Below are 288358 nucleotides of genomic sequence, written 5' to 3' on the forward strand. Positions count from 1 at the left end.
TCGGCCAGCCTTCCGTACCCAATGGCAGACCACCGTGCCGACCCAGCCGGAGCTTGGCAAGTTCAGAAGTAATCCAGCCTATCTTCATGCGGCGAACTGGTTGTCCGACCAGCGATACAAGATCGACCAGTTGCTCCTGAAGGGGGTGCTATATATTTTCGGATTATCTCCCGTTCGGGCGAATCTCCCCTTCCGCATGAGTAAGGACTCTTTACTCTCTTAGTCTTTTTTGTCTAACTGATTTTAATTTCTTTCACTGCAGCTGATGTCATGTGGCGATCCAAGGCTACCGCTCACTTGAAATTGAAGTCTGTAGAAATTGAAGCGGCCACCAAAAAGGAGCTCGCCGAGCGGGGTTTAATCCCTAGCCGCCCGGCAGATGCAGGAGAGGGAGGGGCACTGTCCGCTCCTGAAACAGAAGCTGCCTCATCCGCTTCAGTGGAGGTTGAGGCGTTCCCAGGTTGGAGATCCGCCTTTGGAGGTTCGGCGGAAACGTCGAAGAGACCCCCGCCTTCACTCAGCCCAAGAGGGGGAACCACAGGCGCCGATCGGCGTAACTTCGCCCGACCGCACGCCGTCACGGATCGGGACCCCTATGGCTTCGCCTGCCGCACAGTCTTCTGGCTCTCCTCCTAGACCTCGCCGCCGCTTACGTCGGTTGGGCGAAACTTCCACCATAGGGGAGTCCTCGCATCAGGCGGCCGCGACTGAAGAAGCGCCGTCCGGCCACCCTACTATCAAGACTACTCTCCGATTCCCATCGGAGGAATATTTGCTGTCTGCCGATCGGCCATCGAGCCCCGTTCACGAAATAACCCTGACTGGTCCGCTCGCCAAGCTCTTCGAGGACGCCCAGATTCAGGTGGCCCTTATGACACCCAAGCAGCTCGGCGATAACAATATGCAGCAGGCCACTCAGGTAAACCCATCTTCATTCCCGTGTCATGCTATTGTTTGATTCCTGACATTATTATTTCCCTTACAGCGCTGGGCTGAACAAATTGCCACTAGCCATCGGCTAGCCGAGTTGGAGGGCCTTCTGGAAAAACTCCAAGTGTCGGAAGGTCCCTCGGCCGAGCGGGAGAAACAAGCTCTTGAGGCCGAACAAAAGAAGGCTGCCGACCTGGCTGTTGAGGTAGCTCGGCTAGAGGACTTGGTGAAGAAGCGTGACAAAGAGGTGAAGCGCGCCGGTAGCCGGAAGAGGCAGGCGATCGCTGACCTGGACAGAATGAAAGTAGATGTCCACGCGCTAAATCAGCGATCTAAGGATCTGGAGGCCCAGCTGAACGCCGAACGGGAGGTCCGTTCGGCTGAATGCACAAAGGCTGAAGCAAACTTGAAGGCCCTCCAAGATTCCTTAACTGCTTCCCGGGCGTTGCTCCAAAGATACAAGGAGGGAGAGCCGAGTCGCCTAGCCGCAGCGCGCCAAGAATACATCCGCTCAGAGCGATTTGGCGAAAAGTTTGGTGGCAATGTCTCCTCAACCTTCCTCGAGGCGGTCAAGGTCACCACGGCGTACTTCAAGAAGGGGGGGCATCTTCCTGCTGACCTGAGCATTCCCCCTCCCGAACTGGCGGCCATGATCGACGACATCCCGGACATCTTTTTTAATTTTGAGGATCCGGAGTGATGTGGGTTATTCAAGCACTTTTTGTACTTCCTCCGCTCGGCGGATGTGAAATTTTTGTACGTGCCGTTCGGCATAATTTTTCTTCAAATGAAACGATGTCCTTTTTCCTGTCTTCTTACTCATTGTCCATAATATTCTTCTGCTTGCTTAACATTAATGCTTGTAAAATTTTCGCCAGTCGTGCTCTTAAGCTTTCTCCCTCACGCGTCCGATCGGCTTGGCTCATTGCATAAAGTGCGAGTGAGCAGACCTACTCGCTCTGCACGTATCCTGCTTGCGTGGAGTCAACAGACGCCGAGTGTCGAAGGACCAACCCCCCTTCGGGCCTGAATGCTTTAATATTTATAGTTTCCGCAGTTTCTTACTCCAATATCCGTTCTTCCGCTTGGTATATTTATAGTCGATCGCGGCTCTCGATTTTTAACGACGGTGCTCGGCGGCTCGGATTATTTATAGGCGCGGCCCTCGATTTTTAACGACGGTGCTCGCCGGCTCGGATTATTTATAGTCGGCTCGGCTCTCGATTTTAACGACGGTGCTCGTCGGTCCGCCCGGATTATTTATAGACGCCGCTCGTCTCGATTTTTAACGACGGTGCTCGTCGGTCCGCTCGGATTATTTATAGACGCCGCTCGTCTCTCGATTTTAACGACGGTGCTCGTCGCTATTATAGCCGGTCGGCGCGGCTCTCGATCTTTAACGACGGTGCTCGTCGGTCTGATATTAGCCGGTCGGCGCGGCTCTCGATTTTAACGACGGTGCTCGCCGGCGCGGATTTATAGCCATCGGCTCGTCTCTCGATTTTAACGACGGTGCTCGTCGGCTTCCGCTCGGATTATTTATAGACGCCTGCTCGTCTCTCGATTTTTAACGTCTCGCGGCTGTTTATAGCCGGTCGGCGCGGCTCTCGATCTTTAACGACGGTGCTCGCCGGTCCGGATATTTATAGCCGGTCGGCGCTGCTCGATTTTAACGACGGTGCTCGTCGGCCTTCCGCGGATTTATAGACGCCGGCTCGCCTCGATTTTAACGACGGTGCTCGCCGGCTCGGATTATTTATAGACGCCGGCTCCTCGATTTTTAACGTCGGTGCTCGACGGCGCGGTTATTTATAGCCGGTCCGGCTCTCGATCTTTAACGACGGTGCTCGTCGGTCTTGCTCGGAGTCGGCGCGGCCTCGATTTTTAACGACGGTGCTCGTCGGCCTTCCGCTCGGATTTATAGGCGCGGCTCTCGATTTTAACGACGGTGCTCGTCGGCTTTCGCTCGGATTATTTATAGACGCCGGCTCGTCTCGATTTTTAACGTCGGTGCTCGACGGCGCGGTTATTTATAGCCGGTCGGCTCTCGATCTTTAACGACGGTGCTCGTCGGTCCGGATATTTATAGCCGGTCGGCGCTCGATTTTTAACGACGGTGCTCGCCGGCCCGGACTAGCCGATAGGCGCGGCTCTCGATTTTAACGACGGTGCTCGCGGCTTCGCCGGATTATTTATGACGCCTGCCTGCCTCGATTTTAACGTCGGTGCTCGACGGCGCGGTTATTCGGTTGGCGCGGCTCTCGATCTTTAACGACGGTGCTCGTCGGTCCGGATATTTATAGCCGATCGGCCTCGATTTTAACGACGGTGCTCGCCGGCCCGGACGATTTATAGGCGCGGCTCTCGATTTTAACGACGGTGCTCGTCGGCTTTCCGCTCGGATTACGCTGGCTCGTCTCCGATTTTTAACGTCGGTGCTCGACGGGGCGGTTATTTATAGCCGGTCGGCGGCTCTCGATCTTTAACGACGGTGCTCGTCGGTCCGGATATTTATAGCCGGTCGCTCTCGATTTTTAATGACGGTGCTCGCCGGCCTTCGCCGGATTTATAGACGCCTTGCCTCGATTTTTAACGCCGGTGTCGACGGCGGTTATTTATAGCCGTCGGCGGCTCTCGATCTTTAACGACGGTGCTCGTCGGTCGATAGGATAGGGTCGGCGCGGCTCTCGATTTTAACGACGGTGCTCGCCGGTCCCGTCGGATAGTTGGTCCGACTCTCGATTTTTAACGACGGTGCTCGTCGGTCTTCCGCTTACCGGTCAAGCGACCTTGGCCTTCATAACTTATCTCGCGCTTGGGCGGTTGCCCGTCCGAACAACACGGGTCATTTGCTTGCGAATATAATCGGCTGGGCGCTCGGCTCGGATAACCCATATGCCCCTTTCACCCAGCTCGGAGAACGTACTCCTAGCCGAATGGCTCAGGGTCTGCTGCGTCGAGCATTTTGGCTCGGATAATTTACCTCCGTCCGGAAGGTACCGGGTTTTCGATCCTTGAGCGCTGGGCTCGACCCATTTACCTCCAGCCGAGCGGCTCAGGCCTTTGCTCCAGGCAATAACGAACGCTGCTTGTTATACGCAGCCCGGCCGAACGACCTGGGGTCTTCGGGCCTCGATGATAATGCCTTATATTCGCTCTTTCGACTCTTCATCTCTGCATTTCAAGTATTTAGTCGAAAAATAAAATACACGGTGATTTACAGTGATACACCTTTCACCCCGCCCGATAAGGCTGGAGGTGGTTCGCGCTCCAAGGCCTATCTAGCTGCCGTCCGTCCTCGTCTTCCAAATAATACGCGCCCGAGCGGAGCTTTTCGATGATTTTGAAAGGGCCTGCCCATGGAGCTTCAAGCTTGCCGACATCTCCGACCGGCTTGACTTTCTTCCAGACAAGATCGCCGACTTGGAACGATCTGGGAATTACGCGCCGGTTGTAGTTTTGCTTCATCCGCTGACGGTATGCCATCAGCCGAACGGATGCCTTAGCTCGCTCCTCGTCTACCAGATCCAACTCCATGTTTCTCCGATCGGCGTTGCCTTCATCGTACAATTGGACCCGGGTAGACTCGACGCCGACTTCCACCGGAATGACTGCCTCGCCGCCATACACCAAATAGAACGGTGTGGCGCCCGTCCCTTCCTTCAGCGTCGTTCGGATGGCCCACAAGACGCTCGACACTTCATCCGGCCAACTCCCTCCCAAATGGTCGAGCCGAGCGCGCAGAATACGAAGAATTTCCCGGTTGGCGACTTCGGCTTGACCGTTGCTCTGAGGATAGGCCACGGACGTGAAATGTTGCTCAATGCCGTAGCTTTTGCACCAATCCTCTAACATCTTCCCTGTGAACTGCCGCCCGTTGTCGGACACTAGTCGGCGAGGGATGCCGAACCGACAAATGATGTGTTGCCAGATGAATTTTTTAACCATTTGTTCAGTGATCTTTGCCAGCGGCTCGGCCTCCACCCACTTGGAGAAATAGTCCACCGCCACTAGTAAAAATTTCCTCTGCCCGGTCGCCATCGGAAATGGACCCACAATATCCATTCCCCATTGATCGAACGGGCATGAAATGGTTGATGCCTTCATCTCCTCTGCCGGTCGGTGGGAGAAGTTGTGATACTTCTGGCATGAAAGGCATGTAGATACTGTCCGAGCGGCATCTGTTTGTAAAGTTGGCCAAAAGTATCCGGCCAAGAGGATCTTCTTGGCCAATGAGCGTCCGCCCGGATGACCCCCGCATGATCCTTGATGTACTTCCTGGAGGATGTAAGCTGAGTCCTCCGAGCTTACACATTTCAGCAAAGGGCGCGAGAAAGCTTTCTTGTAAAGCTGATCTCCGATGAGTGTAAACCGACCGGCTCTTCTTCTGAGGAGCCGGGCTGCATATTCATCGGATGGTGTGGTGCCCGAACGGAGGAATTCTATAATAGGTGTCCTCCAATCACTTGGAAATGCGAGGCCTTGCATCCGGTCGACATGTGCCACCAGCAGCGTTTTTTCAATTGGTTGCTGAATGGCGACCGGCGTTATTGAGCTCGCGAGTTTGGCTAACTCATCGGCCGCCTGGTTCTCCGTTCGTGGGATCTTCTGAATAAGCACCTCTCGGAAAGTAGCTTTGAGTTTTTCAAAGGCTTCAGCGTAGAGTTTGAGCCGAATACAGTTGATTTCAAAGGTGCCGGAGAGTTGCTGAGCGGCCAACTGTGAATCAGAATAGAGTGTCACCCGACTTGCTCCCACATGCCGTGCTGCCTGCAGTCCGGCTAGGAGGGCCTCATACTCTGCTTCATTGTTAGTAGCTTTGTAATCTAGCCGGACGGATAGGTGCATCTTTTCTTCCTGAGGTGAGAGTAATAATATTCCGATCCCACTTCCGAGCCGAGTGGAGGATCCATCCACATATATTCTCCACATAGCTTCCGGCTCTGGCCTTTGCACTTCGGTCACAAAATCAGCCAAGGATTGGGCTTTAATCGCCGAGCGGGGCTGATATTGGATGTCAAATTCACTTAATTCCGTCGTCCACTTGATAAGCCGTTCGGACGCTTCTGGATTCAACAGCACTCTTCCAAGTGGACTGTTCGTCCGGACAATAATGGTATGAGCCAAGAAATACGGTCGAAGGCGTCGAGCGGCTAGAACCAAAGCAAAGGCCAACTTCTCGAGCCCAATGTAACGAGATTCAGCATCTTTTAAAATGTGGCTTAGAAAATACACCGGCTGTTCTTCGACGTTCGCCCTCACAAGTGCTGAGCCTACGGCATGCTCAGTTGACGACAGATACATATAAAGTGACTCACGCCCGACCGGCTTGGCTAACACTGGCAGAGAATTAAGATATGTTTTCAACTCTTCAAATGCTCGGTCACATTCTTCATCCCACTGGAACTTAGTGGCCTTGCGCAGGATCTTGAAGAATGGCAGGCTCCGGTCGGCGGTTCTGGAGATGAATCTAGATAGAGCAGTTATTCGACCGGTCAACCTTTGCACTTCTCTTGTATTTCTTGGGGGCGGCATGTCTTGCAGTGCTTTAACCTTGCTGGGATTTGCCTCGATTCCCCGCTCGGTCACTATGTACCCCAAGAAACGCCCTCCTTTGGCTCCGAACAGGCACTTTTGGGGATTTAGCTTGACTCCATATTTGCGCAGCGTTCGGAAGGTTTCTTCCATATCCTTGAAAAGATCGACCGCTCGGACGGATTTGATAAGAATGTCGTCCACATAAACTTCCAGATTCCGCCCGATCTGCTCCTTGAACACCTTGTTCATCAAGCGTTGATAGGTGGCCCCGGCATTCTTCAATCCAAACGGCATCACATTGTAGCAATATGTGCCGTCAGCCGTTACGAAGCTTACTTTTTCTTGATCTTCCCAAGCGGCACTTGATGATATCCTTGGTAGCGTCAAGCATGCAAATTAGTGTGGAGTCCACCAACTGATCTATCCGGGCAGAGGATAAAAATCCTTGGGGCACGCCTTGTTTAAATCTCGAAAGTCGATGCACCTCCACTTGCCGCCCGCTTGGAGACCAAGACTACGTTAGCCAACTAACCGTGACCTCGTATGTGGCCGCCTTGAAGTTTTTCCACCTCCGCCGGAATAATGGCATTCCGCTCGGCAGTCCCTTTTTCTCTGCTTCATCGCCGAGCGTCCGGTCGGACATGCAATTCATGCTGCGTTGGGGAAATTCCGGGTAATTCATGTGTCGACCAGACGAAGACATCATGATTTCGTTGGAGGCATTGAATCGACTTCTCCTTCAGTTCTTTCTCCGGATCGGAGGCGATAAAAGTCGTGGCTTCCGATCGGGTCGGATGGATCTGGACTTCCTCCTTTCATCATAAATTAAAGCAGGAGGTTTCTCGGTTATGGATTCGAGGCGCCTTCCGAGCGGAACAAGCTTCTGCTCGGATCATTTCTATATAGCACCGCCGAGCTGCTAGCTGATCTCCCCGCACTTCTCCTACTTTGTCCTCCACGGGGAACTTTATCTTCTGGTGGAAGGTTGAGACAACCGCTCGGAATTCGCCGAGCGACGGTCGTCCCAAAATGACGTTGTAGGATGAGGGAGAGTCGACCACCACGAAGTTTATTGTCCTGGTCCTCCTGAGCGGCTCTTCTCCCAGCGAGGTAGCCAGCCGGATTTGTCCGACCGGCTGAACTTCGTTGCCCGTAAACTCGTAGAGCGGGGTCGTCATGGGCAGCAGCTCGGCTCGATCAATTTGCAGTTGATCGAACGCCTTCTTGAATATGATGTTGACCGAGCTCCCTGTGTCAACAAATACGCGGTGAATGGTGTAATTTGCTATTACCGCTTTAATGAGCAGTGCGTCGTCATGGGGCACTTCTACGCCTTCTAAGTCCCCGGGTCCGAAAGTGATTTCCGGTCCACTTGCCCGCTCTTGGCTACAGCCGACCGCGTGGATCTGCAGCTGCCGAACGCCCGCCTTTCTGGCTCGGTTGGAGTCTCCTCCGGTCGGCCCTCCAGCAATAACGCTGATCTCGCCCCGGGCCCGGCGATTCTCCCGTCTTGGGGATCGGTGCCGATCGGGCGTCTGGTGATGTCGCCTCTCGGTGCGGGTCCGGTCAGCTTCATAGGTCCTTTGTCTTCTGTCGATGGGAGGAGACCGTCGTTCGGCTCTCCTGGGCATGGGATTAGTCACGAAGGGAAGACTTCGACAATCCCTCGTGTTGTGCGTATCCGACTGGTGGAAGGAGCAGAACAGAGGGGTCCACTTCTTCTTCGGTTTGGGCCGAGCAGCAGCCACTTCTTGTACGTGCGAGCGGATCGCTTCGGCCCTCGGTCCTCTAGGTGGTTGAGCGATGCGGCTTCCGCTCGGCATGAGCAGTAGCTCGGTTGGAGTTTCCTTTTTCCGGGCGGCTTGCGCTTCTTCCACATTTATATATTCGTTGGCCCGATGCAACATGTGGGCGGCTTTCGGATGAGCGATCGGAAGAAGTCACCATCTACAAGCCCTTGAGTGAAGGCGTTCATCATCGTCTCGGATGAGACCGCTGGGATGTCCATAGCCACCTGATTGAAGCGCTGGATGTAGGCTCGGAGTGTTTCCTTCGATCCTTGCTTCAGGGAGAAGAGGCTGACGCTCGTCTTCTGATAGCGTCAACTGTTGGCAAAATGGTGTAAGAAAGCAGCTCAGAAGTCATTGAAGTTGCGTATAGATCCGTCCGGTAGTCATCTAAACCAATGTTGCGCCGATCCGGAGAAAGTGATGAGGAAGACTCGGCATTTCACCCAATCTGTGTACTGATGGAATGTAGCCGCATTGTCAAATTTATCTAAATAGTCGTCTGGGTCAATCGCTCCATTGTATTCTCCGATCGCCAACAGAGTATACTACCTTGGCAGAGGGTCCTACAAGATCTCCTCAGCGAATTGGCGATTGATCCGTTCGGGCGAAGCATGGCTTCTAGGTGCCTTGCCCTTTCGTACGTCCTGAACGGGCGCCTCATCTGAAGATGATCCCCTTTCCTGGTTCGCCTGAGTTAGCTCGGATTGAATTTGGAACAGGGCGTGGGGATCGACGCGTGTGGCGCTTTCCCAGGCGTGCCAGTCGACCCCCTATTCTGGCCCCATATGGAAGCCTGCTCCGATCTCTTCAAATCCCTCTCGTCTTCCGACTGTCGACGTCGCAAGCTGTGGTGCTTGTCGATCGGCTAACGCCTGTTGTTGCTGATGCGTGAGCGTTCCCACGACGCGCCAAATTGATCCTGTCTGAACTAGGAGTCAACCGACGCTGGGACGTGGCGCCCCGCTGATCCTTGAGTGCTCCGGCGAACCCGCAACGTAACCGAGCCGAAGGGTGTCCTGGCGGCCTCCGACGCCAAGTCAGCGAGGAAATAGCAAAGAAGTGGCTTGAGAGATCCAGCCGTACTCCTGTGAAGAAATGGAGGCCTTATATAGAACTATCGAAAGAGCCCAGGCACGTCAATCGAAGCAGTCATCTGCTTTAGACCATACCCAAGTATGGGCCTGTCAGAAGAGCATATATGAGACCATACTGCTACTGTATCCACCTCTCCCTGATGTGACGGCGGGATCTTCCATCGTGCAATCTCGTGTACGGCCTTATCATCAGACGTGCCTTCTCTGACATCACATATCTCGAGACAAGCGCATAGGCCGTTCGACTACCTTTATACCCTCGCCCTTATCTTGGCCGAGCGGACCACCCGCTCGGCCCTTAGGTCCCAGCCGAGCGGACTCCTGCTCGGCCCTTAGATCCTCCTGCCTTGGCGTCAGAAACCCAAGCCCATGGATGGGTTATCTATAGCTCCGCTCGGACCATTATCCGTTGGGCCAGCCCTCCATTCTTACCGCCGGATCACTAGGAATACTCAATCTAATTGAGTTTGTATTCACCCATGCGTTGATAGGCGGGACCAAGATTGTCCCTCCGTACCCTACCAAGATAATATGTATTGCTCTGCTTTGGCAGATTCAACAATACATGTGATCGAGGTAGTGATAGGTATCACGACACGGTTAGGCATTAGAGTTGAGTTGATTGAGATCTAATCTAATCGAAAAGGATGCATCTTGTGCACGACTTAGATCTAATCTAATCGCAAGGGTGCATCATGTGTACGACTTAGATCTAATCTAATCGTAAGGCACTAATTAATTAACTACCTATTAAATATGCATCACGTACACAAGCAATTAATTAATCTATTTGTGATTTAGTCATGGCCCTACTACGATCTTCTCAAGCCAATGAGAAGATCGACTGGTCAACCTAGGGTCAGCAGCTTCTCCAAGCTCCTCCCTTTGACCACCTTGTGTTGCTCGTGCCCGCCTCGGAACTCCGTCTCGTATGGACCCTCCACCGCTCCAATTTGTACATTACAATTTGAAACTCGAGTTACATTCGAGTCTAAATCTAATTTACAACAAGAATATAAGAGAAGGCATGACGCGCATGTCGCGAATATAATACAACACTCGCAAACACATAACGGCACGCAGGCCGTATTATGAATTACAACACAATCCAATCACATTGGGTTTTTGGGCCATGACTATCACAAAATTAATATATAATTCAAAATTATATATTTGTCATAATTTTCTATAATTTTAAAATTAATTGTTTACAATTTTTACGAGTAAAATTTCCCGGCGGGCCCGTTTAGCGGTTTCGGACGCAATCGCGGAACGGATCCCCTTGCGGGGCCAGGGGCAGCGCCCCTACTCGCGATCTAACCATCGCGAAGGTTCCTTTGCGATCCAACAGTGCCTAAACCCTCTGTCCCAAAACGATTTGGGGTGAGACATTGCCGTTTCGGAAAAATCTTCCCGGCGGGTTCGTTTTTAGCGATTTCGGTGCAATCACGGAGCAAATCCCCTTGCAGGGTTAGGGGCAGTACCCCTACCCGCGATCTAACCATCGCGAGTTGCTCCTAAGCAATCAAATGGCACCCAAGCCCGCTGTCTCAAAAAATTTTGGGGCGAAACGAAGCCGTTTTGGAAAAATCTTTCCGGTAGCCGAAGCCTACAAGCATCTAAACACTTGTGCTTCGATTACTCGAGAAAAATACTCATAAAAACCAAAAAATCATAATTTTACAGAAAATTACAGAAACTTTAGTTTTCATAAAACCAAAAATTAAACTCGTACAAGCCTTGCACGTGGCTCTGATACCACTGTTGGGTCTTTCGGGCCGCGAAACCCCGAATCACCCAAAGCCATAGATCCGTGCAAGGAAAATCGAACGAAAATTATGAGTACGAGGTTTTAAAACTTTAGATCTACTCCTAGATCTATGTGTTAAGAAGTATACCTTGAAGCGTGCCCTTTCGAGTTCCCGCTCGTCCAAGGAATTGCCGGATCTCTAGACTGTCAAGCGTCGGTCCTCTAGAAGTATCCACACGGACACGTAGGTGGAGAAAACCTCACACAAAGGTGTGCTAGCACCTTGGTAAGATTCGTCCAAGCAAGGAGGAGAGGGAGAGGGAGAGCTTGAGGAAGAAGAAAGGAGTAATAATCACCCTTGAATAAAATCAAATTTCATTCACCACTTTTGTGTGGTCGGCCACTCCATGGAGTGTAACCCCCATTCCACATTAATCACAATTAATGTGAAGCCATTAAGAGGTGTTTTGTAACTCCTATAATGTGGTACATCATGAAGATGTGGACCATTACCATTGGTCCACATCTTGCCACTTCACAATGATGTGGCAAATGAGTAACCTCCACTCATTTAATGTGGCTAACTCACATTAAGTGCAATGGAGGCTTGTAACCTCCATGAGGTGGCAAAGCAAGATGATGTGGAGCAACACTATTGGTCCACACCTTTCCACCTCACTCATGATGTGGCAAAGAGTCAAGTCAAACTTGACTCTTCCTCTTCCTCTCTAGTCAAATCAAACTTGACTCAATCTCTCTCATGGTTGATCTAATCTAACCATTTGATTCAAGCCAACTTAATATAATGAATCTAATTCATTAAATTAAATTGATCAAATGAGTCATAATCTAAATTAGACTCATTAAATACATGAATCAACTTGAGTCTAACTCAAGTAGCCCAATTTGGATTACTCTTAATCCAATTTGATTCATCAAATGAATCTAATCCTCTTGGTTCATCGTATGAACCAAATCTCCATCTAATTATCCTTAGTGTGTGACCCTATAGGTTCTTGTAACGTTGGCAATGCCCTAAACCCATTTAGGAGCATAAGTAATGAGCGGTATCTAGCAACACATCATTACTACCCAAGTTACAAGAATATTGAGATCCAACATCACCTTGTAACTACTAATTGTGACTCCTCACAATATGTGACATTTTCCTTCTATCCTAAACATCTAGATTGATCAATGTGAGGCATAGACCGTGTCATCCTCTAATCAATCTAAATCTTGAACTCCAAGTAGACTCACTCGATCAAATGAGTTCAACATCTAATGTTGACTCATTTGGGCATGGCCATGCACTTAGTGGTCTCACTCTATCAAGAATACCGATGTCGCTCCCGTCATATGGGAGGGATAGATCTCATCTACATCACTCACATCCCTCTACATAATTCGTTATATACCCAGTAATCGCCTTTATAGTCCACCCAGTTACGGGTGACGTTTGACGAAACCAAAGTACATAACTCCTTATGTAGGGATCCATGGTGACTTCAGGTCTAAGGACTAATAGTCATACTAATAGTCACATGAGAAAGTATATGACACTCATATAACGATCCATGATACTTTCTCATGGCGGGTCATTCAGTATACATTCTCCAATGTATACCCATGTGTCAGCTTGATATCTCTATATCCATGACTTGTGAGATCAAGTCATCGAGCTGACCTACATGCTAGTCTTATTGCATTAACATTGTCCCTGAATGTTAATACTCGACTAGGAATGATTTAGAGTAGTGTTCCCTATATCATCTCACTATCGATTCAACTAATCGATTGATATAGGTATGAACCTTCTACTCAATGACGCTATTATACTTAGTTTATTTGACACTAATATAAATAAGTATAATAACCAAACAAATGTCTTTATTAATATACAAGAATATGATACAATGAGTCCATACAATCATCAAATGATTGGCTCTAGGGCTCTAACTAACATATATAATGCCTTTAAATGATTAATTTGTGTAAATGCTTCTATCGAGGTGTCATAAACACTCAACTAACGTCAAATAAAGACAATATATATTTTTTCCTTATATTAATTAAATAGATCATTTAAAATCACGTCTAAACAATATTATTAGGATTAAAGGGAATTACAATTTAAAATGAAATGAGTTACAAAGTATATACTACACATTGTAACAACTAACTATCAGAGTAACTACTACAACATGTAGCAGCTAACTATCCAAGTAGTTGCTACACGTTATAGCAGACGACTTACCAAGTAGCTGCTACATATTGTAGCAGCAAACTGTCTAATTAGTTGCTACAATGACAATCATTCACATTGAAAGAAAAGATTGTTTGTCCAATATTGTTTATTAGGGTTCATGATACAACGACACAATATGCAATCCCTAGTTGCTACTTATAGTAGATATTTAGACAGTTTAACTGCTACACGTTGAAAACTAATATTTTAATATATCATCAAGATTATCACAAGATCTGGTGTATTTGTTTGACATAATTAAATGGAGAGGTGGAGAACTTCTTGTGTTATTTTATTGCAGGTGTGGATGTGTGAATATTGACATTTAATTGAGCCTTATGGATGCCACCATGACATTCCAAGAATATGCTAGTCGACTAGCTGATTGCGCTTCTTGTCTTTTCCATTTCCCTTACGTAGTGGTGGGAGAAGTTTGGGCGATAAGATTAACAAAAGAGCCATCTAGAAATTCATAGAGGCACACCGTTTGGAAGATGAAACAATAACACATGGAATGGTGTTTGCAATAAAAATATTTTTTTTTAAACCCCAAACTGCCTGTGTATAGCCATATGAAAGCTTACAATACATAGTGGAAGACAAAATAAAGAGGCTCGTAAAAGAGTAATGAAACTGAAGCAAGAATGAGAAGCCTCTCTCTACCATCAATTTATAGGAAAACAATGTCGCTATAAAATCATAGAATAGAAGGAGTATCACACACCCATAGTTACCCTTCTGATAAAATCGGATTTTGCTTGTGTTCACGGGACATGGTTTATAATAGGTATAAGTGGTCATTCTTTGGAAGTGATAGATCAATGAACTAGAGTAGGTAGATCGCCATTAATTAATTGATGATTAGATATAAAATAATTGGTCACGGGTAGCTGCTATAATGTGTAACAGCTAGTGTAGGGTAGTTGTTATAATGTGTAGCAGCTACAGTTGGATAGCTACTACAAGTTGTAGCAGCTAGTCAAATGGGTAGCTGCTACACGATGTAGTAGTTATAACTTGAATCACAATACATTAAAATGTATTAAACATGCAAACAATAATATTGGATATAAAAAATGAAAAAAGACAAATATAAATGTCTATTAACTAATTTGTAGCAGCTAAGTAGCTAACTGTCCAAATAACTGTTACGCATTGTGGCAGCTAGGGCTTGTACATTGTAGCATAAATCCTAATAATATATATTAGGATTAGAGGGAATTACAACTTAAATTGAAAAGACTTAACATCGAATGATTTGTGGCAAATGATATTTGACAAGTTTCTTGCAAATTATATAACCAAAAAATGGTAAGAAAAGGTTGTTTGGACTGTCTAAGTAGCTGCTATAACATTATAATAGCTAATAGTTGAAGTAGTTGCTACAATGTATAGTAGTTAATTGTCAAAGTAGCTACTACAATGTATAGTAGCTAATTGTCGAAGTAGCTGCTACAATGTATAGCAACTAGTTTTCAATTAGCTACTACAATATTGTAGTAGCTAATTGTCGAAGTAGCTATTATAATGTGTAGTAGCTAGCTGTTCGAAGTAGCTGCTATAACATTATAGCAGCTAATCGTCTAAGTAGCTACCACAATATTGTAGCAACTAACCATCCAAATAGCTACTGCAATGTTGTAGCAGCTAACCGTCCAAGTAGCTGATTCAATATTGTAATAGCTAACTACCGAAGTAACTGCTACAATAGTAGCAACTACTTCGACAATTAGTTGCTATAATGTGTAGCAGTTTACCATTAAATGAAATGTGGAAAATCGAAGCTCCCCAAATTGACAAGTTTGTTGCAAATTATATAACAAAAAAATTAAATTTTATATATATAAAAAATTATTAACATTGTAAAATAGTACATTGTAGGCTTCAAAACTCTTATTGCGTATTGTTTACTCTCGAAGGACTGGTATATTAATTGTTAGGGATCTTGTATGATCGGCTAGAAGGGGGGTTGAATAATCGGTGCCCCCAAATCGATAGCTTCCTATACTTGTTAGTTTGCGCAACGGAATAATACAAAAAAAATAAGCTAAAGACTAAGAAAGAATACGCAAACCAATACATGTCGATGTAATGTGGTTCAAAGATTAGGACTCCTACTCCACAGCTATCCATAAGGTGGATGATCCCTCAATCCATTGGTGGATTAGTTCCTTATAAACTCCGACTATCTCAAGCCTCCTTGTGGGTGGAGAAACCTCACCACAACTCCAACCAAGACCTCTTGGAACACAAAGAACTCTTGAGCACTTGTTGACTATTAATTAGGGTTAACCACCACTAATTTTGTCAACCTTAACCAAGCTGCAAAGCCTTGGTTATATAGGCCATGGGTTGGAAAACCTCGCCTACCAGTCGACTGGTGAAAGTGCTAGTTGACTGCCCTCTGTGGAGATTCGATCATTATAACCCAATAGCTCGATACCAGTCGACTGGTGAAAGTACTAGTCGACTTCTCCACACTGGCCGAGAGAACAGAAGCATTTTGTTCACTTCCAGTCGATTGCTCAATCGACTGATAAAACCACCAGTCGATTGGTACCCGAGTACAATCTCTCAACATTCAGACCCTCACTCTTATGACTCACTTGACTCTTCGTTGTAGCCTTGATCTCTTGCCTTCAAGCCTACTTCCTTTGGCTCTCGTCCCTCAGATACATTCAAGCCCGCGGCTTGTCCCCAATGTCATCCTTCGCGTATGTCTCAAAGCCACTTCCTTCAGCCCTTGTTCTTATTACCTTGTCCACAGTCCCTCAGATGCTCCATCCTTCACCGGACCCAAAGCCATCAAGCTGAGTCATATATGTATCCTGCAAACCTGCACACTCACATGCACATATCAAATACAAGGGTGAATCTAACTTAAACCCTTTGCCCAAACACCAAAACACATGGTCGCACGGACCATTGAGATTGCTCCAACATTAACTTGTGTAGATACTTCTATCTAGTTGTCATAAACACCCGACTGATGTCCAATAAAGACAGCATATGTTTTTCCCTAGATTAATTAAATAGATCATTTAGAATCACGTATAAACAATATATTAGAAATAGAGGGAATTACGACTTAAAATGAAATGATTTACTAAGTAGTTGTTACACGTTGTAGCAGCTACTTAGACATTTAGCTGCTACACGTTGTAGCAGCTAACGGTTCAAATAACTACTACAATGTGTAACAGCTAAATGTCAAAGTAGCTGCATAATTTTTGTAGTAGCTAAATGTCCAAGTGGCTGCTGCATGTTATAGCAAGTGTTGTAGCAAGCGTCGACCTTGTACGTTGTAGCATAAATTCTTATAATATATATTAGAATTAAAGGGAATTACAACTTAAAATGAAATGATTTATCATTGGTTATGAAATGTGGGAATTGATGTTTGGCAAGTTCCCTGCAAATTATATAAGCAAAAACTGGTAAGAAAGTAGCTAGGGCTTAAACGTTGTAGGATATGTTAGAGCTAAAAAATATTGTATAAAGTTGAAAAATAGATAGTGAAGTGGAAAGACTTATGATCGAGAATGGAGAGGGATGCTAAGCAAAGCAGTGTCGGCTATGTTTTCTGTGGTAGTTGGGGAGTTTCCAGTCAGCACAAGAACAAGCATGCGATTGTAAGTTGTGCTTAGCTTTCAGCACCTTCGCTTTGCTTCCTAGCAGGAGTGAATTGCAACAGAAGACAACAGTGAAAGGAGTGAGAGCAAGGGAAATTTAAATTTGAGAAAAAGGCTCGCCAACGTTTTAAAAAGTAGGCGGAAGGGGAGAGAGAATAAAAGGAATATTTTATTACAAAAAATCGAGTTGGTAATGGCACGTATGTGCATAGCTCAAAGTCACACATAAAGTGTGTGTATATATATATATATATATATATATATATATATATATATATATATATATATATATATATCCCCATCTTGTTTCACATTCATCTATTTCAATAACTAAGTAGTCAGAATAAGTGGGAGGGTTAACATGGGAATAGTTTTTACTAACTATTTAATTTGTTGTACAAGTGCTATATCTTGTTGATTAAAATATTTTTGTCCGGTTAAGGAGGTCTTATTGTATAAGGGGCCGCTAATTTTTCCTAATTCTTTTAAATAAGGTCTTGCATAATTTAGAAGTCCTAAAAAAGCTCTTAGAGTTTTAGTATCTTCCATTTTATCTGGAAAAGTAAGGATTTTAACAGAGATATGATGTTGAAGGGCTATTCGTCCCTGGCCTATTTCGGCTCCTAGGAAATCAATATGAGTAGTTGCTATTGTCATTTTCTTTCAAGAAATAATTAGATCATGTTTCTTAAATAAGTTAAAAATAATATGCAGATGAGCATAATGTTCTTGTTTAATTTTAGAGAAAACTAGAATATCATCTATATATACACAAGTGAAGAAAGAAACATCTCGAAAAATGTCATCCATTTTTCTTTGGAATATTTGAGGGGCTACCTTAAGGCCAAAAGGTATAACAAGCCACTCAAAATGTCCCTCAGAGCAGGAAAAGGTTGTCCATTCAATGGACTCATGATGCATTTTGACTTGTCAAAATCCTGATTTCATGTCAAATTTAGAGGGTCATTTTGAGTTTTAGATTTTATTTAAGAGTTGGTCTTTGTCAGGGATTTTATAACTATCTTCTTGATAATTATCATTAAGTCTTTTGTAATTAAATACCATTCTAGATTGACCACGTTTTTATTTTGATCCTTTATTAACTATGAAAGCTAGACTTCGGTGCCTATATGTGGATCTTTGAATGACTCCTAAAGTTAAGAGTTGATTAATGTGCATTTTACATTCTTCAGTTTCCCAATTTGTATATTTTAAGTCTTGATCCTTAATTGTAAGGTATGGATTAATTATTGATAGTTTGCAGTAGACTTTGTCTCGGCCCCAATATTTAGTAGGATTGTCTTCAATAATTTCTAGTTTTCCTAATCTAAAAATGAGAGAGTCTAAATCAGGTTTATGGGTGTTTATTATTTGAAGTAACTATTATGGGAGTATGAGATCAGGTGGGATCCAGGTGTCATTAGTTATAGTGCTTGACCAGCCAAGTGAGGCTAGTTTTTCGGATCTTATTGGTCAGAAAAAACTATGGCACAGGTTTGGCTATTATTAGGTTGTGGTTGCTTATTGGACTGTTTACATGCATTTTAGGAGAACATTGACAAGATGAAGTGTTGTCAGAAGGTATGATTTCTATGTGGGGTTTGGTGGTTAAGGGATGGACAATAGAGGGATAGTCTGATACTATTAGAGATATTATGGGTGAGGAAAAGAAAAGATCATAATCCTTGGTTAGAAGAAAATCTCTATATGGTGCTACAAGAAAATTTAAGCCTAGGATTAAGTGAATATTAGGATGTAATAATGGTTTAATCCATAGTTTAAAGAGTGGGAGTGGTGTGTTGTATTTACTACAGTTGTCATAAAACCTCATATGGGTGTTAGTGAAAAATTGTGTGCAAGCTAATTATTGGCCATCAAATTGTGTGCTTAGTAATGGTTGTGTTGCAGTTTTTATAAAAGTTTTTGACAAGACTGAAAGAAGTGTATTTTCATCTATTGTGTAGTTGGTGACGCCACTATCTAGAAAGGCATGTAGTGTAAACTCATGATCATGGATATTTACCAGGTATTTGACTCTAATGTCTAGAGTTTTTCCTGTATTACAGATACTAGAGGCTTTTATAAAGACCAGATCTCTATCTATCATATCTACTGGTGTAAGTTGTAAGTCTTTGCCTTTATCAAGAGTTGCCTGAGAAGAAAGTGGAGGAAGGTTTTCTTTCATTTGTTTATCTAGGGTCTCTAGTTCTGTTTCCAATTTATTAATATGAGTTTCTAATACAGAGACTCTTGTTTCTAATAAAAAATTTTGAGTACCTCCCTTAGAGAGCTGGCTTATGAGTATTGTAATAAAGAACAGTTATTGAAGACAAAGATTATAGGCTTGTTTCTTACATAACTTATAGGTACCTCTTTTATCTAAAGATGGATAATAACTACAAAAGAAACAAGGAATGTTATCAGTTCCTGTTTTGAGTATCCACTCATGTGGACAGTTAAGTTCTTCTGTAGTCTTAGTACTGAGTTGTTTAAACATTAAATTTGTATCTGGAAATTCATCCCATAATTCTTCTATATTGTCTAGCGTATCATAGGGTATGTAATTTTGGCTTTCAGGATGTAGGTTATACTACTGGTATGAAGGCTGCAAGAAGGAGTTTACAAGACTATAGTCAGAAGAAGGGATAACTTCTTCCACATTATCTACAGAAACAATAGAGTAGATGGAGGATGTGTCAGAAACATCTGATTGCACTTCTATTAAATCAAGATTTGTGCAGGTAACTAGTTTTGCTTCTCTGATATATAAATTCTTTTGATTTGGGCAGGCAGAAGATAAATGTCCTGGTTCATTACAGGCGGAACATGTGATGGTATTAGCATACGTCTTCTTTGGTTTGAACTTTCACACATGTTTTTCTTTATTGAGATAGGGTTTCTTCTCTCTACTTTTTCTAACATAGTAGGTCTTTTGGAGTTTTATTGCCTTGGGCCTTGATATCGATCTTCTGGGTATTCTTGATGAATGATTTAGTCTTGGTCTAGGTTGGGTGAGACCATATTGTTGAGGGGTATATATCTGGCTATAAAATCCATATTATTGATTTTTTTAGTTACTTTTGTATGTGGATATAGGTACATTTTTCTTTAAGTATGGAAATAATGTGTTGGATTCTTACTACTCCAATGTTGTCGTATTGTCGTGCTACATTCATATCTATCTAGGCCTTATATATTTCTTTCCCTGAGTCTCCTGGAAGCTTGCTAAAGAGTCTTTCCCCTAATTCTGGGTTACAATAGTTTCCTGAGACTGCTGTTAATGCTAAGAAGTCATTACAAAAAGGTTGAATCCAGTTTCAACTAAAGAGTTGTAATTGTTCTAAGTCCCTCATAACTTCTCATTGTCTTATATCTAAGCCAGTATTAGCATCTCTGATAGTAAATAACCTATGAATTGTATAACAAAAATTAAGTATGTTATTTCCTTGTGAGGTCATCCTGGCTATCTCAGGATATGTAGTTATATAAGCTTCCCATGCTGCCCTAGCGACATCGCCTAGGTAATTTTACCCCACTCTTATAATGGCTTCTCCTGTTTCTATGTCTAGTTCATGTCTGCCTTGATAATCTCTTTTCACAAAGACTATCTACTATTCTAAATAGGTATCATAAACTTGTGGATCATCGCATTCTCTAATATTTAATAAGACTAAATTTTTGCCAAAATAAGTAATTTCATGTGGTCTCCTCTTTCCTACTATTCTCAACAAAAGATTATTATTAGTATATGGGGTAATATTTGTTCTTGGAGGATGTCATTCTCCATAATCCATAGTTCTTATAGAGTTTTTCAGGATATCTTACTTGTAATGGTTGTGGTCTGAAATTACTAGTGCTACTAGATTCGGCTGGATTCATTAAGTTTACTGTTGAAAAGTAATCTTGATTTTTAGCAATTCTATAATGGTCCTCATCAAAATATAACATCCAGTCAGACTCTAATTTATGGTGTAAAAGGTCAAAAGTTTCTAATTCTTTTAAATCTTCTTTAGTGAAATAAGTAGTTATTTTAAATGGAATGTAAACATATTCATTTAAGTCATCATAAAATAAATAGTTATTCTCAGCATTGTTATTTGTATGAGTCTCCAGTATGCTATATTCTATGTTCATTAAGTTCATATTAGTTTGATTTTCTTCATGATCTTCTTCTTGTGATGTTGAGGGTTGATAATTATGAAATCTTACTATGGAGCTACCGTGTCTATCTTTATAAATAATGGATTCTATTGGTTGTAAAGTTTGTGGTTTAGCGCTTAGCTCCGAATTAAGAGTCCAATCTAATCCGGCGAGTAAAGTAGATGAAAAGTCCTTAGGTTTGAGGAAATAAATGCCTTTTGTAGTAAGAGTTTCAATAACATTAGTAATTTGAACTTTAAAACTATTGTTAATATTTGTCATTATTTTTCCTAGAAAGATTATGTCTATTTAGATATTATGTCTTTAAAAGTCTCCATACCCTCTGGCTTGTACTAAAATTTTAATATGTTCTATAAAGTCTGGGATTGTCATATTGAAGTTTAGACAGAAATACGTAATTCCTAAATTGCTATTCATATCTACTACCTTATCATTGTCAAAAAATTTTGAGTCGTAAAGGACTAAAAATACTTTGGCTCCTATGATTTTTCTAATAAGTGCTCTTAAGCCAAACACTATTAGTCCTAAATGTATGTAGTGATGTTTTCTTTGCAAAAGTGTTTGTGTCGATTCTTCAGTCATGAGTGTAAATCTTTTTTCACCTCCTTCTGGTAGATGAAGTGGTTGTGTCCCATGATGTCTATAGAGCGATGTAGAGAAGGATAATAGTCCTTGATTATATATTCTCCTTGGATTTAAGGTATTTAATTATTCGTCAGACAAGGTATCTAAATTATGTTCAATGTCTATAAGTTCTTCTAATTGATATGTAGCAATATTTGTCAATGATCTCCTGGGAATCACAGATAAGTTTCTATTTGGTTGTTTTAAAGTTTGTGATAGTCCAGAAAAACTTTCAGTTTGCGTCATTGTTCCTAGATCCATTTGGAATGAGGTCTTGGGTCTTGTATGTAAGAAACTTATAAGTAGTAGGTTGTTGTAGAGTAATTATTTTTCCTAAAGATAATTTACTAAGGTCTTTATTTGTCATGCCCCAGGTAGTCTCTGCCAGAAGAAATTTCGACAGCATCTCCCCTGTATGGGTGATAATATGAAACTTTAATACAAGCCCTCCGGGCCACCCAAATCTCGGCCAACACGGCCGGAACAATAACAATAAAAATACCTAAATAAACCACGCAGTTTATATCAAAACAGCCTCTGACTATCACAACCACGCAGTTTATATTAACTAAAACCTACTTCACTACTACGACGGAAAACGCATAACGTAACAGAGAAATCAACGCAATGGAAAAATAAGTGTAGTAGACTAAAACTCGATGAAAATCCTCGAGTACAATCACAAGTACATAGATCAACAAGTAGATCATCACAAAAACAAGGAACCAAGTCCGTAAGCAGAAAATCGTCGCGGCACGAAGTGGGGACTAGCGACTGGAATCTCCTGACAACCTCAACCTGAAATAGATATATTCAACGGGGTGAGTCTAACAACTCAGCGGGTATCGGGCTAACATGCATAATAATAAATAACTAATAGTAATAAATATGTGTACAGTCTCCTGGAGTAATGGAAAAATGCAAAACTGTAAGAAAAGGAGAAGTTGTACTCACCAGGACCTCCTATCAAAATAATAAGGTCGTCAGACCAAAGGTAACATGTCCCTGTATGCATGTCAAACATATGCATCTATCCAATATGCAGCAAATAAAATGCATCAAACACAAACAATAAATGCAATCATGCATATGATGCCAATGACATGTCCTGGTCACCCATGACGCCAGTCAGCGAACTCACACATAATGGCGAGACTGAGTAGGTAGGGCTATGACAACTGTGCACTCTGCCATCACTGCTCCTAATGAGTGACCGAGTGGACAGGATGCTATTAGAGTACACCTATCCACCTACCCCAAATCATAAGTGGGGAAGCTCAATGCTCTCATCTCCCTGAGACAATCTAGAGGAGGGATCCCTGCCGGCTACCACGCTGCGTCAACACTACTCATGAGCAGACTAGCAGAGCCAAACAGAGCAACCTACTGTAACACCCCTGCCTGAATAAAAACCACTAACCCATGAGTGGTTGTGTGGGCAGATCCATGTAATTTGTGATGTGCTCAACAATAATGGAGTGAGCAATCGCTCAGCATGCAATCATGTTGTTGGTTAGTCCTAGGAAAACGTACCGGTTCCACTGTACAAAAATTTTATACAAGTGTCGAACCTTTCCTTAAATAACCTATTGTGTTCTTTAGAAATTAAATTAGGAATCGCAGACGGAACTTAACATCATTGATTCCAAATTTAACTTATCTGTTCTTAATGGTTTAGATTTGAATCGCAAATGAAACTTAACACTATTGATTCAAATCCATCTATGTTATTAATTCTATTAAATATTAATTTCTAAAATTGGCTTCCAGGACTGCATGGCGAGGCACATGGCCTTCTTGGATATAGGAGCAACCACCACCGCCTAGACAAAACCTTTTAAGGAAAGTTAATATTTAATTTCCTTAAATAACTCTAAGTTAACCAAAAAGAACAATCGAATTACAAATTCGAAAACAAAGAAAACACAAACTTGAAAAATAAATTCGAAAAACTAGATCTAATGCCTCTTGTGTTTGGAATTCTTACAAAAAGAAATAACTAGCATGATGCAGAAAATAATTGCTAATTATATCTTCTCTTTGTAAACTAATGACCTAGAGATCTTATGCCGTATTTCTCGCCTCGCCTTGGACGTCGTGTGGGCGACGATCCTCCAAGATGAACGCCACCCAAAAGCTTCCTTCCTCTTCCTCTAAAATCCGGCCACCACCACCACCGAGGAGAAGAGAGCAAAAGGAAAAAGAGAAGGGGAAAGGGAGGGTTGACCACCAAGAGAGACTCCACCAAGAGAATAAGAGTTGTGTCTCATGAAGCCTCCTCACTCCTTTTATATTAGTTACCCAAGGCAAATAAGGGAAATTTTTTTACAAAAATTAAAATCTTCTTCTAGCTTTTCCTTTTCCCTTTTAATTTTCCTTTTCTTTCCTCTTGATTAAATCAATCACCAAAAATAAATTTGATGATTTTATAATTTTAAACATGGCTGGCCACTTTGCTTGGGCACCAAGCAAGGGTGGCCAGCCCCCCATAAGAGGAAAAGGAATTTTAATTTTTTTTATAAAATTTTACAAGAAGAAAAACTCTTATAAAATTTTATAAGCTCTCTTTCCTAAAGTAGGAGTTAAAAAAGGAAAGTTCTAAAAATTAAAACCATGTTTTAAAATTTAAAACTTCTCTTATAAAATTTCTTTTTTTAACATGATGATAGAAAATTTAAATTTTAAAACTTATCTTCCTTTTTTTCTTAAACCATGAGGATGGTTAAAAAAGGAAAGTTTTAAAACTTTTAAAACTCTCTATTAAAACATGTGGCCTTAAGATTTTAAAATTAAAATCTCTCTTTTAAAACTTATAGTTTTCTACAAAGAGAATATTTTAAAAATTCAAAAATAACCCTCCTTGTTTGAATACTGTGGTCGGCCCCTACATGCTTGGACACCAAGCAATAGGGTCGGCCCCTATAGATGAGGATGTGGCCGACCCTTGCTTGGTCACCAAGCATTGGACCGGCCCCCCTCTTGGATACCAAGATGGGCTTATATTTGGATGGACTTGAGGCTATAATGAGGCTTCGATAGGGACCTAGAGGAGAAATTGGTTTTGGCCTTCCGATGAGCTTGAGTATCCCATGCTCGCCCCGAACACACAACTCAAGTTCATCGATAATAACTCATTCCACTAGAGAGCTATTATCGCACAACCGCACCAATCCCAAATACATTATGGGCTCCTTCTTATCATGAGTATGTTAGTCTCCCTGTGTTTAAGATAACAAATGCCCACTAATTAAGTAAGTTACTGATAACTCACTTAATTAATATCTAGCTCCAAGAGTAGTACCACTCAACTTCATTGTCATGTCGGACTAAGTCCACCTGCAGGGTTTAACATGGCAATCCTTATGAGCTCCTCTTGGGGGCATTTTCAACCTAGATAACTAGGACACAGATTCCTTCTACAATCAACAACACACATTATAAGTAATATCATTTCCCAACTTATCGGCATATTTATTTATCAAGCTAAACCTCACCCTTTGATAAGTCAAAGAAATAAATATTAAATATATGTGCTTGTTATTATATTAGGATTAAGAGCACACACTTCCATAATAACTAAGGTTTAGTTCTTTTATTAAGTCAGTACAAAAAGAACTTACCTAAATAGTCCTACTCAATACACATAGAGTGTACCAGTGTAATTTATTAATCAAGATAAACTAATACTTAATTACACTACGACTATTCCGATGGTTTGTTCCTTTCCATCTTAGTCGTGAGCAACTGTTTATAATTTATAAAGAACCGTCAACATGATCTTCTGTGTGTGACACCACACACCATGTTGTCTACTATATAAATTAATTGAACAATTACATTTAACAAATAAATGTAGATATTAACCAATGTGATTCTTTTATTTTAAAAATAAATGTTTACAAAAGCTAGGCTTTTAGTATACACTCCAACACATGCGAGATGGTGCATGACACTAAGCATGAAAATTCTGACCGTATCTACCTTTATATAATATGTACCAAAAATAAATGGATCAAATAAACAGATCTAGGTACACGGGTCAGATATGGTAAATGTCTAGTCTGGTGTATCATAAGGCATGGTATGTCACTACCTCTATGACATAAATAATCATGGCAATAAACAAGAGGGTATAAAACATAAATGCAGAACAGATAAAAGCATGTAACAGGTATCATGTAGTGACATACCAAAGCAAATATAAACATAATTATTACTAGAGGCTATAACCTACTACGCATATCAACATGACATTATCAAAAGAGATAACCAAAGGTACCTGCCTCAAATGTAGATCGAGCCAAACAATCGATATGTCAAAGTGCTCGTCCCGAATCAAAGTCCTGTAATAAATCGTATGGAGATTTAGTTAACTACATATAAATTTATTAGCTAAATCAAACCTCAACTAAATATAATCCATCGTTCAACTAGGGTTAGTTCCATTAACCCTAATCATTCCATCATAAACCCAACTATCCATTAATCAATTAACATCGTTATGACAAAACGATGAATTGATCTCCAACAAACCATAAATTTCTAAAAGGTTAACTAATTATTCACTATCGGAGCGTGATCATTATCGATATGGTGGTCGAACTTGCGTGATATCCCTATCCAGCATGAATAGATGCCTGAAACTTAGCAATCCATCATTGCATCTCCTAGATTAGAGACTAGGATTAGCACTTACCTCATATTGTGGCCAGAACAAAACCACAGCTTGGGCAGTAAGGAAACTTAGCCGAAACCATAGCTTGGTTGCTTAGAAGAACCACCCAATCAATAACGTTCAAGTTGGATGACCAACAATTATTCTTCAACATGTTGATGCTTGGTCAACAACGTGATCATCAATGTTGAATCAGCTTCTTGAGTTGGCTTCATGTTCCAATCAGCAACGCTGTTCACGGTCAGAAATCCAACGTGAATTACTTCACGTTGGTGTTCACAGGCGGTGTGGAGTACTTCTTGGGCGACGGCGGCAAGAAGAGGAGAGGGAGAACCGGGGCAGAGTCGAGAGGAAGGGGAAAACACTGAAGTGCCCGGATTCCCCTCATCCTCTGGCTTTTGTTTGCGGAGAAGAGAAAACGACGCAAAGTTGCGCTGTAGTGGGGAAACCGAAGAGATCGGGGAAGGAAGAAAAGGGGTGATGGTGGCTCACGTCGCAAGAGGGGAGGAGACGACATTAGGGAGGAAGACGATCAGCGCTCCATGCCACGTGAGGGAGAGGAAGAGAGGAGACGACGCGAGCGAGGAGGAAGAATCAAGATTTTGAGGGATGCTTCGGCGGCGCGCGAGGGAGGGAAGGAGACGAAGGGAACTAGGGCTCGGGTGAGAACGGAGGAAAAGAAAATGAAAAGAAAAATAAAACTTTTCCTCGTTCAATGGGGTAGCCTAAACAGGTTTCCCTTAGTCCTAATATTTATCTCCGTAACCAACATCATACGGCCTCCGAAAAATTCCTAGAAAATTTTTTAAAATTTCTAAAAATTCCCTTATGGTTATTCTCCCTTTTTCGGTATTTTATATTCTCCCCCACTAATAAAAATTTGGTCCCCAAATTTCGATATTTACCATCAGCAAGTACTAGCAATAAATAGATAGTATAAATGCTGAACGGAAAATTAACCCACATATCTCAAGTGAAAAGATGGGGGTACCGAGCTCTGATTATATCCTCGAGCTCCCAGGTAGCCTTCTCATCAGAATGATTCTACCATCCAACTTTAACCAGTCGGGTAGTCTTGTTTTGCAGTTGGCGCTCTTTGCGGTCCAGAATCCATACCAGAACCTCCTTGTAGGTAACGTCAGACGGAATAGGAACTGGTATATCTGACAGAACATGTGCTAGGTCAGCTACGTATCTCTTTAGTATAAACACATGGAACACATCGTGAACGCCTGCCAGAGCCGGTGGTAGCACCAAATGATAAGCTACCGCTCCAATCCTCTTCAACATCGTGAACACATGGTCGCCAGTAGAGAACTCCAGGGGTCTACGTCTCCAATCAGCATAACTCTTCTTGCAGTCCTGCGCCTCGGACATCCTCCGTCTAATAGTGCAGACCAACTCTGCCTCCTGCTGAGCTCTCTGAGGTTCGAACAGCTGGGCCTCCCCAACCTCCTCCCAGAGGGTGGGTGCCCGACAATACCTACCATACAACGCTTCAAACGGTACCATCTGGATAGTCGAATGATAATTGTTGTTGTAGACGAACTCTACCAATAGCAAGTGGTCCTCCCAGCTACCTCCAAAATCCATAATACAAGACCTCATCAAATCCTCTAGAGTCTGAATGGTCCGCTCTGATTGCCCATCTGTCTGCGGATGGAAAGCTATGCTGAATCGGAGTTGTGTGCCCAAGGCCTGCTACAAACTCTGCCAGAATCGGGGCGTGAACCGTGGGTCTCTATCCGATATAATACTCAATGGAACACCATGCAATCTGAGGATCTTCTGACAAAACAACTCTGCCAATCGATCTAGAGAATCAGTCTTTCGAATCGCTAAGAAGTGTGCGGATTTAGTTAATCGGTCTACGACTACCCAAATCGCGTCGTGGCCTCATCGTGTCCTAGGCAATCCCACCACAAAATCCATAGTGATGTGCTCCCATTTCCACTCTAGTATCGGAATCCTCTGAAGTAATCCAGGAGGTCTCTGGTGCTCAGCCTTCACCTGTTGACAGACAAGACATCTAGCTACAAATTTCATGATGTCTTTCTTCATGTCGTTCCACCAATAGGAATGCCTCAAGTCTCGATACATGCGGGTCGCGCCTGGGTGGATAGCAAATCGAGAGCGATGAACCTCCTGAAGTAACTCCTCCCTGACCGGGTGAGACGGAGGTACGTATAATCAGCCTCAGAAATATATAATACTCCCCTCATCTCGGGTGAACTCGGTCTGCTGCTCGGAAGCTATCTGGATGCCAATGAACTATAAGCGCTGATCATTGGCCTGAGCCTCTCGGATCCTCGTCCTGATCGATGATTGAGCAACCATGCTAACCAAAATACCCTTCTCTGTCCATCCCTGCTCCTCAAGGCCCAACTCGGAGAAACCCTTAATCAAGTCCGTGACCACTACTCGGTGGCAAGCTAAAGTCCCTCTCGACTCCCAGCTAAGCGCATCGGCAACCACATTAGCTTTCCCTAGGTGGTAGCTAATAGTACAGTCGTAATCCTTCAGGAACTCCATCCATCTCGTCTGTCGGAGATTAAGTTCCTTCTGATTGAAAAGATATTTGAGACTCTTATGATCAGTGAGAATCTCAAATGTAATACCATAAAGGTGATGCCGCCAATTCTTCAAAGCAAATATAATGGTGACTAGCTCCAAATCATGTACTGGGTAGTTCTTCTCATGCTCCTTCAACTGACAATAAGTATAAGAGACTACCCTGCCGTGCTGCATTAGGACAGCGCCCAAACCCTGAAGAGAAGTGTCGGTGTAGAGTACAAATCTATCCTCTCCAGAAGGTAAAACCAAAACTGGTGCCGATACTAATCTTCGCTTCAGCTCCTGAAAACTGGTCTCGCAAGCCTCAGGCCACGCGAACTTCATGCCTTTCCTGGTCAGGCGTGTCAACGGCATAGCGATACGTGAGAAACCCTCGACGAAACGTTTGTAATATCTGGCCAATCGCAAGAAACTCTGGATCTCCTGAACTGATTTCGACTACTCCCAACTGGTGACAGCTCGATCTTCTGAGGGTCTACTAAAATACCTCGGTTGGAAACTACGTGACCCAGAAAACCAACTGAGGGTAGCCAAAAAGTACACTTGCTGAACTTCGCGTATAGACGATGTCGTCGAAGAATCTCCAAGACTATGCGAAGATGCTGTGCATGTTCCTCCTCGGAACGAGAGTAGATTAAAATGATGTCGATGAAGACAACAACGAACTGATTTAGATACTCTAGAAAGATGCGGTTCTTCAAATCCATAAACACCGTTGGAGCGTTGGTAAGCCCAAATGACATTACCAAAAATTCATAATGTCCGTATTTGGTACAGAATGTTGTCTTCTGAATATTAGATTCTTTGACTCTCAGCTGATGATATCCGGACCGTAGATCAATCTTAGAATATACTGATGTACCTCTGAGCTGATCAAATAAATCCTCGATCCATGGTAAGAGGTACTTATTCTTGACGGTTACTGCATTCAGCTGTCTGTAATTGATGCACAACCTCAGAATATCATCCTTTTTCTTGACAAATAATATCAGAGAATCCCACAAAGAAATACTAGGGCGAATAAATCCCCTGTCCAATAACTCTTGGAGTTGGACCTTTAGCTCATCCAACTCTTTCGGCGTCATATGGTAAGGAGCTTTCGATACTGGCGCGGTCCCCAGAATCAGCTCAATAGCAAACTCCACTTGCCTTCGTGGAGGTAAGCCTGGTAGCTCATCTGGAAATACATCCGGATACTCTCGAACCATTGGAACATCTGAGAGTTGCGAACTACTACTGTCGTCAATATTAATCAAAGACAAAAGAAATCCCTGACAGCCATGTGACAATGGCTTTTGAGCCTAAATCGCAGAAATGATCGATATACTGTCGTCTCTGATGCTTGTGAAATCCCACGAGGGTTGGTTCGGAGGTCGGAATGTGACCACCCTCGTCTGGCAATCAACCATGGCATGATATGCAGACATCCAATCAAGGATAATGTCGAACTCGACCATTTCCAGTACTAATAAATCAACCATGAATATCATATTGTCAAAGTCTAACGGGCAACCTCTGACCTCCTGAGTGACGCCCAATGTATCATCGGACGGTAGGGAGACAACCAATCGCTACAGTCTAAGAGTAGGTAGTCTACCTAGGTCCCTCATGAAAGCACGGGAAATAATGGAATGTGAGCTACCAATATCTATCATCATATCAGCGGATAGTGCATAGAGTAAAACCATACCATGAAAAACGGATCCGTCGGTCTACTGCACATCCTTTCTGGTAACCACATGAATTCGTCCAGTCTCTGGCCTACCATGTTTAGTGAATTAAATATCGATGTCGAAACTTAACTTGGTAAGGGTCTGCTACAATGCATTTCATTTGCTCCTAACCAAGATAGGTTTTCAATCCACTATCAGAATGAGACATTTCAAGTGTCCGAGGTGTTAGTATTGGTCCCTAGCACAACTTTAAATGGAGGAAGCCACTGAATTTTAATGGTTGTACTAATCACCAACCCTAGACGTAGGAGGAGGAGGACTAGGCAAAGGAAGAGGAATCACATAACTCATGTAAGTGTATTGTAGAGGAGGTAAGAAAGGGTAGGGAAAGAAAAGGAATGAATATGGAATCAAATACAAGAAGAAAAGGATATTTTAGGAAGTCGAACCGATTATCCTTGTGGAATAGTACAGGTACAAGCCCGTACCAAATAGACCCAAATGAATGCATGGTCTATTATTCTAGATCTATACTATACTGTGGGAGTGGGTACGATGGGTACGGTCGAGGGATTCCATCGTCCTCTTACGTGGTCATCCTGCGCCACATCTCGGCACGGGAATGCTTGTAGATCTCGTCATATCTGTTAAATTATTACCCAAATATTACTACAAGTACCAAAAGTAATCATCATACCTATTAGCCGTCTAGAGATGTTCCGTCACTCTCCTACCCCCATTTATGAACTCGGAACTTCGAAACGAGAAAAATTGATGGAAATCCGTATAAATCTGAAAATAAATACCCAGATTAATGTGTAAAAACTTGGGCTCTGATACCAAAGAATTGGTATCAAATTTACTCGAAAATCCAGAACACGAAAAATAAGTATTGTAAACCTGCTCTAATACCAAATGAATTGGTATCAGATTAACTTAAAAATCCAGAACACGAAAAATAACAGGCATCGTAAGCCTGCTCTGATACCAAATGAATTGGTATCGGATTAACTCAAAAAAATCCAAAACGAAAAGCAAGTATCATATACCTTGCTTTGATAACAAAAATATTGTCACTCCCTAAGTAGTCTCTATCAGAAGAAATTTCGGCAACATCTTCCCTATACGGGTGACAATATGAAACTTTACTACAAGCCTTCCGGGCCACCCAAACCTCGACCAACACGACCGGAATAATAACAATAAAAATACTTAAACAAACCATGCTGTTTATATCAAAACAGCCTCTGACTATCACAACCACACAGTTTATATTAACTAAAACCTACTTACTACGACGGAAAACGCATAACGCAACAGAGAAATCAACGCAACAGAAAAATAAGTGTAGTAGACTAAAACTCAATGAAAATCCTCGAGTGCAATCACAAGTACATAAATCAACAAGTAGATCATCACAAAAATAAAGAACCAAGTCCGTAAGTAGAAAATCGTCGCGACATGAAGTGAGGACTAGCGACTGGAATCTCTTGACGACCTCAACCTTAAATAGATATAATCAACGGGGTGAGTCCAACAACTCAGCGGGTATTGGGCTGACATGCATAATAAGAAATAACTAATAATAATAAATATGTGTACAGTCTCCTGGAGTAATGGAAAAATGTAAAACTGTAAGAAAAGGAGAAGTTGTACTCACCAGGACCTCCTATCAGAATAATAAGGTCGTCAGACCAAAGGTAACATGTCCCTGTATGCATGTCAAACATATGCATCCATCCAATATGCAGTAAATAAAATGCAGCAAACACAAGCAATAAATGTAATCATGCATATGATGCCAATGACATGTCCTGGTCACCCTTGACACCAGTCAGTCAACTCACACATGATGGTGAGACCGAGTGGGTAGGGCTATAACAACTGTGCACTCTACCATCACTGCCCCTGATGAGTGACCGAATGGACAGGATGCTGTCAGAGTAACCTATCCTCCTACCCTCCTACCCAAAATCATAAGTGGGGGAGCTCAATATTCTCATCTCCCTTAGACAATATAGAGGAGGGATCCCTGTCGACTACCATGCTGCGTCACCACTACCCATGAGCGGACCAGCATAGCATAACAGAGCAACCTGCTGTAACACACCCTGCCTAAATAAAAATCACTAACCCATAAGTGGTTTTGAGGGCAGATCTATGTAACTGGTGATGTGCTGAACAATAATGGAGCTGACAATCGCTTAGCATGCAATCATGCGAAATGGTGCATGACACTAAGCATGAAAATTATGACCGTATCTACCTCCATAAAACATGTACCAAAAATAAATAGATCAAATAAACAGATCTAGGTACATGGGTCAGATATGGTAAATATCTAGTCTGTTGTATCATAAGGCATGGTATGTCACTACTTCTATGAGCATAAATAATCATGGCAATAAACAAGAGGGTATAAAACATAAATGCAGAACAGATAAAAGCATATAACAGGTATCATGTAGTGACATACCAAAGCAAATATAAACATAATTATTACTAGAGGCTATAGCCTACTACGCATATCAACATGACATTATAATAAGAGATAAGTCAAGGTACCCTCCTCAAATGTAGATCGAGCCAAACAATCGCTATGTCAAAGTGCTCGTCCCGAATCAAAGTCCTGTAATAAATCGTATAGAGATTTAGTTAACTACATATAAATTTATTAGCTAAATCAAACCTCAACTAAATATAATCCATCGTTCAACTAGGGTTAGTTCCATTAACCCTAATCATTCCATCATAAACCCAACTATCCATTAATCAATTAACATCGTTACGACAAAACGATGAATTGATCTCCAACAAACCATAAATTTCTAAAAGGTTAACTAATTATTCACTATCGGAGCATGATCATTATCGATATGGTGGTCGAACTTGCGCGATATCCCTGTCCAGCATGAATAGATGCCTGAAACTTAGCAATCCATCATTGCATCTCCTAGATTAGAGACTAGGGTTAGCACTTACCTCAGATTGCGGCCAGAACAGAACCACAGCTTGGGAAGTAAGGACACTTAGCCGAAACCATAGCTTGGTTGCTTAGAAGAACCACCCAATCAATAACGTTCAAGTTAGAGGACCAACAATTGTTCTTCAATGTGTTGATGTTTGGTCAACAACGTGATCATCAATGTTGAATCAGCTTCTTGAGTTGGCTTCATGTTCCAATCAGCAACGCTGTTCACGGTTTGAAATCCAACGTGAATTACTTCACGTTGGTGTTCACAGGCGGTGTGGAGTGCTTCTTGGGCGACGACGGCAAGAAGAGGAGAGGGAGAACCGGGGCAAAGTCGAGAGGAAGGGGAAAACACTGAAGTGCCCGGATTCCCCTCGTCGTCTGGCTTTTGTTCGCGGAGAAGAGAAAATGACGCGAAGTTGCACTGTCAGTGGGGAAACCGAAGAGATCGGGGAAGGAAGAAAAGGGGTGATGGTGGCTCGCGTCAAAAGAGGGGAGGAGACGACGTCAGGGAGGAAGACGATCGGCGCTCCATGCCGCGTGTGGGAGAGGAAGAGAGGAGATGATGTGAGTGAGGAGGAAGAATCGGGATTTTGAGGGAAGCTTCAGCGCCACGTGAGAGGGTGGTGAGGAGATGAAGGGAACTAGGGCTCGGGTGAGAATGGAGGAAAAGAAAAAGAAAAGGAAATGAAAAAGAAAAAGAAAACTTTTCCTCGTTCAATGGGATAGCCTAAACAGGTTTCCCCTAGTCCCAATATTTATTCCCATAACCAACACCATAAGGCCTCCGAAAAATTCTCAGAAAATTTCTAAATTTCTAAAAATTCTCTTATGGTTATTCACCCTTTTTCGGTATTTTACATTATTTATGATTTCTAGGGCTTCTTTTAGATCGCTTGTGTGGGTGTTTTTATAGATATGATTTTCAATGGTAAGAAGTTGAGTTTCTAATACCGTGAGCCTAAAATGTAAGGAAGAAAGTAGTGCTAATATTGTGTTATTTTGTTATATTAGTATTTGGTCTCCTTGATTTACTAGTGCAGCGTTACTGTAACCGGTGTCTTTACTTTTAGCAAATTGTTGAGAGAAATCTATAGTTTTTTCGTAATAAATGTTTTTAAATTGTATTTTATTCATAAATTCTAAGGTCCTGAAGAGTTTTAAGGCTTTGATACCAAATTTTTATGCTTCTTCTAGAAGTTAACAGTAAATAATAAACAATAAATTTTTATGCTTCTTCTAGAAGTTAACCCTAAATAGTAAATAGTAAATAGTAAATAGTAAATAGTAATAGTAAACAGTAAAGTAATAATAGAAAGGAAAGTATAATAGTAGTGAATTGCAGTAGTAAAATAAATAATAACAACAGTAATGTAATGATGCTGATACCAAATTTTTACTTTTTTTTTAATTACTCTGCTTTTTGTTCTTGTTTGTTTTCCAGGGAACCTCACCTGTTTAGGATCTCAACATTTAACCATTGTCCCGACTTATGTGTAAGATTTTGGATTAAAGATACCCTTCTTACTTAACACGTATATGTCTTATATGATTTTGATTATTCGTGATATAGTTACTATTCATCTGTTGATTACTAAGATAAGGACTGAGAAAAAGAACTAAGAAAAGAGAGACAGAATATCTAAATTACTAAACTCAGTTTATCATAAAAAAAATATATAGATTTTATTTAGTGGAGAATTTTATAAGAAATTATAACTAAAATACTGAGATAGTTACATATTTGTACATAAAATAGCTTACAAAGAAAACTTTTATATATATATATATATATATATATATATATATATATATATATATATATACAGATTTGATATGTTGGATGATGCTTTTTGCGTGACCGTGAGCGATGCGCAGACGTGGCGTTGCCAACTCGGTTTCCCTACAAATAAAATATTCCTTTTATTCTCTCTCCCCTTCGGGCCTCTGTTCAAAACTTCAGGGGCGGAAATTATCCAAATTAAAATCTCCTTCCCCATTCTCTCTCTTCCCATTCACAACCTCCATCTCCGTCGTCCATCGTTTGACCGACCTCGCGGGTAAAAACTGGGAAAGTTTAATATTAAAATTTCCCTCACCGCTCTCTCTCTACCTCGCTCGCTCCCTCCTTCAACGTCCTCTGTCGTCCCTCGCGCTCCCGGTGGGAAAGTTTCTCCGGCATCTTCAATCGCACAGCTGTTGTGTTAATCCACACCGTTATTGCCTACAAAAATTGGTAAAGGCACTAGCTGAAATAATTGTATAAAGATGCACTGCCCCTTTGCTTCGCTTCTAAATGTTGCATCAACTACTTCGCAGGAAACCATCCTTGTAGCATCTGACTTGGATTGATCATCGTAGAAGGTTCGAAGGATTTATGCAACAACCGCCTGCAGCCACTTGGACTTTCCTTTGCTGCTACATGGTGTAGCAGCTATATGGAGAGGTAGCTGCTACAACGTGTAGCAGTTAACTCTCCGTGTAGCTGTGACACCTTGTAGCAGCTAACTTGGTAAGTCGTGTTTTTAGCAACCCTATTTTCTAGCAGCAATTAACCCAGTAGTCATAGTTTTCATATTGTGTATATCAACTTGATTAAAAATTATTTTTCCAGTCTTACAGTGTCATGCTTTGCTTTACTGCTACACCTTGCGAATGACTATTTCGACTCATAACTACTACACCTTGTAGCAGTTAACTTAGTAAGTCATTTATCTACTAGGCCTATTTTCTTACATTGCTTTACCCAGCAGCCATATTTTTGTAGCTTTATATCAACATGCTAAAAAAATGATTTAAAATTATTTTCCCAGTCTTACAGTGCCTTGCTTTGATTTGCTGCTACACTTTCCGAATGGCTAATTCAAATCATAACTGCTACACCTTGTTGTTGGTTACTACTCAGAATTCCGTTCTGCTTCCCCAGTATAAAAATTTGTACAAACATAGAACTTTCCTAACAACCTATGTGTTTCTCATGAGTTAAACTTGAATTGGAAACAGAACTTAACATTTTTACTTCAAGTTCAACTCATGTGTTCTTCAGTAGTTAAAACTTGGATTGCAAACGATACTTAATATTATTAATCCAAGTTCATCCCATGTTACAAAAGTTGATTAAATATCCATTTCAAGGATTGGCTTCCAGGTTAAATATGGCGAGGCACTCGACCTTCTTGGGTATGAGATCATCCACCACTTCATAGGCAAAGTCTTTCAAAGAAATTGGATATTTAAACTTCTTACAGTAACCCTAGGTTTAACTACAGAGACTTCAATAGAAGCACAAGATCAAAACACTAAATCGAAACACACAAAAAAATCGCTTGCCTCTTGTGTTGGTATTTCAGGATCCATACAAAAAAAACTAGTTTCACTGCGGAATTAAAAACTAGTTATACCTTTCTTTATAAACAAAGACCTCTTGATCTTCTATTGTATTCCTCTCCTCTTCTTAGATGTCGTATGAGCGACGATCTATGAAGATGAAATCCACCCAAACCTTCTTCTTTGCCTATAAATTTCGGCCACCCAAAGAATGCCAAAATAGGAAACTTCCTTCTCTTCTCCTTCTCCAAGCAACCGCCGGCCCTTATGTTCTTCTCCTCCAAGCAAGGTTTCGGCCACCAAGCAAGATGAGTAGAAGAATAGCTAAAAATAGTGGTTGACCCTAGGAGAACAAGCAAGGAAAGAATAGAGAGAGGGGTGCAAGCCACCAAAGAAAAGAGAGGAGCTTTTAAGAGATTTTTCTACATCTTGTAAGACACCCTCTACCTCTCTTTTATAATCCTTGGTCATGGCAAAAAAGAAAATTTTTAATAATAATTAAAATCTCTCTCTTTTAAATTTTCTATTGTGATGGCTACAAAAGGAAAGTTTTAAAATTAATCTCTCTCTTTTAAACAATGTAGAAGACTACAAAAAAGGAAAGATTAAAATTAAAGCTTCTCTTTTAAATCATGGTTACAAAAAAGGAAAGTCTTATCAAAATTAAAATCTCTCTTTTAAACATTATAGATAACTACAAAAAAGGAAAGATTTTAACAAAATTAAAAACTCTCTTTTAATCCTTTGTAGATAGTTATAAAAGGAAAGATTTTAAAATTTAAAACTCTCTTTTAAAATCATGTGGATGGCTCCAAAAAAAGAAAGATTTTTCCAAAATTTAATTTTAAATAAAATCTCCTTTTCTATCATGTTATGGCCGGCCCCTTGCTTGGGCACCAAGCAAGGCTTGGCCGGCCACTACTTGTGCTCCAAGCTAATGCTTGGTCGGCTCCCTTGCACCAAGCAAGGATCTGTCCGACCCATTACTTGGGTAAGAAGTAGACTTTGTGGATACAAGGCTCTATAGAGGCTACAACACCGGCCGAGAGGAGGAATTGGTTTTGGTCTCCCGATGAGCTTGAGCTTCCTGTATTCGACCCAAACACCCAACTTAAGTTCATCAATAATAACTCATACCACTAAAGAGTTATTATTGAACTACCGCACCGATTCCATATTACATTATGGGCTCCTTCTTATCATGAGTGCATTAATCTCCCTGTGTTTAAGATATCGAATGTCCATTAATTAAACGAGTTACTGACAACTCACTTAATTAATATCTAGCTCCAAAAGTAGTACCACTCAACTTCATTGTCATGTCAGACTAAGTCCACCTACAGGGTTTACATGACAATCCTTATGAGCTCCTCAAGGGGACATCATCAACCTAGAAAATTAGGATACAATTTCTTTCTATAACCAACAACACACCATATAAATAATATTATTTCCCAACTTATCGGGCCTATTGATTTAACGAATAAATCTCACCCATTGATAAATTAAAGAAATAAATACTAAGTATATGTGCTTGTTATTATATCGGGATTAAGAGTACGCACATCCATAATAACAGAGGTTATGTTCTTTTATGCAGTCATTATAAAAGGAATAACCTCAAATGGTCATACTCAATACACACATAGTGTACTAGTGTAATTTTATAGTCAAGATAAATTAATACTAAATTACACTACAACAATTCCAATGATTTGTCTCAATCCATCTTAGTTGTGATCTACTATTTATAATTTATAAGGAACTAATAACATGATCTTCTATGTGACACCACACACCATGTTATCTACAATATAAACTAAATGGACAATTGCATTTAACTAAATGCAGGCATTCAACCAATGTGATTCTTATTACAAAATAAATGTTCATTCAAAAAACTAGGCTTTTAGTATACATCCTAACACTTATAGCAACTACCTCAACTCATAACTGCTACACCTTGTAGTAGCTAACTCCCTATGTAGCTGCCACAACTTGGGGCACCTAACTCGTTCATTCGTTTTTGTAGTATTCATATTTTTCTAGTTGTATATCAACTTGCTAAAAAATGATTTAAAATTATTTCCGTTGCTGCAGTGCCTTTGCTTTGCTTTGTTGCTACACTTTGTAGTAGCTACTTTGACTCATAACTGCAACATCATATAGCAGCTAACTCCCTATGTAGCTGTCATAACTTGTGGGAACTAACTCGGTAGGATATATGGTACAACGACGTAACAACTCTTTCATTGTTGACGCTTCACCAAGATGTGACTCTATATTTTCAACCAATAATTGATCATAGCAATCACAGTTTTTTAGATAGATTAAATAAATGAGGTTTCTTACATTTCGTTGTAGAAACAAATGTAGCACGGTGAAGCAGCTAGTCGTCTAAAGCTGGTACGCATTGTAGCAGCTAAAGGTCCAAATAACCTTTTTTTTTTTTTTACCAATTTTCCTTTTTGCAAATAAATATATATAGTGTCCAATTACATTTTTACCCTCACCGGGTAAAGTTTTAACCCCTATACTCACTGTGTGACAAATATTTCGAAGGAATTTAATTGATAGTTGATCGGTGCCCCACGGAGTCTTCCTCAATCAACCTCACTGCGACGATTTGTTTCTCATCCAAAGCTACACCTTCATCGTAAGTATTGTGGTAAGGTTTCTCATCCAAGGCTTTGCCTCCATTGATAGGTTGAATCTTTAGGGTTTTGAACCATCATTAGCTGCTACAATTGGGTTTAATGTTTTTAGTTCGTTAATGATTGAGGGTTTTACTTTGAGCGTATCAAGGGTTTAAAAAACATGTTTATATTTTCTATCATAGCTATTGTAGTTGAACTACTACAATGTAGGTAAACCCTATTGATTGATGCGTTGTGGTTAAACCCTACACTCCTGATTGGCTTGTCATTATTGTAGCAGCTACTTTACCCTAACTGCTACAACGTGATCAGTACCTATGTTGTATAATCTACTAATCACGTTGTACTACCTAAGAGAAAGAATAGACATTGTAATGTATCTAAATATGGTATAAAAATAACAGTTTCATGCATTTTTTAGTATACAAAAACTAAATGGTGAGCCAAAGAATTGCTGCTTCCCATGCATATCACAAGAAAGTGCACTAGAAAAGTAACTACCCTCACTTCAAAGGGTTTATATCATCACTCCACATAAACGCCCGGCAGATGGAGAAGATCTGTAACGCCCCAGCCCGAGCGGGCCCCACCCGAACCGAACCGGGCATGCCACCAGAATTTCCCATCGATTTGACGACTAGCTCCACAGACCACTGAAGGTCCTTTTAGTATGCTTTGTCCTTACTCGCACGCACCCTGAAAAACTTCCCAGGAGGTCACCCATCCTCAGATTTCTCCAAGTCAAGCACGGTTAACTTTGGAGTTCTTAAGTTTGGGCTTCCGAAAAGGAAGGTGCACCTTAGTGATATGGATAGTACCATCTAACCTTTTAAGCCATACTTAACCAGAATCTCAGAACCGAGGTATTACAATCACCCCCACTTAAAGACACAACGTCTTGTTGTGTAACCACGAATCACACCACAGACAAATCTCAGAATCTCCCTCGTTAGGTGGTGCCCTGGGTGCTCCTGCCACAGGCGCACTCACGGTCGCAAGGTCGCTCTAATACCATCTGTAACGCCCCGGCCTGGGCGGGCCCCACCCGAACCGAACTAGGCATGCCACCAGAATTGCTCATTGGTTTGACGACTAGCTCCACAAACCACCGAAGGTTCTTTCAGTGTACTTTGTCCTCACTGGCACGCACCCTGGAAAACTTCCCAAGAGGTCACCCATCCTCAGATTTCTCCAAGCTAAGCATGCTTAACTTTGGAGTTCTTAAGTTTGGACTTTCAAAAAGGAAGGTGCACCTTGGTGATATGGATAGTACCATCTAACCTTTTAAGTCATACTTAACCAGAATCTCAGAACCGGTGTATTACAATGATACTAGGTGCATGTGATTGTGATTTGTTGCACTTGTTTGAGATATGATTATTGCATATGGTTGCCATGTTGTATATATGTCATTTATATCTTACATGTATATGCAGTAGTATTTATATTGCACAGGTGTCATGAGTATGTCTGTTGCAGATCCGGTGAGTTCACTGATCATTGTACCATGTGTCGATTCTAGATTGGGTATGTGTCTATCATTATGATAGTTGTGGTTTATACAGTTTGTATGTCAGGTTATTATGTCAGATATGTTTAGATGCATTGATTATGATAGTATGATCATGTTCTTTATTTCCTACTGAAACTGTATACTTTGGATCTCCATGTTTATTTATAGTCCATACACTATCTTGTCTATTACCCGCTGAGTTACCTATACTCACCACTGCATTTATACCGTTATGTTTTCAGGTAGCAGGTAGATAGTTGGTGTGTCGCTTGGAGTATCCTGTCTGCCGGGTCCCACGTCACATCCGATGATGGACTTTGGGCTTTGTTTTCTTACTGTATCTGTTTTATGTATTTATGAGCTTGGCATTGTATTATGTCGATGTCGTTTTGGAGTTTCGCTGTGTTGTTATCTTGTATTTGTTGTTGTGGTTGTTGTATAAAGCCTAGCCGGCTAGTAGAGTGTTAGTTTTGGATTGTATGGGCTTTCTTTATCATTTTTTACTGTGTTGGTTTTCGGTACAGCCGAGTGGGCTGTGAAATATATATATAACTGTGTGGTTATGTTTTATTTTATTCCAGCCAAGTGGGCTGACATATAAACTGCATGGTTGTGTATATATTCCAATCGAGTGTGACTGATGTATATTTTGTATGTATGTATGCTTTAGATCGATGATGAGTTATTCAGAATTACCAAATTTGTTTTGGGGATATGCTTTAGAAACAGCAGTATACATTCTGAATATTGTACCTTCTAAAACAGTTCCTTCTACTCCCATGGAATTATGGAATGGGCGTAAGCCTAGTCTGAATCATATCTGGATATGGGGTAGTCCAGCACATGTGCTGAAGGGAGATACTGACAAGTTGGAATCACGTACAGAAGTTTGTCTGTTTGTGAGATATCCTAAGGGAACGAAAGGTGGTTATTTTTATAATCCTAAAAATCAGAAGATCATTGTTAGCACTAATGCTCGATTTTTAGAAGATGATTATGTAATGAACCATAAGCCCATGAGTAAAATTGTTCTAGAAGAGATGAGAGAGGATACGTATACTTCAGTACCAATAGTACAAGATGAAGTACCACAAGAGACTGCAACACATGTCACACATGATACACAACCACAGACAGTGCCTCGTCGTAGTGGGAGAGTTGTGAGGCAACTTGAGAGATTCATGTTTTTGGGAGAGTCTTCAAACTTGATCCTGGGTAAACATGAACCTGATCCCCGGACATATGACGATGCACTCCAAGATATAGATGCAGTATCTTGGCAAAAGACAATGAATTCTGAAATAGAGTCTATGTATTATAATAAGGTCTGGGAGCTTGTAGAACCACCAGATGGTGTAAAAGCCGTTGGATGCAAGTGGATCTACAAAAGGAAAAGAGGGACAGACGGGAAGGTAGAAACCTTCAAGGCAAGACTTGTTGCAAAAGGGTATACTCAGAAAGAGGGAATCGATTATGATGAGACTTTTTTACCAGTAGCTATGCTAAAGTTTATCCGGATACTCTTATCCATTGTCGCTCATATGAATTATGAGATTTGGCAAATGGATATCAAGATAGCTTTCCTTAATGAAAGTCTTGAAAAAAACATCCATATGAAGTAACCAGAGGGATTCATTGAAAAAGGCAAAGAGCATCTAGTATGTAAGCTGAATCGATCCATTTATGGACTGAAGCAAGCTTCAAGATCTTGGAACATTCGGTTTAATGAAGTAATCCAGTCATATGGATTTATTCAGTGTCCGGATGATTCTTGTATATATAAGAAGTGTAACGGAAACGTGGTGGTATTTCTTATACTATATGTGGATGACATTTTGTTAATTGGCAACAATGTCAAAGTGTTATCGGATGTAAGAGTATAGTTGTCCAAACAATTTGATATGAAGGACTTAGGAGAATGTGCACACATTCTTGGGATCAAAAGTCATAAGGGATCGCAAGAAAAAGATGTTGTGCCTATCTCAAGCTTCATATATAGATACAATCCTTGCTCGTTTTAGCATACAAAACTCCAAGAAAAGTTTCTTATCTTTTAGGCATGGAGTAGCTTTATCTAAAGATATGTCTCCGAAGACATCAAAAGAGATAGAGGACATGAAGACAGTTCCTTATGCTTCGGCTGTGGGAAGCCTAATGTATGCAATGCTGTGTACGAGACCTGATATCTGTTTTGTTGTGGGCATGGTTAGCAGATATCAGAGTAACCCTGGACAAGGACATTGGACTGCTGTAAAGCATATATTGAAGTACCAGAGAAGGACTAGAGATTATATGCTAGTTTACCAAGCAAATGATTTACTCCCTGTGGGTTACACAGATTCAGATTTCCAATCAAATAGGGACAACAGTAAGTCTACATCAGGCTATGTGTTTACTTTAGGAGGAGGAGCCATTGCATGGAGGAGTGTTAAGCAGAAATGCATTTCAGACTCAACCATGGAAGCTGAGTATGTGGTAGCCTCTGAGGCAGCCAAAGAAGCTGTATGGCTCATGAACTTCCTAATGGACTTAGATGTGATTCCTGGTTTGCCCAAAATTATCATAATTTATTGTGATAATAGCGGTGCAGTTGCAAACTCGAAGGAACCACGATCCCATAAGGCGAGTAAACATATAGAGCGCAAGTACCACCTGATACGAAACATTGTCAAGCGAGGAGAAGTTGTCGTCGCCAAGATTGCATCAGCAGATAACCTGGCAGATCCTTTCACTAAGACCCTTCCGGTGAAAGCTTTTGATCGGCATGTGGAGGAGATGGGAATCAGATGTATGACAGTAGATATGGCAGCTTAGTCTTTTAGTATAAGTGGGAGATTGTTAGAGTGTATACTAAAAGCCTAGTTTTTGTAAACATTTATTTTTGAAATAAAAGAATCATATTGGTCAAATGTCTACATTTTATTTGTTAAGTGTAGTTGTTCAATTAATTTATATTGTAGATAACATGGTGTGTGGTGTCACTCACAGAAGATCATGTTATCAGTTCTTTATAAATAATAAATAGTTGCTCACGACTAAGATGGAAACGAACAAACTATTGGAATAGTCGTAGTGTAATTAGGTATTAGTTTATCTTGACTAATAAATTACACTAGTATACTCTAAGTATATTGAGTAGGATCATTTTAGGTTAGTTCTTTTTATACTGACTTAATAAAAGAACTAGACCTTAGTTATTATGGAAGTATGTGCTCTTAATCCTAATATAATAACAAGCACATATATGTAGTATTTATTTCTTTAACTTATCAAAGGGTGAGATTTAATTCGATAAATCAATAGACCCAATAAGTTGGGAAATGATATTACTTATAGTGTGTGTTGTTGATTATAGAAGGAATCTGTGTCCTAGTTATCTAGGTTGAGAATGCCCCCAAGAGGAGCTCATAAGAATTGTCATGTTAAACCCTGCAGGTGGACTTAGTCCAACATGACAATGAAGTTGAGTGGTACTACTCTTGGAGCTAGATATTAATTAAGTAAAGTTGTCAGTGACTTACTTAATTAATGGACATTCGTTATCTTAAACACAGGGAGACTAACACACTCATATATGAAGGAGCCCATAATGTAATTTCGGATTGGTGCGGTAGTGCAACAATAACTCTCTAGTGGAATGAGTTATTGTTGATGAACTTGAGTTGTGTGTTCGGGCCGAACACGGGATACTCAAGCTAAGGTCAAAACCAATTTCTCCTCTAGGTCTCTGTCGTAGCCTCATTAAAGCCTCAAGTCCATTCGAATATAAGCCCATCTTGGTATCCAAGACGGGGGTCGGTCCAATGCATAGTGACCAAGCAAGGGCCGACCACATCCTCCTCTATGGGGGTCGGCCCTTTTGCTTGGTGACCAAGCAAGTAGGGGCCGGCCATGATTAATTCAAATAGGAGGGGTGTTTTGAATTTTTAAAATCTTCTCTTTGTAGAAAACTACAAGTTTTAAAAGAGAGTTTTTAAAATATAAAACTTTCCTTATTTGAATTAGGTCACATGGTTTAATAGAGAGTTTTAAAAGTTTTAAAACTTTTCTTTTTTAACCATCCTCATGGTTTTAGAAAAAAGGAAGAGAAGTTTTAAAATTAAATTTTCTATTTTTGTAACCATGTTAAAAAAGAAAATTTTTAGAAGAGAAGTTTTAAATTTTAAAACATGGTTTAAATTTTTAAAACTTTCCTTTTTTTAACATCGACTTTAGGAAAGAGAGCTTGTAAAATTTTATAAGAGGATTTCTTCTTGTAAAATTTTATAAAAATTATTTTTCTCTCCTTGATGATGTGGCCAGCCACCCTTGCTTGGTGCCCAAGCAAGGGGTCGACCAATCAAAGATTAAATCAAATCATGATTGGTGATTGATTCAATCAAGAGGAAAGAAAAGGAAAAATAAAAAGGGAAGAAAAAACAAGAGGAAAATTTTAATTTTTGTAAAAAGGTCTTTCCTTATTTGCCTTGGGCAAGTATTATAAAAGAAGGGTAGGAGAGGCCACATGACATAACAATTCTTATTCTCTTGTTGGTGATCTCTTTGGTGGTTGGCCCTCTCTCCCTCTCTTTTTCCTTTGCTCTCTTTTGCTCCTTGGTGGTGGTGGCCGAATACTAGAAGGAGGAGAAGCTCCTTTGGGTGGTGTTCATCTTGGAGGATCATCGCCCACACGACGTCCAAGACGAGGCGAGGAATACGGCAGAAGATTTCGAGGTTATTAGCATACAAAGAGAAGGTATAATTAGCAATTGTTTTCCGCATCATGCTAGTTATTTTTCTTTGTAAGAATTCCAAACATAAGAGGCATTAGATTCTAGTTTTTCGGATTTGTTTCGAAGTTGTGTTTTCTTTGTTTTGTTTTTTGAATTTGTGATTCGATTGTTCCTTTTGGTTAAACCTAGAGTTATATAAGGAAATTAAATATTAGCTTTCCTTAAAAGGCTTTGCCTAGGCGGTGGTGGATGCTCCCATACCCAAGAAGGTCATGTGCCTCGCCATGTAGTATTGGAAGCCAATTTTAGAAATTAATATTTAATGAAATTTATAACATAGGTGGATTTGGATCAATAGTGTTAAGTTCCGCTTGCGATCCAAATCTAAACTATTAAGAACGGATAAGTTAAATTTAGAATCAATGATGTTAAGTTCCGTCTGCGATTCCTAATTTAACTTCTAAAGAACACAATAGGTTATTTAGGAAAGGTTCGACACTTGTATAAAATTTTTGTACAGTGGAACTGATATGATCTTCCTAGGACTAACCAACACTTGACTCATCTACTGATGTAGCGGTCACAACTTCATCATCTAAATGCTTGCATACGCTTGTCAAACACAAATATAAAATCATGAAGGTACAATTTAGGCTGGTTTATTGTTTTGTCTTTTACTCCTATATCACATATAATTAGTCTCGCGCTGAAAAATATTCTCTATGTATTTGTTCAGCAAGCGAAGTCATATTTTATGAAAACCAAAGATGATGTGGTGGCAGAGGCATTGTTGAAACTGAGTCAACTCAAGTGAGTTGAAAGTTTGTTGAGTTATATAGTTACCGTAATGCAATTATATGATGGATTATATGTGTATACTTATATTAGTAACACAAGGATAAATTACTTTGGAAATGTATTCTTATTAAATTGTAAAACAAACATTTTATTTTATTGAATAAAATCAACCATGGTAGATATATAAGTTGGTATGGCACATATAATTCCGTAACTGCTCTAATTGTAGCAGCAATAGACACTATTGTTGTAAAACATAATTTATGGGCATGTTTTATTTTTTTTGTTTATGTAGTGCTACGACAAAGGCAATATAGTCCAACGGAACAATTTCATTGGATATGTCATCTTTCCTATGTGTTTTTGATTGGACTATAGGCACAGATGGCAATTGCATTAACGCATATTTTGCAATCATTGCAGAGGAAGCCAAAATCTCTGCCATACCATATTGGCCATCTATATTTTGTGCTGCTGGATTTGTTGTGAGTATAATGCAAACTTCTACTACATATTTTTTTATTCTCCATATATTCCTTTAACAATACTTGTTTGCTGGCACAGGAAATGTTTGAAATGTTGTCTTATGAGGCATTTGGGCTATCAGCAAGCACTGACACTGACAAGCCACTCAGGTATATATTCTGTCCATTAAATAATGCAGATGATCACTAGCACCTTCTTATAATAGACCTCCAAGAAGCTCAATATATACATTATAACTCCCTTGGAGCCTCAGAACTATACACATCTAAGTTTCAAAATTCTGTAAGTAACTGTCATGTTGAGTAAATCACAATGTTTTGGATGTATGTATGTATTGGTTACAAATTTCATACTTGTGTAGGTGGAATTTTTTAAAAATATGGACTCATCCTACTGTGAAATGTGGTATCCAGGGCTACATTCTTTAATGTCAAGAGACTTTGAGGTATCTACAATCCCGGGTCCAATACAAGTAAAATCGCAAGTACATATGTTTATTCATAATTTTTATACATCTCCATACTTTCGCTAGCAAACTCTATCTTTCAGGTTAGATTGTACATTTTTTTTGATGTGATACACCGAGAGTTTAATGTACCGAAAGCCAATAGATTTTGGACAAGCTAGAATGAGAGAATTTAGTTTTCATGTTGGTCATAAAATTTTTAATAGAAAACACTGGATTAATGACAAGGTGGGGGTGTAAACATATTGATAAACTGATTGTAAATGTTTTCTGATTCCCATAAAATTAGCCTCGGTTGTGTAACTGTTTTATAATATGCTAGTGTCAATGCCTTACGAAGCTAATATAGGGTATAACATCCAAAGATTAAGTATTTACTTACAGATTGTGGCAGTTATTCGGCAGTAGCTACTACAACGTGTTGTAATCCATCAGCATTAGCTGCTATAAGGGATAAATAAAAGCTGGATTATTCTAATATAAATCACCAGTAAATGTACTGTGAAGCTGCCTAGTCCACCTTGTAGCAACTAACATGAGCTGTCGCTTGGTAACTCCTATTTATAACAGCTAAAGGAATTCTAGCACATATCAATCATACCAATATTATTGTTATTTATATTAAATGTGGCAAAATACAATTGTATATTTTTATTATCGGCAGTAACTATTACAACGTGTAGCAGCTAATCTACAGATGAGCTGCTACACATTGAAGTAGCTACAACATAAAGTCGCTACCACAGAGGAAATGCTACACGTTGTAGCAGATAATTGCTATTACTAGTCGTAGAGTGTAGCATGCTACACGGTCACTAGCAATTTGTAGGAGATCACTTTAATACTGTATCTTGATAAATTATAATTATATTTCACCACCCCATCCGGTTGCCTTTAATGTGTTATGTGGAAATGATGGTTCAGTTACTACAATGGTGCAACAGTTACTACATGTATTGTGAAGCTAGCAAGTCCACCTTGTAGCAGTACATCTAGAGTTGGTAAAAATAATAAAAATAATATTGTTATGTATATTAACTTAGTAATAAAAAATTTTATATGATTTTATTCAACAGTAGCTACTACAGCGTTGTAGCAGGTATTGCACTAGTTGTTGCACGTTGCAGCAGCTACATCATAAAATATAACACTAGAGTAAATGCAATTATTGCAAAATATAGATGGCCAATAAGGTTTGCCGGAAGATTTGGCTTCCTCTGCAATTATTGCAAAACATGTATTTATGCAATCACCATCTCTAAAGACAGTCCAATAAAAAATATATAGGAAAGATGACAAATCCAATTATATCATTCCGTTGGACCATATTAGCTTTTTCGTAGCCCTACAAAATCAAAAATAAAATATGTCCAATAATTTGGTTCACATCAACACTCCCTATTGCTGCTCCAATTAAAGCAGTTACATAAATTATATATGTTATAGCAACTTTTATATCAAACATGGTTGATTTGATTCAACAAAATGAAATGTTTGCTTCACTATTAAATAAGTAGATAATGCCAAATTCATTTAACCTTGTATTCCTGATAAAATTATACATTCCTAATCTATCATATATTTGCATTTCATTAAGTGTATAACTCAAGAAACTTCCAACTCACTTTAGTTGGCTTAGTTTCAACAATGCCTCTGCCACCACATCATCTTTATTTTTCTTAAAATATGACTTTGCTTGCTGAAAAAATACATAGAGACAACTTTTCGGTGTGAGTAATATATGAATTAGGACTAAAAGACAACACATTTAACCAACCAAAATCGTACCTTAAGTATTTTGGATTTTTGTTTGGCAAGCGTATTCAATAGTTTATTTGATGAAGATGTGGCAGCTACAACAGTAGATGGTTTATGACCTTCTTGTACTTTAACAGGAGGCACAACAAATGCCTCTCCTTTGCCCTTGGCCATCTCTGACTCATGCTCATCTTGAAAAGTTACTCTTTTACTCCTTTTGGCCAAGGGCACTCCCTTAATCTCTTTGGCAGTTGGGGGTGCCCTTCTTTTTGTAGCACAAGTCTTTGTCCTGGTTAATGGCTGATTGGCAGGTAATTGGTCAATAACCTTCGCAAGCATATGACTTTGAAGATCTTTAATTTTTTTATCTTGCTCTGTAATAATTTGCTCTTTTACCTCTATAATTCTGTCCTTCTCATCTATTATTTTATCCTTGGAAGCTAATGAAGTTTCTGCATCACGGGCACATTTTTTATTCTCCTCAGTTAACTCAATAATTATGGTCTCCATCTAGGTAATGATCTGGTCCTTGCCCTCAACCACAGACTCCAATCGAGAATTTCCGGCCTCTCCCTGGCTTAATATTTTGTACAAGCCTCTTTCTCCTTAACAAATTCTACAGTAAATGGCTCAGGGACTTGTCCAGCCTTTTCCAGAGCTTCGGATGCATGTGCAGGAACATGGTGGGGGATTTCCTGAGCATCCGCTGCCTCTTCAGGAAATTGCTCAGGAATTTGTTCATAATTACCCTCCCAAGCTAATTGTAAAAACCTCTCTATAATTTGTTGATCAATATGCTTTACAAGATCTTCTAGGGAATCGTTTGAGAGCGGGTGGGTCTCTAGGTCCGATGGACTTAAATCAACAATTATTTTTGTAGGAGGTAATTCAGCGATCCTAGACTTTATTATCTCAACGCGGGAGTCTGACCACTTCCATCTGCATATTCTTGGAAGGACATGTTGTATGTAAGGATCCATTATTTTAACATGTTCACACATCCAGACCTGCAATATAATAAAATTTGTTTAAATATGATACTCTCTGCATAAATCTTATGAGACTATCATTATATTTAGGGACTTACAACAAGGAGATGTGCGAACCCTCTGAGCATGGGAGCTTGATTTCCCATAAGGCCCTCTGGTTTTGGCCTCTGTGAAAGCATCGGACCAATGCCCCCCGGCTGTGGGCTGATATTGTCATATACAGTATTACACCAATTATACCTACCTAAATTGGCAAAATCATCTACGTAATCTATTAGGGATTGTACTGGCAATCTAGATATACTGCTAATAGTAGTAAATAAAACAGTAACAAATAGTGGGGTGGTGGCTGCATGCTGTTGCAAATTAACTTCAGCGCCTTGGTCTGGGAGTCCAAGAATCAATAAAACATCTTTCCTAGTGAAGCTAATCTCCTTATTTATGAAGCATCTGGCTTGAACGCCCCAATTGTCAAACATATTTTGGATTAGGCTTCGAATATTTACAATTTCAGGCATGGCTACTGCCCAAGCAAATGAGCTTCCATTGATCATCTCCATTTACCGGTCAGTTATGTGAAGTGATGATATAAACCCCTTAAAGTGAGGGTAGTTACTTTTCTAGTGCACTTTCTTGTGATATACACGAGAAGCAGCAATTTTTTGGCTCGCCATTTAGTTCTGTATACCAAAAAATACATAAGATCTTAATGATACTCAGTTGCGTTTACTGCAGTGCAATTGATTTTCACTCATACTATGATACCTGACACTCTTATTTTTAAACCATAATCTAATACATTACAATGTCTATAATTTCTCCTATTAGTTCATTGTGACTTATTGTTGCTAAACATGAATACTCTACACGTTGTAGTAGTTAGTGTCAAGTGTTGGATCGTGAGGAATCGATAGAGGGGGGGGTGAGTTAGACCGTTAGTCTTAACCACACCAACATCAAGTAGCTGCTACAATAGTGAGAAGTCAATCGACACTGTAGGGTTTAACCACGTTCTATTATTTTGTAGTAGTTCAACGACAAGAGTTGCGACAACAAAGATAAACAATTTTTTTAACCTCTTGATTCCCTCAAAGTAAACCCTCATTGAATAGTGACCTAAAAACATTAAACCCCATTGTAGCAGCTAGGAGACAGATCAAAACCCTAAAAATTCAAACTATCAATGTAGGCAAAGTTTTGAATGATAAACCCTAAGACAATACTCACGATGGAGGCAAAGCTTTGGATGAGAAACAAGTTATCGCGGTGAGGTTGACTGATGAACACTCCGTGGGGCACCGATGTACTATCAAAGAAATTCCTTCGAAATATTTATCACATGGTGAGTTTAGGGGCTAAAACTTTGGCCTATGAGGGTAAAAATGTAATTGCACAGTATATATAGTAGCACAATAATTGAAAAAAGGTATTTGGGTAGAAAAGGTTATTTGGACAGTCACACTGCTACAACGTGTAGCAGCTTCTGAAGACTAACTTTTTTAACGTGCTGCAGTTGCTTCTACCACGTGTAGAACCTCATTTAATTGATCTTAATAAAAACCAGATATTGCTATGAACTATTATTGGTTGAAAATATAGAATAACATCTTGCTGGAGCGTAAACGAAGAAAGAGCTATTAGATCGTTGTAGTAGCTAACCTCCCGAGTTAGTTGCCACAGGTTGTTGCAGTTACATGTAGAGGTAGCTGCTACAAGGTGTAGCAGTCATTAGTCGAAGTAGCTTCTTCAATGTGTAGCAGCAAAGCAAACCGAAGGTGCTCAGGCAGCGGAAATAATTTTAAATATTTTTTTTGCAAGTTGATAATCTTTGTACAAAAATATGGCTACTTAAAAAAGGACTTACGGATTTAGCTGCCACAGCTTGTTGCAGCTACATGTAGAGGTAGCTGCTACAAGTTGTAGTAGTTATTAAACGAAGTAGCTCCTCAACGTGTAGCAACAAAGCAAACCGAACGCGCTAGAGCAGCGGAAATTATTTTAAATCATTTTATTTACAAGTTGATAATCTTTGATAAAAATATGGCTACTAAAAAGAGGACTTACGGATTTAGCTGCCACAGGTTTTGGCAGCTACATGTAGAGGTAGCTGCTATAAGGTGTAGTAGTTATTAGTCGAAGTAGCTGCTACAACGCGTCACAGAAAACCAAAGCAAAGGCGCTGCAACAGCTAAAATAATTTATAATCATTTGTTTAGCAAGTTTAAATAGGGAGACGACAATTAAATATTTTTAGGATTAATCTTTTTACAAAAATACGGCTACTAAAAAAAGGGCTTACCGATTTAGCTGCAACAAGTTGTGGCAGCTACATGTAGAGGTAACTGCTACAATGTATAGCAGTTATTAGTCGAATTAGCTGCTACAATACGTGGCAGCAAACCAAAGCAAAGACGTTGCAGCATCGCAAATAACTTTTTACCATTTTTTAAGCAAGATAATATACAACTACAAACAGGTGTAGCAAGTTATTAGTCGAGGTAGCTGCTTCAACGTGTACCAATAAAGCAAACCAAGGGCGCTGCAGCAGAATAAATAATTTTAAAACAAATATATATACAGCTACAATCAATCTGTAGCAGCAAAGCAAAGCATGACACTGTAAGACTGGAAAAATAATTTTTAATCAAGTTGATATACACAATATGAAAACTATGGCTACTGGATTAATCTCTGCTAGAAAATAGGGTTGCTAGAAACACGACTTACCAAGTTAGCTGCTACAAGGTGTCGCAGCTACACGGAGAGTTAACTGCTACATGTTGTAGCAGCTACCTCTCCATGTAGTTGCTACACCATGTAGCAGCAAAGGAAAGTCCAAGTGGCTGCAGGCGGTTGTTGCATAAATCTTTCAGACCTTCTACGACGACCAATCCAAGTCAGATGCTACAAGGACGGTTTCCTGCGAAGTAGTTGATGCAACGTTTAAAAGCGAAGCAAAGACGCAGTGCATCTTTATACAATTATTTCAGCTAGCGCCTTTACCAATTTTTGTAGGCAATAACGGTGTGGATTAACACAGTGGTTGTGCGATTGAAGACGCCGGAGAAACTTTCCCACCGGGAGCGCGAGGGACGGTAGAGGACGTTGAAGGAGGGAGCGAGCGAGGGAGAGAGAGAGCGGCGAGGGAAATTTTAATATTAAACTTTCTCGATTTTTACCCGGGAAGTCGACCGGACGACGGAGACAGAGGTTGCCAATGAGAGAGAGAGCGGGGAGGGAGATTTTAATTTGGGTAATTTCCACCGCTGAAGTTTTGAACAGAGACCCAAAGGGAAGAGAGAATAAAAGGAATATTTTATTTGTAGGAAAACCAAGCTGGCAACATTACTCTGCGTGTCGCTCACGGTCACGCCCAATATATATATATATATATTTTTAACAGAAATAAAGTAGATTAACAGTAAATAATAACAGAAGTAGATGAACAGTAAACAAAAATAACTTGACAGTAAACAGTAATTGTAAAACAGTAATAGTTAATAGTAAATAGTAAACAGTAAATAGTAAATATTAAACAGTAAATAGTAAAAGAAAAATACAGTAATAGTGAAGTGCAGAAATAAAGTAGATAGTCACAATACCGTGATGGTATGGTTAAATATACTGACTTTTTAAATTTTTACTCTTTTTTTTTTTTTTTTTTTTTAAACTAAACTGCTTTCTTTTCTTGTTTGTTTTCCAGGGAGCCTCACCTGTTCAGGACCTCACCTTTCAATCAGTGCCCCGACTTATGCGTAAGTTTTTGGGTTGCTACCCTTCTTACTTAGCCCGCACAGGTCTTATATGATTTTGGTTATTCCTGATACAGTTACTGTTCACCTATCGGTTACTAAGACAAGGACTGAGGAAAAGAACCAAGACGAGAGAGACAGAAACTTAGATTATCAGTATAAAACAAGCAACAAGCATAGATCTTATTTAATAGAGAATTTTTACAGAGAGTTACATAAAATTTTTACATAAAGATAGCTTACATAGAAGACAACATATATTACATAAAAGTACCGAATTTTTACATAACTTAACAGAGAGAACTTACAAACACACTTGCGCAAACTTGAAGAACAGCGGAAGAGTATGGACAGTAGTGAGTGCAGTGGGGGAAGTGGATGCCTCAGCAAGAGAGTTTTGGGGTCTTTTTATAGGAGGAGGAGAGAGCTTTTCTTGGAGGAGAAGGAAAGCAGAGAAAGAGAGGGGCCTGGAAAGAGAAAGCTTGGCGAAGGACAAGTGGAAAGCTCTAAGAAATAGAAAGGGGGCCTGGCAAAAGAAGGGTTTAGTTGAGAGGACAGATGGCTTCTTTTTAGGTGGGTGGACATAATGGCTAGGTGGCAGAAAAAACGTCATGAATGACGTTTTTGGTAGATGTTCTTGTAGTGTTGTGTTTATGGGAGAGGACGTCATGGATGACGTTATTAAGTCTCCATTAAGTTGTCGAGATTATTGTCACTGGTAAGATCCAGAGAGGGAGTTTGTGAACTTCCGGCTAAGTCTGACTGCATACTTCTGTTGAGTGCTGCTCTATATGCTCTAGCAGAGAGAACAGAGCTGGCTAGTCTCTTCTGACAGTATCTTTCAGTTTTTCTTTTATAATGTTGAAGCAATGTCGTATGCTGTGTTTTGAAGGAGAAAGGGAGGAATCTAGTCCCCATATCTTTTGGCCAATAGATCTTCTCAGTATAAGTTTCTCCTATTAGGAAGTAATTATCTGGATCTGTCAAGCGATCCCAAGCCCAATTAGTTCCTTGTACTGATGCTCTCCAATGCTTTAATTGATCTTCAATAGTAGGAAGAGCTTCCCAATGGAGATCGGGGTCAGATGGGTAATCTTCAAGTTCTGTTTGGATACCCCCGACTTCATTGATATCTAGCTTAACCAGATGTTTGGCTGGTTCAATATTAAGGTTAAGCCATTCCGGTGGAGAGCTGTCAAAAGTACATACAACAAACGTTTCCTCTTCTTCGAGGGCCAGAGAAATAATAGTACCAAGCTTTTTAGGAAAATCTTTAACAGAATCTGGATCATGTATCCAGACTTTGTATAGTAGTCCATAGTCCATCAGAAGAAAAGGAGTAATAAGCCTTCCTTTGTATGAAATTGCTTTATACCTTTCATAGTCTAAGTTGGCTTTTCGGAAGGAATATAGCAACTGGCATGGACATCCGTATTTAGCAGAGTCTTCACAGGTTGGCCCAATTTTCTGACATTTAAGTTTTGGGCCAAATTCTGCTTCATAGGTAATAGTTAGCCCAGGAGGGGGATTTTTGTGGAAGGCCTTTAATGCTTCACATAATTCAAAAAATGTCTGTAGTGTAGATTGTTCTGCTAGGTTCCGAACGTAGGAATTGATATCCTCAGGTATAGTGTTGGGCAGGCCCAATATATGGGCTGCAGATGTTCTTTGAGCAAAAGTTGTAGCAGCTTGTTCTTTTAACTGGGCCAGTGTTAGATAATTGGCCCGTTGTGGTTTCTTTTCTTCTAATGTTGTGGAAGAGGAAGGAGACCCATGAGTTCCTTCAGTAATTTGTGCATATGTAGGAGTTTCTTCTGATTGTGAGCTAGTTGGCACCATAGTTGTTGTTTTTAATAAAGTGCTAATAAAGAAATTAGCACCAAGTTGAGTCCTGGCAGCATTAAAGGCTTCTTCAAGTGAATAATACCCTTTGAAGAAAGGATGTTCTAAGCCTTGTATGGCCATATTTGTTTCCTCCCAAGTAGCATATACCCCAGCTTGTGGCCCAGAAAAGACTACATAGCAAGAGAATTTCTTGCCTGCTGGCTTTTGTATGGTTGTTAGAAAGTAGTTTGTTAAAGCATTTATGACTGCTATCTTGTGTCCGGAGCTACCAGGATGGTAGGAATGTGCCAAATGTTATCTATCAAACAGTGTTGAATGTGATCTAGTTTGTCTCGAATAAAGAGCGAACAGATCTTCTTCTTGTGTAAACTGTTGTAGTTCTTGTGTTCCAAATCTTAATGTTTTAGTAGCAAACGATGTGCGAACTTTCCTTGGCCGATCCATTACCTAAACAAAAATTGTTAGTGGAGTAAACGAGATAAAGTATCAGCTAAAGAATTGTTAATTCCTTTTATATGTTCCCAGTGAATACGTAAACCTTTATTAATAATATTATCTGTGAATTTTAGCCATCTCTTAGTACTTAATCCTTTTCTTAATCCTTTAGTTTGTTGGCTATACTTGACTATAGCTTCGCAGTCGGTTCGAATGGTAATTTCTTGCTTATTACAAATGAATAATCTGAAGGCTTCTAGACAATAAATAACTGCTAATATTTCAAAATCTAACGAGGTAAGATGTCCTTTTTCTTGAAATTTTCCAGAGGCATATCTGCATAAGGTTTCTGTAGTTTTAGGGTCATACTTGGATGTTTTTCTAAATAAAATTCCTCCCCATCCTGTTTCACATCCATCTGTTTCGATGACTAAGTAGTCAGCATCAAGTGGGAGTGTTAACATGGGAATTGTTTTTACTAATTCTTTAATCTGTTTTACAAGTGCTATATCTTGTTGATTAAAGTGTTTTTGTCCTGTTAAGGAGGTTTTGTTGTATAAGGGGCCGCTGATTTTTCCTATATTTTTTAAATAAGGTCTAGCATAATTTAGGAGTCCTAAAAAGGCTCTTAGAGTTTTAGTGTCTTCCATCTTATCTGGAAAAGCAAGGATTTTAGCAGAGATATGAGGTTGAAGGGCTATTTGTCCCTGTCCTATTTCTGCTCCTAAGAAATCAATATGAGTAGTAGCTATTGTCATTTTCTTTCGAGAAATAATCAGACCATGTTTTTCAAATAAATTAAATATAATATGAAGATGAGCATAATGTTCTTGTTTAGTCTTAGAGAAAACTAAAATATCATCTATATACACACAAGTGAAGAGAGAAAAATCTCGAAAAATGTCATCCATTTTCCTTTGGAATATTTGAGGAGCGACCTTAAGGCCAAAAGGCATAACAAGCCACTCAAAATGTCCTTCGGGACAGGAAAATGCTGTCCATTCAATGGACTCAGGATGCATTTTAACTTGCCAAAATCCTGATTTCATGTCAAATTTTGAGTACCATTTTGAGTTTTGGATTTTATTTAAGAGTTGGTCTTTGTCGGGAATTTTATAACCGTCTTCTTGACAATTATCATTTAGTCTCTTGTAATTAAATACCATTCTAGATTGGCCACGTTTTTGTTCTGATCCTTTATTAACTATAAAAGCTGGACTTCGGTGCCTAGATGTAGACCTTTGAATGGCTCCTAAAGTTAAGAGTTGGTTAATATGCATTTTGCATTCTTCAGTTTCCCAATTTGTATATTTTAAGTCTTGGGTCTTAATTGTAAGGTCTGGATTAATGATTGATAGCTTGCAGTATACTTTATCTCTGTCCCAATATTTAGTAGGATTTTCTCCAATTATTTCTAATTTTTCTAATCTAGAAATGAGAGAGTCTAAATCAGGTTTATGTGTGTTTATTAATTGAAGTAACTGTTGTGGGAGTATAAGATCATATGGGATACAGGTGTCATCAGTTATAGGGCTTGACCAGCCAAGTGGGGCTAGTTTTCCGAGTCTTGGTAGTCAGAAAAAGCTAGGGCACAGGTCTGGTTATCCGGTTGTGTCTTCTTACTAGGTTGTTTACAGGCATTTTTAGGAGAACATTGACAAGATGTGTTTTCTGAAGGTAGAAGTTCTATGTGGGATTTTGTATTTAAGGGATGGACAATAGAGGGATAGTCTGATACTATTGGAGATATTATGGGTGAGGAAAAGAAAAGAGCATAATCCTTAGTTAGAAGACAAGCTCTATCTGATGCTACCAGAAAATTTAAACCTAGGATTAAATGAATATTAGGATGTAAGAGTGGCTTAATCCATAGCTTAGGAAGTGAGAGTGGTGTGCCGTATTTACCACAGTTGTCATAAAATCTTAGATGGGTGTTAGTAACAAATTGCGTGCAAGCTAACTGTTGGCCATCAAATTGTGTACTTAGTAATGGTTGTGATGCTGTTTTTATAAAAGTTTTTGGTAAGACAGAAAGAAGTGTATTTTCATCTATGGTGGAGTTGGTAGCTCCACTATCTAAAAAGGCATGTAGGGTGAATTCATGGCCATGGATATTTACTAGACATTTGACTCTAATGTCTAAAGTTTTTCCTGTATTACATATACTAGAGGCTTTTATAAAGACTAGATCTCGATCTATTACATCTGTTGGTATAAGTTGTAAACCTTTTCCTTTATCAAGGGTAACCTGAGAAGAAGAATGTGGAGGAAGATTTTCTTTTATTTGTTTATCTAGGATCTCAATTTCTGTTTCTAATTTATTAATACGTGTTTCTAATACAGAAACTCTTGTTTCTAATAAAAAATTTCTAGTTCCTCCTTTAGAGAGCTGGCTTATAGGTATCGTAATAGAGAATAGTTGTTGAAGACAAAGATTACAGGCTTGTTTTTTACATATTTTGCAGGTTCCTCTTTTGTCTAAAGAAGGATAATAACTACAAAAGAAACAAGGAATGTTATCAGTTCCTGTTTTGAGTATCCACTCATGTATGCAGTTAAGTTCTTCTGTAGTCTTATTGTTAAGTTGTTTAAACATTAGATTTGTATCTGGAAATAGAGAGTCTTCCCATAATTCATCTAGATTGTCTAATGTATCATAGGGTATGTAATTTTCAGGATATAGGTTATACTGCTGATGCGAGGGTTGCAAGAAAGAGTTTACAAGACTGTAATCAGAAGAAGGAACAACTTCTTCTATGTCATCTACAGAAACAATAGAGTAGATAGAGGATGTATCAGAAACATCTGATTGTACTTCTATTAAATCTAGATTTGTACAGGTAACTAGTTTTGCTTCTCGGGTATATAAATTCTTTTTATTTGGGCAGGCAGAGGATAAATGACCTGGTTCATTACAGGCAAAACATGTGATAGTATTGGCATATGTCTTCTTTGGTTTGAACTTCCGTACATGTTTTTCTTTATTTAGGTAAGGTTTCTTTTCTCTACTTTTTCTAAGATAATAAGTCTTTTTAGGTTTTATTGCCTTTGACCTTGTTACCAATTTTCTGGGTGTTCTTGATGAATGATTTAGTCTTGAGGCCATATTGTTGAGGGGTATATATCTGACTACAAAATCCATATTGTTGATTTTTTAATTGCTTTTGTATATGGATATAGGTACATTTTTCTTTAAGTATGGAAATAATGTGTTGAATTCTTACTCCAATATTATCGTATTGTGGTGCTACATTCATGTCTGTCCAGGCTTTATGTATTTCCTTTCCTAAATCTCCTGGAAGTTTGCTAAAAAGTCTTTCCCCTAGTTCCGGGTTACAATAGTTACCCGAGACTGCTGTTAATGCTAGAAAGTCATTACAAAAAGGTTTAATCCAGTTCCAACTAAAGAGTTGTAATTGTTCTAAGTCTCTCATAGCTTCTCTTTGTCTTATATCTAATCCAGTATTAGCATCTCTGGCAGTAAACAACCTATGAATTGTATAGCAAAAATTGAGTATGTTATTTCCTTGTGATGCCATCCTGGCTACTTCCTCGGGATATGTAGTTTTATAGGCTTCCCATGCTGCTCTGGCAACATCACCTAGGTAATTTTCTCCTACTCTTATCATGGCTTCTCCTGTTTCTATGTCTAGTTCATGTCTAGCTTGATAATCTCTTTTAACAGAGACTATCCATTGTTCTAGATAAGTATCATAAAGTTGCGGATCATCGCATTCTCCAATATTTAACAAGACCGAATTCTTGCCAAAGTAAGTAATTTCAGGTGGTCTTCTTTTTCCTATTGTTCGTAATAAAGGATTATTATTAGTATATGGGGTAATCTTTGTTCTTGGGGGATGTCCTTCCCCATAATCCATAGTTCTCATAGAACTTTCAGGGTATCTTACTTGTAGCGGTTGTGGTCTGAAGTTACTAGTGCTACTAGATTCGGCTGGATTCATTAGATTTACTGTTGAGAAGTAATCTTGTTTTTTAGCAATTATGTTATGCTCTTCGTCGAAATATAACATCCAGTCAGGCTCTAATTTATGGTGTAAAAGGTCAAAAGTTTCTAATTCTTTTAAATCTTCTTTAGTGAAATAATTGGCTATTTCAAATGGAATGTAAACATATTCATTTAGATCGTCATAAAATAAATAATTACTTTCCGTATTATTGTTTATAGGAGTGTCAAGTATGCTATATTCAATGTTCATTAAATTCATGTTAGTTTGAGTTTCTTCATTATCTTCTTCCTGTGATGTTGAAGGTTTATAATTATGAAATCTTACTATAGAGCTTCCATGTCTATCTTTATAAATAATGGATTCTGTTGGTTGTAAGGTTTGTGGTTTATTGTTTAATTCTAAATTAAGAGTCCAGTCCAATCCTGCAAGTAATGTTGATGAGAAGTCCTTAGGTTTGTGGAAATAAATGCCTTTTGTCGTAAGGGTTTCAATAACACTAGTAATTTGAACTTTAAAACTATTGTTAATATTTGTCATAGTTTTCCCTAGAAAGATTATGTCTATTTGAATATTATGTCTTTGAAAGTCTCCATACCCTCGGGCTTGTACTGAAATTTTAATATGTTCTATAAAGTCTGGGATTGTCATATTGAAGTTTGGACAGAAATAGGTAATTCCTAAATTGCTATTCATATCTACTTCAATGAGTCCAATAATTGCCTTATCATTGTCAGAAAATCTTGAGTCATAAAGGACTAAAAATACTTTAGCTCCTATACTTTTTCTAGTAAGTCCTCTTAGTCCAAATACTATTAATCCTAGATGTATGTAGTGATGTTTTCTTTGTAAAAGTGTTCTTGCTGATTCTTCTGTCATGAGTGTAAATCTTTCTTCACCTCCATCTGGTAGATGAAGTGGTTGTGTTCTGTGATGTCTATAAAGTGATGTCGAGAAGGACAATAGTCCTTGATTATATATTCTTTTGGGGTTTAAGGTATTTAATTGTTCGTTAGAAAAAGTGTCTAAATTTGGTTCTATGTCTATAAGTTCTTCTAATTGATAAGTGGCAATATTTGTTGAGGACCTTCTGGGTATTATGGATAAGTTTTTATTTGGTTGTCTTAAAGTTTGTGATAAACCAGAAAAACTTTCAGTTTGTTTCTTTGTTTGTAGATCCATTTGAAATGATATCTTGAGTCTTATAAGTAAGAAATTTATAAGTAGTAGGTTGTTGTCGGATAACTGTTTTTCCTAAAGACAATTTACTAAGGTCTTTGTTAATACTTTCAAGAGTTTCTTTTAGATTACTTGTGTGAGTATCTTTATAGATATGATTTTCTAGAGTAAGTAGTTGAGTTTCTAATACCGTAAGCCTATAATGTAAAGAAGTAAGTAGTGCTAGTATGGTGTTATTTTGTTGTACTAGTATATATATATATATATATATACACACACACGCAACGAAACAGAGTTGGCTAATTCCGTCCGTAGCTTCACCAAATCGATCCGGCTAACCTAGCAATTTACGATGTTTGACGCTTTTTGTTGTAAACGGGAAATCGAACGACACCCCCGCAGAATAAAATCGTGCCCACGCTCAGATCCAGCTGTTTTCTTCTCTCTGTTTCTCTTCTCGAATCCGAGAGATTCCCTCGCCCAGATCTTGACCTCTGCCCTCGTATCCTACCGGAGGTTTAGATCCTCCTGCTTCGCAGTGTGCCGGAGACGCTGGTCGAGCCTTGGGAGACCCCGCGGCCGTCACAACCATGAATCCCTTCTCCTCGGGTACGCGATTGAGGTAAGCTCAAAGTTTCACTTTCCTTGTCCGGCAGTCAATTCTTGCATCGGCACTACTCTCCTTGCTCCTGCTTTTCTTCTCAGATCTTTGCACTTACAATGGGACTTTTTTACGCTCGTTTTCCATTTTTGCCCGCAGTCTGAAGATTTTTCGTCGCAGCGAAATGGTGATAACTGGTTTTCCGATCCTCGCTTGAATTTTGATCAGTTGATATTTTTTTTTAAATTGCGGATAAGTTTTTGGCTGATAATTGATAGTAATTGAATTTGAAGTAAACTGTGGTGATTTTGTGCTGAGAGGAGCGAATCATGGAACGACTATATTGAAATGAGTGCACAAGTATGAATTCTAAGAACTTACCCTTTTTATTATGAATTCAAGAACATCATTTGCTCTTCCAATTCTGTTCGTATCCTAATCTTGCTTATTTGCTGTGCGTGGAAATAAGAAAGTGAAATATTTTATGGTTTACAACGCAAAACTTGTATACAAGTTCAAGTTTAAGATTATTAGTGTGGTTTAATTGGCATGCCTATGTATGAATTTGATCAATATAATTCAAAGGAACTTCTTATTACGCAATAGAAATGGACGACAATGTACCATAAACATAATAATGGGGCACTTGATGCTCATATTTCTCTAATATATATCAAAATACTAATCAGTGGAGTTGATGGTTTGAAATCTTGTATAGTATTGGATGAAATGATCATATGTATTATCTCGATAAATTATTGAAATTCGATTCTACTCGATGCAAATAATATCTCCTCCTTGCTTCATCTCCTTTCTCTTTCAACCTTCTATCCATCACTAATGCCATGTATTGGAATGTCGACACGATATAGGAACAATATCATTTCGGACAAAGACCGAAACTCTAGCACAACTTGAGATTTTGAACCTTAGTAGACTCGCTATAAATTTACTATTAGTACTAGGGAAAACCTCCTCGTTGTATGTTATTCACATATTGTAGTCAATATGCTTTATATAATTAGAGGTTAAACAAAATAACTAGTTGAGTTGTAGAGGAAAAAATTAGAAATTAAAGGTTTTAAATCAGGTAGAATTAGAACAAAAATATCAAATATTTAGCAATCACTTGCGGGAATAATTGAGATCAATAGACATGAAACTCTTATAAGTAAGAGTTTAAAATTTCTTTGACATATTATCCAACATAATGGAGATATTGATGTTAATATAAAAAAAGTGAGTGGTGGAAATGGAGGACCTATGAAGTCATTATAGGATCTAAAGGAGGTTAGAAGGAGGAGGGGCTGAATAACCTCTTTTAAAGCTTCTACAATAATTAGTTTGCAGAGACAATAAACAAAAACAAACAAAATAAACTGAAAGAATACAAATTGAAAGGTAAATAACAATGCAAGTAAAAAACCAATTCAAATATAATGATTTATGTAGTTTGACAGCCCAAGACTTTTGATCCACGGCCTATAACCTTTCAGTGGGTCATGGAGATACCTATTACAATAGCTTTCATTTACAAGAGAAAATACTTAGAATAAAGGATTACAGTGAGAGCAAGAGGATAGAGTGGAGATAAGGGAATTGGCAGAGTATCAACACTTTGAATAAATTAATTTTTAGCCTTCAAGTCCCTATATAGACTTCAACTAAATCTTCACTCAACCTTCAAAATATATGTTTTGTTATGGTTCAATTGACTCTTTTGTGCTTCTAGTTGACTAATTTTTGTCACTTTAGTTGATTGATTGTCATTGTTGTTGTAGTAGCTAATCATTCCGTTGCAAACATGCCAATTGCTTCATTAGTCGACTAAAGATCCTATTAGTTGACTCTGTAACAAATTAAATATTCTATTACTATTAGTCGACTAAACATAGTATCAATCAACAACAATAACAACCAAGCCTTATATCCCACTAGGTGGGGTCGGCAAACATAGTATCAGTCGATTCATTAATTTAGCATGAGGTGCTTGTTGTAATCCATGTAGGGTCTTTTTTAAGCTTGTATACATAATTTGAAAATTTTAGGTGTTCAAATGAGAGTACTCATATATATTTATTCTTTAATAAAACCATTTAAAAGACTGTATTTTTATGAAACAAATGCTAAAAACATTCGTATAAAATTCTAATTGGGCTACTCCCTCTATTTGGTTAAATCCTCATGCTACTAATCTTACTTTATTTTTAATCATATTGCTTTTTTGATCTAGTATCTATAATTGAGCTACATTGAGGTCTTGAAATTAATTCTAATATTTGATTTCTTTCAAATTGAGCTAAGTCTTTTTGATCCAATCCAGATCATTTAATGCTTTATTTACATTATTTGGTTCAATTTATGATATTAAAGCAAAAATATTGTCTAAAGTTTTTAAAGTAAGATCTTTTAACTCCTTGAGTTAAGTCTTCCCAAAAGGATTAATATTAGTTTTATATGTTTGTGATTGTTCTTGTTGTTCATGTACCATGTACCATGTACCATGTACCATGTACCATGTACCATGTACCATGTTTTCTTTAGTTTCAACATTTTCTATTATTTCTTCTTCATTCTTTTTGTTTACTAACTCATTGACGTCTTCATCAATGTGAGATGATTTAGAGTATGCTCCATTGGTTTTATCAAATTAATACTACATAGCAATTTCTAGAGATCTTTTATTCTCTTTTTATTATAGACCCTACAAAACTCTACTAGATCAAGAGTATTCGACCCAAATCCCTTTATCCTTTTTATGTGAAAATTTTCCTGCATAGTCTTTGGTGTTTAATGTGTACCTTACACCTAAAAACTTTAAAATGCTTAATAGATTTCTTAGTAAAATATAGTCTTATAAGGGGTTTATAAGAGTATTTGACCAAATTGATTTATGGCTTTGGTCTAAAATTGATTGAGTAGAGTATTCATTGAATACAATCCTAGTGACTTCTTGTAATGTTCGTGTTATTCTCTCCATAATACTAGTTATTTATGGTGTCTAGGGGATGAGAATTCATTAGCATAGCTATTTACTTTACAAAAATTAAAATTAAGGCACTCAAATTCTCACCACCATGATTACTTCAGTCTTACAAAGCATACCCATGTAAACCTACTAAACTCATCAACAATGACAGGTCAATATTTACTTTTATTGAAAGATAAAACTCCATAGCTATTAAGTAAATCAAGATTTAATTATTCTAAAGGCTTAGATGTATTTACAATGTTTTTGGCTTTGAGTAGGTCTTTTTTTCCCCCCTTTTGGCATGCGCCATAAACTTCATCCTTCTTGAATGACATTTCAGGTACTCCTTTCATCAAGCTCCCTTTAGCTTTGTTGCTGATCAATTTCATATTTGTGTGTGCCAATCTCCTATGCCATTTCCATGCTTCTTCTTTTTACATGAGACATTAATCAAGGAATTAGAAATATAAGATCAACGACATATACATTTTCATTTCTTTTGCCTACTAAGAGAATTGTATCAAGATTAACATGTTTAATTAAACATTTTATTGAATAAAATTCTATTATATATCCAATGCCACAAAATTGGCTAATACTAAGCAAATTGCATTTCATTCTTTTAACAAAAAGAACATTATGCATTATAGATGGCAAGCTAGCATTCAACTCAATATTACTAATACTAATGACCTTCAATTTACTATTATTTCCAAAGGACACAATTCCTTTGTATTTATAGCTTAAAGTAAAGAAGTTACTTAAATCATCGATTATATGCCTTAAACAACCACTATCAATGATCCACTTATTTGAATGTCCATGTACTTGAGTAAAACTTGAAACTTTGGTACCCAAAATGTATTGGGTACAACCAGATTAACAAGACATGCTTGGGGACCCAAGCTTTGATCTTAATAATGATGTACGTTTGGTAATTGAAGAAACATAAGAATGTTTTTTTTTTCTTTTATATATAACACTTTGATCTCGGAAACAATCTCTTGTAAATAAGGGTAAGGCTGCATACAATAGACCCTTCCCTGGACTCCGCATTGGCGGGGGAGCTTCGTGTACCGAGCTATCATTTTTTTTTTATATAATACTTTGATCTTCTAACATAATATCAAGATTCTTTAATCATAGAGTGAATTTTTCAAGATAATTTCTTAAGTCCTCAATTTGCAATTTCAAGTATGCATTTTCTTCAATAATTTTATCAATTTTTGAAGAATCATGCTCTTGAATTTTTCATGTTGAGTTTGAATTAATTCGTTCCTTAATTGCCCTAAGCTCCTTTTAAGACTTTTTTTTTTTATCCTTAGAGAATTTGTCAAGTGATAATATCATTCAAATGATCTAAATTGGAAAAGTTTACCTCACTAGAGCTTGAGGAATCTTCATTACAGGATGAATCTTCATTACCAAAAGTATCAAGTCCCATGAATACTACATTTTTGGTATTATGATTTGTTTTTTCTTCTTCAATTGAAGAGGATGATGAGGACTTACCGTAGTTACATTTAATGTCTTTTTCTTCTTCATTTCTTCTTGCTTGCTCAATTCAGGGCATTCAAACTTATAGTGCCCCTTCCTATTACATGCAAAGCAAGTTATGGAAGATTTGAGTCTAGATTTACCTTTGTTTTTTTGGTTGTTCTTTGTGGCTTCTTGAAGAATCTTTTAATGTCTTTTCGCTTAATTTTTACTCTTTCTTATAAATTTCTTTACAAACTGAGTCATCTCCAATTTGGAGACATCACTTTTAGATTTGGTTTCACTTGTAGACTTGGAATAGGATGATTCCATCTCTTCCTTCTTCTTAGATTTCTTTTTACTTCTTCTCAATCACCATTGCTAGTCCCTTATCCTTTAGAAACATAGCTTGTTATGCAATTCAAATTCACAAAAATAGCCCATCTAGCTTAACAATATAGAGGTCCCTTGAAACTTTATAAGCATCCGCCATATATATCTAAAAAGGGGTTCTAGAAAAAGATTTAAGTACATACCTTATTAAATCACTCTCTTCTATTTTCTCACTTATCACATGGAGGCTTATGACCCTTCGGCGTTCACTAATTTGCTCCTAGGAAACTTTCTGAATGTGGAAAAAATTCTTACCACAGCTTTCTTTTACAAGAGAAATACATAGAACAAAAGATTAATGAGAACACGAGAATGAAGTGGAGACAAGAGAACTCAACAGAGTATCAACATTTTTAATGAATTAATTTGTAGCCTTCAGACCCCTATATGTAACCTTCAACCAAAGACTTCACTCAGCCTTCAAAATCTTTATTTTATGCTTCTAGTGGATTAGATCATTTATTGTGCAACTAATTTACCAGTCACTTCAGTTTATTGTTTGCTACCATCGGCTGATTGATCTTTACTGAATTTTCTAGATTCCCATTGTTGTAACAACTAACCGTTGCAATTGTCCAACTGCATCATTAGTTGACTCAAGATCCCATCAATGGAATATGTAACAAATTAATCATTCTATTACCCTCATAAACTATTTCTTTTGTTGACTAAGATACCATCGGTCAGCTCATTAGTTGATTGGTATTCAAACATAAACCAACAAGAGCCTTCTGTTTTCTTTTTATTTATCTTGAGTCGACTCGCTAGTCGACTCAAGTATCAGGTAACAAAAAGATACATTATAGTTAATTATTAGCCAAATCTAACCCTCGATTAGCCGAAAATTACATATGGTCTTGCACTCATCTTTGTATAAATGAAATTCATCAAGAGTCTAAACGACATCTTTCTCCGGGGATCCATGTTATGCCCCGAGGGTATACTCGCCCGCCAAATCCGATGATACCCCTTAGTGACAATATAAGTAATAATTGGTAACAAACCAATTAAAACCAGCACAAATACCAATACAATATAAAAGAACCACCAAGTTACTACAATATATATGATAATGTATGTATGCATGAACATGTGAACATACTGATCTATACAAGATAACAATTATACCATTATAACAAAACCTCATTAATTCGACGAGTGAAAAAAACCAATAAACAGCGGCAGCGAAACAAAAAAATAAAACAACTCGAACAGAAATTTAAACTCAAGTGGGAGCGGAAGGTAGGACCTCTGAGCGACACAACACATCCTTTGTTTGCTAACCTAGAGGTCAAAGAAAAACAAAGGGTAGTGAGTATAAAATACTTAGTGGGTATATGAAGATAGTGCATGATACCATTATAAGGAGATCAAAGGGATGCAGTCTAAGACAATCATACTTACTACAAAAAGTAAGGACAACAGTATAGTCATATGCTAACAAAACATAACAATAATATAACCCTTTTCTTACTTACTCAGCCGTGTATAATACAATGAGCATGATAGGTAATGATTAATATGGATACCCCACATTATAGGCATGTACAAATGCAAATAACAAAAATAAATCATCATATATGGGAGCAATCGTTCTACCATAATAAGTAAAAATGACCAAGACATATAGCTATCTAGGTATGGACTGTTGGAGAAACGCTCTACCATGAATGGTCTCGTGGGCAGTTCGAAATGTTAGGTCCCTGTTTGCAGGAGAAACACTCTACCATGAATGGTCTCGTGGACAGATAGGTAGTAGCTATCTAGCTATGAGCTATGAGAGAAATGCTCTACCATGAATGATCTCGTGGGCAACTTAAGGTGTAACAATCACTATTTGCGAGAGCAATGACTCAGACATAGACAGGATGTATACAATAAAATAATGAACAAGTAGTATGCAAATGTGATTATTTAGTCTTGTGAGCAATCAGGGTATACAACTAGTTATTATTCGCAGGAGAAATGCTCTACCACGAATGATCCTAAGGGAGGATAGGATGAGGTAGCTATCTAGCTCCTCAACTATTGACTGCAAGAAAAACACTTTACCATGGATGGTCCCGTGGGTAGACAAGGTATATACATATACAAAGCCAAAATAACAAGATAAGCAATAACAATCCATCCTAGGATAATGCTCTACAAGCTACCCTACGGTCTAACCTCCCTAACATATAGGTATGAGCCTAAATAGCAAACAAGGGTTTAGTAGGATACTCGATATCCTGCATTACGGTATGGTCTTACTAATGTATAGACATGAGCCTAAATAACAAATGAGGGTCTAGTAGGATATTTTATATCCTACACTATGGTATGACTATATAAAGACATAAGTATAAATAACAATAAATAGCATGGATAGTAACGAGACTGTATGGATATCAAATAGATTAAACTAAGTACAAGTAACTAAGTATCAACTCAAGAAATAACTAGAGTGGAGTCAGGATAAGCAAGTAAATGCTATTTAATCAACATATAAGCAAATATAATCATGCACTAAGATCAAAAATCTAAAAAGGGTAAGCATGAACTATCCGCCGCAACTGTGGAAGTCTTAATCGTCAACTCAAGAAATAACTAGAGTGGAGTTAGGATAAGCAAGTAAATGCTATTTAATCAACATATAAGCAAATATAATCATGCACTAAGATCAAAAATCTAAAAAGGGTAAGCATGATCTATCCGCCGCAACTGTGGAAGTCTTAATCGTCTTCAGGTCAAAGATTTTGCCTCAAGCTTGAATCCTACAAGTACAAGATACGAAGCAAAACTAAGTACTAGAATAATCCTAATAATCATGAATAGTCTATGTAAATGATTCGTTTATTTCTCTCTTTTTTTTCACCGTCACTTTCTTTATCCACCTATTAATCAATCTAATAACTTAATCAAATTATTAATTGATTAATTTACCAATCTATATTAATTCATCAATTTGTTAATTATAATCTGATTAATTAAGTAAACTTTAATTAATCTTACTTACAAATTAATTCTCAAAAGTTTATCGCTTAATCAACCTTAATTTAACTCCTGGGTGAATCAAGTTATCTTCTGATTATTTCCTTTAAATCGGTTAACCTATTAAACATGTTCAACTAATCAATTAATCAACATTAAATCTTCACTTAATTCAATTAAATAAGCCGTCTAATAATTAACTAATATAATCATATATCAATTACTCTTAAACTAATAATCCTGATTATCACAGTTACCTCTCCCAATCCTCTTTCTCTTTTTCTTCTTCGACGGCGATTCCCAATGATTGATGGTGACATTGAGTCAGGGCAGCCACGATGGTTGGCGACGGCGGAGATTCTCAATGGCAACCCATTTCTCCTTCTATAGCTAGTAGTGGTTGCGGCTGCGGTGTGTGGACGTGAGGAAAACAACGGTTCTCGGCAACTTTGGTGGTAGCGTCGTACAACCAGGAGAAGGACGGAGCGACATTCGGCGAGCAACGACTGCGGCAAAGTCGTAGTCGTGGTGGGGTGTGGCAAAGGTGCGCGTGGCAACGGCGGTTGGTGAGCGTCGTTGCATAGACAGACGACCGATGCCTACGATGGGGAACGGAAGAGTGGTGGCCGTGGAGACAACGCGTTGGCGGCTGTGGAGATTCGGCTGGCCGCGGGGTTGGACGCGCGCAATGAGTGCATCATCGTGAGCGTAGGGAAGAAACGACGGAAGGACTTAGGTTTTGATTAAAGAAACTTAGGTTTTCTATTCAATTAACTCTTATTTAAATGGATATTCTAAAGAGTTTTTTTTTTTTTCAAAACCCAACCAATTTATCCCCGTAAAAATATCTTTAAAGAATTTATTTAAAATCCAGAAAACTCCCAATAAATTCCTAAAATTCACATATATTCTTTTATTTTTATTTTCTTTATTTATTATTAATTATCTTATCCTCATTTTCATCTATAAATTTCATTAGATCAAATTTTAATCATTTTAATCTTTAGATATATTTTTGGTATATTACATTCTTTCCCACTAATAAAAATTTGATCTCCAAATTTACTAGTTAAATTGTAATACTAAGGTATCCTCATCTAAGGGTAACAACTAATTTAGTCCCACTACTATACTAATCCATTCTAATATCATAACCAGTTTCTAACCGTGAGGGATTAAAGTTCCCTTATAAAATGATATGATGATCTACTTCTAAGTAGATAATTATTACTTTTTGGGTTATGAGTTCACCCATTTCCTGTTTCTCTAATATTGCTATCTATTGTTGTCGGCGAACCCACTAGACGTAGATGATTTTTCCAACTGCTTCTAGAGTCCATCACATATCCTCTAAGCAAGTCTTCTAGTGTCTGAATGGTGCACTCCATCTATTTGTATGTATGTTTGAAAGTGAAATACTGCACTAAATAGAAGTTGTGTACATTTGACTAGTTAGAAACTCTGCCAAGCGATCCAAAAAGTCAATCTAATGGGTCAGTGGGAAATAAGCGGACTTGTTTAATTGATTAGCGATCTACCGTAACGAGTCCTACCCTTTTCGTGTTATGGGTAACCCATCCACAAAGTCCATAGTGAGGTGTTTCCATTTACAATATCCTCTTTGGGGTTTAATGGGCTCCATGCTTCCGATGCACCACTTTATTGTTCTGTGAAACTAGCCTGGTTTAGTGCCCTCCAACATTAAGAAACGAGCAAACTTGGCCTTCGCTCAGTCCTATTGAGTTATTGTCAACTAGGAATGGCCGGGTCAACAACCATACAATAGTCTGCACCACAGAACTCAACTATATCATTCAAACCATTTATCGCCCCTGCTTGAATGACAAGTTGACGCAACTCAGCTCGGTACACAAGTGTCAAGCTATATGTTGACATGCCAAGTGTCAAGCTACATGTTGACATGCCAAGTGTCAAGCTACATGTTGACACGCTATGTGTCAAGATACAAGGTCCATAATGTTCTTCATACCGTTCCACCAGTTGGAGCGATTTAGGTCTCACTACATCCGAATACCTCTCGGATGAGTTATAAATCGTGATCAATGCACTTATCGTTAATAGGTCTCCGTTATTTTAATGTGCCCTGAGAGCACATTGTCTACCTCGAAATTGGAGAGTCTCATCTTCCTCTCTGAAAATTTGTCTACAGTCCTGAATCCCGTTAACTATTTCAAAATTTGAGGTGCTGATCACCAACTTGTACTTCCTTGATTCATGCAACAAAAAGGTGACTAAGCATCCATAAACAACCGCAATTACTTTTACTTCCCAAATGGTAACAACTTCTTCCTTTTGAGAATCCATTAAAATGCCTTCGTTAGAAACCACGTGTCCGAAAATTCCCGTGGAGGATAATCAAAATGCGTATTTGCTAAACTTCGTATATCAACACTCCCTCCATAATGTTTTGAATATGCTCCTCATTTGATCTTGAATATATCAAAATGTCATCTATGAACGATGACAAGTCGATCCAAATACTTTATGGACACCGGATTCATCAAATCCATGAAAATGGTTGGAGCATTGGTAAGCCCAAACGACATTACCAAAAACTCATAAGGTTATGATGAACATCATCTTCTATATGTTTGCAACTTTTTACTCTAAGTTGATGCCAGTCAAATCTTAATGCAATCCTAGAGTATACACGTGTCTTTGAGTTGATCAAACAAATCCTCTATATGGTCTCTGTATTAAGTTGTCTGGACTTGTTAGACATTATTAGCGATTCATCATTCTTCTCAACAAAGAAGACGGGAGCTCCCCAAAGAGAGACACACGAAAGAATCTTGCAATTTCCATTCTTCTAGTTCCTTTGGCACCATGCGACACGAGATCGTAGATATTGGAGCCAACCTCGGAAGTATCTCAATCACGAACTCCACTTGCCTTGCAGGCGGTAAGCCAAGGAATTCGTCTAGAAACATTTGAGTATTCTCGAACTATACAAACATTCGAGCGGAGTGGTATATTATCCTCGTTAAATCTTATCAATGATAGCATATACCTCCGACTTCATGAGATAACAATTGTATGGCTTATAGTGCTGAAATCAAATATTCTTTTATTGTTAGTCTCGATGAATTTCAAAGATGGTTGATCCGAGAGTTGCATGGTTACTACTCTTGGTCGACAGTTGACTGTAGCATGATAAGTGACCAACCAGTCTATGCCAAAAAGATGTCAAATTCCATCATTTCAAGTACTTGTATATCTAGAGTGAGGGTATGACTACCAAGGTTCAAGGGATAACCCTTAACTTCTTGGCTAGATACCACTAACTATTATGAGGGTATCACTACAACTCTAGTAATTTTGCCCACAATTGTTCTCTTACAAGTGTTGATAAAGAGTCGAACATTTTGATCTGAATATAGACTTTAAGGCATTGGGTGAATGAACATGTGATGAAGGTCTTGAGCTACTAGGCGGAGGCAATGTTAGGCGAGTCAACTAATCATCGTCTTGTAATCCATTATACTAAAGTTACTCTATTCAAGCTTTGAACAACCTTCTAAAATAACTATCAATGGATGTGCGACGAAGTATACAAAAGCAGGGAAACATTATCTCTTAACAACCTTCTAAAATAACTATTAATTGATGTGCTGTGTTGGTGCAGCGGGGTCGGCAAGAGGGGGTTGAATTGCCTGCACAATTAAAATACCCTCCTCGTTTCTTTCAACTAAAAAAATGCAATAATAATAAAGAAATAAACTAACAGAAATAAAGAGGAGACAGAGAATTTAACTTGGTTACAACCAGGGGGTTGTTAATCCAAGGCGATGAAAAAACTCAGAAAGATCTCCTTCTCTAAAGGCGGAGAAGCCTTTTACAAGCTATTGCTAGGAATTGAATACTGAGTTGATTAATTAATTTCCTAGCTCCAGGGGCCTTTATATAGCTCCTGGAAATCTTATCCCGAGTGTTGAAGGCGCCTCCAAGAGGGTTGAGGGCGCCTCCAAGTAGTTTGACTGGATAAGCTCTATCCGGTTGCAAACGGTCACGAAGATTGGGTTTGAGGTGCCTCCAATGCCCTTGAAGGCGCCTCGAACTGGTCTGAGGCGCCTTCAAGGTGATGGAGGCGCCTCGAACTAGTCTGAGGCGCCTTCAAGGTGATGGAGGCGCCTTCAATGTTGAGGGCGCCTTTAATGTTGAGGGCGCCCTCAATGATGTTGAGGGCGCCTTCAACCTGCATGGTATAAATACTGCCTTCAACCTGCATGGTATAAATAGCTTCTAGCTTCTCTTTTTCCTCTTCTTCCGAAGCTCCGATCGCTTGGGTGATTTTGGCCAACTGAAATAGGGCTCACCCGAACCCAATTTCCGGCCTTTTCCTTGAGCAGGCTTCCGACCCGGTTTCTCGTCCCTCGAAAGCCACGCACGTTCTTCTCGTCTACCGGTGTACTCTTCCGTAGCTCTTTCGTCCTTCGGATGCACCGAACCCGTCAGCTCCCTTAATGTGCCGTCCTTCTCGTTAGCTGCATCTTCCGTTCGACTTTCTGCGCTCCTAAGTTCCTGCACACTTAAACACAGAGATCAAATAACAAGCAGGACCTAACCTAACTTGGTTGATCACATCAAAACACCCACGGGGTCCAACAATCTCCCCCTTTTTGATGTGCATCAACCCAAGTTCAAGTTAGGGAAACAAAATAGATAAACAGTAATTTATAGAAATTACTAAACTAACAGTTCAAGCATAAGGATTGCAATAGAATTTGCAACACAAGTTAAAAATAAATTTTAAGTAAAAAACATTAAAAATTCCCCCTAAACTTGTACCTATCTTTCTCCCCCTTTGATTACAGCAAAAAGAATGGGGTAATAAATATCAAGTAAAAAAAAATTCAAGTAAAAAAAATGATTTTTAAAATCCAAGTGCAGCATTTTCAAAATGATTTCTAAGAAAAAAAATCTTTTTTAAAAATTTTCTAAGTAAAACTTAGTTAAGACAATTTTTTGAGAAAAAGATAAATACACATTTCTAACTTCAGAAGAAATTTTAACTTAAAAAAATGTTATTTGAGAATTTTTTTTTAAGTAACAAATATTTTTCTTAAGAGAAAAAAATATTTTTGAAGAATTTTAAAAAAGATGTTTGAAAAACTTTTTAAAGCATTATTTAATTCTAATTTTAATGTTTTTATCAGAAAGTTAATTAAACATTTTATTTCGATATTTTGACTTTCAGGTCGTGGCGAGGTACTAGGCCTTCTTGGTTATTGGAGCAACAACCACTTCCTTAGACAAAGTCTCATAAAGAAATTTTAACGTTTAATTTTGTTTCGCTGAAAGCACTAAGTCTAAAGTTTTAATTTAGATTAAATGCTCTAATTTTTACACTATGATATTTAAATTTCTATTTTAGTTTATCATAATTACTCAAATCTAGAGTAGGGAAATTTGAACATGCAGAAAATTGTAGTATCTTTTCTATTGTTAGTTTGTCAAAATCATTTAATTGACAGACTGTTTTTAACTCACTATTAGTTAATAATTTTTCTAATTGGCAGGAATATTCTTATTTGCAAAAATCTTTTGACACTATATTTTCTAATTCGAAAAAAAAATCTTTCGATGATGTTTCTAATTTGCAACATTCTTTTGACAAAATATTTTGTAATTCACAAAAATCTTACAGCACCGTTTTGATTGACTTAACCAATTGATCAAGAGGTGGAGACCATACCTGACTTACCTTGTCGGTCGTTGATTCACCCCCTGTTGAGTTGTCTTCTTTCAAAGACTCTTCCCCTTCATTTTTGCTTATCTGGGATGAGCTTTCTGTGTATGAAATTCGGCTGTTGGGGTTGACCCGACAATTTCCTCGATCTCAGACTCTTCTGACAGTTCAGTATCCATCGAGGAGTCGGCTTCTCTTGGTTCTTCGTGGAGCTTTAAAATCTTTTCCCAAAGTTCTTTTGCACTTTGGTAGTCGCCAACTCTATCAAGCTCTTCATTTGGTAGTACGCTTAAGAGGTGAAATTCAGTCCGAGCGTTTGCCATAAACTCGTCACGTTGCTTATTGGTCCAGAGGTATTGTTCAATGTCTTCTCTATTCGTTGTCTTTAGTGCTTTGTAACCAAATTTCATTATTAAAAAAATAGTAGAGTCTGTGTTAAGATATACCTCCATTCGTTGCTTCCAGAAAGCAAACTCCCCCTCGAATGCTGGTGGATAGATGTTAGCTTCGGCCATCGTCTTGATCTTTGTGCTTCAGTCGGCAGTTAATCCTTCTGAGGCATTCTGACTTTGATACCACTTGTTGGTGCAGTGCGGCCGACAAGAGGGGGGTGAATTGCCTGCACAATAAAAATACCCTCCTCGTTTCTTTCAACTCAAAAAATGCAATAATAATAAAGAAATAAACTAACAGAAATAAAGAGGAGACAGAGAATTTAACTTGGTTACAACATAGGGGGTTGTTAATCCAAGACGGTTGGAAAGCGCACTAGAAAAGTCTCATTTTCCGAAGGCGGAGAAGCCTTTTACACACTAAAAGCTCTTACAAGTTGCTAGGAAGTTGTTACTGAGTTAGATTAATTAATTTCTTAGCTCCAGGGGCTTTTATATAGCTCCTGAAAATCTTATCCCGAGTGTTGAAGGCGCCTCTAAGAGGGTTGAGGGTGCCTCCAAGCAGTTTGACCGGATAAAGCTCTATCCGGTTGCAAACGGTCACGAAGATTGGGTCTGAGGAGCCTCCAATGCCCTTGAAGGCGCCTCGGACTGGTCTGAGGCGCTTTCAAGGTGATGGAGGCGCCTTCAATGTTGAGGGCGCCCTCAATGATGTTGAGGGTGCCTTCAACCTGCATGGTATAAATACTGCTTTCAACCTGCATGGTATAAATAGCTTTTAACTTATCTTTTTCCTCTTCTTCCGAAGCTCAGATCGCTTGGGTGATTTCGGCCAACTGAAATAGGGCTCACCCGAATCCAATTTCCGGCCTTTTCCTTGAGCAGACTTCCGACCTGGTTTCTCGTCCCTCGAATGCTGCGCACGTTCTTTTCGTCCACCGGTGTACTCTTCCGTAGTTCTTTCATCCTTCGGACGCACCGAGCTCGTCAGCTCTCTTCTTGTGCCGTTCTTCTCGCTAACTGTGTCTTCCGCTCGACTTTCTGCGCTCCTAAGTTCCTGCACACTTAGACACAGGGATCAAATAACAAGCAGGACCTAACCTAACTTGGTTGATTACATCAAAGCACCCACGGGGTCCAACATGTTGCTCCTCGAAGATTGCCTTTTGCCATTTCTACCACGTAACGGTTGGATTTTGTAAGTGTTAACTAGTTAGCTCCACCATTTTCCAACATTTTATTCATTAATGTTTTTATTTTATCCAACAACTCAATTCTATTTATTTGAGTGTGTGAACAACCTACATTTTACTTAATATGAACATAAACTTGTACAAATGAAAATATTGAGGTGAGTGACCAGCAATCTCTCGAGAAAGATGTATCGTATAGGTGAGTGAATGACCTGCAATCCAAGGTTTAAAATCTCGACCTGTGCCGAGGTTTCGGTCTTAGACTGGAACGCTACGGTTTCGGTATCGTGCCGTGCCGATATAGTTTCGATACTTTATATATATATATATATATATATATATATATATATATTTATATATTAGATAAATATATTTATTATATATTTATCTTATATATATAAAAACCTTTGTTGTTGTTGTTGTTTTAATGTTATGTAACTTGACGATATACGTTTGTAGAAATTTCTAAAATAAAGATTAGACATTCATATTAATAAAAATGTATTTTATATGCTTAGGAGTCAAGAATCTAAAAATAGAGTAGATAGGTATAATAATATTTATTATTTCAAATTTTAAATTTCAAATTGATTCTGAGATAAAAAAATTATTATCTATAATAATTATATAAATTAACAAAAAATCATAATATATATAATAATTATATAATTATAGTTTATAAATATTCTAAATAATATACATATTATATATATAGCTTATATTAAATTTAAAATCAAATTTATTTAAAAGATTTATATATATTTTAATTTTTTTAGAATTATTTATAAAATTTTAAAATTATTATAAAATTTCAAAATTATTTTAAATATTTTTATAAAATTATAATCTATTTTAAATTTATAAAAAAATTTAAAGTTTGTTTTTAAAATTACTTTAAATTTTCTATTTTTAACTTCAATTTTTTTTATAATTTTAATAAAAATAATAAAAATATAAAATTATATATTATAATTATATCAATTAATTAACCGTTTCTTTAATTAATTATTATTTTATATAATATATAATTATAATTTATTTAATAATTAATTAGAAATCATGTATAAAATATAATAGTTTTATTTAAAAGTTTTAATAAATCCTAATTTTTTTCTCAACCTCACGATTCCGTCTCCCATCGTGATTTTTTTCACTCGCCGCCTCACCTCAGTTGTTGCCCCATTGCAGCCACCTCGCCGTCTCGCCGCCTCGACCTCGCCGTCTCGCCGCCTCGCCATCGCCTCGCCGCCTCGCCAAGTTATTCTTTCACCGATGATTCAAGGTAGGTCTTCATCCCCCAAATTGATTTCTTTTTTCTTCCTTCTTCTTTCTTCTTCTTCCTTTTGTTGCGCGTGACGCACACAATGACGCACGCAAAATTGTTGTGCATACGGTGCCGGTGCCAGCCCCACGTTAGAACGGTAAAAATCGCCCGTTTTGGGTGGCACGGCTCGAGATTTCATTCACTGCCGCAATCCACTCATAACGGAAATGCAGTATGCATATATACATACATAGATAGGATGAACGACCCACAATCCATCCAAAGGTGATGTATCGTACATACAAGGAGTGAACGACCTGCAATCCTTCCAATACGAACTACATCATGTGAGTGCACATATACAAACACATATATAGGGTGAACGATTCGTAATCCATCCGGAAGTGTCTCACATAAAAATCGGATGAACAACCGCAATCCATCATACGAGGCGCCTCACATACAAATTCCACCTGTGAGGAAACATCATCTCAAATGGCCGAAGCCCATGAACTCGCGGAAAAACTCAAGAGTCATCTTTGTGTACGAAACCAACTGCTCTATACATAATCACACAACTCTTAAAGGATGGAGCCAAAATTCTAAACTATAATTAATTATGCAACTTATAAAGGTGGAGTTGAAGCTCTATGCCTCCATATTTCATTTCATCATTCTCTTAATTTGGCATAGGATTTTGTAAGTATTAAGCAGCTAGTTCCACCTTTTCCCTCTCATTGGGTCATATATTTGAATGTACCTTATAGGTTATTTAACCAGGTACGAGCGTTCCATGGTCAAAATCCTAGTAGAATAGGATGCATCAATCATTTATTGATTAGTATAATATTGGCATACGTGTCCTGTCCATTACCCAAGGGTAGTGGTGAGGGCGGGTATTGTTGTTGGTATTTTCTGAGACTGTGCTCCTTGATCTCCAATAGGTAGTTGACAGTTTTGACCCGTGCTTTCTGACTTGACATTAGTCGGTGCTTTAGAAGAATCTAGGTTCTCAACGTCAGAGGTTGGGTCCCGCAGTGTCTACTGATCAACCTCGACCACGATCACGAGTATGAACTATTTCACTAAGTATCAATTCTTATGACAACCACAATTACACTAGTACCTAACAATAATAGAAAGGTATAGAAACAACTAAAGACATACCACTTTCTTATCGTTTAGAGATGTCCTTCGGCTTGCCTGGCGTCCCAAAATCAGAAAACCGCAAATCAAAACGAGATGGTAATCCCCAAACACAAACCCTATAATCGACATCAAACCATATACTAATAAATTGTCATGCTCCGAGGGTATATTTGTTCGCCAAATCGGATGGTATCCTTTAGTGATAATACAAGAAATAATTGGTACCAAACCAATTAAAACCAACACAAATAGCAATACAATATAAAAGAACCACTAAGTTACTACAATGCATATGATAATATATGTATGCATGAACATGTGAACATACTAATCTATACAAGATAACAGTTATACAATCATAACAAAATCTTATCGATTCGATGAGGGAAAGAAAAAAATAAACAGTGGCAGTGGAACAAAAAAAATAAAACAACTCAAACAGAAATCCGAACTCAAGTGGGACTGACAGTAGGGGCTCTGAGGTAAAATATAAAAATAAAAATAAAGGGTAGTGAGTACAAAATACTCGGTGGGTATAAGAAGAGAGTACATGATACCCACTATAAGGAGATCAAAGGGATGCAATCTTAGACAATAATACTTATTACAAAAGTAAGAATAATAGTATAATCATCTGCTAACAAAACATAACAATAATATCATAGGCATGTATAATGATAGGTAATGATCAACTTGCTTAGCGTGTATAATACAATGAGCAATGATAGGTAATGATCAATGTGGATACCGTATATCATAAGCATGTACAAATGCAAATAATAGAAATAAATCATCATACATGGGAGAATTGCTCTACCATAAAAAGTACAAATGACCAAGACATAATTATTTAGCTTTGGATTGCAGGAGAAACGCTCTACCACGAATGGTCTTGTGGGCAATCCCTGTCTGCGGGAGAAACACTCTACCATTAATGGTCTCGTGGGCAGACAAGTAGTAGCTATCTAGCTACGGGTTGCGGGAGAAATGCTCTACCATGAATGATCTTGTTGATAGCCCAGGGTGTAACAATCACTATCTGCGAGATAAATGACTTAGACATAAATAGGATGTATATAATAAAACAATGAACAAGTAGTATACAAATGTGATAACAAACATATAACAAGTATGGACTCTTTGGTCTCATGAGCAGTCAGGGTATACAACTAGTTACTATCCGCAGGAGAAATGCTCTATCACGGATGGTCCTGTGATATGATAGGATGAAGTAGCTATCCAGCTCCTCAACTATGACTGCAGGAGAAATACTCTACCTTGGATGGTCCTGTAGGTAGACAGGGTATATACGTATGCAAAGCCATAATAACAAGATAAGCAATAACAATCCATCCAAGGATAATGCTCTACAAGCTATCCTATGATCTGACCTCCCTAACATATAAGCATGAGCCTAAATAGTAAACAAGAGCCTAGTAGTATACTCAATATCCTATATTACGGTATGGTCTTACTAACGTATAGACATGAGCCTAAATAACAAACAAGGGTTTACTTTGATACTCGATATCCTATACTATGGTATGACTACATAAAGGCACAAGTATAAATAGCAATAAATAGCATGGATAACAACGAAACGGTATGGATATCAAATAGATCAAACTAAGTACAAGCAACTAAATATCAACTCAAGAAATAACTAGAGTGGACTTAGGATAAGCAAGTAATACTACTTGATTAATATAGAAGCAGATATAATCATGCACTAAGATCAAAGATTTAAAAAGAACAAGCAAGAACTATCCACCTCAACTGTGAAAGTCTTAACCGTCTTTTGGTCAAAGATTTTGCCACGAGCTTGAATTCTACAAGTACAGGATACGAAGCAAAACTAAGTACTAGAACAATCCTAATAATCATGAATAGTCTACGTAAACTATTCATTTATTTTTCTCTTTTTTTTTTAACCGTCAAACTTTCTTAATCCACCTATTAATCAATCTAATCACTTAATCAAATTATTAATTGATTAATTTACCAATCTATATTAATTCATCAATTTGTATAATCTGATCAATTAAGTAAACTTTAATTAATCTCACTTACAAATTAATTCTCAAAAGTTTATCGCTTAATCAACCTTAATTTAACTCTCGGGTAAATTAAGTTAATCTTCTGATTATTCCCTTCAAATCGGTTAACCTATTAAACATGTTCAATAGAGATGGCGATTTCACCCGAACCTGATGGAGGATCCGACATCCGACCCGAATGGAGGAGGGTATGGAGGGACTATCAATACCCGATACCCGACTCGAATACCCGATTAAATAATATATATACATATATTAAAGAAATTTTTTTTTTTCCAAAATCAACTTACTATTTTTGTTGATATTAGGAGGAGACTATATAGATGTTTAATATATTTTTTTAATTATATATATATTTTTAATAGGTTGCTAATTTTAATATATTTTTGTTGAATGATAATAGTTGGATAGAAAGAAGAAAAATTATAACTATAGAAGATATCCGATCATTTAATGGGTATGAGTATACCCATCGGAGATCCTATACCCGATGGATATGGGGACGGAGGATATAGAATCCGACCCGACCCTAATGTTCAACTAATCAATTAATCAACATTAAATCTTCACTTAATTCGATTAAATAAGCAATCTAATAATTAACTAATATAATCATATATTAATTACTTTGAAACTAATAATCCCGATTATCATGGTTACCTCTCCCGACCCTCTTTCTCTTTCTCTTCTTCGGCGACGATTCCCGACGATGATGGTGGCACTGAGTCAGGGTAGCCACGATGGTCGATGGCGGCGGGGATTCTTAGTAGCAGCCCATTTCTCCTTCTACAGCCGTCAGTGGTTGTGGCTGTGGTGTGTGGATGAGGAAAACAACGGTTCTCGACAACTTGGTGGTAGCGTTGTACAGCCAAGAGAAGGACGGAACAACCTTCGGCGAGCAACGGTGGCGGCAAAGTCGTAGCCGCAGTGGGGTGTGGCAAAGGTGCGCGTGGCAATGACAGTTGGTGAGCGTTGTTGCATGGACAGGCGATCGATGCCTGCGATGGGGAAGGGAAGGGAAGAGTGGTGGCCATGGAGACAACGTGTCAATGGCTGTGGAGATTCGACTGACCACGGGGTTGGATGTGGGCAATGAGTGCAGCGTTGCGAGCGTAGGGAAGAAACGACAGAAGGACTTAGGTTTTGTTAAAAAAACTTAGGTTTTATATTCAATCAATTCCCACTTAAATAGATATTCTAAGCAGTTTTTTTTTTCAAAACTCAACCAATTTATCCCCATAAAAATATCTTTAATGAATTTATTTAAAATCTATAAAAATCCCAATAAATTTCTAAAATTCACATATGTTCTTTTATATTTATTTTCTTTATTTATTATTAATTATCTTATCCTTATTTTCATCAATAAATTTCATTAGATCAAATTTTATTTAATCTTTATATATATTTGTGGTATATTACAATCCATGTTGCTGAGCAGGCTTTCTTTTGGGGTTTCCTTATCTACCAAGCATCCGGTCTAGCTTCACTTAGTGTAACTTGTACTTGATCTGCTTGGAACTTTCAATATTGCACATGCAACATTTTCATCCATGTGCCCTCCACACACTTGGCATCAACACACTAAAACCCTAAAAGCTCAACACACGATCTAACTTAAGCCTTTGTCCACCTCTTAGGCTTAAAGTCTTATATTGTAGTACAATTCTGTCATATTGTGTGGATCAAAGTGTTGGGTTATTGGAAAATATATAGACAAAAAAATCCGATAGAGATTCACCAAATTTTATGGATCAAAGTGTACAAGTTAATATAGTAGTGATGGGAATACTACGACGGATGTATGGGTAGATAAAATAAAGAAATACTGACATTTGGAAGCAACTAACTGTTGCTTCAACAAATTATATAATGAGACAAAATAGATTGGGCTTATATGGACATGTCCAAAGATGGCTATGTATTTATAATCAAATTATTTGAATAATTTAAGTTCAGTCTGTTAGTAGAGATAAAAAACTCTAGTTAACATAAAAAAATGTGATTTGATTTTAATATAATTAGTGATTTAGCCTTTAATAGAGCACAATGGTGGAATAAGATCCATAAAACAAATCATGATTCCTCACTATTTAGGGCACGGGCTAAGTCATAACTGGACATGTAACTACCCCCTATCCTTAACCGGACCCAGGCTCGTAACCGGGTCAATATGCCGCTTACCCATTGATCTGGTTAGCTGATCCTGAACTGTAACCACAGCCGGGCCGGTTACAATTCAAAGGCCCAATTAACTGTAATCGCCGATTTGAACCAACGGTTCAACATTATATATATATATATATATATATATATATATATATATATATATGAAAATTTGTTAAAGAGAATGATGTTACCAAGACTTGAATCCAGTTCTCTTGAAGGAGAGCCTAGTATCCTAACCTTGTAGGCTATAACAAATTGACATTTTTTCATGTTAGTTAATTATTTAATAACTAATCAATAGTTTTCTTTTGCTATATCACTATTTTTAATAGTTGAAAGAAGAGTAAAAAATAAAAAAATAATTAACAGTTTGAAAAGTGATTTGATTTTAATATAATTAGTGATTTATCCTTTAATAGAGCACAATGGTGGAATAAGATAGATAAAACAAATCATGATTTTTCACTATTTAGGGTAGACCTACCCATGGGCCGGGCCCGTACCCCGATAATCTGGCCTGGTTATGGGCTCGTAACATAACCCGGGCCCTTAACATGACCCAGGCCTGTATCGGGCATGTAACCGGCCCGTAACTGAGCCCAGGCTCGTAATCGGGCTCGGGTTCGTAACCGGGTCCGAGTTCGTAATCGGGCTCGGGTTCATAACCAAGTCTGTAACTGGGCCGGGGCTTTTTACCTAGGTCAACGGGCTGGTTACTCATTGATCCGATTAGTTGGTCCTGAACCGTAACCACAATAGGGCTGCTTACAATTCAAAGGCCAAATTAACCGAAACTATATATATATAGAGATATAGATGAAAATTTGTATGTTACTAAGACTTGAATCCAGGTCTCTTGAGGGAGAGCCTAGTATCCTAACCGTTTAAGGTATAACAAATTGATATTTTTTATATGTTAGTTAATTATTTAATAACTAATCAATAGTTTTCTTTTGCTATATCACTATTTTTAATGGTTGAAAGAAGAGTAAAGGAATAAGAAAAATAATTAACCCTTTATTTTATACTAGTATGATTTAAAATCTAGAGGGAATGAGTACAAATAATTTTGACCGTTAGACCGATAGTTCTGATCGTAGGAGAAGAGGAGAGTTTTTGTTTTTTTAAACAATTCTTACTAATGGCGATACTTCTAAGGTTCAGGATACTTTTTTAAAATCATAGGCGTAGGCAACTTAAGTAAGTGCAAGCCCTTCTTTATTTTTTTTTATAAATTTATAATTTTTAAATATTTTAAAAAATAATAATAATCTTGAACCGTGATGAACCGTTCCGAATTGTGAACCGTAACCATCTTAGATGGTTAAGGATAAGGGTTGATATCTCAGGAGCCATCGAACCATCAGTTTTGAATCGTGGTGGGGTCTAATTTAGGGCTGGTGGATTTTATCCTACCATTGAATTCAATAATTAAGGTCAGTATTTATGAGATTGTTAACATGGATTTATGCTACCTGTTAGAGCCCAATGGAATCCATCTTTCTTAGTTTAGGATCAGGATCAACATTTGCAGTATTTTGGCAAGTATGTTTCCCTATATATGACATTAAATAGATGAACATATTTTTTAGTCCTAATTTTCATATGTTTAATAATACTCTGTTCTCAATTATTGTGCTTCAAATAGTAGATATGAAAGTTCATAGTATGAGATTTCATCTTCGTTGCATAATTATTTTGTGTTCTTTAGCATTTTGTGCTCTACTTTATTTCAGGGACATGATTAGAGCCATTCGGGCCTGCAAAACTGCTGCAGAAGAAAGGGCTGTTGTAAGAAAAGAATGTGCAGCTATCCGTTCTGCAATCAGTGAAAGTGATCAAGGTTACAGGCACAGAAACATTGCAAAACTCATGTTCATTCACATGCTTGGTTATCCAACACATTTTGGTCAAATGGAATGTCTGAAGCTGATAGCTTCTGCTGGATTTCCTGAGAAACGAATTGGTTACCTAGGCCTTATGCTTCTTCTTGATGAAAGACAAGAAGTTCTTATGCTGGTCACGAATTCCTTGAAACAGTATGCATTAACTTAATCAGTCTTAAGATTCTATGAAATGATGTTAACTACACTCTAATTGAAACTTTGATTCTTGCTCTTATTTTGTGTTTCTTCTGCAGAGATCTTAATCACTCAAATCAATATATTGTGGGTCTTGCACTCTGTGCTTTAGGAAATATATGTTCCACGGAAATGGCAAGGGATCTAGCACCTGAAGTAGAAAGATTATTGCTAAGTAGAGATCCAAACATTAAGAAAAAGGTACCTTTTGTCTTGTGGGAAGTTTCTTTCATTTTCTTAATGTGTCTATGTGACTTAAAAATTATGTTTTATGATCTACACGGTTCCTGGAAATAGACATTGGAACTCCTAAATCATTATTTTCTAATGTCAATGAGAATCTTCACTTGATTAAAATTTGCTGTTCAGTTTGTAATGTTTGGCTAGCTAGTCATATTCCAGTGCAGTTAGCAACACCTTCTAAGGAGTATGGAAAATGTATATTAACTGGTGATGTTTTTAAATTTAAACCTTTGCTAGATAATAAAGGACAAAAGAATGGCAGTTATGACTTATAAGAAGCTCACTTGGTTATATCTAAACACATCATTACTGCTCCATTCTGATTTTAAATTTTCAATAGCCACAATCAGGATGATTGTGAAGTGTTGTCATGCATATCAACTTAGGTTGCATGGTATCACAAAAAGAATATTTACCCTAGCAGACAAAAACGCTTTTAGTGAAGAGGAATGACTTCCAATGAGGACGATACATTTTTCTTCTGGTTAACTCGACTAGTGATGCAAAGGCAAAGATGTTATTGCTGATTTTTTTCTGAGTTATTGTTGGTCCTAAACATCATTCTCAATATTGGATGATGTGATCGAGTGAGGTGGACAACAACAAATGTTTGAAATGTCAAAATTGTGCTTATCGTTGAGAGAAGCAACAAGTGCAAGCAACTATGATGATTGAGGTGTTGGCCATGTTGATGAGCGAGTTAGTGGGCTATAATGAGTGAGACAATGAGCATTTCCAAATGATGATGATGATTGAGGGCGACAAGCATGGGCATTGGCTTATAAACATTGAATGGAGGGTGAGCTACAAATGTTGGGTAAAAAGGGCAAACGACAAGGAGGCACGGATGGTGAGAGTACAAGCATGAGTAAGGTAGTCAATTTTTGTTTGGCTTAGACCCTCTCCTTCCTCCTTTCTTTACCAAGGTAAACAAATTTCATGAATTCAATCTCCATCTAATATCTCCCTTCTCCTTCTCCTTTTCACTTCTCTCCTCCCCTTCACGCTAATAAACCATAAAGAGAATTTGTCTTGAAGTAAAACGAGGGCTTAAAATTAATGCCTAAAAAATTTTTCAATTATAGGAAAATCATATCACATTCTACAACCTCTAATATAATTACTAGATATTTTTATTTTCTATAAAATCCACCACAATAATTGCTTAGGAAACTCTATCTTCCTTTTCAATTATAATTTTCTTTATATTTTTCATTGGTTGTCATGACATATGTAGTTGAGCTTGGAGATATAAATCTAAAATTATTTTAGAAAATATTTATCCTCTTTTATTCTCCTATGAATAAATCTTTTCCAAAGCATCATGGTATTATTCATGTACTTGAGAACAAAATTTTTTATCACTTTTATTTTGTAAAGTATTATTTTTCATCTCGTCATTGAGTAGCCATGGTTTCAAATTTTGTACCATGTCAGGCAACATGGTTGAAACATATTGTTCTGATAAAATATCAAAATTTAATATTCTCTGACGTCGTGTCAAACCAATGAGTATCTTGTTATGCTGACACTTGACATCCTTTTACATACTAATATATGGCAAGTTGAATTAAAATTTTATAGCATGTTTGTACAACATAATATCAAAATAGTACCATTTTAGATAAGACAGTTTTGAACTTAGGCATATAATTGCCATCTCTTATTTTTCTTCTTTATTTCCTTCTTCCACTTCCAAGTAAGTTAGAATGTTGACATGATACCAAAATCTTATTATTGTAGTCAAACACTAAAACTCCCACATAACTTGAGATTTTGAACATTGTGACTAGCTTCCGATTTTCATAATTTTGTTGAATAACATAATCAATGAATTTTTTCCATAATCTCTAAAACTCTTTGAAACTCGAAAGGGGACCTCATTTAAATCACAAAACTCATTGAAGCTCTGAAAAGAACATCATTAGACTCTCATAATTTTTGTGATCTTCATTTTCTTTAAAATTTTGAATTCTATTTAATCTAATTTTACACACCAATCTAGATTCTTGATTTTACAATAATTTTTATCCTCACGGGGTGCCCACTTGGCTAGAGGGTGATATCTTTGCTACAATTGGGCAAGGGGTTAATTTCCAACGGGCGCATGTCCTCGGGGGAAAAAAAACTCCTCCCACCCTCTAGTCACTTGGCGGTTGACTATAAGTTGACCCCGTGATTTCTCCCTTCACACAAACTGGGGACGGGATGTGAGGGTCGCATGGGGGGAGCGTAATCACCTTTTGGTACAATTAATCTTGCAATATTTTCATTCTTCAATATATTAGTTACCATATTATCTGTATAAATTAGTTAATATACATATCTAGTTTGCATATAAAGATGTTTCACTTTTTAATAAATATTATCAATTCATTTTATCTCAAATAACATGGTATCACAACGAAATTAGGGTTCCATCTCCGTTTCTTCTACCTCTTATTTACTTTTATCTCCGTGGTGTTTTACCGGCTCATCATCGCCCACGCGCACACGCCTTCATTGGCCGGCCACAACCTCCTCGCCGATACTCTTTCCTTCCCTCCTTTGTCCGCGCATGAAGTTGGTTGTTGCTCATCACTGCATCAGTTGCTGCTGCGCCCTCCTTCCCCGACGCACAACGCACGGGGCTGCCCCTGTGCTAACCCATCGCCGCACCGGGTGTTGGCTCTCCTTCCATGATGTCATCGTCTTATAGTTCGGCTATCGAGCGGACACCGCGTCATCCCTATCCTCGGTGACCTCCATTGCTGCTTTCCCGATACGCATCATCAGAAGCATGGCCGACGTTGCCCAATCTCGGCCGCTAGCGATCCTTGCCGCTAGCCTGAACTTGTCGCCTTGCTTTCCTTAATGTGAGTAGCACCTAAGCATGCGTAGGTTTGTCTGCACTTGCTTGTTTGGATCTTCCTTCAAATTCGTCTCTTATTTGACTTCCTTTGGGATAAAGTCTTATTGCTGAAAATAAACCTTTTATTGTGATGGATGTGGTGCTTGTGAAGTCTAAAATCATAGATTATAAGTTAAATGGTTCGAACTATTTGAATTGGAGTAAGATTGTTCGTCTTTATCTACGAAGTATTGACAAAGATAGTCATTTGATTAATGACCCCTCTCAAGATGATTCAAAGCAGACATGACTTAGAGAGGATGCTCGCTTGTTCCTTCAGATTCAGAATTGTATTGATAGTGAGGTAATTAGTTTGATCAATCATTGTGAATTTGTTAAATAACTAATAGATTACTTGAAATTTCTGTACTATGGAAAAGGAAATCTCTCCCGCATGTATGAGGTTTGCAAAGTATCTTACTGTGTGGAAAAAACAAGATCAACCTTTGATCAATTATTTTATGATATTCAAGAAGACATACGAGGAGCTTAATATGCTATGCTGCTGCCCTTTGGCTCTGATGTGAAGGTTCAACAATGCCAACGAGAGCAGATGACTATCATGAGCTTCCTAGCCAATCTTTTGACTTTGAGTCTACTAAGTCAAGTTCTCTCTTGTTCTGAGGTCTCCTCTTTACCAGATGCATCTAGTGGTGTACTCCGTACAAAAATCATTGCATCTGTTCCGCTTAGTCGTGCTTTAGTGAGTTGCAATACTAATTATGTGCCTGGAAGATCAATTAGTTATAGTGGAAACAAACGAGGTGACTCATATAACTTTAAAACTCGAACACTAAATTCGAGTGGTATTATGTGCAACTATTGTCGTAAGCCAGGTCATATGAAGTTTGAGAAAGCTTCAGTATAACAATCAGCAAAAACACTTGGCTCAATTTGCATCTACTAATGATGCCTTTGATAAGTTGGTCCTTATCTCTACATATGAATTTGCCAAGTTCTCAAAATATCAGGAATTACTCGAGTCTTCATCTCCCTTTATCATTGCTATTGCTGATTCAGGTAAACAAAATGCATGTTTTCTTTCCTCATTCTCCAAATAGGTCATTGATTCTGGTGCCACGGGTTATATGACATGTAATTATAGTCTCTTTTTTACTTTTTTAGTCTGAAACTAACACTCATACCGTTATTTTAGCTGATGGGTCTCCATCTTGTGTTCATGAGGTCTGACACTATCAATCCTACCCTTTTGCTTCCTCTATCCTCTGTCTTCTATCGTACATTTACCTAATTTATCCTTAATTTGCTCCAACTAACTTGTAATCTTAATTGTCGCATCTTATTTTTTCCCCTAATAATTGCTTATTTTAAGATCTTTTGACGAAGAAGATAATTGGTAAAGGACATGTGTCTAGAGGCCTCTACATTCTTAACACACCGTTCCCAAATTCTTTTGCTGGTACGAGTGTCACTTCTCCTTTGAGGTTTATTGTAGGTTGGGACATCCATCTCTCCCTTTGCTCAAAAACTTTGTCCACAATATGGTAAGATGTCTTCATTAGATTGTGAGTCATGTCAGTTTGCAAAACATTTCCCTCTTAGTTCGAGTCCTAAAGTAAATAAATGTGCTACTATTCCTTTTGAATTAGTTTATTTTGATATTTGGGGTCGTTATCCTATTTTGTTTATACTTAGTTTTAGGTATTTTGTTACTTTTGTGGATGATTATTCTCGTATAACTTAGATATATTTAATGAAAAATTGTTCTGAGTTATTTTCTCTGTTTTGTGCCTTTTGTGCTTAGATTCAAACTTAGTTCAATACGTTCATTCGTACTTTGCGAAGTGATAATGCCAAGAAATAGACGTCCAGTTTATTCCAATCTTATACGAGTCAGGATGACATGCTTCAAACATCTTGTGTTGATACTCCATTCCTAAATGATATAGTTGAACATAAAAATAGATATCTTCTTGAAACTACACAAGCCCTTTTATTTCAAATGAATGTCTCAGACCTTTTTGAGCAGATGCAGTTTTTACAACATGCTTTCTCATTAATTGCATGCGGTCTTCATGGTGAGATCCCTTGCAAAATCCTTGTTCCCAATAAGTCGTTTCCAGTTAATTTTAGGATATTTGGTAGCACTTGTTTTGTTTAGATCGTCTACGTGTCATGAAAGACTTGGAGTGCTAAAGTATTTGTTGGGTGTTGAAGTTATGTGGAGTAAAAAAGGTATATTTCTATTTAAGAGAAAATATGTCCTCGACCTATAATTGAGATAGGGAAATTGTGGGCACAACTTTGTAGTGTTTTGTAAAGTTGAGATAATAAGTATATCCCTTTATTGAAAAGTGAAAAATATTTATATACAAACATGAGATCTAATTTTAGAAAACTATAATTAGGCTAATTTATAAATTAGCCTAATTAATATTTATCTATTAACTAATTTGTACCAATAATATGATAACTAATATATACAGTGATGGTAACTAATATATATATATATATATATATATAGATAATATTCTCCCTCAAGTTGGAGCATATATATTAATCATATCCAACTTGTTACAAAGATAATCAATCCGAACTCCATTTAAATCTTTTATGAATATGTCCCCAAGTTCTCCAATTTCACATATCCGGAAGAAATCAAGTTTTGTTGAATTTTTTTACGAACAAAATGACAATCAATTTCAACGTGCTTGGTTCGCTCATGAAACACATGATTCAATGCAATATGAAGAGCAGCTTAGTTATCACACCACAGTTTAGCTGGCACTGAAATTTTAAATCCTACTTCAGTCAAAAGTTGATATATCCATATTATTTAGCACACAAACTGTGTCATGGCTTATATTCTGCATGGATCATGACCAAGGTTTAAAATCTTGACCCGTGCCGAGGTTTCGGTCTCAGATTGGAACAATATGGTTTTAGTATTATATCGTGCCGTATCGATACTGTTTCGGTATTTTTTCATTTATATATAGTAATTATTAGATAAATATGTTTTTTATTGTGTATAATTTAAAAATAAGTTGTATATTGATTTTATATAAATTCTCCATTATTAAATAACTTAATATTATCAGAAAAAATAATTAATATAATTTTTTTAAAAAAATTGATCTATCAATAACTTGAATTAAAATTGATACATTATAATATGTCACCTTATTAATACCAAAAGGAGTGACGTGAATCAGATGGGAGCATGGTTCTTGTAACATACTGCTTAGCCCAGATTAAATAATCATCCCATGACATGCAATATTGATATTGACTTATCCACATGTCCATCGTGTCTCGATTCATCACTAGATGTTGGATTTGAACTAGCACCACTGAAATCGGAATAGGTACAGGTATAGGCACAATATAATGATAAGGATAAGCATACGCCCCCGAGCTCTGGTATGATGGATCACCATTGATGCATCAGAGTTATAATAAGAAGGTTGCGAATATGATGAACTTTGAGCAGAATCAATCTCAGCTAAACTCTTCTGCATATCTTGATAATTATGAGCTCTCTTTTGTTTGTCACCCTTATATCGACATTGATATTAAATAACACTACTTCTAGCTCCATGATCATAATCTTGAGTTGCATGTGTGTAATCTATCTCACATGTCCTTCGGTGCTAGAGTAGGGGGAACATAATTTTTACCACTAGATGCATCACCACTGTCATCACTTCCATGAGTGCTTGCACCGCTATCAATATCACTATCCTCATTTCGAACTTCTCGTCGAACTACAGTGTCAGAAGTCACTGTCATCATGTTCTCGCTCATCAATTGCATCGAGTGGATTTTGTCTAATTTTCGATTGATCTCTTCTCGTAAAAGCAGGAGGTTTGCCTTTTTCTTTCTTTTTAGTGAAAATTATAGGAGCTTTGCCTTTGCCTTTATCTATGGACCTTGGTTGGGTTTGGGGTTGGGATATTTGAGAACGTCTAGATCGAGATCTAGAAAATCGAAATTCTTGATCCAAAGCTTTATCATCTTCTTCCTCACATATATCTCCTCTAGCTTGTATTTTTTTTCAATATATTGAGTAAGAAACAGAGATGGCCGTGGTGGGTCTCCTGCTTCATCAATTAATGGTTTCTCAGCCTCATCATTGAATCACTCTCAGTTTGGACAAATCCAATATCAAATGGGTCTACATCACTAAACTCTTGTTCTTCATTCTCTTCTATTATTGCTCTTAGTTGAAGACGCATATTATAATGAATGTAAACCATCTTCTCCAAGTTACGATAAGAAAAACGATTTCGTACTTTTGTATGAATGAGGGAAAAAGTTGACTAATTTCTTTCACAACCACTTGAAGACGTTGTTTGTGAGAGAATTCATACTGTAATCTTTTTCAAATTTGGAGCTGATCCTCCATATTATAACCACCACTGAGCTGTAAATTAAACAACAACAACAACAACCAAGCCTTTTTCCAGCTGTATGAATCCTTTTACGCCATGGACTCTTTTTTCTACTATATCATCATCTATATTTAAATAAAATTTTATCTTGTTTTATTGTTACTAACCAATTTTTTTTTGGTCTTCCTCTTTCTCGTTTGATATGCATGTTTTTCATAATTTCATATCGTCTAACTAGAACATTTATTGGTCGTCTAAGTACATGTCCATACCATCTTAAATGTGTCTCTCGGAGTTTTTCCTCAATAGATGCTATAAGATAAATAAGAATAAAATTAAAATAGTATTTATATTTGTTGACAATAATTATTAATAATTTTTACTATATTTACCTGCATCCATTTGATATTTGTATGACACTGTAATAGGGTCGCTAAAAGAACCATATGCCTCTCGAAATAATCGACTTTCATTAATAGTCTTACCAATTGATTATCTATTTGTATGTAATCTTGATATTACATGTTCGAGGGTCACTAATAAATCATCATATGTGCTAAGATTATAACGATATTGATATGTCAGATTGAGATAATAACTTACAATAATTAAACATATATAATTATTAATAACAATATTAAAAATTTTTATCATTAAAAAATACATACCGGCCAAATGAATATATTTTCCCATTTGATCGTCCTATCTTATAGAGATTATGTCAATGTAATGTTGATACTTGGTTGGTGACTGACGCCTCTTAATTTCTTCTTTTGCTTCAAGAATTAGGCGGTAAACGTTGTCCATTTGTGGCTTCTTGTCCATATCGACTTTACGTAGAACAACGTACAATGGTTCTACTGCTATAAGAATATCTACGATATATTCCAAAAATTTGACAGATATAATAATTTTTTGTACCTCCTTACCTTCGGTCGTGTTAGAATATTGAGAGACTTCCCAATCTTCAGAAGAGAACGTGACCTTCAATCCGAATTTTTTCTGATTCAACGATTTTAACAGGAGAAAGTAAGTGGCAAACCTAGTTGCTCCTGGTCGTAGAATCTCCCCATCAACAAATTTCCTCATTAATCCATGAACCTAATGATGATTATAGATGAATTTTGTTAAACATTGACCTTTTTTCACTACATTCTTCACTATATCGAGCTTACCGATATTTACCATCATCAAATCGATACAGTGTGTTGCGTATAATGTCTAAAATAATGTTTAATACTTTTGCTCCAATAACTCTTCAACCCTCTTAAAGTTGACACCATTATCTGTAATCATCTGTATTATATGTTCTGTACCTATTTCTTGAGTTATACTATCCATTAAATGATATATGTAGGGTGCATCATGATAGTTTGTTGTTGCATCAATAGATTTATGAAATATTGCCTTTCTATTGTAGTATAGTAGAAGTTGATAATGCTCATCTGTGTAGGTCCTGTCCAGCCATCACATATCAACGTAACCCCATATATGCTCCATTGCTTCTTGCATGATAGGATCCAAGTCTTTATTCGCTCTACTTGTTCATCTAAATATGGACCGGCAATTTCATATGCAGTTGGAGGTTGAATACTAGGATAAGATTTTTGGATGTTGGACACCATGCTACGGTAGTACGTGTTGTTGCATTAGGGGGAATATGATTGAAATGAAAAAAATTAGCAATACTTTTATCGATTGATTTCTTTTTCTCTTTTGAATATGCATCATCAATCCTAGTCTGCTTGTTAACTTGGTCTCGGAATGTCAGTGGATCAATATCATTAATATCAACTGCACGTCTTCGTCCTACGGAAGGAAAAAAAATGATTAACACCACCTTGTATTGAAGGAATACGAACACTTGCATTCCTTCCTAATGTTGCTGCAGTAGTTGAGCCACTTCTACTGGCACCAGCCAAGACACTTTTATGTCGCATATTTTGCTCATAGTCATATTAAGTTGGAGAGGTACTGAGAGCTGCTAAAAGGTCTTCATTATTTGGAACTTTATCACAACCTTCAAATTCATCATAGATTGGTTCTGTAGAGCTTCGGGTATCAACAAGTTCACGTTATCGTTGTTGTTTATACTTTAATGCTTTTTTGCTATCAAGTTCCTCTTTCATTGCACGACGAACTTCTTGAGATACTTTTGGATTATTAAAAACATCCGGATATCCACCAGCAAGATGTTATTTTAGGCATGTGACTCCACTACAACGTCTAATCATATCACAATGCAAACATTGCCAATGAAATCGTTTTCTAATCGACGTTCGTGTCTCCAAGCTGGATCATGAAATTGTTGTTTTGGTACTATTACGTATGCATTATAAAAAATTAAGAATAATACAGTAATACACATTTCAAATAATGATCATCATTTTATAATGTCAAAAAAGTATTTACCATTAGAATTTTATATATAATAATTGTATAAATTAAATATTTATTCATTTAATTAATTTTTAATTTAAATAATATATATTTTAAATGGTAAAAAAAATTAGAATAATTTAAAAAATATAAATATAATTTATTCAAAAATTAGTTTTTTTTTAAATTTTAAATGGAATTTAAAATAATATACAATAATAAAATATGAAAACATTAATCCAAATTATTATAATTATTTAATATTTTTTAATATAAATAAACTAATTACTATATTGGGGAAGAAAAAAATTGTAGTTTTTAGGGCTTCCGCACGGCGCGAGCGCTAGACGGCATTGGGAGGCTTTCGTCGGGGCCGGAACGCGTCGGGAAAGATAAAGCTTCCGGCAGGCCCAGAAGGCGTTGGGAGGCTTTCAACGCCGAGGAAGGTGCCTCGCGACGCTTCCAGCGACACGGGAGGCACCCCGCCCCGTGACGCAGGAGCTTCCAGTGGTGCCGAAGGCAATGCGGGAGGCCTCCGACGGCGTCGGAAGCCTCCTGTGACGCCTTTGGCACCGCTTACGACCTGTTCATGTGCCCGTGTACGAGGCATTGTCGGAGGCCCGTGTCTGGCATTGTTTGTGAATAAGGAAAATAATACTTGTCCAGAGCTACACACCGCCGCCTCGCTGCTATTCGCCGTTGTTCGCCTCGCGTCGCCGTCACTTGCCGCTGCTCGCCATGCCCTCGCTCGCCGTCGCTCGCCTCGCCGTCGCTCGCCTCGCCGTCACTCGCCGTTGATCGGTGCCTGCCTCCCCTAAACTCCTTTATACAAACGATCATGACGATAGTAGGAATCAAATGGCGCGATCGATTGATTGCGATGGAAGGAATCGATTCAATTTCTTCTGTCGACAGAAGGAATTGAATCGATTCCTTTTGTCGACAGAAGGAATTGAATCCGATTCTTTCTGTCGCGCGTGCCATCATTGACGTGCATGCATGATGGAGAAATCGTCGCGCAATTTATGCTAATTTCGGTCTGCCAATGGAATGGTAAATACCGTGTGTGCCGGCAATATTTTGCTTCTTACTCGTCCATGAGATTAAATTTCCTCCAACAAAGATACAATAACCTAAAGTAGATCTTCTATCCATTTTAGAACCTGTCCAATCTGCATTTGAAAAACATTCAATACGACTATGCCCATGATTTTTATATACGACACCCCGTCCGGGTGCTCCCTTCGAATAACACAAAATCTGCTTTAACGTTGCATGATGAACGATTGGAGATGACATAAACTGACTAACAACACTGACCGAATATGCAATATCTGGACGAGTTACGGTAAGGTAATTTAACTTCCCAACCAACCTCTGATATCTCTCAGGGTGTTCAAATAGTTTCCCTTCTCCTGTGAGACATATGTTTTGAGACATTGGAGTACTACAAGGCTTTGCCCCCAATTTTCCTATTTCAGTAAATAAGTCGCGGACATATTTTCTCTGAGATAGAAATACATTTTGTAAAGAGGAGGCCTCAGAACTAGAGAGAACTTATGACTTAGCAGTCTCAAAGTCAGGAGATAGGCCAGCAAGGAAGCTCATAATAGCCATGTGCTCTTGTTGATGTTATTGAACATTCACATCAGGGCTAAAGGGCAAAAGCAAATTACGCTCCTTATATGTCTTCTTGAACACAATAAAATAACTGATGAGAGGTTGATCTTGTTTTGTTTTTTCACACGATAAAATGCTTTACACACCTCATACATGCGAGAGATTCCTTTCCCATAATACAGAAATTCCAAGTAATTCATATTCTTTAACAAATTCACAATGATTAATCAAACCTATTACCTCACCATCAATACAATTCCGAATTTTAAGGAACAAGCTAGTATCTTTTCTAAGCTATGTTTGCTTTGAATTATCTTGAGGAGGGTCATCAGTCAAATGACCATTTTTGTCAATACTTCGTAGATAAAGACCAACTGTCTTACTCCAATCCAAATAGTTCAAACCATTTAGCTTATAGTCCGTGATTTTAGACATCACTAGTACCATATCTGTCACAAAAGAAGTCTTATTTTCAATCATGAGGCTTTATCCCAAAGAAAGTCAAATAAAAGATGAAGGAAGGAAGACTTCTCTGATTTCTGCCGATATGATTTCTGCTGAAGGAAGACGCAGCTGCTGCTGCTTGGAGAGGGAACATCAACATAAAACTTCGCTGTTTTCTTTCTGCTGCGTTAGGGCCGGAGGCGGCGGTGTGAGGCAGCAACAAAGGAAGACTTCCGAGAGCAAGCGAGACGAAAGACTTTAGAGAGCAAGCGAGTGGAAGAAGCAGCTAATAGAGGTTGCTGTTCGGCGAAACAGTTGCTGTCTGGTGAAACATGTTGCTGCCCGGTGAAATATGTTGCTGTCCGACAACTTTTCCTATTGCCCATCTGCTGGAAGATCAGTAGGAGAGGGCTGTGATGGCTGGAAACAGGTTGCTGTCCGGCGAAATAGGTTGCTGTCCGACAACTTTTCCTGCTGCCCAGATAAGAGGGCTGTGATGGCCGGAAATAGGTGGCTGACCGGAGGGATGTCCTTCGGGGTCCTGGCCAACAAGGAGGCGCTGTCTCGGGCTTGATGGCAGAAGCGGCGATGCCCTTTTTGTTGATGTTGGCGGTAGAGGAAGAAGGATGCGTGATGCGTTGGCGCGAGAGTCTTTGTCGTATGCGGATTTGGGAAAAAAGTAGCAATTTCTCCGACAAACCCTAATTTCAATTCTAATGCTTTGATACCATGCAAAGTTGAGATAAAAAGTATATCCCTTTATTGAAAAGTGAGACATGTTTATATACAAACACGGGATTTAATTTTAAGAAATTATAATTAGGTTAATTTATAAATTAGCCTAATTAACATTTATTTATTAACTAATTTGTACCAATAATATGGTAACTAATATATACAGTTATGGTAACTAATATATATAAATATGGTAACTAATAAGTATATATATACACAAGTTGAATTATCTCATTGTGACTTATCTAGATATTGCATATTCGGTTAGTGTTGTCAGTCGATTTTTGTCTTCTTTAACCGTTCATGATTGGATAGCATTAGAGCAAATTTTGTGTTACTTAAAGGGAGCACCAGATAGGGTATCGTATATGCAAATCATGAGCATACTCATATTGAATGTTTTTCAGATATAGATTGGATAGGTTTTAGTCTAATGGAAGAGTAAGAAGCAAAACATTATTTCACCATCTAGTGTAGAATCAGAATATAGGGCTATGACACAGTTTGTATGTGAGATAATATGGATATATCAACTTTTGATTGAAGTAGGACTTAAAATTTCAGTACTAGCAAAACTATGGTGTGATAACCAAGTTGCTCTCTTTTTTTTCGTGAGAAAATTCAACAAAACTTGATTTCTATAAGATATGTGAAGATCGGAGAACAACTAGGGGATATCTTCACAAATACTTTAAATAGGGTTTGGGTTGATTATTTTCGTAACAAGTTGGATATGATTAATATCTATGCTCTAATTTGAGGGGGAACATTATCTGTATGTATTAGTTACCATATTATCTGTATATAATAGTTAATATATCTGTCAATTAGTTGATTGTTAATTAACCTAATTATAATTTTCTAAGATAGATTTCTAGTTTGTATATAAATATGCTTCACTCTTCAATAAAGAGTATTAATTCTTTTTATCTCAAATAACACTCATCAATAAACACCAATTTGGTTTTCATTTTTATGCATCTAATGTTGGCCAAATCTCTACATGTTTTTTCCTACCTTTAACAATTCAATATATTTTATTCTGTTTTCTTATTTGCTAGATTGTTATATCATATATTTTAAACTTTGTATAGTTATTACTATGGTTGACTAAATATAGCTACTTCATACCTATTTGAGTTTAAATTTATTTAATTTTTCTAATCTCTAAAACATGTCTTCTTTAAACTAATAAAATTTTGGACTTTCTTGCACTACCGCAAACTCTCTATATGTTACACTTAGACCTTTGAATCTCAAAGAATTGATGAGGTTATATGTCTATATTTTTTATCATCGAAATACGCATAATATGAATATTATCACATTTTTGTTCTTTTCATCAATATATTTTTGAAAAGTTTTGCACTGTTGCCATTAAAATTACACCAACTAAAGTTTGAAAAACCCTTTTGTGCTAGTCAAACACAACCAAAACTTCTAGTTCCATCCATTGACTGATATGTAAAACCTACTTAAGGTTGCGATACAAAGAGATGGTTTCTGTCATTCCATCTTTTACAATCTATAGCAACTTTTGTAGACCGAGAATGATTTTTGTAAGCAATGGTGACTTTCACGAGTTACCACGAGCATAAGGGCTATAGTTTCCGTGACAAGGCAAGTTGTTTTTTTTTCTTCTTCTCCCATTTCTTCTGTTAGATCTTCCTTGTTTCTGTTTCCATCCCCTCAATTCCTTCCTCCTTGATGCCTTCAACACTGTGTTTACACACCCAACATTAGACTAGCACTATATAGTTTTAGCCAAAGATTGAAATTCTAGCTCCGAATGCTTAGAATAAGAATAACTTTTGAAGCCATAAAATAACTTTTTCTTGCATTTTATGAAATTGATATCTAACACTATTCAATTGATTAGTTAAGCTTTTTCTAGTCATTATATCGTAGTTTTTAAAGATGATTCAAGTGGCCTTTCTAATAATAAGAAAATTCTATAAAAGTGAAAAAAAATTCATGTTTCTTTGTATTAACCATCATAAGAACATAGGACATAGAAACTCAATATAATAACTTAGTATAATAATTGTAGCTATACTCTTAACTCTGTTACACTATATTTTTTTAATAACAAAGAAACTATTTTATTAAATTCTTATGAAAGTTACAAAGTCCTAAACACTTATCAAGAACCTGACCTCATTGAGTCAATCTCTTAATTACTTGTTTATAAATGTATAAATATTAAATTATTTGTATTAATAGTAGTCTCTATATATAATACAATAACATATAAATAATGGTATTTTAGTGAATCACGCACATAATTTTCATAAATATCAAATTAATCAAATCATTGACTTCTTTCCAAAAATACTCCAATGTCTCACCACGATAATGTCAAGTGCTTATCTGATCTGCCTGAATCACTAAAGCACATTTGCAATCTCGAATTATAGGCTGCGTTTAATAGCGTTTTATAACTATTGTTTGACATATGACTCAAATTTTTCAGAAACTCACGACATAGTAAATAGGATAAAGCAAACTTGAAGAGCATGATTACACTCATACATTGGTTCTGGTGTGGATTAAATTTGATAATCCTAATTCCATCATTGAGTTTTGGCTAAAACTCACTAATGATTGTACAGAGTCTAAATTCAAAAAATTTGAACATGATCAGAATTATGAGAGTTATAGTCATAGGAATACATAAATTTTATTGTTGAGTGAATATGATAAACCTAAGTACACCAATGAGTTATGATAAAATTATACAAGACTGAATTTGTTTCAAAAACTCATAACAGTCTATATAGGTTGTAGAACTAAGGTTGGAGGGTATGATTTCACTCATGAGATTCTAGGAATATGTTGATATTTGTTTGAATTTAATCTGATCAACAAAAGTTTATCAAAATTAGAAGAATCCCAAAAATAGGTACTCTTGTTAAGTAAATATGAAAAATCTATAAGCCTATTTGTGACTTTATTATCAAATTAGACATGTTGAAATTTTTTGAGAAACTCATAACAAAGTAAATAAAGTGTTAAACAAAGGTTGGATAGTTATACTCATGTGAGTCCTAGGAATATAGTCCTGGTTTGGATTGAATTTGATAAGTCTAATTCCATTAGTAAGATTTATCCAAACTCATGATGATCATACAGTGTCCATAATCTAATATTTTCAACAAGCGAGTTCCCAGGAATATATTGATGTTGTTGTTGAGGGAATATGATAGGCATAAGTTCAACAGAGGGTGTGTCAAGTTTACTCAAGGAAACTTACAATATCCTTTGTAAGCTGTAAAATCAAGGTTGGAAAGTATATTGTTATACTCAGAAGATTCATAGGAATGCATATTGTTAAACTATTGTTGTATATTTATATTTAAAAAAAAATACCGAAACTGTATTGACACAACACAATATGCGTTGTCATAAATTGAAGCTTCTACGCGACTCGAAATTTTAAACCTGGCCTAGATCATCCTTTGCTTATCGAAGTACCTCAATGGTGAAGGGCTTCCATGTCACTTATGGGTGACATCTAGCCTTACGAGAAATATGTCAAAGGTTCATGTTGATAGGTTTAAACATTTTTAAAGTTGAGCATTAAGGCGTAATGCATCACTCATCCTTTTTCATTTAGAGTTTGGGTTGTTATGGCTTTAAGCCTCAGAAACTATGGTTTATATCCGTCACAATTTGTTTGTGGCCCTAAGTTCCTTAGTGAGAGTTGTCTTGTGCCCTAGGTATTCTCTACCTACCCACCTGTGTCGTTTTGGGTACAATTACCTTAGTGAGAGTTGTCTTTCACTTCATTTTTATTACACTACACTTTTTGTGTTGAAACATTCCATGTTGATTTTTTTTATGAGAATAAGAAACTAAATCACTAAATTGTTGCAACTAGACATCCCTTGAAAATTTCTTTGATAAACATTTTTGGTTTAAATTGCTATATCAATCTTCTTGATATTTTCCTTTACTTCAAAAAGATCATGCAATTATGGTAACTTTAAACTTAATGTGCTTTCTAGGCTGCCTTGTGCTCTATCAGGATCATAAGAAAAGTACCAGACTTGGCAGAAAACTTTTTGAGCTTGGCAGCTACTTTGTTGAAGGAAAAGCATCATGGAGTCCTAATATCTGGAGTGCAGCTCTGTACAGATCTTTGTAAAGTCAGTGAAGACGCAAGCAATTATTTGAGGAAGGTATAGAATGAATGCATTTGTATATGATCTTTCTTGAAAGCGCTTATATTGCAATTTACAATACAATTCTAGCTAGTTGTTGAACCATTAGAATTATTAAATTTATTAGAGAATAGGAGGGTTCCAATTAGATATATTAGAGATTAAGAGGGTTATACTTGATAATGTCGTCAAGTTCTAGAATGAGTTAGTTATTTAATATAGTGGTTAGGTTTTTTGCAACACTGATTAGAGAACATGCTCATAGCATTGTAATTGACGGACAAATATCAGCTGAGGCTTATTGACAAGGGCATTATTTCAACCAATGGGACTCAACAAGCTACCCTGTTGACATGGCACAAATTCTCTACTACTAGTTTAACTGCATGGATTGACACTTGATGGTTTTTGATGGTACTTTATACTTATGATACTCAGATTCAGGGAAGAGTATTTAATATTGCTGCAGATCCTCATTTTTTTACAAGTGATCAGTAGGTGAGTTGGACTCAACTCTGAGTGTGGGTATTGGATGTTTGACTCAGCTTTGGACGACACTGATCTCCTGGTGACAAATCCTACTCCCCTTTTCACAAAGATTTGCAGTTAGCCATAAAAATCTGCAGTAGAGGTTGAGGTTCAAAATCTCGAAATATGCTAATCTCGAATCATGCTAAAGTTTTGGTATTTGACTGCAATGATATTATTTTGGTACTGTGTTGGTGTTTCGACTTATGGTGTGGGTGGTGAATGGTAAATTAGTGGGTGAAGAAAATGAAGAAGAAAAAAAGAGAGCAGGCTCTATGCCATCTAGAACGATGTAGTTTTGATACTATATTGTATGAACAGAAGGTAAACAAAAAATAATATTATTTCAATTTATCTTGTAGCATATTGTTGCATGCCAATAGGTATTGAATATCATGATGTTCATCAACATGATGACATAGTGACACATAATAGATCACTGCCGAGTGGTATCAAGATTATGGAATTTATTATAATGATATGTTTCAATTGTGCTGTCTAATACGGTATGAAATTTCAAACTATGGTAGAGGTGACGCACCCAGATCTGCACTCCAGGTTCTACAAATCCCCCCGTGTCGGATTTCTCCTATTCTGTTCTTGTATCCAAGCAGCACAGGGCTCTTTGTTGTGCAGATTAGCCAAAACTTCTTGTTTTCAAATGCTATGACGTATTTGTCTGCATTGGTGAGCCTCATGTTCCATCTATAATTTAGGACTTTGGTGATTTCCATGTTTCCAACTTTTCTTCTCCAATCTATTGTCACAACATTACTCTTCCTTTCATGTACAATAGTTTTCTCATCATTTCCCACACTATGATTTAGTTGAAGTAATTTTCATGCCAATCTTCTTAGTGGCAATCTTGATGTTTACTTAAGTGGTAAGTTACTAAAAAACTACCATCGTAGTCCCTTCACATCTCTTTCCATGATGGTACATATGTTTGTATGACACATACTACTAGGTAAAAAATTTGCACTCTACATTCGAGAACTCCTAATTATATCTATAGTGTTAGGACTTTCGTCCCCCTCAACGTTTAGGCAACTATGGATTTTGATGAGTTGCATTAGAGTTCAAGTTAATTTTGTAGTTTGATCTAACTTCATGTGTTATGTTGCACATGATCTACTATGTATGTAGGTTGACTAGGCGTGGCCAAGGTGAGTGATGATTCGAGGTCCGTGAGATGCATTTGAGAGACTGCAACATAGAACATCGGAGCATGGAAGCGGAGGAGGTGAACTACGCAAGCAAAGATAGAGAATAACATGAGGAGTCAATTCGAGTTCCTGAGAGATATAATTTGATGGTAGCAGACCTCAAGACTCAGAGAAAACTTGCAAATAGATATGAGCGGAGTAGTGACTTGTATAAAAAAAAATGAGGGTACATGATAGCTTAGGCAGACTCGATCTTAGATATGGTCAATTGATTTGTGTTGGGATCCAATTGATTCGTGATTGAGAAAACCATGCCTTAAGTATTTTAGGGCTTTTGTGGTTTTGATTAGTTGATGGATGGTTGTTGATCAATCGATTGATGGCTAGGAGAGTAAATACCCTAAGTGTTTTTGGGGTTTATGGTTTGCCCACTTGATTGATAATTGACAGTGTTGATAAACGATAGTAGGCGATGACCTAGGTGGTTGAATTTTTTTTACTATTTTTTATACATAATATTATAAAGAATTATTATTCTTTATAATATTTCTTTTAATAAAATATATTAATTAAAAATTAAAATTTTAATCTAAATTTTTAAACTTAAAAAATATAATTTTTTAAAAATATATACATAAATTATGAACAAAAAATTATTTAATTAAATCCTAACTTACAACTTACCCGCGTATCCTGTTTCTGCGGGCGACGAGTCTAATGCATTGTTGGGACCCACACGCATCACTGGGACCACGTGAAGCGTCCAAATGCATTACCGATCTCGAGCGACGTGTCTGGGCTTGTCACCAGGCTTGCGTGATGTGTTCCAGCCTGTCGTTGGGTTTGGGCGACGCATCCAGGCTCGTCACTAGGCTCAGACGACGCTTACGAGCTCGCACGACGTCTCCAGACTAGTCACTAGGCCAGGCGACACCTCGCAGTGGCGAAATAGCTGTATCAGCAGCGGTGGTTCCAGGCACGGCGGTGACGGAAGGAGATGAGTTACCGCCTAAAGCCTGCCTTTGGCAAAGGCAGTGCAGTTGATGCCCGCCTCCTGGCTAGGTGGTGCTTAGGGGCTGTTTCGATCACCATTTAGAACACTGATAATTGGGGATTAGTCGACTGGTGGTCTAATTCCTCAAGTTGAGTATGGTTGGGATATTTTGATGTAGATCAGTTGACTGATAGACATGTTCCAATTGATTGATAATTCAGATATCTGCCAAACAAATAGTCGACTGAAGTGATGTTTATTTTGAGTGAATAGAATGTTTTCTGTCGGTCAAAGATGGAAGATCAATCGATGATCGTCACATCAGCAAATGACTAGATGCAAAGAGAAGGTTTTATAAAAAGGCTCAAGGCGTTGCAAGAAAGATTAACAATTAAGTGAAAAATAGTGCCATTACTTTGCCATACTAAGAGCTTTATCGTATTACTTTTTTATTATATGTAAATTATTGATTTGTAAGAAGTATCTCCACCTTCGATATTGCCAAAGAGGAAATATAGACTCTTGGGAGTAATCCATCTCATCAATTATAAGTCGTGGAGTAGCAGCCTAAGGGGCCGTCGAACCACATAAAATCATTTATGTATTTGGTTTATCTTTCTGTTGTGTTCAATTTTATTTCTATTGCATATATTTTTGTAGAACACTAAAATCGTAGGTTAAAGTGGTATTCATCCTCCTCTACCACACTGATGCACGATCCAACATATGCCTTTTTGTATGCCCTTACATAACCTATGACTCTCATTAGTGAAGGGGATTGGTTCTAATGCTTATTTATTATTATATTTTATCTTCTATATGCGTTTCAATTTATAATTCAAGAAGAAACTAAATCATTAAATTACCTGATGACCTTTGCTAAGTAACTCGAGGTTTAAAATTTAGAGTCGTGCCAAAGTTTTGATTTATGATTGGAACGATTCAATTTGAGTATTTATCGTGCCATGTTAATATGATTTTGATATTTTTTGAAATATAAATATATTAATTAAAAAATATTTTTATTAATATTTGATTATTATAGACATGGAAGGATTAAGTAGTTTTAAACTGTATTTTATTTATATTTATTTTAGTAAATTTAAACTTAGACTAAATTTATATATATGATAATTTAATTAATTGTAGTATATTAAGATTAAAAATTATATTATATTATATTTATTTTATTTTTCCTAAGAATCTATTTCCTCAATTTTTTTTACCTAATTAACCACCTTTTAAGAGTTTTTTTTTTTCTTATTTATCTAGCAGATAATGGAGGAAAAACATTAATTATCCTTAGAGAGGTTTGTTCTTTTTTTTACTCTCATGGACAGATGAAGAAAGGAAAAATTATTGATGTAGAGGAAGGTTTTTACTTTTTGTTTACCCTTATGGACTGATGAAGGAAGAAAAAAATAATGATGTAGAAGAAAAAGTTAACGAGGTAGGAGGATTGATGAAGGGAAAAAAATTAATGATGTAGATAGAAAAAAACAATGTATGAGGGGAAAATTAAGAGATGAAAAGGAATAGGATAACAAAAAATTACTATTTTTTTTAAATTTTAAAATAAAAAAGTAAAAATTATTTTTTTTAAAAAAAATCAACAAACCTCGTGGTGCTCCATGAGGTTGTAGAGCTGTTGCTAGGTCTGTAGCTTCCTCTGACTTCGCGAGGTCATTGCAAGATTGTGGAGGATCTTGGCTTCTTCCACAATCTCATGGAAGGCGACGACTGCCTCTTTGACTTCTTGAGGCTTTTGGTTGTGAGGTCGCGAGGGTTGCGACTGCTTTTGCATTCTTGTGGAGGCTATCGTAAGGTCGTAGAGTGTCATGACTATCTCTGTGCTATTGTGATGACATCACGAATCCGTGCCATGTCCATCGGCGTGAGAAATGGTAAATTCCACCCATGCCGACCGGCACGGCTCGAAATTGTATATCATGAAGTGACTTTTTTTTCTTTTCATTTAGAATTTACGGATTAGAAGGGTAATTGATACAACAAAAGTCTTGAAGCTTCTTTCGGTTGAGATTATGGCTATACATTTTTCTTCTCTAGTGGATAAGTCTTCTTCTTCGTAACTAAATAGTCATTAGGAGGATTCTAGCCTACAAAATTAAATGAAAATCATATTGACTCTATAAAGTCTTTCAGTGTGAATCTTATTCACTAGGTAAGCACCTACAATCCTTATTCCCTAATTGAGTCATAAATATATGCTCTTTGGTTCACTGATAGGGTATTGCCTATCTTTGTTGATATGGATTTTGTAGGACATCAAATAAGATGTTAGGTCTTTTTGATGGTGAGAAGGGTCATTTTTTTTTGTACGTTTTTTAGATTAGTTAGTGTTTCTTCCTATAATGGTATATATATCTGACATCAAAATCCATAAGAGTATGCACTTATAACGCCCGCCCTTCCAGGTAACACTAAGGCCACCCTAGAGGGACGGACGTCACTAAAACATAGACATCAATTATACTAATGCATATGGATTCATGGCAGCGGAAGACATATATAATTAATTTTTTTTTTTTTTTCATATCATAACATATACCATATGCATCTAGTTCTCTTAACATGGCATGTGAAGTCAAACGTACCAACATAACATGAGTAGGATATCATACTAGCTGAACATTATCATAAGCATAGGTCCAACATTGTTCACATGCATAACTTAGATAATTCAAAAACTTAAATAGATCTATCCACCAGCACTTCCACACACATCCTCATTGCCTTTCCTGCTCTGCTCCCCTTAAACAATCCATTCCTTGCCTTTATCTGCAGTACAAGGAAAACGTGTAGCTATAAGCCAAAGGCTTAGTGAGATCCTTGCCTACCCATAAATCCGAAAAACACATAATATAACATAACATGTAGAAACCATAGCATAGCATAACATAGCATGGAGAATCATAACATAGAACATATCTTATCATGTAAAAACCATAACATCTCATAACATAACATGAGGGTAAACAGAACATAATATATCATATCACATAAGGAGCATAACATATCAGAGTATAGCATGTGAGTGTATATCATGATTCATATCACATTCTGTAAGCACATATCATGAAGCCTATCATATCATGTAAACATGTATCATAACTCATACCTGTTCATAAAGGTGCATAAACATAATTTCATAATATGTGCATGTAGATGCAATATGTATATTTTTAAAACATGTATCATGAAATGCACATATGCATCATGCTTCTTTCAAAACATATAGTATACATACTTGAATATCATATCATCATCATGAGAAGGGCCCTGGCTTGTACCACATGTAAACATAAATGCGCGCAATCCCTAGGACAGGGTAGCTAGCCCCGAACCTACTAGGGATCTAGGTCCGTTCATAGTCCGTCGACCTAGGGGCGTACTGAGGAGCCCATCCCTTAACGAGGTCCGTTCATAGTCCGTCGACCCCGGGGCGCTTATGGAGCCCACCCTTGGTACAAGCCATACAAAGTAAAATATCATGCATATCATATCTCATCATATCATACATGTCATAATTCTTGTCATATCATGAAGAGAGCTCTTGATCCCCAACTTAAGGGAAGCATCTCTTTACCATAGCATGAAGAGTGCTCTTGATCCCAACTTAAGGGAAGCAACTCTTTTTCATAACATGAAGAGTGCTCTTGGTCCCAACTTAAAGGAAGCAACTCTTTTTCATAACATGAAGAATGCTCTTGGTCCCAACTTAAGGGAAGCAACTCTTTAGGCTTTTCTTCTTACATAAGCCATTCACACATGCATTATATAACATGTTCTTATCATAACATAAAGTATAACATGTTATTTTCTTATCATCAAACTTGGCATATCATCTCATGAACTTAGCATAACATATCATGAACATGGCATATCATATCATGAGTCTAGCATATCATATCATGACCATAGCCTATCATGTCATAAGTCTATCATATCATATCATAAACATGGCACATCTTATCATAAGACATAGAAATGCAACATATCGTAAAGCATATTTTCATCACATCATAAAACATGAAACCTTAATCTACTTATATATCAAAGGCTACATATCATGAAAATACATAAGCATGTTTGGTTAGGTTTAAACTCTTTCCTAACCCAATTAATCCATCTTGACCGAATCATATCAGTAGGTTTCAACCTCATTTTATTCCATATGAAGCATAGAACTTATCCACATAACATGTAAACTTGATCTAAGCACATACAAGGCATTATACTTCATGAATAAGCATGTTTGAGTTCAAAACTCTAACCTTAACCCATTTATCTCAATTTGGCCGAAACATATCAGTAGGGTTCTTATATCATTTGGTTCCATATGAAGCATAGAACTTATCCACATAACATGTAAACTTGATCTAAGCACATACAAGACATTATACTTCATGAATAAGCATGTTTGAGTTCAAAACTCTAACCCTAACCCATTTATTTCAATTTGGCCGAAACATATCAGTAGGGTTCTTATATCATTTGGTTCCATATGAAGCATAGAACTTATCCACATAACATGTAAACTTGATCTAAGCACATACAAGGCATTATACTTCATGAATAAGCATGTTTGAGTTCAAAACTCTAACCCTAACCCATTTATTTCAATTTGGTCGAAACATATCAGTAGGGTTTCATATCATTTTATTCCATAAGAAGCATAAGACTTAAACATGTAACATGCACATTTAGTCTAAGTACCTATAGAGCATTGTACAAGTACCTACAAGGCACTATACTTCATGAATAAGCCTATTTGAGTTCAAAACTCTAACCCTAACCCATTTATTTTCATTTGGCCGAAACATATCAGTAGGGTTTCATGTCTTTTTATTCCATAAGAAGCATAAGACTTAAACATGTAACATGCACATTTAATCTAAGTACCTATAGAGCATTGTACAAGTACCTACAAGGCACTATACTTCATGAATAAGCCTATTTGAGTTCAAAACTTTAACCCTAACCCATTTATTTTCATTTGACCGAAACATATCATTAGGGTTTCATATCATTTTATTCCATAAGGAGCATAAAACTTAAACATATAACAAGCCCATTTAATCTAAGTGCATACAAGGTATTGTACTTCATGATCTAAGCATATTTGAGTTCAAAACTTTAACCCTAACCCATTTATTTCAATTTGGCCAAACATATCAGTAGGGTTTCATACCATTTTATTCCATAAGAAGCATAAAAACCTTAGTTATAAACATGTAAAAATTCATACATCACAAAGAGGTACAACTAGTATGGTTTCTATCTAAAATTCTTGACCTAAGGCCTTATAATCAATTTTGGCCGAACCATATAGATAGGTATCTCTTTTTTTTTTTCACAACATGAAGAATGAAGACTTAACTAACAACATGTGAAATTCATATATCATAGAGTAGAAAAATTAAGCATGTGACCAAAGAAAACTTGTTCTAGGTCCTCTCTTCCATCCTGGCCGAAACATGCAATAAGGCTCTAAATTTCTCTTTTTCTTTTTCTATAACATGAAGCATCTCTTATCACTTGTTAACCCTAAGTGACTACCTATTCTTTATCTTGACCACATTCTTGCAAGAAAATTTTTAGAGTTTCGAAAAACATTTTAAACCGAAGCTACTTGTACTGCAGTGAGGGGATACTCACTTTCTTGCGCTTGTTTTCCTTAGAGATTTAACCTTTGTTGTGGATCCTTCCTAGAGAGGGGAAGCTTCCTTGCTCCTTGGTCTCGGCAAGAAGAGGAAATGGTGAAGAAGAGGTCACGGCGGAGGAGGAGGGAGTAGGAAGGTGAATGAGGAAAAATGCCAACTCATTTTAATTTCCTCCTTTTATTCATCATGAGAGGAGGAAGGAAAAATATATTTTTCTTCCTCCTTTCCTTTACTCTCTTCATAATTAAGAGAAAAGTCTAGATACATCCCTTCTTGGTGAGTAAGAAAAGAATATTCTAGAGCATCTCTTCATTAGAGAGGAAGAAGACAACTCTCACTTCTCCTTCTAAGAGAAGAGCCTTTTCTTCTTACATTTAATTATGGTTTCCCTCTCTTTTCTAACAATAATTTCTCTTGGTCTAGTGGTTATCTTATTCAGGCATCTAATGAGAGATCTAGAGTTCAAGTCCTAGACCTTATATATTTTTATTTTTATTTTATTTGTTTAAGTGTTCGGCTAGGAGCAAAATTTAACTAAAACATATATATTTTTTCTTTATTCATGATAAAATATTCTAGAATTTTGCTAAGGACCCTATGGGTGTTACAGCACTAGTCGAGTCTTTAGCATGCTAGCCTCCTTTAACATATCCTTTACATATGTTATGAGATATATCTTCACTTGAGAAAATACTTGGTAATCTTTTAATTGGGTAATTTCAATGGAGTCATAGGCATTAATGCTTAACCTCCTTGATCATATTTTCTTTATTCTATAATGCCTTTAACATATAATATAAAAAGAATATGCCTTCTAGATTGTGATATGAGTAGAATAGGGAGTCATTTGTAGCACTTCTAGGCATGCACTATTAAAGAAGAGCTAAGTTGAACTTAACCAAATTTTAGGAAATTGATTCAATTTAGGTATTGCAACATCTTCAACCTATTGGTGAAAGGAATCTATCACTGAGTAAGAAATCAAGATTGTTCCATATCAACCTTATTAGAAACCAAGGTTTAAAATCTGGACTCGTGCCAAAGTTTCGGTCCTAAACCGGAATGATATGGTTTAGATATCGTATCACTCTGTGCTGATATCATAGAACAAAATTTCGTTTCGTGCCGGGCGGAACGGGCGAAACTTACCGTTTCGCCCGCGCACCGAAACCGGCACCGGACGAGCGACGGTTTCGTCGCATCGTGCGTGGTGCGTCACGCGCCAGGAGGAGTCGGGAACAGCATCGCCAGAAGCTTCCGGCGTCGCCGGAAGCTTCGCGGAGCCTGAAGCGTGTGGCAGGCGCAGGAGGCGTCGCGACGCGACTTCTCTGGCGATGCCGAAAACTTCACTGACGGTTCTGGCGCCGCCGGAATCTTCGCCGGACTCCTCCGGCGCCCCCGGAGGTGTCGCCGGACACCTCCGGCGCCGTCGGAGGTGTCGCGGGCGAGTCGCGGGTGCGGGCGCTGGGTCGCGGGAGCAGGCGCGGGTCGCGGGCACAGCACTGTGCAAAATTATAATTTAAATAAATTAAACAATTCCTATTTAATTGAGATATTTCAAAGAGGCTTTCATGAACCCTAATTAAATTATCCCAACAAAATATAAAAATTCAAAAAATTCGAAAAAAAAATTATATATAAAATATAAAATATAAAAAAATATTTTTAAATTTTTTTAAAAAATAATCAATTTTATTAAATAATATTCTAAAATTATTTTTACTATTTTAAAATTTTTAAAAATTCTTTAAAATTCTAAAAAAAATAATTTTTATAAAAATTCTATTAAATCAAATTTATATTCTTATATATATATTTTAATTATTTTATATTTTTTACTGATTTAATGTTTAAGTAAAATTATCGAAACCGTATCGGCACGGCACGATACGATACCGAAACCGTATCGTTCCGGTCTCAGACCGAAACCTCGGCACGGGTCGAAATTTTAAACCTTGGCTGATATAGTTTCGGTATTTTTTAAATATAAAATATATTAACTAAAAAAATATAATCTAAATATTTAAAAATAAAAAATAAAAAAATAAAATTAATGGGATAATTTTATTAGGGTTTAATTAAACCTATTTAAATTATCCAATTATATCTAGGAGTTGATTGAAATTATTAATATAAATTATTTAATTAAACCCTAAGTTAAACCTAAGTTACTGCCTTCACCCGTGACCTGTTTGGCGCCACCATCAATTACAGGGCTCGCGTGAGGCTCCGAGGCGGCTGCGGGGCTTGCACGAAGCCTCCGCAGCGGCCACGGGGCCTTGCGGCGTGTAGACACCTCACCGGAGGTGTTGGTCCGGTTGGCGGGCGGAACGAAATATTTCGCTCTTATCGAATGGTACAACATGAGATTTTAAACATGGTTAGAAACATCCTTATGAAGGACATATTCTTGATTTCAAGGTGATGAAGATTCTATTGGAAGACAACAACGAAAAAGAGAAAAAGGCTAACTGATGGGAGAAAAATATTAATATAATTACCACTATAACTTTGAGTGTAATCCTTTGCTAGTAAACAAGTTTTGTGGTCGACAACAATGTCATCTAGTGAACATTTAAATGAGACAGCCTAGATATGACCCACAGTGAAAGTGAAACATTTCTAACGCCTCTAATCTACGAGTTAGACCATTAACTATTGTCATATTCACAGGATGTGAGTGGTTAAGAGTAGGGAAAGAGGATATGTTAAGAGGCTCTTGAGTCTATGATCCATGAACACAACTTAGATGAGACAAACACATGGTAGAGATATCTTTATAGACAAATGAGGTGACTGACTGAATGAAGCACTCGTAATTAGACAAGTCTTGAGTACTCATCCGTTGGAACTGTGGAACTAGATCAAGTTGATGAGGGTGTATCTAAGTTACAATTGGATATGGATGATTAGTAGGTGACTTGGCATGCCTAAATACTCTACCAAAATGAACCCCCCTTGATATCGCCATTAGGGTTTAGGGTTTACTGAAGTTGTGGCCCAGAGATGTGGACCGGACTTTGTAAAGACCAGAAAGATGTCAGGCTGTGAAGTATCATAGGCAACAACCTAAATGTGGATTGACTGCAGAGAAAGTGTAGGCCAAGCCATCATCCTGATCAACTCAGAAATGATGGGCTGAATTTTGGGCTAGGACTGGAGTGATGAATGGTTATGTATTCTGCACCTCATGATGATGATGGAAGCGTGTGGGAAAACTGCTCCCTAAGAGATGCAATCAGTGACTCTTAGACCATGTGCAGTTGATGTTGGGTTGTAGTTGCTTCTTGCAGTGGCTAAGGAAAGGCATGCATATGCATGGATTATGCACACCTAGGCAATGCTGAGACTAGTGATAACATGCTTTCTGTCACTGTTGAGACATTGGTTGTCACAACCTGAAGTCTTCCAACCCTACATAAGAGATAGCCTCCTTGCTTGGACAACATCATCACTGCATCAAAATCACAAGTAATATCTCTAAGGGTTCACCAGGCTATAACAAACATGAAGCCTGGATAATTTATTTAATAATATAGAAAGATTGTTAACACAATGCTCAACTCAAAATAATGACTACTATACTCATGACACAACTGACTAAACTAGATTCATGTTGAAAATGAAAGGAATACACCAAAGTACTAAAATACCAAATGCATAAAGTAACAATTCATGCAATAAATATAAAAAAAACTGAATGGAATCTAGTAGAAAGTCTCCAATACTATTAGCGAGCATCTTTGAGCTAGACCATCCCATATACTCTCCAACCTCAAAAATCTTTTCAAGTTTGCAAATTTGGAGGTCAAAGAAAATGAGGGAGTGATCACACAACACAAAGTGGAGAAAAAAAAAGAAGTGCATGAAAATAAAATAAAAAAAGGAATAATATAATTGATAACTTCTGTTTTATGTTCATGAGAGTCATTTAATTATTACTCCCCTCTTGTTTTTCTTCTTAGTTAGTTTTATCAATTTTCCTTGCTTTCTCATTTTCAACATTACCCAAATTGTCGTCTTTATTTGAGAATCAACATAATTTATTAAGTGGGTGAACGAACTGCAATCCATCCATCAAAAATACGTTGCATATCTAAATGGGAACAACCCGCAATTTCACCTGATACGAGAACACATTATATATAAATGTAAGATAAGGGTGATATTGGGAGAAACCAATAGATACTAGAAGAAACCAACAGACACCATGTGAGCAAGAAACGAGAAAATTATAGTTTGGTGAGAATGTGTTGAATTTCTACTTCTACTTAGTTTCTTCTTTTAGCTCTTTAGTTCGAGTTGAGTATCAATGTGGCAAAAGGCGATTCGCTCGCTCCCAGTACTCCCGCTAATCCGTTCCTAAGCCAATATGGAGAAGGTAAATCACGGGTGACTACTAGCTATTAGTGCAATGGCCAAGGCATGGGGGAGGTTATGCTCCCCATGCCTCAACCACCGCACTGTCCTGAGGGGACTCGAGTTTGAGTATCAAGCGATAGCTAGAGTTTGACATGAGAGTTTGATTAAATGATAATTTATTTGATCAAGTTTAGAAAATAATTCATTGATTATTTTTAATTAATTTCACTAGAATATCATTAAAGATATAAGATGATTGCAATAGGTGTGCATTGATGAAATCAAACTAAATCTTTTAGAAAACTCTACAAGTTCAATGAATGTATAAAACATTTGCAAATTTGAATTTAATTTTATTAAACAAATCTTGTATACAAAATTTTCAAATTTAATTGAATTTGATTCGAGTTTCATATTTTTTTTAAAAAAAAATTTAAACATAAAACAAAATAAATTTAATTACAAAATTTAAAATCTAAGTTAAATCTAAAATATAATATTTTACTTTTGAAAATAAAAAAATCCTTAGATATCTCTATTTTATGTTGAATGTTGATTGTAATAACTATGCTTACATGAAAGAAACAAAAACAAATTAAAATCAAACCAGAGAATTTTAAATTATTTCATTTCATTGAAAAATTTTATTTTGGTTTTATTAAACAAATATAAGAAATAAAGTGATATTTATGAAATGCATATAAATAAATTTCAAACACAATTACATAAATCCATAAAAATATATGCTCATTTAAATAAAATTAGATCAACAAAAATGCTTCAAATTTTCTATAATGTTTCAGAATGCAAGACCATAGCATGCCTCATTTATGGAACACCAGGGATGAGATTATTTTCATATTGCTCATTGCAATGTTCTACTTACAAAAGTTGAATAGATTATAAATTGTTATAAAACAAAAAAAGTATATAACATACAAGTGAAATAAATTTAAAAATTAAAGCTTAATTTGTTGTAATTATTTTTAATTGTAAAGTCTAAGATGATCAAATTAATCAACAAATATAAAGAGAAGAACAACCGTATATTATCAATTTAATTAATTAAGAAAAAGGGCAACCCAGACTATGAAAGTCCCACCAATGCAGATTCCCGAGGAAGGGTTGGACCATATTAGTGGTCTATTGTATGCAATCTTATCCTATATTGCACGTGACTTTCTACAACTCGAACCCCATGAACACAAGGTTCATGACAATAACTTTACCGTTGTGTCAATGCTCCCTTCTAGCAATCTAATTAATTATCGAGTAAAAAATTAATTATAATAAAAAGTCAATTAAAAGTTTTAACTTAAGTAAAATAATAGTTCAATTAAATAAGTATTAAAATCATATTGACACACTATGGTATTGAAAATGTATCATTGTGATAAAAGATCGAAACTACTCCGTGGCTTGACGTTTTAAATCTTGGCATGGAGGGATGCTGCAATTGTAGCATATAGGTCTCTCTCCATTACTTGTGGTGAGAGAGACGAACAATGATGGGCATCAAATACATGGAGGAGTTATTCCTATTAGAACTTTAGATTGCCCTTTCATTCTCTCTCCGTATATAGATATTATTATAAATATAAAATATTACAAATGGATCCTTGTGTTACAATATTTACAAATGAGCCCAATTAGCTAATAGCAATATTCTTTTGCACCTTTCTCCTTACTGCATTCTTTGTTTAGTGTCCTAGTGATGGTCATAAAATTTTTTGGTATTTTGTTACCTTATAATCACTCATGCATGCCTTCGCTATTTTTAATGTAAGAATAGTCTGATGTATCTTAAATTTTCTCTCTTTTATGTTGAGATAAAAATATAATTTGTACTTCTATTCATGTATGGATAAGGGACAAAGTAAGAGGATTTCTTTAATACCTTTCAATATTTTCTATTTAGTCAAGATATTCTCAATCTATCATTTTTCTCCTGTGCACGTTAACAGAATAGTATTGCATAGAGGAATAATAGGCATTTAGTTGAGACTGCATAAATCTTAATGCTTAATATGAGGGTTGCTCTTTAGTTTTGGGATGATTCTCACATTGTGCTTTGTTATTGTTGGTTGCTACTCGGAAAACCTATAGGTTCCACTGTACAAAAATTTTGTACAAAGGTCTGAACCTTTTCTTAGCTACCATGTGTTCTTTTAAATTAAATTTTGGATCGCCTGCGGAACTTAACACGTTTGATCCAAAACTTAATCTATTTGTTCTTTTAGGTTTTGACTTGGATCTCCTGCGGAACTTAACACGTTTGATCCAAGTCTCCTTAAGTTATTAATTCCATTAAATATTAATTTCCATAATTGGTTCCCAGTACTGACGTGGCGAGGCACATGACCTTCTTGGATATGGGAGCAACTACCACCGACTAGACAAAACCTTTTATAGAAAGATAATATTTAATTTCCTAAAATAACTTTAGGTTAACCAAAGAGAACAATCAAATCACAAGGAAAAGAAAAACCAAAAGAACACAACTTCGAAAAACATATTCGAAATTCTAGAACGTAAGCCTCTTGTATTTGGTATTATTTCCATAAATAACTAGCATGATGCGGAAAGAAAAATTACTAGTTATACCTTGTAGAAAAACCTCTTGATCTTCTACCGTATTCCTCTTCTAACCTCGGACGTTGTGTGGGCAACGATCTACCGAGATGAGAAACCACCAACCACCTTCTCCTCCAAGCAAGGTTCGGCCACAAAGGAAAACTTCACCAAGGAGAAAAACCTAAAATACTAACCAAGCTCCAAGAGATGCTAGCTTCCTCTCCTTCTTCTTCTTCTTCTCCTAGTAGTATCCGGCCACCACAAGAGCTCCAAGGGAATAGAGATGTTCGGCCACCACAAGAGGAAGAGAGGGAAAGGATGTTGGCCAGCCACACCAAAGAAAAGAGGAGAGAAAGAATAGAGGTTGTGTCGTGAAGGCACCTCACCCTTCTTTTATATTCCTTGCCTAGCAAATTAGGAAATTTAATTACAATAAAATTTCCTTAATTCCTCGACGTGATTTAATTGAGAAAAATAAAATAATATTTCCCAATTAATCTCTAATGGCCGACCACATCAAGAGGAAGCAAATCGGACAAGTTTCAATCAACAATTAAAACTTTCCTTATTTGTTTCCGAAATTTTAAAATAAAATTTCTCTTGAAAATCTCTTCATGGTTAATAAAAGAAATTTCCATAATTTTAATTTTGACATGTGAATAATTTTTAAAGAGAAAATAAAATATCTCACTAATCTACAAAAAAGAGATCTAATCTCTTTCTTTAATCTTTAGAATTTTACAAGAGAGATAATTTAATTCTAATTCTCTTTAATAAATTATTTCTTCCACATAATAAAATTAAAATTAAAATTCTTTAATTTATTTCGCCACCTACTAGCTTGGGTTGACTGGGCCGCCACCCAATCTTATACCTAGGCTGGCCCTAGCTTGCGGCCACCTTAAGGTGGGTATGAAGGTGGGTATGGGTGGGTATAGAACTCCATAAATAAGAGGCTACGATAGGGAGAGGAGGAATTGGTTTTGTCTCCCGATAAAATTAAGCATCCGTGTTCGCCTTAACACACAACTTAATTTTATCAATGATAATTCATTCCACTAGAGAACTATTATTGAACTACCGCACCAATCCCAAATTACATTTTGGGCTCCTTCTTATTATGAGTGTGTTAGTCTCCTGTGTTTAAGATATCGAATGTCCACTAATTAAGTGAGTTACTGACAACTCATTTAATTAATATCTAAGTCCAAGAGTAGTACCACTCAACCTTATTATCGTATCGGACTAACAGGGTTTAACACGACAATCTTTATGAGCTCCTCTTGAGGACATTATCAACCTAGTATCTCACAATTCCCTTCTATAATCAACAACACACTATAAGTGATACCATTTCCCAACTTATCGAGTTTATTGATTCATCAAACTAAATCTCACCCATCGATAAATTAAAGAAATAAATATCAAACATATGCTTGTTATTATATTAGGATTAAGAGCACACACTTCCATAATAAGCGAGGTCTTTGTTCCTTTATTAAGTCAATAAAAGAAACGACCTTCAATGGTCCTACTCAATACACTCAAGTGTACTAGTGTAATTATATAGTCAAGATAAACTAATACCTAATTACACTACGACCTTCTAATGGTTTGTTTCGTGAGTTACTGTTTATAATTTATAAGGTACTGATAACATCATCTTCCGCATGTGACACCACATAGTATGTTATCTACAATATAAATTAAATGAACAACTACAAACAAATGTAGCTAATTTGACGAAATGTGATTCTTTATTCATAATGAATGTTTACAAAGCTTGGGCTTTCATATACACCCAACAATCTCCCACTTATACTAACGACTGTTGCCATATCTTCTACCATACATCCGATTCCCATTCCTCCACACGCCGATCGAAAGCTTTAAGGGCCTTAGTGAAAGGATCCGCCAGTTATCCGTGATCGATCTTGGCGATAATGACTTCTCCTCGCTCACGATATCTCGTATCGGTGGTACTGCGCTCTATATGTTTACTTGCCTTATGGGCTCGTGGTTCCTTCGAGTTCCACTATTATCACAATAAATTGTGATGATTTTGGGCAAACCAGAATCACATCTAAGTCCATTAGAGTTCTGAGCCATCTTGATTCTTTACGCCTCGAGGTCTACATACTCGACTTCACGGTTGAGTCCAAACGCATTTCGCTTAACACTTCTCGAAATGGCTCCACCTCTAAAGTAAACACATGCTGATGTAGACTTCATCATATCCCTATCTCGATTGAAATCATGCGAATCAGTGTAACCAGAGCGGATCGTCTTGTAAACTAGCGTATAATCTCTAGTCCTTCTGGTACTTTAATATACGCTTTACATGATCCAATGTCCTTGTCTAGTTACTCGATGTCTGCACGACCACGCCGAAAATGATATCGTCTCGTACATGATTGCATACATTAGGCTTCCTACAGCCGAAGCATAAAGAACTGCTTTCATGTCCTCTATCTCTTTCGATGTCTTTGGAGACATCTCTTTAGATAAGCTACTCCATGTCTAAAAGGTAAGAAACCTTTCTTGGAATCCTACATGCTAAAACGAGCAAGGATTGTATCTATATATGAAGCTTGGGATAGACATAACATTCTTTTCTTACGATCCCTTATAACTTTGATCCCAAGAATGTGTGCACAATCTCCTAAGTCCTTCATATCAAATTGTTTGGACAACCATACCCTTACGTCTGATAATACCTTGACATTGTTGCCAATTAACAAAATATCATCTACGTATAGTACAAGAAATACCACCACGTTTCCGTTACACTTCTTATATACACAAGACTCATCCGGACTTTGAATAAATCCATATGACTGGATTACTTCATTAAACCGGATGTTCCAAGATCTTGAAGCTTGCTTTAATCCATAAATGGACCGATTGAGCTTGATGCTCTTTGCCTTTTTCAATAAATCCTTTTGGTTGCTTCATATGGATGTTCTCTTCAAGACTTCCATTAAGGAAAGTCGTCTTGACATCCATTTGCCAAATCTCATAATCAGCAGCAATGGATAAGAGTATCCGGATAGACTTAAGCGTGGCTACCGGTGAAAAGGTTTCCTCATAATCGATTCCTCTTTCGAGTGTACCCTTTCGCAACAAGCCTAGCTTTGAAGGTTTCTACCTTCCGTCATCCCTCTTTTCCTTTTGTAAATCCACTGCATCCAACGGCTTTTACACCATCGTGTGGTTCTACAAGCTCCCAGACCTACATAGACTCTATTTCAGATTTCATTGCCTTTTGCCAAGATCTGGATCTATATCTTGGAGTGCTTCATCGTATGTTCGTGGATCAGGTTCATGTTTACCCGGATCAAGTCCCAAGACTCTCCCAAAACATGAATCTTCAGTTGCCTGACAACCTCCCACTACGACGAGGCACTCTGTGGTTGTGTATCGTGTGTGACACGTGTTGCGGTCTCTTGTGGTACTTCATCTTGTAGCTGAAGTAGACGTGTCCTCTCTAAGTTCTTCTAAAACAACTTTACTCCGGGCTTGTGATCCATTATATAGTCTTCTTCTAAAACCTGGGCATTAGTGACCTTCTGGTCTTAGGACTATAAAATAAACCACCTTTCGTTCCTTTGGGATATCCTACAAACACGCGAACTTCATACGAGATTCTAACTTATCAAGATCCGGTTTCAGACACGTACTGGACTACCCCAACCGAATATGCCTGGGGTTTCGCCCATTCCACGATTCTATGGGAGTAAAGGAACCGATTTAGAAGGTACTAAGTTCGGAATGTGCTTTCCAGAGCATATCCCAAAATGAATTTGGTAATCTCAATAACTCATCATCGATCTAACCATCTCCATAAGAGTCCTATTCCTTCGCTCGCTACACCATTCATTGGGGTGTTCGGTGCGACGATTGGGATTGAATCGACCGATAAGTAATTCTAAACTCTCAAGAGGTATTCGCCACCACGATCGGATCGTAGTGTCTTGATACTTTTACTAATCGTTTTTCCACATCGTATTCTTTGAACTTATCAAACACTCGGACTTGCGGTAGCATTAGGTAAATATATCCGTATCTTGAATAATCGCATGAAAGAGACAAATATTCAAAACCTCCTCTTGCCTGGACTACACAAATCAGAGTGAACCAATTCTAACACTTCTTTGGCTCTATACCCTTGGCCTTAAGGCCTCTTGGTCATTTTACCTTCCAAGCAAGATTCACAAGTTGGAAAATTTTCCAACTCTAATGAACCAAAAGTCCATCCGCTATAAGCCTCTGAATCCTACTTAAGTTAATATGACCAAGCCTTAGATGCCAAAGATACGCTTGGTTCATTTCGAAGGTTCTTTTCTCTTATTCGAGTTAGAAGATGAATTATAAATTTCCATGTTTTGCTTTGTGGAAGAAATTGGATTTAAAGTATACAAATTGCCAACTAATGCACGAGCAGATAATCACTTTATTTCTTTTAATAACTACATCATCTGAAAGAAACCGAATATCCATCTAAAAACAGTTTAGAAACTAAATTCTTTCTAAAACTAGGTACATAAAGACAATTTCTTAAAACCAAATTTTTATTTCTATTAAAAGATAAGTAGACGCTCCCATCGGCCACCTTAAGTAGCATCGCCACGTATGTGAATCTCCTTCAGATAATGTCGGGTTTCCGGAACCCTACAAGGAATCGCAGACATGATCAGTGGCTCCGTATCTACCACGTGTTGGTAGATAACACCGCTAAACACGTTTCAACAACTAGAGCGTAGAGATATACCTTTGTTTTGGTTCTTACGAGGACAGTCCAACGTCTGCTTATAGATGAAGCACTTGCCCTTCTGCTTCTTCACTCTCCCGTACACTGAGATTTATTCACTTTCTTTCGAACCATTGTTTCTTCTTCTTCCTCTCGGTTTAAGTAGAACCATTTTCAAGATAGTGAATTTGAGAATCATGAAATAATCCTTTTAAGTTACTCACAAGAGTTCCCCAATGAATAAATCCTCTTATTCATATTATAGTTCAGTCGACTCAAAACTTAGGTAGCGTTTGGAGGATCATATCGATCCGGGTTTCCCCATCAATTTCTCCTCCAAGGATCCGTATCTCGTTCGGATAAGCCATCATCTTTAGGATACGATCCCTCACAGGAGTACCCTCATTATCTTTCTCATAGCTTCTTGTCTAGAAGCCCTATCCTGATGACCAAAGAGTTCCTTGAGATTGTTCATAATATCATAAGCTGTTGGTAAATCTTTATGCTGATGTTGCAATACATTTGACATTGAAGCCAAAATGTAACACCGCGCCATCTCATCTGCCTTTACCCATCTCTTATGATATTCAATCTCCTCTTGGGTAGATTCACTAGTGGGTGCATCAGGACAAGGTTCAGTCAGTACAAATTTATAGCTTTCAGCAGTCAGAACAATGTCCAGGTTCCTTTTCTAATCTATGTAATTAGGTCCAGTAAGTCTATTTTGTTGAAGTATGATGGATAGTGGGTTGAAAGTCATCCTAAAAATCACAAATAACTTTTGGTCAGAACTCTAAATTTAGAATAATATTGATTCCTCAAACAATACTATTTTAAATTAACCAACACCTCATATCACCGTGAATTTTGTATGCCACGTTAGTGTGGACGTATATTCAACATTTGTAGAAGGAGGGTTTTAACCCATTAATTTTATTATCTTGTCACAACCAAACTTTGTGACAAATAAAATTAATAGTTGGTATTATTCGGTCACACAAAAGTAATGACTCCGATTGGGAGGATACTATTAGATGTGTAAGTGTATACCATTACTTGACACTAAGTCCATTAATAAGATTACGCCTTCCGTTGGGGAAGATCACACGCTCTTAATTAATTTCCTATAGTCATCCAAAAATGGAAGTCCGTTACAGTGATCCACAAACAAGCTCATCCATTATGGAGGAAGGCACTCAGAGCCAACGCGCAAACTTGTTTGTATCACTTACAAACCAATAATGGAGACCATGGGATTTATTTAAAATCCCTCTCCCACTTAGTTATTTATAAATGAGGAATTTTCTAGCCTACTAAACTTGTAAACTAACATACACACATAGCACAATATAAAAGCAATAAATAGAAAATTTAATTTTCAACTATTATGGCTTTTATCTCTAGTTATTCTCCGTGTGTTGTCATCCCAAGTTGCGTCACCATATTTGGCCACCGCCATCGGGTCTTGCCGATCCATCTCGCCTTAGTTCCGCGCCTCTGGTTCCTCAAGGTTCCACGCTAAGATACGATCCATGACATAAATAGAATTTTACATTTCGATCCTATATTCCATAAAAGGAATGTATATGTACTAGATCAAAAATAAAATCCTAATAAAACTAAATACGACTGTATTTTAATACAATCACGCACACACATATAAATGCCTTGACATGTCCAGGGTCCAATCACACACATAATAACTAAAAGCCATAATAGTTGGATCCTGCATTCACAAAGTTAGGACATCCTACTATTAACCTGCCTAAATTATGATATGTGCATAATTAAACTAAATACCAAATACAGAGGCAAAACCCTAGCTCGATACCAATGTTGGTTCTACTTGGAAAACCTATAGGTTCCACCGTACAAAAATTTTGATAAAGGTCCGAACCTTTCCTAGCTACCACGTGTTCTTTTAAATTAAATTTTGGATCGCTTAGAACTTAATACGTTTGATCCAAAACTTAATCTATTTGTTCGTTTAGGTTTTGACTTGATCTCCTGCGGAACTTAACACGTTTGATCCAAGTCTCCTTAGTTATTAATTCCATTAAATATTAATTTCCATAATTGGTTCCAAGGTGGCGAGGCATACGGCCTTCTTGGATATGGGAGCAACCACCACCGACTGGACAAAACCTTTTATAGAAAGATAATATTTAATTTCCTAAAATAACTTTAGATTAACCAAAGAGAACAATCAAATCACAAGGAAAAGAAAACAAAAGAACACAACTTCGAAAACATATTCGAAATTCTAGAACGTAACCTCTTAGATTTGGTATTATTTCCATAAATAACTAGCGTGATGCGGAAAGAAAAATTACTAGTTATACCTCAGAAAAACCTCTTGATCTTCTACAGTATTCCTCTTCTAACCTCGGACGTTGTGTGGGCAACGATCTACCGAGACGAGAAACCACCAACCACCTTCTTCTCCTCCAAGCAAGGTTCGGCCACAAAGGAAAACTTCATCAAGGAGAAAACCTAAAATACTAACCAAGCTCCAAGAGACGCTAGCTTCCTCCTTCTTCTTCTTCTTCTTCTCTAGTAGTATCCGGCCACCACAAGAGCTTCAAGGAATAGAGATGTTCGCCACCACAAGAGGAAGAGAGGGAAAGGATGTTGGCCACACCAAAGAATAAAAGAGGGAGAGAAAACAATAGAGGTTGTCTCATGAAGGCACCTCACCCCTTCTTTTATATTCCTCGCTTAGTAAATTAGGAAATTTAATTACAATAAAATTTCCTTAATTCCTTGACATGATTTAATTGAGAAAAATAAAATAATATTTCCCAATTAATCTCTAATGGCCGACCACATCAAGGGAAGCAAATCGGACAAGTTTCAATCAACAATTAAAACTTTCCTTATTTGTTTCCGGAAATTTTAAAAATAAAATTTCTCTTCAAAATCTCTTCATGGTTAATAAAAGAAATTTCCATAATTTTAATTTTATAACACGTGAATAATTTTTAAAGAGAAATAAAATATCTCACCAATCTATAAATAAGGAAAGAGATCTAATCTCTTTCTTTAATCTTTCAAATTTTACAAGAGAGATAATTTAATTCTAATTCTCTTTAATAAATTATTTCTTCCACATAATAAAATTAAAATTAAAATTCTTTTAATTTATTTCGCTCTACTAGCTCGAGCTAGGGCCGGCCACCCAATCTTATACCCAGGTCGGCCCTTGGCCGGCCCCTATTGGGTATAGAAGGTGGGTATAGGTGGGTAATCTATAAATAAGAGGCTACGATAATGGACGAGGAGGAATTGGTTTTGGTCTCCGATAAAATTAGCATCCTCGCCCCCAACACACAACTTAATTTTATCAACGATAATTCATTCCACTAGAGAACTATCATCAACTACCGCACCAATCCCAAATTACATTTTGGGCTCCTTATTACGAGTGTGTTAGTCTCCTGTGTTTAAGATATCGAATGTCCACTAATTAAGTGAGTTCGACAACTCATTTAATTAATATCTAAGTCCAAGAGTAGTACCACTCAACCTTATTATCACGTCGGACTAAGTCCACCTGCAGGGTTTAACATGACAATCTTTACGAGCTCCTCTTGAGGACATTATCAACCTAGTATCTCTAGGACAGCTTCCTTCTATAATCAACAACACACACTATAAGTGATACTATTTCCCAACTTATCGAGTTTATTGATTCATCGAACTAAATCTCACCCATTGATAAATTAAAGAAATAAATATCAAACATATGTGCTTGTTATTATATAAGGATTAAGAGCACACACTTCCATAATAACTGAGGTCTTTGTTCCTTTATAAAGTCAGTATAAAAGAAACGACCTCTAATGGTCCTACTCAATACACTCTGAGTGTACTAGTGTAATTATATAGTCAAGATAAACTAATACCTAATTACACTACGACCTTCTAATGGTTTGTTCCTTTCCATTTTAGTCGTGAGCTACTGTTTATAATTTATAAGGTACTGATAACATCATCTTCTGTATGTGACACCACATACTATGTTATCTACAATATAAATTAAATGAACAACTACAAACAAATGTAGACAATTTGACCAAATGTGATTCTTTATTCATAATGAATGTTTACAAAGCTTAGGCTTTCAGTATACACTCCAACAGTTATAATTCACATGCTTTCTTCCATTCTTCATGTCAAATTTCTTTGTTTATCCTCTTGTGTAGTTTTTCTTCATTCTCTTTTGCTTCATCTGAAGTATTCAGTTCAGTTGGACTCTCAATATCTTGATTTGTAGAATTGGACAAACTCCTATGCTATCCCTATCTTATGTATATTTATGTTTTTGGATGCAAATAGTGGTCCATAACTCATTATATCAAATTGACGGATCCAGTGTTTTGTATCATATAATGATCCATAATGCACTAGGACAAGTATGATGTCCTGTAACACATGAGCATCTTTGCTGGTCCATGATACTTTTGTTACAGTATTTGGATCAGGAGTGAGGATTAAATACAGTAGGTAGCTAGGTGTTGATATTAATAGAAATGTTTACATGTGGTTAATGAAGGTGTTGGTGTTAAGAGTCATTGTTACATACAAAAATGTAAGCTTTATTATGAAGAAATTCAGTAACAAATCAAACATAGGTTTAGGATATCGTAGATAATTGTTTATATATTATATGCAACCTGCATTTGCAAAGGTCCAAAGATTAACTATTGTTCACAGAAAGTTGTTTGCGCTGAATATTATCAAATAAATTATTACTTATTCTGGTTTTCTCAAATAACAGTGGCTTATTGTTTTGTGATTGTTTAATACTTCTATAAATTATGTTTTTGGTGTGATAACATGTAGAAGTAATTTATTCACTTATTTTGCAAGTATTCAATTATATGGATGTTGCTTACATGATGTGTTTTCATGGATGATTAAAATAGAATGTTCGTACGTCATCATGTGTTTTTAATTGTATGATTACTTACATTATTTTGGATTGCATAGGCCCTGCATATAGGACCACATATTTGCATATATGCTATGCTTGGGTATAATTGCATATCACCTACGTACATTTTTCAAACTTTGCTCAAGATTTACCAAGATTTTGTCATGTCACACACCTTTGGAAGGTTTGTCTGCTCCCTTTGTTAGTCTAGAACCAACCTACAGTGCATTCCATCATTTCTCATTTTGGCATCATCACAACAATTAACATTGAGTCCTTAGAATGGTGCATAGCATTGTCTAGATGTTATTTTTTGGCCTGGGTCTCGGTCTCCTAATGTTGTGCCATGCTTACTTTCTGAATTTGGCATCCCTTCTTGGCTCTTTGCGCTATACTGGAGACACACTTGGACATGACCCCTTTAGTTCTCTTCCCATTTAGGATTAAAGCTCAATGCTCTTCCCCATTTAGTTGTGGTGTCTCTACCTCTCCTTGTGGGATGACTTGTGCCTTTCCAAGTAGTCATTGGTTATCTCTTGTTGGGTCAGGATAAGCTGTGGTTTTATATTCCTCTGACATGTTTACATTGGTTTCCTCATCAAAGTAGCGTCTACCATGGTTTAAAATATTGATCCATTTCAAAATTTGGTACGATATCAATATGATTTTGATATTTTTAAAATATAAAAATATATTAATTAAAAATAAAGTTTTTAATCTAAATATAAAAAAGAAAAAAGAAAAAGGAAAAAAAAGTGGCAGGGGCACCACAACCCTGCATATGTCGTGAAGGCCCTTGCGGGGTCATGAGGCCCTTGCGAGGTCGCGAGGTGCCGCGGGGTCATGGAGGTCCCCGTGAGGTGCTGTGGGGTCGCGGAGGTCTCCGCAATATCGCGAGGCGCTGTGGGGTTGCGGAGGCCCCCACGAGGTTGCGAGGCGCCGCGATCCCTTCACGACCTCGCAGAGGTCAACGCGGGATCACGACACCTCTGCGACCCCATAGAATAGTATTTGTGGTGTGTGCTATCAAATGCCAGTATTGGGCGGGTGTGATTGTCCCATTATATTGGGATATGCGGAGCAATATCTTGCTGAGTAGGAACTTAGTTGCATTATTGTCTTATCCATATTTTTTTCTCTATCTTTGTGGTTTTTTTATTAATAATACACTAAAAACTAATGCCTTTGCCTCCCATATCTTAATAAGCTGATGTTTAAACATTTAGCAGCTGCTAGTCCCAACTATTTGTTTGTATTCTGCATGTGTAAAGAATTTGAATAACATTTTTTGATATTAAGTTTGAATGTTGTCTTTCTTTGTAATCATGCTATATTTTGTTTTTTGGTTATGCACTTTCTGGATTCCATAAACTGTTATCCTTGTAGTTGCTTAAATGTTGTTCATGCTGTAAATTAGTTTCCATTTTAATTATAGAACTGCACAGAAGGATTGGTTCGAATACTGAAAGATGTTTCTAGTAGCCCATATTCACCTGAGTTTGACATTGCTGGGATTACGGATCCCTTCTTACATATTCGGGTTCTTAGGCTGATGAGAATGTGTGGCCAAGGAGACTCCGATACCAGTGAATATATAAATGATATTCTTGCACAGGTCAGTTTTCCTTTATATTCTCTGATTTTTCTAATTTGATACTCACAATTTCAATTCCATGTAAGTAACAATACTTCCTAAGCTAAAATCATGAGTTATGCGATTGTAGCTAGAATTTATTTGATGAGTATTAAACTTAGTATCGCTATCTGTTTTCCTTCTACAGGTTGCTTCAAAAACTGAATTAAACAAAAATGCTGGGAATGCTATTCTATATGAATGTGTGGAAACTATAATGGGTATAGAAGCTACTAGTGGTTTGCGTGTGCTTGCAATTAACATTCTGGGTAGATTCTTGTCAAACCGTGACAATAACATCAGGTGATTCCTGTTTCTTTATAACATCAATATATGTTTTGAATCAATATTATCATATTTGAGAGTCATTAGATAACTTATTGTTGAGAATTTTGTGCCCATTGATAGCAATGATGGTAAAAGGCATCTTTCTCTCTATTCTGCACATGCTTGCATTAAATTTTTGTATGAAGATATTGGTGCCATCATTTGTGCATACCTTTGTTATTCCAAAGAATAAATTCTACTTGCTAGAGGATGAATGCATCCCTCAAAGATCTTGAAGACTTTTTTGTCCTATATTTACGCTATGATATGATTGACTATTGCAAGAAAAGAAATGAAATTTGAGGGCTATAATTTAAAATTTCTGGTGCTAAGATTCAGCTGACTTTGTGGGGATCATATTTTTTTTACTCCTTTAATAATATTGATGCAAGTTGACATTGGGACAATCCTTAACTTACAATAATCAGTCTAGCTATTTATGAGCTATATTACTATGACCCAATATAAGTGCCACGTATACTAGTCATATATATAGCGAGATTTTTAAAGATAAAAGGAAGTGCTTGCAAACTTTACCCTGTAATAATTCCAAAAGACACGGCTCCTTTGGCAAGTTTGCCATGCAATTACAGTTAGATATGCAATTGCATTCAGCCAATATTAGTAGTAAAGATTGTGCAATCCAGTGCTGTGAAAACCAGTCATCAGCATAAGGAAATTCACTGTAAGAAGAAAATTGCATTCAAGTACATCTAGATATTACTTCTTGAGAACATTCTTTCTTTTGTTCTTTGTCAGATATGTTGCCTTGAACATGCTTATAAAAGCTGTTGCAGTAGACTCTCAAGCAGTACAGAGGCACAGAACAACAATTCTAGAATGTGTCAAGGTATTACTATTTCTCAATAAATGGTTTGAACTTCTGCCAAATTGAATAATCAGTGTTGTGCTTTAACAGCTGTTTCCATGAAAAGATGCAATATAAAGTCAATCACACTCTTTCTATTATGTTGATACTCTTCTTTTCATGACAAATCCGAAAATGTAACTGGTGTATCTCTAGTTTTTATTTTCTTAGAATTGCATTATTGTTATCATGAGAGAGGACTGGGTCATAATATTTGTGAACTCAACACAAACTCCTATAACTAAAATATCTGATGTGGGACTAAACCCATAACACTAGCAACTCCAACCTAGGGGTAGGGTTGGGTAGCCCATTAACTTTAATAATCCTCAAGTTGGATTACCAATGGATTTTTAAAGTAAGTCACCCCTCGAATACCTACTATCTTTTCTCCTTCCGATAGGCAGAAAAACCTCTCACAAAAACTTCTTATAATAAGGTTGAAACAAAACAACAAATCAAAGCTTATGCAAACGAATAGAGCTTCAAAGTAAACTTGTAGCCCAAAAATAAGTCTGTAGCTCTTTCTCTATCTTTTCTAGTCTAGTATGAGCTCCCCTTTGCTGCCAACTTGAGGTCTGGGGTTTGAATTTTGGCATAGCCGAGGTAAATACCTCCCTCATGCGCCGGTCACTATTCCAAGGGCTAGTAGCTACTCGTGATTAACCTCTTCCATGTTAGCCCTAAGACGGGTTGGCGGGGGCACTGGGGGCGAGCGTAGTCGTCTTTTTGCCAACTAGTATGATCTCCCTTTACCTGTCTTCAAGTTGGCTCCAAACATCTTTTTTGTTCAATTCTAGTTGGCTTAACTTGTTTTTTCAATTGACTAGATCATGTAAGCCTTTGTTGATTACACTTGCCTCATGAATCAACCTTTTTTTAGTCGACCAAAGTGTTCATCATGTAACCCTTGTTTGACACTTCTACCTTTCGCAATCAACTCAATAGTCTTATTTTTAATTTCAATAATGGTTCCTGCAATTGCCCAATCGTCTAAACTATGTTTTTGTCTAATGTCCTAGTTAACTTTTGAATAGAGAGCAATTGTTTTACACAAGAAAGTTCTTCAATCAACTACCTAGGCTAGTGGACTAAATCTGCCTCAATCAATTGAATTTATAGTCAGTTGACTAAAATCGAAATAAAATTCTTTTGTTTATGTGTTTAATATCTTGAGTCGACTCCCCAGTTGACTCAACACATTAGTCAACTAGTAGTAACCATCAATCTATTGAATTAACTACAACCCCAAAATATTTTTTTTCTTGGTTGAGTTCTTGTCTATGTAATTTTTAACCAAAACTAAAATAGAAGTCACTCGTGGACTTTCATAACTCACTTTGAGGTTACCTCCCAAGAGACTTTGCCTTTGAGTCTTCTTCGCCTACTAAGAAGCTTAGCTTCCAAGTCTTCCTTGTTTGTGGGGTATCTTAACGTTCTAGAACTTCTTCAACCACTAAATGTCAAATCACTCTTGACCTATTTGGTTTTCTCCATCCGCTAAGTTTTTTTTTTTGCATTTCTCCTCTGTCAATGCCAATTAAACTTCTCCATTTGCCAATTAGCCAATTAACCTTCTTCACCTACTTGAATTTCTCCGTCAATGGGCTTACACTAACTTGTCATGGATCTGCACTTATAGACTCGACAAAGTTCATTAGTAAATACAACATTAGCCTAACTTAAATCACTTACTAAACATATCAACATCAGTACTTGGTCGAATGGGACCACTTCGTGGACCACTTTGGGCTCGATTAATCAATCTCTTCATTTTTTATGTTAACAATTTGTTTTGTTTAAGTTAGGTTAAATCAAAGTCCATTTTTTGCCATTTACGGTAAAATGAAGTGAATTGAAGGTTCTAGCTTAAACTCTTCATTCCCCTGACCGGAATGATATAGTTTCGATACCGTATCGTACCGTGCCAATACGGTTTCTATACTTTATATATATATATATTAAATATAATTTAAAAATAAGTTGTATATTAATTTTATGTAACTTGATAACATATCTTTCTCGAAACATTCTAAATAAAGGACAAGTAATCTAAAGTATTTCCTAGGCATAAAGATCAATCATTCATATCAACAAAAATATATATTTCATATGCTTAAGAAGTAGAAATCTAGAAGTAGAGAAATAAGTATGTTAATATTCATGGTTCCAAATCTAAAAGAAGAGAAATAAGTGTGTCGAAATGATCGTTATCAACATGGCAGCGCTTATTCAGATTCCCTGTTGATTAAGCGCTTGCTTCACATACAGGATCTCTACTTAGATGTTGCCGAGTCACATGAGGTGGCTAGATAGAGATTTGCAAACGAGAGAGGAGTAGCCCGAGCTTACAACTTCTTCATATGCCCTAGTTCCATGGTGCAATGGGTTCGGATAATATGGAAGCCCTATGTTCATCCGAGTCATGTAGTCACCTTCTGGATGTTGGCACAGCGAAGGCTTCCCACTTGAGATTGATAGGATTATTTGGAGGATTGACAGTGCACTTTTCGGACAGTGCTAGAGACATAGGAGTGCCCACACATTGTAAACCTATTAAGGAGGATTCGAGGATGACTTCTTATGCCCAGAGATATCCACCAATCAAAGGACGATTTGTGTCTTTGGATAGCATTATTGTAGGAGTAGGGCGGAGACAAAGGCTCGTCATTTGACCTTGTTATCATTGATATATTATGTATGGAGGGCTCGAAATCATAGTTTTTTTTAGAGAGGAATAGTTAGATGTGGAGAGGATATTAAGGAGCGTGAAGATTATATAGGTCTTTAGGCATCTATTCAGATCTGATACTTCATCAGACATGATTTTAATAGACCCTAAAACTTCTATTTGTATATTTTGGATATATAATATATGAGACATCATTCCTTTACCCTTTTACTATATAATAGAAAATTTAGTCAACACTTTTAGTTATACTCAAAATAAAAAATTATATTAATTCATAAAAAAAAATTAAATAAATGTAACATAATCATTAAAATATATCTAAAAATGTTGAAATAAAAGATCATGGCCTTTATAAATACACGGTCTCAACCTTCCCTTTGCAATAAATCTCAAAATTGAAGATCAATCTTTATCAAATGCAAGTTCGACTTGATGCATTTGCAATAAAGTTATAATTAAAATTATTTGGTTATGTGTAATAATAATAAAAATATAAATCTTAAATTTCTATATTCAACTATTTTTGTAAAGATTTAATAACCATCAAACATCTCATGAGATAAAATCAAAATTTAAACTCAACTTTCAATATCTTAAATAACCTAATAGTAATCATTTATAACAATTAAATAATAATAAAAATATATTTTTTAATTACTATATTTTATATGTTAAAAAATAAAGAAATTGTATCAACACAACACAATATGATACTAAAATTGTATCATTTTGGTCATAAATCAAAATTTCGATACGATCTAAAATTTTAGACCTTATTTGCACATGACATTATTTTCGTCGATTAGACATGTGAATGAATAAATGATAAGCTCGAATCTTGGCAAGAAATACTAGAACAAGATTTTAGACATAGTAGAGTAAAGATAAAATAGATGAAATTTAAATTTGTACTAGCAGGCATAGCAAGACAATTACTAAGAACGAGATGACGAGTTATCTATTCTAAAAGCTTTAATAATCTATGGAAAAAGCATGGAGTGGTTGATAGATGTTTTATAAATGCCACAAGTAGGATGGTTGAAATGGAGGAGTACGTCATATGCTCTTTATGATTATAAGATACATTTAAAGTTTAATGGGAAGTTTTATAAAATAGTGGTTATATTTGCTATATTATATGAAGTTGAATGTTGGGCTTTGAATCAAGCACATGAGTAAACAAATGAGTCATAAATACGAGGATATTAAGGTAGATGTATAAACATACGAGGGTTGCCATGATACAAATGAGACATTAGAGACAGTCAGGGTAACATCTATTGAGAGAAAATTTTAAGAAACACATTTAAGATGGTATGAACTTGTAGATAGATGACCAAGAAATGCCTTAGTTAAGAAATATTAAATTATAACAAATACACATTAATCGAGGAAGAGGAAGACAAAAGAAGACTGAGTTAGCAATGATAAAATATGATAAAATTTATTAAAATATGAATGATTAAACAGTAGGGGATCCAGCTCAATAACATAGGAGAATTTGTATAGTTCCCCATTTAATGGATAAAGACTTGGTTGTTGTTGTTGGGAATATTCATTTAGTTTCATCAATTTGTCTCTTAAAGTGCACCATTTAATTTTCCATGATGCCATTTTGTTTGATGTTATGTCTAGAGTTGCTTGAGCAATTGATTTCGACCATTTTCATTCAAATTGGATGTAGACTAAAAGATTATTAAAGCATTGCTTATAAAGGCCTCAGGTTGTTCGTTTAGGATTTTTTGTAACCAAATGCAAGTGAAACAACACTCTTAAGCGATTGCTAGCTATGCAAAAGTTTTATTATGTAAGTTCTTTTAATCTCCTCTCCTTAGCTATTCATTTCATTTCTTATAGAGAGGAAGGCTACTTATAATCATTCTGAAGGATTAAGAGTTAAAGAGGCTTGCTCCATTGTCTCTTTTAAAGAAACGGTTGTAGTGGATTAATCGTAACTTATTTGTTAAGCAGATTTAGAGGATCTTTAGTAGCCTTTAGTTAGGGTTTAGGGTTTAGGTGATTTATGAGGTCCTAATATCAATTAGACAAGGCACGGGAATGCTAAACTTTCACTGGTCAATTTAAGCTTTTGGTTAACCAAATGGTTAGCATCGGTCGATTTATGCCTTTAGTTGACCAAGCAAATAGCTTTGGCGAACCTAAGTCTTTAGTCGACTAAGCATTTAACTTTGATCGATCTATGCCTTTGATCAACTAAGTATGTAGCTTTAGCTGACCAAAGATCAAACCTTATCTCACAATGACTATATTTAATGCTTTAGTTGATTGAATCCTAGACCTATTAGATCTTTGCTTTACAAATTTTTGTAATTGTTTTGCATACAAGATCTTGCACGAAAAACACTTTCAAAAGCAAAAAAAATATTTTTAATAGTACTCAATCATTCTCATGTCCAAAAGAACCAATGAGCTCATTTCATTAAATGGAGGGTCTATCTTTCGTTTAAAAAGTTCTATTAGTTACATCCTTCTATCTATAGTGTGAGGTAATGTTTGCACTCTTGTGTTCATTTCTTGTATCCTTGTGAGAAATTTAAAAATCTCACTTATAGGGGGTCACACTTTTAAGCTTGCAAAACCCACCTATATGGGTTAGAATTTCATCCTTTAGTGCAATTATCCTCTATAAATAGCATGCTACTCATTTTTTTTATTTTATAACGAGTGATTTAGTGAATTTGTGCGAGGTGATGCACCTTAGGTCTACTATGTTATATGAAGTTGGATGTTGGGCTGTGACTCAAGCACATGAGCAGAAGATGAGAGTTATAGGGATGATGATATTAAAGTAGATGTGCGGGCATATAAGGATGGACATGATAAGACATGAGAACATTAGAGATAAAGTCAGAGTTGCACTTATTGAGGAAAAATTCTGAGAAACACATTTAAGATGATACAAATATATACTACCAATAAATGCTCCAGTTAGGCGATATGAAAGTATGACAAATATACATATTCAATAAGGAAGAGGACTAAAGAAGACTTTGTTAGCAATAATAAAATAAGATAAAATTTATTTAAATATAGATGATATAGTAAGGAATAGATTCTGTTAAGAAGAGAAACCCATGTCTTAGACACCACGGAGTTATTGTCTTATATAGAGGAGAATATACAACATAGTTACAATAATACCCCTAGTTATATTACAATATTCCAACACTCCCCCTCAAGTTGGAGAATATAGATCATATGCACCAAGCTTGTTACATATGTAGTCAATTCGGGGACCTCTTAGTGACTTAGTGAATATATCTGGTAGTTGATCATGTGAGTTGACAAAACTAGTAGATATTTTTCCCGATATGACCTTCTCTCTAACAAAATAAAAGTCAACTTCAATATGCTTTGTCCTCTCATGAAAAACTTGGTTCGAGGCAATATGCACGGTGTCCTGATTGTCACATATAAGTGACATTTGTGTAACCTCCCCAAACTTGAGTTCTTGAAGCAACCGTTTTAGTCATATAAGCTCTTGACTATTTATGGCCATAGCTGGATACTTTGCCTCGGCACTGGATCTTGCTACAACATTCTGCCTTTTTGCTTTTCCAAGAAACAAGGTTACCTCCGAAGTGGACTTTCTATCAGTGGGAGATCCTGCCCAATCTACATTAGAGTATCCTACGACTCGAGTATGTCCTTTGCCTGCATACAAAAGACCCTTTCCTAGTGCACCTCTGATATATCGAATAATACAAGTCACAACATCCCAATGTTCTTTGCATGGAGAGTTGAGAAACTGACTTACTACACTTACCACAAATGAGATATCCGGACGAGTAACAGTAAGGTAGCTTAGTTCTCTACTAATCGTCTGTACCGTTCAGGATCTAGAAGAGACTCCCCCTAATTTGGCATGAGCTTGACATTAGGATCCATAGGGTTGTCTCTGTCTTTGAGTTTAACATTCCTGTTTCTTCTAAAATGTCCATTGTATACTTCCTTTTGGATCTGACGATCCCCTGTTTAGACTGTGCTACTTCTATTCCCAAGAAGTATTTGAGTTTGCTGAGATTCTTTGTTTGGAAATGTTTGAAAAGATGTTTCACTTGTGAAATCCCAAGATGATCACTACCTGTGATGACGATATCATCAACATAAACCACTACGTAGATGCAACCAGTGGATGAGTTGCGATAAAAGACAGAATGGTCAACCTCGCTCTGAGTCATGCCAAACTGTTGAATTACAGTACTAAATCTACCGAACCATGCTCTGGGTGATTGCTTGAGGTCATATAAAGATTTTCGCATGCGACATACAAGACCAGAAGACTCCCCCTGAGTAACAAAACACGGAGGTTGCTCCATGTAGACTTCCTCGAGCAGATCACCATGTAAGAATGCATTTTTGATGTCCAATTGATAAAGAGGCCAATGGCGAATCCAGCAGTTGACAGGAATAGGCGTACAGAAGACATCTTGGCAATAGGAGAAAAAGTATCCCCATAATCCAATCCGAAGATCTGAGTATAGTCTTTAGCGACGAGACGAGCCTTAAGTCTATCAACCATACCGTCTGGACTAACCTTCACCGTATACACCCATCGACAACCAACAACTGACTTCCCAGGTGATAGAGGAACGAGGTCCCAAGTCCCACTACTCTGTAAAGCACAAATTTCATTGAGCATAGCTTGTTTCCATCTTGGATGGGCAAAGACATCACCTGCAGTCTTTGGAAGAGAAACAGACGACAAAGAAGAAAGACAAAAATAATAGGAAGGAGAAAGACGATGATAACTCAAAGAAACATAGTGAGGAGAAGGATTACAAGTGGAACACATACTCTTTCGAAGTGCAATGGGAATATCAGAGTCAGGAGATGAGACCGGAGGAAACGACGAAGGACTTGGCTCCAAAGATGTGTCCACGGCAGTGTTAGTGCTGGGCGGCGGCAAAGGAGGACGAGGACGACGCTGATAAACCTGCAAAGGAGGAGACGAGGTTGGGAATGATAGAGGCGCCACCATAAGACAAAAGATAGTCACTGGTGCAGGTGGAGAGGGAGAAACCTCGAACTGGGAAGCAAGAGGCCCAAAAAAATGAAATCGAATCAAAAAATGTAACATCAGTGGAGATGAAGTACCAACGAAGAGTAGGGGAATAACACTTGTACCCTTTCTGAGACCGTGGGTACCTAAGGAAAATGCACTTATGAGATCGGGGAGAGAGTTTATCAATACCAGGATTAAGATCATGAGCAAAACATATAGAACCAAAGACCCGAGGTGGTAAAGGATGAAGAGGATAATGTGGGTAGAGGATATGATGAGGTAGTTTACCCTGGAGAGTGGAGGAAGACATGCGATTGATGAGATAACACGCAGTAAGTACGTCATCACCCCAAAATTGATGAGGAACATGAGAATGGAGAAGAAAAGTCTGAGTGGTCTCAAGGAGATGACGATTCTTGCATTTTGCAACTCCATTCTGTTAAGGGGTATGAGAGTAAGACGTGCGATGCAGCACACCATGAGATGCCAAGAAAAGCGAAACTGAGTAGAAAGATACTCGCGTACATTATCACTTTGCAAAGTTCGAAGAGAAATACCAAACTGAGTTTTGATTTCATGAAAAAAAGATTGAAAGATAGAAAATAATTCTGAATGTTCCTTCATCAGACATAACCATGTACAATGGGAAAAATCATCTATAAAAGTAACAAAATATCGTGATCCCAATGTAAAAGAAACACGATTTAGACCCCAAACATCATAATGAACCAAAGCAAAGGGGGTCGTAGCCCGACTCACAGTGCGAGGAGAAAAAGAACTACGAACATGCTTACCTAACTGATACGACTCACAAGACAAAGACTCCAAGTGAGAAAGACTAGGATGTAATTGTTTGAACTTATCAAGACCTGGATGTCCCAACTGAGCATGAATAAGAAGTGGAGATGCCGCCGCCGAACCAACAAGAGAGGGTTGTTGAAGCCGATAAAGGCCATGAGACTCACATCCGAAGCCAATCATCCTCCCCGTACTCCAATCCTGTAAGAAAATAGACATTTTTAGTAAAAGAAATGACACAATTAAGAGATCGAGTTAGTTGACTTATTGACAATAAATTAAAGGGAGCTTCGGGAACATAAAGAACATTATGAATGGAAAGAGACGGAGAAGGATGAACAATACCAATACCCTTGGACTGAGTTTGGGAACCATTGGCCATGGTGACGATTGGTAAATAACCAGAAGTAGTGAGAGAAGAAAATAGGGATTTATTACTAGTGATATGATCGGTGGCCCCAGAATTAAGAACCCAAGGACTTGAAGAGCGAGATATGCCAGCAAAGGAATTACCAGCGTGTATAATAGTAGCAGTGGAATCAGAAGCCTGACAATCCTCAAACCATTTCAGAAAGTCATTATAGGAAGGTGGTGGGGTCAGATCCGATGTTAACTGTGAAGTGGAAGCTGAAGAAGCAACAAAACTCTGAACGATCTGAGCAGCGCGAGGAGGTCGACCATGCAGACCCCAGTACTTATCAATCGTGTGGCCCGGGCGATGGCAATGATCACACCAAGGATGACCTTTGCCACCCTTGTGAGGCGGAGGTCTGGTGTTGTGTCGAGAGACCAAAGCTGACGAGTCAGGAACGGAAGGAGGCATCGTCAATATCTTGGCCGGGACACGGAGGAGAGTTGCCCAAGTATTGTCCATGATAGCTTCTGTGGGGCTGCCTAATATCTGATCACGAACATGAGAATAATATGTGGGCAGACCATATAAAGCTAGGGACATAGAAAATTTCTTCCGATTTTCAAGCTCTTCAATAGGATTGGTCGCAGGTGGTAGCAGTTCATTGAAGTCACAAAGAAGGCTAGAGACCGAACACAGGTAAGTTGACATTGAATCCTTAATCTAATGGGGATTGAGGATGGTTATGAGATCTTCACAAACTTGATAGAGTCGTCGAGAGGTGTTTGTAAAGAGTTGTTGAGCCTGTGTCCAAACAGCTTTGCAGGTTTTGTGAGTACGAAAGACATTTCTAAGAGATGGATGGATGGTGACAGGTTTTGTGAGTACGAAAGATATTTCTAAGAGATAGATGGATGGTGGCTCGGATAATACAACACAACTGAGCGTCAACCTTCTTCCATAGAGGACGATCGAAGAGTTGAACATCTTCTTCAGTTTGAATGAGATGTGTCTCATAACCTTGTCCAATTAGCCAAAGCTCAATGTGAGATGCCCAAGAGACGTAATTTTTACCATCCAACTGCTCAGAAGAGAGTGGTGCAGTGATGTGGTTAGTAAAGATTGAGGTATCTGGCTTTGGGACGCCGGATGTATCCATTGATTAGTTTGGAAAGAACTGTGAAGAAAGGCTCCTGACTGTCGGAGAAAACAGTGTCGAAGAAGATGAGGGTCGTGGTTGCACCCGAGTCTCCAGTGAACAGGATGTGGCTGAGGAAGCAGGAGAAGTTAGTGGTGTACTCCTGATTCGACAATTGGAACAACCTCACGGGCGAGCAACTGCGGAAGGTGGCGTGAGGGTTGGTGTCGCCGATCCTCGGTGACGGCGGCTGCAGAACAACGACGACGTGTTTGCGTGCGAAGAACGTCGGAGGAGAAGGCATAACCCTTCTCGGAGGAGAAAGGAAGAAGTGGTGCGGGAGGCGTTGTTCCGTGCCCTAGCAGAAAATCGCGAGGAAGCCGCGATGTTGCGTTTTCCTGGTTGTAAGAGACGCCTTGGTTGTACTTCTTGGTGAGTTGGGTAGCGGCGGGGAGGACGACGTTGGTCACCTGCGGGACAAGGACTCACCAGAGAAGACGCGGATGATAGGCTCCGTTGGATCAAGGGGAAGAAAATTAGGGTTTTCGCTCTAATATCATGTTAAGAAGAGAAACCCGTGTCTTAGGCATCACAGAGTTATCCTCTTATATAGAGGAGAATATATAGTATAATTATAATAATACCCCTAGTTATGTTACAATATTCCAACAGATTCCAATGACACATATAGTGGATCCCAGCTAGTGGGATAAGGCTTGATTGTTGTTGTTGTCCATAGATGTGTTAGGTGATGGAGTATAAATGAATCTCTAAACCACATTACATAATTATCATCTACTTCACTCATTTATTATACTTTAACTATTACAATTATTAATTTTCACACACATACACATCAAACTAATATTTGAATTTATAAGTGTGCTTTTAGCAAGACATTTGTATATTTAGATAATTAAGGATATGTATGAGGATGTAATGAAAGTGAAGACTCCAAAAAAGACTAACCAAAATGTTCTTAATAAAGATAAAGTTACATTAATGATGAACTCTAAATTCATATCTTTTTACATTTGTTATGGATGAACACATTGGACATATTACATGTTTTTGCAGATGACATTCTTTTCTTTGATGAGACACGTGAAGAAGTAAATCCTAAGCTTGAGTCTCGATGGGAAATACTAGATGTAAAAAGTTTTTAGCTTAGCAGAGTAAAGACAATATTTGAAATTTAAGTTTGATAGTAGTAAATATAACAAAACAATTATTAAGACAGGAGGTGATGAGCTTTAAATATTTAGGTTCATTTGTAAAAGGATGAAGGGGTTAATAGATGTTTTACCTAGGGTTAATAGTAGTAAATATAACAAAATAATTATTAAGATAGGAGGTGATGAACTTTAAATATTTAGGTTCATTTGTAAAAGGATGAAGGGGTTTATAGATGTTTTACCTAGGGTACAAGAAAGAAGGATAATTGAATGAGGGAGAGCCTCGAGTGTTCTTTATGATCTTAAGGTACCTCTAAAGATTAAAAGGAAGTTTTACAAAATGACAATAAGATCTTGTATGTTATATGGAGCTGAGTGTTGAGATATGATTCAAGAACATGAACGAAAGATGAGAGTCATAGAGATGAGGATACTAAGGTGGATGTGCGGACATACGAGGATTAATATGCTAAGAAATAAGAATATCAGAGAAAGTTGGATTGTACCTATTGAGGAAAAACTTTGATATACGTATTTAAGATGGTATGGGCATATACTTAGGCGACCGATAAATGCCATAATTATGCGATATAAGACTATATAAATATGCACATTAATCGAGAAAGAGGGAGACTAAAGAAAATTTTGTTAATAATGATAAAATATAATAAAATTTATTTAAATATAAATAGACTAGGATATATTAGCAGATTGAGCCTAATGATGGAAGATGATTCATATATCCGACCCTATTTAGTGGAATAATGGCTTGATTGTTGTTGTTTTAGTAAGCCATTTTTAATGATTGAATTTAATGGGCTTGGATAAAGGGGCAGTCATGTTATGGAAAAGGGGCAATGTTGAAGTAGAGAGTTATCATTTAGATCTTGCGAAGTTGTTCCTTGTGGCAGAGGTGACCAACTACAATGCAATCAACAAAAGAGGAGGGACCAGATCTCGTGATTTGGGGTGCGTGCTAGAGAAGGGCTTGATGGTGCTATGACATTGTTGCAAGAGTTAGTTAGTTCTCATATAGGCAAGGGCAGCAATATTTGTTGCTGAAGATTAAGAGTATGTGGAAAAGGAACTTAGAGATTTAATAGGAAATATTACAAAAGGCCCCTCTAGTTTAAGTGTGGAATTGTATGAAGAGAAAAAGAACATAACACTTTTTCATTATTGTATAATTCACAAGGAGTCCGACTAAAATAGGAGAATACAAGAGACATTAGAAAGGAAGATTACAAAATAAAAATCTCTCTCAATCACAGATTTAATTCCTTTCCTTCTATATCATTTCCTTAATCATATCAAATTAATTCTTTTCCTTCTATGTCATTTTCTTAATCATATCAAATCAAATCAGATTAGAATATTCTTTAATGTTGTCAAATCAAATCAGAATATTCCTTAATACTGTCAACACTCCCCCTCAAGTTGGTCCAAAGATATCTATCATGCCCAACTTGTTGATTTGAAATTCAAATGCTTGTTTCAACAAGCCCTTAGTCAACACATCTGCCATTTGCTGTGAAGTTGGCACAAATGGCGTGCAAATTATCCCTTCATCGAGTTTTTCCTTTATAAAGTGTCGGTCAATCTCAACATGCTTTGTTTTGTCATGTTGAACTGGATTTTGAGCAATGCTGATCACTGTCTTGTTATCACAGTACAGCTTCATAGGAAGATTAATTTCCTTAGTAAGATCTTCTAGGACCTTCTTAATCCAAAGAACCTCACAGATCCCTTGAGCCATAGATCTAAATTCTGCCTCGGCACTGTTTCTTGTAACTACACTTTGTTTTTTGCTTCTCCAATAAACTAAGTTACCCTAAAGAAATGTGCAGTACCCTGAAGTTGACCTCCTACCAGTGATTGATCCTGACCAATCAGCATCAGTATACACCTCAATCCCTCTCTTATCAATTTTCCTAAAGAATAGTCCTTTTCCTGGAGTCCCTTTCAAATATCGGAGAATTCGATATGCAGCTTCAAGGTGCTCTTTAAATGGAGAATGTATAAATTGACTTACCATACTCACAGCAAAGGCAATATCAGGGCGTGTGTGTGACAAGTAAATCAACCTTCCAACCAGTCTTTGGTGCTTTCCTATATCTGCAGGAATTCCCTGTTTGACTTCTCTAAGCTTAACACTAACATCTATTGGCGTTTTTGATGGTTTGTAGTCATTTAATCCAGTTTCTTTTAAAAGATCCAGAATATACTTCCGTTGGGTAGCCACTATGCCCTTCTTGGATCTTGCAACTTCCATTCCCATAAAATATTTTAGTTGGCCCAAGTCTTTAATCTCAAATTCTTTTGCTAAGTTTTGCTTCAATTTGCTCATTTCTTCAGCATCATCACCCGTCAATATTATGTCCACGTAAACAATCATCACTGAAATCTTGTTTTTGATGGATCTTTTAGTAAATGGAGTATGATCAGATTGACCCTGAGTATATCCTTGACCTTTAACAAACCTTGTAAACCTGTCAAACCAAGCTCTGAGGGATTGTTTGAGTCCATATATAGACTTTCTCAGCTTGCACACTTTATTCCCAAATTTCTCAATGAATCCAGGTGGAGGTTCCATATAAACCTCCTCTTCTAGGTTCCCATTTAAGAATGCATTCTTCACATCTAGCTGATTCAATGGCCAATCAAGGTTAGCAGCTATAGATAGAAGTATTCGTACTGTGTTTAATTTAGCAACCGGAGAAAAAGTCTCGGAGTAGTCTACTCCATAAGTCTGAGTTTTAGCTACCAGGCGGGCCTTGTTCCTTTCCAAGGATCCATCTGAGTTGTATTTTGTCACGCCCCGGAGGAGTCTCTGTCCGAAGAAATTTCGGCAACATCTCCCCTGTACGGCGGACAATCTGAAACTTTTCTACAAGCACTATATACCTCAGCCACATACGGCTGGAATAATAACAATAAAAGAAAACAAACACCACGCAGTTAATATCAAATTCAGCCTCTGGCTGACACAACCACGCAGTCAAAAATAAAGCAGCCCACTCGGCTGTACCAAGACCAAAACACAAAAACTGCTAGCCGGCTAGACTTACACAACCAATAACATAAATACAAAATACCACATAACAACATCAACACTCCAAAAATAAAACCGGAGTACAGAGCTAACAAAACTGATACATAAAACAAAACAAAACATACGTGAAACCGATAAGTCTTCCACGCGACGTGGGATCAGCAGATGTGATGCCCAAGCGACACCAAACCAAACCCGGTACAAAAAGATAGTATCAACGGGTGAGTTCAACAACTCAATAATACCAATGGACATGAGTAGTAAGATATATCTAACAGAACAATCATGGAATACAACTTCCTAATCATATATAGGAATACGAAAACCGAAGGTAATCGAGGAAGTCAGACTCACCAGAACTCCTATCCGATAAAAAGGTCACAAACCGAAGTGTCAATAATCCCAGATGCAGTCAAAGTATGATCCAACCAAAATGCATCAACCAAATGCAGGAAACACAATCATAAAATATAAATGCATCAATGCTAATGATGCGTCCCGGTCACCCCGACGCTATACTATCTCACACACAAACGGTGAGACCGAATGGGTAGGGCTATGACTGCACTGTCGTCACTACTCCCGATGAGTAACCGAGTGGACGGAATGCTGTCGGAGTCCGTCCTGTGACCCCAAATCATAAACGGGGAGCTCAACGCCTCAACTCCCAGACACGACGACGGGAGGTATCTCGCCGACTACCACGCCGAGTCACCGACCAACGGAGCTAAACAGAGTCCACCGTCTGCCTTACGCTGCTACACTAAATGCCAGGTGAGCCAAACAGAAGGAATCGTCACGGCCACCACGCCGAGTCATACGACTAACGGAGCTAAACAACAGAATCCGCCACACACCGCTCGATATACCACTAATCCACGAGTGGTGGTGATATAATCTGGCGATGTGCTCAACCATAGTGGAGCCGATAATCGCGAAGATGCAATCATGATGCATGACACTAAGCATAGTCATAAACTGATCAACATAACCATAGCCATATATATAATATGGGTACCACAATATCAGTGAGTCAAATCCACAGATCTAGGGTATACAGGTCCTCTATGGTATAACAACCTAGATCCTAAACATATCTCCCTTCCATAATATATATACCAATAATATACACAGATCAAAGAATCAAAGTCTAGGTACACGAATCATATGTGATATACAAATAGAGGTACACAAATTTGATATGGCACAAAAACCTAAGTATCAGATAATCTAGATACACAGGCCAGAAACAACAATCCAAATCCTAGTCCTAACCTCAGTAAGCATGGGATGTCACTCTAGAAACTAAGATACTCATGGTAACAAGATAATCATGGCAACAAATCACGAGATATAAGCACGGATACATCGCAGGTGACAAACCTAACATGCTATGGATATCAAACAGTGACATACCAAAGGCAAACATGTTCATTGCATGTAGTTATAAAATACTATGCATATCCAATGACAATATCATAAAAGATAAGTCAAGAGGTACCCGCCTCAAATAGAAGGGTCCAATCCGGTAATAGATCCCTCATCGAGACACTCGTCTCGAATCCAAATCCTGCAAATCAAACATACAGATTTAGCTAATTACTTATGAGTTAAATAGCTAAATCACATTCTCAAACCTAATTAGGATAATCATAATCAAATACGATTATTGATTAACCACCTAAGCTAGAGTTAAACTGGTTTAACCCTAATAAAGTCATCATCTACCTTAGATTAGTTTAGGTTAAACATAAACCCCTTTCCTAATCTAACAATCTATATTCCACAATCGAAATTGTATTAGATCTATGTAAACAAAAAGAACAAAACCATCCCTCACCCAAACTTGTACTAGGGTTTAGTGAATACCTCTAAGATGACAACAAGGTAGCTGCTAAGGGGTAATCGAGTCTGTCCAGCGATGACAAGGTCCTGCAAATCTGGTGAAGAGGAAGCAATAAACCTCCCTGATGAAATCCCTAATGCAAGCTCCACCAAACACATCAACACTTACTGGACGGATCAAAAATCAATAAGACAGTCTATTAACAGCTTACCACAGTTTGTGTCGGCACTGCTCTGTGTGGGAAGAGGGCAACACCTAGGCACTGGCGTTCGGCCTCGTAACCGCAATCAGGGCTCGAGCAGGGAGAATGGCGGCGGATCAGGTGCTAGGGCACCGCTGGAATGAAGCTCGCGTGCCGAGGCTTCGAAGAGGAGAACAAAAGAGTCGGCACGCTAGGGCACAAGGATGACAGCGCCCCGCCGGCGTTCTGAACGGCGACTCCCATGTGGCCCTCGGCTGACGGCAGTGGACCGACCGGGGCACACAGAGGCAGAGGGAGTCGGGCGGATGCGGTATGCGACGGTGGAGAGCAGATGAACTTCGGCCTCACGAGGGCTTCACCGGCCGAGAAGATATGCCCCGGCGACGAAAGGGCGAGAAATGGAAGCAGACGAGAATCGGCAGAGGCTTGAACTCCTTGGCTGATCACCCTTGTACACGAAGGAGAAGGAAGAGGCATGAGGCTTGGCCACCGCTCTTGTACCGGAGGGGAAGGAGATGAAGGCTCGGCGCCGCACAGAGGAGGGGATCGGGATGGTGAGGAATGGAGGAGGAATCGGCGTCGGCTAGGTCACGCGGGAGAGAAAAAGAAGAAAAAAAAAAAACACTAAAAGAAAAAGGAAAAACAAAAAAACAAAAATCAACTTTTCCTCATTAAAATAGGGTAGCCTAAACAGGCTTTTCCGGGCCCCATTTTTATCCCCGTAAACACGTCCATACGGTCTCCGAAAAATTCCCGAAAAATTTCCAAAAATTCCGAAAAATTCCCTTATCGTTATCTGCCCCTTTTCCGGTATTTTACATATTTCACGGTAAATACCCACTTACGACCAACAATTGTCTTCCCATTAGGAAAATCCACTTTCTCCCGAGTAGAGTTCTTCTCCAAATCTTTCATCTCCTCAAGAATAGCTTCTCTCCACTCAGGAACATTCCGGGCTTCCTGGATGCTGTTAGGAATGGATACATTAGACAATTGTGAAATAAATGTACAATAGGAAGGTGAAATATTTTCATAAGACACAAAGTTTGACCGGGGATATTTTGTACAAGATCTACCACCTTTCCTAAGAGCAATGGGAAGATCCAATTGACTAGAAAACTCAGGATTACTTGGAAGATTGGGTTCTTGTGAATCATGAATTTCATGATTGAACCTCTAATTGGATACTTGAGGATGCTAGGAACTAGGGCCTTCCTTTTTCTTTGAATAGACCAGACCTTTATATCGTTTCCCATCCATTTCTGTTATTTCATTTTGTTCATTTTGAGATGGCATTATCACAGAGTGTTCTTGTTTGTCGGTAGACTCAATATTTTCCCCATTTTCTACCTCTTATACTTTTAGTGATAGAGCATCATTAGGAACAAGCGCAAAAGTTAAGTCAGATTTATCAACACATTCATCTTCATTAGGTTTGTTCTCCCCCTGAAGATGAGTGTTCTGGTATGAAGTTCCCTCAAGAAAAGTGACATCCATAGAGACAAATATTTTTTTTGAAATTGGATCAAAGCATTTGTAACCCTTTTGATTGTTGGGGTATCCTACAAATATACATTTATGTGCTTTTGGATCAAGTTTTGATTTTCTAGGATCAAAATTATGAACAAATGCAACACTTCCAAAAATTTTTAAAGGGATGTTTGTCACTAACCGAGAATCAGGAAAGCATTATGTGAAAACCTGGATTGGAGTTCTAAATGACAAATTTCGGGTTGACATTCGATTAATCAAATAGGTTGTTGTCAGACCTCCTCCCCAAAGATACTTAGAAACCTTAGTTGTAAAACTCAAGGCTCTAGCAACTTCAAGGATATGTTTGTTTTTCCTTTCAACAATCCCATTTTGTTGGGGTGTATAATTACATGAACTTTGGTGCACAATCCCTTTCTCATAAAGAAAATTTCCCAACATATTATTAAAGAATCCCATTCCATTATCACTTCGAAAAATTTTAATCTGAGTTTGAAATTGAGTTTGAACCATGTTATAAAAACTTTTGAACATCATTGCAGCCTCAGATTTTTCTTTTAGCAAAAAAACCCATGTGACCCTAGTATAATCGTTAATGAAAGTAATGTACCATCGTTTCACAGAAACAGTGGTCACCCTAGAAGGACCCCAAATATCACTATGAATCATAGTAAAAGGTGCTGATTTTTTGTATGGTTGAGGTTGAAAAACAGATCGATGATGTTTTGCTAATTCACAGGATTTACATTGAAAAATTGACTGCTCTTTATTAATAAACATCTTGGGAACTAACAACTTTAAATATTGAAAACTAAGATGACCCAATCTATAATGCCATAACAAAATTTCACTATTATTTGGAACAGAAATAGAGCTGAAACAAGTTTTATGGTTTGACCCTTCATTAAAGAGGTAAAGCCCACCATCCTGTTTAGCATCCCCAATCATCTTCCCCGAGGTTAAATCCTGAAATTCACAATGCGAGGAACAAAAATTAGCTCTACAATTATGATCATGGGTGAATTTACTGATGGATAGAAGATTGCAGGAAAGGGTGGGAACATGTAGAACATCTTTCAATGTTATAGATTGAGAAATAGGTACTAGTCCTTTTCCTGCAACAGTAGCAAAGGAACCATATGCAATTTTGATCTTTTGATTCCCTGCACTTGGTGTATAAGAAGAGAAATATTGCGAAATACCAGTCATATGATCAGTAGCACCTGAATCTAAGATCCAGAAGCCATTAGATTTGGTACATGCGAGGGTACCGATGGGAACAATACCTGAATCAGCAAGGGCACATGAAGAATTAGAATTTCCTAAGGATTGAGAAAATAGTTTTTGTAAGTGCTCCATTTGTTCCTTAGTGAAGGGAAAAGATTCTGAGGAAGATTGCCGCTTTGGATCTTAATAGTTCATGAAGGGCACGACTTTCATGTGCTCCCCCTAACTTGTTATCACTGCCCTGTTTCCTCTTCCCATATGCTGGTTTTCCATGCAACTTCCAGCAGTTTTCACGAGTGTGCCACGGTTTTCTACAATAGTCACACCAAGGCCTTTGCTTTCCTTGTCTATTTCCTTCAAATTCTGCACCACGAACTGCAAGAGCGGACCCTTCCATTTCTGGTTTTGATTCAGGAATATTTTTTAGCATCACATATCGTCTTGCTTCTTCCCTACGTACTTCTGAGAAAACTTCTCTTAGAGAGGCAAAGGCTTTCATCCCAGGATACACCCTTGAACCTCATCGAGTTCCTTGTTCAAACTAGCCAGGAACACAAATACCAGGTTTCTTTCTATCTTCTTTTTATAGCGAGCACTATCATTTGGATTTTCCCAATCTTCTTCAAACAAATCCAACTCCTGCCAAACAATCATCATCTCATTATAATAAGATGTTACCTCACAATCTCCTTGCTCCATTTTCCACAGTCGAGTGTTTAATTTGAACAATTGAGAATGATTGTCCAAATTTGAATACGTTTCTCTAACAGCTTCCCACACATCTCGAGCTGTGGGTAGAAATATAATGGCTTTCCAATCACAGGATCCATAGAGTTTATTAACCAAGCAGTGACCATAGAATTTGAGACCGCCATTGCTCGAATCTTGGATCCTTTGTGGTTGGAGGTTTGATTTCACCATTGAGATACCCAAGTTTTCCTTTGCCGTCTATTGCCAATCGTACTATCTGAGACCACTCAAGATATTTTTTTCCATTCAGTTTATGAAGAGTAATCTGGAGAGATTAGTAGAGTTGTCAGGATGAAAACCCGCCATCGGTTGCTTGGGCTTTTGCCTCCAAAGGCATCATCTCACTCCCAGCATCTTGGATGCTGGACCAGAGCCAACCATGGCTGCCTTAAAATTCATCCTTACATCCTATTGCTCTGATATCATGTGGAATTGTCTGAAGAGAAAAAGAACATAACTCTTTTTCATTATTGTATAATTCACAAGGAATCCGACTAAAATAGGAGGATGCAAGAGACATTAGAAAGGAAGATTACAAAATAAAAATCTCTCTCAATCACAGATTTAATTCCTTTCTTTCTATGTCATTTCCTTAATCATATCAAATTAATTCCTTTCCTTTTATGTCATTTCTTTAATCAAATCAAATCAAATCAGATCAGAATATTATTTAATGTTGTCAAATCAAATCAGAATATTTCTTAATACTGTCAACATTAAAAAATATCAAGTTTCTCCTTAATTTTAAAATAAAATTAGGTATTATACAAACCCTAAGGAATAAAGTAAAATATTGAGTTAAATACGAATTTGGCTCTAATAGCAAATTGGTGTAGCAGAAATAACAAATTAATATAGTATAAATTGCTCTCCTATTAAATTAATGTCCTATAAAAAAATGCTCTCATATTAAATAAAAACAACACTAAATAGAATTGATGCAATTCGGGCAGTTACTATCTCACAAAAAGAAATAAATTTAACTTATACTGAGATTAAAAATTCAATTTTATTGACTTGAAAGATGATCAATAAAAATTACCTCTTTTATTGTTGTCAATGCTAACAAACTAGGAAAATATTTAAACACAAATTAGGAAATGCACCAATCTAATTACATTCCTACAAAACTATTTACCTTCTACCTTAAATATCAAAACTACTTAATAACCATGCCTTAAAATAAACAATTTCTATCTTAAAAGCTAATCATCTTAAAGAAAAAATCATGGCAAAGGAAACTCTTTAAAAATCTATAACCTTTAAAACTTAATTTCTTTATTTGCATTATGGCAGGCTGTAAGTTATTTTTCATTGTGGCCTTTGATAAGAGTGATGAAATAATGAAATATTTTATTATTGTTGCTGTGGAAGAGGAATAAGGGATGGATTGTTAGAAAAATAGAAAAAAATTAAACATAATATAAATTCTAACCTTATTAAATATATAATTATAATTAAATTAAATTATTCTATATGCAAATTTGATTTAATTTTAAGTCGATCAAAATAAATTAAAATTAAATTTGCTTATCCTAAATCCTAAATCAGCTTTTAATTAATAATATATATCTATGACAATCATATATAAATAAAAATATTTTTAATTAATATATTTTATATTTAAAAGAAATATAAAATAAAATGAGCAAGACTAAAAAAGATTTGGTTAGCAATAATAAAACAAAATAAAATTTATTAAGTATAGTAGGAGATAGAGCTCAATGGCGTAAAAGGATCCATATAGTTGACCCCACCTAGTGGGATAAGGCTTGATTGTTGTTGTTGTATATTTTATATTTAAATGGATATCGAAACCGTATCGGCATAAAACAATGATAGGCGAAAACCGTAAGTGTATGGTGGTCATTAAGTAATAAAAAGATCGATCCCACATGACGATAAAATCAAGTATCAATCGAATTCACGAAGTAGGTTATCTAGAAAATCCTAGTTCGGAGTTTAATAGAGAAAGAAAACTAGTCGAGCATGCACAAAAAGACAAAGTGCTTTTTACTTTCCTACCTCAATGTTTGTTCATATGCATATGGTCTATCTTGAATTCGATAAACTTTTGAAATTACACTAGCGTGCCTGAACTCGGCACCTTCTTTCAAGGCGACCTTACTAGAGCGACCGCTTTCTGAGTGAGCCTTCTGTCACAATGCCCCGCAGCCCTCTAGGTGTCATCCCTTACTTTGTGACGCCGAGTCGGGGCAAACCTATTAAGCTCCGTGATAGTCAATGGCGTCCTCATGAGGTTTTGGGCTACTTTATTGTCCAATCCCTCATGTCTCGGTTCTTTATGGGTCGGAGATTTGGGTTTACCTTTTGGTCCTTCCCCGTGTCACGTGAGATATGAAGGTGCATGATTAGTGCCACAAACGTGTATGTGCAATAAAGCCGGATCATGAAACAAACATATCATGCAATAGAGAAAGATAAATAGACTTTATAAAAAGTATGTCAACAATTCATCGGGTTGCTCTCTTGTCCTAGAATTTAGAAAACTACTCTATGGAGATGGAGTTACAATTGAAAGACATTGAATTAAACATTCTACAAATCAAAACAGAGAGTAGAAAGAAGAAAACTTAGTCATGATGGTTGCTGTGTCTTTGGAAGGATCTCCAAGTTCCAAGGGTGGACGGATGACTTCGACGACTCCTTAGACGGCGGTACTAGGGTTTCCTGTCATGGGGAAACCCTCCTTGTTTAGGAGCCTTCTTGGGCTTTTTATAGCCCTTTAAACCGACCAAAACAGTTAGAAATTCCATAATAGGGCTCCGTTGTCACACCACGGCCGTACCTAGGAGGCATGGTCGGGCCGTGTTGCGCCAGCGACTAGGTTGGGGGTCGTACATGATAGTGTTATAGCAGCTAGGCCGTGTTCGGTGTTGTAGAGAAAGGCATGGCCGTGCCAGGGGCACGACCTAGTCGTATTGTGCTCTGTGGAGAGAAACATGACCTTGCTTGGGAGGCACGACTTAACATGTAGATTTTGATTGCGGTTGGATGGGGCATGACAGCTTGTGTCAAGTGCTGAAAGCCTTGTTTTCGCTCTTTGGCCGGAGGAATACACCCGTGCCATGAGACAATGTCAGAGTGTGTTCCTTGCTTCAAATCCATGTTCCAAGGCTTTTATGCTCCAATTTCGCTCCAGTTTCACGTTCTGTCAATGAAAAGGTACAAAGGGTAAATCTCTAAATGAAAAGAGTAAAAACAATAAAAAGAAGATGCAAGTATTCAAATGACACAGAATGCATGCAAAATAATACTAAAAGCCATGCATGAAATACATTCATCACATAATCCATTACTAAAAATGTATCGTTTTGGTCATAAACTGAACAATTTGAAATTTTAAACCTTAATTCATATATCACGCTTTCTTTTTATATGAAATGATTGATAAGTGCTACAAAAAGCCTCTCTCATCATCCTTGTTATTATGAGGAAAATAGAGATTTTAGCTATCTTTGGCTCTGATCTGGTGGTGATGGTATTTGTAAAGTAGCTTCACATAAAGTGCATCATTTTTGCATGCTTCATGTTTCCATCTGTATTTGTTAGTTTATATCACTCATGATCTTCCAATTTCCCTTTTCAAATTGGATTCTTGTTTGTTATTCTGTTCCTTGATGGAAATATAACTCTTTGATAATGTTGGTTGCTAATTCTGTTGATGGGTAACTCCTTTATACCATCTTACAGAATGCATCTTGTTGATGTTGTAACTGTCAGGATTCTGATGCTTCAATTAGGAAAAGGGCTCTGGAGCTTGTTTATCTTTTGGTTAATGATATAAACGTAAAACCTTTGACAAAAGAGCTTATTGATTATCTGGAAGTGGTGGATCATGATTTCAAAGGAGACCTTACTGCTAAAATTTGCTCAATTGTTGAAAAGTAAGTGCAAATGCTCGCTTTATGTTATATGTAACTTCAGCCAGATACATGAAAAATCATATATTAAAATTACTATGTGGATGCTTCCAATGGTTGATTGAGTGACTTATGATGTTTAACATAGTTACACATTTTTAGTTGAAGTTTCAGTTGTTAAGATGTTAATTTATTATGATGAAATTTTAAGCAATTGCTTATGATTAGCTTGTATCATTTATCCTTTGAAACCTATTTCTTGGATTCATTTGAAATATCATTTCTATTCCTACAATGCTTTTGGGTTTGTTTCGAATTTGGTTGTTTCTCATATTTCTAACTAGGCCTGTTTTGCTATTCTCTATCAGGTTTACCTAGACTATTAATTAAAAAAAAGCTATTGCAAACTTTGAACAGTTTCAGGACCTCTTTGTCCATAGAATTACTTTTCCATCCCTATTGTTGGAATTCCCCATACATGAAACACAAAATGATAACTGAGAACTTTTAATTTTCAGGATCACTTCACTATGTTCATAACTAGAGCATTCATGTTACACAGTCATGGATTTTTCCTCTTTCTTTTTCATCAATATGTTATATGGAGTCGATTTTTGTTTTGCTTTTATAGGTTTTCCCAAGAAAAGAAATGGTACATAGATCAGATGTTCAAAGTGTTATCTCTGGTATGTGAAGTATTCTTCTGAATTCCTTCTCTTTTCAAAATACTCAATGTTAGTTGGTTTTGTCTGTTTTTTAGAGTATGTTTGGAAGTAAGCCTTAATTTCGAATAGTTCATGGCTCTTTGAAATTCCATCTGGAATTTCCATTGATAAACCATCACTTTTAACTACATTTAGTTACCGAATATGATGGAACCACTAGTGCAATAATTCACTGGATTGTAAACGTGTCCAGCAGAGTCCAGTTCAACCATGTTAAAGTTTCTTTATTAGAAAAATAAATTTAGAAGTTTGAACCATTCTGCAATGCTGCAAATTTTTTACTAAAAAGTTCATTAAGCTTAACAGCATGAGTTTTACTATGGTTAACTAGAAGCGATGTTGTATTTATTAGTTAGGCTAAACATGATCAATTAAACTGATCTCTTTTATCAGTTTTTTAAACATGTCATGGATAATTTAAATCCTTAAAATTGTAAATTAAAAATATGCACAAATAAAATCTTAAATATATTTAAATTTCTCTTTTTATGAATATGTAAATAGTCTTATCTATCCTTGACCTTTGTACTTGAAGTCAGGTACGAGTATCCACATGAATATATTCAGATGTTATATGCATGATTTTTTTTCCCAAATTGAGACAGATGGACTTTGGTAGAAAAAGGTCATAATTTAGGATACGTGTACAAGACCCACTTACATTTTCCAAGACCCAAAACCAGATCTAGTAATCTCTTTAGTTTGGTTCATGCTAGTGCAAGCCTGGGTTATAGAAATAACCTCCACTTGAATCCTACTTTCATTGGCTTTATTTTCTTTATCTATAATCTTTTCCTAAATAACATCGCATCTTCTTTGTTTTCTCTATTTCTCTGATGTCTAGGCAGGGAATTATGTGAAAGACAACGTGTGGCATGCACTTATAGTTGTAATAAGCAATGCACCTGATCTTCAAGGATACTCTGTAAGGTCTTTATACAAGGCATTCTACACATCACCCGAACAGGTAAATGCTTTATGTTGATATTTATACTTTATAATATTACTTCTTTATGAAGAAAATATTACAGTTGTAATGAATTAATTGTCTAGGTAAGTTTAGTGCGTGTAACAGTGTGGTGCATTGGCGAATATGGTGAGATGCTGGTTAACAATATTGGGGTGTTGGAAGTTGAAGAGCCAATGACAGTATGTGCATAGATTTCTGTTTAGTTATTTACTAGCAGTCACGCTGATACTTCTATTACTTTCCTTTTAATTGTCAACTTGCTGCTTAGTTTCATTTTCTAAAACATGTTAGGTTGTGATGGCACTTCTTTTTCAACCAATAGACAACTACATTTTTTCATAATTTCTTTTCTCTTATGTTATTTTGGTTGTGTTTATACTTTGAGGTTTTGAAATATGATTCTTTGCATTACTTTTCTGGTTATTCTTAAATCCATGTTGTTCATTGACATTAAAATATTGAGCCTCAATAACTTCGACTAGTTGTGTAGATATTTCGAGTATAATTTTGTATATCTATACAGTTCATTCATCAATAAAATACTTTTTTTTTTGTTTTCTTGCATATATTATTCATGAATATTCACTGCTTTTTTATCTCCTGCACCTCTCATAAATATGTTGTACTTTATAATGATCATCTAAAAGAGAGAAGGATTTGCAACATCTATATTTTCATGACAATTTTTTGTATTCTGTTAATCCTTCTACCCACTTGATAAATTGTTGCAGGTGACTGAATCTGATGCTGTGGATGTTTTGGAGGCTCGTTTAATTAGTCATTCATCAGACACTGCAACTCGATCGATGTCCTTGATTGCTCTTTTGAAGCTGTCTTCCCGTTTTCCACCGACCTCAGGGTATGCTATTCATTTGATGATTTGTATCCTTTCCATTTTTCATTTTTACAAAATTGAATGAGGTGCTTTTGACCAGCCCGGTTGAAATTTGTGTGGCCACATCAGCCGCCAGGTAGTTATGCTGAAAAATATATTTGAATGTTTATATTCTATTATAATAAATTTGAGTTTATACCAAGCTTTAAAATTTCGACCGGTACCGAAGTTTCAGTCTAGACCAGAACGATATGGTTTCGGTACCGTGCTGTCAATAGGATTTCGGTAATTTTTTTTATTTACATATAGTAATTATTAAATAAATATATTTATTGTGTATAATTTAAAAATCAGTTATATATTGATTTTATATAAGTTCTCTATTATTGAACAACTTAATATTGTTAGAAAAAATAATTAAATATAATTTTTTTAAAGAAAATTGATCTATCAATGACTCAAATTAAAATTGATACATTATAATATGTTACCTTAATAATATCAAAAGCAGTGACGTGAATTAGATGGGGCCGGATCCTCTTGGACCGCTTTTTGCGGTCCAGGGGATGGTCCCTTTGCATGCATTGATGGGATGGATGACCCCCACTTATAAAAGAGGTGGGGATCATTCATCCCCACCAATGTATGTAAAGGGACCATCCCCTGGACCGCAAAAAGCGGTCCAGAGGATCCGGCCCCATCTAATTCACGTCACTGCTTTTGGTATTATTAAGGTAACATATTATAATGTATCAATTTTAATTTGAGTCATTGATAGATCAATTTTCTTAAAAAAAATAGGCGGGGATCATTCATCCCCACCAATACATGTAAAGGGACCATCTCCTGGACCGGCGGTCCAGAGGATCTGCTCTTGAATTAGATGGAAGCATTGATTCTCGTAATATTCTACTTAGGTCAACTCTATAGTTCTTCAACACTTAGATTAAATAATCGTAATTATATAAATTAATACAAAGATGCTATTTTATATATAATAATTATATAAATTAACTATTTATTTATTTAATTAATTGTTAATTTAAATAATATATATTTAAAATAGTAAAAAATATCAAAATATCAATTACACATTAAAACAGTAAAAATAAAAAAAAAAGTAAGAAAAAAAAATATCAGAATATAAATTTGATGTATTAGAATTTTTTAGAATTTTTAAATAAAATTTAAAATAGTAAAAACAATTTTAGAATATCAATTAATAAAATTAATATTTTTAAAAATTTTAAATTATTTTTTTATATATTTTATTGGGATAATTTAATTAAGGTTTATCAAAGTCTTTTCGAAATATCTCACTTAGTTGGGAATTGTTTGAATTAAATAAATCTCAATTTTAATTTTGTATAGTGATATCACTAGCGACATCACCCCCGGAGGCCTCCGGTGACGGTACCCCACAAGTACGCTTCCGGTGCCACTGGAGGCACGCGCGTGACGCACGGCTGACGCACATGAAATTAGGTGCTTTTTGTGCCGATTTCGCTCCCCAAGTGGAACGAAAAATTGTTTGTGTTGCCCGGCACGGAACGGTATTTCAATCATTGGTTTATACAAGATTCTGAGTCTAAGAATCTTCTAATTATAATTATGACCTGTTATGACTTTGATAGTCATCTTTGTATCTGATTTGTTCACTACACTCCTTTTCCTTTCTTTATTGTAAGAGTGCAAGTATTTCAAACTTATATTTAAATGAAAGAACACAATCCACTTCTTCATTACCTGAGTAGTTGTTTGATGATTGTTTCCACGTATCACGAAGTAATTTTTCTTATTGCTTAGATTTTTTTTTCTACTTTTTAAAATAAGACTGTGACACTTCTATCCTCTTTTGAGTGTCTTATTATTTGCATTGTTCATGTTTGTAAATAGATACTGTAGACCTTGTTACAACAACCTTTATCCCATTAAGTGGTGGGCTAATATGATCGTCCGATGCCATTGGGCTCGATTTCCTACTGTATCTTAATTTTATCTTGTTTTATCATTGCTAATATTTCTTTTCCTCAATTAATGTGGATATTTGTCATGGTTTCATATCATCTAAATGAATATTGATTGGTGCCAAAGTATATGCCCATACTATCTTAAATGTGTTTTTTTCCATCATTGTATGCACATCCACTAATATTGTCATTTCTATGATTCACATATTTTGCTCATATGTTTTGCTCATAGTTCCAACATTCAGCTCTATATAATATAACAGGATTAGTTATTGTTTTGTAAATTTTCTCTTTAAGCTTTAGATGTATTTTACGATTACAAAGAACACTTGACTCCTACATTTCAACCATTGTTTGTATCCTATGTAAAATATCTATCAACCTCTTCATCCTTTTGCAAATAGGATCCTACATACTCAAAAACTTTCAATACTTATCAATTCCTTACTACATCTATTACTACTATACTTAAATTTCATATATTTTGTCTTTACTAATTCTAAAACTTTTTACTTCCATTGATTCTGTCAAAATTCGAGTTTAACATTTATTTTTTCACATGTCTAATTGGCCAACATAATGGACTTGGAGTTGAGAATATATCTTGTTACTTTCTATAAATTATCTCAGATGTTGATACATGTAGCAATATGACTTATTTTTAACAAAATAAATTTATCAACAACAGTTGGTTTGCAAAATCTTATGCATCCCCCCTCCACCTAAAGATTTCATAATTGCCATAACTCCTAAGAAGACTAGATTGATTAGGAATAAACTATAATGACTAGGGTGATTAAGATGATTGCGAATCAATCCAAAATGGTGATGGGGTAACCAAAAGAGTAGAAGACAATGCAAATATATTCATTCAACTAGTACAATCTACAAGACTCATGCTCTACTATGCCAAACACTTTGTCCTTGAATCATGAATAAAAAAGGTGTCATCAAACTAATTTATGGTAAGCTCAGTGCAGATTGGATATATAAAATATAAAGGATACGGATAACTGTAGTGAAGGAAGAAGATCCGTAGCGTACTTAATCTTAAGTGAGACTAACTGGAAATTTTGACATTACTTGTACATGTTGGTTGTGCAAGAGCATAGAAAGAGTAGATATTACTATAAATGTCCTCAGATGCTCCCTAATCTAGAATCCAAGAGGATGGTCTATAAACTAGTAGATGAACTTCCATGAGCTAAAAAGTTGCTAAAATGAAACTTTAGCTACTAACTTATTATTTGAGGAAACAGTAATACTCGTTAGCAGGAACTATAATAGAGGAACTAGACTAAGATGATCAACCATCTGGGGAAGTGGTGTCTAATATATGGACACAATGACTAGGTGGATAGCCATGGCGAGAGTAGGATACATTCCTGACATGCCCATGTTTCCTACAATGAGAATACTTGGGCTTTTCCTTTTTTTTTTCCACTAGCATGACCATCATGGACCTTATGGATGACCTCCTTAACCATTCATGGGCTTCTAGATGACATCAAAACTACTAGGGTGGTTTATCCATCATAAGGCAATGGCTGGTGGAGCTATGTCGGAAGCTCATAGCATGTACATGTAAAATAAAGTTGGAATGGAAGAGCCTCACATGATTTGAGTCTTTAGTCTCACCAACTCAAGATGAACAAAGCAAATAGGAGTTTTATCTAAGAAATCTTGCATAACTCCAACATCTGAAGTTTTATGAGAGAAACCTTCGAAAACTATTGCAAAAGTTTATGGCTAATGTGAGTGGCAATCTCATTGTTTGATTGACTTAATTGGAAGAGATTCCTAATCATGATATAGATTATAGGCTTAAGAAATGCCACTTGTGTATACCTGTATACAGGCCACTAGCTTGTGCCCAAGTCTTCTAGCAATAGAAAAAAAAAGTTGAAGGATTAATGGACTGCCAAAGGACTACAATTAATTGATAATCATTCCTCTACCATGTGGCTTGATAAGTTAGGAATCTTGGTAGCTTAATTAGTGAGTGAGGTGTTTCAATTGACCTTGGCCGGTTGACTAAAATCTAATTGTTGTGATCCACAAAACATACTTTTTCTTTTTCATGTTTGTGTGATAATCATCATGGAGCTAGCATGGCTAAAAGAATAGTGTTGGGAGTTATTGGCGATGTAGTTGAAGAATTATACATTTTAGATTTAGGGAAGTTATGGACATGATTTAAAATTTCATTATGTGCCGGGCGAAACAAGCAAAATTTGTTGTTCTGCGCCGTCGCATGACACTGACATTGCATGTTGTCGTGGGGTCACGGAGGTGTCATGATCCAGATGTCCTCGACTCTCGGAGATCGCCACAATCAATTCTGCGGGTTGCTGCGGGGATGCCTGCGGGCGGTGGGTGCAATGCAGAAACAGAAACCTTAGGTTAATTTTAATCTATATTAATAATTTCAAACAACTCTTTGCCATAATAGGATAATTTAAATAGACATAATCAAAGCCTAATAAAACTATCCCATATATTTTATTTTCAAAAATATATAATAAAATTTTTATTTATTTATTTATATATGATCTCAACTTTTTTCTTTTTCTTAAAAAAGTATTTTGAATTTTTTAATATTTAGATTTTTGAATTTTTTTTAATTAATATATTTTATATTTATAAAAATACCAAAAATCATATCTGGACGACACGATACAGTACTAAAATTATATCGTTCTGTTTATAAATCGAAATTCCGATACGACTAGAGATTTTAAACCATGGTTAAGGACGATTCACCAAACAAGTTTCTAAGGACATTATAACATTTAGATGGCCTGTGGTAGCTACAAAAACTTAACCTAGGAAAGATAAACTTGGTTTAATATGGAGAATAGATCTAATTGCTTACAGGAAGAGTGGATTTGAGTTGGTATCTGATAGAGACATTGACATTTTTATTAAAGGAGATTGTGGGCGATCTTGTTCTTGATTAACCTACTAGTAAATATCTATACTAATCAATATTTTTTTATTAATATATTTTTTATTTAAAAAATACTAAAACCGTATCGGCACGACACAAATCGCTCCGGTTATAAATCGAAACTCTGATATAGCTTGAAATTTAAACCATGATTATCCTAGCTTTAAGAGTTAAGAATGTCATTGAACTTGTATAATATTTCTTCATTGTTTTTTTGCTACATGCCTTTAAAATTCTGTATAAAGTGGAAATCTAATACACCAAATGGTTGTTTTCTAGATTGTACATCTCCTAGGATTCTTTTTTCACTTAGCCTCTCATTTTACCTATTCTTCTATGGAATTCCTGTCAATATATTTGTTCTTCATTAATTATCCAGGAGGGTTAAGGAGATTATAACGGTTCACAAAGGAAGTTTTGTGCTTGAATTGCAACAAAGAGCAATTGAATTCAACTCCATAATACAGAGACATCAAAACATAAAGTAAGCAATTAATTTACTAACTATCATTTCAGAATAATAATATAGTGAGACTTTTTGTTATTGTAATCTATGATTACAAAAGTTATTGTGAATCTGCAGATCTTCTTTGGTTGAGCGAATGCCTGTTCTGGACGAGTCAACTGTTATTGTTAAGAGAGCTGGGCCTTCACAAGCTAGTATTTCAACTGAGAAATCTAATCAACAACCACCTTCTGGAACTTCACTTAAGCTTCCAAATGGTGTTGCAAAACCAGCTGCTGCACCATTGGTTGATTTACTTGATTTGAGTTCTGATGATACTCCTGTTTCTGCTCCAACCTCTAATGATTTTCTGCATGATTTGTTGGGCATTGATTTGACAAACTCATCCTCAGGTTTCAACACTCTGTTCCACTAAGTAATAAACACCTATAAAGTTTAGGATAAGTTTCTGTTTGCATTTGGTTGGACAAATTTATTCTAATTTTCCTACACGTGATAAAGTTTTTTTTGGTCAATTCATATTGCCACCCAACAAAAATCTAGCTTCTTTTGCAGGAAACTAGCTTTAGAGGTGAACTTTATATTCAAAGAAAAAGAATGTGTGCTATAGTTAATGTTTCCTAATATTGTTGAGAACCAAATAAAAATATTTAATGTAGCCAGGAAGGCCATTTGATAATTTTCATTCTGACCATGAAAAATCTTTTCATGAGGTGATTTTCCAAATAGGAAGGCTAGGTGCTGATGATCTCTATCTCAGTAGGAATGTTGGATACATGCATTTGACTTGTCATGCTGGTTTGTTAAAAAGGGTACCAAAGCAGGTCTCTTACATTGGACGGGATGGGCTGGGTGGCACAGGTGTGGGTGATGAGATCAAGAATGGACTAGGTCATTGTTTTAGGCTTACATTAAGTATCATGGACCAATGAGAATGGGATTTATGTCAGGTGCCTAAAGAGGAAAGAATGAGGTTGATTAGATCAGAGGTGAAACATGGCCTAATGGGTGACACCTATCCTACTAGTTAGTTCTGTGTTGGTGTACTTTTAGTTTGTGGTAACATGGTTTGAACTAGCTCATGATTATGGGCCTACAAGTTTTGGGCTTTTGGCTTTTGTAAACAAGATGGAAGCCAAGTGCCTAAAGAGGTAGTGAGGTTCTTTATTTAGATGGAGGTGATACATAACTTAATGGGGGTAAGGGGAGAAACCTAGCTAAGCTAATCTTTTGGGTTGGTCTAGACTTGTAGTTGTAAAAGAGAAAGAGATCGTATATTTCTCATCACAATAATCCATTTACATGTAGGTATTTAGATACATAAGGAGGGAAAGAGGATCCTATAATTATGATATATCTATAATCAAGCTAATCTAAATCAATTATAATCCCTACAATTAAGGGAATCTTCGGAAGTATTCAACACTCCTTAAGCTAGAGCATATGTCAATCATATTTAGTTTGCCACAAAGTTCTGAGAATCGTTTTCCTCTTAATGCTTTAGTGAAGACATCGACAACTTGGTTGGATGACATGAATGGAGTGACAATTTTCTGGCTCATTACACACTCGCGAATAAAATGACAGTCAACCTCAATATGCATAGTTCTCTCATGAAAAATTGGGTTACTTGCAATGTGAATAGCTGCTTGGTTATCACATTACATTGGCAGTGGTTCATTATAGTGAACTCTAATTCTTCAGCCATAACATCTCGGTACTTTGTGAGCCATGGCTCTGTACTCAGCTTCAGGTAGTCGACATAGCAATAGTAGTTTGTTTCTTACTTCGCTATGTTACTAGATTTCCCCTACATAAGTGCAATACCCGGAAGTGGACCGCCTGCCAATCTTAGATCCAACATAGTTGGCATTAGAATAAGCTTCGATCATTAGGTGCCCATTTCTCTTAAATGACAACCCTTTTCCTAAAGATATTTTAATGTACTTAAGAATCCTGATAGTGGCATCCTAGTGAACTTGCTTTGGCTTATCCATAAAACGGTTGACTATTCAAATTGCAAAAGAGATATCAGGTCTCGTTACAATTAAGTAGATGAGTTTCCCAATAAACCATCTATATTTTGCGTTATCCTCAAAGAAGTTTCTTTCATTCCAAACACTTGAATTGATATCCATAGGCGTATCAATCGGCTTCGTTCCAAACAATCCAGTTTGTTTGAGTAAATATGTAGCATACTGCCGTTGGCATAATGAAACTCCAGATTTGTTGTGAGCAATTTCAATTCCCAAGAAATACTTAGGATGCCCCATATCTCTCGTTATAAAGTGTTTTGCAAATACTTCTTAGTTTCGTCTATCCCACATATATTACTATTGGATATTAGGATGTTATCAACATAAATAATAAGAATGATAATTCCATTCGTGCTCTGTAGTACAAACACAGAATGATCTGATTTGCATTGTTTGAAGCCAACAACACTGTTATATACGTAATTTATCAAACCAGGCTCTGGGGCTTTGTTTAAGACCATAAATAGCCTTTTCAAGTTTGCAAACCATAGTAGCATTCTCCCCCTAGCAATATGCCCTGGAGGTTGCTCTATAAATAGTCTCGTGCAAATCTCCATAAAGAAAGGCATTCTTTACATCTAGTTGATAGATTGGCCAAGATTGATTGACAGCCAAGGAGGAACTCTAGTAGAATTCAGGCGAGCAATAGGAGAGAATGTTTCAAAGTAATCAACACCATAAGTATGTAAATTCTTTGGCCACTAGAGGAGGTTTGTATCGATCAATAGTACTGTTAGTTTTAAATTTCAGAGTAAATACCAACGATAGGTAACAATATCAATGTAAGGTGGTGTAGCCACGAACTCCCAAGTACCACGAGAGATAAGAGCAAACATTTCCTCATTCATTGAAGTTTGCCAAGCCAAGTGTTGATAAGTCTTAGAGTAGGAAGTTGGAACTTCTATAGATGATAGAGAAACAACAAAAGCGTGGAATGCAGGACTACGGTAATCAAACGAAATATGATTAGACAAAGGATGAGTTGTGCATGACCGAATACCTTTACGAAGAGCAATAGGTAGATTAATATCGGAGGGGCGAGGAGCATCAGGATCTGCGCAGGAAGAGGAGGTGAGGGACATGAGACAGGTTCTGGACGAGAACGCCTCATACACCTGCAATGGTTTAAGAGACGGAGCATCTGTAGTGGAAGACATGGATGGTGGGATTTGTAATGGAGGAGATGCTAATGTATCAGATTACTGAGCCAAAAGGGGAAAAGTATGGTTTTGACTCAAAAACGTAATATCAACACAAGTGTAACTTGATTTTGTGAGTGTGTCAAGACAATGATATCCTTTTTGTATATGAGAATATCCAAGCATGATGCACTTAATAGAGCGAGAAGACAATTTATCCAAGCTGGGAGTAAAATCATGAACAAAACAAACACAACCAAATATGTGAGGAAGCACAGAGAAAATAGGTTTGTCAGGATGAAGATATGAAAATGGGATATCTCCATGTAACACAGTAGATAACATCCTATTTATGAGGAAACATGTTGTGAGAATAGCTTCATCCTACAAATACTTAGGGACATGCATGTGACAAAGAAGTGTACGAGTTACGTCTAAAATATGATACTATTTGCATTCAACAACTCCATTTTGTTAGGAAGTGTATGTGCAAAACGTTTGATGAATTATGTCATCAGAATTACAGAATATAGACTCTGTCTTCTAAGTAAACTCAAGTGCATTATCGGTATGAAGAATGCACAAGGCAACAAAATATTGAGTTTTTATTTTGTTATAAAATGATGTTAACACCTCAGAAACCTCACTCCTATTTTTGAGTAAATATAACCAAGTCATGCGAGAATAATCATCAATAAAAATTATAAAATACTAAAAATCTCCTCTTTACTCAACTTTACTAGGTCCCCAATCATCACAACGAAGAAGTTCAAAAGCAAACGAACTACGTTTATCAACTCTAGAAGGAAAAGAAGTACGATGGTGTTTGCCGAATTCACAGGACTAACACTGAAAATTTAGTAGACGGAATGAGAACTAAACTTTTGAGAGTGGAAGAAGATGAGTGACCTAGACGACAATGAGACAGTTGCTGAGAATGCCCGGGAACTTACAAGTGTAATCGAATCCAGATAGCATAGATCATCACTCTCATGTCCACCAATTATCCGCTTCGTGTGCAGAGCCTGAATAATACAATAGGATGGATATAAATATATAGAGTAGTTGTGAGCTTTTGCTAGCTAGCTTATTGATAGTAAACTAACAGGAAATTTAGTTGCAAAGAGAACATTATCAAGAGTGATATTTGTAGTGAGCCTGACAACACCTCTTCCCATAATTAGAAAATAGGTACCATTGGTTAGATGGACAAGGGATAAAGATGGGGAAATAAAAGAGGAAGAGAAAACCGACTTGTTACTAGTAATTTGAGCAGACGCACCAGAATCCAGCATCCCAGACTTATCAAGAGACACAACTAACGCATCTGGAGAGGATGAGACAGCACTGGCAGAGGGAATGCTAGCAGAAGAGAGAAACAATTTCTCATAATTAGTACGAGAAATAGAGACCATATCATCATGACCACTAGTGTCTGGTGATGGAGTCGATAGTTCAGTAGACGCATTAATAGCCCAATCAGGCTTACCAAACAACGTCTAACACTTCTCGGAGGTATAGTTGGAATGACCACAGTGAACACATGAACGATTACTCCACGACCACGATTGCGACTACTATTATGACTCCAAAAGAACCCACAACCGTGAGAATCCATAGTCGAAGTGTCAGAAGAAGAGGAAAAGTTAGTGTCAGGAAAGCCCTTGGTCACACGAAGAACCTGAGGCAAAAAAGGACGTCGACACAAAAATCGACAGCATAGGGCACCAGTGCTGAAATCGGCCAAAAGGATGTCGGTGCTGAAATCGGCAGCACAAGGCGTTGGTGCAAAAATTGACAGCACAAGGCGTTGACGCTGAAATCGACAGAAAAGGATATTGGGACCGAAATCGACAGCAGTAGTATGAGGCAGCAGCAGCATGAGGCAGCAACAACAACAAGAAGTAGCAATAGGGGGCGGCATAAAAATTAGGTCAGAGAAGGAGAACTTAGCTATGTTACCATGTAAAAGAGAAAGAGACTATATATTTCTCATTAGAACAATCCGCTTACATGTAGGTATTTAGATACACAAGGAGGGAAAGAGGATCCTATAATTATGGTATGTCTATTAATTACAATCAATCACAATCTCTATAATCAAGCTAATCTAAATCAATCATAATCCCTACAATTAAAGGAATTTTCGGAAGTATTCAAACATGGTATGATAGGAATGTAACAGTTTGAGAAACGACTCTGGTGCTAGAGATTAATCAAGAGAGCTGTATTAATTTCTATGTTTGGGAGTCCATATTCTCTTTTTCATTTTATTATTTTACGTGGAACACCTTCTTGCACTTTTATCATTGTTTGTACTTTGTTTTGTGGTGGCACAACTTGGTGCGTTCTCATGAACAATGCTGTATGCATAGACTCCTCTTGCCGCTGGTGCAAATTTTTAAACCATGATTATGTTAACTAGTTCACTCTTTAGTTGTGAATTATTCATGCATAAATACTGCTCATTTTTTATCTCTAATAAATATTGATAACTCAATTTACACTTACAAATCAAAACAAAGAATGCTTTTAGTGGAGGACTGACAATCCAAGTTACATAATTTGAACTTGTGCTAATTATTACCAACCAAACTAAAATTTAGTTTGTTGACGTGTTTCACAAAGATCATTGCATCTGAATGGCTATTTAAGATCATTAAACCTTTATCACAAGTCATCCAGTACACAAGATTTAGAAATGAGAAACTATATTGTGACTGTGCTCGTCATATTTCTGTCTACTTTGTATTGATGGATGACTAATATTCTAATTGGCTTCCTTTCAAAGGCGTAGATGATATGGTTGTAATCATGTATTATATAAGCTACACGTAATATAAAACAAATAATTAATGAGAAATATACCCCATTGAACAATAGTTTGCTTTTGTTCAATAATATTTGGGTACTGCAGTTATATGGTAATTGAATGTTACGTGCTATCAATCTTGTGCGCATTAAACTCTGATTCTTATGAACTTATATATTGATTGAATTCTTTTTCTTGTACACAAGGCATTGCTCCAGCCAGTGGTACAGATATTCTTATGGATCTTTTGTCTATTGGAACACCACCTGTTCAAAGTAATACTTCACCTGAAATTTCCTCCGATAAAGGTAACAATTTATTAAAGCTTAAATATAGCAATTTTATTTATCCTTATATTCTTGCTAGATTTTAATCTTCTTTTCTGCATTCTCTTAGGATTATCACTGATAACCAAACCGGCTTCTAATTCTGTTCATGTAGTAGATTTGTTGGATGGATTAACATCAAATGGATATCTGCCTGGTAAATTTGGTTCGTGATTAGTGTTTTTACACTGAAATGGGAAATCTGATGACATCTTTTTTCTTAAACAGAAGTTCATATTCCAGTTTACTCCTCTATCACTGCTTTTCAAAGTAGTACCCTGAAGATTACATTCAGCTTCACGAAGCAGCCTGATAAACCACAAGTTACTCAGATCCTTGCTACATTTATTAATTTGTCATTCGATGCCTATACAGATTTTGTTTTTCAAGCAGCTGTTCCAAAGGTAAACCAACATATGATTATTAACTTAATGTTTTTCTTTACACATTGTTTATTTTCTGAATTTAATTGATTAGATATGTCTTGTTAGTCATGCTAATTCTACAATAAACACAAAAATACTTGTATCACGTAAAGGTTGTTTCTTGAAATTGTTAGTTCATAACACTGCTGCTAGACTAAGATCTAGTAATCATTGTTCTATCTTGGTAATGATGTTTAGATATCCTTATATGTGTTTGTTGCTATGCATTTGTACAGTTAGATATATATTCCATGTTCAGGTGCACTGGAACATTTGTCTACTTTCTTGTCTTAATTGAATATTTTCTTTTACTTGTATAGTAGGCTGATTAATGATCATTGGGCATCATAGCCTTGCTGTTTCATAACTCAGAGTTCACTATCCATCAGTGGTTCAATCTGCTACTATCTTGACAGCAAATATTATTGCATTGTACAGTTTGTCAAGTTACATTTAGATCCAGCCAGCAGTAATCACCTTCCTTCTAATGGAAATGGGGCGGTTACACAAACTGTAACTGTTACTAATGGTCAGCATGGACAGGTATGAGAGTTCCGGGTTGAGACTTTCTTGCTACTTGACTACCCTTAGCTATATTTTTGATTTAGTTTGGATTAATCTTGTAAAACAGTTTTATGTATGGTTTGATATCACATACTATGTTTCTTATGTGTTTAGTGGAAAAATTAAAATATATCATTTTAGTAAATTAAAAAACTCAATATTAATTGACACAGAATCTCTCCTAGGTTGCCTACGCCGATTACTAGAATGTGTATTTTTAGGTATATATCTTCTTTTTCTTAATATCTACTTTTTCCCTTTTTATCAAAAGTATTTAATTTCTTTTTTCACCTTTAAGTTATCACTAGGATCATATGTCATGATGGCAAAAGGCGAATACGTTCGCCCCCAGCGCCCTCGCCAACCCGTCCCAGGGCCAACACGGAGGAGGTAAATCACGGGCGGCTACTAGCCTTTCGAATAGTGACTAGCACATAAGGGAGGCATTTATCTCGACTTTGCCGAGATTCGAACCCCAGACCTCATGATGGCAACACCTCATGCGCTAGCCACTAGACCCATCCGAGGGGACTAAAATTGTATGGGTAAACTTTTTATAGTGACCGACACCACCGTCGAAACGGCCCCTTATCAGAAACCTCCGAAGGGATTTTTGGGTGAACGGCACAACTTAATTGATAAGAGTCTGCGCAGGGGGTGTTCGAACTTGGCACCTCAGTCAAAGGGTACAACTAGGATCATATGTCAGCACATTGGCATAGTAGCAAAGACATGCTATTCCAGTCAAAGATTGAGATTTCTATTTCGAACCTTGGTTTTATGCTTGCTTAGTTGCAGTGATTATGGGTGCTTGGTTAGGTTATTTCATTTTCAAGCTTACTAGTTGCTAGAGAAATTAGAGAGTTGAAAAAAAATACCAGTTGCATAATTACTTTTCTTTTTCATGTTTGACTATAATCTTAATGCACAATGTAAAATATAAATAAATATTACACTTTTTGCTTTGGCTTTGCTTTCTTTCATTTTATAGACTAAAATAGGCCGCCCCCTCCGCGATCCGTCACGGGCTGTGGTTGTTTTTCTTTTTTTTTTTTATAGAAATTAAATTTCCTATTTAATTAATTAAATAATTCCTAAGTACGTGTGATATTTCGAATAGGCTTCTATAAACCCTAATTAAATCATCCTAATAAAATATATAAAATATATATATATAATTAAAAAAAATTAATAAAATTTGCTAATTAATATTCTGAAAATTTATTTTTTAATATTTTGAATTTTATTTAAAAATTTAAAAATAATAATAAATTCTGATTTATATTTTAGTATATTTTTTTATTATTTTGTATTATTTTAAATTTCATTTAAAATTTTAAAAAATTTAAAAAAATCTATTTTTTTTTAAATCTAATAAATTAGATATATATTTTGATATTTTTTTATTATTTTGTATTATTTAAAATTTCATTTAATTTTTTTAAAAAATTCTTTATAAATTCTAAAAAAATTTAAAAATTCTTAAAAAATAAAAAATCTAATAAATTAGATTTATATTATGTTTTTATTTTATTTTATGTTTTTTTACTTAATATTTTTTTACTATTTAAAATGTATATTATTTAATTAATAATTACTTAAATGAATAAATAGTTAATTTATATAATTATTATATATAAAGTAATATCTTTGTATTAATTTATATTCTTATTATTATAGATAGATCAATTTTAATTCGAGTTATTGATAAATCAATTTTATTTTAAAAACTATATTTAATTATTTTTTCTAACAATATTAAGTTATTCAATAAGTGAAAACTTATATAAAATCAATATACAACTTATTTTTATATACACTATAAAAATATTTATCTTATAATTACTATTTATAAATAAAAAAAATACCGAAACTGTATCGGCACGGCAGGATACGATATCGAAATCGTATCGTTCCAGTATCAAAACCTCGACACGGGTCGAAATTTTAAACCTTGGTCACAATACAGTTTCATCAGGTATTCCAATTTGATTTTCAAATCATCCAAAATAATCTTTAACTAGAATAGTTCATATAATCCTTGAGCAATGATTCTAAATTCTGATTATGCAGATGATCTTGCCACCACATTTTGTTCCTTGCTCCATGTCACCAAATTACCACCAAGGAAACTACTTTCCTGTAGTTAATCTTCTATCCACTAGAGAACATGCATAGTCTGCATCTGTGTAAGCTTCTAAAGCTAGTGTCTCATTTCTCTTAAACAAAATTCCCTTTCCTGGAGTGCCTTTCAAGTAATGTAATACTCTGTAAGCAGCTTGAAGGTGAGATTCTCTTGGATCATGCATGAATTGGCTGATTACACTCACAGCATATGCAATGTCTGGACGAGTGTGAGCAAGGTATATGAGCCGACCAACCTACCTCTGATACATTTTTTTGTCAACAGTTGGTTCTTCCTTAGCTTCTCCTATCTTGTGATTTGGATCCATTGGATTAGAAATCAGTTTACACCCAATCTTCCCTGTTTCAGCTAACAAATCAGTTATATACTTCTGCTGAGAAATAAAAATTCCTTTGGTAGAGTATGCTACCTCAATACCAAGGAAGTACTTCAGTTTGCCCAGTTCCTTTATTTCAAATTCCTTTATTAATTGCTGCTTTAGATCATGTTTTTCCTTTTCATCTTTTCCGGTCACAATGATATCATCTACATAGACTAGAAGAGCGGTCACCTTCTTTGTTGTTGAGTGCTTAACAAAGAGAGAATGACCCCTTGGCTTTGGTATACCCAGATATCTTCGTGACTTTTGTAAATCTTCCAAACCATGCCCTAGGAGATTGTTTTAGACCATAAAGAGCCTTCCTTAGTTTACATATTCTGTTATCAGTATCCCCTTCAAATCTTGGTGGGAGGTTCATATAAATTTCTTCATCTAAATCTCCATGAAGAAATGCATTCTTCACATCATACTGTAGGAGTTGTCAATTGAAGTGTGCAGCCAAAGATAGTGTAGCTTTGGCAGTATTCATTTTTGTAACTGGAGACAAGGTCTCCTGACAACCTACCCCATAAGTCTGAGTATCACCTTTTGGCACTAACCTAGCTTTATATCTCTCAAGAGATCCATCTGCTTTGTATTTTAATGTGAAAATCCACTTACAATCAATAATGTTCTTCCCAGCTTCTCAACAACCTCCTATGTCTTATTCTTTTCTAATGCATCCATTTCCTCCCTCATGGCATCCCTCTATTCCCCTTTTGACAATACCTCAGAAATAGTATTGGGAATAGTCATGGTATTTAGACTCACAATGAATCTTTTGTGGGCTGGTGATAGATGTTTAAGAGAAACATAGTGAGATAAAGGATAGAGAGGGTGTTTAGTGTATTCTCTAGTACCTTTTCTAATAGCAATGGGAAGGTCAAGGCTATCTGTTAGGTCAGTGGATGATTTAGTAGATTGTAATGGTGGGTCAAAACTTAGTATGATCCAAGCATCAGGGTCGGAGGTTTGTGGTTGAGGTTCTTAGACTTGTATCGCTTCTGGAGCGGTCTTTCTCTTTGAATGCACTTGGGGGATACTTAGAGTATCACTAGGAGGAGACTCACTAGATGGAATAGAAGGTGATTCGATATGAACTTGAGTAGGAGGAAGATCAAGAGCGTTAATGAGTTCAAATGACTCATAAGTGCTATCTTTTGTCATTGAAATCTCCCCCTGAGGATAAGACTTAGAGAAGAACGGAGTATGTTCAGAGAAGGTAACATCAGCCGAGATGTAAAACTTTTGAGATGAAGGGTGGTAACACTTATACTCTTTTTGAGTAGATGAATATCCAAGGAAGACATATTTGATGGAACGAGGATCTAGTTTACCTTGAAGTGGACTGTGGATATGAACAAAAGTAGTGCACCCAAAAATCCTAGGAGTAAGTCGATTTGTGGTTCGAAAATGAGGATAAAACTCCTTGAGGAGTTACATGAGACTCTAGTTTTCTAGGACATGTGAAGGAAGTCTGTTTATCATGTATGTGACATTAAGGATAGCCTCTCCTCAATAGGATTTAGGGACATTGTTGTGGAAAAGAATAGCACGAGTAGTGTTGAGTAAGTGTCCATTTTTCCTTTCTACTATTCCATTTTATTGGGGTGTATAAACACAAGATGAATTATGAATAATCCCCTGGGATTGGAAATAGGAGGACAAAGTTTGGTTGAAGTAATCTCTAGCGTTATCTGTTTTAACGCTTTTGATTTTCACTCTAAATTGATTTTGAATCATTGAGTGAAAATTAAGAATAATAATATTGACATTAGTTTTTTGTTTGAGGAGAAACACCTATGTAACCCGAGTGCAATCATCAATTAAGATGACAAACCATCGAGTCCCAGAAACATTGGGAATATTAGAAGGACCCCATATATCACTATGAATTAAATGAAAGGGAGTAGAACTTCTTTTATTGCTAATAGGAAAGGGTACATGAGATTATTTTGCCAATTCACAAACATCACATTGAAATTCAGAAACATCCAATCCTTGAAAAAGATGAGGAAACATGAACTTTAAAACTCTAAAAGATGGATGACCAAGACGTTTATGATGCAACCAAATATTGTCCTTATTGGAAAAATTGTAAAAGGACAAAGACATTATTCTTTTTAGTGGATTTAAGGTAGTAAAGACCACTATGTTCCTTAGCAAGTCCAATCCTCCTCCCCGAGTCCTAATCCTGGAAAACACAATAAGAAGGGGGGAAAATGGCATGATAGTGAAGTTCAGTAGTTTATTTTTGAACGAAAACAAGGTTGGCATACAGTTTTGGTACATGGAGGACGTTTTTGAGGATAAGGTTAGTAGTAAGATGAACATTTCCAAAACTAGCAACAGTGGCTAAAGATCCATTGGCTACTATAATTTTTCTGTTACTTGGGTTGGGGTTATAAGTGTGAAAAATTTTAGAATTGAGAGTGTGGTCTGTGGCACTGGAGTCTATTATCCATGAGTTATCAAACAAACTGTTTGAGGTATTCATACAAGAAGAGAGTGAAGGGATACCTGAGAGTCAAAGAACATGCTTCAGACGGTTTATCAAAAGAACCCGACAATCCTCGAGTTTCTCAATTTCTACACCATTGAATCTGCCAAGAATTGAGTTGTCTTCAATATGGGATTGCTCGATTAGGTGTGCTTGAGATTTGTGTTGCCCCCCATAACTTCCCTATTCTCGACTTGGTGGTTTACCATGTAGTTTCCAACATGACTCTTTGGTGTGGCGAGATTTCTTATGATAGTTGCACCAAAGATGAGCTTTATTGTCTTTAATCGGGGGCATACCATACTTATCTTTCTCTTGCGAGTCAGTTTTGGAAGCAAGGGCTAATCCAGCCATGGGTTGGGGCTCAAGCATCACACTTCGTTGACTTTACTCAGCCCGGAGTAAAGAGATCACCTTTGCTAGGGACGGTATGCTGTCTTTGCCAAAGATTTGGATTCGGACTTGATCAAATTCAAGATTTAAGTCGGCCAAAAAATCATATACACACCTTTTCGATAAAATTCTTCAAAATAGCAACATTTGAAGCACATTGCATCTCAATTACTTTGTAGTAATCGAGTTCTTGCCACAGATTGTGCAAAACCGTGGAATATTCTGTGATTGATTTATCTCCCTGCTTAGTAGCACCTGCTTTGACTTTAAGTTCATAAACTTGGGCAACATTACGGGCTTTTGAATAAGTGTAGGTAATGCTCCCAAATTTCATGAGAGAAACATATATGTATCACTGTTGGATGGTTCCATGGAATCCCATAACCAAGATATAATCATAGAATCTTCATCCCACGCCTCAAAAACTGGATCAGTCGTGGCAAGTCCTATCCCAAGGATATGACTAAGTTTCCCTTTGCCTTTGAGGTACGTATGAATAACCTGAGACCATTTCAAGTAGTTCTTCCCATTGAGGCGATTGGAAGGCCGAACATTTTGCAGATCACCAATTTTCTAGACTGAACTATCGTCATCACCAGTTTTTCCCATTGAGTCAATTGGAAGAACGAGTTCTTCCCGTTGGTATATTGATAGCAGTAGCCGATACAACAACACCAGAACTGTCACTGGGAGAGTCTTATTTCTGATACCAAATTGAGTAGGAGGGTACAAGATGAAAGGGCGCAAGCAACCCAACAAAAGGAATGAAGATTGCTAGCTGGAATATACGAGGCCTCAATAAAGGCCTCAAACAAAAGGGAGTGGAGAACTTCCTTTGTAATAACAAATTGGTAGTGTTAGGAGTGTTGGAAACTAAATTATCAATACTTAAAAATTGAAATTGAGTCGGTTTTAACCATTCCTGATGGAACAACTAGATGTTCCAAATGGTCGGAGTATAACTCAGAAATTGAAGTTGAGCCGGTTTCAACAATTCCAGATGGAACAACGAGATGTTGCAGATAGTTGGAGTAGGATATTGTTGATATGAGATGAACAAAGGGTTGAACTTGAGGTACGAGAATGACATGATCAGTTTGTGCATTGTAAAGTGACCTACAAAGTGACACACTGACTCATAGCCATCACTTTTGTGTATGGCAAATTAACTACCATTGGAAGGATACCATTATGGGAAAGCTTCCAGTGTCTATCAGATGGTATGGCTTTGCCTTAGATTGCCCTAGGGGATTTCAATGCTTATCTATCAATGGAGGGCAAGTTTGGAGGACTCCCTCTCTCACCTTATTGAATTTCAAATTTCGTTGCAGTTACTAGACTGAAGCCTTAAGCCATACGGGTTGCAAATACACATGGTTCAATGGTCACATATGCAGTAAATTTGATCGAGCTTTAGTGAATAAGTGTTGACCGGAGGTTGAGTTATAGAGTTTTACTAGCTTCACACCTCCGGACTATTTGTTAGATCATTTGGCCTACACCATCTCTATTATGAATGGTGGCATTTAAATTCTTAAGTCATTCAAGTTTTTTAATATGTAGGATAAGCACAACACCTTCTCGGACTTGGTTAAAACTAAGCGGACAACCTACAAGTAGTAGATTAGCCAAGGAACAATACATTACATAATTGTGTAGGCTCTATAACTTTTGAAATTAGACTTGAAAACTCTGAATGTCGTGCACTTTCAGCATATTTTGGCACGAGCAGCAATTGCATGAATGAGATTAGAGGAGACTCAAGAAGTCGGATTGTCTTGTGGCACTATGGATGGCAATTACAAAAAAATTCAAGAGGTTGCATCTCGTTTAAGTGCTGTTGAACACAGTTTCTGCCTGTAGCAAGCCCAGTCAAAATATTTTGTTGTGGATCGTGATCCAACTAGAAGGGAGTTGAATAGACGATCACCCCCAATTGCTTGCTTCCTATGTATTCGTTAGTGCACAACAAAAATACAAAATTAATACGAATACAAAAACTAAAGATAAGAGAGAAATGCAAACTCTAACACGTTCATTTAACGTGGTTCGGAGATAAAGCTCCTACTCCACGACTGTTATTGAGGTGGATGATCCCTCAATCCGTCGGTGGATTAGTCTCCGGAATTCTGACTAGCACAATCCTTCTTATCGGTGGAGAAATCTTGCCACAAACTCGATCAAGACCTTAGATTGCACTTGAGGGCTTAGAGATTCTAATTAGAGGTTAACCACCTCTAATTTCATCACCCAAGTGAGCCACGACAAACTTTATTATATAGAGCTCGAGTGGAAACACAAAAACTGTGTTTCCGCCAAGGTTCTAAATCTCGACCCGTGCCGAGGTTTCGGTCTCAGACCTAAACGATACGGTTTCGGTATCGTATCGTGTCGTGCCGATATGGTTTCGGTATTTTTTTATTTATATATATATATATATATATATATATATATATATATATAATAATTATTAGATAAATATGTTTATTGTGTATAATTCAAAAATAAATTGTATATTGATTTTGTATAAATTCTCAACAACATGATATTGTTAAAAAAAATAATTAGGGGGAATATTATTAAAATAAAAAAAATTCTATATGTAAAAAATAATATCAGAATATAATTTAGAACTCTCAATTATTTAAATAATATATATTTAAAAAATAATTTAAATAATTATGTAAAATAGTAAAAAATACAAAATATTTTATTAAATTATCAGAATATAAATTTGATTTTTTAGATTTTTTATAGAATTTTTAAATAAAATTTAAATCAATAAAACTAATTTTCAAAATATTAATTAATATTTTTTTAATTTTATTGAATAATTTAATCTGAGTTTAGAAAAGAAATATCACAAAATTTTTAATTACTTGAAATGCTGGATTTTTTTTCTCACTAGTGTCGCGAAGAAAGGAACGCGACTTGCGGATGCGAGGCATCGGGTGGCACTGGAGGCGCGGGCGAGGCGTCGGGCGGTGCCGAAGGCGGCGGGCGTGGCGTCCACCGGCGTCAGAGGCGTTCGGCGACGCTTTCGGTGGCGCCGGAAGCGTCTGACGACTCCTCCGACCCCGCTTGTGATCCTCCAAATCTTTTGCAGTTCTGCGAAGAGGATTGGAAGTCCAGCGATTCATCCGGAGGCGCCGGAGGCGTCGCACAATGCCTCCGGTGAGCCTCCCTCGCCTCCGGTGAGCCTTGCTCGTGTCCTCCAGCGATTCTTGGCCGGTGATGCACGCGACGCGATTCCTCCCGTTGCCGCTATGAGGAACATAGTGACGCACAAAACAAAGTGGCTCACGGTGCCGGTTTCGTGCGTCAAGCGGAACGACAAATTTCGTCCGTGTCGCCCTGCACAGAACGAAATTTTGTTCCCTGGTTTCCGCTACCAGTCGACTGCCAACTTCACCAACGGCTTGATACCAGTCAATTGATCACTTAACCAGTCAATTTATCCATAACGGCTGAGCAAACATTGCCCTTTGTTCGCTCCCACCAATTGACCGGTAAAGTCACCAGTCGACTGATAAACTCTAAACCTAGAATTTTACCCCGAGTACAATCTCTCATGCACTCGTCCTCGCCCGTACAATCTTAACCTTGCCTTCTAACTATCTTCCCTGAGCCTTACGTTCCTCGGATGCTTACTCATCTTTCACGTCTTGCCTTCAAGATTCTTCTTTCATCCTTGTCCTTATTGTTGGGTCTTCCTTTTCTAGCACAACTATGACCTTGCCTTATAGTCATCTTCCCTTAGCCTTGCGTCCTTCGGATGCTTCCTCATCCTTTACGTCTTGTCTTCAAAATGCTTCTTTCGATTTCACGTCTCTCGGATGTTTCCCCATCCTTCACGCTTAGTCCTTGTTGTCGGGTCTTCACCATGCCAAGTCACACTTGGACTTACACTGCCAAGACTTCACTTGGACTTTGCCTTGTTATACCGGGATCCTATACACTCCACTTGGACTCCACTTAGAATTTGCTTTGTCCAAACATTAAAACCTAGGATCACACTGATTGCTCAAACAATCTTCCCTTTTTGATATTTGACAATCCGTTTAAGTTAGGGAAACAAATAATGCAATAACATACAAACAAATATATAATCTACTCATGCATATATCATGGAACCTAATCCTAGGCTCCCCTTTCACCTAAGCTCCCCCTTGAGCTAGGATTTCTTACAAGGTATTTAGGTTTCTCACTTAAATCTAAATATCTCCTCCTTTGTCATGCATAAAAAAGAGTTTCAACAATATTTCAATTATTGTACTCTTAGACCATTAATGACCATTAATCATTATATATTAAATCCCCATAAGATTACATACATGTATATCACCTTTTTGGTCATTTTCTATTGTTGAAAAATAGTTTCAGACTATATCAGTCGATTGACCTAAACCCGAGTCAACTGCCCTCATCGAATTAACCCCACAGAACTATTCTATATTCGATGAATAGTATTATCAGTCGATTGGTAATTAATGCAGTCGACTAGTACCCCTTTTTCAGCCCAAACTGCATTCTGAACCCAATTTCAGAAATTCATCAAAAATTCCTAAATTTTGTAGAGATGTCTATTTTACCATTGTCTATTTGGGGAAAATATATTTAGAAATATATCTATTATGGATCCCAAGATTGATACAAAATTTAAAACTATCTAAATGGTTCAATTGAACCCTGACCTAAAGTCCTAGTTTTGACATCCTCTTGATGTATCTGCCCATATTAAATCATAATACATCCCTAGCATTAGTTCATATGTTATCTATACATGTAAAACTAATTTTCATGTAATATGAACTAAATTTCATATTTCTTGCATGAAACTCATCCTAAATGTGCCAACCTACTCGATTAGAAACTCAAGTCCATCTCTAAACCTTGTGACATATTTCATGACCCATCTAGAATCCCAAGTAAGGTCCACTTGAGATCTATTGACCATGTGTCCCAACTTGACTCTTTGAGTTCTCCCTAGAGCTTGATGTCATAATCATATACAATCTTTGTAAATTTCTTCTCATTGGCCTTGGATGACTCTCCTTTGCCCTTGGTTGCTCCTCCCTTGCCATTATCATGTGCCACCCTAGCATATGATCTCTTTTTGGCCTTGGAGGGATTAGATCAGTATCCTAAACCCGATTTATCATTGTTGGGTCTTTGGTTACCCAACACCATACCTAATCCCTTAGATCCAACATTGAATCTCTTTAGGATTTTCTCCAAACTATCAAGCTTTGCCTTCAAAGCTTGATTTTCCTTTTCTAGACTCCTAATTCTAGACTCTTGTTGTCCACCTTGGACATGCCTAGATCTACCCATCTTTCTAGGCATGTGCCTCCCCTTAGGATTTTTGCCTAGGTTTTCCATTACCTTCTTCTCCTTAGGCAATGAGAATCTAACTTGTCTAGGTTTATCACGTATAAGTACCTTAGGGCTAATTCCGAAATTTACCCTACTTCTATCCTGATACTTAAACCCAAAATTCTTCATTGCTATATAATGATAATTATTATCAATCTTAGCATGCACGGGAAAATAACAATTGGAATTACAATTCAAATTAGGGTCTACCTTCCTTACCTTTGAAGCTCCCCCTCAACTTGAGCTACTCTTCTTCTCCCATTTCTTCAAATGCGCTAGCTTCTTGATTTTCCTCTTCTTAGGGCACTTGGTGTAGCAGTGACCTTTCTTCCCACACGTGAAGCACACAATGCACATTCTCCTCCTTTTGGCTTCTTCATTCCTACAACCCACATTAACATCTAAAACAACTTGAATGAGTTTATGATTTACCTTTTTCTTACCAATTGGACACCTACTCTTGTAGTTTCCCTTCTCATTGCAACCTAAGGAAATGATGTGGTCCTTCGACTTGACTTTGGTGGAGATGTTTGCAAGGTTGACTTCCAAGACTTCCTCTTCACTTGTCTTGGATTCTTCTTCGACCCTTGAAGATGTGGACGATACCTCCTCATCTTCCTTCTCCTCATAAGTTGAGCACATGTCAACTTCTGGTTGCTCCTCCACTTGAGCCACTATGTCCCTTTCCTTGGACTTTTCTTCGTCGTGTGTAGGCTTAGGTTTTTTCGATTAAAACCATCTTTACCTTGCTCCACAAATCATGGACGTTCTCATACTCACCTATATGACTCATCACGTCATTAGTCATAATAACAATTAAAATCGATATTACCTTTTCATTTGCCTTTGATCGTGAGGTTTGCTCCTTGGTCCAATAACGTGAGCGGAGTCTCTTCCCTTTCTTGTCCTTAGAACTTCAAATGGCTCCTCGACAACTATCATGGTGTCATAATCCGTCTCGAAGAAAGCCTCTATTTTCACCATCTAAAAGGTGATATCCTATAGATTTCCCCCTCTATACTTTGGAGGAACAATCAAGCCACCCATCCTTAGCTTTCTTGGCAGTACGGAGAGCAACATTGCTAATACCACTTGTTGTGGATTATGGTCCGGTTAGAAAGGGGGTTGAATATATGATCACCCCAAATTGTTTGCTTTCTACATATTCATTAGTGCACATTGGAAATACAAAACTAATACGAATACAAAAACTAAAGACAAGATAGAAATGCAAACTCTAACACGTTCGTTTAACGTGGTTCGAAGATAAATCTCCTACTCCACAACTGTCCTTGAGGTGGATGATCCCACAATCCATCGGTGGATTAGTCCCCAGAACTCTGGCTAGTACAATCCTCCTTGTCGGTGGAGAAACCTCGCCACAAACTCGATCAAGACCTTGGAATGCACTTAAGGGCTTGGACACTTTAATTAAGGGTTAACCACCTCTAATTTTGTTACACAAGCCAACCACCCCGAGCTTCATACTGTGTTTTCGCTACCAGTCGACTACCAACTTCACCAGTCTATTGACCTTTATGGAAATTTAACCGTTAGCTGATTACTTGATTAGTCGGCTGATGGACAACGGCTCCCAACAGTCGATTAGAAAGTCACGATTGGTAAACCCTAAACCTAGGTTTTACTCTGAGTGCAATCTCTCATGCACAAGTTCTCACCTGCACAACCTTGACCTCGCCTTCTAGCCATCTTCCCTCAGCCTTGCGTCCCTCGGATAGTTACCCATCCTTCACGTCTTTCCTTCAAGATGCTTCCTTTGGCCTTATCCTTGTTGTTGGCTGGGTTATTAAAGGCGCGCCTGAGGCACGCCCGAGGCGCTAGGCGCACAAGGCGCTGGGAAAAACGCCTTGCATGACGCGAGGCGGGCGCTGTTCGCGAGGAGCGCGCCTAGGCGCGCCTCGTGCGCCTTTGCACCTCAAAAAAACATTCCAAATCTTGTTTGGAATTAGGGCACGGGAAACAGGAACAGAAAAGAACGCAGGAAGGGAAGGGAGGAAGAGAACGCAGGAAGAAGAAGAAACCTGAATCCATTTCCGTCCGCCGACGCGATCGCTGAGTTGCATCATCGCCCAAGTATGTTTTTTTTTTCCTGTTCTTCCCTCCTTCTTCTTCTTCTTATCTTCTTTTGCGTCTGTTATCATCTTGTTCTTCTCTTCTTCTCTTCGCTTCTTCTGTTATCCCTTTTCTTCTTCTTTTCAATTTTCTGTTTCTTCTTCTTTTCTGTATCTTCTTTTCTTCTTCTTCGTTTTCAGTTTTCTTTTTATTCTTCTATTCGGTATCTTCTTTTCTTCTGCAGTTCTGCTTGTTTTTTTTGCTTTTAGTTGCTGGTTCGTGTTCGCTGAGTTGCTGTGCTGTTGTCCCGTTTTGTTTTGTTTTGGTTTCTTGTTTTTTAATTTTTGCAGGTTGTGTTTTTGCTTCCTAGTTCCTACTGCTGTCCGGTTTTTTAATTTTGTTGTTGTGCTGCTGTTCGTATTGGTGCTGCTGTCTGCTGTCCGATATTTCGTTTTTTTACTGTTTTTTCTTGCTGGTTCGTGTTCGTTGAGTTGTTGTGCTGCTGTCCGATTTTGTTTTGTTTTGGTTTCCTTTTTTCTAATTTTTGCAGGTTGTGTTTTTGCTTCCCAGTTCCTACTGTTGTCCGGTTTTTTAATTTTGTCGCTGTGCTGCTGTTCGTATTGGTCCTATTGTCCGATATTTTGTTTTTTAACTATTTTTTCATTTTTGTTTGTCTTGTTTTACTTTTTGTTTTTTACTATTTTGCTATTGTACAGTACTTTTCTATTGCTGGTACCATATTAATTTTATTTTATTTTTAATTTTTCAGACTAATTTCTTGTTCAATTATCATGGAAGGTAGTAGTGATACTCCAACATATATATCAAAAGATCCGGGATGGAATTATTTTCAAAGAGTTAATCCGAAAAATAAAAATGATTTAATTTGTAACTTTTGTCAAAAAGTTACAAAAGGGGTTATTTATCGTGCAAAACAACATCTTGTTGGGGGGTTTCGAAATACTACGACTTGCAAAAAATGTCCATTTCATGTACGTGAAGAAATTAAAATTTCATGGAGAAAAAGGCTGAGAAAAGTAATCTTTCTCAACTTGCGACATTGTACTTTGAGGATGTAGACCCTCTTGGTGATGATATTGATATGGATAATATTGGAGCTAAAGGTGTGCCGCCTATAAGTACAAGTACAAGTTCTAGATCAGTGAATATGCAAAAAAGGCCCAGACAAATAGGTCCAATGGATACGTATTTTGCTCCTAATGTACAAAAAATTGTTGAAAGTAGAAAGGGTAAAGAAAGACAATCTACGATAAATGAGGCATACAAGAAAGAATTGAGGGAAAAAGCTTGTATGGCCATAACTGAGTGGATGTATGATGCGACAATTCCATTTAATGCCGTTAACTATTCAAGCTTCAAAAGAATGTTGGACTTGGTTGGCTAATATGGTATAGGTCTAAAAGGACTTAGTTATCATGAGGTGCGGGTTCCTTTTCTAAAAAAGGTTGTTGATAGTGTGACAAATGATTACATTAAGTCGTGTGAAACAGAATGGGCCAAGTATGGTTGTAGTTTGATGGCAGATGGGTGGACAGACAAAAGGCAGAGAACATTGATTAATTTTTTAGTGAATTCTCCTAAAGATTCAGTTTTCATCGAATCGGTTGATGCTTCTGATTATGCAAAGACTGGAGAGAAAATATTTCAGTTGCTTGATCGATTTGTGGAGCGTGTAAGAGAAGTAAATGTTGTTCAAGTTGTTACAGATAGTGCAAGTAACAATGTGCTTGCTGGTAAGAATCTATTTAATTATTTCTTATCAATATGTTTTTTCTTATATATGTTAAATTTATCTACTTTTCTAACTTCTTTTGTAGGAAAATTATTAGAAGCAAAAAGGCCACACTTGTATTGGACTCCTTGTGCTGCTCACTGCGTCGACTTGATCTTAGAAGATATAGGGAAATTGCCTGATTTTAAAGCAACATTGAAAAAGGCAATGAGTGTGAATGCTTACATTTATGTTCGTCCCGGCATGGTAAATATGTTGAGGCAATTCACAAGACAAAAAGAGCTTTGTCGGGCAGGTGTCACAAGATTTGCTACTGCTTTTCTTACTCTTGAAAGGATGCATCTACAGAAGCAAAATTTAAGAAAAATGTTCATTTCAAAGGATTGGACAGAGAGTAAATGGGAAAAAGAAGCGGCGGGGAAGAAGGTAGCTAAAATCATCATGACACTTAGATTTTGGAGCAGTATTGTGTATATTTTAAAGATATATGGCCCTTTAGTCCGTGTTCTGAGACTGGTTGATGGCGAAAGAAAACCTGCAATGGGCTATATTTATGAGGCTATGGATAAGGCAAAAGAAATAATTATGAAGGCCTTCAAGGATAAAGAAGAGAAATACAAAGAAGTGTTTCAGATCATTGATACGAGATGAGAATGTCAACTTCATCAGCCTCTGCATGCTGCAGGATATTATTTGAATCCAGAATATTTTTATTCATACACAGATTCAAATATCTGTGGAGAAGTGGTGAATGGTTTGTTTGAAACTATGGAGAGATTGGTTTCTAGCGCTGCCGAGCAAGATAAAATCACTACCCAGCTCTCTATATATCGAAAGGCAGAAGGGTTATTTGGGAGAAATGTAGCAATTAGACATAGAAGAGCATTATCTCCAGCAGAATGGTGGGAATGTTATGGAGCAAATACCCCAGAATTGCAAAAGTTTGCTATTAAAGTGCTTAGCCTCACTTGTAGTGCTTTTGGTTGTGAGCGCAATTGGAGTGTATTTGAGCAGGTATGTAATAAATATAAATGTTTGATACTATTAGTATGCTACTTTTATAAGTAGAAAATATTCTTTGATATTTTATTATACTTATTGTGATTTTTGATATTTTGTAGATTCACAGCAAAAAAAAGAAATAGGCTAGCTCAGCAGCGCTTAAATGATTTGGTATTTGTGAAATACAATCGTGCCTTAAAGCTTCGGTATGATGCATGTGATAAGATTGCCCCCATCTCTTTGACAGATATTGATGATAGTAATGAATGATTGATGGGTAGAATGGATGGAGAAAATGATAATGAAGAAGATGAGTTGGTTTTTGAAGGTGATGCTTGACATGAGATGTCGTTGCTAGGGCTAGTGGAGCTGAAGAGCCTGAATATTGTACTAGAGGAAAAAATATTACAACCATGACCTCTAGTTCAAATGCTAGGCCTAAACAAGTCGAGAAGGGAAATGCATCTTCCTCTATGAGACACTCATCTCTAAGATTTAGAGATGAAGAAGAAGAAGAAATTGAATTTGAAGAAGATGAAGATAACGAAGAAGAAGAATACAATGAGGATGATCTTAAGCTTGATGATTAATTTGACTTATTACGCTTGTTTTGATGGACTTTGTTAGTTTAAATTAGAAAGTTGAAACTTGAAAGTTTGAAACTTTTATTAATTTTATCATGGTATTGTTTTGCTTGTTATATTTGATATTGATGTGTGTGGAATATTAATAGTTATCATATTTGACATAGTATATGAGTGTGACAATAGTCTAGTAGTCATCAACCTCATGTTCAAGAGGCGCACGCCTCGGGCGCGCCTCGCGCCTCGGGCGCGCCTCGCGCCTTGGGCTCTAGGAGCCTTTTGCTCCTCGCGCCTCTAACAACACTGGTTGTTGGGTCTTCCTTTGCCAACACAACCATGACCTTGCCTTCTAGCCATCTTCCCTCAACCTTGCGTCCCTCGGATGCTTTCCCATCCTTCACGTCTTGCCTTCAAGATGCTTCCTTCGGCCTTACATCCCTCGGATGATTCCCCATCCTTCGGGCCTTGTCCTTGTTGTTGGCTTTTCACCATGCCAAGTCACACTTAGATTTATGTTGCCAAGGTTACCCACTTAGACTTATACCGCCAAGACTCCACTTAGACTTTGTTTTGTTGTACTTGCATCCTGCACACTCACAAGTATATATTAAATGCAACAATAAATCAAACTTAAACTTTTACCCTAACATCAAAACTTATGGTCATATTGATTGCTCCAACATATTTAAGACAGGTGGATTGTAACTCCTCTTTTTTTCATGCATTTGTAAAAAGAAATAACAAACGCAATGAAATCACAGTGGTGGAGAGGGAGGATGACAATCTTACTGAATCATTTGGAGAGGTTGTTGAAGTATTTATGAATTATTTTCAGAACCAACTTAGTATGCGGGTGGGCAGGACTGAATTCCCAACATCTTGCTTGCAGTTTGGTCAGTTTATTCAAACGGCACAGCATGATCATCTAGTCTAGTTTCGCAAGGCTGAGGAGATAAAGGAGGCACTCTTTGACATAGGAGATCAGATGGCTATGGCTTAAGGTTTTTTAAGCAAATTTGGGACACTGTTGGAAGCGATTTTTCTGATGCAGGCCTAGAATTCTTCAACAGGGACCATACTTTGATTTCTCTAGTCTCGAAGTCTTCTCATGCTAGTAAAGTGATAGATTATAGACCGATCTCCTGTATACTACAAGGTCATCTCAAAATTATTTGCAAGTTGTCTAATATGTTAGACAACATTCTACACCAGTCAAAGGCTGCTTTTGTGCAGGGCCAACTCATTACTGATAATATACACTTGGCTCAGGAGCTCTTCCGAAAGTATAACAGGAAGCGTCTTTCTCCCAGATGCATTATGAAGATTGACCTCCAGAAGGCGTTTGATTCGGTGCATTGGGATTTCTTGCATGAGGCACTTATCGGACTGAATTTTCCGGAGCAATTCATTGCATGGATCATGGAGTGTGTGACTACCACCTCCTTTTCGTTGGCCATCAACGGCGGGACTTTAGGACTTTTCAGAGGGGCCATAGCACTCTAGTTTCTTGGGTTGATATGTGTAAACCGAAGGAGGAAGGAGGCTTGGGATTCTTGGATTTAAAAAGTTAGAACTTAGCTCTACTAGCTAAAGTACTTTGGTGGATTGAAGTGAAAGCAGATGCTCTTTGGATCAAATGGGTCCACCACACTGAGACGTGCAAATGTGTGGTCCTGGGAAGTAGCATTATAGACTCCCCCTTGATTAAAAGGCTACTGCTGATACGAGACCGAATTCTTTCATATGCAGGCTTGTCGGCAGTTGTTGGATAAAGACTGATAGGTTGGTTCACACAGGACGATTGAGTGGCTTGGGCATATGACTTCTTTAGATATCCTAGCCCAAAGAAGGTATGTGCATGAATGGTGTGGAAGACTTACAGCCTAGTCACGCTACCACATGCAGGAGTATTTGTTTTTTAGGTGCCCCCTTAATGTTGAGTTATGGAGGAGGATCAGGAACTAGCTTCATATGCAACAGGAGATGTCCACTTTTAGACGGGCTCTAAGGATGTTTGGGAGATGTTACTGTGGGAATAGGTATTAACGAAGGCTCGACACTTGGCTTTGTTTTCATTAATATACTATGTATGGAGAGCTAGAAATAAATGTATCTTGGAAGATGAGTAATTGAATGTTGAGCGGATATTCAGGAGTGTGAGTATGCTTATATACAAGTCTTTAGGGGTGCATTTTGATATGATGTTGTGTCAGACATAAGTATCCTCTATAGACTCTTTTCTGTACTTTTGGCTTATGAAATAATATTTTTCTTATAAAAAATGTAGAAAATAATCATAATGCATGAAAATTGTTTGGTTTGGATTCAACAACAAGTACAAACAACAAAATAATTGGGATTATCATTGAATCAAGAAGAAAAAAGTTGTAGAAATTGATTTTCAAGTAGAATCGATGTTACTTAGGCTCCATACAGCTCATAGTTGAGTTTAGGTTAAAACTCCAAGAAACTTATTGGTGCATTTAGTCTCCTTGGTGATAGTAACGATCATAGGTTTTGATGTGTGCGCAAAGAGTTTAAGTTAAGGTTGTTTGTAAATTGAGATCGGTGAATGATGATGTGAAGCATTTAAGGGACTGCAAGATAAGGAGCAACGAAGAGAAGCTAAAGGAAGTGGACATCAAAGGCAAAAACATAAAAAATGGCATTGATAGAAGATGAGGGCTCAAGTGCATTGAAGGACATGGGGGCCTGAAGGAAGATGGTTTTAAGGCCAAGGTATAACTTCATGCAAGTTGAGTGTTGAGAGAAAATGAATTAAGGCAAAATAGAGCTGGGTAAACCTTGTTAGAAGCCTTATATTTCTTTGAGTGTTCGTCTCCTTATAAACCTTGCAATCAAGGTTGGTCCACCTTTAGTAGTTGATCTAGAAGAAGAAATAAAGGTGCTTTCCGAGTGTGATCTATTGATAAATCATAGAACGTGATAGTGATTGATAAGTGTGATTGCTTGTATATGTTAGTTTCACTACTAATATCATGTTGTGACCTAGTTATTGAAAGCAAGAGAAGTATAAAATCACACTAGCTGGTATCCAATCACTATTTATCCCTCCCCCTCTAGCTGACCACACGATCCTAATAAAACATGGTGTAGGAAGGTAGATTTTGGGTTTAGGCTTTGGGAAAATGAAGAAGGCACTAAGAAGTCGACTCCAAAACTTAATTCATCACTCGACTAGTAGTATTTTTAAGCATGGACTGCTAGTTATCAGGTGTCTCATAATTACTAAGCAATCAATTAACTTGAGCAATTAATTGATTTTTAGTAACAGAGGTCCCCTTAGTCTTTTCTCTATTATTCATTCCTAAAGTTTCATGGTATTACTTTCCATTAACTTAATGCTCTTATAATTCACACAATTTTATGTCTCTTTTATTTTATATAAGGGGACTAAAGTGTTAATACATTTTTTTCAATATCAAATTAAATAATTTTATAAATCATTGAATACTCTACTTCCCTAAAAAATTTCATACCTCTATTAGAATATCATTATCCAATTACTTTTTCATTTGCATCCTAGCTTGTTTTACTTCTGAAGTTTTAATTCTATGATAAAAATTTAAATTTTTTATACTCTTTTAACTTAAATAACCTAAGTTAAAGTTGATCGTCTAGCCCTTGATTAAAATATTGATGAAAATGCTTTTTTCATCCCTCTTTTATTTTCTCATATTCACTAGTACCCTGTTGCATTAGTTTTTAACGCATTTTATTTGGGTCAGATGCCATGTCTTTCTCTCTCGCTTTAACTATTCTATAGATATTTTTTTACCCATCTTTTGTATCCATATGTCGATATAAGCGTTCAAAAGTTTTATTTTTGGCTTCAGACATCGTTCTCTTAGCCTCTATCTTAGCTATTGCATACTTTTTAAATTTTCTCCTTTCTTACAAGTTTATAATAACTTATAGGCTGTTCGGTTTTTTTCACTTTTTTGAATACTTTCTTGTTCTAACACCAAGATTCTTTATTTTGTGGTATATGCTTTTTTTACCCACTGAGTATGCTCTTGACCAACATTTCCAACTTAAATGTTATCTTATCTTGTGTCATATTTGAGTTTCCATGAATTTCTCCAAATACTTGTGCACTTATTCTCTCCTTAAATATACTTTGTTTCTTGTTTTTAACTTTCACCACTTGATTTTTGGAGTCGTGTATGTTTTTCTTCTATTGATACTATACTTAAGGTGTATATCGAACACTACTAATCTATGTTAGATTATTAAATTTTCTTTTGAGATGACCTCACAAGGTTTATAAATCTTTTTATCTTTCTTCCTGAATATAAAAAGGTCAGTTTACGACTTAATGTTCCCACTTTTGAACATATTAAGTGTTCTTCTCTTTTTAAAAAAGTATTAACTATTCTAAGTTCATAGGCTATCACATAATCCAATATAGTTTTTCCTTCATTTCTTGTTTAAAAATCATAACCCTCATTTATCCTATCATATTCCTCATTTCTTATTGTATATGCTTATTTAGATCTCCTCATATTGAAATCATCTTATTTTGCGGAATCTTTTGTACTACCTTATCTATGTCTTCCCAAATTATATAGTTGATGTCTTCAACTAATCCTATGTAAAGTGCATATATGCTAATTACATTAATAATTTCTTATTCCACTACTATCTTGAGAGTTATAATCCTATCTCCTTCATAACTACTACTAGTTCATCTTTTAACGAAATATCTAAAATAATATCTATTTCATTTTTTGTTTTACAACTTTGCGTGTACTATATAAACTTGAAACCTAAGTTTATATCATCTTTGCCTTCTCTTCTACCCATTTTGTCTTTTGTAAATACAAAATATTATTTCTTCTTTTAATTATTGTCTCTACTATCTCTATTTCTTTATTAGTGAGTATTCCTATGTTTTATGTTCCAAACCTAAGATAATCGGATTCCTATAATATGTTCTTATCCAACCTATGGTGTAAGAACTATTACATATTTAACATTATACTCAAGTTCTCATGGAGATATAATAGTACTTGTTGAGATGTTGTAGTCAAACATTATAATGCATTCCGTCCGTGGATAACCTAGCATTCACTTAATAGTTTAATGGATTCATTCATAGAATATTCGCCTATGTTTGACGTTGATTGGAAACCTAACGCAACCCCCAATTTTTTTTATTCAGGCTTAGGACTAAAATGGATGCCGATTGGCGCTCAACTATATCATCTTCCCATCGTTCTAGTTCATCCTCTTTTCCGTTCACTTTGTCACTCTCCATTGATTCCATTCATTGCCATCACAAAATTAAAAATCACCACTACCCTCTCTACCATGCATCCATTTTCTCAACCTACCTTCTATCTTTCCTTGTTGCTTAATTAAAAACAGTTCGAGATAAAATGCTACAAAGGCTTAGGATTCAATGCAGTATACATTGTAAGGGAAGCTGCAAGAAATTTAGGACTATGCACAATTCAGGGCAATATAAATTACAAAGGATATTTCAAGAAATTTTAGTATTTGATAAGTGCAGATTCAAGATTTTGGGTTTAGAAGATTGCAAAAACATTTTCAAGAAAATTGGGATTTCACGCAAGAGAAGATTCAAAATTCGACCAAAAACAAATTGCAAAAACATTATACAAGAGAGGATGTCTACTAAATACAAATTTATTTTCACAAACTAATTGAGATTCAAATTCATCACAATTTTGAATAGTCTAATTTGAATAAGCCAATATATTCACAATCTCTTCTTCTTCTTTTTTTTCTTTTTTATTTGTTTGTTAATTTTATATTTTAATATTCAATTAATGAAAGATTCATCACCCCTTGATCCAAAACTCTTCATATGCACAAAATATTCACCAAGGTATAGTTAAAAACTCTGTTATTTTGTCGTAGTTTATGGTGACTTTTTATTCTGTAAGTACCATTACCTACAAATAGTCATATGCACTGAGGTAAAATTAATGTCATTACTGTGAGTGATACAAATGCCGTCTTTGCGGATCTTGAGATAAATGCTTCATCAATATGGAGGATAAAATTTTAGATTGGATTATTTTGAGAATGTGTTGATTAGTTATTTGGTGAATTGATGAAAGTAAAGAGAATTATCTTATACTAACATACAACTTGATCCATAGTTTGCATAGCCTGATGTTTATGGTAAAATTAAGCTTAATCCCTTGATATATTAAAGACATGAAACAAACCTAAATATGTGTCAGGCACATAACGAAACAAGTTAGAACAATGGCCTTTATTTGTTACAATGGATATATTTGGAAAGATCGTATCACTGATTTCATGGGATTGGATGAATTGTAATCCCTAATATGCAAGGATATCACTGATTTCAAGAATTTAATTTGTAACGAGATTATATGTTGATTAGAGTATGTTTCCTTATTTTTGGTTGACATATTTGTGTATAAACAGTGTATATTCTGTGAATGATTATATGAAAAGTTTTATCTCTATTTTTTCCATATGGTGTCAGTAATCAGATTGATCTTGGGATTGTCGATTACTTCTTCACTTTTATTCAGGGATCCATTTTTCTCTGAGGTTCCAATTAATCAATCATGTTGGAAACAACCAAAAATAGCTCCAACACTGGTATGCACTCAAGGGATCAACCAACCCTCTTTTCAGCGGGTGATTTACATAATATTCAAGTTGCAAATCGACTTAATGGAAAGAATTATTTGAAGCGGTCACAATTTGTTCGCATAACCTTGAAGGGAAGAGGCAGGTTAAATCATATACTCAAGACAGGACCAAATTCAGAAGATCCCAAGTTTGCTGCATGGGATGAAATAGATTCATTAGTGATGTCATGGTTATGGAATTCGATGATTCCAGAAATCAGTGACTCATGCATGTTCCTTGGGACAACCAAAGAAATTTGGGATACTATCAAGCAAACATGGAGTGTTGAGATTTAAGTACTTCCTAGCATTATCTGAACGAATTCTTTTGATTCCAACATTAAATTAAGTTTTGACAATGTGATAGAAATTCTGAAAGAAAGTGCTTACACCAGGTTTATTTTTCATTGGGTATATCCAAGTTACTTGAGTACAATCATCCATGAAAGATGCAAACTATCTTGCCCCAGAAATGTTAGGTATTGTGGAGGGTCCCCAAATGTCACTGTAAACAAGTGAAAAATGAACAAATGCCTTTGTATTATTGATTGGAAAGGAAGAGTGCTCGTGTTTAGCAAGCTCACAATCAATATAATGAAAATTCTTAAACAAAGACTTGTTAACCAAGGACGGGAATATAAGCTTAAGAACATGAATTGATGGATGACCGAAACGATGATGATAAAGCAAAACTTTATCTTTATTCGAAATGGTGGAGAACAAGGATAAAGGAAAGGAACACACAACTCTAGTACTTCTATTGTTTTCTTCCAGATAGTAAAAACCTCTTTCACTAGCATGTCCAATCTTCCTCTTTGTGCCCAGTTCCTGAAATATTCAATGAAATGGGTAGAAGATTAAAATAAAATTAGAATCTTTAGTGAGCCTTTTGATAGAGACTACATTGGTAAGGAGTTTGGGAACAAGAACATTTTTTAGAGTGAGATTATCATTTATATAAACATCACCCTGGCATACAACAGTGATAGTGATCCATTGCTGTGATCTTCTTTTAGCTAGAGCATGGGGTATAGGTAATGAATTTTTTAGAAGAATAGATCATATCGTTAATGGTGCCAGAATCAATCACCCATGTACTTACATTTGAAGCATTAGGATAACAAGAGGTAAAAGAAATACATAACGAACATGTACCTAGTATAGATGGTGCTTCAAGTGTCCCCAAGAAATTCTTAAACTTCTCAATATCTTCTTTGCTTAACCTAGAATTTTTCTTCATGACTATTAGGTGCTCGTCCTTGTTCTTTTTCAGCTTTACCAGAGAAATTTCTATTCATTTTTGGAGGTCTCCCATTTAGTTTCCAACAAGTCTTCTTGGTATGACCTGATTTTTTGCAACAATTGCACGAAAGAAATTCCTTTGACTACTTGAAAAAAAACTTTGAAAATTCTACTGGCTTATTGATTTCTTCAAGAGACTGTGAAGTAACAGATTTCATCACAAGGGCTGACCCATTAGAGGCCTGTTCTTTAAGCATAACACTCCTCCCTTCTTTAGTGCGGATGATGGAGATGGTCTCATTTAAAGACAATAAGTCCTCCTTTCCCAAGATATGTATGCTTACTGTATCAAATTCAACCTTAAGGCCAACAAGAAAATCATAACGCATTCATTTTCAACAAATCGCTTAAGGATGACTTCATCAGTCCCACACTTCATTTTGATACACTGATAGTGATCTAATTCTTGCTATAAGCCTTTCAAGAGGTTTGAGTACTCAGTGATTGTATGAGTTTCTTGTTTCATGGTTGAGATTTTGGTCTTAATCTCATAAATTTGGGCTGCATCATGAACTATGGAATATGTTTGCTTGATGGTATCACAAATTTCTTTGGCCGTACCCAGGAACATGCATGTGTATTTCTGGAATCATCTAATTCTACAACCATGACATCACTAATGAATATGAGGTATAGCACACTCACTCCTTTCTTTCAAAAACAAGGAATCATTCATGAATCATTGTGTGTTCACACCCCTCAACAAAATGGTGTAACTGAACGGAAGAATGAACATCTTGCTATCACAAGAGTGTCCTTATTTCATAAAAATGTTCATAAACTTTTTTAGAGAGAAGTTGTTCGTACGTTAGCCTATCTATTAAATCAACTCCCAACAACGAGCCTTGAGCTTAAAAGTCCTTTGGAAAATCTCACTAAATTCTTCCCTAACTTCACAGTTTTAAACAATCTGATCCCTGAATCTTTGGTAGTGTTGCCTGTCCATATTCATCCGCATAATAGGGGAAAACTTGACCCAAGAGCTCTGAAATGTGTATTCATTGACTATTCCTCCACTTAAATAGGGTACAAATGCTTCCATCCCCCACCAATTTTTTTTTTTATCATGTTACCTTCGATGAAGCAACATCCTATTTTCCTAATTTCTATCTTCAGGGGGAGAATTTGAGTAAAGATAGAGCAAAAGATCAGTTTTTTCTTGAGTTTTTGAGTCAATCTAGTTCTGCCACTATAGAATCATGATCTACTGTCACTGATTTCAATCTACCCATCTATCCAATTCGAAATGATCAAGGAACAAGGACTTCAAGACACCACTATATCTCCACTGAAATTTTATTCTAGAAGGCAGAAGCTCAACACTTTCACGAAGGATGTTCAATCATCACATGTTCAAGCTACAGTTCAACCACCTAACCATCATATTCAAACTCTTCAGATTATTATGGACGCAATTGAAGAAGCATCTTCAACCCCTAAGGAATCAAACCATGATACCACAGAGCCAAATGATTGGGAGATACATAGAGCACTAAGAAAGGGAGTTAGCGCTTGCACCAGACATCCTTTGCATTCATTCTTTTCTTACTGGAACTTAACCCAGAATCATCGAGCTTTCCTTACCAATTTACATTCTATTCCCATTCCAAAAAACTTAACTGAAGCATTAGGGAACAAGAAGTGGGAAAGTGCCATGAAAGTGGAAATGGAAGCCTTGGAGAAAAATAAAACTCGAGAATTGGTTAAGATGCTGAAAGAAAAGAAATTAGTTGGATGCAGATGAGTGTTCACAATTAAATACAAATCAGATGGTTCATTGGAAAGATATAAAGTGCATTTGATTGTAAAAAGATATACCAAACCCAAGGTTTAAAATTTCAACCTGTACTGAGGTTTCGGTCTCAGACCGAAATGATACGGTTTCGGTATCGTATCGTGTCATGCCGATACAGTTTCGGTATTTTTTATTTATCTATAGTAATTATGAGATAAATATGTTTATTGTGTATATAAAAATAAGTTGTATATTGATTTATTATAAATTCTCAATTATTGAATAATTTAATATTGTTAGAAAAAATAATTAAAAATAGTTTTATTTAAATAGAATTGATATATCAATAATTCAAATTAAAATGGAAGTATCTATAATAATAATAATAATAATAATAATAAGTATATAAATTAATACAAGATATTACTTTATAATAATAATTAATTATATAAATTAACTATTTATTCATTTAATTAATTATTAATTAAATAATATATATTTTAAATAGTAAAAAATATCAAGTAAAAAAATTAAAAAAAATTAAAAAATATCAGAATATAAATATAGTTTATTAGAATTTTTTTTAAAAAATTTTTTAGAATTTTTTTATATTTTTTTAAAAATTTAAAATAATAAAAAATATATTAGAATATAAATAAGAATTATTATATATTTTTTAAAATTTTTAAATGAAATTCAAAATATTATTTTTTCATAATATTAATTAATAAAATTTATTTAATTTATTTGAATTTTAAATATATTTTTTATATATTTTTTTAGGATAATTTAATTAGGGTTTATAAAAGTCTCTTCGAAATATCACACATCCTCCTTGGGAATTGTTTAAATTAATTAAATAAAATAAATAATTATTAAAAAAATCGCGTACCTGCGTACGTGAGATCGCGTCCGCGATGATCGCAGGCGATCTCGCGGGGGGTGTTCGGCGGCACTGGAAGCGTCGCCGGATGCCTCCGACGGCGTCGGAAGGGTCGCCGGAAGTGTCCGGCGACCCTGCCGCACGCTTTCGGCGCCGCAGAAGGCGTTGCGCACCGAAGGCGTCGCGGGACGCTGCCGGAGGCGTCCCGCGTCTCCTGCGGCGCCGACGGATACGTCCCATGTCTCCTGCGGCGCCGACGGAGGCATCCCGTGTCTCCTCCGGTGCCGACGAGACGGGGATGCCTCTCGTGCCGATTTTAGCCGCCCGGCAGAACGGTAAAAATCGTCTGTGCCGGGTGGCACGGAACATCATTTCAAACCCTGCCCAAACCTATGACAGATTACATGGAAACATTTGCTCTAAATGAATACAATCCGAGTATTTTTGTCATTGACGGCTAACTTGGGATTGAACTTGCAGCAGTTTGATGTGAAAAATGTTTTTTTACATGGTGATCTCTATGAGAAAATTTATATGGAAATTCCCCTAGGATTTAAATAAGAAGTTGGGATGGTTTGCAAATTAAACAAGGCGTTGTATGGACTCAAGCAGTCCCCTAAGGGCTTGGTTTGAAAGATTTACAAAAGCAATGATCGTGTTGGGTTATAAGCAATGCAAGAAGATTATACACTATTTGTGCGACATTCAAATTCAGGGGAGTAACTACATTGTTGGTTTATGTGTACGATATTATAGTAACTGGAATGATGCCAAAGAAATGTAAAGATTAAGGTCGTGCTTAGAAAAAGAGTTTTTATATTAAGGAGCTTGACATATTGAAATATTTCTTGGGAATTGAAGTGACTCATTCAAAACAAGGATTTTATATCACAACAGAAATATGCTTTTGATTTGTTATATGAACTAGAATGCAAAGGTTTAAACTCTCGATTTGTGCCAAGGTTTCAACCCTAGACCGGAATGATATGGTTTCAGTACCGTATCATATCATATCGGCATGGTTTCGATAATCTTCAAATATAAATATGTACACTAAAAATATAAAAAAATTAATCTAAATAGTTTAAAAAAAAAATAAAATATATATTGAATTAATAGGATAGTTTTATTAGGGTTTAATTAAGACTATTTAAATTATCTCCAACTATAACTAGAGTTGATTGAAATTTTTTACTTAATGTTTTTTAATTAGGAGTTGATTGAAATTTTTAACTTAGGGTTTTTTAATTAAAGGCTAAGTTGACTGTTCTTCCACCGTGTTTTGTGCCTCCAGCGAACCTGTGGCCATCGTGAGGCCTCCGCAAGACGTGCACGATGCCTCACAGCCATGGTACCTTTGGTTGTCGATGCTGATTTTTGGTCGAAGGGCAGAATGGATGCCGATTTTGGTCGAAGGGCAGAATGGTATATTTTGCCCGTACTAGGCGATATGACAGTATTTTCAACCTTGGTTGATACACCAATTGAAGCTAACCATGGATTATGTGATGCCCTTGAAGGTATAGTCGATAAGAATTCCTATCAAAGACTTGTAGGAAGATTGATATATTTGTTACACACAAGACCTAACATTGTTTTTGCGCTGTAAGCGTGGCCAACCAGTTTTTGTACAATCTAAGATAGATGCACCTCAAAGCTGTTCATAGAATTCTGTAATATTTGAAGGAACATCTAGAAGAGGTATTTTGTTTAAGAAAGCAAGAAACATAACACTAGAAGCCTATACAGATGTTGATCATGCAGGTTCTCTAGTTGACATAAGATCAACCTTGGGTTATTGTACATTTTTTGGGGCAATCTTGTAATATGGAGTAAAAAACAAAGTGCAGTGGCAAGATCAAGTGCAAAATCTGAATTCAAATCGATGGCACTTGGAATATGTAAATTGGTGTGGTTAACAATAGTTTTGGATGACTTAAGAGTAAAGTGGGATGGTCCTATAAGATTATATTGCGATAACAAGTCAGAAATTAGCATTGCACATAACCCCGTGCAACATGATTGAATGAAACGCATTGAAGTGGATACACTTCATAAAGGAGAAGTTGGATAACCGGCTAATTTGCACACCATTTATTTATCTGACCAAAGATTAGTTGAAAGATATTCTTACAAAAGGCAATCAGGTATATCTTTCCAATGTATGATTAGCAAGCTTGAGGGGGAGTGTTGAGATTTGGAGATAAATTTGAAAAGATCTTATCACTAATTTCATGGGATTGGATGAATTGTAATCCCTAATTGGATTAAGATCTTATCACTAATTTAATGGGATTGGATTTTAATCCCTAATTGGATTCATGAATTTTAACATTAAGACTGAAATTGGGCCAGTCCTAGAAAAGTTCACAAGGGATTCGACTGGAAATGTAAGAAAGCATTAAATTGTTTTTGCCTAATTCAATAGAAGAGGCTTATTAAAGGTTCTAAATATTGAATAATATTTGAAGCTCACTCTATTAAAACATATAAATCCACATATGGGGAACACACCACCCTACAGTGGGAAAGATCTTGTCACTCATCCTGAAGTTTATTCCCCCCTGTGCTAAACAACAGTAGATAGGAATTGCCTAACCCACCCTCAACTGAAGTACTATAGCATCCTTTGTTACAACAATGATCACACAATATGATGAAAATGTGCACAACAATTTCTAGAAAAAAACATTTGACAATGATGAAGATTGTATATCTGGAAAATGACAATGTCATGAATCATCATGCTAAGATGAAAACGAGGGAATTAAGAGATATAAATTTGCGATAAAAGTATATAACTCAAAATGGAATTTCATCCTCATTCATACCAGGTTTGTTGGATCTCTTTATACCTGGTAGAGGCAAAGAACTTAGTTTTAATCCAAAATGAGTACAATAACCACATCCAATATGTCGTTTCTACCATAATTATTGTCTACTAGATTCTTCGTTGACCTTAGTCATATGACCTCTTCCTCACAAATGATAGAAGGGAAAATACATATGCTTCTAAACACACAAAAAAGAAAGAAGCATCAAGTTTAGTCCTGTCAAACCATAGTTATTAACATAAACAAACTCCTCATCTTTCTCACAAACACTTTAAGAAGTAAATGAAAGTTTCTGTGGTGATGTCAATCCTAGTACATAGGAATTTGTAATCCAACTCATTATCTTACTTAGTGACCCTTCTCTTGGGAATGAAGATCATTTGTATGTGCCTAAGGCTACCAAAAAAAGCTTTTCAAAGACTTGCTCTTTTAAGAAACATCCAATATATCACTAACCCTACAACAGGACAGACTTCTACCATATTTTATCATCGTTCTTCGAAGATCAACCAAACCCTCAAGTGCTCCAAATCTCGAAGAGCCCCCGGATGCCTTGTTCTCTTTAATAAACATTCCACTTATTACTAATAGTTACTTTGTAGACTTGGAACACTTTGTACTTGCTTTAGAGTTCAAAAGAGTAAACTAAACTAATTAAAATAGAATGTCAAATTAAGAATAGCCAGTTAAGTTAAAGCATATCAATTTCAGCCTACATATGTCACTTTGGGGTCTCCTTATCAGCGGAGGGAGCAAGGCAATGAAGAGGAACAAGCCCTTCCCTTCAAGAAAGTACTACTACAAACCAATCTATCTATACAATATTCTTATCTTAATCTTTCCAAATTTGTATCACTAGGTAAAACATGATTTTACAATTAGCTCGTATTCAATCCTTTTGCCAATTGACAAATTTGCTTATAATAGTTTTATTAGAATATCTTCTTGTATTTATCTATTCATAGTTATGTATGAATCAAAAGAGCATTAGTTTGTTGATTTAGTTTCCTTTGTCTATTGTTTTTCACTAAAGGGGAGCCTTGGCGCAATGATAAAGTTGTTGCTTTGTGACCTAAGGGTCATGGGTTCGAATCCTAGAAACAGCCTCTTGCAAAAAGCATGGTAAGGCTGTGTACAATGGATCCTTCCCCGAGACTCCGCATGGCGGAAGCTTCGTGCACCAGGCTGTCCTTTTTTTATCTATTTATTTTCACCAAACAAATCATTCTAATAAAAACCTAAAAACTCTAACATACTTTCTAAAATTAAATAGACTTTTATAAAATAATATTTTCTTACACTCCCCCTCAAGTTAGTGAATAGACACTTTGAAATACTAAGCTACTTAACCCTCTAGTAACCATATATGTAAGTGTTCATATGTAGATACATATGGCTATAAATCAACCTATTCTTTGGTTTCTCCGTAATGAAATGTCTATCAATTTTAATGTGCTTCATATGATCATGTTGTACTAGATTGTGAACTATGCTAATTGCAAACTTATTTTCACAATAAAGTCTTATTGGATCATCCCACTTGATCTTCAAGTCTTTTAAGATGATTTTTAACAAAAGAAGTTCACACACTTTGAGCCATTGCTTGGAATTCCACCTCTGTATTAGAGCGAGCCACCACATCTCATCTCTTGCTCCTCCTGAAGGATCGAATAGAGACGATAGAGGGCTGAAGGATCGAATAGAGACGATAGAAGGGGGTGAATATCGTTCATTTAAAAACCTTTTCTTTTTGTGTCGATTTGTAAAACAAATATCAAAGTAGCAGTGGAAGTTAAACTAGAAAAGATAGACAAGTTCGGTTACTTGGTTCGGAGCATGTGACGACTCCTACTCCAAGACCCGTAATCCTTAATCGCACCATTGGGCAATTCACTAATAGTCTTCTTCTCGAAAACTTCGGAGAAGAAGTAACTCGTACAAATGATGTATAAGATAGTGACAAGCTACTATCTTAACAAAGTAATACAAGCTTTAAAGTATACCTACAAAGATGAAAAGTTTAAGCGCAGATCGTCGAAGAAGAGTCGTAGCAACTTGTACACGAAGCGTAGTAGTAGCAACAGCATGAACAGAGAGAATGTTTTTTAGAGAAAGTTGATAGTGGCTCGGATCTCGAGACATTCTTTTATAAGCTACGTTCGGTCGACTGAAATTTTCGGTCAATCGATCTCCCTATTGGTCGAATGAACATGCGTCCTTTGTTGAGATCCGATCTTCGCTCCATTAATTACATTTAATGTTCGGTCAACTAATCACCTTGATGGTCTACCGATCAGTGTGACTTCTTTTTTCACTGCGATCCGAATCTGCCACTGTGTATACCAAAATAGGTTCGGTCGACCGATCCCTGGGTTCAGTTGACCAATTCGCATGACTTCTATCTTTTCTCTACGCGATCTGAACTCTACCACATCAGCTTGGTTCGGTCGACTGAACCTCCTGTTTAGTTGATTGATCCTTTGAAATGTGTAAAACATGGTTAGATGCATAGTATATAACAGATATCCCTTCAATACAAAGTTAGTACAGAGATATGATGCATGAGTAATAATGGATAGTAAAATTTATCTTGATCTCAACTTAGAAACCTCCTGGGTTTTTCAGTTGAATCAGCTGCCTAGGTTTGTCCCTTCTTGGACACGACCTCCCCGTCACTCAACTCCATTTGCTTACCTCAATCTACTCGCCAAACATCGAGACCTCCAAACCTATTTGGACTTCGTCTTAGCATCGGATCAGCTCACCAGGACTTCCCCTTGATATCTAGTCCTCCAGGTCTATCGAGTTCAACTGCTAGGTGTCAGGTCCTCGACCTTCCTGGACTTCCCATGCCTGGCTTCCACAAGCTAAGACTTCTTTGCCTAGCCGCAATTTCCCTGCCTAGCTCTTAAAATACACATTAAAAAATCACATTTCATTGGAAATCTTAAGATAAGATTTAGACTCTGTTTCCTTCGAGGTGCGGATCAAGGAGGGAAAGGAATCCCTACGACATAATAATCTTTCGAACGAGGGAAGAGAAAAGAAAAGAGAAAGAAGAGAAGACAAACAAATCCCGTGGAAAGCATACAGAAGGAAGAGGGAAAGGAAGAAAAAAAATGGAAAGGAAAAAAAAAAAGGTGAAGGGAAGGGCCAAAGAGGATTCATTGGGCGCGCGGCGAAGGCGGATGAAGCCCTTTGCGCATGCCAGTTCCCTGGGTGTCTTCATCTTTGTCACCGCCGCAGGCGGAAGGGAGGAAGGAGGGCCGCCTCGCAAGCCACGGGCAGCCACCTCTTGAGCCACAAATTTGGACGTTGTGCTCCAGCCGGTGCAGCTGTAGGTTCTGTTCGACCTGAAACCCTTGCTGCATACTTTGTAGACAAACCTGTTCATCACCAGCAGCATCTTTGGTGATAGCATGATTAACTCAGCATCCAGTTTTGATGATTTGACTGCCATCATCATCAACATCCTCAAAGAGCACTGAATATACTCAAAATAAAATAAAGAAGACAGATGAGTTACTAAGATTTCTAGCATGATTTCACTTCTTACGAGTAGCTAGTGCAGAAGCGGCGGCGGAAGTATATGAAGGCTTGAATTCATGATCTAAGAATTGAAGAAAAGTTGTATCCGAGACATTTAATCTAATAGAGGATGAAAAAATACCTGAGTGCATCAGCGAATAAGTATACGAAGGCTTGTTAAGGTTACATATAAGAGATTTTAGCTTCTCAACCTTGTTGAATCCACCTGACTCCTTTTATGCTGCTTCATTTTGTTGTGTATTTGCCATAAGTATCGAAGTATTTATCCTTATTTGTTTTCTTTTATGTCTGGCTGAGAGGTTTTCTAGGAAGCTTCCCACACCATTTACAAGTATGACATTGCACCATAGATTAACATGATTAGGAGCTTTTGATTGTAAACTGATGAGAGACATGGAAAAACCACAATGAAGGCTGAGTCATAGGGAAAAATCTAGCTGGTAAAAGAAAACAAGGAAAAATTAATCCAACTATGCAGTATCATACTATGAAGGTTGGTATAAGAAATATTCCGCTTTATCCTTAAAAATAGAAGAAAAAAAGGAGAATGTGGAAAAAGGGAGGAGGGATTGGATGCTTTCTCGTAGAGATGGAAAGTAAGGACTGTCGGTACTGATTAACAAGGGAAGAGAAAGAGGCTAGGGTTAATTGTCCAATGGTTGTGACAGGATAGACGACTAGCATTTGGAGTGATGACTAAGATTTGAAGAGACAACTAGGGTTTGCTTTAATACCTTGTCGAAATTTTAAAATTATATTATTATAAAAAAACTAGTCAAATACTTGGGATCCTAATCCTTTTATAAATTCACGACTTCTTTTATTACAAATTTTTCTAATAAAAAATCCTAAAACCTCCATTAGATTTTTTAAAACGACTTGTACAAAATCTTGTTTCCAACAAATATTACAAATTACATGCTAATGCACATAAAAGACAGTGCAAAATATAGAAGATTGAATCCCTTGGTTCGTATGGCTAAGTAATTCCTTAAAAAGTTTGCAGTGATCTTCATGTCACTCCAACTTATACTCTGACTCATGTTGTGAGAAATTTTAGTGCAGATTATTTGTTTAACACGCCAAAAAAAACTTTGCAATAGTCTTCGTGTCACTTCAACTCATGTTGTAACAAAGATTGGTTTTTCTTATTTGTTTAACATGCCAACTCCTTTAACCTTGATCCATGGTTTAAAATTTCAACGAGTTTCGATTTATGATCGAAACGATATGGTTTCAATACCGTATCGTGTCGTGTCGATATGGTTTCTATATTTTTTAAATATAAAATATATTAATTAAAATTAAAATTTTTAACGTAAATACAAAAAATATAAAATATAAAAATTAAATAATAAAATAATTTTAAAAAGCAAAAATGAGGGATTGCGGTGCCTCTGCGACCCTACGCAGATCATCGTGATCCTATGGTGGCCCATTTTGCAGGTGTCAGGTAGTGGATGGAATGACAAATTTTGCTCATTTCACCCCGCACAGTATGAACTTTTAAACCATGCCTCAATCCATTTTTTATAACTATTTTGGTCATACCCATAGAACAATTTTTTTTTCCTTTATGAGGTACACCACATTGGAAGTGACATTTACTTATAGGGTGGGAACGGCAAGATTAAACCTCGCTTCATAGGAAATTCCTTAAGATCTAATTCACTTGCCATTATACCAAACAAATCTTGGAAATCCTAGTTCAATTTTTAATATAAAGAATTTGTTACCTTACTGGCAGTGCATTCGAGCTTCTATATTTTCTTGTTGACTTTCACATAAGTCACACTTGGTTTGTTTGATTCCATAGCTCATTTTGAATACTGCCTGAATGCTGACATTCACATTTTGGAAACTATCATTTCAGCATATCAAAATCAAGGTTGACTTGCATACAGTTTTTTTTCCATGTGGTAACTTTTAGTGCTTCCTTTGTTGGAATAGATGAAAGAAGATGACAATGAAGCAAATGCTTTGTTCCTTGAAGACAATCCTTCAACTTAACAGAAATTGAGTTCTTGATGGATACTGAAGCAATAAAAGTAAATCCTTCTAAGCTGGCCTATTAAGATAAACTGGGTCATGGTCTAATTTTAAATTTGTCTTGTTTTCTTAAAATTTTACTATTAGCTACTGTATAAAAACCCAAGGGAACGTCAACTGAGCAACATGTCAAAGTGCCACATCAAATCTGTGAAATTGTTGACTAAGGCACACGGATCTGGCTACCACTGTCAAATTGCTGAATGCATATTGCTTCTTATTCGAAATAACTACTGACAATTATCTTTACTTAACCCATGTAGCAGTTCATTTTTTTTTTTTCCCAACTCTTGGTAGCTTCTTAGTCGGACTTCACAATCATGATGAGACTTGACTTTGTTAGGAAAGTTTGTATTATTCGTATGATAATTCCACATCCTTATAGCCCTGAATTTTACTACATACATTCTTTTTTTTCTTATGAAGGTATCATGATTTTATGGACTATGACTAAATTCTTGTTATGTCATTTCAGAAATCCTTGGCCATGCGCATAAGGATTGCTTACAAAGTTAACAATCAAGAGAAATTGGAACTGGGACAAATCAACAATTTCCCTCCTGGTTTATGAGTCTTCAAACTTTTTTTTTCACTTCTATCCAAGGAATATAGCGCCTTCTGTTTTCTCTTCATGTTCTTAAAGAATGCTGGGAAATTTTGATCCTTTTTCCAATGCAATGTATAGTTCATAAAGAATTATGAAAGAATGTCAAGTTTCCACTATCAGGAGTTCTTTTACTCCCATTTGGATTAGCATTAGTTCAGAGGTCAATTCATTTCTCCCGGAGGGTTGAGATTGTAATGAAACTGGAGCTAGTGGATGTAAAATGTTATCCGATGGCTATATCTATCAATGGTGTCGTGTTGTTTACTGATTTTCTTGGATAATTGGAGACGTAAAGACTTGAAATTGCAATTTTAAGCAATTGTTCAATAAAATCTATTTAAAGTGTTAGTGTATGTGTCTTGTGCAACTGTGCATGGCAGCATTTACAGAACATGTAATGGAAACTGTTTTCTTTATTTTATGTATAGCTTGTTCTAGTTAAGTCAATTTCCAAGCTGGCATTAACTTTCACTGAACGAGGCAGATGTTGTAAAGGGAACATTGTCTGCAGGTGATTTTCACTAAATATGTGTCTTGGTTTACTTTTGATTTTACTCTTTTTTTTTCCCGTTTCCCCCAAACTCTTGATTTTTATTAATGTATAAAAGGTAAAAATCAAATGGCACTCATTATTGTTATCATCGAAAAGTTACCTTTTTAAAATACCAAAATAGCATTCAATTTCTTTTTTTTAAATATCAAAAATGAAGGGGAACCTTGCGCAATGATAAAATTATTGTCATGTGATCAAAAGATCACGGGTTCAAATCCTGAAAACAATCTCTTGCAAAAAGTAGGATAAGGTTGTGTACAATGGATCATTCCCGAGGATTCTGTATGACGGAAGCTTCATGCATCGGGTTATCCTTTTTTATGATACATGAAATATTCCTCTACTCTAGCTGGCCTAACTGTAGGAAGCTAAACCGTCAACTTAATGCCTAAACTAGATATGTCATTTGACCTACAAAGGTTAATGGTTTAGCTTAGGTCATGTCCATTGTATTCTTTCAAAATTGCTTCAGTTTAGCTCACTTTTTTCATTGATCATCTACACTGAGTTGTGGTCTCTCTTTGTCGACTTCTTGCTTTCTCGTCAGCTTTTGTTGGTTTCTTGTGAAAACTTCTGAAGTTTGGTTATCTATCTACTTGTCTAAGGCTTGGGGTTTTAAATTGTCCTTAGGTGTATTAAGGTTTGTTAACTCTAAAATTGGTATATTGATAATCAAAGCTCTCATTTAGGGTTCAAGTGTTTACAGTTTTGAGTTTGTACATCTTGATTTTCTACTTAAGGTGAGTTTTGAACATTTCATTGTACCATTGGGCTCTTGAGAGTTCTAAGATGCAATTGTATTTGACACCAGATTAGCTTAGTCTCATTCAATATTTTGAAATATATCTCTAATATTCAACCTTGTATTAGTTTCGGTTAAAAATGTTCCATGTAGTAGTTGTGTCCAAAATTAATATAGCAATAATATCTGAACTTCTAAATGATGACTAACAACTATAACATTTGTTTTGCAACTCTGACCAGCTTCAAGTGTTTTAGACTGAGGTGAAACATGACGGCGCAAGTTTTGACAGTTTGACTATAAGAGCATTGTCTGAAAAAAACATATGTAATTGAAAAGTATTTTTTTTTTAGCATTAATAAATGCAAGTGAGCAAAAGGTAGAGTTCATAGATAGAACTCCCCTTTATAGGTTCTTGATATCGAGACAATTTATTTGCTTGGGATGGTGCAATGATTAAAATATAAGATATTATTATATTAGATTATGGGGTCGAAACTCGACGTGTCCGAGTATACTTTGGTTATTGTACTAATGATTAGTAGTCACATATGATTTACCTCTTCTGTACTAGCCTATGGATGAATTGATGGAGACACTGAAGGTAAGTAAATTACCTCTTCTGTACTAGCCTACGGATGGATTGATGGAGACACTGAAGGTAAGTAAATTACTTTTTGAAGGAAAGCAAATTATCTTTTGTCACACTGATATTCAGAGAATTTAGATATAATAATTCGTGTACAAAACATTTTTGATAATAGATCTGTAAATTTAAGTGTTTAATGTTTTAAATGTATTCAATATTTTGAAGATAATTAATGTTTAAAGAAGGATGTTGAGAAAAAGCCAAGGCAAATTAGAGAATTATATCCTATATTTTATATTTTTCATTTTGTATTTTTTTCTATTACTAATAGTGTATATAAATTACCAATACAGTGTATATAAATTACCAATACTATCACTGTGTAAATGATATTGATAATATAGGTTCAATTGGTATGACTTTCTTTTTAATTACACGGCCCCTCAAATGGAGGTCATAAATGTGCTGCTGACCTAAGTCAGAGCCTTGAGGGCATCCCAAAAGCAAATACTGAGGGGTTTTGCATTGCTGTTGGCTGTAAGTTAAGATATCTTACCGTAGTTGTATGACATTTCTATGCTTTAAAGCCCTTTAACATTCATTACGCATCGTAGGTATGAATGTGAGTTATATTCTAATTTTAAAATCATATAACCCACTTGTCATATCAAGAATTTACTGATGAAATTGGATTGCCTCTTATGTAGGAAAATAAAGAGGATGATTGAAGATCTTCCAATAGAACAAATTCTAATTGATTTTATTCTATTAGAATCAAAGTTAAGTTCGTAACAATTGAATCTATTAGTGCTAGAAGCATCAGATAATTGAACTTGATTTTAATATTGATAAAGAATTCAAAGTTACAGTGTATGATGATCTAAAAAAATTGATCAAGTGTGCAGGTAACTTAATGTGCATAGATTATATATATTTTTAGGCATTCTTTGACACACATCTACTAGTATTTCATAAATATAATCTATGTTTATTACATCATATTTCATTATTATATCATACTTCTACTATATTTTGTTCGGAGGTATGCTCTTTACTAGTTTTTATTGACAGAATACAAATTAGAGCGAAAATGGAGAAAAGACGCATATTGGAGCAAATATAGAGAAAATTAGCAATCTGGATGTACCCTAGAGGCATGACCATGTGCCTCCCCCAGAACCACCCTCAGAGGTTGTAACGACCCGCCTTCTGGGCACTGGCTATTAGGCCGATCGTCACAATAATGCTAAACTATACTGTGCGAAAAACTGATCTAATTAAAATTTTAGTTGCTAACTGATAACTATTCTTGGTTCTACATGTACTGAAGGATGTAATCTAAAGTATACCTAACATATACTACATCCCCTATGGTCAAGGAGCTGAAATAAACGTTTTCCAGCTGTTATCAGACCTCCCAATCGATCCGTTGATCGATTGGAACGTCGGATCGATCCAGGGATCAATTCAGCCGGCTACTGTATGCGGGACATGGGTTGGATCGATCCAGAGATCGATCCAGCAAGCTACGGTGCTCGGGACGATATTCTGGATCGATCGGCTGATCGATCCAGCTTGACCAATCGATCCAGTGATCGATCCCCGAACCTTCTGTTTGCGACAGAAATTACTGGATCGATCGGATGATCGATCCAGAAACCTACTTTTCGTGGAGCAAGTTGTCCGATCGATCAGCTGATCGATTGGGACCCCCCAATCGATCCACCGATCGATTGGGGTGTCTGATTTCGCATTGAAACTCTGATTTCAGCACTGGTTCGTGCCAAAACCTCACACTATAACTATCTAATGCATAATAAACATTCCAATAACATAAGACTAGCAATCTAACTTGTTATAGTGCATGGTTCTTTAATTTCTAGCATTAAACAACTTAAAATGCATAAAAAGCAAAATACTAAAAGTTCATATTTCTAAGCTAGAATGTTTAAGTCCCCTAAAGATCTTTGATTCCAGTTCCTGCCACACACACCATCTTTGCATTGCCCTCCAGCTTCCTCTGCTAGTCCATCTTTCCTTTACCTTTATCTGCAGTATAAGAAAAGTAGTATCTATAAGCTAAAAAGCTTAGTAAGAAACCATCTACCTCACAAAAATATGCAACGATGCAAATATGATTTCAAATCATGCTGTTTAAAACATATGCTGGATATACTGAATAAACTAAGCATGACATGGCATAGAAGCATACAATCATGGCATATCTAAAGCTGAGCATAAAGTCATCATGCATATTCACAAGGAAAAACTAAGTTGATACTAAGAACTGAGCTACGCTAATACTGAGCTACTGCTAGAACTGTACTGAATTCACGAACTACTTTATGAAAGGTTGAAAACCATATACATATAATAAGTGAAAATACTAAACATGCTGCTGATGGGCCCGGCAACTGTACGTGCTATGCGCGCATCTCTAACTAGACCCGGGGTTACAAGTCCCGAATTTAGTAGAGCTACTAGGTTATCTAAACCTAGGGACCGACTATGGGAGCCCAGCCCAATGGATATCTAATCCAGTACAGTGCCAACTGAAAAGTAAAATACTGAGTATAGCTAAACCGTTCTAAATTGCTGTTTCTAGGTTATCTGAACCTAGAGCTAGGTTGTCTGAACCTAGAGGCGACTGTGGGAGCCCATCCATTGGACCGTAGTCCCATATAAACTAGAATTAACTGATTTACTAATTTAGATGCTTCTAATGCATTCAACTGTGCTAATAAAAATGCCTAAGTTGCATTTTTTCTAAGCTGGTTATTTAATCGAACACCTAGTGTGCTTTAACTCCCTTCTCTATTAGGGAGACTACCTTTAGGCACCCAACCGCATCTAAACCTCCAACTGAAGGAGAAAAGACGTGTCCGGCCCATCTAAAGGTACTCACTATATCCCTAAACCCGCGAGGAGGGTTAAATACACCCTATGTGTCGAAGACATACGCATATAACTATACTAATGCACAGAAAAATCAAACGGTAGATATTATATTGCAGGTGAGGGGTTTCTTACCTTGTGTGGTAGATTTCTTACAAATCTAATCGCTAGAAATTCCGGTGGAGATGATTTCTCGACGATTCGCTCGTGTCCACGTGCTCTACTCGCGGAGGGGAACGTCCTTGTGCTGAAATCGTCGCCGGAAAGTGTCCTTGGGGCCCTAGAGAAAGAACCCTAGGTCTTCCTTGGTGTGGCGCCGAAAGAAGGAGGAAGGGAAGAGGTGTTCGGCGTGAGGGTTTGGAGAAAGAAGGTGGCGTGGGGTTTTGTGAGGAGAGGGCTGCCGAACCAAATTAAACCAAACCCATCTTAAGTTCTAAATTTATATTAAGTGAATTATTGAACCCAACTCCAATATAAATATAATTGGTTCCTCTTTCTTTCAGCACGGCCCTGCTGGGTTCACCGGTTGCTAAGGCTAACTAAAGGTTTAGCGGACCCGAGAGGTCCCGGGTTCGATTCCCGCTTAAGCCTTTTTATTCTTCTAATTATTTTTGCTACTTCCGCTACTCGGAAAATTCTGAAAAAATATCTAAAAATTCCAGAATAATCTTAGAATAATTCTAATGCAAGTTTGAGAATTTTCGGGCGTTATAGAGGTCCACACGAGCATGCATTGCCTTGAGGCACGGTCATGCCTTGCTCCAGTCAAGACCCACGACTCGATCGTGCCTCTCTTCCCTGCCAGAGACACAGCATGGTTGTGCCTAGAGGCACGACCTTGCCTAGAGGCATGGTTGTGCCTACCTTGAGTTGCCGCACACACACCACGACCATGCCTTGAGGCACGACCATGTGGTGGAGCAAATGAGGGGGTCGTGGCCCTTGCTATAAATGGGGATTTTTCTCCCTTTTTCACTCATTTTGGATTTGGTGCTTTGTCCCCTTCCTTGGGAAGGGTTTTCCCTTCTATGAAAAACCCTAGAGCCGCTATCTTCATCCTCTTGACAATTCATCCACCTTTGGAGTTAGGATTCCATCCAAGAAGATCGTTGACGCATAGATGAACATTTCTCTCTTCTCTATCTTGTATTTTGGATTGTAGGATGCTTTACTTTTTGTCACTTGGTTGTATTTCCTACGCAATGGACTAAATCTCTGATTCTTAGGATGTAGGGAGTAGTTATGATGTGATGTTGATGTATAAACTATGATTTGCTTATTTTCTCATTCAATGATATGTTTATAACTTGTTCTATTGTGTTGTGCCTTATATGCATTTGATGAAATGTGTGTGAGTTCAATATATTTAGATGTAAAGTTTTGGTCTCTGTATAGAGGAGTGTGTAGAGGAGGTGCTTTGGATTGTATGGTTGGAAGTCCTGTGATAGAAGGTACCCCTTCTTTCTACGATATTTCCTCGAAATAGGAATCAATTCTCTACAAGGAAAGTTAATTAGAGTTTAATGGATTTGCCTCAAATTAATGTTAGGAAATGATCTGTGTAATCTAGTAATTGTATGATTAAGAGGCCCTGTGATAGAGGATATCCCTTTAATAAGACTTTTTAGGTTACCTCTTCTACTTAATAGTATTAATCTACTGATAGGAAGTAAATTAGATAACTCTAACGATTGTAAGACCGAGGGGGGCCTTGTGATAGAGGGTGTCTCTTTAACTGGACTTTCTAGAGTTACTTGTTTACTTATTGGCATTGGAATAGGGTGTTAACTCTCTAGTGTGACCTTCACAGGGTTCTGTCAGACTCTAGTTAGAATTACTAAAAGAGTGTAGGCAAGGAGTTCAGGAGATGAACAATTCATAGAGACATTAACTAGTATTATAGTGAAATCGAAATCCTAGAATCTCCCCCAAATCTAACTCTTTCTTCTCTCTTCATTCTCTTGCTCTTCCAACTCTCTTTCTCTCTCTCATCTCTCAATTTCTCTCTCTCTCTCTCAAGCATTCGTGACCATAAACTACCTTTCAATTGTTTAGATAATTTGTCATACGAAATCAGCTAGTGCTTAATCAACAGTCCCTGTAATTCAATATCATTTTATTACTGATGACGTAGCATGCAGTTGTGGCTTCGTAATAAGTTTTTGACGCCATTAATAGGGACTATTTTTTATTAGCATTAGTTGATTAGCATATGAGTTACTGTATATATTTTTCTTTTTATTTTTAAATTTTGTATTTATTTTTGTAATCAATACAAAATTCATTGGGTGCCTTAATTACTTTATATCTTCTATATTCATACGTTATGTCATGATTACTCCCTGTGTCTGGTGATTATATTGTATTATTTTAGGTGAGACCGTGAATTTATTTCTATACAACCATGGATCTATATTTTTGGTAATTTAGAAGCTTCAATGTAACTTATAATTCAAACACTGAGTTAATTAAGAACATCTGCAGAGTATGTGGTAGCTCATTCCATCCGGTAGTATATGTCACATTTTTCAAAAAGCTGCTAGCTCTACAATGTAACTTCAACACTTATTCCAACTTTATTATCAAGATATATATGATTCAGTTCATAGTACTTCTGGTTATGACTGTGGAGATCATCAAACTCAGAACTTTGAATCCTAGAATACTTCTGAGCAGAGTGAGCAGCTACAACCATAGCAGTAAACCCCTAACCCACCTTATAACTACAATCAGGATTGGATGGACCATCAAAATTTTAATTATAACTGTATATAAAGTGTTGAGCAATTTTTTCAAGCAAATCAGAGTTCATCAGAATTTTAGGATGATGAGTCGACTTACTAGGGAGACTCCCAAGACATGGAAACTCTATCTCCTAGTAAGACAAAGATCATATTTCAAGATTTAGAAGAGCTCAGGGTGTAACGAGGGATCTTATTTCTTCTATCCCTACAGCAAGTTGATGCGTCAAGTCCATATTTAGAGATACAGTCAAATCATATGTTAGATGGGATGGAGTGTAAAGATGATGACCATTATGTCCATGATTCTATAGCTCTACAGGACTTAACTGCTACTTTGCATGGAAATGATATATTTGATGATACTTCAGACATTGATAGGACTATTGATGCATGTTCAACCAACCTTGTTGTTGTTCTTATTGTAACTCTTTATAATACATACTTGATTGATGATGGGAGTATAAATGAGGCAGATGATGATATTAGTGTGCAACCCTTTGCATAGGAAGTGGTGGATAGCTGGAGACTAGAGTTGAATACTCCCACTTTTGCTGATGTTTCAATTTCTTCTGAACAAGGTCTCAACATTAGTTGTAATAATTACGCTCTTGACCTGGATACTTTAACTGCATATTCTCTGACTTCCAAAGAGAATCTTCAAGGAGAAGAAGGAGAGAGCGATTTCTCATGATATTTTTCTGACGATGAAAGCTCCCTCTGCATTATTGACCATTAACAAGAAAGTTTGGAGGTACTCTGGTAAGATCGTGATTTAAGTAACCTAATAAAGGGTCGAGCTAATGACCTAAAATAAGCACTTCTTGGGAGGCTCAAACGATTTTTGGCGACTCTTCGCTGATTCGAGGATGATTTTATCATCTCGTCTTTTATCTAAGCAAGGATATCTTCCTGAAGACTTTGATTTCATTCGACTAAGTTTTCTCTTCTAGATTTGAGTTGTACATTGCTTTCTTTGATGTCTTTGGGTTGTATTTTCCTTGTTATGGAGTAGATCTTTGAATTGTAGGATATAAGGAGTAATTATGATGTGATGTTGATGTAAACACTATAGATTTATTAATTTTCTATTTCAATGACATGTTTATGCCTTGTTCTTAATTGATTAAATGTGTGTGTGAAGAATGGTTGATAAATTATATGTTTGATTGAATGGATGTATAGAATTGATCACCATGTAGAGGAAATGCTTTAGATTTTATAATTGGGGCTCTTAGTGATAGAAGGTATCCTTTTAACCAGACCTTCTAGAGTATCGCCTTGAAATATAGATCAAATCTCTATAAGGGATTATCTAATTGGAGTTTAATGGGTTTGTCCCAATTCTATGTTAGGAAGTGATATGTGTAATTTAGACTGTATGACCGGGGGATCCTAATGTGACAAGCGATATCTCTTTAACCGGACTTTCTACGCTACCTCCTCTACTTAATAGCATTGAAATCCAACAGGATAAACACTTTGATCTAACCATCACGGGGTTGTATCAATCATTAGTTAGTATCCCTATAAGAGTATAAGCATAGAGGATAGGAGATGAGTAATTCATAGTACATCAACTAGTATCACAATGAAACCAAAATCCTAAAATCATTTCCCAATCAACTTTCTAATCACACTTACATCCTTCGGACCTCTTGCTCTCAACTCTCTCTCTCTCTCTCTCTCTCTCTCTCTTTGTTGCTCTCTTTATTGCTCTCTTGTGTTTATGACCGCAGTCCCTAGGGCTATGGTGCCACAGTAGGATATCCAGGTTGTCACCTAGGCACCCATAGTTTGATCCCTAACTATGACGTATTTGTAGAATTTTTCCTCCAAATAAGGAGTGCAACCAAAGGATGCTGGGCTTCTGTGTTGGCATCCATCCACGTTTCCCAATTTACCCTAGTGACCGATGAAAAACTTTTGTGGGGCCGGGCCAGTCATCCTAGGGATAGTCAATGAGGCTAACTGGATTTATCATTTTTTTATTCATGATCGCAACCAACCTTCGTTAGTCTAGATAACTTGCTTCATAAGCTCAGCTAGTTTTTAATTCACAGCCTCTGTGGGATCAATATTTTATTACTTCGTGATATAACCGTGCATTAGTCATACAACATGAACTCGCTCAAGGTCAATGTGGATAGAGGTGAAGATGGGTGATATATATATGATGTATACATATTATTATGTTAACAATATGATGTTTATGCGAATATCAATAAAACTAAGAATGACTTGTTGGACTCACTCCAAGATTTTTTTGATAAAAAGGTAAATATATATCATCAAAATGTGCACAATCATATAAAAATAATCATGAAATCCCTTATGTCATGTCTAATAAACTGTCAGATCTGGAAGGAGAATCACAGTAGTGTACATGTGCTAACTCATGTACCATCTCTCACTCTCTCTATAGTGTGTACTGGCTGAGGTATCAATCAGCACCATCCATGATCTATGTCCATATAACTCGTGTCTCCGCATCATCACTATCCATGTTGTCCTGCATCCTCTATCAGTTCATGCCTTCGTACCTTCCATGCCATGTATCTCTGTCATGTGTCCATGAGCCGCCAATGGCTCAAAATGATCTCTATCAACCTTCTCCTGTGTCATGAGTCTAGGATCACAAAGGCATCAGGGGCAAGTGAATCACCTTTTGCAACCATCCATCTAGGATCGCCCATTGTCGTATCCAAGTCCCATGAAGTCACTTTTAGCAAGTGACCAGCTATCAACAGATTTGATGTGTTTTTACTGTGAGCTATTTGCTGCAGACTAGATACGTCTTTTTCGTGGGCCTATGCACCCTCATAGATTCATTCCAAGGTTGTTCTTTTTTATAATAGATATCAACTCACTTAGAGAAAACCTACAATCTCCTGAATTCAAAATAAGGACTATTGAATTCGAAAAATAAGTGGAATTCTTTAATGTATGAGAATTGTTTACATATATATTGTGAAGCATCTCTCTCATGTTTTCTTAATTGTGTATTTCTTGGTTATTAATTTACTCATGACATCTTTAAATTTGTGCTTGATTTTGGACTTGAACAAGTTGACTAGGCTAAACTTCTTGGAATTATATCAAAATTTGAGAATCGTTCTCAAGTATAAAAATAAGGCCTATTGTTGGTGTAATTTGAACTAACGATCTAACTCAGGTTTTGATGAATGACAAGTAAGTTAAGTTAGGTTCTGTTGTGATCTAACAACATGATTAAATGTACAGTACGAAGTCCAGATAGGTGAAAGGGCTTATTAGTGCAATATCCTTAGGTCATGTTGACTAAGTTTGAGTTGACTCAAGCTTGAGTCATGATGTTTGGGTTTCGATATTTGACAATATATGGAGATTGCAGGAGCAATCGTCCGATTAGGAAGATTGTGAAGGCGCTGGAATTTCGTTCTGTTTAAATTTCTCTGTACAAAAATTATACAAGTACAGAACTATTTCTAGCAACCTGCATGTTCAATCAGACATATGTTTGATCAATCAAGCAAGTTCTTGACGGATCAAAGCACACCTTGATCGAAGTACAAGATCGCTGGTCTCTTGTGTTGGTATTCAAAATCGATACAAAGAAAACTCGACTAATTACGCAACGGAATTAAAGAATTAGTTGTACCTTTCCTTTGTAGCTAAAGTCCTCTTGATCTTCTGCCGTATTCCTCTCATCTTCTTGAATGTCATGTGGGCGACGATCTACCAAGACAACACCACCCTTCTTCTCTTCTTTGTTTCCAAACCGTCGGCCACCAAGGAATCTCTAGGATGGGGCGCCTACTCCTCTTCTTCAAGCCGCCGCCCACCAAGGGAGAAGGGGGCACCAGCTCTAAGCAAGGAGGAGAGGGGTGCCGACCCTAAGCAAAGAGGAGGGGAGGGGCGCCGACCATAAGGAGGGAGGAGGTGAGGGGTGTAAGCCACAAGGAGGAGGATGTGTGCCGCCAACCCTATGAGGAGGGAAGAGAATTGTGGGGAAAAAAAAAGATTTTAGGGGCCACCACCTACTCCTTTTATAACCTTGTCGCCGACCCTAGGAAGGTAAGAAAAAACTAAACCAAAACCAAGCTGTGGATGGGTGGATGTGAGGCTTTATATAGAGGCTACAACAGGGACCTAGAGGATAAATTAGTTTAGGCCTCCTGATGGGCTTGAGCTTCCTGTGTTCGGTCCGAACACCTAACGCAAGTCCATCAATAATAACTCATACCACTAAAGGGTTATTATTGAACTACTGTACCAATCTCATATTACAATATGAGCTCATTCTTATTATGAGTGCGTTAATCTCCCTGTGTTTAAGATATCGTATGCCCGTTAATTAATTGAGTTACTGACAACTCAATTAATTAACATCTGATTCGAAGAGTAGTACCACTCAACTTTATTATCATGCCGGACTAAGTCCACCTGCAGGGTTTACATGATAATCCTTATGAGCTCCTCAAGGGGACATCATCAGCCTAAATAATTAGGACACAGATTCTTTCTATAATCAACAATACATCATATAAATAATACTATTTCTCAACTCATCGGGCTCATTGATTTAATGAATAAATATCACCCATTGATAAGTTAAAGAAATAAATACTAAGTATACATGCTTGTTATTATATAGGGATTAAGAGGACGCACATCCATAATAATAGAGGTTCTGTTCTTTTATGTAGTTAGTACAAATCGAACAACCTCAAATGGTCCTGCTCAATACACACATAGTGTACTACTATAATTTTATTGCCAAGACAGACTAATACCAAATTACACTACAATCATTCCAATGGTTTGTCCCAATCCATCTTGATTATGAGCTACTATTTATAATTTATAAGGAACCGATAACATGATCTTCTGTGTGGCACCACATATCATATTATCTACAATATAAATTAAATGGGCAACTGCATTGACATATATATAAATATAAAATGTAAACATTTGGCCAAAGTGATTCTCATTTCAAAATATTTCAAAACAGATGTTCATACAAAAGCTAGGCTTATAGTATACATCCCAATAGATTGTTAGAGCAATTTCCCTCTGGTCAAGGTTTGACCAATCTGATGTGAAGAAGAGTCAAGTAGGTCAAAGGGTTGATTGGATACTTAACTGGAAAAGTCCTAACGGGAGGTTAGGCAAGGGGAAGTCCTAGTGAGTGAAGCTAGGCAGTTGAAAATTCTAGTGAGTGATGTTAGGTCAAAGTCCTGGTGAGTGAAGTCAGGCAGATGGAAAGTATTGGTGAGTGAAGCTAGGCAGATGAAAAGACCTAGTGAGTAAAGTCAGGCAGATGGAAAGACCTAGTGAGTAAAGCTAGGCACGTGGAGATCCAGGTGGGTCAAGGTTGACCGGACACCTGGTGTTGGGAAGCCCAAGTAGGTCAAAGGATTGACCGGATACTTAGAACGAGGAAATCCAGATGGGTCAAGGGTGATTGGACATCTGGTGGAAGTCCAAGTGGGTCATGGAGGATCATATACTCGGCACGAGACAACAAGTTCAAGTGGGTTAAGGTTGACCGGACACATAGCATAAGGAGAAAAGTCTAAGTGTGTCAAAGGATTGACTGGACACTTGGTGAAGAAGTCCCAGCAGGTCAAGGTTGATCGAATGCTAGGCACGAGGAGTTCCAACAGGTCATGGTTGATCGGATGTTGGATTTGGGGGCCCTTGAGCTTGTGTTAAGCAAGTCAAGGGTGGTCAATCGATCAATCGATCGATTGGACCAAAGCCCAATTGATCAACAGATCAATTGGGAGAATGCTGTGATAAACAACAACCCAATCAATCGGTCGATCGATTGGGGGTGTTTATCGCTCAAACAAAAGCCTCCCTAATCGATCAGCCGATCGATTGGGCATCGCCAATCGATCAGCCGATCGATTAGGGGCTAGAAATCGCGTGTGACATGAGAATGCTGAATAAATCAGCTGATCGATTCAGGCTTTTCTAGCGAAGAGCACAGAGGCTCTTTGAATTGATCAACCCATAAATTCACGCCTCCCTAATTGATTGGTCAATCGATTGGGATACGACTGTTGCCCAGAATGCAGGTTTTGGATGGCTGAAATCGCTGGGATCTGACGTAGCAATCGATTAGGAGGAGTCCCAATCGATTGGAAGCCCTAGAAGCGCAGATATAAAGGCAACGAAGCGTTCAAACGTTGCAACCCTTCTTCTTAAGCTCACGTGATCTTCTCCAACACTCACCTCCAGTCCTTGGAAGCTCTTGGGGGCAAGTGTTGTTGCACTTCCAAGGTTCAAGAGGTATTATTCAACAACAAGGTCAAGCAAGGAGAGGTTTTTCTTTTGTATACTTGTATTTCCTTCTTGCGTGTGTTGTATCTTGTTGTCTGAGTCTTGTACGAGGTTTCTCCACCTCCGGTAGTTATCAAGAAGGAGTATTTTTCATAGTGGAGAGCGTGTCGTGTGTGGATCCTTGTATTAGTTACCTCTTCTTGAGGTGGATACCAAGTAAATCTCCTGTGTTAGCGTTGTGAGAGTTGCTTGAGTGTTTTCTGCTACAACAATATTATCAAAGCAAGCAACCAAAGAGTGAAGAGCTATTCACCCCCCCTCCCCTCTAGCTATTAACAAGTGGTATCAGAGCGAGGTTGCTCTTCATCATAATCATGCTGGAAAGGGCAACAAGGTAGAGGGAGAAGAAATTGAAGCAAGATCATCAAAGTTAAAGACTTTAAAAGAGCTCAACTTCAAATGGAGTTCCAAGATAGACTTGGATACGACACAAGGGTGCCTCCACCATTCACAATGACAAGCTTCGATTCTTGGAAATCAAGAATCAAAAATTTCTTCATGATGGAGATAGAGCAATGGTTTTCTCTAATGGAAGACTTTGAAACTCCAAAAGATTCAAAGGGTAAATTCTCAAGAAAAGCAAATGGAGCAAGGAGAAAATTCAAAGGTGTGAGGCGAATGACAAGGTAACCAAATTATTGGTTAGTCTATTGTCAAGCACAATCATTTGCAAAATTGGAGAATACAAGGATGCAAATGAACTATGGAGTAAATTGGCCAAGCTTTATGAAGAACCCTCCGTTGCACCAAACCAAGGGAAGTCCAAAGAGGGTGACTCATTGGAGCAAGACCAAGAGAAAGAGGACTCCGAAGTTGAGAGATGCTCAACTTCCGAAGAAGAAGTATAAGAAGCTTCATCCTCAAAGGAGTGCAACCAAAAGAGCAAAGAAGGAGCATACTCTTTGTTTCATGTGTAAGAGGATGCAGATGAAGAGGCCTCTGTTGGGTTTTTCGGGCCGCGAAAACTGCTTTTTCGCTTCGCGGAAACCCCGAATCACCCTAGCCATTGGATCCATGCGAAGAAAAACTTTCGAAAAAACAAGTACGAGTTTCAAACAATGATCTACAATAGATCTACAAAGGAAAAACCATTTATACCTTCGATGCGTGCCCTTTTCGTAATCCCGCAAGTCCAAGGTACGTTGGATCTCGAAGTTGTCAACGTAGACAACTCTCTAGTGATATCCACACGAACAAGGTATGTTCTCTAACACACAAGGATGGAGAAGAGAGTACCCCAAGTGTGCTAGCACTTTCTAGGGCTCTCGGATAGGATTTGGAAGAGAGAAAAGAGAGAAAGCGAAAAGGAATCTTATACACTCACTAGTAGTATCCTCCTTTGTGACCTTCACTTTCTCTATTCTCTTGGAACACAACTCACATATCTTCACCCTCCATGAAACCCCACGGCAACAGTAGTAAGGAGGAGGAAGAAGCTAAGGAAGAAGATGAAGCATTAACACACATCAATTGCCACAAAACAAAAACTCCTTTTGCATTAGTGTGGCCGGCCACACCATTGTAACCTCCCCATTTAATGTGGCCGGCCACATTAAATGGAATGGGAGGTGTAACCTCCATGAGGTGGCACACCTCATGAGGTGGAGATGATGTGGCTGCCATGTAGGATGAGTCATCCTCCATGAAGTGGCAATTCATCAAGTCAAACTTGATGTTTCAACTTCCCATTTTGGTCAAGTCAAAATTGACCAAATCTCTTCCATGTTGAGTTGAATTCATTCTTTGATCCAAGCCAATCTCAATCTAATGAATCTCAATTCATTAATATAAATTGACTTAATGAATCAAATTTAAATTAGACTCATTCAACAATTGAATCTAATTGAGTCTAACTCAATAAGTCTAATTTAAATCAATCAGAATCCAATTGGTTCATCATATGAACCTAATCCAATTGGTTCATCATATGAACCTAATCCAATTGGTTAATCATATGAACCTAATCTCCATCCACTTGTTCTTTGTGTGTGACCCAATAGGTTCTTGTAACGTTGGCAATGTTTCTAAACTCCTTTAAAAACATAAGCAATGAGTGGCATCTAGCAATACATCATTACTACCCAAGTTACAAGAAATGTTGAGATCCAACATCACCTTGTGACTATTAATTGTGACTCCTCACAATATATGACAAATGTCCTTCTATCCTAGACATCTAGATTGATCAATATGAGGCATAGACTGTGTCATCCTCTGATCAATCTAAATCCTGAACTCCAAGTAGACTCACTAAATCAAATGAGCTCAATATCTCATATTGACTCATTTGGGCATGGCCATGCACTTCGTGGTCTCACTCTATCAGGAATACCGATGTCTCTCCCGTCATATAGGAGGGATAGATCCCATCTACATCACTCACATCCCTCCGCATAATTTGTTACATACCCAGTAGTCGCCTTTATAGTCCACCCAGTTACGGGTGACGTTTGACGAAACCAAAGTACATAACTCCTTATGTAGGGAACCATGGTGACTTCAGGTCTAAGGACTAGTAGTCATACTAATAGTCACATGAGAAAGTATATGACACTCATATAACGATCCATGATACTTTCTCATGGCGGGTCATTCAGTATACATTCTTTAATGTATACCCATGTGTCAACTTGATATCTCTATATCCATGACTTGTGAGATCAAGTCATCGAGTTGACCTACATGCTAGTCTTATTGCATTAACATTGTCCCTGAATGTTAATATTCGACTAGGAATGATTAAGAGTAGTGTTCCCTATATCATCTCACTATCGGTTCAGCTAACCGATTGATATAGGTAAGAACCTTCTACTCAAGGACGTTATTATACTTAGTTTATTTGACACTAATATAAGTAAGTATAATAACCAAAAAACCAAATGCCTTTATTAATATAGAATATGATACAATAAGTCCAAAATATAATCATCAAATGATTGGCTCTAGGGCTCTAGCTAACAGCCTCCACCTCTAGGATTGAGGGGGGAGTGTCATGTATTGACACCGAAACAAGAATAGACTTCCACTTCCGGGTCAAATGAAGAAGAAGAAGATGGTGCCACCTCCACAAATCAAGAAAAATCAAATGGAGGATCATATGCCACCCCTACAAGCAAAGGTATAACAATTTCAAATTTAAATAATAAAAATCACATTTTTACTTTGACTGTAGGGAAAGAGGACACTATAAGAGCGAGTGTTCAAAATTGGCTAAGAAGAAGGGCCAAGTGGCACCTAAGGGTAAGGAGAAGCTCAAGAGAGTCTGTCTCGTGGAACGCAAGGGTAAGGAGCACATTGTGTACTTCTCTTGCAATCAAAGAGGACATTATAGGAGTCAATGTTCTAAAGGGAAGAAGTCGACCAAAATCAAAGGAGCAAGCACAAGTCAAGCGAGAGCTTCCAAGGTAAAAATCCAATGTGTCATTCATTGAACCTATTCCTTTGACCCATGATAAAAAGCGTGATAGAAATAATTTATATCATTTTAATGCTATTTATCATGAAAATAGAAAGCATGATAGAATTAAGGAAAATCATGTGGCCTATCATGCTAAGACTACCACACCTAAGGCTAGAAAGGTAGACAAATTAGGCAATAACTCTAAGGATTTTAGTTATAGGCCTAAAAATAGAAATGCTCATAGAAATCAAGAAAAATCAAAATCTAAGGATTTAAGATTGGAAAACTAAGCCTCGAGGTCAAGGCTTGATAAATTTGAAAATACCCTAGAGAAAATAGAAAATATTATTAAGGGTGGTCAAAATGAGCATAACCTAGGGAGAGTTAGACAAGAACCACCCAATGGTCATAGAGGTTTGGGATACAAAATCATAGCTAAGAAGGATGTTCCTTCTTATCATAGGGTTTCATATAGTTATGGAGCCAACCGTAGGTCTAGGGGTCAAATTAAAGATATAAGGGAAGTTATCCCTAAAAGTATTTTTGCCAAGACCAATGTGACTAAGACTTCTAAGAAGTCTAAGAATGTCACTAAGAAGGTCACAAGGGAAACAATCCCTAAAGTTGACCTAGAGAAAGTGACCAAGGCTTCTAAGAAGCCTAGAAAGGTCATTAGGAAGGTATCGAGGGAAGTTATCTCTAGTGAGTACCTAGAGCATCCAAGGAGCACCAATAGGTTTTGGATTTTGAGGAGTATATTCTTTACACCTTAAATGGGTTTAGAGAGTGTCAACTCCAAATGGGAAGGGTGGTTAACCCAACCTTGATAAAGTTGACATTTGGAGGCATTTTCAAGGTTTTTGTTAACCTTTGAAAATGAAAAGGATAAAATTGATTACTCTTTGGAAGAGTAAAATGTGCCAAAATTTGAGGAATTTGACTTAATTTTAATTGGCGCAAATAGAGAAAGGAAAAAGAAATGCCAAGTTGGGTTTTGACATTTTTTTTGAGAAAATATGGGTAATCTAGGATTAGATTTTAATTTAGATAAGGATTAAGGATACTTAGATAGGTTATCTAGGTATATTTTATTTATTCTAATTGTCATGATTGTTTGCCCATCATATGTCATGACATCATTGTTGTATTCATGTTTATTATGAAAAACAAACATAAATACTATGTCATATCATACATACATCATATAGCATTAGTATTTTCTTTTGAAAATCATTTCTTTTTGAAATATGTCATAAGTCATCATGCATCATTTTAGTTTCCTTGTAAATAAGGACAATGACATTTACTAACAAGTAACATCCTAGGCGGGTGTTCAAAATTTCTAAAATGCCTAGATAGATATGCATGATCCCTAGTTTATGGCAAAACCAAAATCTACATCTCACGAAAACTATAAGATGACTTGTATATATTTTAGTGCACATTAGATACAAGTGAGATGTTAGGATAATGAACCAAACTCAAAATGTTGATTTAGTGCATCTATTTGAGTTTTGATTTCATCAAAAACACATAGTTATGTGTTATCCAATCATTGGAAAAGTAAATGTACAAGCCATGTGCATTGAGCCCAAAGAACATGATTGGAAATTAATTTTGAAAATCATTTCAAATATACTTTGGAAAACCTTGGTGAAGACTATCTTTTGATAGTAATCATCATTGAAAAGTTAGACGCAAACTAGAAGAAAACATTGAAGTTTTCAAGAGTTTTCAAGTTTGTGTCATTCTTTGAAAATAGGAAGTATTTTATTAGAAAACTATTTTTTCATTATAGTATATGCCTTAAATAATATTTACAAGAGTTTTCATGATGTTTAGAATTTTGTAGAATTTTTAGGGTATTTCTGAATTTCGGCTGAAACTGGATTTCAAAAATTCAAAAACCCAATCGATCAGCTGATCGATTGGGTAGACTCAATTAATCAGATGATCGATTGAGAAAGGAGTTTTTCGTGAGCTGAAGCCCGCTGAATCGATCAATCGATCGATTCAACCTTGTCTGGATCGATTCAAGCACTTTCTCCGCGAACAGAAGCTCACAGAATCGATTAGGTGATCGATTGAAATGGTGTCAATCGATTGAGGTCCAACCCCAATCGATTGAGAAAGCTGATTTTGGCTGGGAAAGTCTGATTTCAGCACTTTAAGCCATATTTTATCTCATTAACCACTCATAAACCCTTGGAATATATTTATATATATTTAAGAGTAGTTTTCATAATGAAAACAAGGAGAAATGGTTAAGGACTACTAGATTGAAGTTTAGGATGAGGTTGGTTTCAATTTTGAATATTCTAAACCTCAAAACTTCAACTTTTGGGTTTCCTAAAGGTTTAGGGACCCAAGTCATTGTTGGTGCAATAACAAAAGTCTGGAGCATGTCTTTAGGGGAAGTTACTCTTTAAGGACATGAAAATTAATTTTTCAAACACCATGGAAGGAGGTTAACGTTCGTTAGAGTAAATACTTAAGGTTGAGCATTGAAAAACAATGGAGAGTGGGTATCTTCATTGTTGAGTTGTGGATGTTGTAGGATGTGATAGATCGATTTAAGCGATAGAGGGGGGGGTGAATATCGCGCGTTTAAAAACTATTCTTTTAATCTTTTGAAACCAAAGTCAAGCAGCGGAAATAAGAGAAGAGACAAGGTTTTTTACTTCGTTCGGAGCCTAGCTCAACTCCTACTCGAAGGTCCGCAGTCCTTGACCGCACCGATGGGCAAAACACTAAAGCCCTTCTTTCCAAAATCCTCAGAAAGAAGTGGATCGTACAGATACAAAGATGTTTAAGATAGTAACACTCCTACTATCTTAAATGAATTTAAGTGCAATACAAAAGTAAAAGATATCGACAATATATTTGAAAGTCGAAGCTTGGTCGGCACTATCGGAATGACTCGCAGAGTTGATGAAGCATGAACAGCTTGCAGAATAGAACTTGAGTTGATCAGAAAGTCTTATCACAGCCTCTGACTTCGAGCACTTTTTATAACTTCCTTGAGCGTTCGGTCGACCGATCCCTCTGTTCGGTCGACCGAACCCTGCTCCATTCCTTCCTCGCCGAAAACAGAAGCTGGCTCGATCTTTTGTGGTAAATGCTCATAAATGGTTCAGTTGACCGGACCTATTTTCGATCGACCGAACAGTCCATTTCCCTATTCGTCGAAATCAGCCAAGATCTTCATTAATGCCGCAATTAATTCTGATTAGATCAGTCGACCGGTCCTCCGGTTCGATCGACCGATCAGCCCTTTTTCCCTTTTCTGTTGATCGCTGCTGATGAGCTGTCCAGTGCTGAGTCTTCATGGTTCGGTCGACCGATCTTACTGTTTGGTCGACCGATCAGTCTTTGATCGGACTCTGATCTGATCTGTTCTGAGATGTTAGCTGCTTTGTATTGATCTTGTTCGGTCGACCGAACCACAGGTTCGGTCAACCGATCCAGTCGGTCCTTCAACAGAAGGTTAAGCAAAAACTATTTCCTGCAAAACAGATATTAGAACAATAGTAATATAATGCAGGATTAATAATATAAAAGACAGTATAACTGTCTTGATCTTAACTTGGAAACCTTCCCGGTTTCTTCAGTTGGATCTGCGACCTAAGGTTGTTCCCTTCAGGAACCCGACCTCATTGTCACTCCTCCAGTTGTTTACCTCAACCTACCTGCTAAACTTAGATCCTCCAGATCTAGTTTGGACTTTTCACTTAGCTTTGATCGGCTTGCCAGGACTTTTTCCTTGATCTTAGGTCCTCCAGACCTCTCGGTCATACTGCCAAGCTTCAAGTCCTCTCGACCTCCTTGGACTTGCACCTGGGTTCCACGATCTGCTAAGATTTCTCCTGCCTAGCCTCCAACTAGGTCTTTCTTGGTTGAGTAAACATCCTGCACACTCAGTCAACTTGTTAGATCATAACAAGACTTAACTTGAACCTTTAACAACATCAAAACTCAGGTTTGATTCTGGTGTGGCTTACACCAACAAGATGAGCATTATGAAGTGGATTAATGCTCAAGGGTGAGCATTGACTACAATGAAGGATATAAGACCTTCATTGTTGGAATGATGAATGCTCTTAGATGAGCAGTGTAACGTGGTTTAATGCCCAAGGATGAGCATTGGATACAGTGAAGGGTATGTGACCTTCATTGTAGTGTTATAAATACTATGTGAAGTTGTGAACAACGTTGAGTAACTCTTCACGGGGAAAGTTTTTGATGTGTGTCAATAGGAGGAGAATGTAGAGTTTAAGTTAGGCCTTCATTTCCCCTCTAGAAAAGTTTAGGGGAGAATGTAGGGTCTAAATTATGCCCTCATTATTCAAAGGGGGAGTTTACCCTCTACAAAAGGGAGAGAATGAAGGAAATCCTCATTCATGCATTGGCATGAAGAAAAAGTTGAGGCTATGGGATTAGCCTAACTTAAAGGTATTGTCAAACATCAAAAAGGAGGAGATTGTTGGTGTAATATCCCTTGGGTCAGGTTGATCAGGTTAACTAAGTTTGAGTTGGCTCAAGTTTGAGTTGGCTCAAGCTTGAGTTGGCTCAAGCTTAAGTCTTGATGTTTAGGTTTCGATGTTTGACAATATATGGAGATTGTAGGAGCAATCGTCTGATTGGAGAGATTGTTGGAGCAATTCCCCTCTGGTCGAGGTTTGACCAGTCTTATGTGAAGAATAGTCAAGTAGGTCAAAGGGTTGACCGGATACTTGACTAGAAAAGTCCTAACTGGAGGTTAGGCAAGGGTAAGTCCTGGTGAGTGAAGCCAGGCAGTTGAAAATCCTAGTGAGTGAAGCTAGGTGAAAGTCCTGGTGAGTGAAGCTAGGCAGATAAAAAGTCCTGGTGAGTGAAGCTAGGTAGATAAAAAGTCCTGGTGAGTGAAGTTAGATAGATGAAAAGTCCTAATGAGTGAAGCTAGGCAGATGAAAAGACCCAGTGAGTGAAGCCAGGCATGTGGAGATCCAGGTGGGTCAAGGTTGACCAAACACCTGGTGTTGGGAAGCCCAAGTAGGTCAAAGGATTGACCGGATACTTAGAATGAGGAAATCCAGGTGGGTCAAGGGTGATCGAACATCTGGTGGGAGTTCAAGTGGGTCATGGAGGACCGGACACTCGGCACGAGACAACAAGTTCAAGTGGGTTAAGGTTGACCAAACACTTGGCATAAGGAGAAAAGTCTAAGTGTGTTAAAGGATTGACTGGACACTTGGTGAAGAAGTCCCAGTAGGTCAAGGTTGACTGGATGCTAGGCACGAAGAGTTCCAATAGGTTACGGTTGATCGGATGTTAGATTTGGGGGCTCTTGAGCTTGAGTTAAGCAGGTCAAGGGTGGTCAATCGATCTGCCGATCGATTGGACTAAAGCCCAATCGATCCGTCGATCGATTGGGAGAATGCTGTGATAAACAGCAGCCCAATTGATCGGTCGATCTATTGGGGGTGTTTATCACACAAACAAAAGCCTCCCCAATCGATCAGCCAATTGATTGAGGGCTGAAAATCGTGGGTGATGTGAGAAAGCTGAATCGATCAAGCCTCTCTAAATCGATTGAGATACGACCGTTGTGCAGGATGCAGGTTTTGGACGGTCGAGATCGCTAGGATCTGATGTGGCAATCGATTGCGAGGAGCCCCAATCGATTGGAAGCCCTAGAAGCGCAGATATAAAGGCAACGAAGTGTTCAAACGCTGCAACCCTTCTTCTTAAGCTCACATGATCTTCTCCAACACTCATCGCTAGTTCTTGGAAGCTCTTGGGGACAAGTGTTGTTGCACTTCCAAGGTTCAAGAGGCGTTCTTCAACAACAAGGTCAAGCAAGGAGAGGTTTTTCTTTTATATACTTGTATTTCCTTCTTACGTGTGTTGTATCTTATTGTCTGAGTCTTGTACGAGGTTTCTCCACCTCCGGTAGTTACTGAGAAGGAGTATTTTTCATAGTGGAGAGTGTGTCATGTGTGGATCCTTAGATTAGTCACCTCTTCTTGAGGTGGATACCAAGTAAATTCCTTGTGTTAGCATTGTGAGAGTTGCTTGAGTGTTTTTCGCTGCAACAACATCATCAAAGCAAGCAACCGAAGCGCGACGAGCTATTCTCCCCTCCGCCCCTTCTAGCATCAATCAAGTTGGGAATTTAGAGGGTGTTGAATAAGATGTCAGAATTCAGAATTAGATAAGAAACTGAATTTCTGAATCCATCTTCCTGATTTCTTTGAATCTGATTGCATGGTCTAAAAATTCTGAATTTCTGAAACTCCTTGGAAACAAGTGTTCTTAATTCATATATGCCAATCTAAAATTGTTTACAAGCTAGTGTAGGGCTCATCTCAATATAAAGCAGAATGTTTGAACTGATATTCTAAATTGGTTTTGCTTTGCTACTATTTAGGAGTTTGACAGACAAATGCTAGATGTTTGCATGGAGTTTGCTTTGGTATTTGACCATTACAATACAAGCCATGGTAGTACTAAAAGCTCCTCATTGACTCACAATTCCTGCAACCAAAACTCATAGAAACATATTATAGAAACCAACTTCTATTTTGAATTTCTAGAAGTGGATTATATTGTCTGAAATCAGTAATCTCATGAGATGTGTGAACAATTAATTAAATGGGGGGTTTCCCATTATTAGGCAAGAGCAAAACTAGAGGAGATTAGTTCAAGAGAAAGGAGTTATGAATGTTCAAAAACTACTGAAAATTGCTAGGATTTTGAAGAATTTGTGGAAACAAATCTGAAAATATGTATCAACTTGGATTTTTGTGTGCAGGGAATGTTATAGTTTCCTAAGATTTTTGGATTCTTTTTGCTTTCCCTGTTATGTAGCATAATTAGACACATGCACTAGTATCCATCTCCTTTATGCTGCCGAATCACTTGTGAGAAATCTGTAGAAAAGAAAAGGACTGAATTTGTTGAAGCAACTACATGCCAAGTTTTATTCATAAATCTTTGAAATCTTTTGAAAACATATTCAGGAATCTGCTAGACATATTATAAATTAGTGGGAATCATGAGTTTCTACATTTTGGATTCATGGATTGCAAGGATTGATTTCATCTCAAGAATAGTTACGCAAAAAGAGTATCAAGTGTGGAGACATCGTATCAAGATTTTTGGATAACCATCAGATTGAAGGAGTGTTTGATTTGATCTTTTGTGTTGATAATGACAAATGATATTTATCTCTTTTCACATCAAATTGGTCAACTCATCAGGTTTATTCTTCCAATACTTTCATTTTTCCACTTTCTTCATTGAATTTTTTTCTTTTGTCTACTACATTCATTTCATTTGTTCTTTTTGATTTCATCTCAATTCTTGATGATAAAATCCTTTTGATTCATGTATGCTATGTTTTATAGTGGTGGAGAATTAGAAAATAAGAAAGCTTATGGTAGTAAAATGTTGTGAGTGACATTGAGTTGGGTTCCACTTATATGCATGTTTGAGAGTGAGAGTTAGAATAGGTGAATACCTTGTGAGGTTGCAACCTGCTTATTTTTTCAATTGGATTGAAACTACCATATCTACTGATTATTGTTTCGATTGTATTCAGGATTGTTGGTGATCTTTTAGATGATCTTAGTTAAATTCCTTTTACTATCTTTTAGGTATTGCTAGGAAATTTTTTATGGAGATGATTTTTAGTTTTCTTGACTTTCACGGGCGTTCAAGATTAAGTGTGGGGGATTTGATAACCATGATTTTACTGTATTATTTTGATTCACACATGCATGGTTTGATGTTATGTTCATAGATGAAACCTATATTTGCATCATATTTCGTGCATTATATGTATTCTTGGACGTAATTGTAAATTATCTTATTTTTGTGTTATTTGATGCTAATATTTGATTCTTATTTTATAGGCATTAAAGGATCTTAGATTTGGATTTATTCGAACCGAATTTGTGTTTGAATCGGAGTTTAAACGAGAAGATCAAGCTTTGGAGCATTATGGACCGTTCTTCAAGAACAAGAGAGATCTGAACCATCCATTGTAGTTCTAGTCCATCTGACCTAAGAAAGAGTAGATCTAGACCCTTGATCAAGATCAATACATTCGGATCATATTTTGAGTGACTTTCCACCGTTGATCAGGATTCAAATCACCCACAGCCGTCCATCACAGATCTGAATCTGATTTAAATCGAGAAGTTATAGTAGCTTCCTTCGTCAATCTCCACAGTGCTGTTCGCATCGCGAGCTCGGTGATTTCGACCCTGATTCTAGCTCCGATCATCTTCTCAGGCGACGTCTTCAGTGGAGAGCTTGAAGGCAGATAACTAGACCAAGATTCCGATCATCTGGAGCGGCCGACGAGCGTTCTCTCCGATGGAAAATTATTTTCTATGATTCTCTGTTCCAGCTCAGACTTGGTGGCATTCCTTCGATCTGCGACTCCTCTTCCCATCAATAACACTTGGCGGTGTTCCTCCGGTGTTACTGAGATCCATCCGACGATCATCCGCAATTCACAGCTTCATTCCAGATTCAGTGTTTCTTGGTTGTATAAATCCATATTTTCATCCATTTATAGGTTTCGGGTTGTTTCTAGCTTGTCAGAGGCATTCCGTTGGTGTTGCTGAACAATCCTAGAACTGAATTGTTACTGAGGTTCTTCACTGATGACCGAAGTTGAGCGTTCTCATCTCCGGCATCTTGTGTGACGGTAAGAGTGTGATGTTTGGTTAGATTGGTTGTGAGATTGGAATGGTTATCATTTTATTTTACTTTGTTTTTGTTTTGTAGCTAGAACAGATTTCTTTTGATGTTAGTTATATTTTTATCAAGTAATCTAGCATTTCTTTGTCTTGTTGAAGTTTAATTCATGTTTAGTAGTTATAATTTCATTGATGCAATTTAGTTTAAGTTTTGTTTGAGCATGGTTAATTGTTAAGTGGTTAAGTTTTAAATTAGGGTTTAAATTTTACTTTAGATCAAATTTAATTGTGTCTTGTATTTCATTTTTAGTTTAAGTGTGTTGATGGTTTAATCATAATGTAGGGTGACAATGCGTTGTTGATTGATTGTTGGCACCTAGGAGATTTCATGTATGCATTAGATTAGTTTCTTAATTGTTGTGCTTTTCATTTGTTAGATTTAGATTCAAAGCTAAATCCCCCATTTCTATATTAAAACCCCAAAAATAGGAATAACATACGATCCTAAGATTACCATCCTACTGTTAGTTCCTTGAGAGATTCGATCCTGGGCTCGTTATTACAACATCATTGTGTAGCTAAGGGGTTCATGGATATAAATTATTAATTTGATAAGTTCATTCGTGACACATTAATTTGTGCTTATCAAATTTTAGCGTCATTGCTGGGGAACTTTTAGCGGTGTTTGATAATCTTAGGATTGTTCTTTATTTTGAAAACTTAAAAATTTTGTTGTTTTAATTGCTTTCATGTTCATATATCCATGTGTTTGATTTTATATGTTCCTGAGTCTTCTGATTTTATTTTCTATATTTCAATGTAAGAATAGGAAATCTATTGGATTATGGATCCATATTATCAACATTTTGGAGATTGGAGGGAGAGTTATTACTATCAGCCTGAATATCAGTACTACCCACCTGTGGAGCAGCAGAATAGGTATGAGTCATTGCCTAATACCTATAATTCTAATAGGGTGGATTATTCACATTTCAGGTATGAGGATGCATAAGTACAATTTGCAGAGTCATCATGGAAATTCAATGAAATTATGCAACAAATGAGTGAGCATCAAGAGCAACAATTTGCAAGGATACAGAATATTTAGATTCAATTAAATCAAATTGCATCATCCATCAATCAGTTACAAATGCAAAACTCCAGTGGGGAGATGGATAGTAGAGATTTTGTCAGACCTGACCTTACTTCCATTACTTCACAAGATTTTTCTAGTATTATTTGTGATGATGATGTAGTTGTTCAAATTTTTTATTCTACTAATGTTGTTGCTTTAGATGTTGTGAATGATATAGATAAAGATGCAGAAGATGATTTAAGTGTAGGGGATTACTTACTGGAAGCATTACCTCAAGAATCACCAAGAATAGAGGATGTAAGTGTAGGGGCTTGTGCTATGGAGGCAAGAATCCAAGAATCACTACATGAAGTTGTACATTTACCTGAACCAGAGCTTATGCATTTACTTGATGAAGAGGAGGTAACAATCACCATTTTAGAACCTTTAGGTACCTTTCAACACGATAAGGTTAGTATTTCTTGTGATTTATCAGAAATTTTCATAGAGGTACCATTAATTAAATTTGTAGAATGTGATACCCATTTCTCTCTTAATGAAAGTGTTCGGAAGGTGTTGCCTATCTTTGCCTTTGCAGGACACAATAGATGTTTGAAGTGGGTACTAAATCTGAATCGTCTCCGACCTCCAGAAAGAATTTTCAGCAGAAAAAGGATGAATAAATAGAATTTGAGTGGAACCACAATTACTCCACTACCGGCATGGATTCCACTTCTAAATCTTTTCAACCGCCCGAAATTAAGGGGAGTTTGCTCCTTGCTTTTCTTTTTACTTTACACATTTCTTTAGTTTCATACTTTACATGTAACGCCCGAAAATTCTCAAAACTATATTAGGAATATTCTATGATTTTTCTGGAATTTTTAGATATTTTTCCGGAATTTTTAGAATAGTGGAAGTAGCAAAAATAATTTGAAAAACAAAATAGCTCAAGCGGGAATCGAACCCGGGACCTCTCGGGTCCGCTAAACCTTTAGACCGCTTAAGTAACTAGTTGCACCCAGCAGGGCCGTGCTGAAGGGAAAGAGAAACAATTATATTTATGTTAGAGTTGGGCGAATTAATTCCTTGATATAAATAAGGAATTAAGTGAGGAGTTTTATTTTTTATAACGTGACCTATCTATTCTCCTCAACCCTCACCGCCGCCCACTTCTCTTTTCCCCTCCCTCTCTCGGCGCCAGCCACAAGCCAACCCTAGGGTTCCCTCCCTAGGGCCCCAAGGTCACTTTCCGGCGACGACTTCGACACGAGGACGCTCCCCTCCGCGAGTGGAACGCATAGACGCGAGAAGATTGTCGAAGGGGTCGTCTCCACCGGAATTCTAGCGAATAGAATTGTAAGGAAATTAGCGTACGAGGTAAGAAACCCCTCACCTGTAGTATAAGTAGCTTCCGTTTGTTTTTCCATGCATTAGTTTAGTTATATGCAGATTTTTCGGACACATAGGGTGTATTTAACCCTCCTCGCAGGTTTAGGGATTTAGTGAGTACCTTTGGATGGGTCGGACACGTCTTTCCCCCTTCAGTTAGAGGTTTTAGATGTTGTCGGGTGCCTAGAGGTAGTCTCCCTAATAGAGGGGAGAGTTTAAGCACACTAGATGTTCGATTAAATGATTAGCTCAGTAAAATGCAACTTAGGTATTTTTAATAGCTCAGTAAATGCAATAGAAGCATTTAAAATAGCTTAGTTAGCCTTACTACAGCTTACATGGTACTACGGTCCAATGGGTGGGCTCCCACAGTCGCCTATAGGTTTAGATAACCTAGCTCTAGGTTCAGATAACCTAGAAACAGCAAGATAAGCAATTAGTAGTTATGTTCAGTATTTTATTTTCAGTGGCACTGTACAGGATTAGATATCCACTGGGCTGGGCTCCCATAGTCGGTCCCTAGGTTTAGATAACTTAGTAAACCTTACTAAATTCGGGATTTACAACCCCGGGTCTAGTTAAGGATGCGCGCATAGCATGCACAGTTGTCGGGCCCACTAGCGGTATGATTATGTACTTTAATCTATTACATTATTAGTTTTTCAAAACTCATAAAGATTAGTTATGTTAGTTGAGTTTGAATTCAGCTCCAGTCTAGCTCAGTTTATGTTCAGATCAGTTTAGTTTTCTGTTGATACAAATGATAGTTTATCATTAGCTTTATTGTCATGATCAGTTTACTTCTATGTGTTGTATGCCATGCCATGCTTAGCATATTCAGTATGTATTTTCAAATAGCATGTTTTAAAAGCATATTGCATCGTATGCATGTTTTAGTGAGGTAGATGGTTTCTTACTAAGCTTAAAGCTTACAGATACTATTTTCCCTTATACTGCAGATAAAGGTAAAGGGAAGATGGACTAGCAGAGGAAGCTGGAGGTCAATGCAGAGATGGTGTGTGTGGCAGGAACATGGAATAAAATATCCTTAGGGGATCTAGCAAGCTTAAACAATTGAACCTTTAGTATTTCTATTTTCACGCACTTTTAATTATTAATGCTATGAACTAGTAAACCATGCATTATATCCAGTTTAGAATGCTAGCTTTATGTCATTAGAATATATTTTATGGCTTGTATAAGTGAAATGTGAGATTTTGGCACGAACAAGTGCTGAAATCAGAGTTTCAGTGCGAAATCAGAAACTCCGATCGATCCACGGATCAGCTGACTGATCCAGTCACGAACAGAGAGTTTAAGGATCGGTCAGCCGACCGATCCAAATGCGAACAGAGGGTGCAGCAACTCACTGATCGGTCAGCCGACCGATCAGTGAGCCACTAGATCGGTCTACCGACCGATCAGTGCACTCCTGGATCGGTCGGTGGACCGATCCAGCCGCATATAGCAGCGAGATGGCTTGCTGATCGGTCAGCCGACCGATCCAGAGTCTTCTTCCGTGCCAGTGTCAAGCTGGATCGATCACTGGATTGATCCGACAGCCCAATCGATCCATGGGTCGATTGAAATGCCTGATTACAGCTAGCAGGTCATCCAAGAGGCATAGATTACCTTCCCTAGCATGTGTACAACTCCTAGGTACACCTAGAATATTAAGTTCAGATTTTACAGTAGTCAGTTTAGTCAAATTTTAATCAATCCAGATTTCCGCAATAGTAATTTAGCACAGCATTACGTAACGATCGGCCTCGCAGCCTAGTCAGTAGGAGGCGGGTCGTTACATTACATTTGCATTTTGCTTCTATACTTTACATTTTGTTTAGTATATAGCATGTCATTTTTAATAAAAGTCTCCATGGAATTGTTCTAGTAATATTTTTAAGATGGTAAAAGTTTCTTAAATTTGATCATCAATTTTAAGTCATTTGACATGATTGGATGCTTTACTTACATGATATTGGTTAATGTGGTGGTGGATTCCACTTTGATTAATTGAGTTTATAGCATGAAAATTACCTAGAGAGGACCACTTTAAGCCTATACATTATTTTCTTTTGTGTGACATGTACTCACTGTTAGAGTGTATACTAAAAGCCTAGCTTTTGTAAACATTTGTTTTGAAATAAAGAATCACATTTGTCAAAATGTCTACATTTATGCTAAGTGTAGTTGTTCAATTAATTTATATTGTAGATAACATGGTGTGTGGTGTCACACATAGAAGATCATGTTATCGGTTCTTTATAAATTATAAACAGTAGCTCGCAACTAAGATGGAAAGGAACAAACCATTGGAAATGTTGTAGTGTAATTAGGTATTAGTTTATCTTGGCTAATAAATTACACTAGTACACTCTAAGTGTATAAAGCAGGATCATTTAAGGTAAGTTCTTTTTATACTGACTTAATAAAAGAACAAGACCTTAGTTATTATGGAAGTATGTGCTCTTAATCCTAATATAATAACAAGCACATATATTTAGTATTTATTTCTTTAACTCATCAAAGGGTGAGATTTAGCTCGATAAATCAATAGGCCCGATAAGTTGGGAAATGATATTACTTATAGTGTGTGTTGTTGATTATAGAAAGAAACTGTGTCCTAGTAATCTAGGTTGATAATGTCCCCAAGAGGAGCTCATAAGAATTGTCATGTTAAACCCTGTAGGTGGACTTAGTCCGACATAACGATAAGGTTGAGTGGTACTACTCCTGAACTAAGATATTAATTAAAGAGAGTTGCCAGTAACTCATTTAATTAGTGGACATTTCAACATCTTAAACACAGGGAGACTAACACACTCATAATAAGAAGGAGCCCAAAATGTAATTTGAGATTGGTGCGGTAGTTCAATAATAATTCTTTAGTGGTATGAATTATTATTGATGAAATTAAGTTGGGTGTTCAGGGCGAACACGGGAAGCTTAATTTCATCAGGATGCCAAAACCAATTCCTCCTCTCGGTCTCTATCGTAGCCTCTTGTACATAGAGATTTATACCCACCACATACCCACTTCTTACCCACCTTTACACCCATCCTAAAAGGGGCCGACCAAGCAAGCTTGGAACTCAAGCTTGGGCCGGCCAAGTAAAGAGGATGAGTTAAGTGGTGTGGCCGACCCTATCTTGAACTCAAGCTTGGTGTGGTCGGCCACATCAAATTAAAAGGATTTTAATTTTTTAAAATCTTTTCTTATGTGGATATCATGGTTTTAAAAGAGAGAGTTTAAAATTTAAATATTTCCTTTTATAGTTTTCTACAAAACATTAAGTGAAAGATTTGATATCTTTCCTTATTTGTAGTTAAAAGGAAGATTTTAATTTTTGATAGAGCTTTCCTTTTTTGTAACCATGTTCATGTTTTAAAAAGAGAGTTTTAAAATTATATATTTCCTTTTATAAGTTTCTAAAAAAGATTAAGAAAAGATTTGATATCCTTCCTTATTTGTAGATTGAGAGGAAGATTTTAATTTTAAAAGATAACTTCCCATTTGGAAATCATCCACATGTTTTAATAGAGAGATTTCAATTTATAAAATTCCTTTTATAACCAACCATGAAGGTAAAAATTATTAGAGAAATTTTTATTTTAAAATTTCTAGAAATAAATTAGGAAGTTTTAATTTTGTGTTAAAACTTTCCTTGCTTGGAGCAATGAGGTGGCCGACCATGTGGATTTAAGAAAAGGAAATTGTTTTTAATTAATTAAATTTTCCTTTTCATGACAAAGGAAATAAGGAAGGTTTTATTTAAATTTTCCTTAATTGCCAAGACCAAGGATTATAAAAGAGGGGGTAGGGGTGCCTTCATGGGTAACAACTCTATTCTATTTTCCTTCCTCTCTTCCTTGGTAGTGGCCGACCCTAGTCCTTGCTCCTCTCCTCTTCTTTTCTTCTTTGGTGGCCGACGACATCATCCCTTGGAGCTTTGTGGTGGTGGCCGGATCTTGCTTGGAGGAGAAGGAGAGAAAGGAGGTTTTGTTTCTAGCATCCCTTGGAGCTTGGTGGTGGTGGCCGAAACTCTTCATCTCAAGGAGAGGAGCTTGGCCGAAACTTGCAAGGAGGAAGAAGAAGGCTTTGTGTGGTTCTCATCTCGGTAGATTGTTACCCACATAACGTCTGGGATAAGAAGAGGAATACGGTAGAAGATCAAGAGGTCGTTGCATAGAAAGAAAGGTATAACTAGTAATTGTTTTCCGCATCATACTAGTTTTTCTTTGTATGAATTCCAAACACAAGAGGCATATAATTCTAGGTTTCGATTTTGTGATTCGAGTTTGTGTTTTCTTTGTTTTTCAAATTTGTGATTCGATTATTCCTTTTGGTTAAACCTAGGGTTATATAAGGAAATTAAATATTAGATTTCATTGAAAGGCTTTGTCTAGGAAGTGGTGGTTGCTCTCATATCCAAGAAGGCCTAGTGCCTCGCTATGTTTACCTGGAAGTCGATTTCTAAAATTAATATTTAATTGAATTTATAACATAGGTGGATTTGGATCAATAATGTTAAGCATCGTTTACGATCCAAGTCTAAACCATTAAGAACAGATAAGTTAAATTTGGAATCAATAATGTTAAGTTCCGTTTACGATTCTGAATTTAATTTCTAAAGAACACAATAGGTTATTAGGATAGGTTCGACACTTGTACAAAATTTTTGTATAGTGGAACCAGTATGATCTTCCTTGGACTAACCAACAATTGGTATCAGAGTTAGGGTTTACCTCTGTGTGTTTGGTTTTCAATTTAATTATGCACATGTCATACATAATTTAGGCAGGATAATAGTAGGATATGCTAACTTTGTGGTTGCAGGCTCCAACTATTATGACTTATGGTTATTGTGTGTGATTGGACCCTTGGACATGTCAAGGGCAGATTATTGTGTGTGAATGATTGTATTTAACTATTACAGCAGGAGCTGTATTAGCCATAGGATTTTACATTTATGTTCGATCTAGACATGATGTACATTCCCTTGTGGAATATAGGATCAATATATGTAAAATTTTTATTTTTGTCGTGGATCATATCCTTGCGAGGTGTGGTTCTATTTGAGGACCAGAGGCACAGCGGAAAAGGAAGCTCGATGGACCCGACGACATGATCCCTAGGGCAGGTAGCATGCGAAGGACAGTGATGGAAAAGGCCATAATAGTTGGAAAATTAATTTCCATATTTATTGTTTTTATTTACTTTTATGTGTGTGATGTATGTTTGCTAGGTTAAAATTCCTCACATTAAATAACTAAGTGGGAGAGGGATTAAGTATATTAATTCCACGGTCTCCATTACTGGTTTGTAAGTGATGCAACAAGCTTGTGTGTTGGCTCTGAGTGCCTCCCTCCACAACGGATGAGTTTGTTTGCGGATCATTAAATCAAACTTCTTTTAAGGATGGTTATAGAAAATTATTTAGGATGTGTGTGATCTTCTCCAACTGAAAGGGCACAATTCTATTTAATGGACTTAGTATCAAGTAATGATATACACTTAGACACATTTAATAGTATCCTCCTCAACGGAGTCACTGCTATTATTTGTGTGACTAAAGGGATATCAACTAGTAATTTTATTTGTCATAAAGTTAGGATGACAAGATAATAAAATTAATGGGTAAAACGTCTTCTTACAAATGTTGAATTTGTATACGTCCACACTAACGTGACATGCAATATTCCCGGTGTTTAGAGGTGTTGGTAAATTTAAATAGTATTGTTTGAGGAATCAATATTATTTTAAATTTAGAGTCTTGACCAAAGTTTATTTTGTGATTCTTAGGATGACTTTCAACCCACTGGCCATTATACTGAAAGAGAACAAACTTACTGGTCCAAACTACATAGATTGGAAAAGAAACCTGGATATTGTCCTAACTACTGAAAGCTATAAGTTTGTACTAACAGAGGTCTGCCCTGATGCACCTAATAGTGATTCTAGTGAAGAGGAGATTGAGTATCATAAGAAATGGGTAAAGGCAGATGAGATGGTGCGGTGTTACATTTTGGCTTCGATGTCAAATGTATTGCAACATCAGCATCAGGACTTACCAACGACTTATGATATAATGAACAATCTCAAAGAACTCTTCGAACACTAGAGTCGAACTGCTAGGCAAGAGACAATGTGAAAATTAATGACAGCCACCATGTCAGAGGGAACACCAATAAGGGATCATATCCTCAAGACGATGGCTTATCTGAACGAAATACAGATCCTTGGAGGTGAAATCGATGGGGAACCCCAGGTCGATATTATTCTCCAAATGCTACCCAGAAGTTTTGAGCAGTTCCGCCTGAACTATAACATGAACAAAAGAGAGTATACGTTGGCGGAACTTCTGACAGAACTACAGGCAGTAGAAGGTATATTTCGTCATAATTCTCAGATTCACTATGCTGAAAATGGTTCTACTTCTAAGTCGAAAGGCAATAAGAAGAGGAAACAGGCTATCTCAGCAAAGAAGATGAATAAACCTCTAGGTACAAGACCAAAAGCTGGAATGAAGAAGTCAAAGGGCAAGTGCTTCATCTGCAAGCAGTCAGGACATTGGAAGGTAGACTGTCCTTATAGGAAAGAGAACAATAAACGTATATCTTATTCTCTAGTAGTTGAAACATGTTTAGCGTGTTATCTACCAGCACCTAGTGTGTAGATACGGGAGCCACTGATCATGTCTGCAACTCTTTGCAGGGGTTCCAGGAAACCCGACGACTATTTGAAGGAGAAATAACAGTCCACATGGGCAATGCTACTAAGGTGGCGGCTGTTGCAGTGGGAGATGTCTACTTATCTTTTGATAGAAATAGAAGTTTGGTTTTAAGAAATTGTCTTTATGTACCCATTTCAGAAAGAATTTAATTTCAGTTTCTAAACTGTATTTGGATGGATATTCTATTTTTTTTAATAACAATGTGGTTATAAAGAGAAATAGAGTTATTATCTGTTCTAGTGCATTGGTTGACAATTTATATACTTTAAATCCTATTTCTCCTACAAAGCAATAAATGAAAATTAATAACACATCTTCTAATTCAAATAAGAGAAAGGAACCTTCGGAGATGAACCAAACATATCTTTGGAATCTAAGGCTTGGTCATAGTAACTTAAGTAGGATTCAAAGGCTTATAGCCGATGGACTCTTGGGTTCATTAGTGTTGGAAAATTTTCCAACATGTGAATCCTGCTTGGAAGGTCAAATGACCAAGAGACCTTTTAAGGCCAAGGGGTATAGAGCCAAAGATGTGTTAGAACTGGTTTATTCTAATTTGTGTGGTCCTATGTCTTTCCAGGCAAGAGGTGGTTATGAATATTTTGTCTCTTTCATAGATGATTATTCAAGATACGGATACATTTACTTGATGCACCGCAAGTCTGAATGCTTTGATAAGTTCAAAGAATATAGGGATGATGTGGAGAAACGTCTTGGTAAAAGTATCAAGACACTACGATCTGACCATGGTGGCGAATACCTCTTTGGAGAGTTTAGGGATTACTTATCAGAAGTCAGGATCCAATCCCAATTATCTACACCTAGTACACCCCAACAGAATAGTGTGGCAGAAAGAAGGAATAGGACTCTTATAGAAATGGTTAGATCGATGATAAGTTATTCAGAATTATTAAATTCATTTTGGGGATATGCTTTGGAAACAGCAGTGTACATTCTGAATATGGTACCTTCTAAAATAGTTCCTTCTACTCCAATGGAATTATGGAATGGGCGTAAGCCTAGTCTGAGTCATATCTAGATATGGGGTAGTCCAGCACATGTGCTGAAAGGAGATATTGACAAGTTGGAATCACGTACAGAAGTTTGTCTGTTTGTGGGATATCCTAAGGGAACGAAAGGTAGTTTGTTTTATAATCCTAAAAATCAAAAGATCATTGTTAGCACCAATGCTTGATTTTTAGAAGAAGATTATGTAATGAACCATAAGCCCATGAGTGAAATTATTCTAGAAGAAATTAGAGAGGGCACGTCTACTTTAATACCACCAGTACAAGATGAAGTACCACAAGAAACTGCAACACGTGTTACAAATGATGCACAGTTACAGACAGTGTCTCGTCGTAGTGGGAGGGTTGTGAGGCAACCTGAAAGATTCATGTTTTTAGGAGAGTCTTCGGGCTTAATCCCAGGTAAACATGAACCTGATCCCCGGACATATGACGAAGCACTCCAAGATAAAGATGCAGTATCTTGGCAAAAGACGATGAATTCTGAAATAGAATCTATGTATTCTAATGAAGTCTGGGAGCTTGTAGAACCACCAAATGGTATAAAAGCCGTTGGGTGTAAGTGGATCTACAAAAGGAAAAGAGGGACAGATGGGAAGGTAGAAACCTTCAAAGCAAGGCTTGTTGCGAAAGGGTACACTCAGAAAGAGAGAATCGATTATGAGGAAATTTTTTCACCGGTAGCCATGCTTAAGTCTATCCGAATACTCTTATCTATTGCCGCTTATATGGATTATGAGGTTTGGCAAATGGATGTCAAGACAGCTTTCCTTAACGGAAGTCTTGAAGAAAATATCCATATGAAGCAACCAGAGGGGTTCATTGAAAAAGACAAAGAGCATCTAGTGTGCAATCTCAATCGGTCCATTTATGGACTGAAGCAAGCTTCAAGATTTTGGAACATCCGATTTAATGAAGTAATCCAGTCATATGGATTTATTCAGTGTCTGGATGAGTCTTGTGTATACAAGAAGTGTAACGAAAACGTGGTGATATTTCTTGTACTATACGTAGATGACATTTTGTTAATTGGCAACAATGTCAAAGTGTTATTGGACGTAAGGGTGTGGTTGTCCAAACAATTTGATATGAAGGACTTAGGAGAATGTGCACACATTCTTGGGATCAAAGTCATAAGGGATAGCAAGAAAAGGATGTTATGTCTATCTCAAGCTTCATATACAGATACAATCCTTGCTCGTTTTAGCATGCAAAACTCCAAGAAAGGTTTCTTACCTTTTACGCATGGAGTGACTTTATCTAAAGAGATGTCTCCGAAGACATCAAAGGAGATAGAAGACATGAAGACAGTTCCTAATGCTTCGGCTGTCAGAAGCCTAATGTATGCAATGCTGTGTACGAGACCGGATATCTGTTTTACCGTAGGCATGGTTAGCAGATATCAAAGTAACCTTGGACAAGGACAATGGACTACTGTAAAGCATATATTAAAGTACCTGAGAAGGACTAGAGATTATATGCTAGTTTACCAAGTAGATGATTTGCTCCCTGTGGGTTACACGGATTCGGATTTCCAATCAGATAGGGACAATAGTAAGTCTACGTCAGGCTATGTGTTTACTTTAGGAGGTGGAGCCATTGCATGGAGGAGTGTTAATGATAAATACGTTTCAGACTCAACCATGGAAGCTGAGTATATGGCAGCCTCTGAGGCAGCCAAAGAAGCTGTATGAATTAGGAACTTCCTAATGGACTTAGATGTGATTCCTGGTTTGTCCAAAATCATCACAATTTATTGTGATAATAGCGGTGCAGTTGCAAACTCGAAGGAACCACGGACCCTTAAGGCAAGTAAACATATGGAGCGCAAGTACCACCTGATATGAGATATCGTAAAGCGAGGAGAAGTTGTCGTCGCTAAGATAGCATCAGCAGATAACCTAGCAGATCCTTTCACTAAGGCCCTTCCGGTGAAAGCTTTTGATCGGCATGTGGAGGGGATGAGAATCAGATGTATGACAGCAGATATGGCAGCTTATTCTTTTAGTATAAGTGGGAGATTGTTAGAGCGTATACTAAAAGCCTAGCTTTTGTAAACATTTGTTTTGAAATAAAGAATCACATTTGTCAAAATATCTATATTTATGCTAAGTGTAGTTGTTCAATTAATTTATATTGTAGATAACATGGTGTGTGGTGTTACACACAGAAGATCATGTTATCAGTTCTTTATAAATTATAAACAGTAGCTCGCAACTAAGATGGAAAGGAACAAATCATTGGAATAGTTGTAGTGTAATTAGGTATTAGTTTATCTTGGCTAATAAAATATAGTAGTACACTAAGTGTATTAAGTAGGACCATTTAAGGTAAGTTCTTTTTATACTGACTTAATAAAAGAACAAGACCTTAGTTATTATGGAAGTATGTGCTCTTAATCCTAATATAATAACAAGCACATATATTTAGTATTTATTTCTTTGACTCATTAAAGGGTGAGATTTAGCTTGATAAATCAATAGGCCCGATAAGTTGGGAAATGATATTACTTATAGGTTGTGTTGTTGATTATAGAAGGAAACTGTGTCCTAGTAATCTAGGTTGATAATGTCCCCAAGAGGAGATCATAAGGATTGTCATGTTAAATCCTGCAGGTGGACTTAGTCAAACATGAGATAAGGTTGAGTGGTACTACTCTTGGACTAGGATATTAATTAAAGAGAGTTGTCAGTAACTCATTTAATTAGTGGACATTTCGACATCTTAAACACAGGGAGACTAACACACTCATAATAAGAAGGAGCCCAAAATTTAATTTGGGATTGGTGCGGTAGTTCAATAATAATTCTTTAGTGGTATGAATTATTATTGATGAAATTAAGTTGGGTGTTCGGGGCGAACACGAGAAGCTTAATTTCATCAGGAGACCAAAACCAATTCCTCCTCTCCGTCACTATCGTAGCCTCTTGTACATAGAGACTTATACCCACCACATACCCACTTCTTACCCACCTTTATACCCATCCTAAAAGGGGCCGGCCAAGCAAGCTTGGAACTCAAGCTTGGGCTGGCCAAGTAAAGAGGATGAGTTAAGTGGTGTGGCCGACCCTAGCTTGAACTCAAGCTTGGTGTGGCCGGCCACATCAAATTAAAAGGATTTTAATTTTTTTAAAATCTTTTCTTATGTGGATATCATGGTTTCAAAAGAGAGAGTTTAAAATTTAAATCTTTCCGTTTATAGTTTTCTACAAAAGATTAAGTGAAAGATTTGATATCTTTCCTTATTTGTAGTTAAAAGGAAGATTTTAATTTTTGATAGAACTTTCCTTTTTTGTAACCATGTTCATGTTTTAAAAAGAGAGTTTTAAAATTATGTATTTCCTTTTATAAGTTTCTACAAAAGATTAAGAAAAGATTTGATATCTTTCCTTATTTGTAAATTGAGAGGAAGATTTTAATTTTAAAAGATAACTTCCCTTTTGGAAATCATCCACATATTTTAATAGAGAGATTTTAATTTATAAAATTCCTTTTATAACCAACCATGAAGGGAAAAATTATTAGAAAAATTTTTATTTTAAAATTTCCGGAAACAAATTAGGAAGTTTTAATTTTGTGTTAAAACTTTCCTTGCTTGGAGCAATGAGGTGGCCGACCATGTGGATTTAAGAAAAGGAAATTGGTTTTAATCAATTAAATTTTTCTTTTCATGGCAAATGAAATAAGGAAGGTTTTATTTAAATATTCCTTAATTGTCAAGACCAAGGATTATAAAAGAGGGGGTAGGGGTGCCTTCATGGGTAACAACTCTATTCTATTTTCCTCCCTCTCTTCCTTGGTGGTGGCCGACCCTAGTCCTTGCCCCTCTCCTCTTCTCTTCTTCTTTGGTGGTCAGCGGCATCATCCCTTGGAGCTTTGTGGTGGTGGCCGGATCTTGCTTGGAGGAGAAGGAGAGAAAGGAGGTCTTGTTTCTATCATCCCTTGGAGCTTGGTGGTGGTGGCCGAAACTCTTCATCTCAAGGAGAGGAGCTTGGCCGAAACTTGCAAGGAGGAAGAAGAAGGGTTTGGGTGGTTCTCATCTCGGTAGATTGTTGCCCAGACAACGTCCGGGATAAGAAGAGGAATACGGTAGAAGATCAAGAGGTCGTTGCATACAAAGAAAGATATAACTAGTAATTGTTTTCCGCATCATACTTTGCTTTTCTTTGTATGAATTCCAAACACAAGAGACATATAATTCTAGGTTTCGAATTTGTGATTTGAGTTTATGTTTTCTTTGTTTTTCGAATTTGTGATTCGATTGTTCCTTTTGGTTAAACCTAGGGTTATATAAGGAAATTAAATATTAGATTTCATTGAAAGGCTTTGTCAAGGAAGTGGTGGTTGCTCCCATATCTAAGAAGGCCTAGTATCTCGCCATGTTTAACTTGGAAGCCGATTTCTAAAATTAATATTTAATTGAATTTATAACATAGGTGGATTTGGATCAATAATGTTAAGCATCGTTTGCGATCCAAGTCTAAACCATTAAGAACAGATAAGTTAAATTTGGAATCAATAATGTTAAGTTCCGTTTGCTTCGAATTTAATTTCTAAAGAACACAATAGGTTATTAGGATAGGTTCGACACTTGTATAAAATTTTTGTACAGTGGAACCGGTATGATCTTCCTTGGACTAACCAACACTCACAACAAATGAAACTCTAGAACTTGCTTTACTTCATTTCAAAATCACAATAGCATATGTATGCATGGAAATAAAGGATATTGTCATTCTTGTTCCATAATAAATCTTAATTTCTTTCCCCGAAATTTCTTAAAACCTTCTCATCTAGCATTTTAACCCTTGATCATTTTGCTTTACCTTCATTCCATTGGGAGTGTTTGTTGAATTTTTGATGAGTTGGATCGATAAGATGGACGAAGATTAAGTGTGGGGGAGGATTGTTAATTGTTTAAGTCATGGAGGTTTCCTAATACAAGTTGATTGGAAATTTTGGAATCGTGAAATCATTTGTAGTTTGATTTTCTGAAACTGTCCAATTTCATTGCAAACAAGGAATTAGTAAATGGGCAGGAGCTGGACAAAATCAGAGATGGAATGCAAGAGTTATAGCTAATGAAAGTGTGGATTGCTGAGTGAATCAGAGAAAAACATTTGCAGGAACTGCAACTCATTTACAGTAAAGATCATCTCTGAAAACTTGGTTTATTGTGTGCTAATTTCTATGACATTACTGAAGGAATAGCAAGTTGCTTTCAGTTATAAAAAAAACCCAAGGCAGAGGATAAATGCTGCTGTTGGATTTAGATTTTGTTGCTAGAAATGAATTATAGTCAATCTGTTATAAACGAGTTCTCTTTGCAGGTTCCTAATCAGTGAGAAGCCACATGAAGTTGTTGGTCTTATTTTGTCATTTGAAGCTCTTCTCTTCCCAAATCCTAAAACTTGAATCCAAGAGTTTCCTTAAAGTCCAAAGTTTGAGACTGAAATCAGAAAATAGAATTCTAATTATAGCTTGAAGTTGTTGGAGCTATGTTGATTATAACTGAATTTTACAGGAATTGAATTCTGAATTACTGATTTCCAGAATCCATAATCCAAACTGGAATTCCTGTAATATCTGATTATGCAAAAATAGAACCTATTATCAACAAGTTCATGTTTAGTGCCAAACCTCTATGATGTTTTTGATTGCTGTAGATTTCTGATAAGGGAGAAGACAAAAAATCAGAGCTGCTTTGAGGGCTATTATTGGTATCCAGAGAATCTTTGCTAAGCTGAAATTTTCATAACGAAGCTGGAGTTACTTTAGTTCTTGAATTCTGAGACTTTAGTCTTAGATTCTGATGGAAGAAAAGAATATAGAAAATTCATTAGAAGAACTTAAATGCATCCTTGTATTGTTGGACCTTAAGTGAAGACATTTCAATTGTTGTGTGCCATGATTGTTTACAGGTGATTAACCAGAATTCATAACCAGGAAAACAAGAGAACAACAGTGACAATTGACAGAAAATGAAGGATGATGTTAAGTGTAGAAGCAGGAATGAAGTTAGACAAGAGATCAACTTTGTTTTGTGCCAACAAATCATGTTACTCTTTATTAGGAAATGAACTGAATTCAAGCTCTTATAATCTCACTATCAAATGATTCCCTTTTCCAAGTTGAATTCTGTGTTATTTTAACTGAAGTTACTTTGGAATCACATTTCTGAAACTTAAGACTAGAATTTTGGATTTCTGAAAATGTTAGCTGGTGGCTGCAGCTTTGTGAAATATGCAGTTATGATGTATCAGATGTTATAAGTTGTGTGCTAGGCTCCTTATGCAGCTTCGTGATCAATAAACAGATTAAGTCAGAAGTGAATTCCAGAGATCATGAAAGATCAAAATGCAGGAAAGAAATGGTATCAAGCTTGAAGCTGGAATCTCCACAAAGCAGGAATTACATATGTGAGTTTTGGGGGGTTGTGCCAATCTGAATTTCAATATGTTTGAGCTGGAATGAATTGAATTTAAGTTGTTGTTTATTGAATGCTTAATAAGATGCTTTATGAAGTTTAAAATTTCAATGATTTGTCAATGGATTGAAAGGAATCAGAATTTGGCACTTGGGCAGGAATTGCAGAAAATAAATCAGGATTCAGAGCCTAGTAGTGTGCCAACTTTAAATGCTGCTTATGAACAGAAATAATTCGAATTCAAACTTATACCATTGCAGTGCTAAATGTTAGTATTAGCCCTAGTATCAATTATGAGATAATTGTAAAGGGCTCATTTTGTATCATATATCATTATTAATAAAAAGTAAAGTTGGTTATTATATTTATTTCAGTTCAGTGCCAATTGAATAAGTATAATAATGTCCTTGGGTAGTATATTCTTATCTACAATATATCAATTGGTTGAATTGATAGTGAGATATTGTAGAGAACACTACTCTTAACCATTCCTAGTCGAGCATTAATATACAAGGACAATATTAATGCGTTGAGACTAGCATGTAGGTCAACGGATGACTTGATCTCACAAGTCATGGATATGAGATATTAGGTTGACACATGGGTATATATTAGATTCATATACTGAATGACCCACCATGAGAATGTTTCATGGATCGTTATATGAGTGTCATAAACATTCTCATGTGACTTTTGGTATGAATAGTCCTTAGACCTGAAGTCACTACGGTTCCCTACATAAGGAGTTGTGTACTTTGGTATCAACAAACGTCACCTGTGACAAGATGGACAATAAAGTCGATCACTGGGTATGCAATGAATTATGTGGAGGGATGTGAGTGATGTAGATGGGATTTATCCTTTTCATATGAAGGAAGCGATATCTGTGGGCCCCTTGATTAGTAGGACACAAAGAAAGCATGGTCATACTCAAATGAGTCAATATGAGATATTGAGCTCATTTGATTGAGTGTGTCTACTTAGAGATCAAGAAACACAAAGATTGATAAGAGGATGACACGGTCTATGCCTTATTGATCAATCTAGATATCAAGGATAGAGGGACCAAGTCATACAAGATAATAGCCACGGAAAGGTTAGGTCGGATCTCGACTTTCTCGTCACTTGGGTAGCAATGATGCCTTGCTATGCCACTCATTGCTTATGTATCTAAATGTTGATTTGGGTACATTATCAACGTTACGAGAACCTATTGGGTCACACACAAAGAACAAGTAGATTTGGAGATGTATTCATATGATGAATAATTGGATTAAGTCTAATCTGAATTGGACTTATTGAGTTAGACTCAATTGGATCTAATTATTGGATCAAGTCCAATTCAAACTAGACTCGAGGAAGGCAATTCAAATTAATGAAATAGTGATTCATTGAATTTGAATTGCATGAGAATTAATTGAGTAAAACTCGATTGAATTAGACTTGAGTTAGACTCGAGTGAATTAGACTTGAGTTAGACTCAAGTGAGCTAAACTTGAGTTAGACTTAAGTGAATATGAAATGAGAGAGTATTCATTGAATTTTTAAAATTCAATGAATCACAATATTCAATTTGTGAAATTGAATATGAAAGGAGGAGTTTTCAAAATGGTCCTTAATGAAGAGTGAATACTAATTAAGACTCATTAATGGGATTAATGAGCATTAAGTGTTTTTCATTAGATGAAAATTCTTAAACCATTTTCCCCTCATTTTTCCTTACTTCTTCATTCTCTTTTCTCTTCTTCTTCCTCCCTTGGCCAAAATCACTCTTGGTTGCTAGCACAACCATATGTGATTTTTCTTCTCCATATTTGAGAGTTTGTAAGACAAACGGAGGAGTACTTGTGCATGTGGATACCGAAAGAGGCACGGACGCTTTGATCGTGCTAAGATCCGAGCAGTCGGGAGATCGAGTGCACGCTACAAAGGTATACTCTATCATGCTCTTTAAATCTAACTTAGTATAAGTTTTGTTTCCCTTCGCATGGATCTTCTGGAGGAAATAGGTTTTTACACTGCGCGTTTGCGTGTTTAGCAACCTATTTCCTTACACTAAATGAGTTCTTTGTCTGAGCTAAATTCTTCATTGACTTAAGTTGGAATTATTTTGAATTCCAATTCTGAAACTTAAAGCTTTAATTCTGGAAATTTGAATTTCTGGTTCTATAATCTGAAGTTCTGAAATTTCATATTGTGGAGACAAAGAAGTAATATGGGATACAAAGAGAAAGAAAGTGACAGGAATTCTGAATAACTTCATGTTGTTTCTGATCAGAACATGAACTTTAATTGAGATATGAGTTCATGAGTTGCTGAATTGGAATTGAAGGTCTAGTAAATTCTTAAACTGGAGTTGGATAAACATCAAAATTCAGAATGTTAATGGCATATCTAAAACCTTGTCTTTGAGTTTTGAATGTTGAAATGGAATCTTAATTTGATGTCTAGACCATTGTTAGTCGTTTTAGTGCAACCTTTGCAGACATATATACATTAATGTTGCTTAACTACTTAAATCTAAACTTTTCTGCTGCAATTGTGAGAAACTTGTAACTAAAGAACACCACAGAAATAGAGGGAGAAAAAAAGAACAAAATCTGCAGAATGAAGAATGAAAAAAATGCAGAAACAGTGAACTTTTGTAGCTATTGAAATCTTTTCACAATGGACTATAATTCGAAATTCAATTGGTGGGTAACATTTCATCAACGAAGCACTTGAACATAGCATCATTTACTCTGAAGAGTTGAAGAAAATGGCAGCAATTGGTACTTTAAACAGTGAGGTGAAAAGCTGGAAACAGAATTTAGTTTAGATGTGGTATCAAGTGTGTGCAACTTTTTCATCATTAGCCTTTAAATCCTTGGGAATTAATTGAAACTTTTGTATTTTCAGAAGAAAATTATGTTCACCCACTACAACAATGTAACACCCATAGGGTCCTTAGCAAAATTCTAGAATATTTTATCATGAATAAAGAAAAAAAATATATATGCTTTAGTTAAATTTTGCTCCTAGCCGAACACTTAAACAAATAAAATAGAAATAAAAATATATAAGGTCTAGAACTCTAGATCTCTCATTAGATGCCTGAATAAGATAACCACTAGACCAAGAGAAATTATTGTTAGAAAAGAGAGGGAAACCATAATTAAATGTAAGAAGAAAAGGCTCTTCTCTTAGAAGGAGAAGTGAGAGTTGTCTTCTTCCTCTCTAATGAAGAGATGCTCTAGAATATTCTTTTCTTACTCACCAAGAAGGGATGTATCTAGACTTTTCTCTTAATTATGAAGAGAGTAAAGGAAAGGAGGAAGAAAAATATATTTTTCCTTCCTCCTCTCATGATGAATAAAAGGAGGAAATTAAAATGAGTTGGCATTTTTCCTCATTCACCTTCCTACTCCCTCCTCCTCCACCGTGACCTCTTCTTCACCATTTCCTCTTCTTGCCGAGACCAAGGAGCAAGGAAGCTTCCCCTCTCTAGGAAGGATCCACAACAAAGGTTAAATCTCTAAGGAAAACAAGCGCAAGGAAGTGAGTATCCCCTCACTGTAGTACAAGTAGCTTCGGTTTAAAATGTTTTTCGAAACTCTAAAAATTTTCTTGCAAGAATGTGGTCAAGATAAAGAATAGGTAGTCACTTAGGGTTAACAAGTGATAAGAGATGCTTCATGTTATAGAAAAAGAAAAAGAGAAATTTAGAGCCTTATTGCATGTTTCGGCCAAGGATGGAAGAGGACCTAGAACAAGTTTTCTTTGATCACATGCTTAATTTTTCTACTCTATGATATATGAATTTCACATGTTGTTAGTTAAGTCTTCATTCTTCATGTTGTGAAAAAAATAAAAAGACATACCTATCTATATGGTTCGGCCAAAATTGATTATAAGGCCTTAGGTCAAGAATTTTAGATAGAAACCATACTAGTTGTACCTCTTTGTGATGTATGAATTTTTACATGTTTATAACCAAGGTTTTTATGCTTCTTATGGAATAAAATGGTATGAAACCCTACTGATATGTTTGGCCAAATTGAAATAAATGGGTTAGGGTTAAAGTTTTGAACTCAAATATGCTTAGATCATGAAGTACAATACCTTGTATGCACTTAGATTAAATGGGCTTGTTATATGTTTAAGTTTTATGCTCCTTATGGAATAAAATGATATGAAACCCTACTGATATGTTTTGTCCAAATGAAAATAAATGGGTTAGGGTTAGAGTTTTGAACTCAAATAGGCTTATTCATGAAGTATAGTGCCTTGTAGGTACTTGTACAATGCTCTATAGGTACTTAGATTAAATGTGCATGTTACATGTTTAAGTCTTATGCTTCTTATGGAATAAAAAGACATGAAACCCTACTGATATGTTTCGGCCAAATGAAAATAAATGGGTTAGGGTTAGAGTTTTGAACTCAAATAGGCTTATTCATGAAGTATAGTGCCTTGTAGGTACTTGTACAATGCTCTATAGGTACTTAGACTAAATGTGCATGTTACATGTTTAAGTCTTATGCTTCTTATGGAATAAAATGATATAAAACCCTACTGATATGTTTCGTCCAAATTGAGATAAATGGGTTAAGGTTAGAGTTTTGAACTCAAACATGCTTATTCATGAAGTATAATGCCTTGTATGTGCTTAGATCAAGTTTACATGTTATGTGGATAAGTTCTATGCTTCATATGGAACCAAATGATATAAGAACCCTACTGATATGTTTCGGCCAAATTGAAATAAATGGGTTAGGGTTAGAGTTTTGAACTCAAATATGCTTATTCATGAAGTATAATGCCTTGTATGTGCTTAGATCAAGTTTACATGTTATGTGGATAAGTTCTATGCTTCATATGGAACCAAATGATATAAAAACCCTACTGATATGTTTCGGCCAAATTGAGATAAATTGGTTAAGGTTAGAATTTTGAACTCAAACATGCTTATTCATGAAGTATAATGCCTTGTATGTGCTTAGATCAAGTTTACATGTTATGTGGATAAGTTCTATGCTTCATATGGAATAAAATGAGGTTGAAACCTACTGATATGGTTCGGCCAAGATGGATTAATTGGGTTAGGAAAGAGTTTAAACCTAACCAAACATGCTTATGTATTTTCATGATATGTAGCCTTTGATATATAAGTAGATTAAGCTTTCATGCTTTATGATGTGATGAAAATATGCTTTACGATATGTTGCATTTCTATGTCTTATGATAAGATGTGCCATGTTTATGATATGATATGATAGACTTATGACATGATAGGCTATGGTCATGATATGATATGCTAGACTCATGATATGATATGCCATGTTCATGATATGTTATGCTAAGTTCATGAGATGATATGCCAAGGTTGATGATAAGAAAATAACATGTTATACTTTATGTTATGATAAGAACATGTTATATAATGCATGTGTGAATGGCTTATGTAAGAAGAAAAGCCTAAAGAGTTGCTTCCCTTAAGTTGGGACCAAGAGCATTCTTCATGTTATGAAAAAGAGTTGCTTCCCTTAAGTTGGGACCAAGAGCACTCTTCATGTTATGAAAAAGAGTTGCTTCCCTTAAGTTGGGATCAAGAGCACTCTTCATGCTATGGTAAAGAGATGCTTCCCTTAAGTTGGGGATCAAGAGATCTCTTCATGATATGACAAGAATTATGACATGTATGATATGATGAGATATGATATGCATGATATTTTACTTTGTATGGCTTGTACCAAGGGTGGGCTCCATAAGCGCCCCGGGGTCGACGGACTATGAACGGACCTCGTTAAGGGATGGGCTCCTCAGTACGCCCCTAGGTCGACGGACTATGAACGGACCTATATCCCTAGTAGGTTCGGGGCTAGCTACCCTGTCCTAGGGATTGCGCGCATTTATGTTTACATGTGGTACAAGCCGGGGCCCTTCTCATGATGATGATATGATATTCAAGTATGTATACTATATGTTTTGAAAGAAGCATGATGCATATGTGCATTCCATGATACATGTTTTAAAAATATACATATTGCATCTACATGCACATATTATGAAATTATGTTTATGCACCTTTATGAACAGGTATGAGTTATGATACATGTTTACATGATATGATAGGCTTCATGATATGTGCTTACAGAATGTGATATGAATCATGATATACACTCACATGCTATACTCTGATATGTTATGCTCCTTATGTTATATGATATATTATGTTCTGTTTTCCCTCATGTTATGTTATGAGATGTTATGGTTTTTACATGATAAGATATGTTCTATGTTATGATTCTCCATGCTATGTTATGCTATGCTATGGTTTCTACATGTTATGTTATGTTATGTTATGTGTTTTTCGGATTTATGGGTAGGCAAGGATCTCACTAAGCCTTTGGCTTATAGCTACACGTTTTCCTTGTACTGCAAATAAAGGCAAGGAATGGATTGTTTAAGGGGAGCAGAGCAGGAAAGGCAATGAGGATGTGTGTGGAAGTGCTGGTGGATAGATCTATTTAAGTTTTTGAATTATCTAAGTTATGCATGTGAACAATGTTGGACCTTTGCTTATGATAATGTTCAGCTAGTATGATATCCTACTCATGTTATGTTGGTACGTTTGACTTCACATGCCATGTTAAGAGAACTAGATGCATATGGTATATGTTATGATATGAAAAAAAAACAATTAATTATATATGTCTTCCGCTGCCATGAATCCATATGCATTAGTATAATTGATGTCTATGTTTTAGTGACGTCCGTCCCTCTAGGTTGCCTTAGTGTTACCTGGAAGGGCGGGCGTTACAAACAAAAACCCTCATAGACATCAGTGGAACAACAACAGTTTTAAACAAAAATCGATGACTTTGAGTATTTTACACCGGTTTTTCCAAAAATCGGTGTCTATGAGCGCAGATTTTCGCTCATAGACATCGATATTTTAGCCGATGTCTATGAGCACCTTTTTTTCGTTAATAGACACCGATTTTAACAGCGGTTTTTTAAAACCCGATGTCTATGAACCAAAATAAAATAATATAATTTTTCCACCAATACTTAGCCAAAATTTGCAACACTTCACTCTCCCCTCTAAACCTAAACCTATATTGCGTCGTCCACCGTATACCGTCGCGACGCCACCACCACTTTCCTCCTCGCCGCTGGCCGTCCGACCATCTCTCTTAGCCTCATCTCCCTCTTCCCCTTCCTAGATCGACGCCCCTTCCTCTCCCGATCAGGATCAAGACACGATGCCCTTGCTTCCCCTTCTTAGTCCATACTTTATCTTTTCCTTTCTACTTCCTCCTGTTTTTGTGTTCGGTTCTACTCCCTTCCCATGAGGCTGCTTTCCTCCCGAAGTTACCCAACCTTGCCACCATCTCCTTTGAGGAAGGCTACACCCAACTGTTCAGAGACTCCAACCTCATGCTTCACGGCGACGGCCGGACTGTTCACCTCTCCCTCGACCAGCGAATAGGTTCTGTTAAAAGATTTTTTTTTAAAAAAAAAGGACATCTTTGAACCTACCTTGTTCTAGGGCCGCAGCACTTCGACGATTGCGTCGTCGACGGCAACGTACGACCTCGGTTGGGCTCCGACGACAGCGAGGAGCTGATGTACATTTTGCATGGCATCGCCATCGCCCTCGGTTCCCGACCCCTGGAGTCTCCTGGGTCTCTCTATGTCACCACCAGGTATCAGTGTCGCACTGCTCACTTTCTTTCTTGGTGTTTCTGTCTGATGCGAATAGCTCCTTGTAGGAGAGTGATTTGGTTGAGTGACGTCGGCAGAGGGAAAGGATACGCGGTGGATTTTCTGTCGTTGTCCCTTCATGCTGTATCGAGGGACCGAGAGGCCTACCCATTTCCTTACATCTATACTCAGGTATTTGGTTTAAGATCGAGTTTCGTGATGTTCTATCTGAAGATAACAGGATTAAAGAACAAAATGTGATATATTTTTTCCCCTTATTCACTGCTTGGTAAACTTGAGTTTGTCACTTTGACTTGAATTTTTTGAGCATTAAACGACCATTTTGTCGATGGCTTCTCTAGTGATTTTCATTTTCCTGCTTATGCATGTTTGTTGGATGCTTGATAAGATTGAGACGGGTGATGAGGATGATGAAGAGGAGTCCGAAGACTAATATTCAGAAATAAATGGTGATTTGGTGTTGTCAAAAATCACTGAAATGAGACTTGTTCCTTCAGATGCTGGAAAATGTATCCTTGCTGTCATGCATGCTTTGTATTGTTTTCATTGGTTGCAACATTTTTATGTATCAAGTATGCATTACTGAATTCCTGTTGTCCGCTTTCTCTTTAATGCAATTATGTGTGTGTTTGTCAAAGTTGCAAAGAATCTAATACACTAGGCAGTTGTCTGCTATGGATTTTGTGATGGCATAAAAATGCTTTCTCATTAATATAACTATATTGTTCTAATTGTCCTGCAAGTTCATTGCATGGATCTGTGACTTATTGATTTCACTTTCTCAGACTTTGATTGTCTTCTTATCAAGTCTTCACAAAGAGATCACAGGTTCTATTTTTCATATGTTTGTTGATTTTAGATCCTCCTTGCATGCTGGTTTTTTCTTACTACTAAATAAACCTAAAAAATAGGGTGGTGCCACTTCATGTAATTGGACAAGGAAAAAGACTGATCATTACTCATTCTTGTGCATTTGGTGTGGATGTCTACATACACTGAGAAGAAAGGCATCTATAGTTGTCCTTTTACTATTATTTTGAATTTGAAAGTTCGTATGCATCACTTTCTTTGTGGCGTGGTGATGTTGCAAATGTAATATTTTTTTTGTGAAAGTTCATGAAATTTTCTTATTTTGTACACAGATTTTACATCGACGACATTCTCTCAATTGGACTCTTGCATTATCTAATATATTTACATTTGATTATGCAGGAACTGGAAGGCAATACTGTGAATTTCAAATGATAACCAATCATAACAGCTTCCAAGGCAAAAGCTTACTGCTTCAGTCAATAGCAGAATATATGTGTCCTACAAGCTATTACCTATTCCGTGTTTCAGCACCAAAAACTTAAATTGTCTAAACTAAATTTATTTCCTTTTGTTATACTAATGCTATTATCCTATGATTATTATCTTATTATGCAGGAATTTTCAAATGATAATCAATCATGAATCCATGTCAAAACCTTCCTTTGATACCACATTAGTGAATAACAGAATTTGTGCATCTCACAACTTATTATCGAGATTTACATGTTACTCACTGTCTTTAGTAACTGAAAGTAAGTTCCCTAACATAAATGCATTTCCTATTGGCACCCTCATACTATCATCTTAGTTAGTGTGTTGCTAATATAACAAGTTCTGTGTGAATACTTGGCCTAGCTAAGCTTCTGCAACTGGGAGATTTCGTAACAACTTCATAAGTTAATGAAATCTTGTGAATCTTCACAAGCTAACCAATCATGATATTAACATTTCACAAAGATAAAAAGATTTCTTTCATTAACACCCATTAATCTATATCCAAATGTGTCCTACAAGCTGTTACCTATTGTGTGTGTTACTAGATTAAAGTCGATGAAACTTCAATATATTGGTACATATAAAGAAATTTTTATTGTTAAACTTTCGACCATCTGGGAAGCATGGCTTTGGTACATATAATCAAATTTTTTTTGTCTTATGAGTATAAGTTTCACTGTGAGTTGAGCTAGATTGCTTTTGTTATTTTGGTGAAGTTTCATTGTGGTTGAGCTATATTGCTGTTACTATATTCACATCCAATGGCTTGAATTGTGATCTTGTTTGTATATCCACTTTGTTTGTGATTAAATTTCAAATGGCATGCATTGTCTACAGGAAGAGAATTGAACCATATTGGCAAAATGCTTTTGATTTATTTTTCTCTTTTAGCTCTTTTAGACTTGAACATCTTGATATCAGTGATATAGGATCTTATACATAAAAAAAAACTACTTCTGTTTATCTGATTTAGTTTGTATTGTCAAGGTACTCTAGTATGTTTGAAAAGGAGGTAAAGATTGCTTGTCTTGTTTGTCGCGACTGTTGTGATTGCAAAGCATGTTCTAGAAGTCTAGCTAAAGATGGTTATAAGGTTTACTTACTTTTAACATGCAAAGTTTTATGAACATTATTTACTCTGAGAATGTTTTGTCACGAAAGTTTCCATTTATGTGATCTTCAGGATCTTGAAATTGTTTAGGAGCATAGGAAGACTGAGTATGTCGATAGTGATGAGATTTGTCTTGTCGATGTGACAACTGTCTACCCTGTTAGTCATGGACAATTGGATTGTCCGACTTGTTCTCCTCTTGGAGCAAAAGAAGACTGGCATAAGGTTAACTTCCTAGCCAATTATTGTTAAGTTAGAGACGGTTCTGTCAACTTTCATACTAGTCTAGAACTTTTATATGCATATGCAATTTGTATCATCTTCAGGAACTGGCAAATGGTCAAAACAAGTTTAATAATAAGGAGCACACATATAGCTTGATATCTGAATTGCTTCCCTTGATAAAAACATATCTATCAGAACAAATTAAATGAGCTGGAAGTAAAGCAAGGGGATCAACGTAAGCTTCAAAACAATTTCCTAGTTTCTTCCTCTAGTTAGATATCCTCTTGATCGATCTATCATCCAGAAGGTGGATTTTCTGGTGTACTTCTTCGAGTATATGAGCCTCACAATGAGCTTGTTAACTGGTATGTCTTCACATCTGTAACACCTCTGAGAATTTCGTAATTTGCTATGTTTTTGAAATCATGGACATAATAACTGAATAATGTGTCCTGACCCTGTTTCTTAGATGGTCATTTGTAAACTTGTGCCTCTATTTTGCTTTAGAAAGTTCTAATTTTTAGGTCATATTCTGTTCTTTGTTATCGTCTCATCATGCATTAAAATGTTCACTTGATTGATATTGTTTTCTTTTCTTGTTTCTCCCTTGGAACCAGTAATTATTACAAGACTTCACTAGTGGATTTTCACAGAAGCTGCTCAAATTGCTCTTACAAACTTTTCTTAGATTGTTGCGAAAAGATAGTAAAGGGAACTGCTTCTCAGACACCTGCAATTGATTCCTCCAAGGCTGGTAGGAGACAGAGGGCAAAGAAGTATGTCATCAGAGAAATTGTTGGGAAAAGACGGAGGCATTCCACAGGCGAGCGACCAGATAACTCATCTTTATCCACCGTTGAGTCTGATAGCAAGGCTAAGAATCATGGAAGCAACATTCCTTGCCCATCCAAGGAATCTGGAGGTTGTGGAAACGGGCTTCTTAAGTTAAGTTGCAGGATACCATTTGTTTGGTCTAAAATGGACTTCTCTTCTCTCTTTCAACTATGATTTTTGGTCTTGGTTTACTAATATATTATTTATGTGTTTTTACAGTTTACAAATCTCAAGTATTCCAGAGTTGAAATTGATGAAGTGCAGTTCGAGTGGGCTGAATGCATGCTAGATTACATTTGAGTAGGAAAGGTATTTGATTTTTGAAAACTTTGGATGATCCATGCATTTGCATGGAATGTAAATTGTGGATACTACCTTGATGTGTACAATATCTATTATACCTTTTGATGTTGTAAAAAGAATATTTGTGTATCTTATGGATACTGTTGTAAGAAAAATATTTATGTAATTTGTGGATACGGACTTGATGTGTACAATATCTATTATCTTTTTATGTTGTAAGAATAATATTTATGTGTTGATTATATGGATATTGACTTGTTTATATAATATCGATTTTTCACTGTTTCGGAAATCGAATCTGTGTCGTTAAACAATACTGAAATTACATCGGTTTTCCACCGTTGCTAAAACCGATGTCATTAACTAATATTACATCAGTTTTACACCGTTGCTGAAACAGTGTCGTTAAGTGATACTACACCGATTTATAACCGATTCGAAAACCGATGTCGTTAAGTGATACTACACCGGTTATAAATCGATGTCTAAAATGGCAGACCTTTTACATCGCCTTCATAGACATCGGTCAATTTTGTAATAGACAGCGGTGGAAAACCGATGTCTATGAGGGGTTTTCTTGTAGTGACCTCCTTTCTATATCTTCACATATCTACTGGACAAAATTATGAATTGTTAGAATGGCTGAAAAGGGAAATTATGAATTGCTGAAACTGCTGTTGGGAGAAAAAAAATGTTGATGGGATTTAAGTTGAAGGCTAATTATATAAAATGAGACCACTTTTCAACTAATCAGGGAAAGAGTTGTAATGGTAAAAGAAGGGAACAAATGGTATCAGTTTTAGAAGTTATATAGAAATGCAGAGCCACAATTGAAATAGTAATGAAATGTAAGCTGAGTTACCTTTGTGCAGAATGGTTTTAGTACAAAATGTTTTTTTAATGGATGAACGAATTTGTTGGTTCCTTTACTATACTAAACATCAAGAGCTATCTTTGAGTTGAATTGGAATAATTGTTAAAGGAAAATGAAGTAATGGATTGTAAAAGCAAAAGAAGTTGTAAGCAAGTAATAGAATTCAGTTTTTGAGTTGAATCAAGTGTGTGCCAAAGTTTTATCAGCAGGCTTCAAATCATTGAGAAACTTAAGTGAAGATCTTGTATTTTCAGTGACAAATGGTGGTTCATGGGTTATTGTTGTGCTCTATTTTTAGCAAGAGAATTCTTTATGTAACATACCTAAATTACTGTTGATTATTTCTATATGTTTGAATTGCAGTGAAGAAGTCTCAAGAAATAAATTTAAGAAATACAATTCGAATCTTGGAATTGTATTGCTGAATCTGGAAATGGTTGTTAAATCTGGATACCTTAGATTGGTTTAGAATTGGATGTAAAAAGCTACTGTGGTGTCAACCTCAAATGGTTTATGCCATAGAGAAGTAAAAACTGCAAGTTCAGTAATCTAAATTCTAGAATAAGTTCATAATCGCTTATGGTCTAGTATCAGTAATTTCTGGAGGTTGCAACTTGATGTTCCTATTTTGGAAATGAGCTACAACAAGTTAGAGTTGTTAAAACCTAAAAATATTTAGAGAATGAATTGATAAGGATCTTATGGAACTAGCTGAAAGGGAATTGGAAATTTTGGAGGCTAATGATGATTAGTTGATAAAGTCCAGAAACTGTATAGAACATTCAAGCAACCTGCAGTTGTTGTGCTAATTGAGTTTTTGAGTGAGCTTATCATTGAGAAATTGAATTCCAACTATTGTTCCTATCTTGTTAAATGCTTATCTATTTTATATAGAGTTTCTAAGATTTTTGGGCTGATAATTTGGTACAAAATAGAAATACAAGTTGAATCTGAAAAATGGAAATCTATTCTACAGAATGTGTTTGGTAACTGACTTTACAGTTATGGGAAGTTTAAATTTGAGATAAATTTCTATGCCCTTTTAATAGATTGTGGGGAAGCTTTTCTGCATATTGAATACAAAAAGAAGTTATAATCTACAGGCAAAACATATTAAAGTAGATTTATGGAACTGCAGATTCTTGGTTGCCTTGGTCGGTTAACATTTTGATAGCATTTTGGCTGATCTCTTGATGAGTTTAATTGTCTGAGACGTACAATATTTTAAGTGTTGGGGAGGTATGTAGGTATGCTAAAATTGTTTCTGAAATATTCCATCCAGTAACAATGCTTTGATGATGAATCACAAATCAGAAAGGAGTTTGAATTTTGTTTTTTGCTGAGAAATAATAGACTTTCCACATTAGTTTGAAGGTTGGATCAATTGAGATATTTATCAGGAATTTAGAGGGTGTTGAGTAGGATGTCATAATTCAGAATTAGATAAGAATCTAAATTTTTGAATCCATCTTCCTGATTGCTTTGAATCTGATTGCCTGGTCTAAAAATTTTGAATTTCTGAAACTCTTTGGAAACAAGTGTTCTTAATTCATATATGCCAATCTGGAATTGTTTACTGTTGGTTGCTACTCGGAATATCATACCAGCTCCCCTGTATAAAAATTTTGCACAAGTCCTGAACCTTTCCTAACAACCTATTGTGTTCTTTAGAAATTAAATTTGGAATCGCAAACAGAACTTAACATTATTGATTCCAAATTCAATTTATCTGTTCTTAAAGGTTTAGACTTGGATCACAAACGATGCTTAACATTCTTAATCCAAATCCACCTATGTTACAAATTTGATTAAATATTTATTTCAGAGATCGACTTCCAGGTTAAACATGGCGAGGCACTAGGCCTTCTTGGTTATGGGAGCATCCACCACTTCCTAGACAAAGCCTTTCAACGAAATTCAATATTTAATCTCCTTATAGTAACCCTAGGTTTAACCATTAAGAACAATCAAATCACAAGATCGAAAAAAATAAAAGAAACACAAATTTGAATCATAAATCCGAAACCTAGAAATGTTAGCCTCTTGTGTTTGGTATTTCAAAATCCGTACAAAGAACACTAGTATGATGCGGAACAAGACAACTAGTTATACCTTTCTTTGTAGCTAATAAACCTCACGATCTTCTATCGTATTCCTCTTCTTATCTCAGACGTCGTGTGGGCGACGATCTACCGAGATGAGAATCCACCCAAGCTTCCTTCTTCTCCAAGCATGTTTCGGCCACAAACAATCTTCAAGAGATGAAGAACTTTTGGCCACCAACCAAGCTCCAAGGGATGCTAAGAAACAAAGCCTCCTATCTCTCCTTCTTCCTTTAACAAGATCCGGCCACCACCAAGTTCCTTGAGATGAAGATGTCGCCGACCACACAAGGAAGAGAATAGGAGAGGAAGAGGAAGAGAGGGTCGGCCACCCAACAAGGAAGAGAGGAATAATAGTAGATATATTGTTATATGGTGAGACACCTCTACCCTCTCTTTTATATTTCTTGGTCTTGACAAATAAGGAAAGTTTTAATTAAAACTTCCTTAATTTCCTTGCCAATGAAAGGAAAATTTAATTAAAAATTCCTTTTCTTGTTTCTATTGGCCGACCACCTCAAATCTTCCAAACAAGGAAAGTTTTAAACACAAAATTAAAACTTCCTAATTTGTTTCCGGAAATTTTTAAAATAAAAATTTCTCTTTAAAAATTCCCTTCATGGTTGGTTATAAAAGGAAACTTTTATAAATTAAAATCTCTCTATTAAAACATGTGGATGATTACAATAAGGAAAGTTTTCTCCAAAATTAAAATCTTCCTTTCAATCTACAAATAAGAAAATATATCAAACCTTTCTCTTAATCTTTTGTAGAAACTATAAAAGGAAAGATTTAATTTTAAAACTCTCTTTTAAATCATGACTTCCACATAAGGAAAGATTTCAAAAAATAAAATCCTTTTAATTTTATTATGGCCGGCCACCTAAGCTTGGGGTCAAGCTAGGCCGGCCACACTCCAACCCATCCAAGCCTTATCTTGGCCGACCCTTGCTTGGGCTCCAAGCTTGCCTTGGCCGACCACTTTGGGATGGGTAAGAAGGTGGGTTTAGGTGAGTATAAAACTTTATAACTAAGAGGCTACGACAGGGACCGAGAGGAGGAATTGGTTTTGGTCTCCCGATGAACTTGAGCTTCCCGTGTTCGCCCCGAACACCCAACTCGAGTTCATCAATAATAACTCATACCACTAAAGAGTTATTATTGAACTACCGCACCAATCTCATATTACTATATGGGCTCCTTCTTATCATGAGTGTGTTAATCTTCTTGAGTTTAAGATATAGAATGTCCACTAATTAAATGAGTTACTGACAACTCACTTAATTAATATTTAGCTCCAAGAGTAGTACCACTCAACTTCATCGTTATGTTGGACTAAGTCCACTTGTAGGGTTTACATGACAATCCTTATGAGCTCCTCTTGGGGACATTATCAACCTAGATTACTAGGACAATTTCATTCTATAATCAACAACACACCATATAAATAATATCATTTCCCAACTTATCGAGCCTATTGATTTATCAAACTAAATCACACCCTTTGATAAATTAAAGAATGAATATTGAGTATATGTGCTTGTTATTATATCATAATTAAGAGCACACACTTCCATAATAACAAAAGTCTTGTTCTTTTATGTAATCAGTATAAAAAGAACTTACCTTAAATGGTCCTGCTCAATACACTCAGAGTGTACTAGTGTAATTTTATAGTCAAGATAAACTAATACCAAATTACACTATGACTATTTCATTAGTTTGTTCCTATCCATCTTAGTCATTAGCAACTGTTTATAATTTATAAGGAACTGATAATGTAACGACCCGACCCTTTTGGCCTCATGGGCAGCCCTTGTGGTAGCCCAACTGGCGGCCCTTATGTCGTCGGCCCATTTGGCGACCTTTCATGTCGTCGACCGATGACCCTTTGGTCGTGCTGTTACTCACTAGGACTTTCCACCCCTGGCCAATGGATTTTTGCCTCCCCCAAGATTCGAACTCTAGACCTCCAGGCTTAAGTACTAGAGTTTATGAATCCTGGTAACCAAGTGAGATCATCTCACTTGGTTACCAGGATTCATAAACTCTAGTACATAAGCCTGGAGGTCTAGAGTTCGAATCTTGGGGGAGGCAAAAATCCACTGGCCAGGGGTGGAAAGTCCTAGTGAGTAACGGCACGACCAAAGGGTCGTCGGTCGACGACATAAAGGTCGACGGTCGACGACATGAGAGGGCGCCAAATGGGCCAAGAGGGTCGGGTGGTTACAATAAAAAGGCACCTTTTATTGTAACGACTCGGCCCTTTGGCCTCTTGGTCGGCCCTTGTGGCGGCCCTTATGTCGTCGGCCCATTTGGCAACCTCTCATGTCGTCGACCGACGACCCCTGGCAGTGGATTTTTGCCTCCCCAGGATTCGAACTCTAAACCTCCAGGCTTAAGTATTAGAGTTTATGAATCCTGGTAACCATGATCTCACTTGGTTACCAGGATTCATAAACTCTAATACTTAAGCCTGGAGGTTTAGAGTTCGAATCCTGGGGGAGGCAAAAATCCACTGCCAGGGGTGGAAAGTCCTAGTGAGTAACGGCACGACCAAAGGGTCATCGGTCGATGACATGAGAGGTCGCCAAATGGGCCGACGACATAAGGGCCGCCAGTTGGGCCGCCACAAGGGTCGCCTTGGTTACCAGGATTCATAAACTCTAATACTTAAGCCTGGAGGTTTAGAGTTCGAATCCTGGGGGAGGCAAAAATCCACTGCCAAGGGTGGAAAGTCCTAGTGAGTAACGACACGGCCAGAAAGTCGTCGGTCGACGATATAGAGGTCGCCAAATGGGCCGACGACATAAGGGGCCGCAAGTGGGCCGCCGCAAGGGCCGCCCAAGAGGCCAAAGGGCCGGGTCGTTACAATAAAAAGGCGCCTTTTATTGTAACGACCCGGCCCTTTGAGGATTCAAACTCTAAACCTCCAGGCTTAAGTATTAGAGTTTATGAATCCTGATAACCAAGTGAAATCATCTCACTTGGTTATCAGGATTCATAAACTCTAATACTTAAGCCTGGAGGTTTAGAGTTCGAATCCTGGGGGAGGCAAAAATCCACTGCCAGGGGTGGAAAGTCCTAGTGAGTAACGGCACGGCCAAAGGGTCGTCGGTCGACGACATGAGAGGTCGCCAAATGGGTCGACGACATAAGGGCCACCAGGTGGGCCGCTACAAGGGCCGCCCAAGAGGCCAAAGGGCCGGGTCGTTACAACAATATTTTGGTTATTATATTTATTTCATATTTATGCTTGCTGAATAAATATAATAATACTTTAGAATAGTAGGTTCTAGTTGTAACAACCCAATTTTCCCTATTTCAAGTTCTAAAAGTCCATAAAAATATTTGGAAATGCTTTTAAAATATTCTAGAGATTTTTAGAAATTTTTAGAGTATTTTTATGCAATTTTTGGAGGTCGTTTAGTATGTTTACAAAAAGAAAGAAATTCTGACAAAAACCGTTGAAGGCAAGGCTCGAACCCGTGACCTCGGGTCGAACTCGATCTAACTGGACGCAGTCGACCAGCTGAGCTACGCGGGTTTTGTTAACCCAATATGGAGAGAAATAGATTTAAGTTATAGAAAAGGGCAGAAATAAACCTAGGTTTTAAAGGGTTAATTTTCTTCCCAAGCCCTAATTTCTATTCCTTCTCCTCTTCGAGTGCGTCGGCGTCGCTGGTCTCGGGCGAAACGCAGCAACTTTGGAGCTTCTCTCCGGCGGCCGACGAAGGCTTCTTCCGGTGAACCTTGCGGATCCGAGTTCCTCCCGTCAAAGAGAGCCCGCAAACACAGAAGAAGCGCCGAGATTTGAGCTCATCCGAACCCTAGACCCCCTTCCTCTTCTCGGTTGTAAGTCCTAGCAATCAAGGGTAAGTACTACTCACCTGCGGTAGGAGTTGCTCCGAACTTTGGATTTCGTTCCTTGCTTCTGGATCTTGCTGTGCCGAGTAGAAGAGCATGTTAGGGCAATAGATTTTCGGATTTTTATGATAGGCTTTCCTTTTCAATCAACTAGGGTTGTTGTGTTGAAATTTCCTATGCGAGTTTCCTTGTAGAAGTTACTGTGCCGAATTTACCATGCTAAGTGCTGTGCCGAGGGTTTCTTGCTTGAGTTGCTGTTGAACAAGACTATAAGCTAGGGTTTTCCCTTTTATTCCTTACCTTCTGTAGCATAACTATTGAGCATGATAGGTTATGGTTCGAGTTTAATTGTATAGAGGAAGTTTAGCTCTTGATTGTAGTATCCGTGTATGTCCAACTGCTGCCATAAATTCCAGCAAGTTCATTTTCTTGTTTTGGCCGAGCAAATGGGCATAAACAGCCCTTAGTTAATAGTAGGTAGTTCTGAGTTTTGTTTGCTACCTCCATGAACATGAACAGCCCTGCACGGTTAGTTTCCCTTGCCACTAAATGAGCATGCACAACTTAGTATACTAGTAAGTTTGGATAGATTATTTGTTACTGTTTTAAGGGCAAGAATAACCTTGTTATAACAGTTCAAAGTTAGTTCATTTTGCCCTATTTTACAGCATGGTTAGTAAGCTTAAAGTTGCTTTCTTAGCTCTATTTTATAGCATGATTAGTAAGCTTAAAGTTGCTTTCTTAGCTCTATTCTATAGCATGATTAGTAAGCTTAAAGTTGCTTTCTTTGCTCTATTTTATAGCATGGTTAGTAAGCTTAAAGTTGCTTTCTTTGCTCTATTTTATAGCATGATTAGTAAGCTTAAAGTTGCTTTCTTAGCTCTATTTTATAGGATGATTAGTAAGATTAGATTAGCTTTCTTTGCTCTTATCACAGCATGTTTTAAAAGTTCAAACTAGCTCTCTTTTGCTCTATTCTATAGCATGATTAGTAAGATCAAATTAGTCTTCCTTTGTAAGATTAGATTAGCTTTCTTTGCTCTTATCATAGCATGTTTTAAAAGTTCAAACTAGCTCTCTTTTGCTCTATTCTATAGCATGATTAGTAAGTTCAGATGTGCATTCTTTTCCTTTGTTTTACAGCATGTTTAGAAAGATCAGATTTGCTTTTCTTTTGCTTTGTTTTATAACATGCTTAGAGAGAGTTTAGATTTGTTTCCCTTGTATTGTTTTTATAGCATGCTTAGTTAATTGTAATCCTACATTTGTTAGGTATATCTAAAGGATTCCAATAAACTCTAATAAAGGATTATGAGAAAACTGAGTAAAAAGAAAAAGACCAAGGTCTAGTTAAAAGAGATAACAAGTAAATTAAAGTAAGAGGCTAGTACCCGACTTCCAAGGTTGTCGTTAAATAAATCCAGGTGACCAATTCCAAGGTCTTGGCCCTGGTAAGACCAAGGTCTTTACCTCATAGGACTAGAGGCTCGCTACCTCAGTCACTATTAGAGAGCGCGCAAAATAAAGATGGTACTAAGCCTGGGCCCAAAGAAGAAAAGAAAAGAAAAGAAGAACAAGAAGAAGAAAGTGAAAGAGAAATTAAAAGATTAATTTCTAGTATAAGTAAAGCAAGAAGAAAAGAAGAAGAAGGTAAAAGAGAAATTAAAAGATTAATTTCTGGTATAAAGATATAAGAAAATGAAACAAGTTTTATGCTTAGAATCAATAAAAGTTTAGTTCTTTAATTCTAAGCTTACAGTAGTTGTTTCATTACTTTCCTGTCAGTTAGTGAGCATATTTAGTATTCAGTTTTATTTCTGTATACCATGAGTACATGCAGCTTTGCTTTTAGCATTTCAGTTTTAGTATTGTTGCATTCTTTTTATGCACTTCGATGTTTTTGTGAGATAGATTAGTACTTACTAAGCGTTTTCGCTTATAGATCTTTTGTTTTTTTTTCCTCCTACCGCAGATAAAGGAAAAGCTAAAATATGAAAGGAAGGCGACAGGATGGTGGTGGTGATGAAGGTGTGTGATGTCTGGACTGTGGAGAGATCCAGAAGTAGCTGGCAAAATCGTCTAGACTTTCTTTTAGTCCTCTGTTAATGTTGTATTACATTTGGGATTGTAGTTGAGTTTATTTCCGCATGTCTAGCTAGTCTCTTTTATTATTTGTGGAGTGTTGTAGTCATTGCTATTGCTAGAGTAGTTTCTTTGTTTTTATTGTGATTTTTATTACTGTGTGGTTGTGGAAAATATGTTCCAGCCGTCTGTGGCTGCGTATACTATGTTTGTATTATAGATTTGGTCACCGGTACAGGGGAGACTCTGCCAAAATTTTTCGGTAGGGTTTCCATGTGATATTTAATCATACCGGTTAAGTAGAGTTAGTAGTTAAGTAACGGTCATCTTTAGAGAGTAGTAGTAGTAAGAAGGGTGGTCTGTTACAGTTGGTATCAGAGCAGTGTTCCATTCTCCAGCATCACACACACATCAACATCATCCTCGCCGTCTCCAAGTAAGAAAGTATTTAAATCCTTTCTTTATTCTGCTTTCCTTATTATTAACTGCAGTATAGAGTACTTGTTTTTTTTTAGTACTAAAGTAAGATAGAAGATTTAGTTTCCCTTTCTTTATTCATATTTATGTATGTTTAGAAAGGATAGAGAAATGTTTAGAAGTACCTACTCATAGGTGTTGAAAGTTAAGAATCATGTATAAGTAAGATATATCTAGAAAGTATAGTGATAATTTTAAGTTTTCTTTTCCTCTGCCTGACTTGATGTCAAGAAGAGGGCGTCCTCGTACCGCTGGTACTGAGAACCAAGATCAGGAGAACGAAGAGCTTAGATCAACTGAGCCCAATCTCTCTGAAGTTGTTGCCTAACTCAAGAGACAAGTAGCGAGCAGCAGCAAGTGATTGCCAATCTAATGGCCAATCAGAAGCCAGCTCCTCCCCACTCCCCTAACCATTAATGTGGAGACCCCAGTGGTGACTGAAGTCCCATCAGTTGCCCTGGAAGTCGCCACGACACCTAGAAGACAAGAAGCATATCTCATCCAGTGGCTGAAGCTGAAACCAGAAAGCTTCTCAGGCACGACTGAGCCCTGGGATGCCCAGGCTTGGTTTAAAACACTAGAGAGCACTATGGAGCTTCTTGACTGGCCAGAAGTCGAGAAGGTCAAGTGCGCCTCTTTCTGCCTGTCTGGAGATGCTCGTATGTGGTGGGAGAGGATAAAGACCAAGAGAGTAGCCGATCAGATGAGCTGGGCAGATTTTCAGTTAGAGTTCTATGAAGAGTTCTATCACCAACAAGCACTATGAGGAGTTTATAGAGTTCAAGTCAGCCAAGATAGAAGACAAGACAATAGGGAGCCCGGAGCCCCAGGCAAGTAAGTGCAGAAGAACAGAAAGAAGGTAAGAAAGAGGGGGTTTGGGTGGTCTGTGAATATCCCGAGGTATTCCCAACAGATCTACCTGGACTACCTCCCAATAAATGGGTAGATTTGAGATTGAATTGGTTCCTAGAACCGGTCCAATTTCAAAATCTCCTTATCGCATGTCTCCAGCAGAGCTGAAGGAGTTACAAGAACAACTACAGCGGTTACTTGACAAAGGCTTCATTCGCCCCAGTCACTTACCTTGGGGAGTTCCTGTGTTGTTCGTTAAGAAGAAAGACGGATCTGTGCTAATGTGCATAGATTTCAGAACGCTGAGCAAAGTAGCAGTTAAGGACAAGTACCCCCTTCCCAGGATCGATGACTTATTTGATCAGTAAAGAGGAGCAACAGTGTTCTCAAAGATAGACCTACGCTCTGGGTACCATCAGCTGAAGGTGAAAGAAAGAGATATACCCAGAACGGCGTTCAGGACCAGATACGAGCACTACGAGTTTGTAGTCATGCCTTTTGGAGTGATTAATGCACCTGCGGTCTTCATGGACTTAATGAACAGGGTGTTCAGAGAATATCTTGACAAATTTGTCATCGTATTCATCGACGACATTCTGGTCCATTCAAGGACCCCAGAGGAGCATGACACGCACTTGAGGATAGTACTACAGACCCTTCAGCAAAAGTAGCTTTATGCTAAATTCTCAAAGTGCGAGTTCTGGTTAGATCAAGTGACATTTCTAGGTCACATAATTTCTAAAAAAGGTATTCAAGTGGACCCAACCAAAATAGAGGCGGTCAACAACTGGCATAGACCCAAGAACGCCAGGGAGATCAGAAGCTTCCTTGGTTTAGCTGGGTACTACAGGAAGTTCATGGAGGACTTTTCCCCGATAGCCTCTCCACTAACAGCCCTCACCAGAAAGAACAAGAGATTCGAATGGTCAGATAAATGTGAGCAGAGTTTCCAAGAGCTAAAGAAGAGATTGATCAGTGCTCCCATTCTGACTGTTCCACAGAGCGACAAGAGTTTTGACATCTACAGTGATGCTTCCAAGATGGGCTTAGGAGCTGTCCTCATGCAAGAAGGAAAAGTCATAGTTTATGCTTCCAGACAACTCAAAGATTATGAGAAGAACTACCCTACTCATGATCTTGAGCTGGCAATTGTGGTTTTTGCACTTAAACTCTGGCGACATTATTTGTATGGAGTTCAGTGTAGAATCTTCACAGATCATTAGAGTTTTAAGTACTTCTTCACTCAGAAGGACTTAAACATAAGACAGCGCAGGTGGCTGGAGTTGGTCAAAGATTACGACTGTGAAATCCTCTACCACCCAGGTAAAGCTAACAAAGTGGCTGATGCACTAAGCAGAAAATCCAGTGCATCCCTGATGTCTTTGTCATCATTAGCACTGCCACTGCAGAAGGAGTTGTCAGAATTTGGACTTGAAATTATTGAACGGCAACTCTCTGCATTAACCTTAGAGTCTTCATTGCTTGTGGAGATACAGTGAAAGCAAAGCGAAGATCCGGACATCCAGAAGATCAAGCAGGGGATACAGAAAGAAGACAACTCAGAGTTTAGAGTAACAAATAGCGGAATTCTTTATCAGGGGAGTCGCATTTGCGTGCCCAATGATGAAGAACTAAGGAAGAAGATCTTAGAGGAAGCTCACAGTACACCATATTCCGTGCATCTTGGTTCTTCCAAGATGTACCAAGATGTGAAACACAGGTTTTGGTGGTCAGGACTCAAAAGAGATGTAGCTAAGTATGTCAGTACCTGCTTGACATGCCAGAGAGTCAAAGCAGAACACCGGAGACCAGGAGGAGTTCTTCAGCCTCTTCCAATACCAGAGTGGAAGTGGGAAGACATATCCATGGACTTCATAATAGGTCTTCCAAGAACTACAAACGGATATGACGCAATATGGATAGTAGTGGACAGATTGACTAAGTCAGCCCATTTCCTAGCCATCAAGGTGTACCACTCTATAGAGCAGTTGGCCTAGCTATATGTTAAAGAGGTAGTCAGACTTCATGGAGTTCCTAAATCTATCATTTTTGATAGAGATGAGCGCTTCACTTCACACTTTTGGAAGTGCGTTCAGAATGCACTAGGCACCTAACTCAAGTTCAGCACAACTTTCCATCCACAGACTGATGGACAGACAGAGCGAGTGAATCAGATTTTAGAAGATATGCTCAGAGCTTGTGCGCTAGATTTCAAAGGAAGTTGGTGCAAGTATTTGTGCTTAGCTGAATTCGCTTACAATAATAGCTATCAGGCCACCATCAAGATGACACCTTATGAAGCACTATATGGAAGGAAATGTCGATCACCCATATGCTGACAAGAAGCAGGAGAGAGAAAAGAGATGGAAGCAGAGTTGGGCATTCAGACAGAGTTGATAGATGAGACTACTCAGGCGATCCAGAAAATCAGACAGAGAATTGAGACTGCCCAGAGCAGACAGAAGAGTTATGCTGACACACGTCGTGGGCCACTGAAATTCCAAGTAGGAGATTCAGTTTTCCTCAAGGTCGCTCCTATGAAGGGAGTGATGAGATTTGGCAAGAAGGGCAAATTAAGTCCTCGCTATGTAGGACCTTACCTGATCATAGAGAGGATTGGGAAAGTAGCTTACAAGTTGGACATGCCACAAGACATGTCAGCAATATACAAAGTATTTCATGTGTCCATGCTAAAGAAGTGTCTCTATGACCCGAGCCAAGTGATTCAGCCTCAGTCAGTGCAGATCCAAGAGGATCTTAGTTATGAGAGCAGACCTACACAGATAGTGGACAGAGCAGTTAAGAGATTAAGAAATAAAGAAGTACCACTAGTGAAGGTCATCTGACAGAACCAGAAGCACGAGGAAGTCACTTGGGAGCGGGAGGACAGTATGAGACAGAAGTATCCAGAGCTATTCTAAGTTCGAGGACGAACTTTTTATAAGGTATGAGGGATTGTAACGACCCAATTTTCCCTATTTCAAGTTCTAAAAACCATAAAAATATTTGGAAATGCTTTTAAAATATTCTAGAGATTTTTAGAAATTTTTAGAGTATTTTTATGCAATTTTTGGAGGTCGTTTAGTATGTTTAAAAAAAGAAAGAAATTCTGACAAAAACCGTTGAAGGCAAGGCTCGAACCCGTGACCTCGGGTCGAACTCGATCTAACTGGACGCAGTCGACCAGCTGAGCTACGCGGGTTTTGTTAACCCAATATGGAGAGAAATAGATTTAAGTTATAGAAAAGGGCAGAAATAAACCTAGGTTTTAAAGGGTTAATTTTCTTCCCAAGCCCTAATTTCTATTCCTTCTCCTCTTCGGGTGCGTCGGCGTCGCTGGTCTCGGGCGAAACGCAGCAACTTTGGAGCTTCTCTCCGGCGGCCGACGAAGGCTTCTTCCGGTGAACCTTGCGGATCTGAGTTCCTCCCGTCGAAGAGAGCCCGCAAACACAGAAGAAGCGCCGAGATTTGAGCTCATCCGAACCCTAGACCCCCTTCCTCTTCTCGGTTGTAAGTCCTAGCAATCAAGGGTAAGTACTACTCACCTGCGGTAGGAGTTGCTCCGAACTTTGGATTTCGTTCCTTGCTTCTGGATCTTGCTGTGCCGAGTAGAAGAGCATGTTAGGGCAATAGATTTTCGGATTTTTATGCTAGGCTTTCCTTTTCAATCAACTAGGGTTGTTGTGTTGAAATTTCCTATGCGAGTTTCCTTGTAGAAGTTACTGTGCCGAATTTACCATGCTAAGTGCTGTGCCGAGGGTTTCTTGCTTGAGTTGCTGTTGAACAAGACTATAAGCTAGGGTTTTCCCTTTTATTCCTTACCTTCTGTAGCATAACTATTGAGCATGATAGGTTATGGTTCGAGTTTAATTGTATAGAGGAAGTTTAGCTCTTGATTGTAGTATCCGTGTATGTCCACCTGCTGCCATAAATTCCAGCAAGTTCATTTTCTTGTTTTGGCCGAGCAAATGGGCATAAACAACCCTTAGTTAATAGTAGGTAGTTCTGAGTTTTGTTTGCTACCTCCATGAACATGAACAGCCCTGCACGGTTATTTTCCCTTGCCACTAAATGAGCATGCACAACTTAGTATACTAGTAAGTTTGGATAGATTATTTGTTACTGTTTTAAGGGCAAGAATAACCTTGTTATAACAGTTCAAAGTTAGTTCATTTTGCCCTATTTTACAGCATGGTTAGTAAGCTTAAAGTTGCTTTCTTAGCTCTATTTTATAGCATGATTAGTAAGCTTAAAGTTGCTTTCTTAGCTCTATTCTATAGCATGATTAGTAAGCTTAAAGTTGCTTTCTTTGCTCTATTTTATAGCATGGTTAGTAAGCTTAAAGTTGCTTTCTTTGCTCTATTTTATAGCATGATTAGTAAGCTTAAAGTTGCTTTCTTAGCTCTATTTTATAGGATGATTAGTAAGATTAGATTAGCTTTCTTTGCTCTTATCACAGCATGTTTTAAAAGTTCAAACTAGCTCTCTTTTGCTCTATTCTATAGCATGATTAGTAAGATCAAATTAGTCTTCCTTTGTAAGATTAGATTAGCTTTCTTTGCTCTTATCATAGCATGTTTTAAAAGTTCAAACTAGCTCTCTTTTGCTCTATTCTATAGCATGATTAGTAAGTTCAGATGTGCATTCTTTTCCTTTGTTTTACAGCATGTTTAGAAAGATCAGATTTTGCTTTTCTGTTGCTTTGTTTTATAACATGCTTAGAGAGAGTTTAGATTTGTTTCCCTTGTATTGTTTTTATAGCATGCTTAGTTAATTGTAATCCTACATTTGTTAGGTATATCTAAAGGATTCCAATAAACTCTAATAAAGGATTATGAGAAAACTGAGTAAAAAGAAAAAGACCAAGGTCTAGTTAAAAGAGATAACAAGTAAATTAAAGTAAGAGGCTAGTACCCGAATTCCAAGGTTATCGTTAAATAAATCCAGGTGACCAATTCCAAGGTCTTGGCCCTGGTAAGACCAAGGTCTTTACCTCATAGGACTAGAGGCTCGCTACCTCAGTCACTATTAGAGAGCGCGCAAAATAAAGATGGTACTAAGCCTGGGCCCAAAGAAGAAAAGAAAAGAAAAGAAGAACAAGAAGAAGAAAGTGAAAGAGAAATTAAAAGATTAATTTCTAGTATAAGTAAAGCAAGAAGAAAAGAAGAAGAAGGTAAAAGAGAAATTAAAAGATTAATTTCTGGTATAAAGATATAAGAAAATGAAACAAGTTTTATGCTTAGAATCAATAAAAGTTTAGTTCTTTAATTCTAAGCTTACAGTAGTTGTTTCATTACTTTCCTGTCAGTTAGTGAGCATGTTTAGTATTCAGTTTTATTTCTGTATACCATGAGTACATGCAGCTTTGCTTTTAGCATTTCAGTTTTAGTATTGTTGCATTCTTTTTATGCACTTCGATGTTTTTGTGAGATAGATTAGTACTTACTAAGCGTTTTCACTTATAGATCTTTTGTTTTTTTTTCCTCCTACCGCAGATAAAGGAAAAGCTAAAATATGAAAGGAAGGCGACAGGATGGTGGTGGTGATGAAGGTGTGTGATGTCTGGACTGTGGAGAGATCCAGAAGTAGCTGGCAAAATCGTCTAGACTTTCTTTTAGTCCTCTGTTAATGTTGTATTACATTTGGGATTGTAGTTGAGTTTATTTCCGCATGTCTAGCTAGTCTCTTTTATTATTTGTGGAGTGTTGTAGTCATTGCTATTGCTAGAGTAGTTTCTTTGTTTTTATTGTGATTTTTATTACTGTGTGGTTGTGGAAAATATGTTCCAGCCGTCTGTGGCTGCGTATACTATGTTTGTATTATAGATTTGGTCACCGGTACAGGGGAGACTCTGCCAAAATTTTTCGGTAGGGTTTCCATGTGATATTTAATCATACCGGTTAAGTAGAGTTAGTAGTTAAGTAACGGTCATCTTTAGAGAGTAGTAGTAAGAAGGGTGGTCGTTACAGTTGGTATCAGAGCAGTGTTCCATTCTCCAGCATCACACACACATCAACATCATCCTCGCCGTCTCCAAGTAAGAAAGTATTTAAATCCTTTCTTTATTCTGCTTTCCTTATTATTAACTGCAGTATAGAGTACTTGTTTTTTTTTAGTACTAAAGTAAGATAGAAGATTTAGTTTCCCTTTCTTTATTCATATTTATGTATGTTTAGAAAGGATAGAGAAATGTTTAGAAGTACCTACTCATAGGTGTTGAAAGTCAAGAATCATGTATAAGTAAGATATATCTAGAAAGTATAGTGATAATTTTAAGTTTTCTTTTCCTCTGCCTGACTTGATGTCAAGAAGAGGACGTCCTCGTACCACTGGTACTGAGAACCAAGATCAGGAGAACGAAGAGCTCAGATCAACTGAGCCCAATCTCTCTGAAGTTGTTGCCTAACTCCAGAGACAAGTAGCAGAGCAGCAGCAAGTGATTGCCAATCTAATGGCCAATCGAAGCCAGCTCCTCCCACTCCCCTAACCATTAATGTGGAGACCCCAGTGGTGGTGAAGTCCCATCAGTTGCCTGGAAGTCGCCACGACACCTAGAAGACAAGAAGCATATCTCATCCAGTGGCTGAAGCTGAAACCAGAGAGCTTCTCAGGCACGACTGAGCCTTGGGATGCCCAGGCTTGGTTTAAAACACTAGAGAGCACTATGGAGCTTCTTGACTGGCCAGAAGTCGAGAAGGTCAAGTGCGCCTCTTTCTGCCTGTCTGGAGATGCTCGTATGTGGTGGGAGAGGATAAAGACCAAGAGAGCAGCCGATCAGATGAGCTGGGCAGATTTTCAGTTAGAGTTCTATGAAGAGTTCTATCACCAACAAGCACTATGAGGAGTTTATAGAGTTCAAGTCAGCCAAGATAGAAGACAAGACAGTAGGGAGCCCGGAGCCCCAGGCAAGTAAGTGCAGAAGAACAGAAAGAAGGTAAGAAAGAGGGGGTTTGGGTGGTCTGTGAATATCCCGAGGTATTCCCAACAGATCTACCTAGACTACCTCCCAATAAATGGGTAGATTTGAGATTGAATTGGTTCCTAGAACCGGTCCAATTTCAAAAGCTCCTTATTGCATGTCTCCAGCAGAGCTGAAGGAGTTACAAGAACAACTACAGCGGTTACTTGACAAAGGCTTCATTCGCCCCAGTCACTTACCTTGGGGAGTTCCTGTGTTGTTCGTTAAGAAGAAAGACGGATCTGTGCTAATGTGCATAGATTTCAGAACGCTGAGCAAAGTAGTAGTTAAGGATAAGTATCCCCTTCCCAGGATCGATGACTTATTTGATCAGTAAAGAGGAGCAACAGTGTTCTCAAAGATAGATCTACGCTCTGGGTACCATCAGCTGAAGGTGAAAGAAAGAGATATACCCAGAACGGCGTTCAGGACCAGATACGAGCACTACGAGTTTGTAGTCATGGCTTTTGGAGTGACTAATGCACCTGCGGTCTTCATGGACTTAATGAACAGGGTGTTCAGAGAATATCTTGACAAATTTGTCATCGGATTCATCGACGACATTCTGGTCCATTCAAGGACCCCAGAGGAGCATGACACGCACTTGAGGATAGTACTACAGACCCTTCAGCAAAAGTAGCTTTATGCTAAATTCTCAAAGTGCGAGTTCTGGTTAGATCAAGTGACATTTCTAGGTCACATAATTTCTAAAAAAGGTATTCAAGTGGACCCAACCAAAATAGAGGCGGTCAACAACTGGCATAGACCCAAGAACGCCAGGGAGATCAGAAGCTTCCTTGGTTTAGCTGGGTACTACAGGAAGTTCGTGGAGGACTTTTCCCCGATAGCCTCTCCACTAACAGCCCTCACCAGAAAGAACAAGAGATTCGAATGGTCAGATAAATGTGAGCAGAGTTTCCAAGAGCTAAAGAAGAGATTGATCAGTGCTCCCATTCTGACTGTTCCATAGAGCGACAAGAGTTTCGACATCTACAGTGATGCTTCCAAGATGGGCTTAGGAGCTGTCCTCATGCAAGAAGGAAAAGTCATAGTTTATGCTTCCAGATAACTCAAAGATTATGAGAAGAACTACCCTACTCATGATCTTGAGTGTCAATTGTGGTTTTGCACTTAAACTCTGGCGACATTATTTGTATGGAGTTCAGTGTAGAATCTTCACAGATCATTAGAGTTTTAAGTACTTCTTCACTCAGAAGGACTTAAACATAAGACAGCGCAGGTGGCTGGAGTTGGTCAAAGATTACGACTGTGAAATCCTCTACCACCCAGGTAAAGCTAACAAAGTGGCTGATGCACTAAGCAGAAAATCCAGTGCATCCCTGATGTCTTTGTCATCATTAGCACTGCCACTGCAGAAGGAGTTGTCAGAATTTGGACTTGAAATTATTGAACGGCAACTCTCTGCATTAACCTTAGAGTCTACATTGCTTGTGGAGATACAGTGAAAGCAAAGCGAAGATCCGGACATCCAGAAGATCAAGCAGGGGATACAGAAAGAAGACAACTCAGAGTTTAGAGTAACAAATAGCGGAATTCTTTATCAGGGGAGTCGCATTTGCGTGCCCAATGATGAAGAACTAAGGAAGAAGATCTTAGAGGAAGCTCACAGTACACCATATTCCGTGCATCTTGGTTCTTCCAAGATGTACCAAGATGTGAAACACAGGTTTTGGTGGTCAGGACTCAAAAGAGATGTAGCTAAGTATGTCAGTACTTGCTTGACATGCCAGAGAGTCAAAGCAGAACACCGGAGACCAGGAGGAGTTCTTCAGCCTCTTCCAATACCAGAGTGGAAGTGGGAAGACATATCCATGGACTTCATAATAGGTCTTCCAAGAACTACAAACGGATATGACGCAATATGGATAGTAGTGGACAGATTGACTAAGTCAGCCCATTTCCTAGCCATCAAGGTGTACCACTCTATAGAACAGTTGGCCTAGCTATATGTTAAAGAGGTAGTCAGACTTCATGGAGTTCCTAAATCTATCATTTTTGATAGAGATGAGCGCTTCACTTCACACTTTTGGAAGTGCGTTCAGAATGCACTAGGCACCTAACTCAAGTTCAGCACAACTTTCCATCCACAGACTGATGGACAGACAGAGCGAGTGAATCAGATTTTAGAAGATATGCTCAGAGCTTGTGCGCTAGATTTCAAAGGAAGTTGGTGCAAGTATTTGTGCTTAGCTGAATTCGCTTACAATAATAGCTATCAGGCCACCATCAAGATGACACCTTATGAAGCACTATATGGCAGGAAATGTCGATCACCCATATGCTGACAAGAAGCAGGAGAGAGAAAAGAGATGGAAGCAGAGTTGGGCATTCAGACAGAGTTGATAGATGAGACCACTCAGGCGATCCAGAAAATCAGACAGAGAATTGAGACTGCCCAGAGCAGACAGAAGAGTTATGTTGACACACGTCGTAGGCCATTGGAATTCTAAGTAGGAGATTCAGTTTTCCTCAAGGTCGCTCCTATGAAGGGAGTGATGAGATTTGGCAAGAAGGGCAAATTAAGTCCTCGCTATGTAGGACCTTACCTGATCATAGAGAGGATTGGGAAAGTAGCTTACAAGTTGGACATGCCACAAGACATGTCAGCAATATACAAAGTATTTCATGTCTCCATGCTAAAGAAGTGTCTCTATGACCCGAGCCAAGTGATTCAGTGCAGATCCAAGAGGATCTTAGTTATGAGAGCAGACCTACACAGATAGTGGACAGAGCGGTTAAGAGATTAAGAAATAAAGAAGTACCACTAGTGAAGGTCATCTGGCAGAACCAGAAGCACGAGGAAGTCACTTGGGAGCGGGAGGACAGTATGAGACAGAAGTATCCAGAGCTATTCTAAGTTCGAGGACGAACTTTTTATAAGGTATGAGGGATTGTAACGACCCAATTTTCCCTATTTCAAGTTCTAAAAGTCCATAAAAATATTTGGAAATGTTTTTAAAATATTCTAGAGATTTTTAGAAAATTTTAGAGTATTTTTACGCAATTTTTGGAGGTCGTTTAGTATGTTTACAAAAAGAAAGAAATTCTGACAAAAACCGTTGAAGGCAAGGCTCGAACCCGTGACCTTGGGTCGAACTCGATCTAACTGGACGCAGTCGACCAGCTGAGCTACGCGGGTTTTGTTAACCCAATATGGAGAGAAATAGATTTAAGTTATAGAAAAGGGCAGAAATAAACCTAGGTTTTAAAGGGTTAATTTTCTTCCCAAGCCCTAATTTCTATTCCTTCTCCTCTTCAGGTGCGTCGGCGTCGCTGGTCTCGGGCGGAAACGCAGCAACTTTGGAGCTTCTCTCCGGCGGCCGGCGAAGGCTTCTTCCGGTGAACCTTGCGGATCCGAGTTCCTCCCGTCGAAGAGAGCCCGCAAACACAGAAGAAGCGCCGAGATTTGAGCTCATCCGAACCCTAGACCCCCTTCCTCTTCTCGGTTGTAAGTCCTAGCAATCAAGGGTAAGTACTACTCACCTGCGGTAGGAGTTGCTCCGAACTTTTGATTTCGTTCCTTGCTTCTGGATCTTGCTGTGCCGAGTAGAAGAGCATGTTAGGGCAATAGATTTTCGGATTTTTATGCTAGGCTTTCCTTTTCAATCAACTAGGGTTGTTGTGTTGAAATTTCCTATGCGAGTTTCCTTGTAGAAGTTACTGTGCCGAATTTACCATGCTAAGTGCTGTGCCGAGGGTTTCTTGCTTGAGTTGTTGTTGAACAAGACTATAAGCTAGGGTTTTCCCTTTTATTCCTTACCTTCTGTAGCATAACTATTGAGCATGATAGGTTATGGTTCGAGTTTAATTGTATAGAGGAAGTTTAGCTCTTGATTGTAGTATCCGTGTATGTCCACCTGCTGCCATAAATTCCAGCAAGTTCATTTTCTTGTTTTGGCCGAGCAAATGGGCATAAACAGCCCTTAGTTAATAGTAGGTAGTTCTGAGTTTTGTTTGCTACCTCCATGAACATGAACAGCCCTGCACGGTTAGTTTCCCTTGCCACTAAATGAGCATGCACAACTTAGTATACTAGTAAGTTTGGATAGATTATTTGTTACTGTTTTAAGGGCAAGAATAACCTTGTTATAACAGTTCAAAGTTAGTTCATTTTGCCCTATTTTACAGCATGGTTAGTAAGCTTAAAGTTGCTTTCTTAGCTCTATTTTATAGCATGATTAGTAAGCTTAAAGTTGCTTTCTTAGCTCTATTCTATAGCATGATTAGTAAGCTTAAAGTTGCTTTCTTTGCTCTATTTTATAGCATGGTTAGTAAGCTTAAAGTTGCTTTCTTTGCTCTATTTTATAGCATGATTAGTAAGCTTAAAGTTGCTTTCTTAGCTCTATTTTATAGGATGATTAGTAAGATTAGATTAGCTTTCTTTGCTCTTATCACAGCATGTTTTAAAAGTTCAAACTAGCTCTCTTTTGCTCTATTCTATAGCATGATTAGTAAGATCAAATTAGTCTTCCTTTGTAAGATTAGATTAGCTTTCTTTGCTCTTATCATAGCATGTTTTAAAAGTTCAAACTAGCTCTCTTTTGCTCTATTCTATAGCATGATTAGTAAGTTCAGATGTGCTTTCTTTTCCTTTGTTTTACAGCATGTTTAGAAAGATCAGATTTTGCTTTTCTGTTGCTTTGTTTTATAACATGCTTAGAGAGAGTTTAGATTTGTTTCCCTTGTATTGTTTTTATAGCATGCTTAGTTAATTGTAATCCTACATTTGTTAGGTATATCTAAAGGATTCCAATAAACTCTAATAAAGGATTATGAGAAAACTGAGTAAAAAGAAAAAGACCAAGGTCTAGTTAAAAGAGATAACAAGTAAATTAAAGTAAGAGGCCAGTACCCGACTTCCAAGGTTGTCGTTAAATAAATCCAGGTGACCAATGCCAAGGTCTTGGCCCTGGTAAGACCAAGGTCTTTACCTCATAGGACTAGAGGCTCGCTACCTCAGTCACTATTAGAGAGCGCGCAAAACAAAGATGGTACTAAGCCTGGGCCCAAAGAAGAAAAGAAAAGAAAAGAAGAACAAGAAGAAGAAAGTGAAAGAGAAATTAAAGATTAATTTCTAGTATAAGTAAAGCAAGAAGAACAAGAAGAAGAAGGTGAAAGAGAAATTAAAAGATTAATTTCTGGTATAAAGATATAAGAAAATGAAACAAGTTTTATGCTTAGAATCAATAAAAGTTTAGTTCTTTAATTCTAAGCTTACAGTAGTTGTTTCATTACTTTCCTGTCAGTTAGTGAGCATGTTTAGTATTCAATTTTATTTCTGTATACCATGAGTACATGCAGCTTTGCTTTTAGCATTTCAGTTTTAGTATTGTTGCATTCTTTTTATGCACTTCGATGTTTTTGTGAGATAGATTAGTACTTACTAAGCGTTTTCGCTTATAGATCTTTTGTTTTTTTTTCCTCCTACCGCAGATAAAGGAAAAGCTAAAATATGAAAGGAAGGCGACAGGATGGTGGTGGTGATGAAGGTGTGTGATGTCTGGACTGTGGAGAGATCCAGAAGTAGCTGGCAAAATCGTCTAGACTTTCTTTTAGTCCTCTGTTAATGTTGTATTACATTTGGGATTGTAGTTGAATTTATTTCCGCATGTCTAGCTAGTCTCTTTTATTATTTGTGGAGTGCTGTAGTCATTGCTATTGCTAGAGTAGTTTCTTTGTTTTTATTGTGATTTTTATTACTGTGTGGTTGTGGAAAATATGTTCCAGCCGTCTGTGGCTGCGTATACTATGTTTGTATTATAGATTTGGTCACCGGTACAGAGGAGACTCTGCCAAAATTTTTCGGTAGGGTTTCCATGTGATATTTAATCATACCGGTTAAGTAGAGTTAGTAGTTAAGTAACGGTCATCTTTAGAGAGTAGTAGTAGTAAGAAGGGTGGTCTGTTACAGTTGGTATCAGAGCAGTGCTCCATTCTCCAGCATCACACACACATCAACATCATCCTCGCCGTCTCCAAGTAAGAAAGTATTTAAATCCTTTCTTTATTCTGCTTTCCTTATTATTAACTGCAGTATAGAGTACTTGTTTTTTTTTAGTACTAAAGTAAGATAGAAGATTTAGTTTCCCTTTCTTTATTCATATTTATGTATGTTTAGAAAGGATAGAGAAATGTTTAGAAGTACCTACTCATAGGTGTTGAAAGTCAAGAATCATGTATAAGTAAGATATATCTAGAAAGTATAGTGATAATTTTAAGTTTTCTTTTCCTCTGCCTGACTTGATGTCAAGAAGAGGACGTCCTCGTACCGCTGGTACTAAGAACCAAGATCAGGAGAACGAAGAGCTTAGATCAACTGAGCCCAATCTCTCTGAAGTTGTTGCCTAACTCAAGAGACAAGTAGCGAGCAGCAGCAAGTGATTGCCAATCTATTGGCCAATCAGAAGCCAGCTCCTCCCCACTCCCCTAACCATTAATGTGGAGACCCCAGTGGTGACTGAAGTCCCATCAGTTGCCCTGGAAGTCGCCACGACACCTAGAAGACAAGAAGCATATCTCATCCAGTGGCTGAAGCTGAAACCAGAAAGCTTCTCAGGCACGACTGAGCCCTGGGATGCCCAGGCTTGGTTTAAAACACTAGAGAGCACTATGGAGCTTCTTGACTGGCCAGAAGTCGAGAAGGTCAAGTGCGCCTCTTTCTGCCTGTCAGGAGATGCTCGTATGTGGTGGGAGAGGATAAAGACCAAGAGAGTAGCCGATCAGATGAGCTGGGCAGATTTTCAGTTAGAGTTCTATGAAGAGTTCTATCACCAACAAGCACTATGAGGAGTTTATAGAGTTCAAGTCAGCCAAGATAGAAGACAAGACAATAGGGAGCCCGGAGCCCCAGGCAAGTAAGTGCAGAAGAACAGAAAGAAGGTAAGAAAGAGGGGGTTTGGGTGGTCTGTGAATATCCCGAGGTATTCCCAACAGATCTACCTGGACTACCTCCCAATAAATGGGTAGATTTGAGATTGAATTGGTTCCTAGAACCGGTCCAATTTCAAAAGCTCCTTATCGCATGTCTCCAGCAGAGCTGAAGGAGTTACAAGAACAACTACAGCGGTTACTTGACAAAGGCTTCATTCGCCCCAGTCACTTACCTTGGGGAGTTCCTGTGTTGTTCGTTAAGAAGAAAGACGGATCTGTGCTAATGTGCATAGATTTCAGAACGCTGAGCAAAGTAGCAGTTAAGGACAAGTACCCCCTTCCCAGGATCGATGACTTATTTGATCAGTTAAGAGGAGCAACAGTGTTCTCAAAGATAGACCTGCGCTCTGGGTACCATCAGCTGAAGGTGAAAGAAAGAGATATACCCAGAACGGCGTTCAGGACCAGATACGAGCACTACGAGTTTGTAGTCATGTCTTTTGGAGTGACTAATGCACCTGCGGTCTTCATGGACTTAATGAACAGGGTGTTCAGAGAATATCTTGACAAATTTGTCATCGTATTCATCGACGACATTCTGGTCCATTCAAGGACCCCAGAGGAGCATGACACGCACTTGAGGATAGTACTACAGACCCTTCAGCAAAAGTAGCTTTATGCTAAATTCTCAAAGTGCGAGTTCTGGTTAGATCAAGTGACATTTCTAGGTCACATAATTTCTAAAAAAGGTATTCAAGTGGACCCAACCAAAATAGAGGCGGTCAACAACTGGCATAGACCCAAGAACGCCAGGGAGATCAGAAGCTTCCTTGGTTTAGCTGGGTACTACAGGAAGTTCGTGGAGGACTTTTCCCCGATAGCCTCTCCACTAACAGCCCTCACCAGAAAGAACAAGAGATTCGAATGGTCAGATAAATGTGAGCAGAGTTTCCAAGAGCTAAAGAAGAGATTGATCAGTGCTCCCATTCTGACTGTTCCACAGAGCGACAAGAGTTTCGACATCTACAGTGATGCTTCCAAGATGGGCTTAGGAGCTGTCCTCATGCAAGAAGGAAAAGTCATAGTTTATGCTTCCAGATAACTCAAAGATTATGAGAAGAACTACCCTACTCATGATCTTGAGCTGGCAATTGTGGTTTTTGCACTTAAACTCTGGCGACATTATTTGTATGGAGTTCAGTGTAGAATCTTCACAGATCATTAGAGTTTTAAGTACTTCTTCACTCAGAAGGACTTAAACATAAGACAGCGCAGGTGGCTGGAGTTGGTCAAAGATTACGACTGTGAAATCCTCTACCACCCAGGTAAAGCTAACAAAGTGGCTGATGCACTAAGCAGAAAATCCAGTGCATCCCTGATGTCTTTGTCATCATTAGCACTGCCACTGCAGAAGGAGTTGTCAGAATTTGGACTTGAAATTATTGAACGGCAACTCTCTGCATTAACCTTAGAGTCTACATTGCTTGTGGAGATACAGTGAAAGCAAAGCGAAGATCCGGACATCCAGAAGATCAAGCAGGGGATACAGAAAGAAGACAACTCAGAGTTTAGAGTAACAAATAGCGGAATTCTTTATCAGGGGAGTCGCATTTGCGTGCCCAATGATGAAGAACTAAGGAAGAAGATCTTAGAGGAAGCTCACAGTACACCATATTCCGTGCATCTTGGTTCTTCCAAGATGTACCAAGATGTGAAACACAGGTTTTGGTGGTCAGGACTCAAAAGAGATGTAGCTAAGTATGTCAGTACCTGCTTGACATGCCAGAGAGTCAAAGCAGAACACCGGAGACCAGGAGGAGTTCTTCAGCCTCTTCCAATACCAGAGTGGAAGTGGGAAGACATATCCATGGACTTCATAATAGGTCTTCCAAGAACTACAAACGGATATGACGCAATATGGATAGTAGTGGACAGATTGACTAAGTCAGCCCATTTCCTAGCCATCAAGGTGTACCACTCTATAGAGCAGTTGGCCTAGCTATATGTTAAAGAGGTAGTCAGACTTCATGGAGTTCCTAAATCTATCATTTTTGATAGAGATGAGCGCTTCACTTCACACTTTTGGAAGTGCGTTCAGAATGCACTAGGCACCTAACTCAAGTTCAGCACAACTTTCCATCCACAGACTGATGGACAGACAGAGCGAGTGAATCAGATTTTAGAAGATATGCTCAGAGCTTGTGCGCTAGATTTCAAAGGAAGTTGGTGCAAGTATTTGTGCTTAACTGAATTCGCCTACAACAATAGCTATCAGGCCACCATCAAGATGGCACCTTATGAAGCACTATATGGCAGGAAATGTCGATCACCCATATGCCGACAAGAAGCGGGAGAGAGAAAAGAGATGGAAGCAGAGTTGGGCATTCAGACAGAGTTGATAGATGAGACTACTCAGGCGATCCAGAAAATCGACAGAGAATTGAGACGCCCAGAGTAGCAGAAGAGTTATGCCGACACACGTCGTAGGCCACCGAAATTCCAAGTAGGAGATTCAGTTTTCCTCAAGGTCGCTCCTATGAAGGGAGTGATGAGATTTGGCAAGAAGGGCAAATTAAGTCCTCGCTATGTAGGACCTTACCAGATCATAGAGAGGATTGGGAAAGTAGCTTACAAGTTGGACATGCCACAAGACATGTCAGCAATATACAAAGTATTTCATGTGTCCATGCTAAAGAAGTGTCTCTATGACCCGAGCCAAGTGATTCACCTCGGTCAGTGCAGATCCAAGAGGATCTTAGTTATGAGCAGACCTACACAGATAGTGGACAGAGCGGTTAAGAGATTAAGAAATAAAGAAGTACCACTAGTGAAGGTCATCCGGCGGAACCAGAAGCACGAGGAAGTCACTTGGGAGCGGGAGGACAGTATGAGACAGAAGTATCCAGAGCTATTCTAAGTTCGAGTCACCTTTTTAATTAAGTTATGAGGATTGTAACGACCCAATTTTCCCTATTTCAAGTTCTAAAGTCCATAAAAATATTTGGAAATGCTTTTAAAATATTCTAGAGATTTTAGAAATTTTTAGAGTATTTTATGCAATTTTGGAGGTCGTTTAGTATGTTTACAAAAGAAAGAAATTCGACAAAAACCGTTGAAGGCAAGGCTCGAACCCGTGACCTCGGGTCGAACTCGATCTAACTGGACGCAATCGACCAGCTGAGCTACGCGGGTTTTGTTAACCCAATATGGAGAGAAATAGATTTAAGTTATAGAAAAGGGCAGAAATAAACCTAGGTTTTAAAGGGTTAATTTTCTTCCCAAGCCCTAATTTCTATTCCTTCTCCTCTTCGGGTGCGTCGGCGTCGCTGGTCTCGGGCGAAACGCAGCAACTTTGGAGCTTCTCTCCGGCGGCCGACGAAGGCTTCTTCCGGTGAACCTTGCGGATCCGAGTTCCTCCCGTCGAAGAGAGCCCGCAAACACAGAAGAAGCGCCGAGATTTGAGCTCATCCGAACCCTAGACCCCCTTCCTCTTCTCGGTTGTAAGTCCTAGCAATCAAGGGTAAGTACTACTCACCTGCGGTAGGAGTTGCTCCGAACTTTTGATTTCGTTCCTTGCTTCTGGATCTTGCTGTGCCGAGTAGAAGAGCATGTTAGGGCAATAGATTTTCGGATTTTTATGCTAGGCTTTCCTTTTCAATCAACTAGGGTTGTTGTGTTGAAATTTCCTATGCGAGTTTCCTTGTAGAAGTTACTGTGCCGAATTTACCATGCTAAGTGCTGTGCCGAGGGTTTCTTGCTTGAGTTGCTGTTGAACAAGACTATAAGCTAGGGTTTTCCCTTTTATTCCTTACCTTCTGTAGCATAACTATTGAGCATGATAGGTTATGGTTCGAGTTTAATTGTATAGAGGAAGTTTAGCTCTTGATTGTAGTATCCGTGTATGTCCACCTGCTGCCATAAATTCCAGCAAGTTCATTTTCTTGTTTTGGCCGAGCAAATGGGCATAAACAGCCCTTAGTTAATAGTAGGTAGTTCTGAGTTTTGTTTGCTACCTCCATGAACATGAACAGCCCTGCACGGTTAGTTTCCCTTGCCACTAAATGAGCATGCACAACTTAGTATACTAGTAAGTTTGGATAGATTATTTGTTACTGTTTTAAGGGCAAGAATAACCTTGTTATAACAGTTCAAAGTTAGTTCATTTTGCCCTATTTTACAGCATGGTTAGTAAGCTTAAAGTTGCTTTCTTAGCTCTATTTTATAGCATGATTAGTAAGCTTAAAGTTGCTTTCTTAGCTCTATTCTATAGCATGATTAGTAAGCTTAAAGTTGCTTTCTTTGCTCTATTTTATAGCATGGTTAGTAAGCTTAAAGTTGCTTTCTTTGCTCTATTTTATAGCATGATTAGTAAGCTTAAAGTTGCTTTCTTAGCTCTATTTTATAGGATGATTAGTAAGATTAGATTAGCTTTCTTTGCTCTTATCACAGCATGTTTTAAAAGTTCAAACTAGCTCTCTTTTGCTCTATTCTATAGCATGATTAGTAAGATCAAATTAGTCTTCCTTTGTAAGATTAGATTAGCTTTCTTTGCTCTTATCATAGCATGTTTTAAAAGTTCAAACTAGCTCTCTTTTGCTCTATTCTATAGCATGATTAGTAAGTTCAGATGTGCATTCTTTTCCTTTGTTTTACAGCATGTTTAGAAAGATCAGATTTTGCTTTTCTGTTGCTTTGTTTTATAACATGCTTAGAGAGAGTTTAGATTTGTTTCCCTTGTATTGTTTTTATAGCATGCTTAGTTAATTGTAATCCTACATTTGTTAGGTATATCTAAAGGATTCCAATAAACTCTAATAAAGGATTATGAGAAAACTGAGTAAAAAGAAAAAGACCAAGGTCTAGTTAAAAGAGATAACAAGTAAATTAAAGTA

At 37.3% G+C, this 288358-nt stretch overlaps 1 protein-coding gene and 1 long non-coding RNA gene across 10 annotated transcripts; both read left to right on the plus strand.

Annotated features, from left to right (window-relative positions):
* Nucleotides 1–61914: 61914 nt before the first annotated feature.
* LOC121984379 (AP-1 complex subunit gamma-2-like) lies at nt 61915–205626 on the plus strand. 9 transcript variants are annotated; one of them, XM_042537285.1, is made up of 21 exons: nt 61915–62164; nt 62248–62330; nt 62437–62503; nt 85624–85926; nt 86028–86169; nt 102642–102815; nt 129227–129406; nt 129573–129727; nt 130511–130601; nt 154113–154276; nt 154884–154938; nt 155822–155944; nt 156031–156126; nt 156679–156806; nt 162082–162186; nt 162286–162560; nt 168362–168463; nt 168552–168638; nt 168710–168885; nt 169345–169449; nt 205142–205626. In XM_042537285.1, the coding sequence occupies exons 4-21, from the start codon at nt 85628–85630 to the stop codon at nt 205235–205237; spliced, it is 2553 nt and encodes an 850-aa protein (XP_042393219.1). In that variant the 5' UTR covers nt 61915–62164; nt 62248–62330; nt 62437–62503; nt 85624–85627; the 3' UTR covers nt 205238–205626. The 9 variants fall into 9 exon arrangements, 8 of the variants coding, with proteins under 8 accessions (XP_042393219.1, XP_042393221.1, XP_042393222.1 ...); XM_042537287.1 differs by having other exon boundaries at nt 62303–62330; XR_006112868.1 differs by lacking the exons at nt 62248–62330; nt 62437–62503 and adding an exon at nt 192213–194246.
* Nucleotides 205627–255628: 50002 nt separating this feature from the next.
* LOC121987373 lies at nt 255629–256580 on the plus strand. The gene is made up of 3 exons (XR_006113534.1): nt 255629–255753; nt 255971–256410; nt 256494–256580. It is a non-coding gene; the product is annotated as an uncharacterized LOC121987373 (long non-coding RNA).
* Nucleotides 256581–288358: the final 31778 nt, after the last annotated feature.

Source organism: Zingiber officinale, chromosome 5B (assembly GCF_018446385.1).
Source record: "Zingiber officinale cultivar Zhangliang chromosome 5B, Zo_v1.1, whole genome shotgun sequence".
Lineage (NCBI taxonomy): Eukaryota > Viridiplantae > Streptophyta > Magnoliopsida > Zingiberales > Zingiberaceae > Zingiber > Zingiber officinale.

Coding starts and splice junctions, on each gene's coding strand:
- LOC121984379 (XM_042537284.1), top strand. CDS start 62,133: ATGAATCCCTTCTCCTCGGGTACGCGATTGAG. Junction 85,927..86,027: donor GTCACGAATTCCTTGAAACA/GTATGCATTAAC, acceptor TTTCTTCTGCAG/AGATCTTAATCACTCAAATC. Junction 168,639..168,709: donor ATCAAATGGATATCTGCCTG/GTAAATTTGGTT, acceptor TTTCTTAAACAG/AAGTTCATATTCCAGTTTAC.